Raw genomic sequence first — 257,899 nt, forward strand, 5'->3', positions numbered from 1 at the left:
CAGGCAGTATCCAAAGATCAAATCACTTCTTGACACAGTTTATTTCTCAGTGGTGAAATGTAACTAAGTGTATGTATTTCAGAAACATACTCAAGTACAGTTTTGAGGTACACATACTTAAAGGTGCTCAATACATAATTCAGAGCATATGTGTTGCCTCCACATGGCTCTCAACTTGGCGACAGACAGAGCAAACAACGGCAACACACAGAGAGTGAGAGCAACGTAATTCTCTCCTCTATATCTTTACATTGCAAATAGTTGTTGCTATATTAATGCTGTGAATTTAAAATTTAGCACCTTCACTACTTACTACTACTTGCTACTTTAGAGGGAAATACTGTACTTTCTATCCACTACACTTATCTGACAGTTATTACTTTAATTACTACATTAGTAAAAATGATCCCATTATATAATAAATAACAATATAACGTGTCAGGGGCATTTCTGCTGCACATTGGGCACTTTTACTATTGTTTTTATGGGGGATTTGACTTTTACATATAAAGACAAACATTTTAAAATCCTGTCTTTCGAGTATTAATTTGTGTTTGATATGTTTTTTACACAAAAGGTACAATTACATGTACATGCCTTGGCCTGAGATCCGCACATAGCCTACAGGAGTTCATCCAGACACAAGGCGGTTCCTTTAAAACTGAGATTTATAGTCATTTGACTAACAACTAGTGGAAAGCCTTGCCATATTCATGTCCTTGACAGAAAGTTATAGCTGCTTCTGCAATTTGAAATCCCTCTATCCCTTAATGTACTCTCTGGCCCAAAGCTCCACACTGCTTCCTTGTGAACATGCAGCGACAGCCAAGTAGAAATAGCAGCAGCAAAAAATATTGCTGAGCTGTTTCTGACAGCAGCCAGTGTGCGCATTTGTTCCAGGTATTTTACTACATTCACGTTATGAAGAGGTGTCATGGGATGTGTGCCTTTTAGTGACCTCTGTTGGCAGCTTGGAGGAACCGCAGCAAGTTGAACAGATCTGGCACATGTTTGCATGTAACTGAACAATAAAGTCACATTTTAGGCTTTTTAACCATGAATCGCCCAGGAAGGACAAATAAATGTCGGAATACATAAATAAATAAAAATAGAAATGTTGAAAGACACAAATAACTTAATAAATATATATATATATTTTTTGTATTTTATTCTATTTTTATTTATGTATTTATACTGCTTTGGATTGAGGTTAGTACAACCTTATTAACATATAGACACAGATGTAAATAAAAAAATAAATGTAGAAATCGTTTATTTTATGCAATCAATTAGTATTTATTTCTGTGTTTACTTCAGATTTGATTTATTAATGGCCATGTTTATGCATATATTCCTGCATTAATGTATTTATTTCTTTGCATATTTATTGATTATTAAGCCATTTGTCATCCTCCATAGTCAGCCTCTACTGCTGAGCAGCTGAAAATGTCAGCGTGCGGAGGAGTGTGTGGATTTTTTGTTCTAAATCAGGCTGCTAAATGAAAGCCAGAAAGCTCAGCACCTGCCCACATAATTATTTAGCTATTGGCATTTGTTGACAACCACATTAACCACTATAGACAACAGGCAAATTAACTCTGGGATAATCATTTAATCTTATAATTTAGGCCGTTAACATTAAGTATAAAGAAGTGGGATATTCTTCAAAGCGACGTATAAATTAAAGAATTGAAAAATTTGCTGTATTTCATGCATGAATGCCTCAGTCACACATGGTTTATGTGTAAAGGAGTCCCTCATGCCACCCTAAATTACCAGTCTAATGACATGACGTTATTACCTCACCTCCTAACTGACTAACATCAGTTGTGGTCGACAGTATAGCATTCAACAGACCGTGGAAATTTAAACAATCACTTTCCTCAAGATGCCTGGAAGGATTTAAAGTGAAACATACATGCCTCTAAATGTTTATTGGCTGTTTAATATCCTGTTTAGGGTGTCTTTTTATCAGTTTGCTGTTGTTAAGTCCCTTGGTTAAGTCACCGTTTCCTGTAGGTACCAGTGTTCCCCTCCTCCTGTAGCCGCTCTGTTTCACTGGCCCGTGAAGAAATACAAATGATCTAAGACAGAATCCACATAGCATATATTATGTGCTCATACGCACAACCTTTGCATCTGAAATTAATATTATACACTTTTGTTTTTGTCAAAAACCTGCAAAACGTATTGTGTGGTGCAAAATATGACACAGAATGGCAAAAGCTCCCTATTCATTGTAGCAGGATGTGGGTTACCCTCATGTTGGGCATGTTTTGACTGGGATCAGGGAGTCAGATTACCTCATATTTCATTCAGCCGTCTGAGAGGCATTAATCATCCCGTTAAATCCAGACAGTTTTATAGTGTTGTGTGTGAGAGTGCTTATAACTCACATAACTCTACTGCTCACTTAAGACCTATGTACCCAAATGTCCAACTTAACAAGCAGAAATCTCTGCAGCTGGCCGTTCCTTCGCAGCTCCAATGACCAAAACCTTCCTTCGCAAACACAGCGACCAAAACGTGCTCACTAATAAAGACATTTCAATTCTGTGTGTGTGTGTGTGTGTGTGTGTGTGTGTGTGTGTGTGTGTGTGTGTGTGTGTGTGTGTGTGTGTGTGAGTGATGTAAAACTATAGAACAAAGATCTGATAATGTTATCTGCTGATTCCACCATCTGCTAACTGAAGATACTGTCAGAATAAAACTTCTTTCCAATGCACTGATTTACAGCTGGCAGGGTTTACTGGTAAAATACATTCAACAATATGAACTTTAATCCAAATTAATTCAGGATTGTGATTATATAGTAGTCAGGAAAAATACTTGATTATTACTTGGAATTTTTTACTCATGCAAACTTGCAGGAAATGTCTTCCTTACGGTTTTTAACAGGGCTTCTTGAAGAAAGTATGCTTTTGCATGCTCGGCTGACTTGCTGTGCACTGACTAAAAGACTTAAGGTTAGGCTGACAATTAATGGAAATTATTCAAACTGTTATAATTCATTTGGTATTTTGATTAGATCTGGAAGGTAATTAGGGGATACTTTTATACTGGAAAAACAATAAATAAACATGAACAATATTTATGTTTCATGTCATGCTTGCTATTGGTGAAACAATATGCTTTATGTTATGTGTTTCAGTAGCATATAACATGCTTATATGTAACCATCTGCAGGCTTTAAGCTGTGAAGTTTTACTTCTAATTTTCCAATGCATTAGAGATAAACTATACAGCCATATTGCTTTACTGACTTTTAACAGTTTAAATAGATTTGGAAAGAGAGTTTTTGGTCTGATCACATGCTTACAATATTGCATTTGAAGTGTACAGTGTACACAACATGTGCAGCAGGACAGAATCATCTTACAGCAGAAGAGAGAAGCTTGGCTTGCGTCTCAAGGAAGAGACCAAAACAATCATGTGGTGCTGATTGGTAGGATACACACAGATGTTGTAGATAAATGTTGTCGCCTATGGCAACATGCTTACACTCCCATTAAACAAAGCAGACTTTGTGCTAAAACTGATTCCACTATGAAAAACATATCCTTAATCAAAAGCTGTATTTCCCCATTAAATGTTTGATCAGCAACACAAATGTCTTGTTTGTATACTGTCTCTTTCACTTTCATTCAATTCATGTCCTGTCGGTCCCTGCAGCAGGTAACATGGCTGCAGATTCTGCAGAATGTCATTAACAGAAGCGTGGGAGTTTCTTTTAGTGTTTAGTAAACTGGTGGAGTAGCAACAGTCATAATACGCCTGTTTTGGCAATGCAACCTGCCACAGTTTTGTTTTACACTGACTGTATGTCGCCATTGGTTTTCTGATTATCTGTGTTTTCGAAGGAGTAATTGGGTCGGGGGTCACACGGAAAAATGAGCCACATGCAGTCGACCGCGATGTTTAAAATTTAAAGAAAGTGTTTGCAGATTTTTATGGATGCTTTCACATGTTTGTGGAGGCCGGTGCAAGAACCATGCAATGGTCCTAAGAGTCTACAGCTTAGCAGCTCGGTGAAGCTGTAGCATATCAACGTGCTAACATGCTCAGCGACGACTCGAACATACTGACGTTTAGTATAATTTTTACCATGTTTGGCATCTTAGTTTGGCATGCTCACATTTGCTTATTCGTACGAAACAAAAAGTACAGCTGAGTCTGATAGGAATGGCAAATCAGGCTTCTACCCAATAGTTATTGAGATATTTCTGTAGTGCAGTCTGTAGTGGAGGAGTGACCGATCGACTTGTTTTTGTCTTGCTCAAAGCAAGCGAACTGACTTTGGCTTCCGTGCCCCAATCTAAAATAAATGCATCTCCATTTGTCGTTGCCTTGGTCTGCTATTGTGGTTTAAATCAACTAATGGGATTATTTTGGCCATTGAGCAGCTCTGTTTGTAGTTAGTATAACTTCAGTCCGCAGTTTACCCTCAATACCTCAGAGCTTTTAACCACCTCATACGTTATTCCTGTCCCTCGTCACATGTGACGGACTGAGAACATTCAGCCCACAGTAAATGTCAACCCTTTGCACAATTTGAAATCGCTCAGGGGATTAATTGCATGGTATTGTTTGGACTTCTCACTGCTCTGTTTCTGCTCAGTACCAACTGGCAAAATTCTCACCCTTCTCAGAGAGAGCAAATTAGACTGATCAAAGCAAACCGCAGTCTTAAGACAGATCTCTCTCCCAACACTGTCGTAATTACGAGCTTCATAAGAAACATGATAGACAGTCACAATGAGTGACTTGCGCAAACCAAGCTGTCTAGAAGACCGATCGTGTTTATCCCTCAAAAACCGAGCCATGGTCCAAGATTGAATCATCTTCTCGCTCCTCTGGCTTTCATTACCTCGTTCTTGGAACTCTTGTGTTCTTTTGTGGGGGAAATGGTACATTCCTTGTAATTTCATGCAGCGATTGCCAAACAATAAGGTGCTGGAAAAGCCTGGTGTCAGAGCGGGCTCACATAGGGACTATTGTTATAAATGACCCCCCCTTCAAGAAGCCCCTCTATATCTTGAGATATATATATATTTTTAATTCGTATTCATTAGTAATGTTAAGTTAAGGAGTAGTTAATGAGAATATTTTTCCTCAAGTGTTCTATTGGATCTAATAAACTGTAGCTGGTAATTTTGAGGTGCAGACATGTTTCCAATACGCTCCAAGATGAAAGCAAATTTTATGACCAAATGTTAAATAAAAACCAATGGTGCAGTTATACTTTCATGAGAATCTGTAGAAAACACACTGGAAGAAATTATTGAATGTAATTGTCCTGAAAGGAATGAGTCAATAAGTTTAAAGGATTGTTTCTGATTTGTCTTAATTCAATACTCACATGTGTGTGATGTATGTACGTTGAGAGAAGAATCACTCCTCCTGTCCCATAGTGGGAATCTCCCTCCACTCGCCCTGTTTAAACATCCCAATGCAAATACTGGAGACGTGACAGGAGGCCATATGTTGTGAATTGAACCTCGAGAAACTTGCTGGCGCCGCCCACCACTACTCAAGAACACAAAAAGTGCCCATCAGCAGGATATGCACAAGTTAACTGGTTCCGGTTCCTATACTGTCTGTGTGTTGAAGTGTCCTTGAGCGAGAGATACTGAACCCCAAGTTTAGGGAGCTTTACAGCAGCCCACTGCTCCTAAGGATGGGTTAAATGCAGAGGTCAAATTTCATGTTCCTGTATGTACTGTATATGAAGAATCTAATAAAGTTTAAGTTGAAACCAGAAAATAACTGCTCAATCAGAGCTGAGTATGTAAGTGTAAGTGCTCAGAGCAAACAAGCTCCAGGATCGTAATGCTGCATTCAGACTATAATTATGAGCAACTAAGTGGGAAAAATGGTACACATCAGCCACCAAGTTGTAATCCTGAGTCAGTGATACCTGAAATTTCTGACAGCTACGATATCTCCCACATGGTGAAAAGAACTTTAGAAGTACAACGGCGTACTGGGACATTGTAGATAACATTTTTAGATAATTACGAAGCCAGGGGGGTAATATTTCGAGAAACAACTCAGAATTTCTGAGATAAAGTCGTAAATTAACAAGAAAAAAACTATATATGTTGTTTTCTTCTGAATGGGCCCAATTCATGGCAATGTCTCTTCAAAGTCCTGATACTGATGATAATATGGTGTTTCTGGGCTAAAATCATGAGTATTTCTTTATTGCAAAGTATAATTTAATTAGGTCATCCACTGCATGCATAACACACGGCAAGCTGTTGCGTCTGTGGTGTGATGAGGTTGATCAAACCTGTGTGAAGTGATGTAGTTCCTCGTAAATGTATGACTTTATAATCTCAGAGAATATATGAGCTTTTTTCTCGTAAATTTACGACTTCAATCACGTAAATTCTGAGTTTTATCTTGGAATATTACCCCCTTCCCTTGGCTCTATGATATATATATATTTTTTAATGGCAATAATATGCCATGGTACAGAAGTGTCAACAATCTGCAACGAAACATGGCTGCAAAGCCTTCACTGTTGGTGGTTACAGCTAAATCAAATCCAATATTAACACATAGAATAGATTAAGGTGATTGAAAATAAGTTATTTTGTTGGCATCTGCTTTCACTTGTTATCAAATTGCCACAGATATGTAACACAAAAAAGAAGCTCATTTAGGCTGTTTAAAAGGTATGACTAGATGTTGAACCCACAATTAGAGGTTGGGGAGAAAATCCACAGTCCTCAATACTTTCAGAAATGCATTGTGAAGTTTAGCCAAGGTTAATAAGAGTTTTCAACAGTCTGAGTTTGCCAAATCAAGTGGATATCTTCCAAAGATACAGTCTTTTAGCATGAAATTCCCTACTTGCTGCAGCTCAGCAAGGAAACACGGTTTGGGGAAACACAAAGAGGGAATTGCATACATGAAAGAGCGGAACTTTGAAAACGACCCCACTTGTTTTAGCTAACTCAGACGTGGCATTTTTGCTCAGAACAAGGACCGTGGATTTTGTCCCTCATTTATTATCGTGTAGTCGCACCAGGAAGGGATCACTTCATGGCCTGTATGGACAGGAGGAATAATTAAAGGAACAAAGAACTTTTCATGTATGGGTATGTGAGTGCAGTATCAAGATCGACAACAACCTGAGACAAGTAAATCCAAAAAAGGGAACTGTCTTCAGTTCAAAATCAACTTTCAAAATAAAGCATACTGTATTCTTGAGCATGAAAATTCATTATTAATCTTGGAAATAGTTCGATCTTAAGGTCTTCATCGGTTGTCAAGGAGACAAGGAGGATCTTTCTTTATCAAGGAGGTTGACCAAGATAAAGTGGGAAAAATCATCAATAAATTAAGCTATTTAAATGGAAAGGATCTGTTTGTGTTGGATACGGCACTAATGAAAACACACAGCTCCACCCTGATCAAACCTATAACACATCTAATAAAACCTCTCCATCAGACCTGGTAAATTCCCCACAAAGCTGGAAAACAGCAATCATCAGGCCAATAGACCAATTTGTATTCTACCTGCTTTCTCAAAAGTCCTGGAAAACGTTATTGCAGAACAACTAGCTGACCACCTCGAAACAAACAAACTCATTCAGCCTAAGCAACTTGGATTTAGGCAAGGGTACTCAACACAAATGGCCAACTGTTACCTCACTGAAAACATTAAGAGCTCCCTAGACAAGGGTAATGTGGCCTTAAAAAGGCTTTTGATATGAACCACGACATACTCCTGAACAAAACTAGTACCTTTAAATTTTCAGAGCCAGCAACAAGCCGGTTTGCATCATATTTCGAATGTAGAAAGCAACATGTTAAAGTTAATGAAATTCAATCCCCCAACAATCCAGAATGGGTATTCCACAAGGCTCCATCTTGGGCCCGCTGCTTTTCAGCGTATACATAAATGACATCATGCTGCAAAACAGCTGGATGCCAAATGTACGCTGATGACACAGTCATTTACGTGTCAGCTAAAACTCCTTGTGTAGCAGCAGAGACTATCTAATGAAATGGAGGGTGTATCACAATGGCTCAACAATAACCATTTAACCTTGAATCTTAAGAAGACTGAGTCAATGTGTTTCTCAATTAGAAGGAGAGCACAAGATAAGCTTACAATCCAAATGGATCAAGAGGAAATAAAGGAAGTCAGTGATTTTAAATATCCAGGTGTCATCTTGGATTCACAACTCAAATTTGATAAACATGTCTTATGCAAGACATTAAAGGTAAATCTGAACTGTTTCAGATTGATACAATACATACCCCTTAAGGCAGCTCAACTGTTTATGCATGCCATGGCATTTTCACACTTGTCTTATTGTTTTACTGTAGCGAGCCAGTCTTCACAGTCAACTGTCAGACCTGTTGCATCGCTATAGAAACAAGCACTGAAAATAATGGATCAAGAACTAGTGAAATAGCACCACTGTATAATTCTGTAAAAGTATAAGCTGCTCATTTTTTAAAGCTTTATCAAGTTCTCTTTTATCAAATAGATTTTTAAATGTGTGAACAATCTCGCCCCAGCTGTATTTTCTCCATATATCACAGAAAATGAATACCAATAGAGGCCACTAGGTCACCAAATGGTAACTGTAGAGTGGCAAAAGCAACCTTCAGTCAGTCGTATTTTTCAGTAAAAGGAATACATTTCTGGAACGCTCTACCAACGGAAAGAAAAATAACTGACCTGAAAACGTTTAATGAAAAGGTGAAACACTGGCTGAAACTAAACCACCAAATCACTTATTTTTGATTGGGAACATACATATGTAAAATTGATTGTAAAGTAAGATGTTGTAATATGTGATTTTATGTATGATGTTGTATTATGTATTTTTTTTTTTTTCTTAAAAGCCTAACCAGGGACAAGGTCTGCAAATTAGCTACGGCTAGAAGTTCTATATACATTGCATCGGTTGCACTTTAATTAAGTGTAACAATGCCTACATGTATTGTCCCTGTCAAATAAATGAATACATAAATAAATGGCTCAGTTGTTATCACTTAGCATACTTCCATACTTATGTCAGATGATGACAACTGAGCCACCTCCATGACAAATGGGAAAACTCCATCCACTGATGAAGACCCGAAAATGCAGTTGAAAGACTAAAAAACGCTAGAAGGTGCACCTTGAGTCAAGATTATTTGATCAAAATACAGTATTCTCTTTATATGACCATGTAGTGAATTACACAAAGTGACTGGTGTGGGACCAAAGACACTAACAGCACAGAAAAGTAGGTCATACCTGAGTCCAAGCACCGCACCACACTGTGACCATGAAAAAAACATCATGCTTTCTGATGTTTTGCATTCATTTGTAACAAGTATTATGTAACAAAATCACAACTTTGGAGAGTGTGGGCTGCTTGCTGTAGGGGCTGCAGGTAAACTGGGAGGTAAAGTTGAGCGGGGGCGTAACAGCAGACAGTATGTACCTTATAGGGAGCAGTTAAAAAGCACCTCAGTGGTCCCCGGGGGGAGAAAAGTCTCATTGATTGGTGAATGGTTATGGAAATGCCATGTACAATGACCCTGAGATCAGCCACCCTCGAGCCCCCAAACAAATCCATGGGGTCTGACTATGGGGAGCTGGATAGAAGGCAGGGGGAGCAGAGGAGGAGGGGGGTTATAACCATGTGAAACCAGCCCAAACAAAGACTCCCTGTTTCTCGGGCCAGACAACCCCCACCTCTCCGAGCAAGATAAATAAATAAATACAAATGGAAAAAGAAACCATATACGCCCACTGAAGAGAGTGACTGACAGACAATTGAAAAGACAAATTGTTACATTGTCTTTGGGTGGGGGTGGCCAACGGGTTGATGCGCAAAGGTAATTACGAGGAGACGTGGACCAGGGGGTCAGGGGTCGGAGTATGTGTCTGACCTCAAGTTTTAGGCCATCACTGGGGAAGAAAGAGGCTCTGAATTGGGCCAATGTCTCTCTTAACCCTTTAGCTAACTCCTGCATTGGTCACCCGCTGACACAAAATGTCTTAGCTCTCTTTTGGAGGGTTTTCTTTTTCACTTTCAATACTCTTTCTTTCAATACCCCTTCTCGAGGAAAAAAAACAAAACAAAACAGCAGCTTTTCTCTGGCTGAGCTGAAAAACGCTGACGAGGCATTTGTCCTGCAGCTACTCACCCATGTTTGATTTAATTGCTTTTCCACCCCTCTGTGCCACGGCTCTCAGCAGCCGGCTCTGACGGACAGTGCTGGAAGCCGGAGGGGAAGGTACTGTTATTTTGACAGTCAGGCGAGGAGACAAGGTTGACCTGACCCACGCTCACTTGGCTGGCTTTCCCATGGTGCTGAAGGGGCTGGGAACGGGATCGCTGGGAATAGCTCCAGTCATCCCCACGTCTCTGCCTCTGCTACTGGGATTCAAAGGGCCTCCTTAGGTTAAAGGGAAGCCTGAGTTAAGTCAAGAGCACATCAACATTAAGGCATTAACACACTAAGCCGCCGCTGGCCCAGCCGTCAGACAGTTTGGTGTGGTGTGTATCGCACCATTGGCTCTAGTCTGTTCGTGTTGGAGTTTTTTTGGGCGATTTGAATGAGCTTGCTGAATCGGCGGCGGAGTTCGTCGGTGAGGGAAATCTCTCTGATTGGCTGTTCAGCTTAAGGCCCAGACACACTAAGCCAACATCAAAGAACTAGCGACGATGAAGGCCAACAGTTGCGATGCCTTATGTCCCCTTTGTCTTGGCCTACAAGTTGCATTTGAACACATCGCCAAGATGACAGCCGACGGCCAGTTAGCACACCAGCAGCCAACACGTAAACCTACCCATTCATTGTCAGGGGTTGCTGCTACCTTTCTCTGTGATCATTAATTTTAAATGTCATGATAGCTGATCACACAGCATATCTGTCAAACACCACCATGATGTTAAATAATGATTTGATCAGCACCACAGTCTCACATTATGAGTCTCACATTTCATATGATACATGGTAATTTCATCAAAATAAAAATATTGACTGGAGTAGCTTTAATGCAAATAAACAATATGGATTGTGTGTGACAAAAGGTGAAATGTTGTACTTTGAATCAGAACCAGCAGTGCTTAAACACACTGAAAAGCAAAGCCCTGGACCTTGCAGCTTTTTTATACATTACATTTTTTTTCCCCCAAAAGTGAGACAACATATGCACTCCAATACAAGTTTGTGTTGTATGAAATATTAATAAAAAGATTGCATGAGTTTTGAGTTGGAGCGTAAGGAGGTAAGGGGGGAAGGGATCGTTCAAATGAGTTATGAATTTCCCAACAACGGGAAGCGGTGGAGACAATCTGCAGTTGTGGAGAACGGCTGAAGTCAGGGCAACATGCTGTCCTGATTAACTGCAGTGGGTTCCTGATGAACCCACACTGGGGTCGGTTTGGGGGTTGAAAAAAGGAAAAACAACTGGAAGGATTCCCATTTGGTTGTTCTAAGACAAGAATGATGCATTTGGCCTGCATCACCCGAGCTGTGTGCAACAGCTCTTGATAAAATGCAGTAAAACCCCGCTGGCGTATACCGGCACTTTCTCTGGACAAAGTTTAATGGCCACCACTGTAGCAGCTTACCTCCGCTGACTCCTGTTATTCAATGCTGCAACAACCGGACGGATCATTTAACATTAATTTAATTTAATCTAATATGTAGCTCGCAATTGCAATTTGTGGCTTCACTGATATGTGATTGTTTTACATCTCCTGCCATCATGTGAGCTGGAGCACCAGTAGTAATGATGTAGAGCTTTTATTTGCATTTGAAAAGCTATTGGCTATATTCTCAGTGACCACAGTATGGGCAGTTTCCAGAAGAAGAAAAGGCCCCACACAGTCTCTATTTGAGTAGAAAGCAGTGTGTGTGTGTGTGTGTGTGTATGTGTGTGTGTGTGTGAGTGTGTGTGTGTGTGTGTGTGTGTGTGTGTGTGTGTGTGTGTGTGTGAGGGAGGAGGGGGGGAGAGCAGCTGGGTTTGTTTACCGTTGCACATTTTAGTTGCAGCGTTACTCTCAAGGTGAGGGATGGGACATAATCGATCAGATGATAAATGGCTCTAAATGTGTTAACGAGAGGGCAGGGCAGTCTTTTAGCTTGTGCTGTCACAAAGGCTCATTAATTGCAATGTTTATGCATGTTAATGTTATCCAGAACACCTTGTGTGAGCGCTGCTTTGTGTCAGACGGACAGCATGCATCACGGGAGAGCCTGTTCGAGCTGCTGCGTGGGTGTCTGGGAGAGCTGGGCGGCTACAGAGCCCATCTCTGTGTGTACACAGCGCTGTGTGCCCGGTGCACTGGAGAGGTCCTCGACTGCTTTCACTCAAGTGGTTTACCTACCTTGTTAGAGTGCTGCAAAGATGGAAAATTGCTAAAAGGGCCCCATAAAGCACCTCCAGACTGCTATCCATCTCAGCTGTAAATGCTTTTTCTCGCGTCACAATGTTTAGATGTCAAGTCAATGTGGAACACATTGTTAGAGCATAAAATGGAAAACGGAGTGTTAAAGCTTTATTTAACATGTGAAAATAAACCCATGCTATAAGCCTACATCATGTCACATAACACAAAGTTCAGCGATCGCAAGAGCGTTCCGTCATTGCTCAGTAATAGACTGTAATGGGGGCTAGTATGCTTCAAACAAAGGGTTTTTCTGGTTGTCAAGCAGCACCCGAAAGACGGTCCAAAGACATGCATTATACTATTTTACCACCAACAGTAAGCGGCTAATCCAAGCACAAATCTATCTCCATAAAAGGATAGTTCTGGTTTATTACAACTTGGGTCTTATTTTTGTAGTTCTGGTCATCGTTTCTATCGGTTTTGATAGAATTTGACTCCTCAAAGTAATTAGTCTGACCTGGGAACCAGGTGACATCAATACAACTCAGTTTGACTGGGCAAGAAACACAAGCAGACAGACAGATTGTAAGTAAGATGACAGTTTAGCCAGATTATCTAAACCACTTTATTTAAACTGATAACAATTTGAAAGTGAGTGCACCCGAAATGTCGGTAATGGTGCCTCATAACAGAGGAAAACGATGTGCGCACATCTACGGTAAATACAGTAGGTCAGAAATGAACTAGGAAGTCGGTCTGTAAACTGTGACGGATGTTTACAACTGACAGTTTGGGTGATAATGTTAACAATCGCCTATGTTTCCTCTACTAGGCTGGGGGTTTATTCATAAAGCCGTATGATTGATTGCTCGTCTTTCTTGCCCCATCAGACTTCTTTTAGTGATGTCACCGTGTTCCCAAATCTCGGCAAAGTAATGAGTATAAAGTAATTATCCTACCGACAGAAATGATGGACAAAACTACAAAAATAAGAGCCACCATGACTAATGATTACCCTTTAAATGTGGCTTGACATTTTTGATATTATAATGGTGAAGAGAGCAGGCACTTTAGCAGAAAACCAGCACTCTGTCCAGAGAAAGTTTACCTTCCACAGCAGCTGGATTCTCGCGATATCATGCGAGATCACGAGATCAATCGAAAATCCATCTCGTCAGGCTTCAAGCGATGCGTTTGTGTCCGAACCACAGAGGTTCAGACCAATCAGCGTCCTGTGAGGATACTAGCAGCTACGGACGTGGTTTTAGTGTGTGTGACGACACAGAGAGGCGACTCGTTTTAAACAACAATGGCGGCTTCTGTAGAGGTTAACGTAGACGGCTGCAGTAGCATCAGTTCTATTAGAACTGGAGACTATTTCGTCATTGAAAGAAGAGCAAAGAACGACACTGAAGGCTTTTCTAGATGGAAAAGATGTTTTCTCTCTTCTCCTGACTGGCCTCGGCAAGAGTTTGATTGACAGATGGTTCATCCAATCACCTTCCATGTATTTTTTGAAAGTGCCTGCCCTTTTCCAAACAGTTTCCAGTGATGGCTTCTCAGATGGTTCTGTGCAACAAACCATCCACCTTTCTTTAAGAGAAAGGTGGACACACAAACATTAGATGTTTTTTCCTTGTTGTCCAAAGTTGGTCCAAAGAATCACAGACCGGCCTGGTTGATAGGTCAGACTGTGATGTGAGGAGACATCTGAAGATCACTTTTCCCAAGCAGCTTCCTCTCAATGCCATTTGGATCCACCAAAGTGCAAAAGTCACCCAGTGCAGCATTGAACATTTGAAAACAAAATCCTGGCTGATTAAGACTCAGGCTGAGTGAGTAGAAGATAATATCCAATTGTAAATTAATACCATGAATTATGATGATGAATGGAGCATTGCCGGGGCTGAAATCAAGTCCATGTAATTTTTCACAGATGGATGATTTTAAGCTAAAGTCCTCCTTCCTAACCACATATACACAGTCTCACTTCCTTCACTGTGATGTCTCAGTTTTTAGATCTCAGTGTCTTTCAAGATGATTATTCATGATGGTTTTCTCATGTTCTCATGGAATCTTGGCAGGTTTGAGAGCGCAAATTGAATCATGATGAAACCATTTCATCGATACAGCTACATAACTGCTGTGGACATGGCCACAGAGGAAGGTTGGCTGGAGATATCTGCAAATTGAAGAAGGGATTGTGGTAGAGTATTGTGGTTTGCAGAATTGCAGATAATCAATTCTTGCACAACGCACCACTATATACAGTATATAGTATATAGTATATACATATATAGCTGTCAGTGTGTCAGTGTGCTGACTTGACTATGACTTGCCCCAAACTGCATGTGATTATCATAAATGGGCATGTCTGTAAAGGGGACACTCATGGGTACCCATAGAACCCATTTTCATTCACATATCTTGAGGTCAGAGGTCAAGGGACCCCTTTGAAAATAGACAAAAAAAAAGATTTATAATTAACCTCTTAAAAATCCGACGGGCCGCCATCGGGCCCGGCCGCTATTTGATCTTTCAGAGCTTGTAGCGGGCTCAGTTTTTTAGTGAAGATACTGGTATCATATGAAACGAGTAAACCTCAGGAATTCATTGGTACCAATCATGTCATACTAGCTTGTCATGAAGAAGGCTAAATAACGCTCCAAACTTACGCTAAATTTTGGCGAGGAAAAACTGTCGCAGCCATTTTCAAAGGGGTCCCTTAAACCTCTGACCTCCAGATATCATATGTGAATGAAAATGGGTTCTATGGGTACCCACGAGTCTCCCCTTTACAGACATGCCCACTTTATGATAATCACATGCAGTTTGGGGCAAGTCATAGTCAAGTCAGCACACTGACACACTGACAGCTGTTGTTGCCTGTTGGGCTGCAGTTTGCCATGTTATGATTTGAGCATATTTTGTATGCTAAATGCAGTACCTGTGAGGGTTTCTGGACAAGATTTGTCATTGTTTTGTGTTGTTAATTGATTTCCAATAATACATATATACATACATTTGCATAAAGCAAACATATTTGTCCACTCCCATGTTGATAAGAGTATTAAATACTTGACAAATCTCCCTTTCAGGTACATTGTAGTCTTCTGTGATCGTGTTTTTTTTTTTTTTTATGAAATACTTTGTGATTGTGCTGCAAACCGTGGGGATGAGTAAAGTATCTATCTATGATTTTGAACAGATACAAAATTAATTTGCAATCAATCATAATTAACTATGGATAAACATGCGATTAATCATGATTAAATATTTTAATATATATAAGCAGGCTATTTCATCTTCCTGGACACAAATATTTTTTTTCATGACTGGCTTGCAGACAGAAAACATGCGGGTGAATATGTGGTGAGAGCTGAAGAAGCAGCACATGTTATGCAACACACTGAGGTTTCCTCTGTGCTTTAAATCTATGGTCGTGCTCATCCACTATGAATCAGGGGCATTGCCACAAATAAGCCCCTATTTTCCATTCCAAATTTGCAGCGGTTACTTGAACTATTTATGGACAGACGGATTGAGTGAAAGTACATCCCAAATCAAGTGTGGGATGCAGCATCATGACATTTTGAAACCTACAATGAGCTGTCTGGGAGTAGGACTCTCGACTCTCTGTGGGCCAGATAAGCATTCACTCTCCCCCCTGCTGAGCAGTAATGCTGCCTCCCCAGCATGAGGTATGAGTTATGTGAGAGGTATTTTGGCCTCAGTCTGCAAGCACACAGAAGCATCATTAAGCTAAAGTAACTGCAGAATGGTTTCTTCTCGCTTTTCTTCTCCTCCTCGTCCAAACCAAATGTCACAAATCGCCTGCGTTAGTCGAGGGCAAGTCATCACAGGCAGCCGAGCGCTGCGGCTCGCCGTCTTGCGAAACTCCCTCGCAGAGAACTGCTCGCCTTGATTATCGCGACTGGTAGCTGTACAGAAAAAGATGGAGCAATTGGTTGTTTTGGCAGTACAGCTTCTTGTGTAACATAAACTGTTGACTGAGCAGAAGCAGTTTGGTACTGAGGTCATCGCTGCACAAACCTCTGATATGGATTGACATACAGCGGGTTGACCAATCGTGTATCCGTCTGCCTCGTCAGTGCGATCTATGACACCAACTTATGCATCTACTCCTGAAAATCATGTCTTTTCTCTGTTCTGCACCGCTAATTGAGCCAATTTCCACATAATTTCACGCACTTTTCTAGTCTTCCGACCACTCAAAGCGCTTTACACTACATGTCAGCATTCACCCATTCACACACACACATTCATACACTGATGGCAGAGGCTTGCCATGCAAGGTGCCAACCTGCCTATCAGGATCTAATCGAAATACTCATTCACACACCGATGGTTCAGAATTTAGGAGCAGTTTGGGGTTCAGTATCTTGCCCAAGGACACTTCGACTTGCGGACTGGAGGAGCCAGGGATCGAACCACCGACTGTGAGATTGGTGAACAACCCGCTCTACTCTGACTCAAAGCCACCCCTAGTAGATGGCGGTCGGCACACCCCTAGTTTGGAGAAACCGACAGGAGTACCAGCACGGGAGCAAAGCAGTGCGAAACGGATTTTAGACACCTAAAAAAATCAATATCAGTTTAAGTGTATGCTATATTTAGAATATTTTCACCGCTTTATCTCGCCATCACACAGTCCTTTCTGACGGGGAGAACTCAATCAGGCCAAAGGTCAATTAGCTTGAAGGGAGAGTGACAGGATATCTACATGACTTCATCAGGCATGCTCTGAAAAAAATCTCCCCCCTTTCCTCCCTTCTCTCCAGCTGCACTAATAAATGCAATAAAAGCCTAAAAAAAATAATCTCAAATGTTAAGAATCATATCTGTCAAGTCTGTTGCCAATCACCCCACAATGTAGCAATTATGTTTTTTCCATCACAATCCCTCTTACAAAGCTGCTCATGGAAAGAGAAGTACACATCCCTTCATCATAAAAGCACGTCTCCAGAGATGCTAGAGAAAACAAAATAAAACCAGTCGACAGTATGTCACTAAATAAAACAATGCCATTCGTGCTCTCCGCAACTCTCCTGGTGTTACCTGACAAAAAGCAGGCGTGCTTGTTATTTCTATATTTTAGCATCCGTCATGTACACACACCTCGTCAGTCTACGGCTGACGTCGTCGCGCCGTGAAGCAGATCCAGTGTTTAGCCAGCGCTCGCCGATGACAGATGCTTAATGACATACATGTTCGTTCTGCCAGGGCCAAAAATGCCCTTTCATGGCAATACATGTACATGTATGTGAGATTGCGACTTTAAACACTAGTGAATGCAGTCTGTCTTTGGGAAACTCCGTCCTCCCAGAGGCCTGAAAGTCCAAATATTTAGTCTCTCTATTGTTAGTCACACACTGTTAAAGCACAAAGTTTGGGAAAGTGAACGTGGTAGTGATAACAGTGACATCCACGTCTAAATAATCATATCTACTTTTGTTTGCAGAAGCTTTTTGTTCTCCGTTTCTCTGCTGTACACTCATATGGAAACTAAACGCAAACCTCTGCACTCGCTGCATTTCTTTGTCTCACTGAGGTTTTGGCTTGTCGCTGTCCCGCGGGTGGTTTTTAGCGGGCCTAGTGCTCCTGACAGGAGGCTTCCTTAAGCATTTGAGCAAAGCCAGGTCTAGTCTGAAAGGAAAAAAAAAAACTCCTGTCTCCTAAATTTGAAGTTTGCCTTAGCAACCATCTATGTACAAACTGTTGTTGGATGCCATCAGCCCATAAAACAGTCTGTGTATCATCGCCAGAAACATAGCCACCCTTATTAAACCATCACCGTTAATTTGAAATGTTAACAGAGGTGTCGTCTTTAAAGTGCTTTGGAGAATCAGCTGGCTTTCTTTTCAACACACATCACCACTTTGGCATACAGATTACTATGCCGAGGTCTTAGTTAATGGATAATTTAACTAGATGAGCAATCTAGGCTTGTATTATTTTGTTCAGCAGTTCATGTTGTCCTGTGATTCTGGGTTGATTATAGGTCCAAATGATTTACAGCAATTTTCTGACACTTTTATTTTTCACGTCAACCTTTGCACCCAGTACATTTTGATTATGGTGCCATCTGTCACCATCCATCCATCCATCCATCCTGCATAATGCATTTAACATTCTGCATGCTGGTGCAGAATGTTTTCTCCTGGCCTCCGTTCAAGAAGGAGAAAATGGCGAGGTGAGCGGCGTCCTCTGTGGTATACGTGGAGACAGCTGTAAAACACATTGATTTGATAAATAAGTTCAACGCAGCTATTACTCTCAGAGGGTCTGTGTGTGCTGCATCTACACTTAAAATCGAATTAAGTGCTGTGTTTTCTGTTGCTCCGCAGGAACTGTTACCAACACAATGGAATGCAAATGGAGCCACATTTAAATAGAAGGATTTCACACCTTCGGCCTTATCGTGAAGCGAGGTGAAGCTGGGGGGAGATGGACACTTGGGGCTCTGCAAATTGACTTTAGCCTGTAGTGTGTAATTAGGTTGGATAAGGAAGCACTTCCCCAACGTTTGCATGTCCAGCCAGCACAAACAGAGACCGTATTGGATCACCAACCCCCCCATTTGATAAGATAATGTCCACAAGAACTCCTCAAGACAACTGTTTATTGTGAGATAAGACTTGGCTCTGCACATCAGAACTTTATTACAAAGTTAAAACTTTGATCAAAGCAGCTTGATCTAATACATTCTCTTGCAGGGGGACAGTTAATTTAATATAAGTGAAAATACTTTTTCCTCAGGACTCACTGTGTTCCCTGCAACACATTTTGGGAACCGCTGGAACGAAGAAGCCCTTGACCCAGTTTGTGCCTCTCATGTATTATCATTAGGTTTGAGTCGCAGAGAGAGAGAGAGGGTAAACACCCACTGCAGTTCTGGAAGAGCTCAAAGACTCTTCTAATAAAAAAATATTCTCTAAACTGCAAGATGAAGAAGATTTTTCACTTGTTTCCCAACTTGCTCCTCTTTTTTTTGCTGATCCAAACAAAGATGGTATAGCCAGAATAACATATTTCATATAATTTACATTTGTCCATATTGATGTTATACTTTACATTATGTTACATTTTTAAAACTGAATAATGCTTGGGGTTGTACAAAAGAGCGAGGAGAAAAATCAATCCCAACTTGAGACAAGGGTTCAAATCTTTTTTTTATGCATTGCAGAAGATATAAAAAAAAAATTTCTCTTGAATTTTTGTTAAACAACCTATATTATTTATTTTCCAGTGATAAGTTGTGACTGAAATGCAACAGTAATACAGGAGAGGGGCATAAAAAACAGAGGCTATTCTCCATGTACATTTTCTTGTGGGGATATCTGGTAGTTAATTTCATATAAATGAAATATTATATTAATGAAAGTTAATATGTAGTTAATTTCATATTAATGAAATTAGCCTCAGGTTATACTGGAAGGACCTTCCTTCTCCACCACTGTGGGAACTGGAATGACAGAAGTGCTCCTTAATACACTTTTTTATTCTGTGCAACTTGCATGAGAACTCATAAACACAATCCCAGGTTTATACCGCTTGTGTGCCTCCATTTGCCATTCTATAATTATTATTATTTTTTTTATTATTCAGTATTTTTTTTTTGACAAAGGAGCACAAGCAGAGGGGAGTAAAAGGAGGTTGGTAGGGAGGCTCCTGGAGAGTTTTTTACACACTGTGTAATTAAGCTTTTTTGACTGACAGCAGAGTGCCAAAAGGCGCAGCAGACGCATTCTGATTGGCTGGAGCGCACTTTACAATCTCTTCTAAGCTCTTGTTTCCAAGCTCCGAGCAGGCAGAGCTTCTTTACCTCTCCAAACTCTCACCAGAGGAGTCAGACGCACCAGAGGAGGAGCGCGTTACGGGTGCTGCATGCAGCCAGAGGAGAAACACAGAGCCGGTGGACTTTTACCCAAAAAAACAGAAACTCCAACACGTTTTTACGCGCAGCCTTTTTTCCCCACTCTTTTTAACATTTGTTTTCTAGTGTTAATGTCTTCATGAAGTGAGTGTTTTTTGAATCGTCTGTTCTGAGCTGCAAAACCAACAACAGAAAAAAAACAATGAGGTCTGCTTCTCAGTCCTTCTGGAGGATGGTCCGACTGGCCGCCACAGTCGCGCTCATGTCCGGGTGCCGCGCGTCAGAGTACGAGTACCTGAGCTGGAAGTCGGACGTGTACACCGCCGGCCGCAGCTACGGCAAGCCTCCGCAGTGCGTGGACATCCCGGAGGACCTGCGTCTCTGTCACAACGTGGGCTACAGCCAGATGCTGCTGCCCAACCTGCTGGAGCACGAGACCATTGCGGAGGCGAAGCAGCAGGCCAGCAGCTGGGTGCCCCTCGTGCACAAGAACTGCCACCCGAGCACGCAGGTCTTCCTCTGCGCGCTGTTCGCGCCCGTATGCATGGAGAGGCCCATCTACCCGTGCCGCTGGCTGTGCGAGGCCGTGCGCGACGGCTGCACGCCCATCATGGAGTCGTTCGGCTTCCCGTGGCCGGAGATGCTCACCTGCGACAAGTTCCCACAAGACGACGTGTGCATTGCTATGACGAACCCCAACGCGACCGAGGCCACCAGGCCGACAGGTAAAACAAAATACACATTCCGATGCAGTTGACAAGGTCCTCCTCACTGATGGATTCATATCTGTTTAATAAAAGTGATTATTATTACTTTACTGTCAGGAGAAAGCAAACACACCTGTTATTTTAGATGGAGGGCGGCTGTGGCTCAGAGGGTAGAGCAGGTTGGTTGTCCACCAATCGGAAGGTCGGCGGTTCGATCCCCAGCTGCTCCGGGTGTGTCCTTGAGCAAGATACTTAACCCCAAGCTGCTCCCGAGGCATAGCCATCGGTGTGTGAATGAGTATTTAGATTAGATCCTGATGGGCAGCAAAGTGGGCACCTTAGTAGCCTCTGCCATCAGTGTGTGTAATGGTTGTAACGCGCTTTGAGTGGTCGGAAGACTAGAAAAACGCTATATAAATGCAAGTCCATTTACCAAGTCCATCCATGGAGTTGCCCAGTAAAACCACAGCGTGCTGGTGGTGGTCACTGAGCAGCTCCACTGGAACATCTGGGGGTTAGTTAATGCCCATGGCTCAAAAGCACATTAGTGGTATAGCTGGTGGAGAGGTGATGCTGTTATCAGACTTTTTTTTCAATATATTGATTAATATTTTGGCTCATACAACCCTAGAAAATAGTGAGAAATAAAGCATCAAACTTTGCCAAAGCCCAGGACCAGAGTTTCAGAAGGTCATGACCTCCCCCCCCGCACCCCAGAGAATGGTTTTCAGTTATGTGTTCAGATATGTTTTCAAGGTCTAAATGATGAGGGCCACATGTGAAAAATGTATTTGAGTTCTGATAGTATTCTGACTTTAAACTCAAACAAATTTGCTTCACAGCCTTCTCCACACCGCAACCAGTTAAAAGTGGCCCAGAAATTGTCACATTCATATATATATATATATATCGTCTAAAACAGAGAAAAGCAGCAAATCCTCACATTGGATTCCCATAGAAGCTGCAAACATTTAGCAGTTCTTGCCTGATAAATGACTCAAATGATGAATCTGTTTTTTTAAATTAAAAATGTTCCGTCAATTGGCTCCAATGCCGCCATTTGGGATTCCTGAATGTAACAAAGCATGAACTATAGCTTAACTAACTCAGAGTAACTACCTGACTGAGAAAACAAACAGCCACCACTTTGGCACGGAGTAAAAATCGACACCCGTGCAGTTAGATGGGCTTGAGAATGTTGTTTCAGGGCTGAAGGTGTGTTTGCAGATGCAAATCCCAACACAAACGAACCAAATACAACCTTTTGGGGGGGAAATCAGCTGTGAAGCCCTGGATTTGATCTCATTTTAACAATGCCAACACACCGGCAACCCCCCACGCTCCTTAAAGAAAGTCTTATGTGGATTCCTTTTCTATCTCTGCAGCTGCCAAACTCCGGCTTCGTTGTGAATGTGAAGTTGCTTGCTATTGACTCAGTGTAATATATTGAAAAAGCTCTAACAGATGGTAGTGATTTATTCCAAGGTGTTTTGTTGAGCCGAAGCACAATGCTGGGAGGAAGTCCAGCAGCGAAAAGTGAATACCTGCATCTATTAATTCCCATTTTATGCCGAGCCATCTCTGACCAATGCATAAAAAACTGCCGAAAGACGGAAAGACAAAGAGCTAATTTGAAAAAAAACACACTTTCCAAATAGTGTGCGTTAAAATCCGGTCTGGAGGTGCTTATCTATCACTAATGGCTCCGTGGCTTGCAGATTCCCCAAACCTGTTGGCACAGTGTGTGTGTGTTGGTATGAAACAGAATCAGACACCTCATCAGCTGCATAAGTGAAGGGGGGATGTAGTTACATAGTCCAGAAAAATGCTCCTCCTGCACTCACCCGACAGGCCGAGCTGACAAATACCAGAGAAACCCTGAAAAATGCACAAGATCAACACGTCTGAAGAGAAAGCTCAGGCTGATTCGCTTCGGTGTCCCTTTCTGGTCGCAGGTGTACACCACCAGGGAAGGGGAAAACACAACATCTCATTCACTCTAACCATAAAATCGAGGGGATTTCCATCATCCCATCATCAACCTACTTCGATTTCAATCTTAAGCTGTAAACACACCACACACAAAACACACATGAGACATCTTTGCTGAAGAAGTTGGCCTTAAATGGGGGACTGTGGATCTTCCAGCAACTACACAGTGCTCACTGTATCTAGAGTGTGTGTGTGTGTAGAGGGGGGTGGGTGTTACTGACTGACATGGTGGTATGGACGGAGGCCCGTTTTTCTGGAAAAGACTCCCTTTTCAGGGTTAGGGGGACCACACAGAGCTCTCCCGACATCAGATGTTATCGTTGGTTGTCAGCGCCGCTGATAAATAAAGGCGCCGTTCTCCGGCAGGACATAGAGTCCGGCCTGTTACTCTGGAGGATCACGGGACTTTCTGCCATCAATAATCTCCTGGAAAGTAGTTATATATGTGATCTTAAGGTTGATGAAGAGGTTCTCAGCCGTTCCCCTTAATGATTGTTAATAGAGGTCAGCTAACAGTGCTGCTGAATACAGGCTGGTGATAATTGATTTAAAGGGGAACCAGGCTCAAGCAGGCAAAGGGACCCGTGACTCTGTAAACAGTGTCTGTTTTCATAAGCTCTTGACACCTGGGTGTTACTTTCACAAGCTTTCGTTAAACACATGTAATGGACAACTGGCAATGGAGGGGAAACCTATTTGCCCCCACCCCACCCTCGCCGCTGAATTGATCCAGATCCACGCCGTGACATTGAAATGCAGTCGGTCTGAATTAAATGCTGCAGGACGCCGCGATCGCATTGCAGGTCCAAGTTTGTTTGCAAAGTGAACTCAGCTGTTTGGCATGAGGCGATCATTTGCGGTAGTCGAGAGAAAAAAAAATGAAAAATTGTGTTGGTAAAATATTCACAGATATGCCTCTAGACTAAATTACTTTTTGGCAAAAACACATTTTGGCTCTTTGTCTTCGAGCCGGCTATTATTATCTTTTTTTTTGGAATGTCAGAGCATTCCTTCAAGCTCGAATTGAATATCATTACCATTTATTCCTTCCACATTTTGAATCCTTTTTTTTTTGTGCATTTAAGGTGTATACATCGCTTTATGGAAAGATCCATTTTAAAAAACTGTCTATATGTAGCAGAAAGAGAGAGGAAGAGTGTTTACTGCAGCCTCTTAGTTACAGCCGGCTATAAAAGCTGAAGACATTCCTCACTGAGGTCAGGTCATCAGAGCGTACGAAGCCCCAGAGAGCAGGCGACTCACTCAGACACTAGGGAGGATCTCTGCATGCAGAGCGAGGTTCGGTCTGTGCAGACATTTGCTGGATAAATCATTTAAAAGTGTATTTTTAAGGGCAGTGTGGTAATGTATGTTTATTAACTCCCCTTCATTTCTAATGAGACATTAGTATTTTGTTTCCCCTCTTTTTCTTTTTAACCACATCCCAAGTGGGTGGCGATTTGAATAATTCCAGTGCAAAGCCATGTGAATGATTCATTGCAACTTGTATTTCATATTTTGTCTCTTTTCCACTGATTTCCAAACATATCCCTTCACTTATTTCCCTACAGGTTACTCTCCCATCTGCCCTCCATGTGACAACGAAATGAAAACAGACGCCATGATCGAGCACATGTGTGCCAGCGAGTTCGGTAAGTGTCCCTTCGACACCAATTTCGCCAACACAACATGCAAATTTTACACAGCCCCCACTTTGATAAACCCATGATATGTATCAAAGCGCTCCATGAAATCAGCGGATCAGCATGATCTAATATATCTTCCATCTTCAAGGCTTTAAAACAGTCCATACATCATTAACAAAGTATGTAAAGCTGCATTTTTTTGTCCTAAAGTGCACCCTCTATCTGACCATACTTGGTGAACTCTATAGAACTTCTTCCATATTTCTTGGTTGGATTACGGAAGCTCTCGGTGTTTATGTGAAGGTTACATCTCTTGGTCAGATGTACCAGGCCTGGTGGGTTTGGTAGAGCATGATGTTCTGTGACTAATGAATTGGGGTCATTAAAGTCTTTATGTGGCAGGTCCTCGCAGTAGTAAAGTGGGATGTTTGTTCTGCTGTCTGGACGGGCTGTTACCGCAGAATACCTTCTGCACATGGTGGCATTAAATGTCTTCCTAAATAAACCATGCTCGTTTTTCCTCAATGACATCTATTTCAAATATGTTTTTTTTTTTAAAATCCAGATAGAATAAAATATATATATATAAAAAAATCACTTTAGTTGACCCTTAAAGGGATAGTTCGGATGTTTTCAAGTGGGGTTGTTTGAGCTACTTTTCCATAGTCAGTGTGTTACCTACAGTAAATAGAGTTTATAGAAACAGACAGGAGTACCAGCAGGGGAGCAGCAAAGCAATGTACTGCTATAGACGGGGGCAGCAGAAAAACAGATTTTTACACACCTAAGAAAATCAGTATCGGTACAATATATTTAGAATATTTTTACCGCTTTACCTCACCGTCAGACAGCTCTTTCCGACGGGGAACTGAAGCCGTTATCTATGTTCTTCAAAGCCACCAGACTCCCTTGATAAAAACAACAATTTTACCTTGCAGAACACGGAAGTTGTTTGTGTTATTGTTTAATGTGTTGTCTGTGTTATTGTGTGACTTTTGCGTTTTAAAGGGTTTGTTTAGATTCACCAAAGTCACACAATAACAAACAAACAAACCAAATCCCATCTGAAAGGGCTGTCTGACTGCAAGATACAGCTGGGAAAATATTGTAATTATGGCGTAAAAAAAACAAACTATCCCTTTGACCGGTGTTGGTTAATGAGCTCAGATGGCTCTTTTTACTACGTAGGCTACACATACATAGCAAGGAGGAAATGAGAAATTCTTACTTTGCTAAAATCTGATCTGTTAAAATTCAAAATCCACAACATATAAGTGCAGCAGGCCACGCCTTGTGTCTTGTAGGCCTACTCAAGGGATGGGCGCTCCTAAAACCCACTGCATGCCACATTGCCCTCTTAGTAAGCTATGGCTATTGTTGTCATATTTGCTTATGCAAAATGGAGAAAAACTAGTTGTGCTTATCAAATAATCATGACACCAAATCTCTTTGAATTAATGTGTGGAAGCAATTCAACACCATAGATGAACAAAATCCTGGATAAAAGGTAGTCTATCTTTCGACAGCTTCACAACGACACAATGATAATGACCAATTTGAGTCATGTTCTTCAGTTTCAGTAGTTGTGTAGTTTGTGGAATATTATCAAATCTAGGGAGAAATGGTGGCGAAAGGGAAAGTTAGAGAATTCAAGAAAATTTCTCGACCAGTCATTTGGATAAGAAACCAGACCGAAAACGACATGAAGAAACCAGGAGAGAGGGTACATCTTTTACTGAGGGGAGCCCTTGATTTAGTTGTGGAAATGTTTGCATGAGGAACCCGGTATGATCGAAAGTATTGAGTTCAATTAAAAACACAGACATCAACCGAATTGCAATTGTTATGATGACTTCCAGGAATAATATGTGCATGATGCACACAAGATGCAAGATGTTAAGCTTTCATGTTTTATTCCTTGGCTGGAACAAAACTTGTGGCAGCTTGAATTCCAGGTGCCATTCCGGGCAAACATAGACTGGATGCACATTGGAAACAGACTTTCTCCCGGTTCTCAGGAAAAGTTTAAAGTTACATTTGTTTAACGAATTGCCTCGCTGTTTATGCTGCGGTGATGGTACGCGCCTCTTTTCAGTCTGCGCCCTGGTTTGCCAAGAGGAGAGTGGCACATTATTGGCTTGTTTCATCTCGGATGAAGACAGATGTTGTTTTGCTTGCTTGTCATAAGCCCCCGAACCAGCTGACATGTGAGGATACACAGACATATTTAGTCCCAGGCCGAGGATGAGACACACTGCGCTGCTTATGTTGCAGGTTTGAACCCACAAGGGACCGGCCTCCTCTGGAATGCAACAAACATGGCTGTGATTTCAGCATGGCGTATGAGTTGATTACAGCGGGTAAACATCTAATGCACAGAGATAGCATCACTCGCTTATATCAGCAGCTCGGCTAAAGATTTGTTTGTTGCTTTTTCCAGTAAGCCGATGGAATTCAGTTTGAGAAAAACGGCAACTATAAATATATGTGACAGCAGCTGAAGCCAGACATGAGTTAATGTCATGTCCTGAGGGAAAAGAAAAAATGCAGATGTAAAAAAAAAGAAGCAAGCTTTAATCATGATGAGCTTTATCCCACCAACAAAAGATTAGACCAGCGTTCTGAGCTACTTTTGACTTGTCTGAAAGTGGACGGACGCAGGAGGTAGCAGCAGTTTTTAGGAGCTGACATCTTCTTTTGTTTGGACAAGACCACAACCCAGATATGATAGATAGATTTCTTGCTCTTCTCCATGGAACACTGAGATGGAAAACCACGGAGAGGCATGAGGAATGAATCAGTGACTTGCAATGAAGTCTTTATTAATCTGCGAGGACCAATCATGTGTATAATATCCCCACCCTGGCGGGGAATTAGCATTTTTGTCCACTGAAAAACTTCACTTACTGGAAGTTGCGAATGATCTGTTCTCATTTAAGGTAAAAGTTAAGTGTAAAATATTTTTTTTGTGTATGTGATAATAGTGTTTCTATTGTTTGACGCCCTACGTAATTGCTTCCCATCAATTTCCTTGTGGTTTGATACTGATGAAAGCAGAAAATGCTGCGGCAAGACAGCTTTTGACTTAAGGTGGTTGGATGTGAAGTTGTTCTGGCAGCGGAGGAGAGATTCTTGTAAGTTGGATGTGTGTTTGGAGCTAAAACATCAGAGCTGCTGTAACAAGTAACAGGTTCTCAGTCCAGTGCTTTTCTTCAGTGAAGACTGACACTCCCTGACTTCTCCCAAATGACACACACACACACATGCCTATACACACACACATCCTATTTGCGGCACTCAGCTGGTAACAGATTTACAGCTCATCCCACTCAACACTTTGTTCCCACCGCAATTTACCTCAGTACTTAAGGTTTTACGGTGCCTCATTTTCCAGAAACCCTTCAATTAAATGTGCCCTCTGCCTCGGACAGCTCACTTTGTTGTCGTTGCCAAATTGCACCTTTCCTTTGCTGATGCGCTAAACAACAGGGCAGCCCTGCACCGATCACTTCAGCTTATCGGATCACTTGTGTTTCCATTATTGTGAATGGGGAGCAGTACACGCCCCTCCTGCTGGGTTTATGACACCCTGGGAGCTGGAGGTCCTGTCTGCGCCTCGGAACCGGTAAAGGAAATCAGGTCAGGGGTCAGGGAAAACTTCCAAACCAAATAACAGCTTTAACGTTGCATTATTTCAGATTATTCAAAGGATAAATCATTCTACAGTCAAGTTATCATTAATACCTGAATCTAGTTTTTATAACATGTCTAGTTGACATTACATGAATCGTAAATAGTAGTTTTATTTATATTATCATTACTGCTATTATTACTGATAATTCTATTATCACTCTATTACATCCACTGCTATTGATTACTGTTATTAGTTCTATTTGTATTACTACTTATAGCTGTTCCCGAGGTTTCTACCTGTTAAAAGGGAGTCTTTTCTTGTCACTGTTAGAGTAACAGTCTAAACCTGCTCTATATGAAAAGCGTCCCGAGATAACTTCTGTTACGATTTCACGCTATATAAATACAAATTGAATTGAATTAGTTCACATTACACAATACCTAAATGTAGTTTTTAAGTTAAAATAGGCAAATGAAATATGTACACACTATATTCTACAAAATAAGAGCTTAGAGTTAAATGTCTGATGTCCTCTGACTTTTCTATCAATGGCATACTAGTTGGGCGATAATTCAATGTGATTCTATACTGACTTTAACTCACCATTATGTAAGTGTATAATGTGCAGCAAGTCGGTCATTGTTGTGAAATAAACCCCGACAGGGCGATGCCGCACCCCCGACGTGGAGCGGAGGAGTCTTACATCGCCCTGTCAGGGTTTATTTCACAACAATGACCCGCTAGCTGTACATTATCCCGCTTATTTCAAGGCTACTTACTTAATAAATCAATAATTTGACACATAAACGGTCCGCCAGAGTCCGACATCAGAACTGCACCCATAGCAACGGTCTGCTATACATAGCAACGGTCTGTTATACAGAAATAACAGACCGTAGAAAGCTGGATTGACCAATCAGAATTGAGTATTCAACAAAGCCGTGTAATTAATGATGATATCATGTTATTTTTTTTTTTTACAAAATTCTATTTTGCTATTTAATGATTCCAGGCAAATTATAACACGTTGCTAAAGTCAACGACCTCCAGGTTAGGAACTTTTGGATTACATATCAGTTTAAATCATTTATATGCAGTGGTGGAAAAAGAAAAAAGAATGCAGGCCATTTACTTAAAAGCAGCAATACGTCACTATAACACTATCAAATACAAGTAAAAGTCCTGTATTCAAAATGTTGTCTGAGGGGGTCACAAGATGATTATGCATATAAGAAAGACAGAGATGTGTAAGAACTGTTTGGCCAAATTTAGTGTATTTTTTGTTAACATCTCTCAAATTTGTGCTCTTTTTCTTGTGAAATACGGAATACAATAATCCCTCCAGGCATTTAAAGCGCCTACAAATTAAACAATCTGAGATGGAAACTCACTTTTTGGTTGTATTCCTCAAAACTCGTGTCCACATAGCCTATGATGAGGTATACATATTAGAAGCTGATATCATAATTTTAGGATTCACATGGCAAAAAGGGTCGGGAACCTTTGGTCTAACTTATAGAAATGCATCGTATTTTATTAGCCGATCATAATGTTTGTATGTAGAATTGAATTATATTAACAAGTAAGTAGCAGTCAGATAGGGAAGTAAAAAAAGTTTTGCAGGGGATTGGAGTTAGAAAGTAGCAGAAGATGGAAATACTCAAGTTAATTGAAGGGCTTCAAAATCGTACCTCAAGACTTAATTGATACTAGATAATTATTTTTATATTAATATCCTTAAAGTGATTTCAGCAGCTTCAGCTACAATGTTTGAGTTCTTTGCTGATTTATCAAATGCCTTCATTCTGTCAGTACAATAGCTCAGTGTTGGTCACACCGATGGCAGCTTACTGAGCTGTGTAGTCCATGTTCAAGGAGAACAGGAGCATACAAACACATACAGACCACCTACTGGATGGATCTTCATGTTGAAGTGAAAATAGTTGTTTGCTTTATCGCACATTATAATTATGTGTAAGGGATGGTTTCAGCAGCTGAAAGCAGAGCACAGAATTGTTTAAACAGTTCAATTATTCGATGTTAACTTCTTACTGTATGGCAGCCGCTGAAGAGATTAAGCTCTCAAACAACACGAGGTGCAAAGAAAGTTCATAGCGTCAAAGGATTATGGAGGATGGAGGATTTATCAAGATGAAGCCCTTTCAGGGGTGGGCCAGACTTTCTCTTTTATGACTCACTAATTATGAATGCTGCCCATTTTGATTTCACTGAACACTAAGCCTCCTCACAGAGAGACTAGAGACGGGGGATAAAAGTCTTAATCCCTACCATGTGCACTCTTAATACTGGGAAAAACAGGGCCGCTCTTTTTTAACACTTTAATTAGAAAATGCACAAAGGAAGAGATGAAACGTTTTTGGAAGTTTCTTAAAGGGCCAATTCATGTTTTTTATGGCAGGCACGATTCTGTGAAGAGTAAGTCAAGAGGGATTTGGTGTCTCAAACTGTGGAGAAAATTAGACAGAAGTAACGATCAGGCTGGCTGTCTCCGACATGACGCCGTGATTTATCCTCGACATCAGCTCTGTCACTTAGATTGGACGTTAGCATGCTGCGCCTTTTTTCCCCCTCACATTGCCGTGTCACAAGGTCGTCCGTGTCGCACACACATCACTACATGTCAGTGGAAAAAGAGAGGACGTAATGCGTGGAGGCATTATGGAGATTTGGACCACCAAAGTGTGACTCGTGCTCTGTTTGAGAAGGGGGAACTGGAGGAAACAGAGAGATTAGAAGGTTAAATAGAGTTTAGAGCATTATCAGGAGTATTATGTTCAACCTGAAGAAGAGTCTGAGAGTCAGAGGGAGGTTAAAGCTAAAAACTACTGCTAGTCTTGACCAGACAAATACATTACTTTCACTAAATTCACAGAAAGTTTTAGTGGTTTTGTGTGTCATTTAATTTGTCCTTTGCTGGTATCTGGATCTCTGAAACAGATATTGCATTGGTATGAGCCTAAACCAAGTATTGGGAAGATTATACTGTACGTTTCTTCTGCATGAGCAAGATTTGCAACAGAACTTTACCTGTACACCTATACAGAGCAAAAGAACACCCGATTTAACTGTTATCAGGCCATTAAATAGTCGTTATCAGTCATTATAAGCACCATAGATGTGGGTCATTAGGGGCCTACTACAACTACTATGTTAAACTCAGCAGTTTTTATATCACTATTTCAACCCGTTCTCATTCCCAACCCATCACATACAGTGTGGATGCTTTGTTAGGAGCACTTTGCGTCATTTACGTTTAGGCAACACAACTACTTGGTTAGGTTAAATAAAAGATTGTGGTTTGGGTTAAATTAAGTATGTTTGTTATGTAACTTCATGTACGTCACATCAGTAGGCCTACTTTACGTAACGTACTTAAGTCAGCAGTAGTTGATTTTAGGTGTCACACGGGACACAAACAGCGGTCTCCTGGGTGAAAGTTGTTTGGACCATCTATCCAACCCGTCCTCCTTCCTATATGCACACTTTGTCACTCGTTATACTTCGTCACCTGACTTCCAGAACAGTTGCTCTGAGCGTGTAATAATACCGCAGGTGGGTTGGAGTTAGTTGAAAGCGTCTTATACAGAAGCTGAGGGGGGCCTTGTGCATCGATATCGGATGCTGCGGGCTATGACAAAACGTGACGTGTGAATGAGACCAGGTTGATTATTTTGAATCAAAAATTAATCCACATAATGTGTGATGTAGAACTAGACCAAGAAATAGTCCAGACTGAGCTTATTGCTCATATTGTATATCGTATAACTGTAGATGTCAGGGGCAGGAGCTCAAACAGAGCGTTTAAACATGTTCTAGAAGAAACCTAAAATGCAAGTTTGAACCTGAAAATAAGCATAATAGGTCCACTTTAAGGGATCCTCATCAAAACTTTGAAGACTACAGGTAACGTAATAAAAAACAACTTTGTTTAACAGTGTAGACGTGGGTAATATATTTTGTCAGATGATCTTAATTTGTCTCCTGTTAGAGTCATCCCGTTTATACCATTTGATATCTCTGGGTGTATTCTACCGTTGTGGACGTATCAGTCCACAACGGTATAAATGTTTTTCCAAAAAATTTATTATATCACAATATATAAATGGATATACATTTACATATACTAGGATATAGAATTCCATCCATATTTCTCTCCCCAATAACAGTGAAAAGGCCAGTCTTGCTTTGGATGATGTTATACCTAATATTACTCAACGCAGTAAAGCAATTTGCCAGAAAGTTAGTAGAAATCCCTGGTACAAGTAATCAACCACGATCTAGCTAATGCATGATTTTAGTGTCCATATTCATCATTTAACTAGGACAGTCTGTACATTCTCGTTAATTTCAGGCTTGTGATAGTTTGGATTCAGTGAATGGTCACTGGTTCCTTCGAGCAAGGCACTCCAGTGGATGTGTTTGATGGCGATCAGCCATTGTGGTGGAGGCTGAGTGGTGTTCAATCAGAAGGAATCAGCTCGGTGTCAAGATGAAGAGTTCATGCTCAAGCCATTTGATGTAAAGCGTAGGGAAAGTCAATTGTAAAGAAAAGAGAGCAAATTCAATATTCCAGTGAATGAGGATTGTTTTACCAAACCAGTATGCCTTTACATAATCACATTAGCATACTTGACCTTGAAGAGATCCTTGTGCTGACTTGCTACTGATAACCTTCATTATGAGGGTGACACACGGTGCACGTCTGGCCTTTGAGCGCGAGGTAACAGTTTTTTCTCCTTTTTCTCCACCGACAGCTTTCAAGGCCAAGATCAAGGAGGTGAAGCGAGAAAACATGGACCGCAAGGTGATCCTGCAGAAGAGGAAGAAGATGTTGAAAGAGGGGAACCTGAAGAAGAAGGACATGAAGTCGCTGGTGTTGTACCTGAAGAACGGCGCGGACTGCCCCTGCCAGCAGCTGGACAACCTGGGAAACCAGTATCTAATCATGGGCCGCAAGGTGGATAAGCAGTACCTCCTCACGGGCATCCACAAGTGGGACAAGTCCAGCAAGGAGTTCAAAAAGGCCGTCAAGAAACTCAAGACCTACAAGTGTCCCGCCTTCGAGACGGTCTTCAAATAATATGACCCCCCCCCAACCCCACCCCACCCCCGCCTACTTTGGTCGCATCTCATCCTACATATGAACTTGCACAAGCATTAAAATCCCAAACTTTGCTTTCTATTGTCCTGTTTATATATCTATCTATCTTTGTATATTTACAGATATACTTTGAAATGTCCATTGTTAAGATTTAGTTGGTGTGTGATGACACCACAAAAAAAGGGTTTGGTTTCCTTTTTTTCCCCTCGTCTTAAGAAAAGGACTTTGTAGTAAAAGCCCTTCCTCACTGAAATCATTTCCTCTATATGTAGCCTATGTAGATACTTTTCATTCAACAGGTCAGGGGATTTTGCCTAACGAGATAGTTGGATATTTTGGGAAATACACTTTTGCTTTATAGAGCGCTGCAGGGATGATGTATTATTGTAGGCCAACCGGGAAGTTAGCATCGCCCTTGTTCCCTCGACAAAATAGCCAATGGGATTGTTCCGTTCGGTTTTGGATTATTGCAGAAAATAATCTCTGTGGCAAACACAAGTTTATGATACTGACACGTTTTGTTCAGCAAGATAATCTTCACAAATGAACATCACTTTTGAATTGACTTTTGAAGTGTGAATGCAATCGCCAGAAGTAAAAAGCTACGAACTACAACACGGCTGCACTACAACGAGGCTGTGATGGCGTTTTGTAGTCTCATTTGTTAGCAACCACTTTTTTTAAGACACGTAAAAGCTTAAAAATTCCAGAGTGGCATATTTACTGACATATTTTATATCGTAGGACAAAGAGTAAAACAAAATCTCTTCAGCTTGTGTTAACCACAGACCTTATTTCAGGCATCTAACTAAAAACTCATTGACTTTCAGACGAGAGAACAGGAAGTACTAAAATGCAGACTCATTTCTGGGTTTCAAGACTCATTCCTGCAGATCTCTATTACTAAAAGCTCAGTGAGAAGATTGATTCTCAAGTCTGTAGTCCTGCCATAAATATGAAGCTAGAATCAGCAGGTGGTTAGTTTAGCCTAGCCTAAAGCTTGGCTCTCTCCAATGGTAAAAACAGAGAAATTATGTTTGTGTACAGATTAAACAAATTGAATATAATGCGTTAATTAGTGAGCTTTAGAGGCCAGCTGTTTCTTCCTGCTTCAAGTCTTCATGCTAATGGAAGCTAACCATCAGCTGGTTTCATATTTAGCTTATAGCCTACAGACACGAGAGCGATTTTCTCATCTAACTCTCGGCAAAATGTTCAACTATTTACATCTCTCCCATTGTGATCATATAATCATAAATCATAAAACCAGTGATTAGACTACAGAATTGGCAGTCGCAGATATTTGGAGCCTTTAAAGCCACCCTGTACAGAGCAGCTCCACATGTGCTGCCGTCAACTAAAGACTGCACTACCTATCATTTTGATCATTTCCTTTTCATTTCTTCATGTCATTGTTTATTTTTATTACTTGAAAAATCTTGAGAGAATAACCACCAATCTGCATTATGAGATAACATGTAGACCTGTCCTGTGTGGCAGATTTCTTCATTTCTTGTTGTGTGTTGTCATCTGACATTTTTTGGCTGAATATTTTTTATACCACTTTTATACGGTCTCTCTCTACATCCAGTCTAACTGCAGTAATCAGTATTCACCGGTAATGGAAAACGCCTTGTAGTCTGCTAAAGTTATCAAAGTGCAAAGTGTGTTCTGGTTTGTTTTTTTGCTCAACTGTCGCTGGTCTGTTTTAGCACTATTTTGCTTCAGATTTGAATGTCAGCAGTGCATCGCTGCATATTACATGTACATACAAATTTTACATAAATATGGAAAACGGAATGGTGTCTCTTATATTATTTTGTGATATTATGTAATCGTCTTTCATGGATTTTGCATAGACATGGACACAATGTCGGTTGGTTGGTTGGTAGGTCCACCACTTTGGTCCAGTGAAACTACAGGACGGACAGCCATGAAATTTGGAACAGACATTTGTGGCTCCTAATGACAGGTGATCCCATGTGTTTACCTGTGGCATAAGTCATAATTTACACTTTTCAATATGTTTTATGAAAAAATACTAGAAAAAAATATCGACATTCCCATCTATCTTCTGTGCCAATTGGCAAGACTTGGATTTTATGTGTGCATAAGAGCTTTATCAAACTATGTTAATTACTTGTATACTTTTGGCATCTTAAAACTGTCCTTCAAAGACCTCTTCTCTCTCTGTAAACCATCATTTCAGTCTTTGCTGTGCTGTTAAAACATATTCTGCTTTGACCATCTTTTCAAACAGAGAGCACTTTTTTCTTAGCTGTGCCAGACTAACATCGTCACGCTTTTTGGAAAGATAAAGTATGGCGTTGCCAGATATTCACACCGAAGGATCTCTCACGCACGCATGTTTTCATTCCCCCCCATATCTCTGAAGGTTCACTGTGGTTTCCACAGGCTGTTGGTGCCTCGGTATGTGGTGTGTAAATGCTAATCCTGAGATATACATCATTAACAGCTCATGCTGATAGTGAACTCCAATGCTTTCTTAACCAAAGGGCAGCGCTGTCAAACTTAAAAGATGTGTTTTCACAGTCGGTGCTGATGGATATAGTTTCCATGCTGAACAGACATGACTTTCCCCATTTCATCTGATTCATGAACAGTAAGATGCAAATGTGCAAAGAATCCAAAGCACTGACAGAGGCAGCTTGTATTTTCCCCTGCACCAGAAACATAGATGTGAGAAACTCGATGATGAATGTTTTAATGTAAGTACTTTTACGAGCTGAAATCTATCATGTCAGTGCAACAAGCATAAACAACAAAACATGAAACCATTCTGTCAATAAAAAGGCTTGTTAAAAACCAGGAAGTATCAAACGGACCAACGTCTTGCTCCATCTGGTTCCAGTAATGGCTTTGGTATTGGGAAATATATCTCAGATGTGGACTTTGCTTTCTAATCATTACTTCAGCTGCCTTCAAAAGAGCCCCAGAAAAACCTGGGGCCAAGATCCAGCTTTGTCCTATTAAGAGATGATCTGCAAAAAACATCCTGTTGGATTCGTCGTCTCACTGAAAACCTCAATTTGACAAATCTGATGAAGTACTATTTTGATTGTTTCCACGTCAGAGGCAGAATTTAATTATCCTTCCAATATTAATACCACACACTCGGATTCAGTCTGTGTGATAACACGCTACTAAGTTGACAACTGGATGAGCTCTCTGGTATATGAGCTTCTGTTTAAGCAAATACCTTCATTGTCTGCTTAACTGCTGGTAAATAATGATAATAAGTTAAAAATATAAAGTACGGAAAACTAATAACTAATATAAAAACAGCTTCATGCAGTGAGCGACTTACAAACACGACTCCAGACGAATGCTAATTTTGTTCTGCGACTTCTTGATGTGTAGATCCTCACATGTTTGCTATATAAACTCTAAAATGTGATCAAATAAATGAAATATTGTGCATGAAGCTTGTTTTGCCGCCCCCAAGTGGCCAAAAAAAACCTGTTAATGCAGGTTTCAGCATTATCCAATTGATGTATTTGTATTCTGTGATTGTCTCTTTATTACTTTTAATTATTTTTTTTACCTTTCCTGCCAGGATTCAAATAGTGAACCCACTCATAAGGAGTTAAGAAGAATGTGTGCACATACTGGACCAGTGCAAACAACATAAATTCAGTGTTACCGTGCCAGACAACACTACTGACTCTCCATATTGACTTAGTCTGCTTCGTTATACACAAGATGCTTCTTCTGCTGCATTTGTGACACATTTCTGGGACCTATAGTAGCAAACTGCATCTGCCATCTTCACCGGTAGCCTCCGGTGTCGCCAGACTGAGATCTTAAATATTAATACCTCACTTAACAACAACAACATGACTCTACTCAGCTCACTTTTGGCACCAGGTACATTTCTTGAATGTAGGGGAGATTCTTAGTTGATCTTCATGGCGATGGCGCATGATGGTGCATCATTTTCAGCGCAACATCACTCTCGCTGGATCTTTTCATCAGCAACCAAACAGAGGAACATCGGCACACATCTATTGACCACAGTGTAGTTTTACAGGCTGGCATTTCAAAAAAAAAAAAAATCTTGGTCAAGTGGATGAAAACATTTGGTTACTATTGACGGTAAATTGGCTATTTAAAAATCCATTCAGACCAATCAGTGGTCTGCAGTGTTTTAACACCGCCTTCTATCGTCTCAGCATGCTTGGAACCTCGACCGAGGTGGTACCAAAACAATTACCAGCAGGGACTGTCCAGAACTTTTGCTGATGGGAAACCCAAAAAGAGTGAGCCGAGTCAAGCCGAGCCATACCATGCTGTTGAAAAGAGGCATTAGGCTGCAAATATTATTTATTTTTCTTATTCTCAGCAATCCCAGTAAAGACCAAAGCCAACAATAAATTGGTCCTTCTTACTACTATTGTTTGTGTAACAAAGTGTGATATATCTTCTTCCTCTAGAGTATTGTTGTCCAAACACTATTAAAAACACATCAGTGAGCCACACTGTTGCACTGGCTGACATGCTACTTCATCACCATGAACACATACTGCAGTTTATTTGGACTCAATCCCACATTCGCCATCCTGCTGCCCATAAATATTCTGCAGCTGAAAATAGTCCTGAATAAATGCACTATTTATTTGCAGCATTTGTTAAAAACTACAGTGTCCCGCAGTTTTGGAAAGTACTGAGCCGTTTATTTTATCTTCGTTGTTTAAATAGAGCTGTATTTGTGAACCTTTTTAAAAATATTACATCTTCAAGTAGAAACCAATGGGTACCGGAGCTCAGTACCACAGGCTGGGTAGAGAAGTCGGAATGTATTGATAAAAGGACTGATGCACTTTTGGTCTTTTCATGTAACAATAAGAAAAATATAGAATAATTCTGGTCTTATCCTTAAGTATTATAACTTAAAGTGTACAGATGTTGGACTTATTTTTTCCACACTATTCACAAGTGTAAAATTGCTTCCCAAAGACTTGTCCGGCCGCTGAGATCACAGTGAATGTAGTCTGTGACTAATAACTCCATTCCAGTGAAGGCTCTACTTACCTCTCTTTCTCCCCTCTGCGTTTCAAAGACACATCTGGAGAACTTTTGGACACCACTGTCTGTTTAAGATGCAACTCCACATCTTCACAGTAACAGGAGGAAACAATAAAGTGTTATTGAGACTTATAGTGCAATATTGGCAGCAAATAAGCCATCGTAACATGACTTTACCACGTCCAAATATTTTGTTTTATGGATCTCTGAACCATGGCTGAGCCATGACATTTTAAAATGTGAGGAACGTCTTGTTCTTAATCCATGTATGTGCTTTCAAAGCCGCTGTCGTTGCCCCAACTGCTATAAAACTGTCCTTTGTATTTAATAGTAAAGCCGTATTCTCTGTTTTATGGTGCACCACCAGTAGCGAGAGACTTAAAATTGTCATTTAGTAGGATTTTGTGTAGGCAACACAGTCAGCAATAATATGCGCCATCATGCAGCGGGAACAAATATACAAATCACATTTAGGATGTAACATTAAAATGATTTCCCTCCAGTTACAAATATGAGATACATCCTCTTTAACACAGTTTGGACTGGATTTTGAAATTCTTATCTACGACATTAGCATGACTATAGCTCCTCCAGAGTGTTTGACTGCATACATTTGCAAAGTCTTTAAAATACAGGAGTTGTTTTTGGCTCTTCTGGTGACCCTGAGCAACAGAGCAAACCGTTAATGTCTCTGGCTTGTCTGCAGGAAGAGGGAAGAGGGATGAGTCGGCACACTGGAATTCTGAGATCGCAGTCAAATTGGTAGATTAGTCATATCAATCTTCTGGCTGTTAACCGCCCAGAACCTCAGGGCTGTTTGCCTCTCGTTAGTACGGCTCGCAGCGCGCGATAACGACTATCAACCATTGAAATCCAGGGGGAGAAGAGGATAACCTGAAAGGGAAATGAAACAGAGAAACAATTGTTTTCTTTTTCAGTCCGCAAGTGAGCAGGAGGAGGGGGTGGGGATGGACTACACATGTGGCCGGCGGCCATATGTTTTTGAATAATAGCCATTAGTTTTAAGAGGGTGATGTCATTGTAGGATTGCTGTTCCAGTAACTATATTCCTGCAGTCCTGGATCAGATCCCTGAAATGACTCCTGCAATGCATGATTCGTATTCTGAGGAAGGTGAGGAAATATTTGCAATGAACGGTGTATTTCCTCAGCTTGATAACATAAAGTTACTTGTTAGTCTTAAGAAGGAGAATTTTTGATTCACTCTGATTTTAATTCATAGCTTTTAGCAAGCAGTTAAACCTCCTCCGTCTTTATAAACCTCTCACTGAGTCTTATCCTCTTTGCTGATGGACTTGGATGAGGATGTCAGAAAATACAAGTGTCTGGATAAAGCTGTGTGATGCCAGTGTCAACATGGCTGGGCTGTTTTGGGAGCTGGCTATCACCAGTGACCAGCCACACGTTGTAAAAACATTTGGTGAAAAAATGAGAATTTATGAGTGGTCATTAAAAACCATGAAGGCCTGTCAGAAATAACCACATAGGGTAATTCAAAGTTGTGCTGTAATGGAAGCAGCTGGGTCAACGTGGGGACCTGATCATAAATCGTTTTTGGAGGATTTAGGAGAATTAAAATAAAAAATAAATCTATTCTACATTCCCACAAAGCATTCATTCATTCGTGTAATCTTTCCTCGCAAAACCATAAATTCGCATAACATCAATCAGTCTACTTCTTACTATAAAGATTTTTTTTTTTTAAAAATAGCAAACTATTCCGCAAATAAAACTGCCGTACAATGCTTTAGTTTATGCATGAGGAGAATGGCTCAGAATCAGCCAAATCCATCCCGACAGCCTGTTAAAAAAGGTTCAGTTGTTGCTCAATAATGCCTCTCCTGCCTCCAAAGCCAACTATTTCAAGTTAATTTCATAAATTGTTCCCCCAATAAACCACAAGCATCTGCTACTTAGCAAGTTATGACCAGGATGTGGGGGAGCGTAAACCCACCAAACTCACTTTCACCAGGATTTAACTGCACACTGGAGTTTACTCATTCCTCTGACATGCATCTACATTACCTAATGGTGTTTACAGTAATGCATACTGACATCATTCTTCATGCCGTCATGTGATTTCAAACACCTCACATCAAAATTAACAGCTTTGTCTCAAATCCACCCAATAAGAATAATTACTGTGTACACTTTGTACTAATGTGTTTCTGTGTGTGTGTGTGTGTGTGTGTGTGTGTGTGTGGGGGCGGTATTTTTACTTTTGCTGAAGTCCTCCATGCCCTCCAGAACAACACATAGAAGCACTTTCTTACCGGATAATATAATTCGTCTGTACCTCCCAAACCGTTCAAACCACTGTTGGAAAAAAACTCAAATGTTGTTTGAGTTTTATTGGAAAACTGTCTCTAGACAAAGATGAATAAGAGTATTGTATTGATGTAAATGTATAACACTGGGGAGTCCCGTGCTTTTTCAAAAAGTGATGAGGTTCAGCCTTCCTCCAGACCCCAATCATTTGTGTATGGTCCCAAACAAGAAATTATGCAGAGACAGATGTCACTCAAACTGCATCTTTGGAAAACTACTGCCAACAAGACATTGTGGCAAAAGGGGAAAAAAAAAATAAAGATAGAATATTTTTTCTTTCCGTAGATTGGCTCTTCCAATCACCTGAGCGATTTATTCAATGTATTTTTAAATTTCCATTTACAATGTTAGTATTAGGGTTAGGGTTGCCTACTCCGGGTAGGGAATGAGTCCTTACCCCAAGTGAAGGAGTTTAAGTATCTCGGGGTCTTGTTCGCGAGTGAGGGGACGATGGAACGTGAGATTGGTCGGAGAATCGGAGCAGCAGGGGCGGTATTGCATTCGCTTTACCGCACCGTTGTGACGAAAAGAGAGCTGAGCTGGAAGGCAAAGCTCTCGATCTACCGTTCAATCTTCGTTCCTACTCTCACCTATGGTCATGAGTGTTGGGTCATGACCGAAAAAACGAGGTCGCGGGTGCAAGCGGCCGAAATGGGTTTCCTCAGGAGGGTGGCTGGCGTCTCCCTTAGAGATAGGGTAAGAAGCTCAGTCATCCGTGAGGAACTCGGAGTAGAGTCCTTGCTCCTTTACGTCGAAAGGAGCCAGTTGAGGTGGTTCGGGCATCTAGCACGGATGCCTCCTGGGCGCCTCCCTTGGGAGGTGTTCCAGGCACGACCAGCTGGAAGGAGACCACGGGGAAGACCCAGGACTAGGTGGAGAGATTATATCTCTACTCTGGCCTGGGAACGCCTCGGGATCCCCCAGTCAGAGCTGGTTAAAAAAGAAAAAAACCCGGGAAAGGGAAGTTTGGGGTCCCCTGCTGGAGCTGTTGCCCCCGCGACCCGATCCCGGATAAGCGGTTGAAGATGGATGGATGGATGGATGGGTTAGTATTCCTGCTACTGACTGCTGGAACACAGTAATGGTTCAACTTGCTAATGTGTGTTTTGCTGTTGAAGCTACAGTCAGTAATATTGAGAAACCAGCAAGAGTACACTAGATTTTAACCTAAAAACCAGCCCAGTGTTACCAACTCTTCTCCAATGAAAGTAGCTAGCAGCACTATAGCTCCAAAAGTCCCTAAATCTAGAGAGAAAGACACCAAGTCATCAACACTGACAGTCTGTCACTTCAGGTCTCCCTTCAAAGACACTCCCCCTACATTATCATTACGTTGGTAGACAGGTAGACAGGTAGACAGGTAGACAGGTAGACAGGTAGACAGTCTGTTCCTTCAGGACTTCCTCCAAAGACACTCCCCAACATTATCATTATGAACGTAAATAACCAACATGGCTACTCACAGCTGTCAAGATACTAGCTGGTGGAAAACTCAGGCAGGCAGGTATACAGGCAGATAGCCCATCAAATCCTTTCATTTGGGCCAAATCACTTGGACGGGCTTATTATTATCAGAGCATTTGATTTATTGATTGCTGTCAGGATGTAATGAGAATTTCAATAAATAATTTTAACAAAAAAACGTTTTGAAGACGATTACCATGAACGTATCAGATCGGTCTTTTTGGTTGGAATCATACTCTGCTGCACAGGAAGTGGGGTCTTTTGACCTCTTAAACCCCCACTGACGTGCTGCTGCATGGGCCGGTTATTACAAACTCGATGCTGTGCAGCCAAAAACTCTATTCAACTATTCAAATCCACAGAACTTTATTTTTAATTCCAATCCAGTACATTCGAAAGTTTCCATAGAGACCAAATAAACCAAAGTGAATTGTGGGGTAATGTGTTTAAAATGTTTTCATCTGATAGATTGATGCAGCCATAACAACATGGAGCTTCAGTGTAGAGTTGGAACATGCTGACTCCGAATGTATAATTCTGTTAGACTGGAATAAGATCATTTTAACAACCTCAAAGCTACTCAAGGGGAAAATTAAAAAAAACAGGGTAAAACTGTTTGTACATGTGGTACTGTTGACAGTGCACATTTTTACTAATTTATTACAAATGTGCAAACAGGAAAATATGCACAGACGGGTGCTTCCAACTTCTTTAACTTTCTATTTTCTGATCCGTTCTCCATTTCTGGAGGCATCACACCACTGTCTACAATAACCTTATGAATAAATACATCTTGTTTTCTTTTTTGTATACTGAAAGCTTTGCACTCAGTTTTACTGTTATTGCCATTGGCAGAAAATGTGTTTTAAATCTTTCAGTTTGTGTGCAATAAATAGAATAAATGTTTAGTAAACATAAGCAGTGATTACAAGCAAGTGTCAAACAACAAAACTAACTGTGCGTTCCAATACCCATACTACCATAGCGTTTAGTATGCCAGAAAAAGATTTAATATGTCCCAGTACAAAGTATGTCAATTACAGTATTCCAAAAAGACCAGGATGTCCTACTACATCCGGTCACATTCTGCAGTATGAAGCCAGCGTGCTTTTCTGGCTATTCTCACCCACAATCCTTATGCAGTGGATATATGAGCTACAGGGACAAAGGTTAAGGCACAATATTATGACAAAGTAGTATGTTCCAATTGTATGCATATGCAACAGTTCATACTTGGTAAGGGCAGCTACAATACTTACTAAAAGTGACAAGAAAAACTATGCGATTTGGACAGCGAGTCTACAGCCACGCTAGCGGTACTGCGGGGCTGTGTTGTCAGCCTAAATGCTAACGTCAGCATGCTAACACGCTCACAATTACAGTGCTAACATGCTGATGTTTAGCAGGTATTATGTTTACCAAATTCACCATCTTAGTTTGATATGTTAGAATGCAAACACTTGCTCAGTAGCGATAAACAAAAAGTGAATCTGAGGCTGATAACCAAAGTTCTTAACTATTTTGACTTGATGATGGCGCTAGATGAAAAGTCAAGATCACCAAAGTGATTGGAGTTTTATTCTGAAGGGGCCTTGTGAAGTTTCACTCAAAACCACAAATGTCGATCTCATGGTGGCACCAGAGGGAAACGTCAGGAGATCTGTCCAGTAGATTTTGAGATATTTTACAGAATAAGTAAATCTATCTGGCGTGGAGAGGAGGTCGTGTTGCTCTGGCTCTACCTATCTGGCGTGGAGAGGAGGTCGTGTTGCTCTGGCTCTACCTATCTGGCGTGGAGAGGAGGTTGTGTTACTCTTGCTCTATCTGGTTGGCGTGGAGAGGAGGTTGTGCTGCTCTGGGTCTACCTGTTTGGCATGGAGAGGTGGTCGTATTTCTCTGGCTCTACCTATCTGGCGTGGAGAGGAGGTTGTGTTGCTCTGGCTGTACTTATCTAGCGTGGAAAGGAGGTTGTGTTGCTCTGGCTCTACCTGTTTGGCGTGGAGAGGAGGTCGTGTTGCTCTGGCTCTACCTATCTGGCGTGGAGAGGGGGTTGTGTTGCTCTGGCTCTACCTGTTTGGCGTGGAGAGGAGGTTGTGTTGCTCCGGCTCTACCTATCTGGCGTGGAGAGGAGGTTGTGTTGCTCTGGCTTTACCTGTTTGGCGTGGAGAGGAGGTTGTGTTGCTCTGGCTCTACCTGTTTGGCGTGGAGAGGAGGTCATGTTGCTCTGGCTCTATCTGTTTGGCAACGCCAGGAAGCTGCTCGACATCCTCCTGGATTCACCTTCTCACATATGTTAACATTATATGTTTTACTTTTTGTCATATGGATTGTCTATGTTGTATTTTCATTATGTTATTACTCTGTACACACGACATCTATTGCACGTCTGTCCATCCTGGAAGGGGGATCCCTTCTCTGTTGCTCTTCCCGAGGTTCATTCCATTTTTTTCCCTTTTAAAAGGTTTCTTTTTTGTTAAGTTTTTCCTTATCCGATGAGAGGGTCGCACTGTAAAGGACAGAGGGTGTCGTATCCTGTACAGATTGTAAAGCCCCCTGAGGCAAACTTGTGATTTGTGATTTTGGGCTATACAAATAAAATTGAATTGACTTGACAAGTGAAAATGCTGACCTGCTGGTGGCGCTAGAGGGAAGGTCAGAGAATCACCAAAGTCATGCATGAATGTCTGTACAACATTTCATGGCAATTCATTTGACACTTATTGAGATACAGACGTAGGCAGAGTTGTTGGTAACGTTCCGTTAAAGAGAGAAAAACCCACAATGGTCACTGAAATAACTTGAAACTGACAAAAGTAATAATAAATAAAAATTCACTGAAAATGAACTAATGAAAATCAGATATTGTTTTTGAATTATGGTTCAGCAGAATCATTTAAAAAAACAAACTAATGAAACTGGCCTAGACAAAAATGATGGTAACATTAACTTAATATTTTGTTGCACAACCTTTTGAGGCAATCACTGCAATCAAGTGATTTCTGTAACTCTCAATGAGACTTCTGCACCTGTTGACAGGTATGTTGGCCCACTCCTTGTGAGCAAACTGCTCCAGCTGTCTCAGGTTTGAAGGGTGCCTTCTCCAGACAGCATGTTTCAGCTCCTTCCACAGATGTTCAATAGGATTTAGATCCGGGCTCATAGAAGGCCACTTCAGAATAGTCCAATGTTTTGTTCTTAGCCATTCTTGGGTGTTTTTAGCTGTGTTTTGGGTCATTATCCTGTTTGAGGACCCATGACCTGCAACTGAGACCAAGCTTTCTGACACTGGGCAGCACATTTCGCTCCAGAATGCCTTGATAGTCTTGAGATTTCATTGCACCCTGCACAGATTCAAGACACCCTGTGCCAGATGCAACAAAGCAGCCCCATAACATAACCGAGCCTCCTCCATGTTTCACATTAGGTACAGTGTTCTTTTCTTTGGATGCTTCATCTCTTCGTCTGTGAACATAGAGCTGATGTGACTTGCCAAAAAGCTCCAGTTTTGTCTCATCTGTCCAAAGGACATTCTCCCAGAAGCTTTGTGGCTTGTCAATATGCATTTTGGAAAATTCCAGTCTCGCTTTTTTATGATTTGGTGTCCTCCTGGGTCGTCTTCCACTAAGTCCACTTTGGCTCAAACAGTGACGGATGGTGTGATCTGACACTGATGTACCTTGACCTTGGAGTTCACCTCTAATCTCTTTGGAAGTTGTTCTGGGCTCTTTGGTTATCATTCGTATTATCCGTCTCTTCAATATGTCATCAATTTTCCTCTTGCGGCCACATCCAGGGAGGTTGGCTACAGTCCCATGGACCTTAAACTTCTGAAAAATATGTGCAGCTGTAGTCACAGGAACGTCAAGCTGCTTGGAGATGGTCTTATAGCCTTTACCTTTAACATGAAGGTCTATAATGTTCTTTCTGATCTCCTGAGACAACTCTCTCCTTAGCTTTCTGTGGTCCATGTTCAGTGTGGTACACACCATGATGCCAAACAGCACAGTGACTACTTTTCACCCTTTAAATAGGCAGACTGACTGATTACAAGTTTGAAGACACCTGTGATGCTAATTACAGGACACACCTTAGTTTAACATGTCCCTATGGTCACATTATTTTCAATCTTTTCTAGGGCTACCATCATTTTTGTCTAGGTCAGTTTCATCAGTTTGTTTTTTAAAATGATTCTGTTGAACCACAATTCAAAAACAATATCTGATTTTCATTAGTTCATTTTCAGTAAATTTTTATTTATTATTACTTTTGTCAGTTTCAAGTTATTTCAGTGACCATTGTGGGTTTTTCTCTCTTTAACGGAACGTTACCAACAACTTTGCCTACGTCTGTATATCCGTCTGGAGCACAGTGGTGGGCCGATGGACAGACGGACTGACACTGTCAACCCTGTAAGCCATGGTGCTTGCACGGCAAAAAAAAAAAAGATCCTCAATATGGATAACTAAGAAAAAAGACTGGAATCCAAGGTTGATTGTCTCCTGAAAGGTAAGTTCAAAGACTCTACATCAGTGAGAAATTTCACAAACTGAGCATTCCTACGTCTTTGATTTCAAACCGCCTACTGGAAAATGAACAGTAGATCCATCAAGTCAGCAGTTATTGAAGGGTAGTTACTCAATTATAATAGCAGCTTTCACTGACTACTATCAATTTCTCCCAGGTTTGTTCCATCATGCCCCTTGTAACTCCAGCACATTAGTGATTATTCTCTGGGTCGACTTTCTATCTTACTCCTGGGGGCGGCTTTGAACTGCGGCCGCCTACTTATTATGTTATCATGATATATTTACGCAAAAAAGACAGCTTTATGGGGGTTTTCCACCTGAAATGAACGCACATAGCATATTTAGTTTTCCTGGCACAGTTCCCTTTGGAAAATGTTGAAGGTACAGGTGGTCTGTGAAAGAATGCACATGTTTAGGAGCTGTGATCTCTTTCCAGGTAACAAACGAAACAATTTACATAAGAGTCAATCCGAAACGGTTAAGATAACTAAATGCACAATTTTAGCCATGTGTCATTTGCAACATCTAGTATATCTAAATTATAGCATTCAGATACTGTATGTCTTGTGTGTTTAACTGCAACACTAAGCATGATCAAGGTCCAAAGGTTCCATTACAGTCACTGTAAAAACCTCAATTATAGAAACAAAAGTGGATTGTTGGACTCAGAGACGTGAAAGGGCAAAGATATCATGATTGTTAAATTACAGACGCTCAGATAATTGTGTAAATTATGGTTGATAATGGCTGCAGGTGATGGTAGAAAGACAGTATAGTGTCTGTTTGCTTAATGGCCTACAATTTAGATGTTTGAGAGGGCTATAATTGTGATTGTTGAAGCAAATTAAAACTTTATTATTCTGATTCTGTACGTGGGTTGGATCAGTTTCGATCAGATTGGATCAGATAAGCAGGCACTCCAAATGTAACTCTCCCAAATCTACGGAAGCCCATTTCTGCCAGAAAAAGAATAAAATAGTAGATGAAATGTCATGCAGAACTACCAACCTTGCGGCTAAAAGATGACCACTCTACCCACTGAGCTACAGCCGTCTCATATAAAGATGGACGACATGAAAAGTGAAGCCAAATTATCTGAATCGCCCCCTGGAGGCTGGCTACAGTATAGGGAATAAATCCCGCCCCCTTCATGTTAGTGGAGGGGATGGGATGCTAAAACAAACAAAACATGCTGCTGGGCTAAATAACGGAGCCAACAGCTAACATTAATCGAGATTTCATTGAGTTAGATTGAGATGCGTTCCAAGTTCTATTCAGTAAAAAACAAGTATTGGGCGAAAATAAATTATAACGTTATCATGATGTGGTCAAATGTAATCTTGTTAAATGTATTTTTGTTGGCGAGCGGTTAATTAATTAAATTAATCCAGTTGTTTGAAGGAGATGTTTTCACAGCAATATAAAGCAGATATTGGAGAGGGAATTGTGAACTTCCCAATACTAGCTCTAAGCAGCTTAGAATAATTAAAATAACTAATATCAAGATTTTTTTTTTATCAAAGCAAATATTTAAATAAAAATACAGTCATTTATTTCCTAAACATTTGAATCATGTGTTTTTATGAAAATAATACTATAGATGACAAAAACAAAGTAAAAGGATAACATTTAGAATCTTTCTCTATTTTATTCTGTATTTAGTCTATTTGACTCTAAATGGGACCATAATAGGAATGGAAATTGATGCATGCTTCACATGTTGCTGGACATTTGTAGAAAAATGCAGGAAAAATGTGTTGTTGAAAGTCGTATTGAGCGTCAAGAAAAAAAGGGAAATATGTGTCTATGTACACGAATCAAACAGATTAAATATTGTGACTATTCCACAAACTACCATGAGACTGTGTTGACTGTGTTGACTGTGTTGACTGTGTTGACGAAGACTTGAAACTAGCGATCGAGACCATAAACTCATGCTTACAATGTTTACTGAGGTAATAAATCAAGTGAGAAGTAGGCTCATTTTCTCATAGACTTCTATACAATCTGACTTCTTTTAGCAACCAGAGGGGTAACCCCCTGCTGGTTATTAGAAAGAATGCAAGTTTAAGGCACTTCAGCATTGGCTTCACTTCTCAGACCCGGAGGTTGCCCACTGGCTCAACCCCAAAACGCTGTACATCTCTTTTTGAATTCAGACGGGGAAAATCATATTGTTCATTATGTTTATTGTTATAGGGAGCACGCTAGCTGTTGTTCCACTAGCATCTCCATGTAATCTCACATTCTGTATTTCTTTAAACTTATTACAGCTTCTGTTATTAGAAGTTAAGCCATCATGTCTTAAAGAGAGCAACGGCTAATTTGTTAAAATACAAAACAGCTCCAATGAAAATTGGCTTCTTCCAAATCCATAACCTCCAACACTCTTCTATAATTTTGCTGTAATCTTTATGTAAAAGAAAAAAGTGTCAAATTTATTGTGGTTTTAACACAGGCAGTCATCATGTTAACAGTCTTTGAAAAGTCACAAACCTAAAATAACATTATTTTTGAATTATTCTTGTGAACACTGTTTCACCTACAGTAGGTGTCATCTTTTCAATCTGCAGCACACAGAATCATGTATTCTTTTGTTAGCGTTCGTTCACCACCGCAGTTAAAACTGCCTTTCGCTGCCAAGTTCAAGTAAAAGAAAAACCTGTGGCTGGTTGGCACCCTGTGATGAGCCGATCAAGTCTGGGCACAGACTTTGACAGTGGCTTGTTCACAACACGTCTGATGATTTGGGCCTTTGTGTTCGCTCTGATTAAATAAACTTGCAATCACAAGCTGCTGAGAAAACACTCATAAATTTGATGTCAGAATGATATTCCAGTGGGAGGATTTTTCCCAGCTCTCTCTGTTTATATAGTACACTTAAGGGGAAAAAATGTCAAACTCCCTGGGGGCCTGTGTTTCATGTGTATGGGTGCTCACACACACACACACACACACACACACACACACACACACACACACACACACACACACACACACACACACACACACTAAAGCGAAAGTCATGCCTCATGGACACGTGTTCTTCTACACTTACCTCTCAGTTTGTAGTGAGGTCTAACAGTGACAGTCCAGACCAGAGTTTCTCAGCCTTTTCTGATCCATCATCCCATTTTAAAGTCCACAAATTGTCATCATTCCAGTGATTAAGAGCATAGACAGAGCTCCAAATATAAGTGTTAGAAATTTCCATGTGCACAATATCACAACTTTAGGGGTTTGATTCCTGCCGTGTCCTGTCAACCGACCTTTTCAACTACAAAAGGCCAACCTGGACGAATGTCAGATTTTTAAACCCTCTGGGAGTGGTTCTTGTTTCCATTTCAGTCGTGCTGTATTTCAAGAACTATGAAGCTCAGCATGCGTCATAATCTTGACGTGACATTTATACTTTCCTCAGCACTTGCTTTGTTTGTTGTTTGTATTTCTCTCACTTTCCTGCAGCTCTTTTTAGGAGTAGTGGTTGTAGCATGCCGATGGGAGTAGTTCCTATCAAAGATGTGATGACTCACTAGTGGATCTTTCTCATCTAATAAGCATTAGGTTCCTGGAACTCAAAATATGAATCACTTCTTGGGTCAAAAGTAAGTTCTGGGAAGTAATGGTGCCTTCAAGTTGCGTCGTGTTTACTGTGTTCTTGAAAGAAGTCCATTTGAATGACCCACGGATGTGGTTTTCACAACTTTAGAGGGGGGGAGTGGGAATTTTCTAATAGCTTCAAGATTACAAGTTGCATTTTTAAACAGTCAGTTCATTGTAATCATAAAACACCCACATTCTCTCACTTACGTCTTGCGGTAAATAGCCATGTAAATGTTTTAGTGCTCAGGTTTTGAGATAGGCTATCCAAGTCTGAGATTTTTTCATCTACCCAAGCTCAGTGAATGGGATTTTGTTTGTGGTGCTCATAGCATTAAAAATTACATTTAAAAAATCAACAGCAACATCTTTCTATAGAATCACTGTTGCCCCAAATAAGCCACAGACCAACCCTGTCTCCCACAAACTTAAGTTCCCATACAACTAAACTGCATTCTCAATTACGTTTTGAGAGAATTGTATTTTCTCCTAGATTATGGTCGCAGTTTTAAACTATTTTAAACACATGGTTATTATTGTAAATATAAACAAAACAAAACAAATAATGCAACAACACTACTTAGTTAGGTTTACGCAATAAAACTACCGGGTTAGGTTTAATAAAAAAACATCATGGTTTGGCTTAAAATGACTACGTTTCGCCACAGGACACGAACAGCAGTCTCCTGGGGGAAAGTCCAGTGTTTGTTTGACCAATCCACCAAATGTAGTGGACTTTCTCGTTTGGTATACTCGTTATTAGACCACATAGCTTTCAATAACGTTATTATACCACGTAATTTTCATTCACACTCGCTCGATATATTACATCACCAGCTGTGGACTTACAAATGCGTCAAAGTGTGATACGTCAAAGACAAATGTAATCCGCGACAAAATATGTTTCCTTCAAAACGTAATTTTGAATTTTAGTTGTATGGGAAAGTCATTTTTGGGAGACATAGCTGCACAGACTGAACGGTTCTCATTGGAACTACTTTTCACTAAAGAAATGGTCCCAAACTGTTGTGTTTTAAGGATGAATTTCTAAAATACCTAAACCAAAACTATCTGTGCAACTAAATAAAAGTGAAAGTAAGGATGTTTATCTCTGTAATTTTGGTGAATTGGCATCAAAATGCAAAAAAATCCCAAAACAAACAAACAATTAATTCAATACTTTTTAAGATGAAAAAAGGCACCCTCAAGTTTGGATGTTGTCACTGATGCCGCTGGTCTAGCAGCAGTGTTCTCACTTGTTCTTGCATTGCATATTAAGCTTAAAAATTTGATATTTTAATATCTGTTTGAAGGAAGCACAAACAGATTAGAAACCTGAAACATGGCCAAGGTATCGTCTTTCTCCAGGAGAAATCTGGCCGGGGAAATCGGGTTTCTCTAATCCTCGAGTTTCATGATGTTTAAAAAATCTGGTTGCTACAGAAAGCCAACAGTAACCCAGTTCCTTAAGTGCATGTGAACTGTTTGAGAACCCAGGAACTCAGCATCAGCATTTATAGGTAATTTATGGCAATGGACATAACCCAAAAGTGTAACTGAGCAAAACTCTTGAGTTTCTGTCACAACAGAGTGATGACAGGGACTTAATGTGCCATCAATCAACAAATCCTTGAAGAATTCAGGCTGTGGTCCGAGCCTTAAAAACACATTTCCCTTCCACCAAAGGAATAAATGAAAGAGATGCTTAGAAATAAGCAGTTTGGCATTGAAATGAAAGCAAAGTTGAGGAGATTAGATTGATGGATGCATTCAGTCTAAACTCTGATGATCTGATTTTAATTATAACCTTATGCTTGGATGTGTTCTTCTGTGAGTGAAGTTTACAATTTTGGTGGATTTTCTTCTCATTTAACCATGACCAGAAGCTTACACAGATAACTTTGAATAAATTGTAGCTGTCAAAACACAAACCACAATCCTAAACCTAATCCTAACGCTAATTTCAACTAAAGTTGTTCCAGTCAAGATCATTTTAGTTTAGTTTTGTTTTAGCCACTCTCCCTGTCGGTCCAGGCTGAATACAGCTACACTAGTCTACAAAAGGTGGCCATATGGGCTACAAAAATGGGGCTGTCGGAATTACTGTAACTCACTTGCCAGTTTTGGTGGCCCTCTGGAGCACCACTATGGCCAAAGTGATGTTGGACAGTTAATATATAGCAGGCTGGCGTAACAAATCGCCTAACCCTAGATCACATATCAAACAAAAATCCATTTTATCAGGCTTCAAGTAATGCGTTTGTGCCGGGCAAGTCATTCCACGGGCCAATCAGCATCCTGTGAGGAGCTATTATAGCAGCTGTGGGCGGGGCTTAGGTTTGTGAGACGCAACACAAAGAGACAATAACAATGGCAGCCCCTGAAGAGGTTAGATGCTGCAGCAGCCTCAGTTCTATTAGAACTGGAGAGGATTTCTTCATTGAAAGAAGAGAAAACAATGACACTGAAGGTTTTTCTAGATGGAAACGATGTTTTCTCTCTTCTCCTGACTGGCTACGGCAAGAGTTTGATTGACAGATGGTTCATCCAATCACCTGCCAAGTATTTTTTTGAAAGTGCCTGCCCTTTTCCAAACAGTTTCCAGTGACGGCTTCTCAGATGGTTCTTTGTGTGAGTGACACAAGGGGCAAAATATACAACACAGAAAGCTTTTCAGCATTCAACATCCCATCAAAAAAAAGAATAACGACCGAAAAACTAGAATTGGTTCCCTGCCTGCTAATATAATGCATACCTTGTGCTGTGATGGCCATTATTAGCTGGGTTACAGTAGAAATAGAGGAATGCCTGTGTGAACTGTGGACAGCAGGATAATCTGAAGAATGAGTGGAGAAAAGGCTGGCTCGTATTTCACTGGCCCTGAATGGGAGATTGAACTGCTATTTGTCCAAGCCTGCAGGGCTCATAATGAACGACATGGTGTTTCTGTTAGGGCAACAGTATCATGTCGTAGATCAGCAGTGTCAGCAAAAACATTACCGACCGGGCTTCAACCGAGATGGGTTTTTGTAAGCTGAAACCAATAGCAGTGTTTTCATACCGAAGCTGCTGATAGTAAAAGTTAACCTTGGGAAATTTTGAAAAGAAAATGACAGATATGTCAATGTGGAAAAACCTCCAAAGCTGCTTTTAAAAAAGTGTTGAAGGAAACATCCATCAAATCGATCGTTGATGCCACTAATTGGCTGATGTCTACTAAAAGGTCAATGTCGTCATGCTGATTATGAAAGGGGAATACAATGTGGCTGAATAATCATATGGTTCCCTGGATATCTCCATAATCCCTCCATCTATCTCTCATTTAAAAACATTTTTTTTTCTTTTTCAAAGGTCATTTCACCAAAACAACATTTTCCATCGTTCCACCGTAGCCTGACGTAGGAGAGGGGAAACCCCCGCACAGCATCACTGTTCCTACCTTAAAGGCTGACATAAATCTTAATTATGGGGAGGGAATAGCACACATCACAGTCAACAGTCAAAGAGATGTAGGCTATATAAGGACAGGGCTTTTTTATGTGGAAAAAAAAGAAAAAAATCATCGTACTTGATAGTTCTACTTCACTTAATTTCAGAGGGGAATGTTGTACTTTTTATTCCACTACATGTGACAGTTAGTTAGCAGTTAGATAAACTATCTATCCGACAGCATACACAGTAGCCCAGTTCAATGAATAGTTTGACATTTTGGGAAACAACCTTCTTCACTTTCTTGCTGAGAGTGAGATGAAAAGATACCGCTCTCATGTCTGTACGCTAAATATGAAGCTATAAAGCCAGCAAAGACTGGAAGTAAGGGGGAACAGTTAGCCTGGTTCTGTCCACAGAAAACTAAATCAGCCCACCGGCACTTAAAGCTCAATAATTAACACATTTGTTTGTCTAATCCAAAATGCAAAAAAACGTTGTGGTTTACCAAGGGTTATGTGCTGGACAGACAAATTTGCTACCAGCTGGTCAACATAGCAGTTAATTTAGCAACTAAAGATACAGACCCAAAGAAGTGTGTTGAGACCCAAATATAGAGCCCAAAAGAAGAATGGTTGAGTTACATTCATCAGGTTGCTAGAAACACAACTCCAAATACGGTTAATGCTCCTCCGTGTCTGCTGGATGTAGGTAATCTCTATAAACAGATATCTGCATATGAATGCAGAATCTGTAGCAAGGGGACAAGACTTTGGTTTCAGAAGCGTTCTGGTTTTATGTTTGTAGTCAGAGTAGTATTGACCAATCAAATTTGAGCAGGCTTTGGTTGAATGCAGGTAAACAGTCCGTGTGGAGAGTAAAAGAGGTGTTTAACGCTTTGGCCAAAATGCAATCTGGGAGCCCTAACCCTAACCGTAGCCCTAACCCTACTCTCGTCTCATGATGATTTAGCTTTTTGATATCTTAAAATGAGCTTGTAAACTGTCTACTTGTGAAACGATCCGGTCGTAGATGATGTCTCTCAACTCCAACTCCAGTCTTGTGTCTTAAGTTGCTAATCGGACTGCAAACGATGACCGGCGCACGGAAGAGGAAGTCTTGGTCCGGCTATCTGCTGGCTACACCGGAACCCCAGAAATATTGGTCGTTGAACCCAGAGACTTATCGTCATCAGACCGACAGCCGATGGGTTCCAGGATTGTTAAATATACTACTTGCTAATACCTTAGCCATAACTACTGTATATAATGTTTCAGTGTTGTATTTACAACTTTGTTGCATTGCCCCAAGTGGCCAAAAACATCTGTTAATGCATGTTTAAGCACAATTTACAGAGTGTTTACCTGTAGTTTTACTCAAGTACAATGATGAATACTAGTAAAGTACTGGTAACTATTATGTTATACGTTGGTATAGGCATATTTGTACTCTAAGTTAAGATCTAAATAGGCAACCAGCTGTAAACATTCATAAATCATTCATTACCCATGTGTCGATAATGTTTTTACGTTCATGTACATGCCTTTTGTGCTCTTATAAACCAATATGAATGGGTCTTACTCATTGTGAGCCACATTATAATGGTACTATGGCTGTCCTGGAAAGAGCTTGTTCCCTGAAATGTCACTCACTGGTGGGCTAATAAGTTAGTGTTTCATTCAAGGATGCCTGATCAGTGTGAGGGGCTGGCATGGGGCTCCCTCTAGTGCTACAGGAGAGCCACTGTCACAGCATGGATCATGCAGTTTAATAGAGGGACTCGATTCATGTTACACTCAGTTACAACAACAGTGAACATTGGCTTTATCTGGTTTAGGTAGTTTTAGGGAGACAGTGAGATTCAAACATGTGGAAAAATTAGTAAGAGGATCTTGAGTTAAGATTTTTTTTTTTTAATTACTGTTTCCAAGGTCAAGAATGAACAGTAATGTGCAGTTGTTTTCATATCACTCGCCAAATAAGACAAGATTTTTTTTTTTTTTATTAATTCCGTCATATGGGGGTTAATACATATCAGTTTAATGTCCTCAACTTTAAAAGGTTTCTAATTAGTTTTAGTTTTAACAAAGCTCTGAAGAAGAGGAGAAGGAACACAATGTTGGTTTCAATTTGTTATGCTCTCTTTCTTAAAGTTGCTGTTACATGAATCAGTGATTTTCTTTTCATATAAATGACAATGTCCTTGAATTATTTGTAATTATCAGATTGAGGATTTTTGCCACAGGGGAAAATAAGTAAGTGAGAGAAAGTTGACACTATTTCAATTTAATGCTTTTCTGGCTGACAACTGATCCACAATGTGGTAAATCCCACCGAGCCAGGGCTCCGAGCAGCTTAAGCCAAATGATAAAATGATTCTCACATACTGCCTGACCTCAGGTCTGGTCTCTAGTTACCGGCCTCTCCTTCACTCGGGCCAGGAGACGATGAGGTGAGATGCTGTTGGGACATTTACACTGATATTCAATCCTCCGCTTGGCAGCACAGGCGGTTCCTTATTCTCCATTCACTCCGTGCCGGGATGCCAAGACCAACATGCAGCTGCCTGGCAGCTCTCCATTTCTGTGGGCACGCCTGGCGTACAACCGGTAACCCCCCACCAACTCTCCCGGCCTTCTCTGAGAGGTGACGGCAATGGGTGTTCACAGTGTGCTTCCTTTTATTTCCTTTCCAAGGTTAGGCTTTTTTTCTGCCTCCTGGAATCTCGTTGTTAAATGGAAACAGTCCTGATTGCCTGCCTGTGGTTGTTGGAAACGGGTGGCAGTGGTTTGGGTTGAAATGCTATCAAATGAGGTGTGGAGGGGTGAACCCGGATATATTTCCCTTGATTTACTCTTTTCTTCTTCTACTTGTTTCTGTTCATCTGAAGAGAAGTCAAATAAAATAAGCGGACATAAATTAACTTCATATAAGGTAATAAATAAATAAAAGTCCACATTATATAAATCCAAGTATGTTCTTTAGCTATAAATAAAAAAGATGATTTTCTTACAAGTAAAATTTATTTTGAAATTTCAGTGCACTGCCTACAAACAGATGAATTTTAACCTCTTCCATGGCAATGCCAGTTTTTTTTCCATTTGGAGCGTTATCTAGCCCCATGCGTTACCACAGCAACCCATGCAGATAGGTTGGTGATGTCTGGACACACAAATCGGATCTGATCACTTCCAAATAAAAGTGTGGACTAAATTCCTTAGATTTTCTCTCTCATCTGTGAAACAAACAGGTGAGTAAAAAACTGTTTTGTCAGGATGCATTTTTTAAGTAACTTTTTTTTTTTCATCTGTGAAAACAGTTGAAAAAAAGTTTGGTGTCTTTTTTGTCAGGATCATTTTGTGTTTGTGGTTGTACTCATTTTGGCCACAAGAGGCTGAAGTGCACCACTACCCCATGCTCTAAGTTGGACTGTAAGCATTCATGTTTTTTTTCCAGATGAGTTTTCATTTCTCCATGCACTCTAAACACAAGGTACATATATTGTGTGTTAACAAGTTGTATAAATCAAAATTAGAATTAGTTTTTTTCTCACTTGCTTCTCTCTCTCTCTCTCTCTCTCTCTCTCTCTCTCTCTCTCTATATATATATATATATATATATATATATATATATGTATATATACAGTATATATACAAACAGCTCCCAGACCAGACAACGTCGTGGTAGCGACTTGTCAATCACAAGGTAGCCCTACCCTAAAGCATACCCTGCTTTATGGTCTATTTGACTCTAAATGGGACCATAATTTACTAAATGAACATCACGCTGCATTTTTCTTTAAAGGAATTCTTAAAAGATGTTTATTTTCCAAAAGAATTTAACTATTTTACTGAAGCTGTAATCTTATAGGATGAAACAGGAAATGTGTAAAAAAAACAAAAAAAGACCAACAACCTTGGAACCATTCAAATAATGCACAGATTTAGTTCACCTATAAAAAGATGCAAAGTCTGCATCACCTGCATGTCTTGTGGACAAACAACCTCATGATGGTGCTGTTCTCCAACATTACTGAGGACACTGTCAGATCATTATCCATCACCAGCACTACAGCCACAGGCAGTGTACAGCACACTCCTCATTTTCCTCATTGTATGTCATTGTTCATACAAAAAACTGTATATGAAAGAACAGAAGTAGCAAAGAGCCCCACCATTAAAGACATAATCCTTTGAGGTTTGGATGGATAGTCCCAGGATTCATAGTTTATTCATCATCATGGATGAGGGTGGGTGGAGGGGCCGGGCCTCGGGTCCCAAGTGTCCGAGTGATTGATGATATGTTTAACTGTGGACTATTGATCTATTGTACATGGAGATGTGGTGGTTTCCTCTCCTCTCTCGACTGTATCTTCCCCTTAGGACCATTGATCCTCTAACAGCAAGCCATTCTGCTGCGTGAGCTGTTAATCGGCAGCCACGTGGTCCATGCTCAACACAAGTGAAAGGGAATCTAGGGATGGTTGTCTCAGTAGATGATGGAAAATGAGTCCTAAAAAATTGTTGTAGTTGGTTTGTCAGCGTTAATTACACAACAATAATTAATATATTTATATTAACAGAGGAATTATCACCCGACTCTGCAGGTCCACTCAGCTGAGTCGTTTAGCGTCTTTCAGCTCATTGTTTCATTTTGTTTTTTGTTGACTTTGCTCTAAACAAACTAATGAAGATGTGGTTGAAAGCCAAAAAACAAGGGGAAATTGTGTTCAAAAAAAGTGTGTGTTAAATATATTTAGTGTTTTCACTAGAATTTCCACCTCCTTCTACTACTTACGTTCTACTATCACAAATAATATTACAAATAAGTAAGGGATAATTCCCGATGAGGTGTCCATGAGGAACTCATGGACTACGGGAAGGCAATTAATTCCTGTTAATGGATGACACCTCGAAGGGCATTATCCTGCATATATCATGGTCAGTTGCCAGAGAAAAAAAAAGAATTAAGACCATTAGGCTAATTTATATTTTCATGCGCATGGCCAACACACCAGCAACGGTCACTGCCAGCAAAAGTCCGTGGACTTTGTTGGCTGCGGCATGGAGTGAGACCGGGTTCCATAACTGTTGCGACCTACAAATATTTTATAATTTACATTTTATTGACATGGAATAGTTCTCTAAGAGAAATACATTCTAAGCTCATTGTATTTCGATTTTGCAAATGTTATATACATTATCTGATTTATGTTATTACCGCGAGGTCATAGTTCAGAATGTTATGATGTCATCAGTCAGCGCAGTAGAGATGAGCGAACGTGCTTGTTGTTTACGTGTGTGTGCGAGCGGTTCTGATTGCTTCGTTTAAAGATTACTTCAACAGAACTGGGAAGAATAAAAGTTACCAAAAGGGAGACGGAGTCATGTCTCTTTAAGGGTGCAACACTAACATATACATTAAATAATACTAATACTATCCAGGATTTAGCCAAGTTTCACAGACATTACAGTTCCCGATATCGAGTTTGAAACTGATGCGGGCACGGAGGTCCTCCAGCGGGAGCCCATCATCCAACGCCCTCACATTGGCCAGCAGGATGCCCGTTGTACAATTAACCGCACAGCAAGTCATATCATTTGTCCGATATGTGCGTGGAAATATCTCCAAAAGAATGTGACGGCACCCACCAGTCACTCAAAGCAGCCACGCCCTTAATTATGCATACATTTAAGCCTTAATATAATTAAAACGGGTGAGTTATATAAAACTTCACCTCCCGTACAGTTGTTATGAACGTGGAAATTAGCTAGACCACAAATGTTTTTGTTTCAGGCTGTTAACATGTTTATTTCTGCTGTAAAGTGGGTCATTTTAACATGGGGGTCTATGGGGATTGACACCCTTTTGGAGCCAGCTATAGTGGCCATTTGAGGAACTGCAGTTTTTGGCACTTCCATATTGGCTTCACCTCTCAGTGCCGGAGGTTACCGCTCGGTAAGTTCAGAGGGTCAGTGTAACTTCTTGCAGCTTGTGTGTTACACTGAAGGACTAACTCGACATTCAGTGTTGTAAATAAGGTATTCCGATTTTTTTGTATAACCAGCGCATTCATTTAGAATGGTGAACAGACCGTTTCACTGGAAACTACTTAGTAGGTGTCCATTATCAGAATTAATGGACACCCTGCAGCCAATCACAATCAAGTATTCACCCAGACCGTGGTATAATAAAGCTTATTACATGTGTGGCAGTGCCATCGATTGAATGCTGCACTGGGTTTAACTCTAGATGACAGGTTTCCCATAGACGAGCAGGGAACTATTGATAAGTTCTAGAATCGCTATAACCGACCGCATCATATTCATCATATTCATCATATTCATCATATTCATCATATTCATCATATTCATCATATTCATCATATTCATCATATCAGTGCTGGACAGCACTGACAGGCCTATATCAGATCTTTACAGCCTAACATGTGGGTGTATAACCCTGTAATGAACCCCATGTGATTCATTTTTAGCCGGACTAGAAGCAGTGAGAAGCTCCTGTCTGTTTTGGCTCATGGCAGCTTGTCCTCTGCTGAAACCTTAATCAAGAGAATTGAAGGTCCATGTTGCTGATAAGGAATGATCAGTGCTCTGTCACGGCTGAGAGCTGGGGGACTTTCCCTTTCTGCCTCAGTTATCTTCCTTTGAGGTTATAATGAGGTTAGCGATGGATTTGCTGAGTGGTTTTCGTATAGCATTGTTTCCTTCCCGCTGCCGTCACCCTGGCAGACGTACTGAGCTTTAATCCTCTTCTCGGCTTTGTCTGTCTGGCAAGGTGAGGATGGAAGCTCAGGTAACAGCCAGGGGATGATTTCAAGTAAATGTGATCCACTATCTACTCGAGCAGCAACAGCCATGCCACCACCAAGAGAGCCAACAGCAAGGCAGGAAAACACGTTGCACAGATTCTTGCAGTGGGACACTAGGTTATACGGTGACCATGACGTCCCGGTTTGTCCAGGATTGTCCCAGTTTCAAGCTGTCAAGGAGAGGGTCCAAAGAAAATATTGTAAACGCTGGGTAGGTTCTTGCTTTTTTTTATCAAATGCAATACAAGATTCAGACCCCCTCCACACCACAATAATGTCCATAGTCCTGTACCACTTTCTCTGTCCCACTCTCTGAAGTCGTAATCCAGCACGCAGGATGAAAACAGTGGGCCATTTGCAGATTTGACTGACCAGTCCCATTAGCAATGGACAATATAGAGTGCTATAACCCGACAGTATATCCTCCCAGAGCCGACAGACTGCCTGATAAGCACTCAATTTCCTGTTCCCAATTTCACAGGGGCTTGACCACTTTCCACCAGCGTAGACAACCTCTGAAAAATAGGACTCAGCGAGGTTTCCATTGATCACAGCAGTTTCTACAGATGAAAACATCATGGTCGGTAACTCCAAAAAGTTCCACCCCAAGCAAACCGCTCTCTCTGTGATCCTTTTAAGGACCGCACGAAGTGTTTGAATCATGAGGAAATCAACTGAAAAGTGCAGCTCTGTCACAAAGATATAAATCAGTGCAGGCAACGGAGTTGACCTGTACTAAAGTGTTTGTATGATAAGGCACGACAGAGCCATTAACAACCAATAGGAATCAGGCTAACTCGTGTTGGCTCGTCACACATTGCGTGTTTCCAATAATGGGGCTGACATGAAACTGTGGATGCCTAACGTAAGATCTGTGGCATAAAGCTGTGCCTCCACTGCACTAAATAACTAGCATGCAATGGGGTCTGTAAGCACACAAGCACACATGCCACATGGAGTGTGTGGGGGAATTCTAGCATCTGTGCATGTTTCAGTCATTTTTAAGACATTTAGTGTATGTTCCAGACCAATGTGGGATCGGTTCAATGCCCTGCTTAAGGACTTTTCACAAGACTCTTGATGAATATTGGCTGTTGATGAGAAGTGAATCTATGAAGTTGCCATCGGGAAATGCTGCTACAGGATGAGTTTCAATAGTTTGATTGGATTTTTACTGTTAGCATAATTGCCGGCCAATGTTAAATGGGAGGGCTTATACTCTTGGCTTGGCTCTGCAGACACTGTACAGATGCCAACAACACAAGCCAGACACAATGCATTAAAATGGATACCACCATTTGACTCTTAATTCTATCGTCGATCAAGCAAAGAGAGAGGGCAAATATCATTTGAGTTCTAGTTACTGTAAGCTGGGTGTGGGCATAGCTAAGCATACAAATGTTTTAAGCACTTGTTTTGCACAGTTTTGGACAACACACAGATTTGTGTTGCGTTGCTACATACCGTATGTTCTACTTAATGTGTGCTCTGGGGGAAAAGTGGCCTGTGTGCACTAATCAATATTCTAATATGAACAAATGACTATGGGTAATGTGAAAAGGGGCTGCTTGTAGTAATAAACTCACAGATAAATATCATGTACATCTGCAGTTCCCCTTAGCTCTATGGAGTGTTTTAGTGTCTTTCAGGACATTATTTTTAGTTTTTTTTGCGGCCCATACTCATCAACCGACTCTCTAACAGCAGGTTTTCAGTGAAAAACCTCTAATGAACCCACGGCGCGCTACAGTGGCTTGGCTCCTTGTCCGTGACACGGGCCAGCCTGGCCCCACGGAGCCGTCATTTGGCCATGTTACGTATGCGACGAAGCAACGTTACATCACATTGCATACCTTAAAAAAAGTCAACGTTGACACACAGGACGTGAACACATGTGGCCTTCTGGGTGAAACCCCTGTGTTTTTGGGCCCGTCCATCCACCCCGATCACCTGCCTATGTGTACTGGTCACCTGACTTATTCCTTTACTCCCGCCATAACTACGGCCACGTAGAGCGTCATAGTTTGACGAGTCGGGAATGAGAATGGGCTGCAATAGTAGTAGTAGGGGCAACAGTAGTAGCAGTAAAATAACTAATTACACAGGAAGTAGTAGTAGCACTAGTGGTAAAAGTGGAGGCAGTAGAGAAACTGCAGTATAGTCCAGTATGCAGTATAGTATATGTAGCAGTAGTAGCAGTTGTAATGTTCTGTGTAATGTCCTCTTTAACAGAGCGTAGTGAAGCACTGACGGTTGTAGTCTTCATATTTTGCACTTCACAGAATTTAATTCCCGGAGATGTTCCAGATAGAGATGAAACGTTTATCACAGCAGCAAAGAAATATCTTTACTATTGATTTATGCAGCAACATTAAGAGCAAGCAACATGATCTTTACTGTCTGTCACAGTATTAAAGACCGTATATGAGTGTGTGTGTGTGTGTGTGTGTGTGTGTATGCACCTGTCAGCGTGTGTGTGTTCATTTTATGAGTGAACCTAAGTGGAATGTGTTTGCATGTTTGTGTTGTCATGCAAACAGCTGCACCATGTTATAGAACACTACAGCTGTGTAATGGCTGGAAACATTCCAGGTGTGTTTCTGTTGATGCACATATTCACCAGCCTGTCGACTGTTTCGAGACTTGCACATTAAATAAGGCACCAATATACAAAATTAAAAAATTCTCTACAAGAAGAGAAGAGACACATAAATCTGCCTCAAAAATCCTTTAATAAAGATGAATTTGAATAAAGTAAAAACATTTATAAACTCCATTACCTAATGCCAGTAAAAGTCTGGGGGTGATAAATCCCTCAGTACAACTCAGAAACTAATTATTTTCTCTTGTAACGTCTCTTATATTCCTTAAAAACAAACTCATGACAAGAGGTTACCGTGATCTTGAGCTCAGGACAAGTCTGTTCACTGTCATAGTCATAGTCATAGCTGCCTCAGTAGAGGCCGCCAGCTCCACATAGCGCGTAGAGATGACGACCCGCAGACTCTCACTCTTGAGGAGGTAAAGATGGGAAGACAGTGCCCTGCCGAGGGATCCTTGACTCAGAGCTACGTGTTGGGGCTGGCAGTCTTATTTTGGGCTCAGAGTGCACGTCTTCCAGATAGCAAAGAGCTTGACTCAGACCGTCGAGTCTGTATGACAGGATTACCAGATCCATCCTGAGCCCAGCTGCATCCTCCTCTGGCATTGTTCAAGGTGTTTAAAATTCTGAGGCACGCACAGATTTTATAAATTATCGCCCGTAGAGTCTTTTGTCTAGATGAATATAATGAATAGTAATAGGGAATATAAAGGCTTTGATGTTGTGTTGTACTGATCTCATGGCTTATAAAGTTCCAAACAGGTTTCTGTCCTGCCGTCATACTAATCAGAGAGTTACAGATTAAAGCTTCACTAATCAATATTTTTTATATCAACAATGGATCAAATATAATTTGACAAACCTACAGTGAATTATAACCTGACTTTGCAGTTAGCTTCAGCTCTACGGAGAGTTTTAGCTCCTTTCAGCCCGTTGTTTTGGCTTTACAACCCACAACTGTATTGTTTTGGTTCAATCTCACCACTCTCATCAACCTGGTTACCAGCAGCAGCAGGTATCCCTCAGTGAAAAGCCTCTGATAAACCCCTGTACAGTACCTGCTGACAGACAAAGCCGCCTGGTCTCATTCCCAGGTTGTCAAATACCGACGTTTTGTCACAACGCACAAGGCCCCCCGCGGCAATATTAGACGGCCGGAGGAGGTCGGGGAATGTTGACTTATTTAAGTTGCGTACGTGACTTAACTTACATCACGTAGCCTACTTAACATAGTCAAACACAGGACTTTCAGCCAGGAGGTCACTGTTCGTGTCCTATGTCAAACTAGAACTCAACGTTGATACGAGGGTTCGCCTATTTTTTCTGCAAGCCGTGCGGTTCACAGCAAAGATAGACAGTGAAAATGATCTTTTGACCGTATATTGACATCATACCAGGCTAAAAAGAACTCAGAATCCTGCACGCCAGATCATCTCTTTCGCTGCTGACCCGTTAGCTGCTGAGACCTGAAGTGTGCTCCAGCTCCACTTCATCCACACAATGTGCTGTATAGACTTGAGTCCAGCCACTATAAAGAAAAAGAGACTTTTTAAAGAAAGGACTGTAAAATAAAAGACATTTTTAACTGGCAATGATGCCATGTGACCTTCTGAATTTGGAAGAAATTGGGGGTTGAAGAAATGCGAGTGCACAGCAGCCCAGCTGCAACAGAAAGAGAGACGGCGAGAAACGGCCCTCGTGTTCGCCCCCGTGGGATCCAACAGATCCAGAATGGATATCAAATTTATTCGTTTTTCCCTGTTTTTTTTCCAAAATTGGCGTTGTGTTGTGAATAATTTAATTGAATATAAGGGTGATTTCTGATAGTAAAACTAATTGTGTGATATCTGAAGCTGAGTGCCATCACCCTACTTCACCTTTTACAACAATTAGTGGGTTCATGATTTATACTTTTGAGTTATTGTTATATTATTATAGATAAATATTTTGATATTAATGACTGATTATTAATCTATTCCATGCAATAATGCTACACCGCTGTCTATCTGCACCTGCATGATGTGAAACCGCTTAAACAGACAGCAGAGTGTGTGTGACGGCACAGTCACGTTCACCGCAGCGATTTTACTCCTAAATCTATATGAAAACTAAAATCATCGTTTTTTCCGTCAGTAGCATATAGTCCGGCCCTCCTCTGTGCTCCAGGAGTGGGAATGTGATGGCGAGACAGCGCTGATGAAATAGCTTATTGAGCTGAACATGATATGAGATTTGAGTTGGCTTGTCTCTTGTATGACTCTCTGGCAGAAGCAGCAGTCGGTATGGACACCACACGCATGAGAGATACAGCAATTCAGCGAGGTAGACGTCACGCACTGCTTACGCAGGCAGTGTGTCCCTGCCGTCTCTTATTTCCTCTTTCAAAAAACACCATAATCTCGCCTTAAGTTTGGTTAGAAACTGGAATTTGAATATTTAAAAATACAGAGTTCAAAGCTGTTGTCCCCCATGTCGCCAGAAGAATGATTGGTAATTGTCAACTCTGTTGACAGCTGCAGACCTCCACTATGACCAGCTGAAGGCTCTTCATTCATCCGTGAGCTTGTACCTCTCAGTAAAGTGTGTTTTGTGCTTGTTTTCTACTCAACCCACAGTGCTGTCGTCTGCAAGCGCATATTGTCTCGTAATTGCAATGTGTGTGAGTAATTGCCTGGTGTGTTCCTGTGATGCACCAGGCAATTTCAATCAAGCGCACTCAACAATGTAGCACTAGAGTGTGTCCAGCTATCCATGTCCGCTTACCATATCTGCCCATTTACCACCAGAGTACGTGCAGAATATAAATCAGAGGCCTTGCATTATTTAGAGAGAGAGAGAGAGAGAGGGACAGACAAGAGAGGGAGAGAGATGACACAATCAAACTCACTAGTCAACTGTGACCCTGTGTGATCAACCAAGCAGTGGTCTGTGTTATATTTAGGGATCTTAAAGGGAAACTGTTAACCTACTACTATGATTCTAGATCTGACCTGTGTGGTCCTGAAATCTTTATGATTTACCAGTTTTTTTTTAATCAACACAGTGAGGAAATGTTTTCAGTGAACATATACAGTATCTTCGAAGTCCAAAAAATATTCCTACTGAATGTGTCTTCAAAAACTAACAATGTATTAAATTGAATTCCTATAATATATGCTTGTAACAACTAAAGCATTATTAACATTTTTTATCGTTATACTATGAGGAACTTTCATTTTGAGTTGATTTTGGCGGTCCCTGTGGACAAAAGCGGTAGTGTCTCCGAGCACCAGAGTCCCTTTAAAAAAAACTCTCATTTTACTGCAGGCAGGTCTGACAGTCTGCCCCGCATAGTCCTGGGATTTATCAATCACACAAGAAGAATAAGAATAGAATAAGAATAAATAAGATTAAAAATAGGCATTAGCGATAAATACTCTCAAAAGCTGGTTAGCAAGTGCCAGTACTAATGTCCAATTGTGATGCATGTCTGACTGCACAGGTGAGTGATTGAGTAACAACGATGTACCAGGCTGATTTGGGGTTTTAACTAAAAATATAATAATGATGGCTGGATGGTATTATTCCTGTGCTTCCTGTGCAGAGTAAGTTGTGTGTTTATTTGTGTTTTAGAACGTAACAGCCAGGAAACAATCAGAAAATAACGTTTTATTTCTCTGATTCGCTGCTTTGTTCCCACTAACGCCGCTCTCTCTCTTCAGTCACTCTAAAGCTCGCTCCACCATCGCTGCTCTCTCTCTCTCCCTCTCGTTGAGCCGAGGACGAGGAGGGGCCATCTTTGAATGCAGTGTGTTTACGAAGAGAAACCGACAATGGTTACATATTATACCTTTAATGTGGTATTTTGGAGGTATTATTGATCATTTTTATCAATTCTCCAGTGGTAAAAAATGGTTAGATTTAGCACCAATTCTGTGTAACAAATTGTATCAACCCAAAAATTGCTGCATTAACTTATGAGTCATAATAGAGCATGGGTTTGACCACCATATACTTCTATCATAATGTTCTAAGCCCTTATACACTGCCACAATTTATTTTAATGAATTCATTCATTTATAAATGCATGTTTATTTCTGATTTATAACTAGAAGAACTTGACACACAGTGCTGAGCTACACCTTAAATTAATCTTCAGGTTCCCAGCTTCCGGGTGATGTACACCACTTCTATGTGACATCTTCTGTTGAGTTTTTATCTACCTCTGAACATCCCCTGTCGTCCCAACCCTACCCCTATAAAAAAAGAGGGTGGAGTGGTAAGGGGTTAATAAAAGAAGGGTGATTGCTCATCAGTTTCACATCAGAAGTATGTTGTGCTGCCGTGCAGCTACAGCAGTGAGCTGGCACCCACTGTGCGAACAGATCCACCAGGTTTACCCCCACACTGTGTGAGGCCATCCAAATTCTCCTTATAAAATTATGGAGATGTTTAATTCTAAGCAGATAATCTGGGGCTGTTGATGCCGGCGGGGATTTTGGCAACAATATCTGTAGTTAGAATGTGATGTAACGCGTGGTGTCATGTTCTCCAGCTACATGAATATAGCCGGTCGCAGTCCTCACAGGAGTATGTTTTAATCTTCACATAACCTGAGTCCCTCCTCTCACACACACTGACAGTAATATGAAGGTATTAAAATTATCAGCTTTAGCACCGATGACAGTGACAACTTGTTCTTTGCATATTATATTCGTCCATTCATTACATCAGAGTGATGCAGGTAAAAAAATATATATATATATATTTCCTGGGACAGAGATAAGTTAAACGTCTTCATCAATAGACCCTTTTACAAATGCATGTTGGCAAACGGAAGTGATGTTTTGCCCCAGCCATCCAGACGAGTTAGCTTTCGCTTTAAACATTGAATTAAAACTGTTACCAGCATTAAAATGTCTGGTCGTTGCATGTTCAGCTGTCAAAAAGGGCTTTTTCACGACATTTGAATTTACAGGACCAATCTGTTCCAGCTCGTCACATCACACATGTTACAGTAGAGATGATATAGCTGCACTTTATTATGTTGATGGTTGTATATGTGTGAATAAGAAGTCTTTTCCATTCATGAGTGTGAGATCCCTGTGTTTTGGTATGTTCACCCTGCTTATTGTTGCATGTCAATACAGTAAAACAATAACCGATTCAGTCAGTGCCATTTTCACCTTCCACTGTGTCCATGAAAACAGTTGCTTCTTTTAAAAGGTAAATATGATGAGTAGGACTGGCTGGCTTTTGTTCCCGCTTTCAGGGTCACACAGTCAGTTTGATGCCCGTGCTGGTAGCTGGTTGCTACGGGCTACGAGGCAAAGATTGACTGATGGTGGCATTTGCTCTCTTTGTGTGGCAGCTCAAACTGAAGACAAGAGGAAAGCCCGGAGCCAAAACAGCATGCCAGCCACAGACCGGCATGTGTGCTGCGGGCTGACATCGAGGCTCCCCTCAACAAACTGGGCCAGGTTTGAAAAGCTAAATTGCAGCTGCTTGCTGTGTTTAAAATAATATAACCTCATTGAAGCACACTTGTTTGAACTCCTGGTGAGGATCCACTGTCTATGGAAAAATGACTCTGGCTTCTTTCCTCAGGGAGCCATAGCGAAATTGTATTCTATTACCAGAGGCAGGGATTTCACCCATAAATCCTCAACCTTTAGGAATGGCCTACATTTTGCTGCTCATGCTTCATGAGATATCTGGGAGTTAGAGCTTTCTGCACTCTTATTTCAATGGGGGAGTCTTTGTCGCTAAGTGCAGCAGTTTGTGACAATCCTTATCGGCAGTGTGGCTGGAAACACATTCGACTTGATGCAAATATGCAGCTAACGTGCTAAGCCTATAAAGGAGGTGGGAATCCGATTTTGGAAACGATGTAAAAGAGGGAAGAATTAATACTCAGTGCTCGGATACAACCCTCTCTTCCATAATGCATATCATGAATATATTCCACGACTGAGCAATGAGATGCAAAGAAATCTACAAATGAACAAAAATAGATCATCTGGCCTTGACACAGTTTCTCTTCACACGGCTGCAATTGGTGGCCAACACGCAGCTGTGATCAAAGAGTGCTTTTCCACAGGGTGGCACGGCGGCGAGGCCGACTCTGTTCCCAATTGACAGGTCACAGGTTTCATTCCCACTGCGGCCGGCGCGTCAGTTATCGGTCAATTACCCCCGTTGAGCTCCTATACCTGCTCGCTATAACTGCAAGACACTCTATAAATGCCGAAAATGGAAATGTGGCGCACAGAAGCCCCTGAGGATGTGACATGTTTCCTGTTGCAAACATAGCTTGTCGTGACAGTCCAACCATCTGGACCATGGCTCCTGTGCTCAAGGGCAGATAAAAGACATTTGCTCGCTCTCTTGTATTTTTTTTTCTCTCCCCCGCCACTGAATGAAATTCTGTACTGACCTGATATTCTGACCTAGTTGAAATAATCAGCAGTGGAGATATTTTGCAAATTGCATCGCCGACCCTATTTGCACATAAATGTTGCCCAGCAGCTAAACACCGCCTTTAAACCTCAACTCACATTCTGCAGCAGACCTCGGAGGAGGAGGTGTTGGGGCCATCCTACTGTCTTATACCACTATCTTTTTCATACTCTTTTGACTCATGCTGTTTATGTAGCATGACAACTGCTAAACTGCCTGCGCACCACAAACATCAGCAGTCTAATACGGTCCGATGAGGAACATGGTGCCTAAGGGCTCCATAATTAGTGGCTTATTCCCACCATACGCTACAGCAACTCAATTACTTGTCCCATTGATGAAGATTGTTGCAGCAATAACCTTATGCCTGAAACACTGTTACTTTGTTCATCCCTCCATCTAAACATCAGAATGACTTTGGAATCAGGACAGGAGGACCAAGCCCTATACAGCTGAGTTTGCTTCTCCCTCCATGGATTGTAAGAAACTACATATTTTATATATGCATATTTAAATGCACATAATACCTGAACAAAATACTGTTGAATACAAAAAGAATCTTGCTATTTTACATGGGATGGCATTGCACTGCAATTTTGAAGACATCATTATAATCAGTTCTGTGTCATTGTGCTGTGAACATATAACTGTATAGCTAAAATGAAAGTCCCCCTGTAGCGCCGACACCCCATATAAAGGGCAGATGATAAAGTGTCATTTATTAACTAAAAGTTAACTGAAACAAAGGGCAAAAATTAAACCCGGGAAATTCAATTAAAAATACATTTAAACTGAATCAAAAGAACAGCAAACAAAAGAAAGCTAAAGCCTCACAGCAAGCTGTTAACTCCAGTGAATGGGATTGTATCCTCTCAGTCAAAGGTGACCTAAACCGAACAAGCATCCAAATTCACACAGAATAATGAACAGACCATTAATATAAGATCTCTAAGTTACTGCTGACATCTCAATCTATCTATGACATATCTACACATACCAATGAGCCCACAAACCATTATAGAATGTAATTTACTGCAGAACTATTTTACCTATATCATCTTAACGGTGGCCAGCCCCTCCCTGCTCAGAGGACATAATGCGACAAACCTGTTGGCACTTTGCTTGATTGAGCTGCTGAGCAGCTGATCCACCCCACCATCCCAGGCAGAACAACAACATCCCATGAACCCATAAAACAAACTAAATAAGCTGGTGTCACTTATGCACACTACTTGACATTATATCAAATAAACTGAAATACTGGACTGAAATCAACAAGCAGACACAAAACACTGTTATTAGGGGATTAGGGGGACAGGGCTCAGTGAAAAGGGAGAAAGGCAACCTTTTCACAGCCCCTCCACTCAGAAACGTGTGTTGCTGATAGTGGATGTTTGAGGTTCACTGTGCAGAATGTGCAGAGGTTTAACACATCCATCTTCTAGTTTCCCTGTGATCACCTTAAAGGTCCCATATCGTGCTCATTTTCTGGTTCATACTTGCATTTTGTGTTTCTACTAGAACATGTTTACATGCTGTAATGTTAAAAAAAACTTTATTTTCCTCATACTGTCGGCCTGAATATGCCTGTATTTACCCTCTGTCTGAAACAGCTTGGGTCCATGTGTACTTCCTGTCAGCTGATGTCATTCACATACACTGCAACAGGAATAAACTGAGACACATTTACTGTAGAATGTTTACGTTTAAATCTGTGTAAAGGGTCTAAATATTGTATATTTGTGACATCACAAATGGACAGAAATCCTGACAGCTTGTTTCAAATGCAGAGTTTCTGAATACGGGCTGTGTGTATTTCCCTGTGGATTGAGCGTTTCGATACTTTCACAGTATTTATATAGGCCTGCTTTATGATAAAAAAACATGAAAATCTCACTTTTTTATAATAACAAAATATAAAAGGAAATGCTTTAGAAAGAATCCGGACCTTTATTGGGGAAATAAAATGTACACAACTTAATTAATAGGCTATATAAAAACAACCAATTAATAATTGTTGGAGAACGTTTGGTATTTAGACAGAATCTTCTGAGGGCAAAAGTGGGACTCAGAACACACTGACCTACTACTACTACTACTAATAATAATAATAATAATAATAATAGCCTAATAGCCCAATAATTATAGACAGAGGCTAAATAGGCTGCTCATACTAATGTTTTCATGGTCGGTCCTTACTCCACTCTGTCTTTATGAATGTATGAATGTATGAGTGTACGTATGAATGTATGTATGAATGGATGTCTGTATGAATGGATGAATGTATGAATGTCTGAATGTATGACTGTCTGCCTGTATGAATGCATGAATGTATTAATGTCTGTCTGTATTAATGTATGAATGCATGCATGTCTGTCTGTATGAATGCATGAATGCATGAATGTCTGTCTGTATGAATGTCTGTCTGTATAAATGCATGAATGCACGAATGTCTGTCTGTATGAATGCATGAATGTCTGTCTGTATGAATGTATGAATGTCTGTCTGTATAAATGCATGAATGTCTGTCTGTATGAATACATGAATGTGTGTCTGTATGAATGCATGAATGCACGAATGTCTGTCTGTATGAATGCATGAATGTATTAATGTCTGTCTGTATGAATGCATGAATGTCTGTCTGTATGAATATATGAATGCATGTCTGTATGAATGCATGAATGCATGAATGTATGAATGCATGAATGCATGAATATCTGTCTGTATGAATGCATGAATGTACGACTGTATGAATTGATGAATGGTCTGGGTTGCAGACCAGATGACATTTTTCTGATGAGCTCTACCACTTCCTGCGGTGCTCTCAGTGTTGTGGTTGGTGCGCGCCGCTGGTCCAATGGGAGCGCAGCGGGGCGGTGTCGGTTTGTACTACACCGTGGACAAACTGCCGCCAACAGTAGAGACGCGTCTCCTCGCTCCGTCTGCCGCTGTTCAGCCTCTGTCTGCCGGTTAATGGATTATACAGTCTCCCTCCAAGTGCAACATCAGCTGGCGGTGTTCCCGACGCACTTCTACCAGGGCTACAGTGTGGAGTTACAGGTACTACATTTATTCTTCATCCCACTTTCAGTCCCGTCCTCTTCTCTCCTCTCCTCTTCTGCAGCCCGTTATACTGTGGTATAGGAGGCGTGCATGCATGCGTGCAGCTGGAGTGAAGTGTGACTTTATGGAGATGCTTTACTGCGGAGGAAAAGGCTCGGGTTGTCGTGTTGCATGCTGATTTTTTTTTTTTCCTCCTCACCGAGATTCTTGTTGCTTGCCGCCGGGGAGATGGAGCGGTGTCTGTCCGGTCGGTTGTTGCACATGTGGGGTTTTAAAAAGTGGAGGTTGACCCAACGTCTCAGAAACAGGTCGTGCATGCTGTCTGTGATGGGGGTGTCCGGCCGGGGACACCCCCCAGGTGCATCCCGGGCATCAGTCAGAGATGTGTCTTTACTCCAATCAGAGTTAAAGTCCTGCATCCAGATGCAAACAGCTGCCTGCATTGATGGAGGATCTGTTTTCAGAGTTTTCAAAATAAGGATAATTCTGCAGTCTGGCTTTTTTAAAATTATTTCTACTGTGGACAAACCGTAAAGTCAGCATGGATGTGCCATCAAGGTTGCTCTGCATGCAGGAGAGAGCAGTCGATTCTCTCAAGGTGACATTTAAAGTGGATTAGGAGAAGCAGAGATGGAGCCGAGCTGAGGGATAAACACACACCTTCCTCACCTCTGTGGAGCAGTTAACAGTGCAGAATCCTCATCACATCAACTCACATTATGGGTCATATAATGTCCAAAAGAAACTTTCCTTAATTGATTTTTTTCCCTTTATTTGTGGTAGATGTCAGACTGGAGGTAATAGTTTACCACCTTTTTATGTGGCATCATTACTTAATGTCTCTCTGTAGATACACCAGAAGAGAAAGGACTCCTGAAGGTGTCATTCTCTGGAAATGCAGTATATTGGTAAACATATTAGGGCTGCAGCCTATATGCAGGATTATTTTCATTATTGAATAATCTGTCTTTTATTGTCTTGATGAAAATGTCCAGTATAATCCCCCAGACTAACCGTCAAACCCACGGATGTTCAGTCATCTATCATCTATGAACATTGTTGTAACTTTCCTTAATAAATAACTGACACAATGAGTTGATTTTCCAAATAATTGCTGATTAATAATTAGTTGATTTGACTAATCGATCAATCGACTAATTGTTTTGAGCTGTAAAACAGAAAAACATAAAAATCAGTTCTTTTTTTTTTTTGCCGTATAGTTTATCCTCCATTTAGGACGTTGGAATTGTCCATCTCCGGCTGACACAGACAAGCAAACCAAACAGAAAATATAGAAGAAGCTTGTTCCAGTCTCTGCTTTAATGTCTCTCAGGTGGCTTTATTTTAAAATTAGATGCAGCATTAAAATGGTTGCTGGGTTTCTCATGCACAGCCCTGATATGTTTGTTGTTTTCCACCCAGATGGATGTACACTTTGATGTTCTAAATTAAGGCTACAACTCACAATTATTTTCATTATTGATTAACCCGCTGGTTATTTTCTTGATTAATCAGCTATTTGCTTGGTCTATAAAATGTCAGAAAGTGGTGAAAAAAGTCAACATCCCATCATGCTCAGCACTGTGTGTCTAGTTATTCTAGTTATAAATCAGAAATAAACATGCATTTATAAATGAATGAATTCATTCAAATAAATTGTGGCAGTGTATAAGGGCTTAGAAAATTATGATATAAGTATTTGATGGTCATCCCCATGCTCTATTATGTCTCATAAGTTATTGAAAGCAATTTTTGGGTTGATACCATTTGTTACACAGATTTGGTGCTAAATTTAAAAAATGTTTACCACTGGAGAATTGATAAAAATGATCAATAATCCCTCCAAATTACCACATTAAAGGCATAATATGTAACCATTGTCGGTTGCTCTTCGTAAACACACCTCATTCAAAGATGGCCCCTCCTCATCTTCGTCTCAACGAGAGGGAGAGAGAGAGAGCAGCGATGGTGGAGCGAGCTATAGAGTGACTGAAGAGAGGGAACGGCGTTAGTGGGAACAAAGCAGCGAATCGGAGAAATAAAACGTTATTTTCTGATTGTTTCCTGGCGGTTACATTCTAAAACACAAATAAATACACAACTTACTATGCACAGGACAGGAAGGAGAGGAATGGATGCAGATCTGCTGCACAGAGAGATAACAAGATGTTTTAGTGTCTTTGAAAACTCTCCATCACAGTATTGAACTTCGGTCACGCCATCTACACTTCAGAGAGCCGTGGTCTCATGATCTCAACATATCGCTTTGTACGGTAAAGCTGTAGCCACCGTCAGGGACTGATGGTGCATTCAGGTGCACCACATAAACTCTGAAAACTCAAATGGCCTCAAAGATTGTTTAAAACGGGAACATTTCTTCTTTTTTTCCCTTATATACATTCGTCATTATGTTATTGTTCCTAAATCTTGATCCTAAAATCACAACAATATTTTGAGGAAAACCCAAGATTCATTCAAGATTTATTATTGAATCTTGAGTTTTCTCATAATATTGGAATATGTCGAATTGAATGTGCATTTGATATCAAGCAGGAGCCAGTGAGTGTTCGGCATTTTTGTTGAAAAATTCTAATTAATTCATCATCAACATTAAACAAGTAGTAGTAAAACAAACTACAAAACATTTCTATGTATCTGCCGATTACAGATATTTCGTAAAGCGCCATAAGGGTACAGTAGGTGTCACTTTGTTCCAATGGTAGATATTTCATTTTGAAACAGGAGCCCTCCTTTTCTCCTTTTTCTCCTGCAGCACCCGTTCAACACATACTTAAGACCCAGATATGGATGATGTGTTTGAGTCTGCAGCCTCCAGCATGATGAGAAAAAGAATAATACAGCATCTCACCAAGCAGTGCGCTCTAAGCTCCGTCTCACTCTGCCTCATTTAAAGTTGACTCTCTCCCCTGAGAAGCTGCTTGATATCACATCTCCTCCTGTAAACCACAAGATGGCTCCATCTTGGCACCTTGGAAGCTTTCCTGAAATGTTTGACAAACCTGTCTCTCTCACTTCTACTCTCTTCGAAGACGCCACATGAAAGTTGTGCACTAAACAGCAACACGTTACAAACAAGCCTCAGATAGCAAAGCTCCTTCATCGACCCTTTCTTTAATATCCCAGTGATTTTCCTGCGTCTGTTCAGGGCCTCCAGTCATCCTTTCTATTTTCGAAAAACTTCAAGAGGGGAAAAAAACACTTCCATTATTCCCCCGCCTGCTGTCTGTAATTTGTGATGCCTATAAATAAAAGACTTTGAAGCTCAGCGCTTCCATGTCATCAATAATTGTTTGCTTTTGTGAAGTTAAAATTGCCCTGCTTCTTTGTTGCTTTCCGTTGCCTTCTTGCAGCAGTTGTTCACAGTTCTGTCGCCATTATTTCTTTCATAAAAGGTCAACTGAGATGGGTCTGAGGATTTGTATAAATAGCACACAAAGAAACAAAGAGCTCCAATAATCTCAGCTGAACACGCAGAGTGTAGAAGTTGTTTTGAAGCAAACAACTGAGCGAAGTCAGCTGCATCACAGCAACGGAAATGTTGCTTTATCAAAGGTGATGAATCTTTTCCTCCAGTTTTTCATAACAGCAGAATGGCAAATAAAACTTCAAAGTGTCCAGACTGGTTTTGGATCTGCAGAACAACATGTATCCGTTTTAACAACTAACATGCAAACTGCCTTCACTTGTAGTTTCTAAAAGAGACATCCAATGAAGCATCCAGGAAGTGACACCTATTCTGAGTATAAAACAAACCGTAGCACTTTTTCAAAGATTGTATTGAAGTGAAGTCAATGCTTGGCAGGATAACAGTTCAACTCACAAACCTGTGAATGAGCTTCAAGGTACATTTTTACCACCGAACAAAAAAATTCATGCTTAAATCAAATAAGGCAAATGACCAGGTAGTTTGAAAGGAGTCCAGCGATTCAGTTTTGCTCTTCTACCAAGTTGGCGAGCCGAGATAGAGAGATTAAAAAAAAGAATGATAGAATTTCATGCAGCCGCTGAACCCAAATCCACCCTCTGGACTTGCAGACTGAGGCTTTGCAAACTTCGATGAAATGTGCTCTTAACGCGCCTGAAGTGCTCACCGTGATCACGTCAAGTCTTTGAGGGTGCCAGGAGGATATAAGATGCAGAGTATGAGATGGGGCTTAAAAACCTCACTTGTTTCCATGGAAATGAAAGCAAGTTCTAATTTTTTTTTTTTTTAGCTGGATAGAAACCAACCCTGCTGGTCCAACTTTGCAGATTACAACTAAACAATCCCATCAGCAGAAATAAATATGGCAAATATAAACTATAGCCTGCAGATCGGTTGTTCTGCAATTATTGTTTTCGCTTCCATTTACATCGTCCCAATTATGTTTGGGCATCCATGGTATGCACCGAGCCAGCTCTCCACAGAAAGCCCCCTGCAGACTTGATGAGATGTGAGAATGTACCGTTCTGATAGAAGGGCATTTGTTGGTATCGGTGCCGGTACAGATCTTATTAAGCTGATCAGGTATCGGCCAGATGGGACTGATCCATGATAGATACAGTTTCTTTGTAAATGTCACCATAAAAATTCAAAGCTTCCACTATCAGTATAGTGACTGTGTGTGTGTGTCATCATGGCAACATGTGGTCCTGGAGACCATGGATGTATTAAAAGAACTGGATACAGCGTTTGAGGCGGGGCCCCGGTCATTCCTATGAGTGTTGCTCAGTGGCGCATGAAGCCTAAATGGCTCGACTTCCGTCTGGAAAAGTACCCGGGTCTTGGCAGATCTTGGGCAATTGGGACATGCGCAGTAGCCTCCGCTCGGTCACATGACTCGGTCACGGGGTCCCAACGTCACGCCGTCGTCACGGCTTGCGCTCCAGCCTCGGTCTGGGTCTCACTCACATGAACGGAGGAAGGGAAATAACTCTGGATTCAGCTATTAGTGCATTTTATTTTACAACTTTAAAAACTACATTTTTTAAATAAGGGCTATTAGAGTGTTCGTACTGGGAAGTTGATTCACCTCAAAATAATTTATCCGCTGAGTTACCGACGTCTCTTTCCCAATGTAAGTCTATAGGAAAAAGCATTTTTGGCCCCAACGGCATCACGTGACGGACACGGAAGTTGCAGTACCACCGTTTGGCCACTACGAAAGTCCGGATCGTTGACCGGTGCACTTCCTGGGGGCTTGCTGGAGACGCCTACTATAGCAGGAACTACCACAGAGGAGGTCTAGAGTGCTGTGCCGGGTGTTAATATTTCTGTCTGTGGATAGATAGCATCAAAACCATTCAAGATGCAGTCAGGAAACGATACAGGTGTGTAGTTGAGATCAAAATTAAGGGCTTGAAGATTGGTGTGGGCCTAGCAAGGTCGCCAGAGGTAGGGGGTAAGAAGTGGGGAAAGGGGCCATTGATCCTCCCACTTTACGCCCCCTGGCTCGATTTGGCATCGCGACTTGTGTGATCTCATCACAAGATGCTCTCTAGTTGTTACTGTGAGCACATTTTACAGTAACAGACTTACTTGTATACTTACGGGAGGATCTTTTTGATGCTCTTTCCATTTCTTACTGGTTTGGCAACAACACAGAAGAAGCCATTTCATGTTTACATCTGGAGAGAGGATTTATTGACTCCAAAGAACTTGGAAAAATAACATTCACATTTGGCAGTCAACCAGACACAAGGGAGAATGTCTCTAGACATTTATATTCATAAGAAAACATTACGGTTCAGCGGTTTGCCCAATTATCAATAATGACCCACATTTGAATTCTGTATTAATGCATATTTTAAAATGCTCACTTCGGGCAGTATCAATTTAGTTTATACTCAGATTTGAAAGGTAAAAGGTAACATTTCCTCTGTCGTTGACACAGGAAGAATTGACAGTGTGGTTGTGTTTTTGGTCCCGTTTGTTTATTTTTCATGAAACTTGGTGGAAGGATGCAGCATGGGTCAACGAAAAACCCAGTAAAGTTTGGAGCGGATCTGAATCTCGGGGTGGATACACAAGTTATTTTCACTTTCTTTAACATTGTGAGATATGACATTTTGCTCTCTGAGTGCCCTTCTAGTTTGACTGTCAGTGTTGGGTAAGGTTGCTTTTAAAAGTAACTTATCACATTACAAGGTTACTGCCATTAACTTGTTATGTTACAGCATTACCTAGTGAGAAAAGTAACTTATTAGAGTACTTTTGCATTAACAAAAATTATGGGATTCTTGGTTATATTGTCCATAGGGCACGTAGCCTACTGTATGCCTTCTGTACGCCTACCTTCTGAATGTATGGACTCAAGTGTCATTGCATAGTCTCGTCTACGGCGTCTGTAACGGTGTCTGAGTCACCTGCCATACACCGGCATCTTTCTCCTCCCCGATGCGCCTCAACACCCACCACTGTTGTTGTGTGTGTGTGCAGGTGCTTCTTCAAATGTGACAGTTCTTCGCAACTGACAGACCCTTATTCCCCAGGCCCAGTTGGCATTTCACTGTGATGTCGGGCTGCACAATTAATTGAATATTAACCGCGATCACGATTTTGGGCTTTCCATAATTAAATGAACATGATCGACCATGATATTGACGTTTAAAATGCTACGCTCATGGAAAACTCTGCTGCATTAATCAAACGATTCTTAAACTAACAGCCAGAGATGAACCGTCAATCAGCAGCCGATCGAAGGTCGCAACACACACGTGAGGCCGCCACATGATGGTTCAGTAACATCGCAACATGTCGTCGGTGTGGAGGTTCTTCAGGGTGAGCGAGAAGACATAAAGCTGCAATTTGTAACAACTGCAGGTCCAAAATAAGTCGTGGAGGAACAACCTTAAAACATTTGGAACAACTAACTGAATCAGACACTCAGTAATCACAGCGATCGGCTTGTCTGCCGACAGCATGGAGTTACGGAACTCCGTTAACGGAGGTTCCATTGAGTTACATTATGGTGCGTTCAACTCAGCATCATGATCACCCAATACTCAGTAAAAATTAGTATTGGGCGATGGTAAATTATAACGCTATCATGATGCGTTCAAATGTAATCCTGTAAAATGGATTTTTTGGTGAGAAACTTGAATAAATCCAGTTGTTTGAAGGAGATGTTTTCACAGCAAGATAAAATAGATATTGGAGAGGGAATAATGACCTGTTTAACTTCTTAACACTAGCTCTAAGCAGCTTATAATACATCATTAAAACTAGTAATGTCAAAAACGAAAATATTTGAATAAAAATACAATCATTTATTTCCTAATCATTTGAATTGCGTGTTCCCCCCCCCCCACAAATAACCACTATAGATGACAATGACAAATTTAAAGGATAACATTTAAAAAAAAATACGATTGGAATGAAGCACAACATGGAAGTAAAAGCTGCTTATTTAAATGTGAAATTGCAATAAAAATATTTTGATACTTACATGTTGACTTTGTATCCACCCTTGAACATGCCCTGTCCCCACCCTTCTAAAAGAAGAGTTCGGAATGGAAAGGGGTTAAATTCAGACTATAACTAGGCTAAATATTGTTTGTAGAGCAGCAACAGTAACGTTTACATCAGCAAAGTTAAAATATATGATTTTGTATTCCCTGATTCTCTGTTGCTGCACCAAGAGAATCTTTTACATTTCAGATAGATTAGATATATGGATCTACACACCTTACAGTCACTAAGGTTGGCTGATACCACATCTTAATGTCCGATACTGAGCATCCCTAACAGTCACCTTACAGTCAAGTGCTTTGTGAATGAGACTTAGTGAGCCTTTTACCAGAGGAACAATTTAACAGCCAGCTGTACTGGGTAATCTGAGAGCTACTGCATTTATAATCTCCTGCAACAGGTGTGTGCTGTATAATATCCAGGCTGTGATATTTCCTTGACAGTGGATGATTTGAGTTTGAATCATTCAGCTTGATGTTGTGCCTTCACTGGAAAGAATTAATCTCGTTAGTCTGACCAGTGTCACAATTTTATTGTCGCACCGACTCAACATTTGCCCCTAAATGTCTACTCTGGCTGAACACCAAGCTGATTATATTACTGAAGTGCAGGCAGTGTGCCCAGAGTGCGTGTTAATGTTTTCACTCAGCAGATCTGTGGACGGCGTTTAGGTCACGCTGCATGGGAATAGGCCACTTAGCAGCAAACACAAAGTAACTGCTCATTGTTTTGACCTAGAGGCATGGCATTACAATTTGGCGAGCCTTTACCTCCCCGAAGCCAAAGCAGCAGAATGACAGAGACAGAACGGGAGGCAGATCAGTGCACTCCCGTTCTCTGGGGACACCGAGTACAGTACAGTCTCTGCTCTGTGACTATGTGCTGCCTCTGGATAATTTGCAAAATCATTTTTTGTGAGTTTTTTTTGGTTATTCATGGAAACTGTTTTATATTTTACAGATTACCCATTTACACACTGACTGTCGATTGTTCTCACAGATAATATCTTCTGATCAGCAACTGCATTATTTGAAGGTAAAACTCAAAGAGAGTCCATCCTTGAAGTTGCTAATAATCCGCAGGAGACAGTTTGACTTGGGTAGGAAAAGCATGTTACTAACATTAACGATGGCTCAGTTCTATCGTCTATAGTCCCAGTAAGCCTACTTCAAACTACTGACGAACGCAGTATGAAACTGTTAAATTGATTTATTTTGCACTATGCTAGGCCAGACTAAGCCTTTAAACCACTATTGCATTATTATCAAAAAAATACAACTTATTGAGCTTGGAATTTTTTTTTTGGTTATGACCGACGTTTGTTTTCTTTATAAGATACTGCATCCACCAGCCTTTAAACAATCTACAGGGTTCCTACGCAGTATTGAAAATTATGAAATTTGATTTTAGTAAGTTCCAGGTCTGGATAAGTGTGGAAAAAAAGAAAAGAGAGTATGGAAAAAATATTTGTGCGTTTGGAGCAGGCAGCCAGCGCAGCCAAAATGTTTATCACTGTGTGAGAGAGCGCGGGCCAGAGCGTGATGTCGTTGAACGCAGGGCAAGAAGTATGGCGTGCGACTGAACGCTTACTCCTACGCAGAGCTACCCCTATATGCCCAAGGACAAGAGGTCTGACAGCGCAATGTCGTCCAACTTTCTGCGTAGGAGTGTGGACTGAACGGCCAATTTTTATAATACTGCCAATATTCAAAATCTACACAATTGATTTCTCACCTCAAAGTGAATTCAGTGATGAAAAGAGGTACGAAAAAAACATTGCATTGTGGGATACAGTAGGCGAGATAGACTGGTCCGATGCATACTGAAGATATTTTCCAAATCAGTACGACATCCGGGTATTTTTGGCATACTGTATATTTTGCTTATGTTTACATACTGCATACTACAAGCTGCATTTTGGCCCAATCAGTACGTACTACTAGTATAGTATGAGGTCAGCACAATCAGCTGCTAAATGAGATTCAGCCATCGTTAATGTTATCAATTACACCTGTATTTGCAGTGACATGCTTTCTCTGTTGTGCCAGTTTTTAGGTACAATCTCTCTGTATTCCACGCAGGATTGAGGAGTGTTTCGTCTCTCAGCGTTACAGACAGTTTGTGACTTTTAGATGGCATATCTTTCAGCCGGAGGAGGATTCTTGCCTACTCTGGGTTTTACACTAATACCTGGCTCCAGAGAGCTGCATTGGAGGCCCTCCAAAATTCATGACCGACATGCTCACTTTACTCCTCATCATCGTTCACTGTCAGCAACAGGTCAGCAAAGATAACAACCATTCATTTAAAAAAGTACAATTCTTGCCATTGTACCATATCAGTGATTGATTCTTTCTGCTGCGCTGGGCGTTAAAAACTCATCTGTTTCCCTTGCAAAGTCAGACAAAATGAGAAAAAAATGCAGGTGGTGTGGAGGGGACTTGTGGAGAATATGAAAAATTGGTGGATGACCGCGACCTCTGACGACTTAATCATCACTGGCTGTAGTGCGTATTTTGTTTGGATGCTTTAATTTGCTGCACATCAGCACTGTGGAAAAGTGGATGATGTATTGGTTTTTAGAATTATACATCTGCATCTGAGGAGATGCTCCAAAGAGCTTTCTTAAAACTTTTAACATTTTCTCTCAGCACCAGGTTTTCAGAGACTGGCTAAGCTGGAAAATCTTCTCTAACAACATTCTAACAATCATGGAGCTGTAAAACTCTGCAGAGGAAGTCAGAATGGATGAATTCATTAGCAGCTCTGAACAGCGGCAGCGTTAGCAGCTCTCTGGGTGATTTAGAGACTGACCGCTCTAATGGAGCTGTGGTCAGAGAGGAACTACTGTATGACCACACTGGCCTATATTATACTATACTATACTGTACTGTACTATACTATACTATACTATACTATACTATACAGTATACTATACAGTATACTATATTATACTGTCCTATACTATACTATACAGTGAGTATAATATACTATACTATACTATGTTGTCCTATACTATACTATAATATAATATACATTATACTCTACTGTCCTATACTATACTATATTATACTGTCTTATACTATACAGTATACTATACAGTGAGTATAATATACTATACTATACTGTCCTATACTATACTATTCTTTACTTTACTTTACTATACTATACTATACTGTCCTATACTATACTATACCATACTATACTATACTATACAGTATACTATACTATACTATAGTATAGGACAGTATAGTATACACAGGAGCAAATGCTATACTGTCCTATACTATAGTATAGGACAGTATAGTATAGGACAGTATATTATACTGCCCTATACTATACAGTATACTATACAGTGAGTATACTATACAGTATACTATACTATACTATGCAGTATAGGCCAGTGTGTTCATACAGGGAGGAACTACTGTATATTTAATAAAAAGGCCAGATCATCAAAATGCTATATCATGGCAGTACAGGATGTCTAACCCTATCCGTGAGCAGAACTAAAACTATAATTATGGACGGTTTTTTAAATGTTGTGATTCCAAACATCTTTTATGAGAGTGTCTCGATGAGTCATGTAAAAACATTAAAAATGTGTGTTGGGCTCTGAGCGCTGCCAAAACACAGGTGACCTACACTCAGTACAGTGCCTGACCTCATCCTCATCCTGCGTCGGTGTAGATAGAGCACCGAAGCTGCTGCTCCACTAGCCTGCTGCTCATGCTACGCCTCCTGCGTAGACGTGGTAATTTACTGTTGATACAAACCGAACATTTCCTGCCGCTGCCTCGCATTCAGCTTTCCACCAACAGACCGGCAGCTTTCATTATGAAGCTGCTATACGACAAGCGATGTATTTGTTAGCAGAGTTGTGTTGGCAGTGCTATTGTTCAGTAAAAACTGGTCTATAGTGTGCACTGTTTGGTCAGTAAATCAGTTTTACATATTGCAGGGAGGAATAGTAAAAGAAACGATGGCCAGGGCGGGCTAGTTAAAGGCTATTGTTGAGAAAACCAACCCTTTACTTTGCCATGCTGTCCTGTGGAGAACCATTTTCACAGTGCTCAAACAGTCACAGTTCCTCACAGCTCAACTCAGCGTGAGTAGTACGACTTCCATGATACCGAACATTATTTTATTTTTGTCGGTTGTGTTAGACAGAAGCTGAAAGGTCACAATTTGGTAATTTTGTGTGCCTGTGGAGAAATGCTTTGTAATAAGAATCGCTGGTTGTAATTACAAAGCATTTGTAGGGGGGGGGGGCAACTAGTTCTCAGTGATTATGGAATAGTATTTTTTGCTTGAAATGCACATCCCTAATTATGAATATCTCACCCTAACAGCCAGCAATAACTCACACTACATTCTTTAAGTGTCTTGAGAAATATGCAGACTATGATCCTTTTTTTAACAGAACCTCATTATGACTTTTACTGCATTGAGCTCTTCAGCAGTTCTTTGTGACAGCAGCTCAAAGCCACGGTGTCCCAGCACTCCTCTCTCAAGCTGATACTCCTAATGTGTGGAGCAGGCAGCTATGATTAATTGTCACTTGTAATACCGCATATGGAATGAATGACCAACCTCTGATTTATGACTTACCTTACTATCATGCGTGTGTAGTCATCATTCTCCATTAAACTACTCTAGTCTACTCTTTATTGTTGAAGGGAGAGCCGGCCGATTTGTCTGTCAGTTGATTTTATTGGCCGATATTGGCCTATCAGAAATATATTGGTATTCTGCGAACATGTTTTCCGATTTGCACCGATATGAACACTCGTTTTACATTACCATAATTCAATAACATTGTTTGGGAAGCTTATTAATATCACTATCGCTTAGTTTCCCCAGAAGGGCACACACTGCACAGCACTGTAGCCTGCAGCGTTAAAGTCAAGAAAAATACATATGTGCATATATATATATAGATATATAGATAGAGAGAGAGAGAGAGAGAGAGAGAGAGAGAGAGAGAGAGAGAGAGGTTGCATATGAGTTGCTATTTTACTCTAAAGGTATTTTAAAAAATAGTTTTATTATTTTATTAGCATTCATCTATCTGAGGAAATCCAAACTGAATAGGACTAAATGACAGTAAATGCATTTAATATTAAATTGAGTCCTATAGTAAATGTGGCTCAACATTTGATCCATGTATGTATTTGTTGATATACATACAATATTTCGAGAATAAGTTGTATATTTTAATACGACAAAGTACTTTTTCTTGTAAATTTAATTTTTTTTTTTTATTATTATGACTTTTATCATGTAATTATTACTTTTTGTAGAGTGCTGTAGATTGCAAGTTGTTGAAGTATACATTATCACTATTTAAAGAAAAAAAAATAGTTTTGCCAATAAACAAGGAAAGTGAGTAACTCTTATGATGATAAGCTGATTAATAATAACTAATCTTTAGCTGTGTGAAAAGCACAGCAGAAACATAATTTGAAATCAAGCAAAAATAAGAAACATGTTAGTACAATATACAGATTGTTGCCTTGAATTTCAGCTTTTTCAAATCTTTCATTTTTACAATATAGGCTCTGTCTGCGTTCTGACATTTTGGACTTCCTTCCTCTCTACACATGATTTATTGTCATTGAATGGCTGCCAAGTGAGCCCAGGACTTGCAGGTCAAAAGCAAAAGCTCTATCTTACCTTTTTTATAATTTATAGACCTACTTAATTCTCCTTAAATTAAAGTCTCTTTGTCATGAATTATATAGGGTCTATCTCCTAAATGCAGAAATGACCAAGTGAAAGTGGTGCAGTGGGAGTGTTTTAGGATGACACAATCATCGGATCCATTATCCCACCGCGCATGTCTTTTCAGTAGACATTACTCCTCTTTATCTTTACATAGACAACAGTTGTTGATGATACGGTATATTAATGCTCTGTATATTGAATAGAGCACCTTTAAATGTATAGACCTACTTGCTTCGTTATAGACGTTGAGCTCTGTTTTTGTGAATCAGTGCCTTGGTGCACTTGGTGTGGCACCAGTGTGGCCACATAAAAGCACAGCTCCTGCAGAGTTGGAAACCGATTGGGCTGGTGTCAGTTATGACCTTTAAAATGCCTCTTTTCCTCTCCGTTTAAAGCACTGGGCTCTGTGCTACAGCTCTCTGACAGTTTATTGATGGAGGGAACAGTCTGGGGCTGATCTGCCTCAACAGCTTCTCATAAGAGGAATCTGAGGTCTCTGTGTGGGACGTGCTGAATCACGCCAAGTGAATACAGTAGCACTTTAAATTAAATTAACTAAGGAGAGGTACATTTTGGTTTCCATATTGTTCTGGTTTGAGGAGACCGTTGCTCAATGTAGAAAAGGTTAAGTGGTATTTGGCCGAGCCAGGTAGCGTTGTGTTTTCAGCCAAGGTAGCAGCGGTCTGTAGGAATGGCAATGACAGTCGGTCGGTCGGTCGGTCGGTCAGTCCACCACTTTGGTCCAGACTGAAATATCTTGACAACTATTGGATGGATTGCCATTAAATCTTGTTCAGTCATGGTTCCCAGAGGATGAATGCCAATAGCTTGTTTGATCCTCTGACTTTTTGTTAGCACCACCAGCAAGTTGACTTATTTGGTTTTGAGTGAAATATCTCAACAGTGATTGGATAGATTATTAGATAATTCACGGCTTAATGACTTTGGTGATCTCATTCATTCATTCATGGTTTACAGATGATAAATCCTAGCAATCTTGGTGATTCATTATCTTTTCATTTGTAGTTACCAGCACATGGACTTGTTTGATTCAGGGGGATATGTCAAAAAACAACTATTGGATGGATAACTATGTAATTTGGTACCGATATTGGTGTTCCCCACAGTTATAACTTTGGTGTTCACTTTTTCTCACAGTCAAGTTGAAGAAGAGTCCCCGAAAGAGACACATCCTGTGTCTGCTGCACCATGCACTATGGGCCATTAGTGCCCGTAATAATTAGTACTTTTATCAAAAGTAATTTTGGTCAATCTGTCAGGGAAAATAGGATGCCAGTGGTCTTCCTTAAAACTTGCCATTGGTATCAAAGTCAGTCTTCTTGTGTCATGACAGGAGCTTTGCCTTGTGGAGCTGGTGATCTGAGCTGTCCTACTGGAAAAGCCGGTATGAGTCCAGTTCGTCTATGCGGGCTTTCGTCCAGCTTCTCATTAGGGATGTGACAGTGAGGAAATTTTCCCACCGGTTAATAAACTTGTGATAACACTGGTGTTACCGATTACACCGGACATTTTACAAGAAAAGATGACGGTCAATATGAGTAGAGCGCTTACTTTGATCTTTACAGTCGGGTGGCGGTGTGTCTGACCTCTCCGGTAGAGTTTTTGCTGCGGGGCCGCAGGAGTTTACCGAGGGCCAAGCACACCGTACTGTACCGCTCCATCCTCCTCGCGGCGATGCCTCATTAACATTATGGTTCCCTTATAGCATTGGGTTTGAATCTGAAATATTGCCAAATAGACGTGTTTGCTTTTTGCTTCAACACCAAAACCTCCGCCATCTCGCAGTCTGTCAACTCTCTCTCATCCCGTGTGTGAAATCTGACACCTGCTACTCTGAGCTGAGACTCCATACGGAGCAGACACATTCACTTTCAGATTGTAGTGTCCGTCGTCTATCTAACTATCTATTGATAAAACAGTGCTGATACGCCAAAATGAACTAAATGAGATTGAATTATGTTAAAAAAGCAAAACGACGGTGGGGGCGGTGGTACGTAATGTAATCGGTGTGTGCCCGACCTCCATGTAACACCGGTGACACTGACTACCGCGACAAGCCTTCTTCTCAGTGTTAACAGCCAACCTAACGAATTACAGCTGACCTTTTATAGCTGCTGGGCAATCACTGCTGTGACCTCCCGTTCATCTCTGCACTCCCTCCCTCCCACTGTCTCACCATGCAGCTTCCTTTATACCCCCCCCGCCCCCCAGCCTCGGGCTTTCAGCTATGCGCTGCTTGCCTCGGCTGATTTGCTGCCGGCTCATCATAGTCGAAGACAGATGGTGAACAGTGTTGACTAGGTGTGAGAAACAAGCTGCCTTCCTGCTAATTTGATCGTCAATGCGAGGCACTCTGCGTCGTTCCCTCTATGCCGTCTCTGTCTCCTGTTTCTCCAAAGTGGCATTACGACTTCTGTAATGAGCTCAACAGCTGCATTGATCCAATATTGATGATTGAATTGAGTAGAGAACCCCCTGTTTGGTTTACAATGCGATGCCTTCCCTTATCCAATTACACTGGGTGGAAATTAATATTTTTCTCAGCATCTCATTTAGAAGAGAGTCAACCTCTTGCAATTACAGTGTGAATCTGACGAGGGAATTCATTAGCTTAATGAATCGATCGCCAAAGGAGAGGGACATGTTAATTCAGTGAGCAGCGGTTGCTCTTTGGAGAGCTGTACTTCACACTCAGCAGGACTCTTCTTGCTTTCCTTCCTGTGCTGCTGAGTGATAGACACACGCAGGGGACAAGGAGAACAGGGATGCTGGGTATTATTTTCATACTTTTAAACCATCATTCCTGTTCAAGCAGCAACAACGACATTGCTAAAAATAATCTGACACAGCAAGAACCACAAGCTGATCAGACACATTTTAAACAGGTCCCTAGGTTGGCTAAACGTATGTGAAAGAGAAAACTAATAATAATCAACCGTTTAACTATTAACCGACAATACAAATGTTGACCTTAAAAGAAATATTAAAAAAAAAAGTGTGGGCATGTGTCCACGACAGTGAACGCAGCATCGTGGCTTCTATACAGTAACTCTCCTGGACTGCTGAACTGGGAACTCAGTTGCCTGCTCATACACTGCAGCTGGTGATAAATGATGGCTTTAACCTGTTTGTGCATCGGCTTATCGTTGCAGCTGGGCGGCGGCTTGTTAGACACTTCAACCACAGCACCGCTGCATGCAACGCACTAATCTTGTCAGTTAATAGTTAATGATCGGTTAATGAGTCAGCTATCGGTGAGGGAAAAAAAATTAATTAGCATCCCTAGTGAACAGTGAAAACACTACCTAAACTGCAAACGAACATCACAGACCTACTGAGCCCCAAATTCAAATACTGTATCTGTAATCATATGTTTGAATTAAAAAATGTACAGTTAATAAACACAACAGGCTGTGCCTTGTACTCTGGTGTGGGTGTTTCTAAAAACCACTGCATGCCCTGTTGCCTAGCTATTGTTGTTGTTGTCTCTGCTAACGGATAATCATGACACCTAACTATCTGAGAAGTAACGCGTGGAAGCATTGTGGATTCAACACCATAGAAGGACAACTCTTGGATAAATGTATGGCTGTTTGCTGACTAACTGTCTTACAGTAAAAGTCAAGCTTGTCACCCAAGATGAGGCATCTGAGGCACTGCGATTCTTAAATCCAACAAGTCTTAGTTTGAATTTGTTCGAACTTGATTTTGATTCAGCAAACAAGCTAAATAATGATAAATCTGTATGGGCTTTTTGTGCTGTAATCACCTTGAACTGGGTGAGGTCTGTCTGTGTGGCATGTGTTCTCATTAATCGCTGTCACACCCACAACAGGATGCTGAATTATAACACATCATCAGTACAAGGTCGTCAGTCCGTCATCCTCCCCTATATACTCGATCTCTGAATGCTGTGTTGCGCACCACTAGAGGAGGAGGTATAGGGGATATAAAAGTCATATATGCTGTTGTATCCAAATGTTTGACATTCTTAGAGCCTAACCTTTATTTTGGTGGTTACACCACCTTCCATACCGCCCCAAACCTAGTCGCCTGTTGTTAACATTATCTGGCTAAACTGTTGGCTTGTCTGGTCCGCTCTTGTTTCTTGCCCCTTCATACATTGTTTAGCAATTAATTTGGTAATTACAATATTATCAGGACTGATAGAAATGATGGCCAAAAACCATAAAAATAATGAATATGCTGTGGTAATCCTTCCAGAGCTGGCAGAGCTAACAATAACGTAAACTCCCATGATTACGGACGTTACATACAGACAGAAGTTAAGGTCAGAGGTCACGTCCTGACAATGGATTCGACAAAATGCTTCTTCTCCAGCGTGATGATGCATTATTGAGACATACAAGGGAAATAAACAGACAAACTGTTCATTTTCTCTATCTTGTTTATTTCACATTGCAGGATCAGGACATTTCAGTCTCAGCTGAGGTAACAATGAAACAACTCTTCCCTTCCTCTCGCTGTGGGAAATACAATCCAAGATAAGGGTTGTTTTCTTTCCCAGACTGCTGCTGCTGCTGCATCTCCTCGTGCTGCGGCTGATTTTGCCGCTGATGCTTCTGTTTTCTTAACAGAATTTAGGGTGATTAATCATTCATTTCCAGCATCTGTGCACCCTTCCTAAAACAGGCCAGCCTGATCTCATGGGAAGGCGTATAAATAGCACAACATTTTAAGGACATTCCGTGTGTCATGATAATGCATTTTAGGCTTTTTTGCGTGTCATTTGACGCCACGTCGTTGCCGTGAAACAGGCGCGATTATATTTAGACAGCAAAAGTACGGTAACGGCCGCAGTTATGTTTAGGCAACAAAACCACTTAGTTAGGTTAAGGGAAAAACATCATGGTGGGCTTAAAATATGTACGTAAACAACGTAACATAAGTATGGAAAACACGTCACAAACGTCGCTAACGTCGCTAACGTAACTTTGAAATAAATCAACAACACTTTGGGACACAAACAGCAGTCTCCTGGTTGAAAGTCCTGTGTGTGTTGGACCCATCCACCTCCTGTTTCACCCACCATAAGCAGTCTTTTTTTTACTTTTTATTCTACGTGACTTGATCTGGGCGTAGCATATTCACGCAGATGCATTTACATTGCAGTCAGTACAGACTAATGGCGTGAAAAGGTCACGCCAAAAGCAAGAATGGCGTTCTTATTGCACGCAAAATGACCTACAAATTGCCGTGTCATTCATACAGTGTTTTGGTGAGACTGGGCTGAACAGGCAGTGGGCCCAACAGTGGCACAAGCCTGATAGAGCTTTCAAAGCCTCCCATTTATGTTGTTTGTCCTGTAGAATCTGATCAGGAAACGGCGCTGCTCTCGACTGATTACAAGAACTAGGAGGAGAGCGGCGTCGCTGATCTATTTATATTCCACTTCTTCCCTTTGCCTTTTGTCTGCAGACACATTGCCCCCTGACATGTTTTATCCGTGTGCAGTCAGTCTGGCCGTGGCCTCTGGGCTGCAGGGTGCCAGAGAGCTCAGAGGCAGACTACATCCAGCTGTAACTCACTGCCGAGGTCATGCCACGTCCTAGAAAAGGTGACGCTAAATGCTAAAGATGAAATGGAAGTCTGCAACTTGAAGGTCATCTTGTTGTGAGGGCAAATAATATCAGTACAAAGAAAGGCCAAAGATAATGTTTGAGGTGATTTAGGAACAGTGTTGCCATTATATATAATATATACTGTATATCATATCACCAGATACAAACTCATTTAAAGCAGTAATAATTGATGCTTTGGCCACAACAAGCTTTAAACACAACATTGATGTATTAGTCATGAGGAGGCTGGCTCTGGCTCTTCATCTGCTAAATACTCCACTGTGTTCACCAGCTATAGTCACTAACTGAATTTTCTGTCCAAAAACTGCTGACTGCTGCTAACAACAAGGTTGTTGAAGGTGAACCAGAATGTAAAGTTGCCTTAAAACCAAAAGCTGGGCTTGCCGCGGTAGTCGTTGTTACCGGTGATACACCTGTGTTACATGGTGTTACCAGTGTTACATGGTGTTATGGGTGGTTACAGGTGTTATATGGTGTTACGCTGTGTTACGCGGTGTTGCGGTGTTACGCGGTGTTACGCGGTGTTACACGGTGTTACACGGTGTTACACGGTGTTACCATTGTTACATGGTGTTATCGGTGTTACATGGTGTTACAGGTGTTACAGGTGTTACATGGTGGTGCTAGTGTTACACTGTGTTATTGGTGTTACCGGTGTTGCACGGTGTTGCACGGTGTTACCGGTGTTACATGGTTGTTACACGGTGTTACACGGTTGTTACACGGTGTTACACGTGTTACAGGTGTTACAGGTATTACATGGTGTTACCGGTGTTACCAGTGTTACCGGTGTTTGCGGTGTTACACTGTGTTATTGGTGTAACTGGGGTTGCACGATGTTGCACGGTGTTGCACGATGTTGTACGATGTTGCACGATGTTGCACGGTGTTACTTGTGTTACACGGTTGTTACACGTGTTACAGATGTTACAGGTATTACATGGTGTTGGCGGTGTTATGCAGTGTTATCGGTGTTATGCGGCGTTACACAGTGTTACATGGTGTTACCGGTGTTAAACAGTGTTACCGGTGTTAAACAGTGTTACCGGTGTTACCGGTGTTACCGGTGTTTTCTTTTTTTTAGGAAAATCCTACTCATTCTGCCTTTAACGTCATTGAATGACAACAGAGGCTCTTATGTACTTAATGTAAAAAAAATATGTTATATATGTTGGTGTCTCCACAAACAGGAGTCTAGTCAATTTAAGAAATGCATTCTGCAGAATTTGAAATCAGTCAGCTGTTTCTGCCGACCAGTAGATATTTACGAAGAGTTATTAAAGGGCGTTGCAGTTTGTCCTCATGTGCACTGCCTCAACTATACTCACTCTGTTTTTTTGAAGATTTGATGGTCGCATTTTGTCTGGAACACATCATTTGAAAGCATCATTTGTATGCAAAACAGAACAAACCCCAACAGAATGTATAGCATTAGCTCTAAAAAGTTATGTTCTACCGGCTTCGTCTCCATTCTCAGTGAAGAATATTCAAACAAGTTGTTTTTAAACCCACATGACTTCAGTGCTCATCCGTGCTGCTCCTAATGAAGACGCGCCTGTGTAAATGAGGAGGAGTTGAGCCTGACTGCTCCCAAATATGAAATGTGAGCCCCTAATGGAAGACGGGCTGAATTAGTAATAGAAAGCAGAGATGGCTCAGCTGTGTCTGTGGAGAAGGAAATAAAAGCTTTTAGCAGCCGTCTCTCTCTGAATCCCCACACACAGCAACAACTTCACTCATATATTTTAATGAATTTCCAGGAAAAAACTTTCAGTGTGATCTGTCGTTGTTATTTATTCATCATCCTAAAATATAATTTTGGCTTTCAAGTTTTAGTGGGATGTTTGACATGAGGTGTTTTTTCTGGCTCATTGCTTGCAAAAGCCGCCTGGCATCTGTCACTAACTCAGATGCTTGAGGTAATGAAATATTGATTAACAGCAATGAAAATATGAGATGAGCTTATTGTTTACTTGGTCTATTACATCTTGGTTGGTATATCTTAGCTCCCTGCAGATGTACACAGCAAATGAGATGGCTTTTTTTTTTGTATAGATAGTAAATCTTATGGACATGACTTTAATACCAATGTCCTTTTCAGCACTTACAGTATTTGGATATTGAATGAGGTCCAGCCAGCGCAAGTTTTAAATAAGATTTCAGCTCATTTTGCAGGCCAGGGATACAACACCGTAGCAAACATATCACGTTTCAGGCTTTCTGAAACATTTTGAAACCTTTTTCTATTTTGACCTGGTCAGTATTGCTTGTTTTCAGATTATTACCACAAACTGTGTCCAGGTCAGTAAACCGTGTCTGTGTTTGTCTCTTTTTCTCCAGATGAAGTCAACAGAGGTGGACCAAGGGCTTTTCACAGACAGCTACTGCAAAGTGTGCAGTGCTCAGCTCATCTCCGAATCCCAGAGGGTTGCCCATTATGAGGTGAGGACGCCCCCTCACATCACCTCACATGACTCGGATACACTACCCTTCTTTTGTCATTAATGAAAGGCTTAAGGTCATGCTGTTTGGCTCTCCCCCCAGGAGACACTTGGCTGATCTATACACCTGAGCCCTGCAGCTGACATACTGTCAATAAACACACAACACACCTGAGTTTACCCAATTCTCTTTTCACCAAACCTCAGTAGAGAGCTACAGTGGAAATGAAGAAATAATAGCAGTAGAAATTGATTGATTTAAGTGGTATGCATGCATCATTTCTAAAACACTGATGTTAAAGGGTGCCATGTATGTTTTTTTTTAACAGCATCATTGCTATATTTCATTTGACTCATTACAGTGAACAAGCAAAGCCATTTACATTGTGTGGTACCCTGCTGTCATATCTCTATCGTAGTGCAAATTGAGGAAATGTGTACAAATACAGGCTGCAAACATGACAGCTAATCCAGCAGTTTGTAGCCAAAAACAATAAAAACAGTGTAATGATTCATATTTACACAAGAATAATCAAATGGAAAGACAAAGATGTCACATTACGTCTGTGTTTTATGGCCATTTTTCATGATGACTGTCTCTCGGCTCTTTGACCCTGTTTACACTAGAATCACAAGTGGACCTCGTTAAATACAAGAGTAAAGGACCACCGAGACACATTGTGATCCGATCACACGATCTCACCACTTGCTGAGGTGGTCTGGAACGCTTTTGACCGCATATCTTTTGGAGTGTAAATGCCAGAGGTGGGGGGGAAACGAGTCACGACTTGACTCGAGTCAAACTCGAGTTGCAAATTTTAGGACTTTTTACTAACCTTAACAAAAGACTGGACTTGACTTAGACTAGAGACTGATGACTCAAAAGGACTTGACTTATTATTTATTAAATATTTGCCTTCTTCTAGATATTAACAAGTTATGTTTTGTTTGTGAAACATGATTGGGTAATTTGTAGTGCAATGTGCGCAAACCTGGCAAACCGACTAGGACGCGGCAAACCAGCAGAGGCCAACGCAAGAGCCAGCTGTCATGGAGGGGATCAGTTTAATAACATATGTATTTAGTTGTCAATGTAGAATTACGAGAGAGAGAGAGAGAGAGAGAGAGAGAGAGAGAGAGATTAGCCTACAACACGCACACACACAGCGAGAAGCCGCGGCTGTCAGGCTGTTGCAATGGCATCTCGAAGTGGTGGTGGGATTTTACATTTACTGGTGTCGCTGGCGACCCAACCGGCAAAGCGTACTGCGGAAGAGACAAAGACAAAGTCCAAACACGCTGTCTCTCTACGTCTCTGTGTTTTCTCTCTCGTGCACACACCCACAAAGTTTTACAGATATTAGAATATAAATGGGTTATGAAAAACGGTTCATTTCTGAATTGAATGCATGTGATATGAACAAATCAATGAATACGTCAAATGTGAGCTATGATGTATCATTCAAGTAATTTCCATGGTGTGTTATGTATGCCACGCATCACTTTTAATTATGGAAATCATTTGTAGAAAATCATTATATAAGCATTTACTTCGGGGGAGGGTTAAATTGGGGTAGATAGATCATCAGAATTTCATATGACTTGACTTGTCTTGCTTGACTTTACAGCAGGGACTCGACTTGACTTGTTTGATTCTCACCACAGTAACTTGGGACTTGCTTGAGACTGGAAGGTTAAGATTCAGACTTGCACTCTGGTAAAAGCTAATGCGTCCTGATGCGTCCTCGACAAGGACACAACAGGAAATTATGTCATCGATGCCGCAGCTCTCCTTTTGTTCTTCCTTTTTCTTCAGTTGGTTCTCAAATTGTGTAAGCTGGCTTTGTCCACGATGTCTGAACATTTCAAAAAGCCCCTAGAGATATATTACAATTGTGTCAAACACCTTGGGGGATTTGGGTTTGCCTGGAACACGCCAAGGAATATACCCAGTGGGTATTGTTTTGAATTTTAAATTGGGCACACATAATGCAAAAAAAGTAGCAAAGCCATAACTTGTATGTAAACTATCCAGATCATGTCCTCCATCAGAGTAAAGGGTTTGTTGTAGACTGAAGTTGTATCAGCTGGTAATGGAGCTCTCAGGTCACAGTGGGTCATCCTGTCGGGTCTTCCTGTGGATACAGAGACTTTCCTGATGCTGCTTCTCCTCTGATGGTTTCTCATAATGTGAGGATGGAGAGGCAGATTCAGTGTTAGACTATACTGTTGATGTAATAATATCAAGGTGTATGACAGTAAGTATATGACAGGAGGAAACGTTATAGTTTACTACATCATCATCTTACATGTATAGTTATGGCAACAGCTATACATCATCATCTTACATGTGTAGTTATGGCAACAGCTACAGTACATCATCATCTTACATGTGTAGTTATGGCAACAGCTACAGTACATCATCATCTTACATGTGTAGTTATGGCAACAGCTATACATCATCATCTTACATGTGTAGTTATGGCAACAGCTACAGTACATCATCATCTAACATGTGTAGTTATGGCAACAGCTACAGTACATCATCATCTTACATGTGTACTTGTGGCAACAGCTACAAACAGTGTAAAAAAAAATGATAAATCAGTTTTATCAAGTATGAAGGAAGAAATTGATTTCACAGAATTTCACTGAATCAAGTGGGTCTTCACATCCTCATATGATGGGAGTACATGAAGACTTTTCTGCCAGCAACAGAACCAGTAGCGTGCTTTGCTTGTCCTGTGTTAGCAGGATCCGTGATACAGCGAGGAAATCACAATGGCGGACAGCGAGAGATCCAGCAGCGACTCCGTGGGGCGGGGTCACCTAGCTAGAGGTTGTTCTACCGTTCCATCTGGAAACCCATATATTGCATATATACGAAAAACTGTTGACGTTAACAAGGGAGACAAATCCGATCCGCTAGTTTTCAGACACATTTTCTGATTGATGAAGCACGACGAAAATAGAGAGGATGGTCTTCTCTGACACTAAAGCAGTAGACATACTGGGGACACGTATTTACCGTATGTTTAAAAGACATGAAAAAGTGAATTTTGCTTAATATGGGACCTGTAACATTAGCCAACAATAAGTGTTTTAACAATACTAATGCTAATGCTGTTTGCTGCTGCTGCTGCAGCTCCCTCCTCCAGCCCAGCGTCCTCCTCATGTGCTCAATTTGTTGGGGGAAATATTTCTCCCAGCAGAATCCTCAGTGCTGCTTGGATTCTTTCAGAAATCCATAAAAGAGCTTTTTTCAACAAATCCAATGTTGTATTTATAATAATTTGAGTCAATTCTTTCGATTTGCCCCTGGCTGATTTAAGTATGTACACAATTAATACTCATTAGAAGGTGTGCATGAGTCGTATACCTGCAAATACCTTTATCTGATTCAGCTTGACACACAAAAACCACACAAGGACAACATGAGTAAAGCAGCCGGTTGGTTTTCCTTCCTCCTGGTCGAGTGTGTCACGTAGTGGACTTCTCTCTCTACAGTGTGGACCTGTCTCGCTACGTGGTGGACCTGTCTCTCTCTGCAAGATGTCACCTCTCACTCACTGTCACTTTGAGTCTGACTGCATCCCTGCTGCAGTAACAGGAGCTGAAAGGACTCATACGAACACTGTGGTCCACTATTAAATATTAGCAGAGGGCGGCAGCTTGTTGTTCTTTTTGAGGCCGTAAGAAAATGATTTGAGGCCTTGAGTCATTTTTATTGATTTTCTATTGTTGTTCCTGATAGAGAGCAGGTTGCTGCCGAGGTGAAATCTCATCAAGGAGAAATAAAGTTGTATTCATTATATTTGACAGTGTCCCTTTGTTCAAAGTTTGCGTTACTTTGTCTTTGAGTCAACTTTTTCTTCTGCAGCTCTTAACAAGTCAGGCTGCATTTCCTGCAGGGCGTTCTGCTCGCTGTGCCTGCTGTGGAGAGAGCTATTTAAAGTAGTCCTAACTGTCCATGGGTTACAGGAGAACTGCTTTGTTCTTCAGGGCATTGCAGTAGACAGGAAGTGACTGTCCCAATCCAAATCAAATATTAATTTTGTTATTGTGTGGTGAATGCTGACTACAGCACTTGGCCTGTTGCCTCGTGGAGATTGGGCATATTTGGATTCTCTTTTAGCACAGTTAGGGTCTAATGCGTCGTGACATGTTTGGGTCATGGTGACGACAGCAAGAACAAAACAAAAAAAAAAACAGATGGGAATAAAGGATGCCGGAACTTTACTTTCCTTCAGATAGAGGAGGTCCTTTTTGCACCAGTTTTTATATGCACAAAGACAATTATTCCATATGTGCTGTGCTTGAAGAATCAGCCTTTAAAGTGGTAATGATTAAATCAGACTGCACTGTTGAATATTGAGACTGTGATATGAATTATGTCTTTGAACTAAAAATGTCTTGTTTTCAATGATTACTAAATGTGATGCCCGAGCTGAATAATGTTCTGTGGTTAGTTCAGAGATTCAACAAAGCACCAGAAAATCAAAAATATACATTTGTTTGGAATGGATCAGAATAATGATCATAATAGCCGCTGCGGCCGAACAGACAAAAAGAGACTGTACAAAGCGTAAAGGCCTGCTTGCTTTAAACGGAGCGCTGCTGGATTGTCTATCAGCGTCTGAAGGATGCTTTCAACAGCATAATTGGAAAGGGCTGCATATAATAGTGTTTGGATAATAATTTGGTCCCTTGAGGAAGCTATAGCCTCAGAGCCTATACAGGTGGATTATGGGGTGGAAGTGGAGCTTCTATGTGAACAGCAGCAGTAACTGCAGGTGTCAGCAGAGCTTACAGGTGAGCAGCGTGGCGGGCAGACGTGGAAGCAACAGTGCGAGCACAGCACTGACGGCCTACGTATATACCGCCATGATCTAAAGGGTGCGTTCGATATGAAGAGTACGCTGACTCCCGTTGACTGCCTGAACCAGCTCGCATGCAGGCTTTGCTTCATTAAAACAATTTATAACATCAAGATCACAGAAAAGTGACAGAATTCCTGGAGAGAGATCAGAGAGGGAACGCGATGCAGTCAGGAGAAAGCTTTGAGGGTTCCATTGGGAAGAGGTATGAACACGTTGTACTAACTAACCTGTTTGAAGCATATATGAGGCCTTTAGGATGACGTTGAAGACAGCGCCATTCAGAGACATGACATCAGCTCGTATTTAGCACATAAAAGTGGTGACAACATTAGCATAATATAGTACAGAATATTATTCCTATGTGAAAGGGTCAACACGTGGTGACAGCAATTGACCCTTCGCTAAGTCCAACAACATTAACTAGCGTTAGCCCTATGCTACGCCTCTATATACAGTATGATCTGCCCTCCATATACAGTATGAATCTGACTCCATATACAGTATGAATCTAACTCCATAAACAGTATGAATCTGTCTCCATATACAGAATGAATCTCTGTATCTGGATCAGGCTATAAAGGGGCATTAGTGGAAAAAGTGAAATCTTCCTTGAGCGAACAGAGGAGCCCCTTTTCAACCGCAGGAACTTTCCCCTGGAACCAGCAACCTTTAGAGGAAGTCATTGCGTTTCAGCTGCGGGGACCAGGGTCTAAATTAAGTTTCTGGGACATTTTACCCCCCCTAAAAAGGCCCTGGTCAATGGTAGTACTTTCTGAAAGTACAGGAACTTTCAGGGTGGGGTCTGCAGGGATGACCATCGCTGATTGGGGAAACACACTTGTGTACCGCCTCATTCGTAAAACAAGGATGTGCTCTAGTATCATCATCATTAGCGTGCGTCTTTGTTTGATAACATTAAAAGTAAAATTAGGCTCTGCTGTCGGCTTCCTGACTCATTTAAAAAAACAAAAACACAGACGGTAAAAAGAGAGAGATTGTGTGAGTGAGCTGAGAGGGCGAGCGATAGAAGAGAGAGAGAGAGAGAGAGAGAGAGAGAGAGAGAGAGAGAGAGAGAGACGTAGCATGGTGGTTCAGGGAAGGAGAGAATAAAAAGTAATTTACTGATTGTGTCACGGCGGTTACGTTCTAAAGCACAAATATGAATAATCATCAAACACTCAACAGATGATTCACTGTGGAGACAGACGCTCTTAGTTTCATCTCATTCATTACATCCAACGTGCATCAGTAAATATATGCAGCAGTGAGATATTCGTCATACGTCAGACATACGTCAGCCGAATCATTGTCCAAATCTTCACAGGTCTTTATATCGCTATGGAAACGCAAACAACATTGGGCTGAGGGAACCTTTTAGTTCCTTGGAAAGTAGTTCCAGGTCATTTCTTGTTGGAAACCCGGCTATATATTGAATTCATTTGTTAAATCAAATGGAGACATTTTTAAAGGCTTCGGATTCGTTCCATATCCTCCCCATCATTTGAAACATTTTTGACAGACTGGTCATCTAACTCACACCAACACAGAGATCTCTGATCTACTCAACTTCCCCTTTGAATTTTCATACATTGCTTTTAATCGAATTTTAAACCCTAAAGTTAAAGCAGTCCTTGAGGTGACAGTAGAGACAGGAGATGTAATTGATCTTTAAACCTTCTTTTCAGCACATGAAAGCCGGCGCTCTTCTGCCGAGCGGATCAGAGGCGTCCCTGGTTCACACTTCAAAGACTTGTGTGGCTCATGTTAATATATGCGTCCATGTCTTTTTGCATGTGTTCTGGATTGGGTGCCGCCGCAGCCTCTCTTGACAGGCCGCCTTGCTCCGAGCGCTCCAGGAGAGCCTCTTTTACATCACTGCCTGTTACTTCACAGAGAAAAGAGAATTGGGAGTGACCTGAGTGAGGTGTGGGAGTAATAATGTATCTGTGCTATGGTTGAACATAACCATTTTCAAATATATTGCAGCTCTTTAAAGCAATTGAACGTCCAATGCACATTTCTTGTATTTAAGTCCAGCTCATGAACTATTCATTACTACTTTATGTAGCATTGATGTAGGGTGCAGCTTAGGTGTTGGTCCGTTTAGGTGCCTAATATGTACGTTTCTATCTTGTTTTTATGTGCATTTTCAATTAGTGCACAAAAAAGAAATAGCAGAAAGGTTGGATAGGTTGTGATGAAAGCTAATGGAAGCAGTTTTTGCTGCTCTGTGTTTTACTTCGTAAAGATAAGCACAGTTCATAGTATATTTGTGTAGGTATATAGAGCCTATATTGGATACCCTTTTCCTGCCTTTTAGTAAGAGATGTTGTGAATGAGGAAATGGAGTGATTTAATATGACATTTGTGCTTTTCTCCCCGTTACTACCGTCGTTCGATGTTTTAATATAGTTTTATATCGCCAGCTATAGAAATATTCTAAAATTATATATAAATCTATAGTTGTAGAAATATCCTCACATTACATACTGTATATAGTTATAGAAATAAACTCTCATCATCAGTATAGAAATTTCCTCACATAAATAGTCTTATATAAAATAGAAATATATAGTTGTATAAATATTCTCATATCATAAATAAATATATAGTTATAGAAATATGCTCACATTTTGAATGGACATAAAGAAAAGAGAAATGTAACATTTCATCAGTTTGTTTTTATTCCAACAGTAAAGGACTTGAAAGTAACATGTTATAAACCCAGTTCCACCTCCCTCTATCTGCTCAGTGCCAGCTCCTACTGTAGTATGTGGCTGTAGGAGAGTGTGTCAGTTATTGACACGCTAATCTGCATTTTCCATGCCCGCCCTGTTTGACCTTTACAAATATTGATTTGTGTAGGAGAGGATTAGTGAAGCACAGTAGCTCAGTATGAGTTCTAGTTGCCCACTGGTTCAGATTATATCGCTCTAAAACCGGCACAAAGACGTATTCTAGTCAGGAGTGAAGAAAAAAAATCTCCTTTTGAATTTTAACAATTTCTCATGCGACTTTTCACGAGCACTCAGCAAACATATTTGTAAACTCACCAATTCCCACACTGATTTCATTAAGCCAGTATACACGCGCCAGCATATATATTTTATACTTACACAGAAGACTGACAAAGTTGCAGCGCTTGCATCTTTTTTTTTTTTTTACAGCCCTGCTGCAGTCTAACACTTAGTTTAACGTGTTTGTCAGATAAAGGAAGAAACTAATTTCCATGATCCCTTCTTAATTACTAGTCATGCATCATTAGCCCAGTGAGGTCTCCTAATAGTTCCAGTAGGGTCGGTCAGAGAGTTTATAGATGCTCTTGTCTGCGTCTGCAAGAGTGATATCCACACTGCACCCATCGATCATCTCCTGTCACTCTCATACGCTTTTGGAGTTAATGGGATGGAAATATTAGCCATTTCTAGAGCTGACAGACTATAATCTACTGTAATGAAATAAGACTGAATCATCACGGCGCCTCTGATAATTGAAGAGGCTGAGAAAGTGCCGTTCCAATGAGCCTTCACTGTGATCAATGCAGACGCATAACCAACAGTACAGCTACTTTGCCTCTGTATAAAAGTCCTCATTAAATTAAAAATGGAAAAAGTCAAACGTGACCTCCTCAGGAATCTGTCTCCACGCCATGCGCTAGGAAGAATGTAATTAAAATGCTTCCAAACATGTTGGCACAAAGAAAAAGTGGCCCAAAGCTTCTGGTGTAAGCTAAAACTGCACCGCTGAGATGCTTAGCCCTTTTTATTTAGTTCACTGTAATGCAGCAGCGTTTACACAGTTTAATTATGAGCCCGTCTCACTGGGAAAGTGGAGCGAAGGAGGGGTTATTAATGGAAATAGTCCTGTGAGATCAGTTGTTAGTCTGCCCTTTAAAAAGTAGAGAGAGAGAGAGAGAGAGGTGAAACAGTCCTTTCAGCTCTTGAAAGATGATGAAACGGAACATCCCCGAATCTCTCTGACAGGGAGGCGATTAGCTGATGAAGCGTGTCAAATTTAAAGAGTGTGAGATGCAGATTCCAGTCGCACTGAGATTGAATTCTTTCACAGTTTCGGTATGACTCAGCTCATAATCCCAGGCAGGATTTTAATTTCAATATAACACCCTCCCCCGACCCCTCCTCCTCCTCTTCCTCGCCACATGTGCTTCCAGCCCTACGAGACACAAATTCAAAACAACAAGCTGCATTTTCAACATTGTGAATTTCGCCCTTGGTGGCGTGGTAGGATTGTTTTGCTATGATAATTTAGTGCATTTCGGCTGCTGTGCATAAACACAGAGGTTTGCAACATAAACATGTAGTGAGAATATTGTAATCGTTAACATATTTTACAGGCTTTGAGCTATTTTGGAGGTTTTGCGAGACACATTTTTGAATCCAATTTTGAAATTGAAACTTAGTAAAGAACACATCTGCATATGCAAGAAATGAAATACCTTCTTTAAGCTCTTCATCCCCATAGATCCATGTCTCTATCACTATTCCACGTGTCACTTTTCAAACACGATGATGACAGACGCCAGGGAGTCACTGCTTCCTCCTCTCATCCTCTTCAACCCTTCAGGGTAAAATCCTGAGCAGTTTAATGAGTCCGTCAAGAAAGTCGAAGCTGGATTTCTGGAGGAAACAAAGGATACAAGACTCCAAAGATTGATATAGAGGAGCAAATGTCTATATCAATCTACTAGGGTGGGTGGTATTACAGTATACCGGGGTATTTAGAAATCCTGACGGTATGATTTCCAATAGTGCCATAAATACAGACGCTCCGCTTTCTATGATGCTGTATTGATGTGTTGTATTGTAGCGCCACCAGAGTTCGGTCTCTATGGTGTAGCAGGCAGCTGAGCTCAGAAAAATGGCGACTGAGTGTTTTTTTTTTAGTCTTCTTCAAACTACAAAAGCAGTTTACCACCAACTTCACACTCGACACTGCGCTTCCTTTGGTCCCCAGTAATACACCCGCCAAGTGTGAAGTCCATCAGATTAACTGTTTTCGATAAAAGTACTTATAAATACGTCTCATAGTTCCCCGGTATCTCTTTCTTTATCTGTTCTTGAACGTACTGTAGCAAGCGACAGAGAGCGAGCTGTACCCAGCATGCCGTTCGGCGGTGTAACAGTTGATATTGTAGTGAACGACAGAGAGCGTGCTGTACCCAGCATGCCGTTCTGTGGTGTAACAGTTAATATTGTAGCGAGCGACAGAGAACTCTCTGTACCCAGCATGCTGTTCGGCGGTGTAACAGTTAATATTGTGGCGAGCGACAGAGAGCGAGCTGTACCCAGCATGCCGTTCGGCGATATAACAGTTAATATTGTAGCGAGCGACAGAGGGCGAGCTGTACCCAGCATGCCGTTCGGCGGTGTAACAGTTAATATTGTAGCGAAGCGACAGAGAACTCTCTGTACCCAGCATGCCGTTCGGCGGTGTAACAGTTAATATTGTGGCGAGCGACAGAGAGCGAGCTGTACCCAGCATGCCGTTCGGCGGTGTAACAGTTCATAGGGGTCCCCACTCAGTACACAGCGTAACATAACGCACTACTAATAAATATGACTTGTAGATCTCAAGAGCTCACACTAAACACACGGACGGACGGACGGACGAACGGACGGACAGTCAGACAGACACCACTTCCATTTTAGTTCGATTATGAGTCATGATGGCGGGGGACAGATCAAGGTCAAATATGTATGTGAGTAAAATAACTGATTGTACTCCCAAAATACACTCAAGGAAAAGTGAAAATGATTCTACAACTTACCTGTCAAAAAGCATTAAGTGAGGAAATTGTAATAATTCTTTTGTCTTATGGGCTGTGATCAAGTGATGTTGGAGGTTTTTTATCATACAGTGCATAAGAAGAAAGCAGTCTCCTTTTGACTGTATCGCAGCGCTCACACACTGTTTTCATCAGTCCAACTTTCATGAGAAATCATCTCGAAAACCCACTGATGGGAGAAGAACAAAAGCCTTCTAATCTCTGCAGAATAGGAATGAGATATAATATTAGGAGCTGTCAGCGGTCGGTGTGAAAAGTGACTTATAGCGGGGAGATGTTTCGCTTGAATCGCCCACAGAATCCTAATAATATTTGCATCCGTTTGTGACAGTGCATTGTTTCTTAGAAGTGAATCTAAAGCTAAGTGCAGCTTTCATGGCATCGTCATGCGTAGACAGGTACCAACAGACCTGTGAGTGTGTATCATCCACACATTGACGGGATGCTTCTGTTTCTTTAGCTTTTCTGGTGACATTCTTAGTGATGTAAAAGTACAATGCAACACACAAACATCCGCATGATGTCATCTCTCTGGAAGCCAGTGAAATAGCTGCATTTGTGCTTTCTAATACAGGATGTCGGATAAAGCTGGCGGGCCTGTTCTCTTTGATCTCAGAGGGGTTTGTTTGCAGTCGATTTGAAAATTGACTGCGTGGCCTACTTTCGTGACAGCGTTGTGTCAGCCGTCTGCGGGTTCGCTTCCCCCATTATCTACCGATCTCTGCTCAACAGCCCTCCTGCCTGCTGCCGACAGGGTTTGGCTCATGTAGGAAAAGTCCAGTCAGCTTCCAGTGAGCTGTCTTAGTCTAGACCTGGTTAAAAACCTTATGATGAACCCATCCATTAAACATCTGAGGTTTCAGATTTGTTGTAAATGCAATGAGGTGGTGAGGCTGCTGTTTATTCACATCAGACTGTCAACGGTGAATGAATCAAGTTGGTTCCTGTCTGAGAAACAAATTGAACTTTGCTGTGTGCTCTGATTACAGTAGCTGTTTGGTATAAGCAGGTTTATTTCAACAGTGGATAGGTTGGCTATGGAGGACCACAAGAGTCACGGAAATAGTAATAAAGCATTAAGCATTGATTAATAATTAATTGTATAAAATATTCTGAATAATAAGAATAGGCATTGATACATTTATTACAAAATAATGCATTAATCTATGAGTAAATGGACTACATGGCAAAGTAATTTATTATTTGACATTTTATTGGACAGTAAAAACAAAATAATAAAACAAATTACAAGTGAAATATTAATCCTTCAATAAATAGTTAATTAACATCATTTAAAAATGCATTAAAGAATTCATGAATAAATAATGGAATTTGAAAATCTATTTGAAAATGCAGTTTAAAAAGAGAAATAAATAACTTGATTCACAAACTGAATTAAGAATGCTGATTTTAATCAGGCATTTAAAAGGGCAATTTATTTTCCCATTAGCATGAGCAATTCCCTGCTGCTTTTTACTGAACGTATTAGCTATTAGATTTGCTGAGTCATTTAGCTTCTCCATTTAGCTTTAATAACGTGACCCTCTGGGTGTAAAACGAGGCAAAGAATGCAAATTAGCCTGGGATGTAACCGGCTCTGTCATTGGCTGTCACCTGGCAATGTCATATGCAGACTGACAGGATGTAGAAAGGAGAGGAATGGATGCAGATCTCCCTCACAGAGAGATAACAAGACTTTTTGGTGGGTCTTTGAAAACTCTCCATCAAAGTATTGAACTGAGGTCACGCCGTCTAAACTTCAGAGAGTCGCCGTCAGTAACAGCAGCCTAAAGCCTGGCGTACACTGTACGATTTCAGCTTGTTTCTGGCCCGAATTTTGAGCAGCGCCACGCACGGCTGCTTACATAGACAATGAATGGGAAGCATGGAAAGGACGGAGGCTGTGGACACGTACCATTACAGTAATCAGAGCGTAGCTATCAAGATAACAATGTACAATAGATATGGCTAGTAAAACATAACGTTAACTATAGCTTACCTCCAATTCTCTCCGCATAATGGACAAGCCGTACTGTCCACGTCCTCCTCGCCACTTGCGAGTGATCACTCAGGTCGTGGCTGATAATCGGACCGTACAGTGTGAGCACATAAATCGGGAGCTTTGGCTTTTACATCGCAAACGATCTACTCTTACAGTAGGAGTGGGAGTTACACGACAACATTACTTCTGAAATTGTACAGTGTATGCCCAACTTAACTGTGCTGTATTGATAAATCCACGGCGCTGTCCGTGGTGCTGAAGTAGCAGACAGATTTGCGGTTTTGGGCGGTTTGATAGTCGAGGGTGAACCAAACACATCCGTCCCCCCCTGATAAAAATATATAAATCTTGAGTGAGGGGTAGACTACTTCAACATGACCCAGCAGCCCCTACGTTTACTGGCCAACCCAGTGTAGCACCTGAACTACAGTCACTGTCTATGATCATAGCAGAGATAGATGGGAAAAGATGAGGAGAGCTACGCTAGCATCTGCTCCAGCCACAATCAAACTGGGTTGTTGTGATAACATGTACATCTACTGTATATATAGTACATCTATACCTACTGTATACTACTAGTGTTTTATATTGGTAATACGTTGCATCAGTACTCAGTGCTGGCATGGCTTTACTGATGCGTTCTGACATGTTCAGTGGTTATCCATTGAAGTGATGGTGGAGCTGCCTGGTGTCAGATTAATTCCTTCTAAAGCACCTCTCTGAGACCATCTGAGGGGGTCTTACTGATAATCACATCGGGATGACTTTGAGGAAGTGCTCTGAGTGTACAAAACAGTAGGAAGGCTTTCTGACTGTGCTGCAATCTCCGGTTATAAGCCGGGGCTTATAAATAACGCTTCTCCTTATCTGCACTCCGTCCTTCATGTCACAAGTGAAATCAGCTGTCAGTGGTTCTAGTTTTTTTTTAACAACATTAATTCTCAGCATTTTGTCTGATTGTGTAATTAACACATATAAATGAATGTCATAAAAGAGGAAGAAGCAACAGAGCAGAGTTGATAGCACAGAACGCACATAACGGTAATGATACCAAGATGAATTTCAGAGGTGCTTATGAAGCTAAATGACAAACAGAAATAGCAGCAAAGCTGCAATATGAGCACATTTTGATGTGTAATAAAACAGTTCTGAGTTATAGTCATAAAATTCATTAACAGTATGACAGAAATAATGCTATACAGTACACAGTTGTGATTAAATATGTGTAAGGACACCGATTGGTTTGGATTGAGATATTACCGACTGTTCACAAAATATTCATCATCATCATCATCATCATCATCATCATCATCATCATCATCATCATCATGGTTGGTCATTATTGTTCCTAGCTGTTATTTCTGTTCTGTGTAAGTACGTTTGAGAGAGCTGCATAAAACCGTCAAATAACATGTCAGTATGAAACTTATTCTGATTCTGATCATCATCATCAATGTGGTGATCGAGGTCATGAGATCATGAGAAGCTAAATATGTCCTGCGTATTCACAGGCCAGAATCTCCAGAATTATTGAAAATGTTTTGTATATTTCATAAGAGTTGTATAGAATTAAGTTTCAGGTCAGAATATACAGAACAGGAGACCATCACAACTGCATTAAGTGTCTTTACAGTGTGGCAGTGATTTCCATATGGTTGAGATACCGTTCCTCTCTTGGCGTATTTGAAACTGACCAACTGACAAAAACATGCTAAAAAAACGCCAAAACCTAGATATGAAGATTTTTTTATTATCATGTGGTCACTTACCCTAGTGATTAAATGTATTATTTTAAATGTTATATTGATAAAATTTTTGTGCAGATGAATATAAAAAAAAAATAATAATACTTCCAAAGAGCTTTTAGAAAGGTGCTAAGGTGATAAAAGTATGGCTTTTCCTTCATCGTGAATTAATCATTTAAAAAAATGTTGACGGGTTTCAAAATTAATGTTTTGTTTCTCTTTGTGGAAGATATCTGACGTTTTCTAACAAGGCTTGCGAGCCAATAGTACAGCAACGTTGGTATCACGTGGTGTCTCTCTGTCGTCAGTGATTAAGTTGCCAGTTAGTGTGGAAAAAAACAGATAATTTCCGAGTTTGATGGTAAACGCCCGGCTTTACTCTGCTACTGATGACACTGACGCTGATGTCTCCATCAAGCTGCAGAATATCTGAATAGTTACCGTGGCAACAAGTGACAACTGACGTTAGCGCATATTAGCTTTCTTAGCTTAATCGTCTGAACGGCAATAACCCGTAAAAATACAATTTGGCACATTTAAGCACACACACGCACGCACAGTGAGTGTCACTCCATTCGACCAAAAAATATGCAGGTTGAGCGACGAACTGGCAACCACTTGTTGTGAAGTGAATGCAATGGAACGGAGGAGGGAGAATGTGACATCTAGCGGCTGAATGATATCGATGTGATCAATAGCACCTTCAAAGCTTTAAAAACAAGCATAAAAGAATATTTCTCTCTCTCAATTGACTACCGTTCATATTTTTTTTATAAGGTCCCGTGGGGTCCACCGGAAGGGCCGGGACTTCGGCTCTCTATTCCACCGGTAGAGGGCGGGAAAATAAAAGTCCCATAATATTATAAAGGCACTAAAATCAAAGCTAGCAGGGAGTGGTTACCTTATTAATAGACCTTCCTAACAGTCACTTACTCGTTGTATTTCAACCTGTAAAGTCTGCAGAGATTATTTGGGTAATGCACAGTTTACATAAACTGAAGTTGACATTGAAATTGAAAAGAAAAAAAAAGTTTGTTCAAAAAATGTTGTATTCTAGTCTGCATGCTCACCAGAGCTCACCTGGTTTCCTCACAGCTGTATTTGGAAGCAGCCAATTTGTGTGAAGTCAATCATACTGATGCTTTTAACCAGGTAAATGTGCTGCAGGTTACTGACGTTAGGCAACAGTTGAGCCATCTTCTCCACTCTGCTGATTGGTTTTGAAACCTCTTTAGCAGAACTTTGCTTCATTCTGTGCTGGAAGCATTAAAATCCTTGGAGGTCTCTCTGAGTAAACACACTGTAATCCCCCCACAAAACCCCACATGAGCCTGCTGTTTAGGTGTAAACGAGTGATGATTCATCATGAGATAATGCCTGTTAGAGTGTGGACTGTGGTCCTTTCCCCATGGTAGACTGGAGGGGGTATGACAGCAGTATTAGTAGTTATAACGCAGAGCCCCCGGGTTGACTGGTAAGCACAGAGTCCCTGTGCCATCATCATCCAGGGGCAGCTAAGTCAGACAGCACAGCACGGGTCCTGAGTGTCTCGGAGCTTACCTGACCTCAGTCACAACTGTTTCAGTCTGACTTTCTATAATTAGAGGGCTCAGTGAGGCTGTCAGCACACAGCCACTGGTCTATTCCAAGTCACCAAACACTCAGGGCTGTGTTTGAGTAAAAGGCTCTAAAAATGACCTGGGAGGTGGCGAGGTGCATCCCGGTTGTATAACGGGCTTCAACACAAGGCAGTCAGAGTGCTGCGATGATGATTATGGTACTAATAATGGTGCTTTTGGACGTGGACTGGGTACGGCGTTGGAGGCAGGGCCCCATTCATTCCTATAGGAAAGTTGCTCAGTGGCGCATGAAGCCAAAAAGAGTTTGACTTCTGAGTATAAAATTATCCAGATCTTCCAGCGATCTTCCGCATCCATGGGGCTCATAGAGCAAGACATCGTGATATGAGATTAGATATCATAATATGGTATAAAGTGTTGTATTTTGTGGGTTTTAAAGGCTGCATTACAGTAAAGTGATGCCATTGAACTTGCCAGACTGTTCTATTAGTTGCCTTTATCCACTTATTCATTATGTATGATATACATTCCCTCTCTGCATTGCCAATGTTGGATTTACAGATCACTCCATCATTTTAACAGTAATAAAACTATAAAACTAAGTAAGTGTGAAAGGGGGTAGTATGCTGCTCACTCAGATGTGCACCCTCTTCTACTTCAACTTGGGAAGGAAAAAGAGCATCCAGTTTGTAAGCTGCTATGTCTCTGGGCAAAGTCACTTATGTGACAAAGTGATAATCACAAAAGAACAACATATCGAGTGGTCTGATCCTGACATTATGCTGTCTTGCTTTGATATATTGATTCCAACATGATCCTTGAAACCACACTGTGATCAAGTGGAATTATTACACCCACACTAGCAGAATTTTTTTTCTGAAAATCTGAATTTGAGTTAAAATGTTTGTTTGAAATCCAACTAGCTTTATTTTTTTGCTTTTCTTTTTACTGATTGGCATTTATATCATTGCACCAACTATTTTGTGGTCTTTAGACATTTGAAAGTAAGAGCCTTTACAACAGCAGGTTAGCTTGTTTTTGCTGCAGCCTGTCAGCATTTCACTGATTGACAGGCCACTATACTGTATAGGAGACACTGCACTGTGCCAGCATTCTGCAGTGTTGATATAATGCACAGACACATAAATTACTAAAGGACTATGCAGCCAAACTGCAGTGGTTGAGCTTTGCATGGTCAATACCTTCTCACTCCCAACTCGTATGCATAGACTGTCTTTTTAAAATAAACTTCTGTTAGGTTTAGGAAAAGATCGTGGTTTGGGTTTAAATAAGTATGTTTGTTACGTAGTTAATTTCGGCTACGTTACGTAAGCGATGTAGTAACATTACGTAATTCAAAATAAGTTGACTTTTGGTTTCACACGGGAGAAGTTGAACACTGGTCACTTGGGAGAATGTCCTGTGTTGGCGGTTAGTTGGTCTTTATACTATACGTAACCTGACTTCCTCCTTTACTTCCGCCATAACTACGGCCACGTAGAACGTCATTGCTTGAAGTGTAGGGCCACTGACCAAGCTACCGTATTTGAGGAGTTGGTAGTAAACACAGGCTGACATGGTAGACCTACACAGCAGTGTCCAGTGGAACAATACAGTTTTGTTTTTAAACTGCAGGATATAATAAATGGGATGTTGTTTTGGCACACTAATGCTCAGTAATAAACACACAGGGAGAAGAATGCTGCCAACATCCTGACAACTATCTCTGCAGGTAGAGCTTGAAATAAATTACACTAAATCACATTATTAAGAATTTTATAGTGAGTAAGTATAAGCATGAATATCTCCTTAATGGGCAGTTTCTCAACTAACTGACTGTATCGCTGGCTGGAGAATCCCATCAATTGTTCTGCACAAGGCCTCTATGATGGGATATGAAATGCTGTAAAGTGGGCTGATAACAGCCCCCCCGCACTGGGGACGTGACTTGGATGCTGTATCCCTAAACTTGGACCAAGCTGTGAAAGTAGACCTAGTTCTCAAATGAAACCGGATTCAGCAGTGGCATCATCGCCTATTTCTCTTTTAAAATGTTTTCAGAAGTAGATTTTGGTGGATTGTTTAGACGGAATAACAGAAAGTTTACAAGCAGGCCGCCATGCTGTGTCTTGTTTGAAACAGCAAGCAGAAAACCAGGGACCAATCAGGTGCATTCAACGATCGATTACGTCCTATATAGTGTCCTCGCTGGACCTGGTGGACATGTACCGCTGGATTTAACATTATAGACGTGATCACTGACTACTTTTGTATCAATTTAGCCACAAATTCACAGACTGACCGTACACTGTCCAGCCGTATACTCAGTTTTGACCAAGTCTTGTTTATGAAGAATCACAGAAAGTTGATCTTTAAACAAGAACGCTCTAGCAATGATTCTTTCTACAAAAAAAAGGAAATTTCAACTTATCGAAAACATTGTGTGGTGCTTCCAAGTGCACATAATGATAGTATTTGAACTAATAAGTCACTATTTTCATTACGTTACATCATTGATTGTAATGCTGTCCTGCTTCACATTCATACATTGACAGCGTGAATCTGCCCATTTCCAGCTCCAGCCGCTGCTGGCAGCTACTCAACAGCTACAATGGAGCAGTGTGGGGTTAAGTTCTTTGTTTGAAAGCACCTGGCTGGCAGCTGTTTATATGGAACGAGTGTGCACTCATCCACTCTCTACTACACTACTGTCTCCCCCACATAGTATTTATATCACTGAAGCATTTATATATACTGTATCAGGGTCAGCTTTTATATTTCCAACTAGAAACAAGGCTAGTTTCTAGTGGCATGTTTTGCAGTCTGGTTGTGGATGTCTGGTAGTATCGGTCCCTTGTACTCTACAGTACGGGACCTGGCCCTGGGGAGGGGGATGTCTGTGAGCCCGCACAAGCACTGATTAGATCACTGATGGGGTGGTAATGCAGTATGGATTTTTTCTTCAGTCCTGTTTATGTCAAGCGTGCGCTTAGCTTCTCTCTCATACAAACATGTCCCATAATGTTGCCTGTTTAAACTAAGTTACTTTAATGAAAACCAGTTTGTCTGTTTCATTATGATGCATTTGCTATGCGGAGTCTCAAGTCTCTGTGAGTTGATTTTGATAGTCTACTAAAAATTAATTGAAACAAATGGGTCTCTTAAAAAATTACAGTGTCGTTTGCATTCATTGGGAAGCGCTGTGTTGTCAGTCATGTAAGCTCTAAGCACACATGATTTACTGGGCTGACCACTCGTATGGTCTTTCAAAGGCCTGTAGTTCATTGTGTTTACTGTGCCACTATCCGGGGCTGTACGGGCCCGTGTACGTTTTAATAGTTTGTTCATTGATTAAATCCAAAGTGGCAGAAACGAGAAAACTTCCTGCACCTTGGGCCTCCCAATGTTAGATCATTTTATGAATATTGTAAACTAAAATTCTGGCCGGATCACCTTTAATGAGAAAATCATATGAAGATTAATCAATGATGAAAATAATCGTCAGTTGCAGCCCTACAATGAAAATCCAATTTGGTGTTAATTTTGTCAAACATTTGCGATCATTGCACATTAATGCATTTGGACAGATGGATCAGTTTATTGTATGTCCTTTTATATGATGTCCATGTTTCTGTCTGCATATTCATTTATTTAATACAAGCTACTGTAATACTGGGTCTTGCCTTTTTTAGCACTTTTAACCCAAGCTTCTCTCACACATGCAAGCTCCATTCAGCGTGTACACAGAGCTCAAAAACAACTCAATAGTTCTCCCTCTTGTTTTGCAGTTTTTGAAAGATACATGCAGTAGTACAGGGTAACATTTGGTACGGTACAGTGGGAGGAGGCAACAGGGGACCTGCTGGCAGAAACTAGAACTGGATTTAAACTCCCACATGAATGACATCAGCTTTCCAAATGCACGCTTTCATCAAATTTTCAACTGTGCCAGTTATGGAACAAACTAGTCAAAACTTGTTTTTCCAAAACTTGTTTTTCCAAAACTTGTTTTTCTACAAGAATAGAGCCCACCTGGGTTACACATCTGCTGTAAACAACAACACTAAGCAGTTGTCTCTTATCGGGTTATAGAGTGATAATTGTGTACACCGTATGCAGGGGGACGGAGTATTGTTCTGACAGCCTCTTATTCCCAAACCCCAAATGTCCAAAAACGGTCCCATGGGAGCATTGGAACTTCCCGGTTGTATTATTTTTTCCTACTATGGCGAAGGCCTGACCCCTCTTCTCTGCCTCTGATTGGCTAATACTCCTTGCCTTGGTTGGTTGGGTTGGTTAGGTTTAGGCTCGAGGAGTGAGATTGGTTAGGGTTAGAGTAGGGTAGGGTTTGGGGATAAAGTGGATATTTTTACCAACCAAAATGGTGACCTATTCCTTTAAAGCTGAAGTAAGTGAGATTGGAGCAAATATGATTAAAAAAAGTTTTTTTCAGTCACTATATCGTGACAGTAGTACATGTAACAGGTAACCTGAAATAAATCATGTTTCTCTGTGTCCTCCGGTGATCCTAACGGTATCTGCAAGATTTCACAGACCGGAGGAAAACAAGCAATCAGAGCTGATCTGAGGTCTGCTGTCCATCTGCTGTCTATGAGAGCCAGCTGTCAATCACCTGTGAACTCCGACCAAACGGTCAAACTAGGCAGCGCTGATCAAATATGAATCAATATTATGTCACTGTAATGCCTATTTCTCGCCTCAAATGTTTTCAGAATAATCTTGTAGTGTACGGTTTAGCTGTAAAATGAGAAGGTTTTGCAGCCATTGTTAAATCTGTTGAAGGAACGCCAAGTTCTGGTCACATGACCAGATCACAGCCGATTGGAATGCTCTCTCTCTCTGAAATGACCTGTGATTGGTCAAAGTCTCCCGTCATGGGATTTTTTTAAAGCCTGAAAACAGAGCCATGATGAGGTCTAGTTATCTCTTAACACTTTAATTACAATATGCTGAAAGGTTATTATGGAATTTTTCCCCAATGATGCCAAAAATATACTGCCTACTGCCACTTTAATTAGTCCTTGAAAGACCTACAGTACCAGACTCTCTGCTCAGGACATATTAACAATGCCAACCAATTGTAATTGCATTTGCAGCTGGCCCCATGTGGTAATAAAAAATAATATATATTCACAATTAAAATAATTCAAATGTGCAAATATAAAGGTCAACATGCACAATAGCCATATTGCTGCAGTGTCGTCTGCGAGCTGGTAAAGTGTAACATTTCTATCCAGTTTGGAGCTGGAAGTGTTTGCTCTGCAGAAACCCAAGTAGCTCTCTGCTGCAAAGAATAGATGTTACCTGCGTTAAAATGCACTTTAGGGTGACATAACAAATAATGCGTCTGGGCACCAGAAGTGCAATTGATTGCAGGTAAAAAAAACACACAGATATGATATCAGTGGGGGAATCAAAGCCCAGCCTGCTGCAAATGGGGCCTCTGTGGCAGTGACCTCACAGGAAGTCGATGTTAAACTGATTGTCTTGTTCCTGTGCTCCATGAATGGAAAATGTGGAAAAGCATTTTAATCCATATTATTATCCCTAATCACATGGTAAAAGAGATCCTATTTTTAGCACAGGAACAAAGAGTTTGAACAGTACAAAGCTGACTCTGCCATTATTTAAGGAAGAGGTCTTGTTACGTGTTTTATTCAGGCTATTTGGGGAGAAAAGTTGAATCTCAAATACTCATATTTTCCTTTTTCTTCCATGCTGTACTGTTATATGCAAGGGGTAATACAATATAAATAGAACCACTTCAAATTCCCAAAAGACATAAATAGACTGGTGTTTTATATAAAGGCTTTGTTCTTGTCCATGTGTCATAATCATTTTATTTTAAATTGTTATATATCCAAATACTTGCAGGAGCATTTGTTTAGTCAATTAAAGCAGTTTTAATAAAAAAGTATTTGTGTTAACTACTATGTGTCCCTCATACGTTTTAAGCTAGATAATTTTTTTTCCCTCAAAGAAGCGGCAGAGCTCACATTGCGATATCTCTTGCCAAGAAACCAGACAGGCAAAGCAAATAGCTCGGTGCAGCGTGGCTCCCACCCCTGGGCCTGGCAGGATGACTTCGTCTGTCATGGCCTTGTGAAGAGGATGCCGGTGGCTGTCCTTCTGCCCTGACAGACTAACGCACCGGGCACCTGTCCACACTGCTACATGCCTCACTAGATGCTTTAACTATAAAACTCTTCATCATCTGTGGCTTCCCATGACGATGCAATGAGAATATCACAGCAGGTTTCCCCCTTCTCTTTCTGTATCACTTCTCTCGACATCCGAAAGCTTCTCCTCGTGAAGTGCAATCATTTTCAGATAAACTAATCTGTCCTTCCAGATCCTGTCCTCCACCCCCGTGGTTACTGTGCGATCAGATCCTGGGGGATCGATGGGCTGCCGGTAAGAAGACTCTCGCTTCGCCCTCAGTGAACCGAGCACTAATTATCAATTCAACCCAGTGTCAGAGAGCGGCAGTGAGCACTTCATTAGACGGTCTCCTGCTATTTTTAATAGGACCTCTACCTGGCACAAACGGAAGCCAGATCTTTTGCAACAGGAGTGTGTGTTGGAAAGGCACAGTGCCACGTTTCACGTAGAGTAAATAATGTGTGACTCTTTCCAAAAATCTCCATCACAGATTGACATGGTACAGACTGGTGCTCTAAAAAGCATATTTTAACAGGGAGTTAACAGGAATTGTGAAAGCGAGGCACAATATAATGAGCACATGACGGTGATTACTCAGAGTGTTTACACGCTGCAGCAGCAGGGTGCCTGACCTTGCGATATCACTCCAGAATCGCAGGTATCAAAAGGAAAAAATCCATCTCGTCAGGCTTCAGGTAATGTGTTTGTGTCCGAACCGTGGTGCTACGGACCAATCGGCGTCCTCTGAGGAGCTATTCTAGCTGCTACGGCCGTGGTTTAGGTGTGCTAGACGACACAGAGAGGCGACTCGTTCTAAACAACAATAGTGGCTCCTGAAGAGGTTAGCGTTAAGATGCTGCAGTAGCATCAGTTCTATCATAACTTGGAGACAATTTCTTCATTAAAGAAGAGCAAAGAATGACGCTGAAGGCTTTTCTACGTGGAAAAGATGTTTTCTCTCTTCTCCCGAATGGCTTCGGCAAAACTTTGATTGACAGATGGTTCATCCAATCACCTGCAAGTATGTTTTGAAAGTGCCTGCCCTTTTCCAGTTTCCAATGACGGCTTCTCAGATGTTTTCTGTGTAACAAACCACCACTGGTGCATGAGACAAAGCAACAGACAGTTAGGCAAATATGTGTTTGACAATTCATCACTGAATAGTATTTGCGAAGTGTGTTCAATATTAAATCTACCCCCCCCCCCCTCTCTCTCTATGTAGCCACTCGCGTATATGACAAGGGGACGTGAGGAAGGGTAAGGTGAATGATTATTGAAACACACTGTGAGTGTGGCGTTTATGCTCTTTAATATAGTGCCTCCTAATAAATTGAAGGAAAAGCTGGCTGCCATGTTGAATTGACAGCAGAGGACCCGCAGCACCTGAGGAGACATCATCTACCACTTCAATGACTTTATTATTATCTTTTCTTTTTCTTTTTCTCTCTCCCCAGAGTCGGAAACACGCCAACAAAGTGCGGCTGTATTACATGCTACATCCTGTGGATGGAGGCTGCCCTGCCAAGAAGCTCAGAACAGACAACGTGAGTCCTCCCGTGTGAATTTTTATCCATCTTCCTGTTCGCAGTGTTTTCCCCCGTGGTGTCAGTAATCACTGAGAAACATGCACACATCAGTCCACAGCTGGCCGGTCTCATATGGAAACCTTTATTGTTAATGGATTTTCCTCTCCCTCCTCCTCCCTGTCAGAATAGCTGACAGATAAAACGGCGATGCCACATTTTTAGACCACTGAACAATGTGACAGTAGCGTCGCTGCGGTCGGATGCTAAGGGATGCCAACCGTTCATTAAATACGAGGACACATTGTGAGGTATCCGGCCCTCCCAGCCCTCTACATGTCATGTAAATTGGAAGTACATGACGTGTTTGACAGACGCAATTATGTGGCCTGTCACTCCCTGCTCCATAAGTGTTTGGCTGGTGATGTGTGTTGTTTGGTTAGCGTAGCCTTTTTACCACTTTACATAACTGCTGTTCCTCTCTACGCCTCCATCGGGGGGAAGACAAAACAAAGTTGTTGTTTTTTTACATCCACTTTGCAAGCTCTGCTCTGGCTCAGATAAGCATGGCGGTGTTGAGATTTCATGGTGCATGTTGAGATTTGATGTCAGTTGTCACAGTGAAAGTAAGCAGTGGAGTTTAATGTTGGCATGGTGTGGTGGAGGAGGTGAGGAGAGGCTGGTAGAGGAGGGACTCTGCGTTGATTACTTGGAGTTTGCACAGTTATCAGTCTGGAATCTGAGCTTCTGAACCGCTGCTTCCGCTCATCATCCAGTCTTCTATTCTGTTCCTGTTTCACTAACCCATCCCTCTATACTCTGCCTCTTTCTTTTTTTGTTCTCATCTCCTCGTCTGCCCTCCGTCTCCCCCGTCACACGCCTCTGCTCATCTGTTTTCCCGCCATTTCCTTTCCTCTTCATTTCCTCTATGTCCCTTTCTCACTCTCTATCCTTTCCCTTCCTCTGCTCTGCTCTCCTTTCCTTCTTCTCTTCTTTTTCTGTCCTCTACATTCGTCTCTTGTTCCACTTTTTTGTCCTTTTCTTTCCTCCACTTGTATATGATTTAATTTCCTCTGCTTTTCTTTCATTTCCTTTCTATTACTTTCCTTTCTTTTTCCTTTCCACTACTTCTCTATCTTTTCCTTTCCTATCCTTTCTTATCCTTTTTACAGTATTTCCTGTACTTTATTTTCCCTCTCTTCCTCTATTACTCTAGTCTCCTCCATACCCATTTCCATTATTCTCCCTTTATATTGTTTTTGCCGTCCCTTTCTTTCTCGATTCCTTTCATCTCCTCTCACCTCATCTTCTTTCTCACTCTTTTTTTCTGCTTCCCATTGCTAATCCTCCCTTCTCCTAAAAACCCATTCTCCTCTTCTTTTCTCTTTTCTCATCCTCCCTGCCTGCACCCCGCATTACCTCCTTTTATTTTTATTCATTATTTTTTTCCAACCTTCCCCCTTCTACATTTCTGTTATCTTTCTCTTCCTTGCCTCACTTTTTTCACCTTTCCTGTACATCTCCCACCTTTTATCTTTGTTGCTCTATACTCCCCTTTCCTCTTTTTTCCTTCCTCACATTTCTATAAAAGGTCTTTCTGTGACTGTTTCATTGATTGGAGTTTTTTGTAATCTCTGTGACACGGGAGTCTTGTACTCGTATCTCCTGTCAGCGTTCTGTTGAAGCTTTTATCACTGAACCCACTCAGGATGTGGGAATATGGACGTCTCACCTCATCATTCTTTTAATCTCCTTGTGCTTCCCATTAGCTTCTTGTCAGGCAGTAGAGGTACAACATACTGTTTGATACACAGTGACATATACCAAATTATTTTTTCATGAATTATATTAATAATATTGAATAGGCAACAATATTACAGTAATTGCTGATGTAAAAACAATCCTCGGCATTTGGGACATGTAACCAACCTCAAATATTTTGGACAAGGCTTTTTATTAGAAACTGTTTAAAGCAAATGTAACAATTCCTCCATGTTTATCATCACTCTGCTGCTCGTAGTTTATCTTCTCTAACAGAAGTCTGTTTTCACTCACTTAATATGTTTGCCACGAAGCTAACGGCAGTGAAACTCAACTATCCCTGCACATGATTCACATTCTTCTAGTGGTTCAGTGGACTCAATCCCCATCTGTCCTGTCAGGCTTTTAATATGAAAATATGCTGAAAGTTGTGACAGTAGCGATTGCATAAAAAAATAAATAAATAAAATAAATAAGAAGACTCTTAAAGACCCTTTAACCCCCTGAGATCCGTGGGATCGCGGTGCAGTTTTAGGGCTAGAGTGAAGACACAGATATCATATGAAACTAGAAAACAGAGCAGCAAATTCATCTTCAGGTTCCCAGCTTTCGGATGATGTACACCACTTCTATGTGACATCTACTGTTGACCTGCTATCTCCTCCTAAAGACCCCCTGTACCCCACTAAAAAAGACTAATACGGCTCTATTGTGGGTCTCAGAGGGTTAAGTAAAATTAGTAATATCACATTGTAAAACTACTCTGTTACAAATAACACACCTGTATTCAGAATTGTACTTTAATGGGGTTCTCCGGTTCTCTATTACGTTTCCATTAAGTTAAGGGAAAATCAAAGCAGCAGAGGCCTAGATATCCTGACCTTTAGTATCTAGTATGGGTCAAGCACCAAAAACACTGGCTCTTAAAATTCCCATAATGCAACTCAGTAGTGTCTTTCCTGACATCATTGGGTTATTTATTCAAACATTGGAGGGCCCACAGTGGCCCTGAGTAGTCAACTATTCAACGATTCGATCTGAGGAGCCTGATTCTACTGCCACTCTTAGGGTTGAATCGTCACAGTGGCGGGAAAATGTGGTTACGAAACAAAGGATCATTCCCATCGGGCGACATGGGATGTCTGATTTTACATCAAATTGATTGTCTTCTCCCAATAAATCATGATATATAGCCTATTAGGGTATAAATATCAGCCTATTAATAATGCTGTTGATGAAAATGTGAAAATTACTCTTGCAGCAGAGATGCCCCTTGCAGACACCAGGAGAACAGCATGTATTAGCCCCACAGGGCAAATATGAGAAATTGGCTCAATCTGGTGGAAAATAGTAAAAAGTCCAGTGTTGAAGCCAGGGCTCTACATCAAAGCCTGACATGATAGAACACATGATTTGATTCTGTAATGGTCGTGGGATCAAACAGTGGTTTTAATGGGTTTCAATGGGGTCATTTTGGTCCTTAAGGGTCTGAGTGTCTGTATTTTAGCTGCACAGTTTATTATAGACTTATTATAGGAGCTGAGGTTCAACTTATAAAATGGATGCAATATGCATTAAAGTGGAAGTAGGCAGTATATTTTTGGCATCATTGGGCAAAAAATCCATAATAACATTTCAGCATATTGTAAGAGCATATTCTGAGAGTAAACTAGACTTCTGCACCTCCTCATGGCTCTGTTTCAGGCTTTAAAATATCTAGCCCGTGACGGGAGACAATCACGGGTCATTTCAGAGAGAGAGCATTCCTATTGGCTGTGCTCCGGTCATGTGACCGGTACTTGGCGTTCCTTCAAGCCATCTCAACCTGATCTCAACATGGCTGCTGGGTCACAAACTTTCTGATTTTATAGCTAAATAGTACACTACAAGATGTTTCTGAAAACATTTGAGGCGAGAAATAGGCATTACAGTAACAGAATATTGATTCATATTTGATCAGCGCTGCCTAGTTTGACCGTTTGGTCGGAGTTCGCAAGTGATTGACATCCGGCTCCTATCATTGGTTTATTATAATTGATGAATAATTGCTTAAATGCAGCATGTTAATGTTTCTGAGGTGAACACAGTCAAATGCCAAACTAAAAAAAGTAAAAAGTACTCTGAAATGTAGTGAAGTAAAAGCCTATAATAGTATAGAATACTCAAAATGAGGTAAGTGTACAACTTTCCACCAGTGCAGCAGCCAAACCATCATGGGACATTAAACTCCACAGTAAATGTTGATAGTAAAACATATTCATGCAGAATCATTCAGAACCTGGCAAAGTGCCTGAGGTAAGAAGCAGCTGTATATGTTGTATATTTCCTCTGTGGCGTATATGATAATAGAGCCAGAACTGCTCTCAGTATCAGAGCTGTTTGTATTCAGTATAACGCTGTCAGGTAGAATGGGAGTCTGCGTTGTATACCGGCTGTGTTAACAGGGACTGCAGGGAAATTGGTTTCAGCTGTTTTCCCAGAATCCCCGTCCATCCGGCAGCATCACTGAGCAGACGTGTCCACGGGAAAAAGGGCTCCGGTCGAGTGTTTCATGCTAGTTCATGTGAGCTGACCTTGATGGCTTGTGTCATCTGAAGGCCTCGGTGTGGGGGGGAGGGTTGATCTCAGTGTTTCTGTGCCAGTCTGTGATGTAAAGGTCTGGGAGCTGCTTTCATCTTCTCAGGAAAAAGCTCTGGAAGAGTATAAAGAAATCATACTTTAAGGGTTTGTGCAGTCGGCTTCTCAGCGTAAACCATTTCAGGTGCAGTGATGAGTTGTAGTAACACATTATAAAGACCTGTCTGTGATCTCTCTTTGTCTGATTAAGGACTTCTCATGCATGATTATATGGCTTCACAATAAATGCAGAAATGTTAATATCCAACATCGAATAATGAGTTTTAATATTGATTATGGTCATTATCAATTAAAGGGTCAGTGTGTAGCATTTAGGGGGATTTATTGGCAGAAATGGAATATAATGTTATATGTTTTCTTTAGTGTATAATCAGCTGAAAATATGAATTGTGTTTCCGTTAGCTTAGACTGAGCCGTTTATATCTACATATGGAGTGGGTCCTCTACACGGAGCTGGCCGCCATGTTTCTACAGTAGCCCAGAATGGAAAAACCGAACAATGCCTATTGATAGGGTCATTGGCATTTTCACATTTTTGTGTCGGCTACCGTAGCTCTCCTACACGCTTGGCACAGTTGTTTGCAATCTGCAAACTCACCGCTCAATGCTGCCAAATCCTACTTTACTGCTCCATTAAATGTGTTGCAGGTGACTCATGAATATAACCTGACTCAGGGGTAAGGAGATCTCGGTTGTGCCTTTCACACATGGGACATGTTTCCCAAATTGTCCTTGACGGATGAATTAAAGAGTCAAGGAAAACACAGCTAATAGGATTAAGTCAATGACCATAAAGTCTGTGAGCCTATTCAATAAATCAGTGCGTATTGAATTTGCCTCAGGATGTTTTGTCTCAAATGATTTGTCAGCGCACATATCCCAGGATAAAGTTTGCCACAGCTAGAGCCAACAAAGCACAGGGCTATTTTAATAATACTACGAACCGAGGGACTGCTTTGTGTATCCAGGGAGCCGCACGTATTAAAACAACAATAAAAGAGAAGCTCATTAAATATAAAAGCCTTGTGCCTAACAACATTAAATTCAATGCAAAATGCTGCAACTTCAAGATTTCTCTCCGGGCTGTTTTACATGTTTGGCTCAGTTCTATCAAAAAAAAAAAAGTTTACTTCTGTGACTGCAGTGCTAAACAGTAAAATGTCTTTATTAGGCGCCCATCAAACACAACAATCAGCCACAGTACTTTCCATGCGACACCCATTGTTGGCAGTGAGTGTATTGCTTGTAACGAGATGACATCCACCAGAACAGCGAGCATCAAATCTGCCCGTAGAGACACGCTCCCATCTGCGTTTCACAAATCAGCTGCCGACTTCAGCTCGATAACAGGCCCATGGACCTCTAGTAGTATGGGGACTGAACAATCTATGAGTCATTCAGAATGCAGAGTGAGAGCCAAGGGAGGGATCTGTAGCTGATAGAACAGCTCCTCCGAGCCTCAAATTAAATCAACCCTGGGGTTAATATGTGTTCAGGAGAGACAGACTGCTCCTGTTTCATTGGGAGAGAGGGGGATGATGGGGGGGTGCATGCGTGGGGTTTGTGAGGTTGGGGGTTTACTATCCTTCACTGCTGAGCTGCTCTGAGAGTTCACTGTTTGCCGTGTTATTATATGTTATATATATATATATGGATAATGTAGATGAGTTTTACACCCAATATTTCACGTCGCATGCATTAACATTTGAAAAGACAGAGGCCACGGAGCAGTCAAATAAGAGGATAAATTAAGTTATAACTTCAGTAGTGGATTTTAAATATACTATATTTAACAGAAAGTGGGTCAGTCATGGAGGGACATCATTTGCTCTACTGGTGGCTGCTATTAAATTTGCTTTGGATTGAATAGAGTTGAAAAGTTGGAGAAGTTTCAGGCAGTTTCAGAAGTAAAGGTCCCTTTCATTTTCTGCATAGTTGGAGAAAAGAATGAAACTCTCTCCGATTGAATCATCAGCACAAAAAGATGAACAAAGGTGTAGAGATGGATACCATATTTAGCAAAAATCTTTGTCTTTTTATTGCACCTAGAGCACTATTTTGCATACAATAACCAGGAAAGGAATTTGGACGATTCTGCAAAACCCTCAGATTGTATTTTTAAATTTTTTAGCCATGGCTGGTTTTCACTTTTTTGGAATGCAATGACATTTTGTACAGATATTTGTGGTCCCCAGAGGATGAATCGTACTGACTCTGCTGATCCCCTGACCTTTCATCTAGCACTACCAGCAGGTTGACATTTATGGTTTCGGGTGATATATATCTCATCAACTATTGGATGGACTGCCATGAAATTTGGTGCAAACATTCATGTCCCCCTCAGGATAAACTGTGATTCATTTTTTGAGGTCACCTGACTTTTCATGTAGCGCCGTCATCATCATCATCTGCACCAGCAAAACTGATGGCATTCCCATCAGCCTCAGCTGTACTTTCTGTTTATTGTTAATGAGCAAATGTTAGCATTCTAACATGCAAACCATGATTGTGAAAATGGTAAAACCTGCATAAACGCACAATATATGTCATTTCCTGCCGCTAGGGGTCTCAATCAAAACAATAACAAAAGACAGAGTTTGGTGATGTTTTGACGTAGCGTGGGATCATGGGAGTTGTTGTCTTCATTGCAGTCAGCTTAGTCTGCGATTAGGATTCCTTCACTGTTCATCGTTGAGGAGGTGCCGACCATGAACCGCTGTGTCCCCAGTTTGCTTTCAGTCGGGGACCTTTGTTGCCGTTCCTCATCTTTCTCTCCCATCTCTTTCTATTGTCTGTCCATTGTCTGCTAACTAATAAAGGCCTTTCTTTCTGCAATGTTTGCACATTACAGTACAATTCGAGTTAGAGAGCAGAGAGCAGCCTTTCTACACAACACAAGGTCCACAGACTTGGAAAAAAAAACCTACATTAACTTTCCTGCTAAAGTGTCCAATTTACTTACGAACATGAACACGTGTCCTGTTCTACACCTTAGCTCGTTGAACGAGCGACCTAACAGACATTCAGCAGGGAAAAATGTGCTGTCAACGTCAGTTTGCAAGCTAGATGGCTAATTAGCTGCTCAGTTGCAGCCCATTAAACAACATAAACATACCTGTGAACGTCACTCGGGTCCGGTTAGATGCTGGTGCCCATTACAAGTGGACTACAGCGCTAGTTTGTTTACTTTGTCTTTCATTCTCTACTGGGTAACACTGGCACTCTTTGTCTTCCTTTTAATAAAAATTAAAGGTCCCATATTATAAAAAAAGTGAGATTTTCATGTTTTTTTATTTTAAAGCAGGCTTAAGTCCTATATAAATACTTTGAAAGTATCGAAACACTCAATCCACAGGGAAATACACACAGCCCGTATTCAGAAACTCTGCATTTGAAACAAGCTGTCAGGATTTCTGCCCATTTGTGATGTCACAAATATACAATATTTAGACCCTTGACACATTTTTAAACGTAAACATTCCAAATGTGTCCCAGTTTATTTCCTGTTGTAGTGTATGTGAATGTCATCAGCTGACAAGAAGTACACATGGACCCAAGCTGTTGCCTAGCAACGCAATTCTATTGCAATTCCGTCAAAATGCGCTAAAACGGAGCGTTTCAGACAGAGAGTTAATACAGGCATATTCAGGCTGACAGTATGAGGAAAATAAAGTTTTTTTTTAACATTACAGCATGTAAACATGTTCCAGTAGAAACACAAAATACAAGTATGAACCTGAAAATTTGCATAATATGGGACCTTTAACAACACATTAAAAATAACACACTGACATCACAGAAAGGATGACTTAATGGTATTTCAACTGGACTTTAAACTGTAAACCACCCTACTGTACATTGACTGTGGTTTGGCTTTTGAAGCTGGATGACAAAATTTGCGATCAGACCAGGACGAGCCTCACACATCGTTTCATCTTTGTTTTTTAAAGTGTCACAATAGATCTGCGTTGGGTCTGCAGTCTGACCTTAGGCTCTTGGTAAAAGGGCACATTGCCTTGATGGGAGAGGGCTCCACTTAAACTACACAGATGTGATGCGACCAGGCTGCGCTTATAAGGTGGCACCGTCTAAAAATACACTGAGCAGCACCGCCTCCAGAGACCGGGGAGTGTGTACGGCCTGGCATGGCCCCGGCGTCTGGACCTGGTTGAGCTGATGGCATCTGACAACTGTACACGCTGCTGGTCATGCTAGTCGCTGTGATAACCTGCTCTCATGCAAGGAAGGAAGCGTCAGTCAAGTAGTAGTTCTCAGGGATTTTTGATGGTAAAATAGCATGTTTTGGAATATGGACTCTGATTTTTTGGACCAATCCGATTAGGTTTTGACATACAGTAGATGATGTTGTAATAATATTCAGATATGCAGACGCTGCTGAACAGAATTTCTTTCAGGTGATATTTTGCTAAAAAAAAAAAAAATCAAAACTGGGAGACAAAAACAATGAGTAAACATAAACCTGTATGGAGGTTTGCCTGTTCAGCGTCTGTGGTTTTCACTCTACTGAGGGGTTTCTAATTTGTTATTGCAGCTCGTTCAGTCTTCTGTTCAAATGTTTAGACAGCAGCTGAATTTCCTTCTAAGCATTTTTATGCAAACTATGAGATATCAGATTTGGATAGCTGTATGAGCTAAATGTCCTCAGTATGCAAAAAAAAATCTTTCGGTGAAGGCAGAAAGGCTTTTTGTCGACAACAGTGCTGGAAATGCATTTGTGACTTTGTATATTATACATGTACCGAAATGATGAGTCTGTGAATCGATAAGTCGTTGGAAAGAAAAATGATCTGACAATTTTTATATACTGCAAGTCATTCCAGACATTTGCTGATTACAGCCTCTCTGACTGCTGCTTTTCTCCATTTAATATCATAGTAAATTGAACACCTTTGGATTTTTTGACAGACAAAATACGATTTTCCAAGACATTACGTTGGGCTTTGGAGATGATTGTCGAGAAATCTTGCGATGATCATTTAGAAGGATTGGGTTTGATCAAAGATTTATACGTGACATTTTTCAAAAGTGCTTTGGTAACACATGCATTAGGCTAAATAGAATATTTTATACGCAAGAATGTTCTAAACAACAATGGCGGCTCCTGAAGAGGTTAGCGTATATGCTGCAGTAGCATCAGTTCTATCACAACTGGAGAGGATTTCTACATTGAAAGAAGAGCAAAGAACGACACTGAAGGCTTTTTTAGATGGAAAATATGTTTTTCTCTCTTCTCCTGACTGTCTTCGGCAAGAGTTTGATTGACATATAGTTCATCCAATCACATGCCAAGTATTTAAATGAATGCCTGTACCAAATTTAATGACATTCCCTGCAGTATCATTTAAGACGTTTCACTTATAATGTCAAACTCGTGGTCGTGCTTGAGGAAAAGCCAGAGGATGTAGGCTACATCGTCAGGAACCCTGAATTTGTACCAAATTTAATGTCAATCCATCAAGTAGATTTTGAGATATTTCACAGGATAAGTGAAAACTTCACCAAAGTCATTAGGATTCATCCTTTAGGGACTATAAATGACTGTACAACATTTCATGGTAATCCAGCCAGTAGTTGCTGAGATATTTCAGTGTGGACCGAAGTTGTAGAACAATGCTACTAGAGTGGGCAAATTGAACCTAGCTAAACCATTTTCAGCTACCAAAAGTGAACACTCCAGTATCATACCTGACCCTTTTTAATCGTATGCCTAAACCTTCCCGTGTGGCAGGACAATTGCAGCCCCATAACCCTCGAGGGATCCATGATTTCTGCACAAGTCTCTGATCAGTGAGAATATTTCCTAAATACAAAATGTCTTTGCATTATGTTGCGCTTGCTTATCAATACATAATATAGTACTTTGTCAAGCAGGAGTAGTAGTCATTATACATGTTCACTTGTGCAGACTTGTACAGTTGGTTGGCTGGTTTGGGTGTGTCCCTGTCAGTTTATTCAGCTGACAGTTTCTATTAAATCAGGCCGGCAGCGTCGCCGCCAGATCCTTGTTCAGAGACGGAGCAATCGTGCTGGAGATGGCACAGGTGTCCTGCGCTGCCTTGACTGGACAAGAAGTGACTGCAGTCTTATGCTTCATTGCCTCAACCTCTCCTGGAGCAATATCCAACAGATTGCACAGTTGGCGCACACACATATTTATAGCAAGTACACACATTTCTTATAGCATATATGCACACAAAATCTGTAGTATACGGCAAGAGAACACCAGGGATGGAAAAAATAGGTTTAAGTTCACTGTGGGATCACATGCTGAAACTAGAAGTCTGTTCTACAACAGGAGTTACGGCTTAAATACTGAAATGCTTAAAATAAGGTAACATGTGGAGATTAATTTATCATTGTGAGAAAATATATGGTGGTGTCACTGTGAAAACTACAAATTATAGTAACTGCTTATACCCAATACCCACATTTTGAGAACAAATGTACAAGTTTGAGTACTGGGTAGAATCAAGGGCATGAATTGGTACATGCATGTCGGATAAAGAAACAAACAAAAAAGTGAAACCAAATTTTAAACAAAATAGAATGTATAACATGACAAAAAAATGTCACATTAGACTGTTCTACAGATGACTGTACTGTGTAGAGAGTATCCAGCCACGCTATCCACTACTCAGACTCGCCCATAATGTATATGCAGCATGTGTATAATTTGCATATTTGCATTACCGCTTGTTCACCTCAGTTAAACAGCAGATGGAGGTACCACATGTGCAAAACAGAGTGTTATGCCAGGTTGCTCCACATAATGTAAAGAACAAACAAAGATATGCACAGCTATACAAGTGCAATTACCTCTGTTTACATTTATTTATTTATTACATCTACCCTACCTGTTTTACAAGTGAAATTAAGCTCTGTTTACATTATATCTATTTTTATATTTTATACTTCTAGTGTAACCCTTCTGTTTATATGCATTTATTACATCTACTTTACCTGTTTTGTTTGCTTTATAACTGTGTGTGTGTTTTACCTGTTATGTGTTTTATCTGCCTCGTTTAGTCTTGTCAATTTTAAAGCACTGACCAGAAGTGGCAACTGTGAATCTCGTTGTATTTAGTACAATGACAATAAAGCTTTCTATTCTATTCTATTATGAACCAAAAGAGGAAAAAAGGAAAACCAGATTGAAACAACAATGACAACTGTATTGTGTTGCTTCATGAACAGTTTCTATGCATGAAGAATAATTGGCCATATGGTATTAGCTGTACAGTTTTGATGGCGGGGACACACATTACGATTGTTGAGCCAATTATAAATATGATTTGTTGTGAATACTGATTGGAACAGAGTGTGTTGCAGTCTGGTCCAGGTGACAGTCAATAGTTGAAACTATACAGTTAATTGTAAGATTGTAATCATTTGGCTTCTGATCGAGTCGTCAGTCTCATTCATTGTCACACAAAATTGCTCGTTACATAACGTTACGCGTTAGGTTACGTAAGAAAGTCTGCTATTTATTCACTGTAATTACGTTGTTACATGATGTTTTTTACGTTATTTTAACACAAACCATGATGTTTTTTCTAACCTCAACCACGTAGTTTTGTTGCCTAACCAAACGTTTCAAAACGTTAACCACGTGGTGTCATGCGTTTCTGCAAGTGAGACACAAGACCGATATGAAACATATTTACGAAACGTACTTTTGGTTCAGAAATGTCCACATTCAACGTAGAAACGTACAATGCCAACAGTTTTTTTTCTGGCGACTGGGTTGATTCTGCCACATGTTGGCCTTTTGAGTTTGCTCTATAAGCTCTTAAATGTGTTTGCGTGCTTTGATGCAGCGTTTTTAGCCACTTTTGCCTGGAAACAATACTCTAAAGCTCATCTGTAATGTGTGATACATCAAAAAACGAGCCGTTAAATATCACTTTAAGGCTCAGCACTATCAGATAAATGCACATAGACTCTATAATACACAAAGCTGAATAAACATAAAGGCACCTCAGATATTACATCAAATGTTTCCCGCAAACTGAAGTGTCAATCTTCTTCAGTTTGAAAAAATTAACTGAGGAGAGGACGATGCCCCCTAACTGTATTTAGCAGCTCCCTGGACTCCATTTCTCTTTCCAAAATTGCTTCACATTGTAAATGTCCTCTGAGCTTCTTTGCAGTGGATGAATGTGAATTGCTGCTCTGAGAAGAAGGTGAGCCATTATTTCCAGTAAAGGGCTGTGATTTAGCAGAAAGCTTGCACAAAGCAGAGTCCAGCAGGGTGAAGGCAGGAGCCCAGAGAAACAGTCCAGATCTGTGGGTAATGAATTATTTGAAAAACAGGAACCTCCAAAAAGGAAAGAGAAAGAAAGCTATTTCCAGCTACGGGAAGGCATGAGAGATCTGACGATGTTGTACCACCTCGATTAGACTGGAGCTACATGCCATGCCCACTCATTCCTCCTGTGTAAAGTTTGAATCATCAGAGTAATTGTTATATTCCACATTTGCTGGCTTTCATAGTGGACCTTTTCAAGAAAGTATAGGAGGGGATGAACAGCTAAAGAAGCAGGTTTGGAACTCAAATCTCAAATCAGCTCAACGAATGTGTCAGAAGAAGCAATTTAACAGGAAATGCTTCTAAAAGTTGTTTTCGGAAATGCCACCAGTTTTTACCCATTAGCCACTAGACATGCTGCTCAACTTTGCAACCTTCTCACAGCAAGACGTAAAAGTGAAAGACGTTTGAACGTTTGAAATGTGTTTGGGCTCCACTGAGCATGTGTAGCAGGCTGGGTGGTCTGTGATGTTTTCCACCGAAGGATTCCAAAAGGACCCCTGTTGCTCAATACAAAGGTTTGGGTTTCAGTTGATGTGATTTAGAGAATAGTGAACTCTTCTCCCGCAGCCCCAATGGGGGATTTTGTCTGATAAAAATGGCTGAAAAATGGAGGTAAACATCATGCAGCGTGTTGCTTTACATAATTGCTTATCATCCCAGTTCTTTTGTAAACTCTGAATTTATTTTGGAAACAGTCTGGACCTCATCATCGAGGTGAGACGTGACTCCCAACAATGGATCAACTAATTTGGTTGAATATGTCAGCTTCATATGGTTCATTAGAGGCGCTGAGTGTGCAGCCCACCACAGCTGTATTTTTTGCTGAGTCGGCGCAACTGATCAGGACATCCTCTGAGTCCGTCAGCTGGGTCATCCACAGTGTGAACCTGCTGTTCACTATTATGTTACACAGTGAAAAGCTGAGATAAGGATGAGCGGGGGAGATGTTTAACCTTGTGAAAAGACAAAGAGAAGGTGGCAAATGTTAGATCCAGACAAATGTCAATTAGTCAATCAGCGGGCCTCATGCATTCTTATCCTGAATCTCTCTTTTTCTCCGTGAGGTGTCCGAACCCTCTGAACTGCACAGATTTGTGGTGAATTTGTTGTGTTAACTGAACTCAAAACCTGCACAGCAGCCTTTAAAATGGCAAAACTGTAACTTTACTGTAAAATCAATTCATTTTGAATAATTCATAGTGTACAATTTTCTACTTTTAACTTGTCTTGGCTGTTCATTCATTCACTGCTCCCTATACAGTATATACACACCACCAACGCCATCTCTGTCAGCTGTAGAGACGACAATGTTAATTTGCATATCTATAAAATACGGAGCATTGCATTGTGGGATTGTTAACGGAACGTGCTGTACACATGGATATATTAAGGAGAAATGGATACTGCGTTTCAGAGTCAATTCCTATGAGAACTGCTCACTCTGAGCATACTGCGAAAAAGCATCCACTTTGCTTCACCGCGAGCTGGTGGAGAGCACCAGCCCGAAAAAGCTAAGAAATCAAACAGTATTATTATTACATCATTAAAGGGAAACTACAGTTCATGACGGCGAGGCTTTTATGTTTGTAGCTTCAGTCTTTGGTTCTATCACTGATGAGAACATTAATCATTCACCAGAATAACTGCTGAGATCTTGTAACACAACCAAATTGGCACAAGTGGCTCCAATGACCTTCCATACCGGCCATAGTTGTGCATAATCCTGGTCTTCCCGAGCAGTGAGGGATTAAGTGACGTTACGCGCGTGTTCACGTTCAGGTTTACCTCTGAATGACGTGAGTAGTGAAGTAAAACTGTTGGATTGTTTACAACATGTCTGATTGCCCGACCGCTCACATTTGATCAGTGATGTCATTGCATTTTCAAAACCTCATATATTTGGTGGCTCAAATTTGTTCATAACCGACTGAATTAAATCTGAGCTATAATAAACTGTAGTATTCCTTTGATCAAATAAAAGAGGGGCTTATTGGGAGGTGTAACAGTTCTAGAGATGGACAAGAGATGACATCCCATTTTTCACAGGTCTATGAATGCAACAAGTCCTCTTAAATCACTGATATATGTCATTCAAGAAGTCATGTGTTTGTGCGGGAGGGGGGGGGGGGGGGGTTGGGCTCTTGCTTGAGGCCCAATGTACTGTGAAGATAGAATATGTAAATCCGCTTTTACTATCTATCACTGCTGCCTTGTGACACACTTTCTAGGTGAGTCCAGGGTTTATTCTCTGTCCCTGTTGGTACTGCCTGCCATTTAATATGAAGGTCACTGTATTGTGTGTGTGGCTGAAGCAGCAGCAGCAGCAGCTGCAGTGACCACTGTTCCCGCTTAGCACTCCCCTGGATGCTCCGCTTGGCAGCAACACACTGCAATTGTCCACAGCTATGTGAGGAGCAAGTCCTTTTTTATCCTGTTTTGCAGGGATACCCTTGCACGTGGCTTGTCCCATTTCTTGTGCGTGTGCCTTCGGGGAGATGCACATGAGTAGTAGTGAGTGTTCCCTGACCTCCGGATTTAGCCCAGGCATTATACGGTGCAAAGCAAGGCCAGCATCAGGCCAATCCAGTCCGGGTTAGCGGCGGCAGCCCAAAGCTATTACCTCAAAGCAGTGCAGCTTGTTGACTCCCAACACCAGAAAGAAAAATTATGCATGGATGGAGTCTGTGCAAGCTGGAGCAGGTTGACGCTGTGGAAATACAACAACAGTCCAACAGTCCGGTACAGTAAAGACATCACACTTTCCCGTCTGTCTATATCACGCCACAAACACAGGCAGGAAAGGACACGCTGCTACACTTAAAGCAAGATGAAAATGTGCAGCACAGCACTGACAGCAAAGAGAATTTACTGCTTGCAAATCAAAAAGATTATTTTATTATGCCTCACATGAATGGGAATGAGGCAGACCCCCTCCCCCCCATCCCCCCCATCCCCCCTCTGCCTCCATCAGTTACATATGCAGAGAAGTGCAGAGCAGCAGTATATTCTGCCAATGCAGAGCTCCAATTATTTCTCACTGTTGGGTTATGATTACACAAAAAAACGAAACACACCATACATGACTGCTGAAATATGGCAGAGGTTGGATATGTTGTGTTTCAGATGACTCATGGGTTTTTTCCGGAATCAAAAAGGAAGAAAAAAAAAAACGATATTTAAAACTATGTTGCTGAGCTTATCAGAAATCCCTCCACATTCCTAAACTTAGATAATCATTTCACATTTCACCCCTATATCCCAAATACACACACACTGATGAAGCTTCTTTCTGGCCGGCAGGTCTGACTGGGATGTTAATCTAGCAACATACGCCAACCTGCCGCTTCATTAATTACATTTCCCCGCAATTAGCTCCTCGTTTATCCAGTTTTAATTAACCATGAAATTATGGATCCTTCCTATTTGGAGATGGCGTCTCATCTCCTGGTGTTATTTTGGTCTCTTCCTGAATATATATTTGCTCATTACGAGTCTGGAATTCTGAAATCCAGTGGCTCTTGTGCTGCTAGGAAGAGTGTGTGTATACTGTACCGTACTGTGTGCTAAGAGTCAGTGAAGGACGAGGCCAAGGGCGGAACGACGGGCTGTGTGTGTGCGTGTGCATATGCATGTGAATGTGCGTATGTGTGTGCGTGTGTGTGTGTGTGCGTGTGTGTCAGAATGACTCAGAGTGCAGCAGCAGTGTTCTTCTGTTATCACACACTGTGGGAGGAAGAACTGTGTCTTTGTCTTCTCATCCACCACATGCACACACACACACAAACAGTGGTGATCTGCAGCAGATTACAGCTCACTACAAATAGCATTCCAGTAAAGGGTCCAATTTGAAACAGCGTGCCCCCCCTCCCCCCCACCCTCCCGCTGGTGTAACACATCCGCACCGACTTTGTTTGCGATGTGATTTTTTCAACTCGAAGATATTTCATTCCTCGACTGTAATCATATTGTGTGATGTGGCTTAATATGCATTTACACGCATTTCAAAGCTGTGGACATGATCAGGAAAATATGACATGTATTTTTTTAGGTTTTTGAAATAGAACATCCCATATTTTCCAAGCATCTTGGGTAGGAAGTAGGGATGTGACGGTGAGGAAATTCTCCCACCGGTTAATAAACTTGTAACAACACGGACATTTTACAAGAAAAGATGATGGTCGATATATGTAGCGCGCTGACTTTGATCTTTAACCGTTGGATGGCGGTGTGTCTGACCTCCACATTCCAGCAGGTTTCCACCCGGCGCTGCTCCGCTGTGCACACCGGCTGTGACCACTCCGTCCTCCGCGCGGCGATTTACCTCATTAACATTATGGTTCTCTTATAGCATTGGGTTTAAATCTGAAATATTGCCAAATAAACGCTTTTGCTTTTCGCTTCAACCCCAAATCTTCCGCCATCATCTTGTCTGTCAACTCTCTCTCGTCACGTGTGTGTGAAATATGCCACCTGCTAGTCTGAGCTGAGACTCTTTCACTTTCAGTTTGTAGCGTCCGTCGTCCGACTATGTATTGATAACACGGCGCTGATACGCCAAAATGAACTAAAGGGGTTTTATTTCTGTAAAAAAAGCAAAACGACGGTGGGGGCGGTGGGTACGTAATGTAATCGGTGTGTGCCCGACCACCGTGTAACACCGGTAACACCGACTACCGCAACAAGCCTAGTACGAACACAGTCCTACCTGGTCAAAAACAATCTGTATGTGGGATTCTCCTGCCTTGATTCTCATCATTTGAAACACTTCCTGTACAAAGTGCACCATGCCTTGTATACATTGCCTGGTACTGTTTTCAGCCAAGCTGCCAAATCTTTGTTGAGTAGCCAACTGTCATTGAATTTTCTCTTCCCCATGTCGTCGCTAGCTAGCAGACGGCGCATCTGCTCTGAGCATCCCGGCCACAAACAAAATAGGAGTATTGTTGGTTCCGATATCCTGATCTGCGTGATATTAATGCAAGAGGCATTCGCTAAAAAGTTATTTAAAAAAAAAATAGATGTTACCAATTATTTCGAGATATCAAATTACAACGTCTGAAAAAATATCCATAAAATCCTTATTCGCATGTCTTAGAATTTTAAGACTTTTTAAAGACTGATTTAAGACATTTTAATAGCAATTAAGGCCTCATTTTTAAATGAATAAATTCAATGTTTTTTAAGACTTTTTAAGGATCCACAGGAACCCTGACCTAATCTGATATAGTGGCCATCTCGCCAGGCAGATATATAGATGTATAGTCTGATGCTGGCACGGTAACAGATGTGTTTAAAAGTTTCATGTCAAAGATTATTGGAAAGAATGAGCTCCTTAGATAAGATATAAATCCCTTGGTACAAGGCACAGAGTGTTCTGCGATGTCCTATCTTAATCAAAAGCCACAAACTCTTTTTTGTAGATGATACATCGGCCAATTTGACACAGAAACAACCGCAATTGTATCATCCCACCCTAAACCCTTTTAACATCCTCTGCCTTTGGCTTATTTAGAGAGCTGGATGTCTGCCTACCGCCATTCAGAACCTCCCACGCAATAACGTTAGTTTCCTCTTGGGAGAAGCTTTTGTATTGGAGCCAAACGGTTCTCTTCCATCATCAACAACCAGAGAGCTACTGTGACATGGAGTTCAACAAGAGGTGTAAACTGCTGCTTCAAATCCAATCCTGTTTGCAGGTTTCATCATTAAACCATTAATTAGCTTAATCACTAGCCTCATTAATGTAAGCGTCACATGAAATATATCACGGTTATGGACACGGTCCTGTTATTGTTTGTGGTTGTTTGTCTGATGAAAAATGGTGAGTTAATGTAGTCGACTTTTACAAATAAGAACTTTTTTAGTTTGGTTTGTTTTTTTATATTCAGTTTCTTCCTCAGGGACAGTGCATGTTAATAAACATTATTCTAGAAGTGTGAAGATGTGAAGTTGTCAGCCTGAAGTCGGCCTAAAATCAAGAAACAAAATCAAGATGACTTCTTGATCAAGAAGTTTAAAATGATAAATCACGATGTAGGCATATCAAGTGCAGTAAAAGTAAAACACCGACAGACACACAAGCAGAATACAGTCATGGTCAGCAGTAAAAGAAAAGTGAATTACGGTTCAACAAAGTAAAAACAAACAATTGCAGAGCAGCTTAAGTCATTGAAAGACATTTGCCAAATGATGATGGCCTTCAAACTCCTGCTGACAGATGTGGCGGCTTGTAAGTCATGTTCTTACAGTAACTGTCTAGAAGAAGGACCTTTAACGGGTGAGTTCCCTGAGTTCGGCTGCTATAGCCTTCCATTCATGTGATGCTTTCATTGAAAATGCAGTTTGACTTTGCATTTGCATTCTGTGTGTAAATGCTTCCAAAGTAAACAAACATGTTGCACCACTGGAGTATAATTAAGAGTCACATCCAGTCAGGGCTCGTAGATCAGTCAATCATTGCTGCTTTGATCCATTGTATCAAAGCGCAAACAACGCTTTTGGGTTTTTCCAATTTCATAGTCTCAGCAGACAATCATGAACGTTACACTTCAGTTATTTCATGCATTTCTTTCTCCCTTCGGTTACACTGTTGGAACAGGTTTGGTCGGTGGCTTGGCTATCTCTGTGTTTTCAGTATGTATATCAGAGCAGTGGCCTTGTCATGTTCTTTCATGGTGCAATGTTAGAAATAGTGGGGTAAGACGGATAGTTTTGATAATATATGGGATCAAGTTTGGGACTTTTTAAAGAAAAAGTCATTGGAAATTGGAAGATGACTGTAGTTGTTTGTCACTCAGGTTATGTCTGACACCATATCTTTTTTTGTAAAATATAAAGAGATGATATTCCTACGTGAACGGTTCAATTATTGACAAATGAGAAGAACTCCTTGTAATTGTTCTGTCTAAAGGTGAATGATGAAGTGTCTGTTCCATTCGTCCATTTTATGTCTTCCTCCAGGCAGAAAAGAAAATGTTAGAACGCGGCCTAATTCAGTGAATACAAGAGTCCTTCTGCTGGCTTATTGAAAGTGATTGAGGGGTGCTGAGAGTAATTAAGTGTAGTGCTTCAATCACCTATTGGTTTGTTTGAGCAGAGCAAAAAGCAAATGCTGTGTTTAAAAAGCTCTAAAATAAAGTCGGCGTAAACTGGCAGCAGTTCAGTCCCCGGCTCACATCCAGCATTCTTAATGAGTACAAGCAGTGTAAAGATGGCTTAAATTTGCATTTGTAATTAGTTTGGCTAATGTCCAAATTACTTTTTGACGAGAGATAGATACATGTGTTAATACTGAATTAGACCACTGTTATTTATCAAATGAGGTAAATCAACCTTGATTACATTAGGATTCAGTGTAACCTGTACATGAATTCAATCTGCTACTGTCTATGAAAGGTATAACCATCAATGTTTGGAAGGGAATTCACCTAAATGTTGCTTCATTTAAAAGTAATGTGATTGTTCAAACACTTAAACACAGAATCCATTACGTATGTGTGATTGTTATGGTATCACCAAAGGATTCTTCTTCTGAGAACCATGGATATCTGAACTAAATTTAATGGCAATCCATTTTAATATTTTTTCAAGATGGGATGAAGCCGTTTTGTACTTATTTTTGGAACAGCATCTAAAGCTGGAATTATGCTTGTGCGTAGAGACACGCTAATCTCTCTGCAAGCCTACGCGGAGGAAGGTGTCACAGGGTAACCACGGGTCGCAGAGGCTTGCAGAGGATCTGAGAAGCTCCCAATCCTGTCATGTGGATCTGCATGCAGAGTAAGAAAATATCGATACACATGAGTATCACGATATTATGTTTTGCGACACTGTATTGATTCTCCAAAACACTGTATTGATTTTTAATTAACCTTTTAAAAATCCGACAGCCCGCTGTTGGGCCCGGCCACTAGTCGATCTTTTGGAGGTTGTAGCGGGGGTTCACTTTTAAAGCTAGAGTGAAGTTACTGGCATCATATGAAACTAGAAAACCTGAGGAATGGTACCAAGCATGGCATACTAGCTTGTCTAAATAATGCTCCAAAGTTACACCAAATTTTGGCGATGAAAAACTAGCATGGCCATTTTCAAAGGGGTCCCTTGGCCTCTGACCTCAAGATATGTCATTGAAAATGGGTTCTATGGGTACCCACCAGTCTCCCCTTTACCACTTTATGATAATCACATGCAGTTTAGGGCAAAAAAACATGCAGTTTTTTGCATGCAGTATAAATGTGTAATTTTTGCCTATTCCAAAATGGTTTATTTTTGTTGTGTTCTGTATATTATGACAGTTTTCCTTAAATTCAATTTAAAAAATCACAATATGGCCTTTCTTACAGTAATATATCACAATATATTAAATCGTTACCACTGTATCATGATACGTATTGTATTGCCAGATTCTTGCCAATACACAGTCCTAATGCCAAGCAAGCCGATTGGTTGATCCAACTACTGACTGGAAACAGGTTTGAAACAGAAAATAAAAATAACATGGAATCATCTTACTATAAAGCAAGGAATATCTGTCTGTATGTACGTACGTATGTGTGTGTGTGTCAGTCACATATCTGGAGAACTGTCCATCCGATCTACTTCACATTTGGCAGGTGTATTGCTGGGGAACCCAGGGTGTGCAGTGTTGAAGTTGGTTGCAATTTAGACATGCAACACATTCATAAACTTTGAATAAACAACCACACAGCGCTCTGTGCAGCAGCGGGGGCGGAGCTTCAGGGCTCTGTGGGCTGAGTCGAGCAACAATGCTGCAAGCGGCAATTGCAGGAGCAAAGTTATTGGCCTGTTCCGAACGGGCTCACGCTCCGAACAGGATACTCTAGGATACTCAAAATCGATATAAAAGAAGCCACATGAACATCTTGAACGACTGTAATATCGGACATTGTGTGTGTGTTATTTCAACACCTAAAATTGGCAGTGTCTAGCTATCTTTCTTCCATGGGTCCAACACTAGACAGTAGTGCAGTGATATTGAAAGCTTATTTTGTGTGCCAGCCCAAATTACAGGACAAGCTTTGTCAGTTTGTTTAATTTATTGCTCAGCGGAGAACACCACGGAGCTGTTGTCACTGCCAAAAAAAGATTATAATTCAACTGACTAAAATATGTACACAACTCACAGCAAAACACCAAACAGATTATTGATTTCTTAGCAAAAATGTATTTTCATTTCAGTTTGTCTTTTAAAAAACGAAAAATTAATAAAAAAACATGGGCTGTCATCTTAAATCCAAACACATCAGTCAGTGCCTACAACAAGCGACATTAGCAGGAATTTATTACAGAGTCATAGTGTTAGAAGTGTGTATATCATGGAGGTGAATGGGCTCAGTATCTCAGTTCATCTCAAACTGAGACAGTTCAACTGAGGACACACACACACACACACACACATTTCTGTTCACTTATCTGGTCGAGTACGCCAGGCGGAGGAACAGACATCTGAATGAGGTCATGGAGGTAACTTTCCTCTCCTCTTCCTCCACTCTGAATATCAGCCTGTCCTTGACCCCAGCCCACCTGGCTGGGCATCGTTTTCCTCTCCTCCCTCTCACTTCTCAGCAAAAAACGGTAGCATCCATCTCTTAATGCATGGCGGCTTTCTCTGCGTCCTCCACATTCTCTCGGAGTAATGGGTTTTGTTGCAGCTTGCGCAGATGGAAGCTCAGGGAGTGGTCCACCATCAGCTGTATTGGCCCCACTATCACCCCTTAAAAACAGTCAGTTTCATTTCGCATCCCACCAGGATCTCAAGACTTTAGGCGAGGAGTGTTGCACCCCTCCCCTGAGATTAGCGATGTGTTCAATGTGCAGCTGTCTTGCTGGAACAGTAAACTATGCTTTTTTACATAATACATTTTTTTGACTGTTTTTTAAAAGCTCCAAAAGATAAATACACTTTGTATTGGATTCTTTGTGATGTATCATTAATAAGATGTTACTGTGTTTTGTTTTTTCAGGGCAGCGACAAGGGCGACGTGGACAAGAATAAGTGCTGCACGCTGTGTAACATGTCCTTCACCTCAGCAGTGGTGGCACAGTCACATTACCAGGGTAAAATCCACGCCAAGAGGCTAAAACTGCTACTGGGGGAGCAGCCTGCCATCACAACCAAAGGTACAGCCCCTGTTGAAAATGTGCATTGTGGGTATAAATGATAGAGGAGCTACAGTACATCTGTCCGAAGGGGATTTATTATTGAGAAGACATAACTAAGGAATGAGATACAGGATGCCGTATGTGTTGACGATGTTTGTGGTGTTGTTCTGTACGTGTGAAGCTCTCAGGTCTGACTGAGTGTGTGTGTTCTCCTCCACATCTATCCCACTGGTGACTCTGAGCTGGAGTCCTAACATATAACATTGTCAATATCTATATATAATATTGTCCAGTGTACACATCAGTGTACAGTTGCACCGTCTTGATTCAATGCTCTGAAACATCACACACACACAGAGGTGCTGTACAGGTCAGAATATGCTGTACTGCAGAAGCCCGAAGGCCAAGTCAATACAGCAGCATGGCCTCTGGTGGAACACAGTTACTCTAGTTGTTATATCTGTAGCTGAGCTTGTTTTGTGTACTTGTGTTTCCGGTCATTTCTTTGGTATCAGCACTAAGTAGGTTTTTGGTATGAGTAGCGCTCTATTAAATTTGTCTCTCCACATTCAACCTACACTTTATCAAAGCTATAACAGCACCAGGAAGCAGTTTTACGTGAAAGGAATCATTTCCATTTTTGGCTGCCTTACCGAGAGTTACAGTATAGATGAGAAGATTGATACCACTCTCCATATGTCTATATGATAAATATGAAGCTTCAGCCTATACAGCCAGTTAGTTTAGCTAAGCATAACGACTGGAAGCAGGGGGAAAGAGTTAGCCTGGCTCTGTCCACAGGTCACAACATTCTACCAGCAACTCTAAAGCTCAACAATTAATAATCAAGCAGAAACCTCCAGTGCTGCTAATAATAATAATAATAATAATAATAATAATAATAATAACTAGAAAATGCATTTCCTGCTGAAAATGCGTGGGAATGCTGAAAGCTAAAATGTATTGCAAAGCATAGCTGAAAATGCAAAAATGAGAAAGGACTTGCCTAAAAATGTTAAAGCTCAAATGCATTGCACTGCACTGCTGAAAACCCTAGAAGATGAAATGTACAACTGGCAGAGTTGGAAGCTGAACTGCATTAGCTAAAGAAACTAAGAGCTGAAATACATTGCTAGAAAAGCTGGAAGCTAAACTGTAATACCGTCAAAAGCGGTAAATTAGAATTTTCCTGAATAGGCGGAAAGAAGAAATGCTTTGTATTTATATCAGACAGATGAACTGCATTGCTAAACACAAACAGAGACAGAGAGAGAGAGAGAGAGAGAGAGAGAGAGCAGTATTGGGTGAAATAAACCTTTAAAACTATAAGTGCTTGGACAGAAATAGTATTTTCACTGAATGAACCTTTAAAATCTATAAGTTGTTACACAGAAAGTGGTATTTGGGTGGAAAGTAGCAGTAGGAGTTGTAGTAATAGTAGTAGTAGTAGTAGTAGTAGCAGAAGGAGCAGGAGCAGTAGTAGTAGTAGTAAGAGTAGTAGTAGTAGTAGTATTAAGTGAGGCAGTAGGAACAGCTGCAGGAGCAGTAGTAATAGTAGCAGTAGTGGTAGCAGTAACATCACTGGTAGCAGTAGTAGCAGTAACAGTAGTAGTAATAGTAGTAGCTGTAGTAGTAGTAGTAGTATTAGTAGCAAAAGCAGTAGTAGCAGTAGTAGTAATCATAGTAGTAGTAATCGTAGTAGTAGTAGTAGTAGTAGTAGTACTAGTAGCAGAAGGAGCAGCAGCTGTAGTAGTAGTATTAGAATCAGTAGGAACAGAAGCACTAGCAGTAGTAGTAGTAGTAGTAGTAGTATACTAGTAGTAGTATCAGTAATAGTTGTAGTAGTAGTAGCAGCTAGAACTTTTAAAACTATTAGTCGTTAGACAAAATATAGTAGATAGAGTTACTCTATAGAGATTTTATTTTGAAAAAAAAACTTGTCCTGAGTTCCCTGTTATAATAATAATAATAAATGTATTGATATAGCACTTCTCAAAACAGATGTTACAAAGTGCTTCACAAGACAATAAAAGCAGATAAATAAAGTAAAAGATATTGTAACTGTTAAAACAGAACATCAGACAATAAAAGCAGATAGAGTAAAACAAATATGGTAACTGCTAAAACAGAACATCACAGAACATATCAATAATAATAGAAGTGGTAAAATGGTAGGACAAGTTCATAAAACAAATATACAGTATATATACATAAATGTGTATAAACATACACAAGCGTCCAGAAACGGATATGTACATACAGTACATATATTTAAACCATTCTACCTATAGGAATGCTATCCTAAAAAAATGTGTTTTCAAAAGCATCGTCATTGAGATCATGGAATGTTGCCTCTGTGACATCATAAATGATAATGTTACATAAACTGCAACATTATCATTGACATCATAGAATGTTTCCTCTGTGACATCGTAAATGATGATGCCACAGGAATGTCTATTCTGCTCTATATGTCAGCATTCTATCACGCTCTATATGATGCTATTGTATTCTACTCTATATCAAAGCATTTGATCAGCAATTCTGATATTTTTTGCCGCTATATATGACAGCATTCCTTTCCGCTCTAATGTCATTACGACTAATCAAAACGCAATCAGAACGTTTAAATGTTCCATATATCGTAGCTTTGTGACATCACACATGCATAGTACTCCTGACTGCTTGTTTAAACCTGCTTAATAATAAAAAAATACCTGAACATCTCACTTTTATAATATGGGACCTTTAAGGTATAGAACAGTTAAATAAATGTCACCGTATTTAGGTTTTTCAAATTAACATCAACATAGTAGTAGTCATAGTTCCTCCAATGAAGTCAATGATTTCTCACAGAGATTGACAGAGTAGTAGTAGACACATGGGACACTACAATTACCAGAAAGTCTTGACAATCATATTAAACAAACTCTCCTGTGACATCATCAGTGACATGATGGAATGTTGCCATTGCGATGTCATAAATGATGATGTCACATGAACTGTGACATCATAAGTGACATCACGGAACGTCGTCGAAAGTTTACTTATAGAACCCCCGTTACGCCCATCAATCACAGATCAAAAAACAAGTGTTTTTTGACAATGCAGCGCGTAGGACGACAGGCCACTCGCTCGGCTCGCAGACAGGGACCGAAGACCGAAGACAGAAGACTCGCAGGTCCTCGACTGTCAGCAGACGGAGGGTTGCCCGACGCAGACGCTAGGCTACGCCATTAACCACAAAGGGAAAGCATTAATGCATTAAGCATTAATGCTTTTCATTTGTCTTAGTGTTTTTTTTTAGGTAGTATATTTTGCTTTATTTAGATTTTTTTTTAATTTACATTCACATAGTAGTATTCATGAACACGAAGGGTAAGCATTAATGCATTAAACATTAATGCTATTGATTTGTCTTAGTGTTTTTTTTTAGGTAGTATATCTTACTTTATTTAGATTTTTTGAATTAACATTAACATAGTTGTATTCACAGTTCCCTTGATGAAGTCAATGATCTCTGTCATTCAGACTAAACTAACATTCCTGTGACATCATCAGTAGTTTCATCTGTGAGATCATAAATGATCATGTCACATAAACTGTGACCTCATCAGTGACATCACAGTTTGTGATAGCGTCCAAAATTCCATACTTACATGCTATTTAGTACGCTAAAACAGTATGTGAGATATTTTAGTAGGTCCGAAACCTTAGTATAAAACCAATAGTACGCGAATTGCATACCATTTCCGGTAAAATATTACAGTATGCAACTTTGAACTTTACGGTGGCATACATATCCCACAATGCAATGCGGTAGTGAAGACAACTTTCATAATAGACGTCGACAGACAGCTCTGTAACATCAATAACACTTTAATTTAACTGTAAATATAAGATTTCACTTTGCAACAGTAGTAGTAGTAGTAATAGTTGTAGTAGTAGTAGCAGCTAGAACTTTTAAAACTGTAAGGCGTTAGGCAAAATATAGTAGATAGAGTTACTCTATAGAGATTTTATTTTGAAAACAAAACTTTGTCCTGAGTTCCCTGTTCTAATAATAGTAATACATTTATTTATATAGCACTTCTCAAAACAGATGTTACAAAGTGCTTCACAAGACAATAAAAGCAGATAAATAAAGTAAAAGATATTGTAACTGTTAAAACAGAACATCAGACAATAAAAGCAGATAAAGTAAAACAAATACGGTAACTGCATACCAAAACATCACAGAACATATCAATAATAGAAGTGGTAAAATGGTAGACCAAGTTCATAAAACAAATATACAATATATGTACATAAATGTGTATAAATATACACAAGCGTCCAGAAACGGATGTGTACATACATATATTTAAACCATTCTACCTATAGGAATGCTATCCTAAAAAAATGTGTTTTCAAAAGCATCGTCATTGAGATCATGGAATGTTGCCTCTGTGACATCATAAATGATAATGTTACATAAACTGCAACATTATCATTGACATCATAGAATGTTTCCTCTGTGACATCGTAAATGATGATGCCACAGGAATGTCTATTCTGCTCTATATGTCAGCATTCTATCACGCTCTATATGATGCTATTGTATTCTACTCTGAATCAAAGCATTTGATCAGCAATTCTGATATTTTTTGCCGCTATATATGACAGCATTCCTTTCCGCTCTAATGTCATTACGACTAATCAAAACGCAAACAGAACGTTTAAATGTTCCATATATCGTAGCTTTGTGACATCACACATGCATAGTACTCCTGACTGCTTGTTTAAACCTGCTTAATAATAAAAAAATACCTGAACATCTCACTTTTATAATATGGGACCTTTAAGGTATAGAACAGTTAAATAAATGTCACCGTATTTAGGTTTTTCAAATTAACATCAACATAGTAGTAGTCATAGTTCCTCCAATGAAGTCAATGATTTCTCACAGAGATTGACAGAGTAGTAGTAGACACATGGGACACTACAATTACCAGAAAGTCTTGACAATCATATTAAACTAACTCTCCTGTGACATCATCAGTGACATGATGGAATGTTGCCATTGCGATGTCATAAATGATGATGTCACATGAACTGTGACATCATAAGTGACATCACGGAACGTCGTCGAAAGTTTACTTATAGAACCCCCGTTACGCCCATCAATCACAGATCAAAAAACAAGTGTTTTTTGACAATGCAGCGCGTAGGACGACAGGCCACTCGCTCGGCTCGCAGACAGGGACCGAAGACAGAAGACTCGCAGGTCCTCGACTGTCAGCAGACGGAGGGTTGCCCGACGCAGACGCTAGGCTATGCCATTAACCACAAAGGGAAAGCATTAATGCTTTTCATTTGTCTTAGTGTTTTTTTTTAGGTAGTATATTTTGCTTTATTTAGATTTTTTTTTAATTTACATTCACATAGTCGTATTCATGAACATGAAGGGTAAGCATTAATGCATTAAACATTAATGCTATTGATTTGTCTTAGTGGTTTTTTTTAGGTAGTATATCTTACTTTATTTAGATTTTTTGAATTAACATTAACATAGTTGTATTCACAGTTCCCTTGATGAAGTCAATGATCTCTGTCATTCAGACTAAACTAACATTCCTGTGACATCATCAGTAGTTTCATCTGTGAGATCATAAATGATCATGTCACATAAAATGTGACCTCATCAGTGACATCACAGTTTGTGGTAGCGTCCAAAATTCCATACTTACATGCTATTTAGTACGCTAAAACAGTATGTGAGATATTTTAGTAGGTCCGAAACCTTAGTATAAAACCAATAGTACGCGAATTGCATACCATTTCCGGTAAAATATTACAGTATGCAACTTTGAACTTTACGGTGGCATACATATCCCACAATGCAATGCGGTAGTGAAGACAACTTTCATAATAGACGTCGACAGACAGCTCTGTAACATCAATAACACTTTAATTTAACTGTAAATATAAGATTTCACTTTGCAACAGTAGCAGTATTAGTAATAGTTGTAGTAGTAGTAGCAGCTAGAACTTTTAAAACTGTAAGGCGTTAGGCAAAATATAGTAGATAGAGTTACTCTATAGAGATTTTATTTTGAAAATAAAACTTTATCCTGAGTTCCCTGTTCTAATAATAGTAATACATTTATTTATATAGCACTTCTCAAAACAGATGTTACAAAGTGCTTCACAAGACAATAAAAGCAGATAAATAAAGTAAAAGATATTGTAACTGTTAAAACAGAACATCAGACAATAAAAGCAGATAAAGTAAAACAAATACGGTAACTGCATACCAAAACATCACAGAACATATCAATAATAGAAGTGGTAAAATGGTAGACCAAGTTCATAAAACAAATATACAATATATGTACATAAATGTGTATAAATATACACAAGCGTCCAGAAACGGATGTGTACATACATATATTTAAACCATTCTACCTATAGGAATGCTATCCTAAAAAAAATGTGTTTTCAAAAGCATCGTCATTGGGATCATGGAATGTTGCCTCTGTGACATCATAAATGATAATGTTACATAAACTGCAACATTATCATTGACATCATAGAATATTTCCTCTGTGACATCGTAAATGATGATGCCACAGGAATGTCTATTCTGCTCTATATGTCAGCATTCTATCACGCTCTATATGATGCTATTGTATTCTACTCTGTATCAAAGCATTTGATCAGCAATTCTGATATTTTTTGCCGCTATATATGACAGCATTCCTTTCCGCTCTAATGTCATTACGACTAATCAAAACGCAAACAGAACGTTTAAATGTTCCATATATCGTAGCTTTGTGACATCACACATGCATAGTGCTCCTGACTGCTTGTTTGAACCTGCTTAATAATAAAAAAATACCTGAACATCTCACTTTTATAATATGGGACCTTTAAGGTATAGAACAGTTAAATAAATTTCACCGTATTTAGGTTTTTCAAATTAACATCAACATAGTAGTAGTCATAGTTCCTCCAATGAAGTCAATGATTTCTCACAGAGATTGACAGAGTAGTAGTGGACACATGGGACACTACAATTGCCAGAAAGTCTTGACAATCATATTAAACTAACTCTCCTGTGACATCATCAGTGACATGATGGAATGTTGCCATTGCGATGTCATAAATGATGATGTCACATGAACTGTGACATCATAAGTGACATCACGGAACGTCGTCGAAAGTTTACTTATAGAACCCCCGTTACGCCCATCAATCACAGATCAAAAAACAAGTGTTTTTTGACAATGCAGCGTAGGACGACAGGCCACTCGCTCGGCTCGCAGACAGGGACCGAAGACCGAAGACAGAAGACTCGCTGGTCCTAGACTGTCAGCAGGTGGAGGGTTGCCCGACGCAGACGCTAGGCTACGCCATTAACCACAAAGGGAAAGCATTAATGCATTAAGCATTAATGCTTTTCATTTGTCTTAGTGTTTTTTTTTAGGTAGTATATTTTGCTTTATTTAGATTTTTTTAATTTACATTCACATAGTAGTATTCATGAACATGAAGGGTAAGCATTAATGCATTAAGCATTAATGCTTTTCATTTGCCTTAGTGGTTTGTTTTAGGTAGTATATCTTACTGTATTTAGATTTTTTGAATTAACATTAACATAGTTGTATTCACAGTTCCTTTGATGAAGTCAATGATCTCTGTCATTCAGACTAAACTAACATTCCTGTGACATCATCAGTGGTTTCATCTGTGAGATCATAAATGATCATGTCACATAAACTGTGACCTCATCAGTGACATCACAGTTTGTGGTAGCGTCCAAAATTCCATACTTACATGCTATTTAGTACACTAAAACAGTATGTGAGATATTTTAGTAGGTCCGAAACCTTAGTATAAAACCAATAGTACATGAATTGCATACCATTTCTGGTAAAATATTACAGTATGCAACTTTGAACATTACGGTGGCTTAAATATCCCACAATGCAATGCGGTAGTGAAGACAACGTTCATAATAGACGTTGACAGACTGCTCTGTATCATCAATAACACTTTAATTTAACTGTAAATATAAGATTTCACTTTGCTCGGTTTAATAAATATTTGAAGTTAATTCAGACTTTGCATCTCACAAACCGTCGATTCTAACACATGAGGTTGGCACAGGTTACCATGGTTATGCGTCTCCAACCGGCAATGGGGAAGTAATGACGTAAATTACTTCTCAGTGTGACCGAAAAGACACATACTACTGTTTATTCGCACAAAAGTATGTTGAACTTACTATTGTACTATAGTACACCTATTATGTAGTTTATTTTTTTAAATTAACATCAACACATTAGGAGTCATAGTTCCTCTGATAAATTCAATGATTTCTGTCATTCAGATTAAACTAACATTCCTGTGACATCGTCATTGAGATCATGGAATGCTGCCTCTGTGACATCATAAATGATAATGTTACATAAACTGCAACATTATCATTGACATCATAGAATGTTTCCTCTGTGAGATCATAAATGATGATGCCACAGGAATGTCCATTCTGCTCTATATGTCAGCATTCTATCACGCTCTATATGATGCTATTGTATTCTACTCTGTATCAAAGCATTTGATCAGCAATTGTGATATTTTTGCCGCTATATATGTCAGCATTGCTTTCCACTCTAATGTCATTACGGCTAATCAAAATTGTGGATATCTCTAATGTTAATTCCAGATAGTCAAGCTTAGCTATTAAATGTTTAAACAACATGCCATAGAATTGTCCAACGCAGACGCTAGGCAATGCCAATAAACATGTAGCCCAATCATCAAAATGACAGTGCTCTTAATTTTTTTAAAGGACCTATTCATTTAAATGCTGTAATGTTAAAAAAACAACTTTAACTTCCTCATGCTGTCTGCCTGACTGTACCTGTATTCACCCTCTGTCTGAAGAGCTCCGTTTTAGTGCATTTCAATGGATCTGCAACATAATGGCGTTGCTAGTCAACAGTTTAGGTCCATGTTTACTTTCTGTCAGCTGATGTCATTCACATACACTGCAACTGGAAATAAACTGGGACACATTTACGTTTAAATGTTCCATATATCGTAGATTTTTGACATCACACATGCATAGTACTCCTGACTGCTTGTTTAAACCTGCTTAATAATAAAAAATACCTGAACATCTCACTTTTTATAATATGGGACCTTTAAGGCATAGAACAGTTAAATAAATTTCACCGTATTTAGGTTTTTCAAATTAACATCAACATAGTAGTAGTCATAGTTCCTCCAATGAAGTCAATGATTTCTCACAGAGATTGACAGAGTAGTAGTAGACACATGGGACACTACAATTGCCAGAAAGTCTTGACAATCATATTAAACTAACTCTCGTGTGACATCATCAGTGACATGATGGAATGTTTCCATTGTGATGTCATAAATGATGATGTCACATAAACTGTGATATCATAAGTGACATCACGGAACGTCGTCGAAAGTTTACTTATAGAACCCCCGTTACGCCCATCAATCACAGATCAAAAAACAAGTGTTTTTTTGACAATGCCACGCGTAGGACGACAGGCCACTCGCTCGGCTCGCAGACAGGGACCGAAGACCGAAGACAGAAGACTCGCAGGTCCTCCACTGTCAGCAGACGGAGGGTTGCCCGAAGCAGACGCTAGGCAACGCCATTAACCACAAAGGGAAAGCATTAATGCATTAAGCATTAATGCTTTTCATTTGTCTTAGTGTTTTTTTTTAGGTAGCATATTTTTCTTTATTTTAATTTTTTTAATTAACATTCACATAGTAGTATTCATGAACACGAAGGGTAAGCATTAATGCATTAAGCACTAGAAAATGCAATTCCTGCTGAAAATGCGTGGGAATGCTGACAGCTGAAATTTATTGCAAAGCATTGCTGAAAATGCAGAAATATGAAATGACTTGCCTAAAAATGTTAAAGCTCAAATTCATTGCACTGCTGAAAACCCTAGAAGATGAAATGTACAACTGGCAGAGTTGGAAGCTGAACTGCATTAGCTAAAGAAACTAAGAGCTGAAATACATTGCTAGAAAAGCTGGAAGCTAAACTGTAATACTGTCAAAAGTGGTAAATTTGAATTTTCCTGAATAGGCGGAAAGAAGAAATGCTTTGTATGTATGTCAGACAGATGAACTGCATTGCTAAACACAAACAGAGACAGCGAGAGAGAGAGTGGTATTTGGGTGAAATAAACCTTTAAAACTAAGTGCTTGGACAGAAATAGTATTTTCACTGAATGAACCTTTAAAATCTATAAGGTGTTACACAGAAAGTGATATTTGGGTGGAAAGTAGCAGTAGGAGTTGTAGTAATAGTAGTAGTAGTAGTAGTAGTAGCAGAAGGAGCAGGAGCAGTAGTAGTAGTAGTAAGAGTAGTAGTAGTAGTAGTAGTAGTAGTAGTAGTAGTAGTAGTAGTAGTAGTAGTAGTAGTTGAGGCAGTAGGAACAGCTGCAGGAGCAGTAGTAATAGTAGCACTAGTGGTAGCAGTAACATCACTGGTAGCATTAGTAGCAGTAATAGTAGTAGCAGTAGTAGTAGTAGTATTATTAGCAAAAGCAGTAGTAGTAGCAATAGTAGTAGTAATCATAGTAGTAGTAGTAGTAGTAGTAGCAGAAGGAGCAGCAGCTGCAGTAGTAGTAGAATCAGTAGGAACAGAAGCACTAGTAGTAGTAGTAGTAGTAATAGTAGTAGTAGTAGTAGTAGTAGTAGTAGCAGCAGCAACAGTAGTAGTATTAGTAATAGTTGTAGTAGTAGTAGTATGAGCTAGAACTTTTAAAACTGTAAGTCGTTAGACAAAATATAGTAGATAGTTACTCCATAGAGATTTTATTTTGAAAAAAAAATTTGTCCTGAGTTCCCTGTTAAGATACAATTAACTTCTGTGTGTGTGTGTGTGTGTGTGTGTGTGTGTGTGTGTGTGTGTTTGTGTGTTAGTCAGCCTGCTCTGATTGGCTAATGTGAATCAGCTGTCTAGCAGCAATCAAATCAGTGAGACAGTTTATAATAGGAGTTAATCTGAGACACACATGTCATAAAAGTGTCTCTCAGACAAAATCCGTGAGTCCAATCGGCAAAGTAAGGTCATCATCAGAGAGAAGCGTCTCTGCCGAACGCATTGATGTCATTTCTTTTGTGTGTGGAGTCAAAAATGGGATCATGGGAGCAGGTTAGAAAAGTGCCATTGTCAACTTTCTGTCAGACATTTCCCGTCTGATTTAACATTGCTCTCTATGGAGCGACATGTTGGACTTACTCTCACTTTTGGGACCCTAGAGACAAATGTGTAAGTCCGACTGATTCAATAGCTACATGACTGCAACCGGCACAAAAATTCATACAATTTGATGAAAAAATGATCTATTAAGAGTGAAAATTGTGGGCTACGGAGCGATTTGGTCGGAAAATTTTCAAAAGATTTCAAAGCTTTCCCTCACTCTAACGATGATGTCACACACTCTAGCCATTAACGACCCACGCAATACACAGTCTTTTGGTAAAATGAACCCTGTTTAGAGAGGAAAAGGAACAACAAACAATGCATGAAATGCTGTGATTTTCTAGAAAATGGGACGCTTGGTGACCGTGGTCTGACATTCACACGTCACTTCCATTAAGATGATCATTTTAGATGGTCAGTTGCCAACTTACCGTGTCTGTCTCCAATCCACTTCCCCCTCTCTGCCCTCCCACTCCCCTACTGCCGCCATTACTTTTGAGCTCACCTTGAGTTGCCGTCACTGTACTTTCTCTACTGCTCTCTCCAACAACAACAAAACAGAAGTGGGATGATACAGCAAGAATGTGAGCACATATCCATAAATGCTGGATTATACATTTTAGTTGGAATCCATAACAGTCTTGCAAATTTAGTCGATGGCATATGCTGTGGTACTGTTGATGATTTATGCATTTCTTCTATCTATTCAGCTGTGACGGCTCACACTGTTCATTCCCAAGACCCCCCTGAAGATAAATAAACCACTGAGTTTCCAGTTGTTCCAAACAGGTATTTCTGGCTGAAATAGAAACATCACTTCCTGATCCAGGGTCAGACCTATTTAGCACCAGTTGTTGACAATAGAGTTGGCAGTGTTGATATTTTGGTTGGTCGGTCTGTCCACCGCTTTGGTCCAGACTGAAATATAACAAGGATTTGATGGATTGTCATGACATTTTGTACAGATATTCACGGTTCCCAGAGGATAAATCCTACCGACTTCCGTGGTCCCCTGACTTCTCCTGTAGTGCCGCCATTCGGTTGACATTGAACATTTCTAAACTAATGTACGGATTGCCATGAAATTTGATACACGCATTCATGGTTCCCAGAGGATGAATCCTAAGGACTTTGGTGATTGTCTGATTTGTCCTCTCCATAGTCTAACAATGGGTTTAAATTGAAAATCGAATCAAATCGTGACCTTATAATCGAAAGTCAAATCGAATCGTGGATTTGGAGAATCGTGACACCCCTGGTATAAACATATACCATATTCTCACATACATATATTATATGTCTTAGATTTAAAAACAATCTACTCACATACATACTGTATATTGTGACTTTCACATATACTTGGGCGCAAGTACATTTGCTACCTACACAACGTGGGCGCTGTGCGTGAAAATGACAACTGCGTCGGTCTGAAACTAGCGAAGGCAGTTGCACCGCGCCGCTTTGCGCCGGGTGTAAGATGGAGCTCTTAGTCTTGTTTATGTTGCATGTCATGATTTTTGGGGCCAATTACAACTCACTAACAGCAGCCCAACAAGCTGGTGTGGTTGGCTGGTATTTCTCTTTGTGTGTGTTTGTGTTATTTCGATTCAATCACCCACTGCTCTTTACCTCCGGGTGATTGAAGTCTGCTGCTGTTGTAATCCGCTGACAGATGCTCACCTTGAATCTACGTACTAACTGGCAGTTGTGTGAGAATAATGAGCGAAGGTCGTTGGGGGAAACAGTGAATGAGAAACACGGTAAACATGGTAATTTCAGATTGTTCTGGAGTCCACAGTGAGCATTGTGGATGTGAATAGATCCGCCTGGAGCCTTTTTTTGTGTTCTCTTGTTTGTTGGCGCTCCAGTTGAACGAGTCATTTATATGCACTTCACAGCTTTGTGTTTTACTTTGTGCTCAGCACTACTTTTAATTTGTTGGAAGTTTTCTGTTGACTGATAGGGAGGTGCATTTTTATAGTGGTATTATCTGAAGTCTCCCATCATTGGACCATCCTGAATTTATCCGCATTAGTACTGCCTCAGCCACTGCAGCCTTTTTCCCCTCTAAAGTGGAAGCATTGAATCAGTAGATTGGTGCAAAAAGCTCTTGTCTTTGACTTAGTATTTGTTGGATAGATCCTTGAAATTTCTTGTTGGAAAAAAAGAATAGAATAATCTCTTTCACTTCAGCAGCACCAGAATAGCAACAAAATATATGGGAAGTAGCCCTTCAGGCAGTATCTGCACTGCAAAATGTGCTTCTGTTTTACAACTGAAACGAAAGAAATGGCAATAAGAGCTTACATTTTGATCTGAATCTACCAGAAATCTTGAGCAGCTCTGTACACTGGGTCACATCTGTCATGACCTAAAGCTTCTGCTTCCTGTGCTGCATTTACGGCCGATCATCCACCTGTGGGCTCTGTTCTTTTTTTATTCTGGGGTTTGCATCGATCTCTCTCTGCTTTTGTTTTTGCCTTGTTGAAATATTTATGTTCTTAGAGAGTGATCGAAACAGAGCCTCATGACGCCAACTAAAGTTTTTATTTATTCTCAACAGTGTTCCTATTCATGGCTAAACTACCAAAGGTATATGTGTGTATTAAAGCAGCATACCAAAGGAGTGAAGGGAGAAGCCTATTTTTTGTTCGTTTTTCACAGGTTGCGATAGAGGTTTATCTTTCATTTAGACTTTTGTTTCTGTGGGGAAAGTTTAGGGCTCTCTATTAGGGAATTTTAGTTCAGAGACAAAGAAACGTCCGGCCATAGTTTTATATTTTTGACAATTCTGAGCTTATTCTTCCAGTCAGTATCAAGTGTTAAAGATCAAAGTAAGCCTGCTACAGATATTAACCGTCATCTTTTCTTGTTAAAATGTCCGGTGTGATCGGTAACACTGGTGTTGCCACAAGTTTATTAACCGGTGGGAAAATGTCCTCACCGTCACATCCCTAGTTCCTGCTACAGTAGGTGTCTCCAGGACATGTTGCCATGATGACATGCACACACATAGACTCACAAGCTGAGAATTTCCCGGTTCAGACACATTTCAAAGCTCGTCTCTATCATAAACCGTTCCAAAGTTATTTCATGTTTTTGGTAGAAACACGTCAGGCGTACAGCATCGATGCTACGCTAGGCTTTTAAGGGTTAAAGAAAATAAAAGTGTGACTCCCTGAAGAGAGCATAACACTTGAACTGCGATTACAGAAAAAACTATGAAAGTTGTGAAGAAGCTGAACTAATATGATAACATTCAGAGGATGGTGACTGGTATAAAGTTTGATAGAAGCCGTTTTGGCTACTTGCTGTCTGTGCAGCATGTCAGTGACAGACACGGTCATTAAGCATGCCATCTGTGGCCAATGGTTCAGAACAAAAGGCTGCTCCATCCGGGCCAAAAGAGGAGGTGACGCAGCCATCAGTCGCATCGACACCTAGCAAATACTGGGACACAGAAGAGCCCCCCCACCCCCCACCTGACACACACATTAGAAAAAAAACAGTCCTACTTTTTTGTACTGCAACTACTGATATCCATTTTTTTTTGTGCCGAGATTCATTCACTTTATATTTGACTTTTCATTACTAAAACATTTCATGTACAATTATTCAGCGCTCCTCATGGTTCCTTTTTAGGGTGGAAAAACTGAAACTGCATTTAAAACATCATGGGACACCAGGGACGCTGGAAGTGGGGGTGCTGTTGGTAGGCCTAGTAATTAACTGCAATGGAAATTAAAAAATATATAATTAAAATATGTTTTATACTGTCTCATGTGAACATCCGTGGGGTGAATGTTTAGATGCTCGCTCGTCTCCCGTATGAAGTGGCTGTATCATCACTGTCCTGCAGTATTATAAACTAACCTGGTTATGGCTCATTCATACACTGTCTCACTCCCTCTTCCTCTCCTCAGGTCTCATGCATTAGCTCCGTGTTGTTGACTGTGTAGTTGCTGTGGCTGCTTCAACATACAGTATGTTGATGTTCATGTTTGCTTTTCTAAAATCAGGGTTTTTCCTGCCATTGCAGTGCCTTTTTTTGCGCTGCGTAAAAACAACGTGCAGAGCATCCGGACGAGCTGACGCTATGAATACAATATTCATGTCCTGCAAAAGCAGTACATAATAGCACCGATGAGAACGAATCATCTAGCAGTCATTCCGTGGGACTGGTTGTTTACTAATGCGCAATATTACGATGTGATGAAACCACGTTCAGCTTTCTGAATCTGCTCTTTTGATTTACAGAATATGACCTTACAGTGCAAACAATAATTAAATGTTCAAACATTATTTATAGTAATAATAATTGTCAAAAATGATGTAAAATTGCAGTTTTAAGTCCAAAACATTCAGATTTTCTTGGGGAGACCGCTGTTCATGTCCCGTCTGAAACAGTCATTCGTTGCATTTTTGTTTAGTTTTGTTCTAACGTCATAGTTATTTTATGCCAAACCATGATCTTTTTTAGTAAATGTAACCTAGTAGTTTTGTTGCCTGAACCTAACTGAGTAGTTTTGTTGCGTTTCAGTTTGCAACGTCAATCACGTGTTTAAAACTGCAACACTAATTCGGAAGAAAATAAGTTTCCCTCAAAACGTATTTTGGTTATGCAGTTCAGTTGTATGGGAACGTAATTTTGTTGGATGAAATACAAATATCAGACCCATATTACCCTCAAGCACAAATACATTTTATTTTGCTCGGTCTCACTATCAGTGCATAAAACTAGTTGCACATATCAGAAGATTCCTGAAAGGGAAAAGATTGAGGATTACAGTAAAATGTTGAGTCTGTTGCTCTTGTCCAGACGGTCCTTGAAATAAAGGAACTGCTTTGGACTGAGCTTGTTTCTCCTCTGAAACAGCCATTTAAAGCCCCTCTATTGTACAGGCACCCAGATCTGTCACAAATAGAAAATGTCAGGAAGATAAATCCGGGGCACCGGGAGGCCCGGGTTATTGATTTCTACATAAGTAACGTCAGTAGACCGGCCGCATTTCCTCTGCTGATCCGCCTGCCTCTCGGGACCCGCCGTTGTTCCAGCCTGCTGTCGGCCGGTATTCAGTTGCAAAAACTCCAGCTTGCCAAGCATTTTTTATTTTTTCTCTCAATCAGCCGAAACACCTAAGATCCACGCAGGTGCTGCTGTTGATAAACACGGATGAGAACACGCAGCAGCTCTGTTGTCATGGGAGAGCCTCATAAACTTGTTTTCCCTTTGAACAGATGGTGTACATCATCCCTTTGGGTCCATAACCCTAATTCAAAACCCATGATAGACATTTAAAAAATGCACCGTCGTCAATCTGAAATCATAGTGTTGAAAAAGCGCTGCGTAAGCGGCTGTTCTGAATCTCATATTAACTTTTTGAACATGCAAGAATTTCATCTGACAGTGGAGATGAATGTTTAATGTTTCTCCTGCAGGCCGTATCCTCAGCTACTGTATCACACTGAGCCTCTATAGGCTGACAAATAACCCTTGTTTGCCCTTTAACTCAGGCACAGTTAATGTGTTAATATTTTCACTGCTCATCTGCATGCATTTCTGTTGTATATCAACTGCTAGTGTTGCAATGTGTTGCCATTTCCATTCTATTGTAAAGCACAGGGAGGCTGAATGAATGTCATTAGTATTTTTATATAATCACAGCCACATTTATTTTCATATTCCTCCACATGGTTTCTCTAAGCACTTTTTCCGAATCCTGGCTAGTTTCCAATTGTCTGGGCCGTGAGCGCAATAGCTGCCATGAATGTCACTTCCTTTAACATCTGCAGCTTAATGTGTTTTCCCTGCTCTCATTTACTGGAGAAATGTGGAGCTAAAATGTTCATATGGTAACATCGATCTGCTAACAGTGAAACAACAGTTAAAGGGCCCTGGTACTTTTAAATGTGCCCCTTCTGGCTCCCTGCTGTTCAAACTGTCTAATGGGCTGCCTCAGCTTTCGGGCCATTTCACATTGTCATAAATTTACATTGTGAGGATTTCGGTGGCATTCTGGTGCAGTGCTGAGATTCTCATAAAGTTGGAGCAACCAAAAATGAATAAAAAATGTCAAGAACTTAGTGCTGTTACAATATTGTCATTGTTATGAATTGGTGTAATGGTGCTGGGAACAGCAATAGAATGAACACTTTGATAGGCTAATTAAGGTGTGACTGATGTAAGAATGAGCAAATAATGAGGTCGTGTTATTAATGTATATTTCAGCATTTTTTTAAAAAAATAATTGATTATGTAAGTACCTTTTTAGCCACACTAGCAGTGTGGTTGTATTTAGCTCTACTCTCTTGTGTCACTTCTGGTTGCAAAAAAATAAGATGGCGACAGCCAAAAAACAAGAAAATGCCAAACTTAAGGCTTCAAAACAGCAGTCCACAAACCAATGGGTGACGTCACGATGACACGATGACTACTTTTCCTGTTTCCAACTTTAGAGAGTCTAACGGACAAACAGTCATCAGCTCAGTTTCAGCTGTTTGGATATGATCTCAGGGATGGAGATGTTTGTTTGCTCTCCATGGTCTGCAGATATTTCTCCTCGGAGACAAAGTGAAAAAAATATGAGATACTGTTTGGTTTCCTGAGTCGTAACAGGGTCGGTAGGCAGAGGAGAGGGAGGTGAGTAGGAAGAGATACCCGCACGGATTCAGAGCACTCTGATCCCCTCTCCTCACAGAGGCTCAATCTCCTCAGATTTATCACTCCGTTCACACTAAATAGGTTTACTTTGCACTGCTTCTCTGTCTTCATACACATGGCATGCAAGGATGGGATTTGGCTTTTAGACACAACTTAGTGCTCTAGGTAAAGTCACATGTTATACTTCAACTGAAGAATAAAGTGCTGCATTTGTGTGTGACACATGGAGACAATGTAGTGCATTGATTTCAACCTTTGAGGGGGTGAAATCTATATAGAGCAGCATAAAGTCCAAGCAGCAGAGCAATCTCAAAGTGTTTGCTACAGTGCTGTTTTTTTCTGCAAAACCCCCGACAACTCCTCTTTGTTTTAACTTCCCGCCGATAAAGCCCAAGAGAAATTCTGCTCTGTAGTTTATAACATGCATTTGCATTCAACGTGCATTTTGAAAATAAGGCTGTTTATGTAAAGCTGCCTTTTGAAATGTATAAGCTTTTCATCCAGCGAGAGTGGTACGCTTCTCCCTGGAGACAAACACTAAGTGATGTGAATACGACTTATTACTGCCGCAGAATATGTCTCTACTGAAGGACAGGGAAGACACTATCTGAGTCAGAAATCTCTTTAAATTCCAAGTGCTATGAAGGCATGAAAATTTCTGTGCAAACACACTGACACGTACTGTATCCGGTACAATGCAGCCTTCCGATTTACAGCTCAGCAGCTACAGGTGTGCCAGTCTTCAGAACCGTTAATGAAACCTCCGTCATTCTGTCCCACTCTGGGTCGGGCACCCACAGATAACCCATAAATAGTTCTTGTGGCGGTTAAAATACAGACATTTGCAGGAATTTACGGCACAGGCGGTGCTAGAGTATAGGGCTGGATGTGTCAAAGTCCATCTCTCTGTCCGTATTCCCCTGCCCTCTTCATTGACATTTCCCATCCATCCACCAGATCCCCTCAGACTTTCCCTTCTTTCTCCATCAACTGACTGCCCCACCCACCAACCCGATATCACCCCAAAGCACATTATAGACCCGTCTGTCCAACGGAGGACAGCCTATCAGTGTCACGTTTTGCCTCACAGGTGCAACAAAGCCACTGACTTAGGTTCAGGCAAGAAAACCACTTAGTTAGTGTTATTAGACAATAAAACCACTAAATTAGATTAAGGGAAAACATTATGGTTGGGCTTAAAATAAGTACGTAAACTAAGTAAATCACTTACGGAAATAATGTAACGTCAGTTCGGATAACAACGTGACAAACGTCACTAACGTAACAAGACACCGGTCTGGGACACCGCTATCCTGCCTGAAGGTTGTGTGTTTGTTGGACCTGTCCACCTCCCCAACCGCCCACCATAACTGGACGTTTTCACTTTATATACTAAATATATAGCTCTGAAGTAATACTTCTGTCACTACACAACACATGACAAACATCACGTGACAATCGTCACTTCTTAGCCTCCTCACCTGCGGTTACGGCTGAGGGTTGAATGCAGGTATTGTTTGACTGAAGAAGTTTAAATACTACTTGGTACTGGGATATTCTGGTTGATTCCTTAAAGATCCCATATCATGCTCATTTTCAGGTTCATACCTGTATTTTGTGTTTTCTACTAGAACATGTTTACATGCTGTAATGTTCAAATAACCCTTTATTTTCCTCATACTGTCTGTCTGAATATACCTGTATTCACTCTCTGTCTGAAACGCTCCGTTTTAGTGCATTTCAACGGAATTGCAACAGAATTGCGTTGCTAGGCAACAGCTTGGGTCCATGTTTACTTCCTGTCAGCTGATATCATTCACATCCACTGCAACAGGAATTAAACTGGGACACGTTTAGAATGTTTACGTTTAAAACCGTGTAATGGTCTAAATATTGTATATTTGTGACATCACAAATGGACAGAAATCCTAACGGCTTGTTTCAAACGCTCAATTTCTGAATACGGACTGTGTGTATTTCTCCATATATTGAGCGTTTTGATAGTTCAACAGTATTTATATAGCACCTAAACCTGCTTTATAATATAAAAGACATGAAAATCTCACTTTTTACAATATGGGACCTTTAAAGGTATTGCTTACCGATACAGAAACCCATTCGCCGCAAATACTGAATAGAAAGAAGCTTTAATCCAAGACTAGCTGTAAGATCCCCACTGTGATCAAAGCCTTTATATAGTGTGGATGTGTAGAGATGCTGCATTGAAGCCTGCTGGATCGCTTCAACCTCTCCTCCTTTTTACAGTCTGAACCAACAGGCAGAACCCTTCAGCCTCACATCCGGTCAGACTGTAGAAACCTATCAGACCAATAAACCGCTGCAGTGTGTGTGTGTCCTCTGACTAACCAGCTACAAGGCTGCCATTATGAAATGTGGCATGTGTACTGTCTCCTTGACTTGATGATGATAAATCCAGACCATCGGGCTGGGATGATTCATACCCTGGTGTACTGATGATTCTCCCAAAAAATGTTCCTCCCAGACATCAATGTCAAAAAAAAATTGTAAGGCTTCAGAAAAATGCCACAAGCCTCTCTGAGTGGTTTTCAGTGTGTTCCCGATGCTTTAGCACTGTGTGTCCAAAGCTCATAAATTCATCTCTGTGCAGCAAAATAGGCACATTTTTATCTAGCTGACACTTAAACCTATAATATAGAGAAGCGAGGCCCCCTTTTCACAGTTTAAAGTGTCCTTTACGCAGCAGGTGCCGCACCGAGTCGAAACCATCTGCCTCTCTGCGATGGCGACGGGCCCCGCCTCCTGAACCGAGCCGAACCCTCAATCACAGCACAGAGGGGTGTTAAACAGTACGGCTCTAATGATGCGCTAAATGGGAGGAAAGGGTTTCATTCCTTTATGTGCCTGCTGGGTTATCTATGAGACTTCGGAGCCATCATGCAATAACACAGCCTGATGTGAATGAGGAGTCTGTCACCTTGAACATAAACATGGAAAACTGGTGGGCTGCGAGACGAATGGCCCGGGACACTGTCGTAAAGAATATTAAATCAGTGTGATTACACTTCGCTGGAGGAGGATACTGTGTGGAGAGGTCACACTGATGATGATAAATGAGCTTTGCACAGGTCTTGTAATCATGCCCCTTTAATTCCTGAGTATTTGCAGAAGATTATTTGCCAGAGTTTCACTTCTTTGCTTCTCATTTTTCTCTTCGCCCTCAGCTTTTGGGCATTTTTAACAAAAGAGACCAATAAATCATCTAATAGTCGACATTTTCCTTACACTTATTTTATCTTACAGATTCCAGTCCATGAAGTGCTACGTTCTTGGACGACACAGAAGTTGTAGTCTAATAGTTCATACCTATTACAGCTCATTATGTCCATGACACCGTGTCCTAACTGGCCGTGAGTTAGGAATCTGTGGCCTGCACAGCGCACTGTTTTGAGCTGAACTTTTGTTGGATGTCACTAGCTTTGAAAGCACTGCAATGGACGAGGAGCGGCTGATTGGTGAAGTTGAAATGAGGAGTTATCTATATGATACCTCTTCATTTCACCACGAACACCTAATAAGATGGCAGCTGGCTGGAGGGAGATCGTCTGAAAGTTTCCTTCTTGCTGATGGCTGTATTGTCTGCTGTTTCCAGTTTTACAAATATAGAATATCCGTTGACTGCTCTAATGGTGGGTGTACAAAGCAAAGGACCTTGCTTTTGGATACTCCGCCTCCCTTGTGGTTAGGTTTAGGTTACAAAAACACTCAAACACTTAAAAGCTGCACAAATCAATATATTTATATTACCAATGGATCAACGTTCTATGTGTAATGTGAAAGGAGTTGTTTGTAGTGTGTTTTGGTTCACTTTCACCCCTAAAATATCGAAAAGCAACCATGTCATGTCTCCTGTCACTCAGTATTTAAACGAAGATGACAATTATTTTCGAAGCTTAACCGTCCTTTGAGTCGCCAAAACATAATCACGTAAAGTCACGCTTAAACCTGCAATACCTGATTTTTTTTTTTTCTGCTTGGCAACACAGCGATGACATGCACCATCACCTTTTAAGTCGATGTGGCAAATGTTAGCAAACAGTTGCTTATTTACACATCTAGCAGTTCCAGAGCAACGTAATCATTCATTTGGAGTCGTGTTTCTGACAACCTGATGTAATGTAAGTTCAATATTCACTCTTTTAGCTCTGTTTTGGTCACTACCGACTCCTGAGGGAAATAGCTGTCTCTTTAGCTACTAAATACTCCACTATTATGGGGCTTTTTTCCTCTCCTTTTTCAAGAGGGTGGTCTTTCAATATAAGTGCATGACATTGATTTCACGTTCAGAAATAATGGGACAGTTAATATATATATATATCGTACAGTATATGCCCAGCTTAAGAATGAGACGTTTATATCTACATAGGGAGCGGGTCCTCTCCACAGAGCCAGCCTCAATGTTTTGTACAGTAACCCAGAACATACAAACCAAACTCTGGCTCTAGAAGGGGTCATTTGCACTTTCACATTACCACAAGGCCACCGTAGTTCTCAATACTACTACTAATACTAATATTGATAATAATGATACAAAAAGCAGCAAACAAAGTACATTATGAAGTCAAGTTGTCTTTGAGGAATCAATAATTGCCTCCCGTTTGTTCTTTGTCGTCTCCACAAACCGTAAATATTTCACATTCTTTGAGTTTTTCGACAGCCTTTAACTTCTGTCATCCATCTTTCTGCTCTGGTCGCTGATTGAAACCAAGGAGCTGTGCTTTCAACTTACATATCATGTGCCAGAGTTGTCTGAACAGCTTCGATGGAGAAATGCACCTTGTTCTTTATATACAGTATGTGTCAAGCTACCAACTGTAGTTTCCTCAGAGCTAAAAAAACGACTGTGTGTGGGGTTCAGTCAGTCTGATGTTAGGCTGGCTATAGGATGGCTATATGAGTCCTTGGGTTTAGTTGCTGAAGTGTGTGACGGATGCCTACTCCTCTCTATAAAAGCCACTTTCCTTTGAGCAAGGCATTAAATCCAAAACAGCTCCGTGGCTTCTGTTGTGTCGCTGACCTCTGACCTCCTTGCAAAGGGGGATTAAATTAAGTCTGACAGTTTACATCGGCCTATTAGTTGGAGAGGTCACCCTATAACCATAAAGTCACAGATTCAAATCCCACATAATAGCCAGTTGCAGAGGATGAGAGCTTCAGCCAAGTGCTGAATGTAAAATGTAAATGCAAATGTAAACTGTGCTCTGCCTGAGGCTCAGCTCTGAATCACTGGAGGCTGAACTCACAGAGAAGAAATGTGCTGACAGTTGAGCTTCTATACGTTCTCTCTCTCCGCTGTGTTTTTCACTGGAGTTGCCACTTTGAAATGTTGACTGGTGTAATGGAACGTAATGGGAAGACGCTAAATGTTGACTTAGGGTGGGCCGAGCACTCCAGGGTTAAAACTGATTAGGTTGATAGTGCTGTTTTGTGTCGGGGAAGCGCTCAGTGCAACGCGGCGCTCGTTCGGGGTTAATGCCATCATCCATGCATGAAGGCACAAGTGGGCAGCCACGAGGAGAGCAGGCTCTTTAATCCGTTTGCCAAGTAGAATTTAGGTTTTCCTCTTCAGTCATTTAATGGAGATAAGAGCTTGTTATTGAGGGGGCTGCAGTAGCATGGCCGCAGTCGTTGTCACACTGCTGCTGATCAGCGCTCATTAAAGGCCTTACATTGTTCTCTGTCTGCTGGCTACAAATCTGCACTTTAAAAAAGTCAACTTGTATTTTTTACATGCCATTTAGTAGTCTGCATTCTCATTAAAAAATATATATATATATGTTTTAAAGCAGTACACAGTAAAACTATTTTATTCTGAAGCAGTGTTTTACCTTCCTTCAATTCCAATGTGACCATTTTGGCCAAAATAACACTGTCTGTCATATTCACAGACCCACTGCAAGAGTTGTATTAAAAGTGCAATTCTAAGAGTGAAATAAAAGACAGCATACGGTTACGGGATGTTATGCTAGCTAATTAGCACTGGTTGTAAAATGTATAATTCACATGACTAAGATAAATTTATAGGGATGTTCGAGCTGATCTTGAGGATCAGTATCAGTGCCGATCAGGGTATATTTTACTGGATCGGTGTCGGCTTATATAAAGCCTTTCTTTACTGACCTCTACTGTGTTTAATTCATCAGCCTGCTAGCGTTGCAGTGCTGCTCTCCTTAATCACATCTGACCTCTACACTGCGACCATTTTGCTCCCTATGAGAGTGAAAAATGTGTGAATATGAAAAATGATTTGGTTGCAGCGGTGATTTTCTTTGTTCTGAAGTCACTGAAGCACGTCTTCTTTAGAACCAGTAAAAGCCCGACAGAATCTCAATTCTGTGTTGTGTTTTTTTCCTTCAGAGGCGTCCCCCAGTCCTGTAAAGAGCTCCCCAGAAACGTCTCCCATGACCTCCCCGCGACAGCGCCGCGACTCGGACCGCTACTGCCAGCTATGCAACGCCTGGTTCAACAACCCCGGCATGGCTCAGCAACATTACGATGGCAAAAAGCACAAGAAGAACGCTGCTAGAGCAGACCTGCTGGAACAGCTGGGCAAGACCCTGGACATGGGAGAGATGAAAGGTATGGAGCGACGCTTTATTTATTCTGACTGTTGGAATCAATACATTTATAATACATCACCAATCAATACATTTTAAATCACAGTCGTGCTTTTTTCAAAAGTCGTTTTTTAATGTTTAGTGATATGAAGAGTATCATAGAATTTGGTTGAAACTCCAAATTCTTTTCCATGTAGTGTTACAGACAAGGTGGCGACTTCCAGGTTTAAATGTAGGAGTTAAGATTAAGATTGTTAGTAAGCTTTGGGCTCCATGTCCTCGATGACAGCTGTTTCTGTTGTGTCCCGGTGCTGATGCATGGGCGGAGTCTGAGATAATGGTCCCCTGGGCACAAATATATGCAAAAGGCCCCATAGGGGCCCACATAGGAGCAGGACACACTGACTTTATAGTTGTTCAGAACATTTTTTATTGTTGTTTTGTGTCTCTTTGTGCTTGTTTTGCCCCTTATTGTAGTCAATGTGAGTAGGGGTTGGATGATATCTTCAAATTTTCCGAGGGGCCATCGTCAGCCCAACAACCGTTGATTGCCGATATATTTGCACAGGGTTGCTCTTTGCAGCTGTTTTACCTGACTTTGTAGTTGTTTTGGTCTCTGTTTTATAGTATTTTTCAAGCTTCCTAGTGGTCATTTTTGGAGTCTCTTCCTGGTTGGTACATGCCTCTTTGAATAACATTTTGTAGGTGAAGGACACTCTGGGCCTGTGCCCTGTAGGTCTGTTCAGTAATCCATCCATGTGCTGATGGTCCTGTGTCAGACTCAGACTTCTGTAGGGTGATTGACGGTACAGCCATGGCAAGGTGTGAAGTAATGATACAGAGTCCTATTGACCGCAGGGCTTCTCATCCACAGTTTAATGTACTTCAGTGGATGGAGGAAAAGCCATCCATTTATATAATGATCTTCATGGTTCAAGCCTTGTCAGCAGGAAGACTGGAGCTTTAGCAAACCTAAATGACACACAGAATTATTGAATAACTACGTTACGTTTTACAAACGAGAACAAATGAGATGATCACGAGATAATAAAATGCTCTATTAACCTCTTTAACCCGATGGAACTGGTACTGGTTCGGCTGGTTCGGCTCTGTGTTAAAACACTGCCTTTAAAAACTTCATAAAATGCTGTGGTGGTCTTTTTTCTGAATAGTTTCTAAAAGACGAGGCCTTAACGCTATTAAAAAAAAACTCCAAGTGTATTTTGTCCAAACAATATTTGTTTGGCAATGATTTCAATATTTTAGTTACAAAATCAACAAACAAGAAATATGTTTACTTTATAATACTTTTGACCGTTTTTATATTGAATGTACATACTTGACTTTGGATTATTTTTTGTTATTTCTTTTTACATAGTTATTGATTTTATTTGTTATTATCTAAGTTTTACTTGATCATATATCATTATTATAATAAAACTACTCCATTTGGAGTTAAAATTATACAATGTAGTTGTTTTTATTGATTTTATACTGAGCGCAATGGTAGAATATGATGATGCACAGGGTAAATGTCATGGCCAAAGGCTCCATTGTGTGCACAGAGCCTCCTTTAGTGGATATCAGTAGTATTTTATAGCCAGATTCCCTTTCAAGAGGTAGAAAACCCATTTTGCACACTTTGGGTATCCAAGTAGCCAAATGGAGAGTCCGCCAGGTCCTATCCTTACTAAAGCCTTTGTAAAATCTATGTGCTTTGTGCTATTTACATCTGCTTCGGCACAGTTGTAGTCAAGGAGTTGCTGAATGAATTGAGTGGCATCTCTGTACATGGCATCATTGCTATAATGATGTTATCCACTGTCTAATCAAGAAAACATTTTAGGAGAGGATAAAAAATGCAAATTTTTCCTTTGGTTCATCACAGTTTACTCAGGCATAGTAACAGTCACAATGTTACTTACACTGGGGATGAATTCTCTGAGTTCTTACCTATCCATAGAGACCAAGATCATGCATATAGACCTGGTAGTTGTGGAGCTATTCTTAATTTATTTTGGGTATGTCTGTCTAGGCGAACCACACCTTCTAGCACCCATTTAACAAAAGAGTTCCTCAAATGTATAATGTTGAGTTAAGAAAAAAGACAGTTTTCCAGCCCAGGTGGAATTCCTCATTTGAAACTGTATTAAGTTATACTCAGTGAAGTTGTTGGCCGGCGCAACAAATTGTAAACATTGACACATTATCGTATTTATTTTTAGCCATATCAACCTTATAACACCCAGCAGGTACAGAGCAGCATTAGTATTCATTTGGAGTTGTGGCTCTGGTCACCTGAACGGTGATCTCTCAGTATTGTTCACTGAGTGATCACTTGTCAGACACCAATAATATGATAATATTATATATTATATGATAAATTATAATATAATGTGTAATATTGATCAGTGAGAGAGAGCAGCATTACATGTGTAAATAATTGTGATCATGTGTTAAGTCCTCTACTGGCAGCCCTCCTGACTAGAGATGTCAGCTCGACTCCTTCTGTCCACCAGCGTGTCACAAGCTGTTAATTCTACAGAGGAGGAGGAGGAGAGAACGTTCTAGCTGATCCTCTTCCAGTCACAATATGTCAATAACAATTACACAATATTATTCCAGCCGGTGGAAGGCCGGCTGCCAGAAGAGCAGAGGGAGCCCAGAGGTGTTATACAGGGTATTGGCGCGTGATCGCACCGAATGGGAGAAACAAGTCCTGACAGCTGATTGGACACGGACCCCTAACTGCAGGCCTGATTGGTTCTTTATGCCTAAAGGTGCGCTGTGGCTGGTTGAGGGCAGATTGAACAGTTGCAGTCAGTTCAGCTTTGTCATGTTGGCTGTTGAGGTTTTGAGAACATGATGTCTATTTCAGGTATAGTACTGTTGGCCCATTATCACTACTCAGCATTATAGTTCATTATTGTTTGTCTTTTTTGCAATTATAATAAACAAAACAAATTATATTATTTATATAGAACTTAATGTGTTTGATCATTTTAAACCGCAATCCAACGGAGTCTCAACCCGTGATAATAACACGTTAACGCAAAATCACTTTTAACGCCACTTATTTTTTTTAACACTTTAACGCAATCTATCTTTGGGAGGTTGTAGCGGGCTCAGTTTTAAAGCTAGAGTGAAGATAGTGGTATGATATGAAACTAGAAAAACCTAAGAAATCCATTGGTACCAACCATGTCATACGAGCTCATCACAAAGGAGGCTAAATAATGCTCCAAACTTGCGCTACATATTGGCGAGGAAAAACTGGCATGGCCATTTTCAAAGGGGTCCCTTGACCTCTGACCTCCAGATATGTGAATGAAAATGGGTTCTATGGGTACCCACGAGTCTCCCCTTTACAGACATGCCCACTTTATGATAATCACATGCAGTTTGGGGCAAGTCATAGGCAAGTCAGCACACTGACACACTGACAGCTGTTGTTGCATGTTGGGCTGCAGTTTGCCATGTTATGATTTGAGCATATTTTTTTATGCTAAATGCAGTACCTGTGAGGGTTTCTGGACAATATTTTGTCATTTTTTTGTGTTGTTAATTGATTTCCAATAATAAATATATACAAACATTTGCATAAAGCAAGCATATTTGCCCACTCCCATGTTGATAGGAGTATTAAATACTTGACAAATCTCCCTTTAAGGTACATTTTGAACAGATAAAAGCTTCAGCTTATGTTAACTAAAGACCTTAAAACCCTTTCAAATAACCCGCTGACTTCCAAACGAGGGAACCAGAAGTGCTAAAATGCTTACTCATTATTATTATTATTATTATAGTATAATTCCCTGCAGACAAGTTCTGATTCTGACCCAAAGGCTCCTCTCATCGTCTCCACTCTAACTTAAAGCAGCCTCTGTCTTTGTGTCTTCGGCTTCATCTCTTTCACACTCTGCCTGTTTTGCACCGTGTGTTTCGAAGGAGACAGATTTGCCAACATCAACACAGTCATTATGGAGAGGCTGAAAATGTCAGCGTGCTAGCTGCACTATTCAGCACTTGGGCTAATGAGCGTTTCTCTCCGGCGATTATCAATTAGTAATGAAGTGGCAAATCATCCTATCAGGCAAAAACCAGCACTGTGAGCCCGTGGAGAGGAAGATGGGACCGCAGCAGGCGTAGCGGGCGGCCAGGCAGTCGGGACGGAGAGGGAAAGGCGGGAGATGCTGCCGGAGAAAAAAACATCCTCCACAGCTGCTTCTAGGAGCCGTTTTCTATATTTCCTGTTTTCATCTCCTTTTTTCCTCGGTTTCGTCTCAACTCTTTGCCCGTTCCCTGCTTACCATTCCCTCCCTGACCTCCAGCGCCGTCCATGCAGACTTTTTCAACTTGCTGAGAAAATGTGCCGTCTGAATCTGAAGATGTGATGAAATATTCAGTAGCTCCCAGAAAGGAGGAGAGGAGGTGCCGTCATCCAGAGGTCTACATATTGTTGTTTTGTACACAGCACTGTGCAGCTGTGGGGAAGACGGAAGGAGGAAAGATGATGAAAAAGAGTAAAGGCATGGGCAGGCCATTAGCACTCCACTCTTCCTGTGTTTGAATCGTAGAGAAGAAGACTCTTCAAGGGTCAGATACACATGCCACCCACCCAGCTCTCACTGGAGCTCCAACTACTACATGATAAAAAAAAGAAGCTTCTCTAAAAGGAGATCTTTAAAAGTTTCATGGCTATCTGTATACACAGAAAGGGTGCAGAGATATATGTGTATCCACCAAGCTGTACGAGAAAATGTAGCCTTACTTTGCAGTTCACTGTAAAATTGATCACCTGTGCTCTTTCAAATGGCTTTCAGTCATTTTTGGTCCAACTTTCACATTTTGCTGCAAATAACTGCAGAGTTTACACAATAGGTCCAATACTCAGTAGATCCAGAGTGGGATTTTATTAAATCTGATGCTCATTCTGTTCAAAGTGAATAATGTTTCATTAACTGTAACAGTGAGGACTGTAATGTTTGCAGAATTGTAAATGGGATGGAAAATGAATTTGCAGTGTATAGTCCATTAAGACACTAATGTGGACAGATTGTGTAAGCACTTTTCCCCCGGTTATCGCGCTGTGGGTTTAAAAGAGATGATGGTGTCTTTTCCTCAAAGATGATTCCGCTAATTTCTCCTGAAATTAAGACAAATAAGGGAAACTTTAGAATCAGCTTGTTTTATAGATATTTTAAACTTATTATTTCTGAGCTTTTTAGTGTCTCTACTAAAGATCCCAACTTTTATTCTTCTGATACCGGTTCAGATCAACTCAGGTAGTGAACCAATATCAGTGCTCTCTTTCTCCTATTCAAAATCTGTCAAACATCGCTGTATGAAGCTCAATGAAATTATTTTTATGTGAGGTAACATGCCGCAGTAATAACGTTGACGAAGAAACTGTTAAATGTGGATCACACATTTCATGGCTGATACCTGATGCGCTAACTTGTCAATATCGGACCCGTTACCAATCCAATAGGTCTGATTAGCGCATCCCTATTTATCACACTGGTGCATATAAAATTGTTACACCTTAAAGCGCAGTACATAATCCAACTGTAACATGGCTGGATTAACATGTGGTCCTGGGGCCAAAGAAATGCAGTTGGCCTCCTACGGAGCCACATATTTCCCACCCTCTGTGTCCAATCAAGTGCAGCCTACACAGCAGCCAACACATGGCAGCTTCATTATATGTAGATGTAAAAAAAAAAAAAAATTTGAAACTTAGCCTCTGCATTTACCCCATGCTAATATTAAGAGCAGTTTGGGGGTCTGGTGCCTTGCTCAAGGACACATCGGCAGTGCCCACGAGGAGAACTGGCACCTCTCCAGCAAACCAGTTCACAGTCTGTACTTGGTCCGTGCAGGGACCTGAACTAGCGACCCTGCGGTTCCTGAGCCCTGGGACAAAGAACTATAAAAATTAGATTCTACATATCTGAAATATTCGTAAACAGAAATAAAACATGAAAATAGTTATATTCTTTATATATTCTTAACCCATCGGCTATCGGTTTGACAACAATTTAGCCTCTGGGGGCAGCAGACAATATTTCAAGGGTTCTGGTGTAGCCAGCGGGTATCCAGACGACATACTGTATATCTGGGCCATATCGGGTCATACGTTTACTGTCCGATTAGCAACTTGGGATGTGAGAATGGAGTTGAGAGACGACATATACTTCCCTCTCTCTCTCTATCTCTGTCTCTGTCTCTGTCTCTGTCTCACTCTCTCTCTCTCTCTCTCTCTCTCTCTCAAAACCCAACCGGTCGATGCAGATGGCTGCCCACCCAGAGCCCGGTTCTGCTCGAGGTCACTACGGGGAGTGTTTCCTGGACACAGTGCATAACAATGCAATGCTCATGGGAAATCTCTTGTTGGGTCTCTAAACTATAGAGTACAGTCTAGACTTGCTCTATATAAAAAGCGTCTTGAGGTAACTTCTGTTATGATTTGGCGCTCTATAAAAATAAATTGAATTGAATTGAACATGGTGCCATAGATGAATACAAAGAGATGATTGCTGCTTAATTCTCTTTCTTGCGCCAGGAACTTAATGGAAGTCCTCTAAAAGACTGAAACATCAGACATAGTCTCTTTTATCTCCCTACATCCTGTCTCCATGCAGCAGCAGCAGCCTCTGCATCTGTTGTGATGAGTGAGAACCGTCCCAGGTTTACCTTGATACCTTATATCAAGGGTTAGGGTTTTTTGTGGACGTCAAAAACATTACTGTAGGTCTTTAGCTCAGCAATACCTTTATGCGTGACATTATACATTATCTCATTTGAATAAGCTCTGCCATTTTCTGTTTAGTCTCTAGCAGTGAACACTGAATCCTAAAATATGCCGACATGCTGTCATTTCTCTTGTTTTATTAATCATTCTTACCTGGGCTGTGTGCTTTACCTAATGTGATTTTCAACACCAGCAGACATAAGATACACCCACTAGTGATCAAATTTCCTGCCAGAGAGGATAGCATTATACATTTAAAAATGTAAAGTAGACAGGGGCGTAGGAAAAACAATCTCAAGTGGTTCCTGTACATTCCCATTGGGATCTGACGTTCTCCGTACTATTATCAGAGTTGTGTTATATGGAGGAAGAAAAAAACATTTGGTGTGACCTTTTTGACTTGCTCGCTGTTTTGATGGGAAAAATGCGTTGGACTTTTACCTCCAGAGAATCGAAATTTTGAGATAAAAACGATTATTCGCTCAGAACTTCCCTTTGAATGAATTACAACATTTGGGTTTTTTTTCTGCTAGCTTAGCTGACAATATTTGAAAATGATTCAAAGTGCAGGAAGGAAAACATAAACTCACGTAAAACCGCACGCTGTGGTGTTTACACTCCCATCCATTATGGCTGTCAACAGAACAGTCCATTATGCTTCATGTCTGCTCTGCGTCTGGTTGTTTGAACAGACCGTGAAGATGGTTTCAGGCTGAGAGACACATATTCACAAAGTGCTTCTCCTGGTGAAGCAGATCCTCTTGAGTGCTGAGAGAAAGCTCTTCACAACGAAAGAGACGCAATATATTCATGTTGAGGGCAATTTTTTTTTTTTTTTATGTTCAACAAACACATTTTACACATATATTAATGCTGTACTAAATCTGTTTATTTACTACAAAATGATATGACAAACTAAAGAATATGTGGGTGTCTAAAATGCTATCATTGTACCTGCATAATACCACTGGTAAAATCTAATATTTTTGCCGTTTTGTGGCAAGAACTACTACTTCTGATATTTCAGTACGCCTTAATAGAGAGTAATGTCATCTTCTACCAATCTTACTGGCTGTGAAATTAAGCCGCTGTGACGTCTGCTTGGAAACATTTAAATCGTCCCTCCATGTCCATCTCTCAGCTGTGCAGACACCTGTCTTGGTTAATAACTAAAGTGAATGGTGGCTAGTCAAGTGGTCACTTCAGCTCTGGCATCAAATGTGATTGTTCCGAAAAAAAAGCACAAATTCAGAAGAGAGAAGCAACGAGAGCTGAGAAATAACACTGAGGTTTGAGCAGTCAGCTGGCCCAAGTCATCCTCCTAGAATGTGAAATATGAGGAGATACAAGAGAAGTTTATGGAGCTTAGCATGATTAATTCTATGCCAAGAGAGCATGATTAATCTCAAGAGGTGCCACTGTACAGCTATAGTGTGAAAAATTCATCGTAAATGTTGAATATATAGTCTATAATATATCATTTAACTCCTTTTAATTAATGAGGTACTGCTCAATAAAGCACAGATATGATCTACACTAACTGATTTTCCAACCCAGTCGCCAGAAAAAGTGTTGGCATTGTATGTTTCTACAAACCACAGGATACGTTGAATGTCGATGTTTCTGAACCAAAAAATGTTTCATAAATAGGTTTCATATCAGCCCCGTATCACGCTTGTAGAAACACACAACGTGGTTAATGTTGTGAAACGATCGGTTAGGTTTAGGCAACAAAACCGAGGCAAGAAACCTGTGAGGCCCTACCTGCTGCTGGGGCTCTCGTCTTCAATGGATGGGGTCAGGACGCCTCGACAAATTGCCAGATATCCGGAAGTGAAGGCGAGAAGAGGGCTGGAATTCCTTCTTCTTTTAGCGTTTTTGAAGAAGGCCGGCCATCGCAGGACCTCACTGGAGCGTGGTGACGCTGCAGCCGGCTACGTGATGCGAGACCGGAGTGGTCGGCTCAATGGCGGGTGACACTGGAGTTGTCCTCGGATGCGATGGAGTAGGAGAACTGCGGCCACGGCGATGTACTGTACATGCCTCGTCCTATCCTTTCTGACGAGGGAGGTGAGCATGGAAGAGACTGTGTGGAGGCTGGCTGGACTCACTCTTCTGGACTGCGTTTGGATTACAGCAAGCGCATTCTTGGCCCGGAGGCAGCCAGCGGAGAAGTATTCGGCCGCTGGTCTGCTGGTGTGGGCTGATGGAAACTTTGGACGTGGTCGCCCTCATTCCGACTGGAAAGATCGTCGTCCGATGGGGATGGTGAAACAAAGATGAGGCGAGTGGATGAGTGATGTTGCTCGTATATGGTTAAGTTAAATAGCTCACTTTTCTGAATGTGCTCAAGGCGCTATTGCGTGCTCTCGGATCTGGCACTGAATATGAGAGCGGAACTGGAGGAGTGGGTTTGGCGGGTATTTATGGAAATGCAGGAAGTGGCACGATTTATGAGAGGTCTTGCTCCTGAAATTCTGCTTTTTTTTGCATTTTCAGCTGTCTGAACTCTACTGTCCGTCATGTTCACATAGATCTTTCTCATTATTATACCCCCGCGACAACGTGGTTAGGTATATAGCGCTCTGCGTGTCTGTTCTCCCGTCCGTCCGTCCTTCCGTCCGTTTGCATGTCACACTTTTGTTTCCTTTCGGCGGTTAGAAGTCCAGGGTACCCAAAATGTTTTAAATTTTGTTTAAAAATGTATATATAGATATTTTCTTGACTTCAATTTCGTTTCTGGAGTTGAACTCAGAAACTATTTAACTTAGGAACTTCTAATTTGGTATGATGGTTGACAGTGTGGTCTACTTGTGCCTTTTGGGGGTTAGAAGTCCATGGTGATCAAATTTTTTTTTTTATATTTCCAAAAGGGCAAAACCGTTGGCCCTACTTTAGGAAGGGTCAAGCAGTGAGCAGGGCTATGTGAGCCATGCTAACTTTTGCCTTGTATTGGTCACTCAATTTCCTTCGATTCCTCCTGCTGCCAAAAGAAGATGGAGTGCTATTTTGTCAATGCTCACTCTAAAACACTAAATTTAGACCGTAGTCTAGCCTGTCAAACACCTCCAACGAACAAATTGTGTTTTTCCAGACTCCATCATAGCCGTTAATCGGAGATGTGTTTCTGACAGATGTGATTTAACACATTATCTCCCTCTTTTTCACCTTCTCTGCTTTCCAGCTCATCCTTCTATAGAGCCCTGCAATTGCAGTTGTCAAGCTGTTGCTCTTGGCTGTGTGCTATTTGCCTCTCCCCCTGATCCTAAAATAGATCTATTAACGCCGTAATAGCTGGCTGATCAAGGTCCTCTACAAAAGGAAACAAAGGGCAAAGTCTGTCCCCCTGTACATTAACTGGTTCAATTTAAACACTAGATTGAACCAGCAGAAGGCCAGCCATTTGTTCCAGGCTAATGTCTGTTCTCATCAAGATATTACATCTCTACCTACTGCCCATGTCCTAACTGCTTCCAATTTCAGAGACCAGTCTTATATCCGTGATTTGGAGAGCGTGCCTGTTTTTATTGCTCCAAGGGGTTGAAAACACTTTTGAGTGATGATTTATTTCTGAAAGTGCATTTCACAAAGCAATCTATTATAATAAGTCCCGCAGTTGCAACTTACCAAACGACTTCTTTCATACGGTTTCAGATTTAGCATATGCTCTTCGCTCTACGCTCATATGTCTGGGCGCCCTGCTGCAATCAGAGACGGAATGAGCCAAACTTGCATCGTCTGAGTGGGGCAGATGGCTGCTGGTTAATTTAGCATAAACCCTGGACCTGCACCACCTTTTCCCTGCTCATAAACAGTCCACACAGAGGACTACAATGCTGATCAGTCATGCTGCCACCATGTTCCCTCCCAACGGCTCCAGCAATAGGTCTCAATTAGCTGAGAGACAACAGGAGATTTACAACAGAGCAAACAAAATAACTCAACTTAGCGCCCCAATCTGTGGCTTTATGGTAGAGTCAATGTAGAGGCGAGTGTGCCAGATATAGACTAGCTTACAGTCACCATGTTCTATGAGCTTTCAATGAGATTGGATTGCGGTTTATTAACTTTCCATCTGTGCTTGTCTGCAGTAAATAGTTTGCATTTCATTTTTTTTTTCCATTTAGGGTTGTGTATCTCTCCCGCTCAGACGATGCAATATGTATGTAGATGCACAGTCCACGATCATATACAAAATATATATATATTAGTGTGCAACTCACTGCAACTCAAAGCTGATTAATATCTTTACTTTTTAAAATAATGAAAGACTAAAGTGAATCAGTTTCCTCAAATTTTGTTTCACGATACTGGTTTAGAAATGTTAATACAGGCAGGGATACCTCTTTTAATCCATCTCTGAAGAGGAGGACTTCTTCAGTGTTGTTACCTTTGCATGGCAGCTGGATCATGTGAGAATCGTGGGATCAAGAGATGACACAAAAATCCATCTGGTCAGGCTTGAAGTAATGCGTTTGGGTACCACCAGTGGTTCGGACTAGTCGGCGTCTGGCAGCACGGCCGTGGCTTAGGTGTCTGTGACGACCTGATGACACCGAGATTCGACTGTTCGTTCAAAACAACAATGGCGGCACCTAAAAAGGTTAGCGTAGATGTTGCATTATAGCATCAGTTACATCAGAACCGGAGAGTATTTCTTCATTTAAAGAAGAGCAAAGAACGACACTGAACAACCCGTTCTCTCTCCCAATTCATCAAATGCTTGACGCTTGGTCAGTGCCCCTCGGCGTCCGATACCGACGCACCGAGGCACCCTTTAGGATATGTATGAGACGCACCGGGCTTCCAGCTAACTCCAAAGTAAACCCATTTGCGTCATTACTAGACGCTCAGAGCAACTGATGTAGTTCAAAGAGCTGTCTGTGGGAAGGCTGGATGAACAGGTCAAACAAACACAGGACTTTCACCCAGGAGACCACTGTCCATGTCCCATGTGAAACTAAATCAACGTTGACTTATTTAGTTGCGTAACTTGCACTTAGCCTAGTTAACTAACGGCAGTTACATAATAAACAAATGGTAACGTAATTTTATGTAACGAACATAACTCATTTTAACCCAAACCACGATCTTTTCATAAACCTAACCAAGTACTTCTGTTGCCTAAACCTAACCAACCTATGTTGGAATTTTATTTTGAAGAGAGACTGTATGCATGTAACGAGCGGAAACTGACACGCTAGAGGGGTATCTAGAGTGTCATAGTTTGAAGCGTATAGGGCCGCTAACCAAGTGTCGGTATTTGACAAGTTAGGAGTGAGAATGTGTATGATTTAAATTAGGTGAATTCATTTTGACACATTGAGATATTTCAGATTCCTCAGAGCTGCAAATCACATTTATTTTTTGCTTTTTTGTGTTTAAGTGTATATTGTGTTTAAGCTGATAAATCAGGCATAACTTAGCCAGTTGAGTTACTTTTAGCCTTAGATGATTTGTGACTACAGCCCCAGGTTTGCACAAAAAAAAAAGTCAGTTTAATAAGGCGCTGAGATGAGCAGATTCAAATGACATCAACTGAAATCCCTTTTGAATCTTTTTTGTTCCAGTAGTTTACCCATCGACTACTTTCTTTTCTACTTCTACTTTCTTGAGTTACCCCTGTGACCGTAAGATCAAATGAAGATAAAGGACATCAGATTGCATTTCTCTTTGCATGCTTCAGCTCCACAACCTGCTACTGTGCTTTTACACAATTCCAACTTAACCCAAATAAATGAGACTGCAGAGCACATTTTTCTTCTTCTTCTGCATCCGCTCCTGAGCGGCGTTTCTTTTCTCGGCTAAGGGACAAGTTAACCAAAACAAACGAGTCTCCAATGACTCGCCGGTAATGCCTCAGAAAGTCGGAGGTACAGGTGATGGAGGGGAAGCACTTCAGAGGTCCAAAGGCTCCCGGTGCTTCATCGCTCAAGCAGTGCGGCGCCATGTGGGAAGAGCCGCAGGTGGCTGGCAGTGATGGATACCGGGGCGGCTGTATAATGTTTCACCCTTTCAAAAATTATTTGAGAAGCAAGCTGTCAAAGGGCCACTGCAGAGCTAGACCCTCGCCGCCTGCTGCAGGACTTTAATGTCAGCTCATGACTGCGTCTGCGGACGACCGTGCAAAATTGAAATCTCAGTCCTGGTGGCGGCACACTGACAGAGTGGTTATTGTGTAGCTTATCAGGAGGAAAGTGAAAGGGAGAGATTTGCCTCTCTCTCTGTGGCGAATATTGCCCTCCATCAAGAAAACAGCTGACATCAATATCCGAGAAGGAAGTTGTTAGAAAAAAGTTTTAACCTGCCGCTACCCTGAAAAAAGGAAATAACTACGCTTTTCTGAGTCTCAGCAGCTCTTTTCCTTGGTGTATCGGTTGAGAGCAAACCATCATTCATGGGGGGATTTGATTGAAGAGGATATGGAAATGTGATTTAATGAGTGCAGGGTGACATTTACATTCTCTTGGCCTTTTTGTCCTGAGGCTTATTTATGAAGGAGTTAACTCAATTGGGAGAGCGAGGCAATCAAGACGGCCATTTTTCATACCACAATAAGATTAGTACAACATGACAGCGATTACACAGGGCGCGCATTATTTGCAGCAACAGGGCACCGACTCAATACATCCATTATTACAGTGAATAAGTTGTTTATGTACAATTTAAAAAATTAGACAGCTTATTAAATTTTGTTGATCCCAAATAAATCATCAGACAGCTCAAGGTCCCAGGTACTGTATACGCTTTTTGACATTTAATAATCCCATTTGAATAAATGTCTGTTAAGTCACTGCCTATCACCGAATGAGGTAACACAATGGTGATTGTGACTGAGGAAAGCCCTTGCATTTGCAGTATTGTGGTGTCTGTGGTGTCATTCCTGGGAAAAATCTCTTTTCTTTGGACAAAGATATCTCTACTGGATGGTTTTCTAATTTGTACAGATATTCATGGTGACCAGAGGATGAATCCTAATGACTTTGGTGATACCCTGACTTTTCCTCTATAGCGCCACCATGAGGTAGACATTTGTGTCTTTTTGTGAGATATCATACAACTATTGGATGGACAACCAGGAAATTTGATTCACACATTCATGTCCCCCTCCGGGTGAATTGTAATAACTTTGACACAGTAATTGTCTGACTTTCTAGCACCAACATCAGGTCAAAACTAATGGCATCACCATCAGCCTCAGCTGTATACTTTATGTTTAGTGCTAATTAGCCCCTGTTAGCACTATAACATGCTAAACTAAGATGGTGAACATGGTAAACATTATACCTGCCAGACATTAGCTTGTTAAATTGTCATTGTGAGAATGTTTCAATCCTGTCGCAGATGTAAACACATTGTTAACGTTGTAAACTGAAACAAATCACCAACGCAACAAAACTACTTGGTTATATTTAGGTATCAAAACTTACTTGGTGAGGTTTAATAAAACATGATATTTTGGCTTAAATAAATGCGTTTGTTACATTATTTAAGTTACAGATGTAAATTAAAATAAGATAACGACTTTTAGTTTCACACGAGACACAAACGGCGGTCTCCTGGGTGAAAGTCAACTACCCCGAATTCCTCCCTACGCGGACTATGATTAGAATCATGTAATTGATATCGAAATGTAATTGACAATGCAGTTTCATTGTAAAAATGAAAAATATTTGAAAACAGGGCATTCATTTTAACATCAGGTTAAAAATTCTACCAGACACAACTCTACTACTATTTCAAATCCAAGAACTCTGACACTACTTGGACACAACTGATCAACTTGAGCTTGAGGTTGGATTGGAAGTCCATCAGTCACCCCTAGCAAATTGCTAAAAATGTGTATTACAAAGTATGTATGTAAACATTTCTTTATCTGGAGAAGCAATTAGTGTCTCAAGTACTAGTTTTCAGATTCAGCTGCAAAAATGTATTTCCCTGGGATTTGAAAATGCATGAGATTATCATTCTCATTATTAGCATCTATCAGCTATGGCAGTGCTCACCTACAGTAAGACTGAAATGTATCTGCGGGGAGGATATGTTTTTGCAGGAGGTCTGTCTCGTGTGATTGTGTGTAGTAGGAGAGTGAACATCATGTTATTGTATAATCCTGTGAGAATGTCAGATTTTAAAAAATTTGTTTTTGTTTGATTCCAGGGCTGAAACGGAGCTATACCTGTGAAGTCTGCAGCGTCACACTGAACTCGGTGGCACAGTACCACGCACATCTGCAGGGCTCAAAGCACCAAAACAAGTGAGTGGATCACGCTACTGTTCACTGCAGGAACAGAGCTTATTTCCACTTTTAACCCTCTGAAACCCGACCGACTTTACTGTTTTTCAGAGCAGGCTGTTATATCTATAGATATTTACAGACATGCCCACTTTATGATAATCACATGCAGGAAATGTACTATTTTTGCCTATTCTAAAATGGTGTATTTGAATATTTCTGCAAACTGGGGTCCCTAAACAGTCTTGAATTACATAAATTGGGTATCACTGTACAGCTGAGACTCTTGTGGATCCATTGAGCCAAACTGTATTCATGTGTGATGATGTTAGTCCCCAATGGAGCCATTTCATTGTAGTGAGACCGTTGTTTGAAACCTCACTGTATAAAATTATCTGTGGTGACCTCTAGGATAATCACAGCCTCATGACACTTTACAGCCACAACCTACAGACCTAGAGCATTCAGAGGATGGATGGCTTTCCTAGCTAGATTGACAATAAGGGGGTTTCTGAGCAGTTTACACAAAACAAGTGCTGAAAAATGCAGAAATCTCCAAATGTCAAAGGTTTTTGATCCCAAATCACAGCATGGCTTTTTCTATGGTGTTCCTCAAGGTCTTGGTGTCTTAATGTGGTATTTTGGAGGGATTATTGATCATTTTTATCAATTCTCCAGTGGTAAAAAATGTTTTAACCCTCCTATTATCTTTGGGGTCAATTTGACCCCATTCAATTTTTAACGTCTCTAAATAAATGATTGACATAATTTTTTTTGCTTCATATTTAATGACTTTTCCTAATTTAATGGGGACAAATGGGTAAACATAAAATTAAAATGATGATATGTTTTCAATGTCCTGTACACATGCTGTACGCATCGGTGTTCTTTGGGGTCAATTTGACCCCAGGCTGTTTTAGCTGTATAAAACATATATATATATATATATATATAAATATCAACATTTTACACACATTTGTTTTGGATGATATTGACGTCACTATAACATGCAACTTTATAATCTTCAAAAAGCTTTAGGGCCCTAACATAACATAACCATAACTGTAGTAGTGCGAGAACCACTAATAGTTCACACAACATGGGGGAGGGGAAACATCATTCTCGCGAGAACTTTGATATTTCCCCACGCTTTGGGGGCGGCAAAATATGGTTCCCGTGAAGATATTGATTTTATTTAAAGGGCTATTTAGGTAGTCATCAAACAAACATAAAGTACCTGACACATAAACTTGGGTAACAATTTTAATTATAATCATTTTCTGGAGGTTTAAATTGCTGGGGTCAAATTGACCCCAAGGATAAAGGATGTTAGTAAATTTGAAGGTAACAGGAGGGTTAAATTTAGCACCAAATCTGTGCAACAAATGGTATTAACCCAAAAATTGCTGCAACAACTTATGAGACATAATAGAGCATGGGAATGGACATCATATAGTTCTATCATAATGTTCTAAACCCTTATACATGTTTACAATTCATTTGTAATTAATGAAGTGATTAAATAATTCATTCCTGTAGATTTCTGATTTATAACTAGAATAACTTGACACACAGTGCTGAGCTGCATCTCAAATTAATCTTCAGGTTCCCAGCTTTCAGATGATGTACACCACTTCTATGTAACATCTACTGTTGACCTGCTATCTCCCCTCTAAATAACCCCTGTACCCTCCTAAAAAAGACTAAAATTGATCTATGTGGGTATCAGAGGGTTAACTATTAATGCTGCAGAGCTAAATGCTAAATGCTACACCCCATTTTGGCCCAAAAGATGTTGTTTTCTTTGCTTTGATCTCCATCCTTGAAATCCCCCCGCTTCTTAAGGAGGCCTTTGCACTTCAGATACAGTGCATTACACATTGCATGTATAAATGATGAGAGTATAGTAGAGAGCTGCATTGCTGAGGCAGAAATTTCCGACCCCACTTTGCTGAGGGCATCCTGTGATTTTTTTTTTTTTTCCTTGTTTAAGTTCAGTCTACAATTTTAAGGAAAATTCTCTAATTGAGCCTTTTCCTGCTTTTACACTTTCGCTAACTGCTGGTTGTGGCGCCTGCAGGAGCCGATCTCAAGCTGATTATCAACAAGCTCTTATACAGTATAGTCACAACAAAACAGGCCGCCTGCTGGAACTCACTCTGCAGCAGACTTCTGTCAAGAAACCAGACATAAAACAGAAGCTCTTTTAAAAACAGCTGCACACAGCTAATTCCCCGTCAGTCACAACAGGTATCTTAAATGAAAACCAGGATGAAGCTTTTGAAAAGTCATGTACCATTAAGCACATCTACAAGTTTTCCCAAACGAATGGGACTGGCACTAAAGTGAACACTGTTTTTTACCGTAGACTGTATATAAGAAGTGGACATAGTCACCGTGACGTCACCTATTGGTTTTGAACCCTCGAGTTTAGCATTTTGGCCGTCGTCATCTTGGTTTTTGGCCGTCGTCGTCTTGTTTTTTTGGAACCAGAAGTGACACAAGAGGGTGGAGCTAAGTACAACCGAACGCTGAATAAGTTGTTGAGGGAGAGGTCATGCTGGTCAGATTCAGATTCATTCTGTATTGTCCTCTGTAGAGGACATTAAGTTTTCACATTCTGCACACAATCAGACACTCAGAGACAGCGTATAAGCAACAAAGAACATCTCAACAAGTCTGTTACATTGTGTCCAGGCTGTTTAAGGCAGTAATGGCACAAAAGTCCTCCCAACGCCTTTCTTTTTTAGAGAGGAGTTGTCTGTATCCCTGATCCCTGACCATAGCATACAAACCCTGATGGTATGCTATGGTCAGTGCTGTGCGAGTGGTGGCAGTGTCAATGAGGGCTGGCCAGTTGGGAGAGGGGAGGCCAATTATTTTCGAGGATATGTTGGTGATTTTCAGGAGCTTGTTTCTGTCGGTGAGGGTGAGAATAGTGAAATAGCAGTTGGCGCAGTGCAGGAGGATGGCTTCAATAATGCTACGGTACAGAAGGAGCAGGAGGTGGGGATTGACTGAGAAAGCCCTTAGTCTGAGGATGGCAGGGAGTCTTTGTTTGGCAGCGTTTATGGATGTCTCTGGTGTGTATTTTCTAGGATGATGCCGAGGTACTTAAAGCTCTCCACCATCTCCACTGGTCGGCAGTTGATGGAAGCGGGGCAGTGGGGGGTGGTGAGTTTTTCAGGGGTGTCAAAGATGAGCTCCTTCATCTTGGTGACACTAGGCTCGTCGGAGATGAACTGCGTCTCACCTGGAAACTAGACGAGATCAGGCGGTGGCGGCAGCAGCAGGGGGTGGAGACAAAAAGCTGCAGTCAAGTCGGACAGTTTCCGGCCGTTTCCAACAGAATTCACAGAAAAAGTTATATCCTGTTAGGTCCGATCTGTAGGCTACTTGTAGTTTTCACACCACGTTGGGATTTATTTATAACTGTCTGTAAATATATGTGGAAATGTGTGTGCATCTGTCATTGGATTCTATCCTTTATTATTTTTATATCCGCCTTGCAAAGCACTTTGTAATGAACACTCATTTTGATAAGCGCTATATAGATAACCTTCATTATTGTAATAATTATTTTTATTAATATTAACCACACAAGATATTGTTTGTTGTTGTTCATATTGTTGTTCGTTAACAGATGAAACCTTCATTGCACAACATGAGACTAATATCCTACAATTAAGTGTTAAATATTACAAATACACAGAAAGTTTCTACAACACGTGGTGTTTGCTGTCAAAACTAAGAGCCAATCAGCTCTCTGATCAGGCGACAGCCATGCAGGCGTTTCCCATCATGCCCTGGGTTTTGCGGTCGGCGGAGAGCAACTGCTTCTCTAAAAGCTGCGGCCGCCTCGATCTTGTGAGGTTATCGTTACCCACGTGTGCATGACGAAAGAGCAAGTCGGGATCAAGTCGGACACAAATCTAACCGGCATTCATTGCGCGGCGATCGCCGGTGATCGATTCTGTGCAGGCCTGTCTCATCTCCAACAAACCTGTTGAAGAGGAGGTGACTGTCTGTGCACCACTGGGCGAAATTGGCAGGCTGTGACCGAATCCCTGTCTGTGAGGAGGGCCAATATGGCTGTGTCATCAGAATATTTAAAAAAACTTGTGATGTGAATTGTGATGCAGCTACCAGCATCTGACATGATGTCAGGAGATTTCAGGATGAATGACGTCCTTCAAACTGGGAAGGGAACATAAATTGGTTTTCAACTCAAACAACAGTTCCGTGCTTATTTATTCTTTTACTTTCTTGGAGTCTCCTTTGCACCAATTACTTGACCTAAAGCAGTTTCAGTAGAAACAAGAGGACTAACTGTGTGGGGTCGGGCTCTGGGCGGTAGGTGTGAATTGATGAGGCTTACACGGTGCATGTCCTGGAATTAATTCCGCCCGTTGCCCAGTTTCCGGCTGCACACATCCACAGGGATGCTGGCATCAGGAGACGTGACTTGCCGTTTAACAGCCCTGTGCTTTAGTCACGGATGCCTGCGCCGCCTTGTTGGAGCCACTGGGTTTCCATGCAGATCCAATCATACTGTCCCACACACACACACCCACCCCCCACCCTGAGCTCTTTCAGGGAATTCAGACCACACGCGACCCTCAAGTCCCCAACCAGCCTGATTTCCTCCGCATATCCCACGGCGGTGCCGCGGGTCTATTTAGGTCATTTGTTTAATGCCAGTTTACACGTACAGAATGAAGGCTTATCTTGCTTTACAGAACTCCAGAAAGGAGCAGAGGATAATATGTTATGTGTCTGGTGTTCTTTATCACTACAAGACTGAAAATTGAATCACACAAATTACAGTCTAAGTAAGCCTAAAAGAAAATTGTTGTGAAGTGGAAATTGGAAGTTATTGTGTTTGAAAACAACATCATGGTTTGAAAGAGTGTCATTTTGAAAACAGCAGATGGCACGATTTTTTACCAGGCCACAATTTACAAGATTAACAGTGCTATAAGTAAATTATAACACATTATGAGTATGTATATAATTAGCATTATAGACATGGGCCTCATAGAAAGTGTTACCCAATTATTCTAACATATTTTAATATATATCTACTGTATATCAATATCTGCACTTATTGATATTTTTCCATTAGTGATATTACTATTTGCATGACTCACAAGGTCAGCTAAGGTTGGGAAACGTGTGTGTGCGTGTCTGATTATGTCACATCGATATGTAGAGGGTTTCTGATGTACTACAAAACAGGAAACGAAGCCCACACACTGCAGGTCTATACGGCTGTTGTTTGCCGAGATGAACTACGGGCAGGAAAGCGATGAGGAAATTCAATTTTGACTCAGGAGGGGAACAAATTACCCATTCGTGACAGATGTACTAATGAGAAGTGTGATCGATACTCCTCTAACAAGCCAGCTACACGAGTACAACAACCCTGATGTTTAAACCCCTGATTTGCTGCTGGCATTCAAAGCAGGGAACTCTAACCTAATTGACTTTGCCTTAAGATTTACTTGTTTGATCATGTGTTTTATGGCATATTTCTCTCCTCTCTTTTCCCCCCTTCTCACAGTTCTGTTTCATTGCTCAGTTTCCAAACCTGAAATAGAGAAAACCTAAAGTAGCTCCTGTCTTTTTTTGGCTCTGTTGGAGTGTCATAGTAAGCCTGTCTTGCTAAGACAAAAATAGCCCAGCGAGCGGCTTTGTGTGGTGCCTTGCCAGGGAGGAGAGGAGGAGCTGAGCCTTGAGTGCAGCAGAGAGGCTGGTTAACTAAGGGGAGAGGAGAAGGAAGCCATCTGACCTCTGGATGAGGGGAACAGCTGGAGCTCTCTCTAGTGGCCTCCGTTTCCCTCCATTGACCATAAAGTAAACACTTTACAGCAACCGCTTAGCAATCAATCTGGAGATCTATGCTGGCCTTTTCAATTGTTGACCTTTGCAGAGATTTGACCTTGAAGTACCTCAGCGGGATTTGGTTTCAGTCATTTTAATGACAAGTTCAGCATGAAAAGGACAATGTTATAGGCTGTGTGTATACGTCAGATTGAATGTTCACACATACACCGATCAGCCATAACATTATGACCACCTGCTTAATGCTGAGTAGTTCCCCCTTTTGCCGCCAAAACAGCCCTGACCTGCAGATCCTTTGAGTCCTGTAAGTTGCGAGGTGGGGCCTCCACGGATCGGACTTGTTGTCCAGCACATCCCACCGGAGATGAACCGGAGGATCACTGGTTCAAGTTCCCGTACGGACCAAGTACGGAGTGTGGAAAGGAGAGATTCCAGTTCGCACCGACCCCCCAACCACTCGGAGCGCGTGTCCATGAGCAGCGTCCTCGCTCTGACATCTCTCTTCTTCTTCTTCTTCTTCTTCTTCTACTTCTTCTTTTTCTTTTTCTTTTTCTTCTTCACCTTCACCTTCACCGATGCCAGGATGTGAATGAAAGGTTGGGAAGGTGTACATCTATACTAGCTTACAGTTAGTTGAGGTAGTATTTCTACTACTGCTACTCTCAGTTATATGCTCACAATCCTTCATACTCCATACTTTGCACACTGCTGCAGTTGACAGCTGTATTCATATTTCAGGGATGGTTATTTTTTTTTAACCTGACACATAGTGATTTGCTTTTTGAGAGTTATTGGATATTTGTAAATTGTCACTGAGGTCAGCAGAATGCAAATTCAACACTAAAGCAAAGCTTGTTCCCAAAACATTTGTATTAACAGTCTCCCTGCTTCTTGTTAAGTCATTTTAAGGTTTCACTTAAACTTTAATCAATTTCAATTATCTTTTTTTGCATTTATTTTCTTGTGTATGGTTTCACTTTAAAACTGAATAAAAGACAAAACGCTTGTTAATGTGAGCGTTCCTGCAGTGCATTCAGACCCCGCTACTATCGATAGGTCAACTCAAGCTGACAGTGTAATTATTGTGCCATCACATCTTCCCAGGATGGCCATCCATCAAGGACCACTACATGTGTGTGTGTGTTCATCCTACATGTGTGTTTATCCCACGTGTTCATCCTATTCTAATGGGCTGCAGAAACTGAGTAACCACATATGCCCTCACTGCATATCAACCTTGTGAATCTGTGTGTCTTGGGTGATGCGATCACAAGTGGACAGCTCTAAGTCAGTCAGTCAGTCAATCCGTCAGTTCACAAATGGCATTAAGATGCATCTCCAGTGACCACTTGTGATCCAATCTCACGTCCCCACTCCATATGCAAATAAACACGTACATCATTTCTGTTTGCAATTTCCAAACTGGCAGGAGGCAGCCATGCACTTCCTGTGCGTAGTCTGTCAGAAATTTAAAAAAGAAGATGAAGAAATCAAAACAATACAAACTGGGGCTATTCCTTGGCGTCACCAAAGATGTTTGGTGCATTTTCAGACGTCGTGGACAAAGCCAGCTTGCGCGATTTGAGAACGCCGTTGATGCGTGAATGAGAATAGGGACGTCACGAGAACCGAACTTCGGTACCAACTCGGTACCAAAATTCTAAAAATGTGACGGTACTCGTTTTCGAGTCATATTCTGTTTTGCAATGTTAATAGACATTTCTTTTTATTTATTACTTAAAGGCTACATGTCTCTGTTTTTGTAATGTTCAAATGTTTTGATAAAGGAGTGCATGTTGAATTACATGGGATTTATTGTTTTTTTTGCTTTGTTTATCGTGGTATCGAATTGGTATCGAGAATCGTGTAAATTCACTAGTATTGTTATCGACTACTAGATTTCTGGTACCGTGACATCCCTAAATGAGAATATACTTCCGCTTCCACAGAGGACGTCAGTAGGTGGTCCTTCAATGTGGCCCAGGACACATTTGTGTACACACTGCTAAAAGAACGTGGCCCTGACCACCTCTAAATGTGGTCTGAGCGACCGGATCTCAATGCATCTTGAGTGCATTCACACCTGTACTGTCCACTCTGTGACTGGACCACCCAAGATGTTAATGCCAAGTGCGAACAGGGCCTCTTTCGCAGATCATTTGAAACGGCAGTTGAAGGGATAATTTCCAAAGCCCCTATGCAGTAGAACTATGTTGGTTGTAGTCAGTACCTGAACTTAACTATTTAGTATTCTTACCCTTCCTATCATCTGAGAGTACTCTTGTGGAAAGGCAATGTGACAGCGAAATGTATTGTTTTCCTCACTGTTGAGTTGTTTTCATGACCTTTGGACACTTGAAAACTGTTAAAACCTTGACTGTATAACGTCAGATACACATCAGTGAAGATGAATCCCTCATTTTTCGAAAAACAGTTGCATTGACCCTGCCAGCAGAAAGCCTGATAAATTACTTATATGAAGGATATCTTACCATACAGAGTTTAAATTTCTAGTTGCTCTGGCATATTGTGACTGTGAACCACTCATTTGGAAAAAAAATATTCAGAAAATGGTAAGTCACAGATAATTCATCTCCAGACATTGTGCTTCTATCTGACAACTATTAGCATCATGCTGTATCTCATCAATTCATGCAAAATCCTTTGATTGAAATCAAGGGTTGGAATATCATGATCACTTTATCCTGCTGTGATCTTCCAGCTCTCGCAATATCACACGTTAAAGAAAGACAACAACCATGCCAGTGTCTCTGAGAGGCTGGACTCGGTATTTTCACACCTAACTGGTTTAGTTTGTTTAGAACAAACTCTGGTGTGTTTGCCTGGTTAGTACAGTTAGTTTGGGCTGCTGTGAAAGCCGTCAATGGCACCCTGGTGCAGACCAAACAACCAGACCGAGACCCTCCGTCTCAACTGGTCTTGGTTTGTTTGGTTTCAACATCAAACACATGACCAGGTTGAATCATTCAATTGTTTGGCGGGAATACATATAGAAGTTCTCAGAAGAAGCCGCAACAGTTCAGGGAAGGTGCATCAATATATCTCCCAAACAGAGCCCATGTCCTCCAGCGCTGTTCTCTAATTGGTTTCTCGAATTTGATTTCCCCGTGCGGGTCCTGATGATGCAGGATGACAATCGCCAAAACTGTCCAACCAGCGAGTTACTCGTCAGTATGTACGACTTCATGTTTATCCGTATGGTTCGTTTGTAAAAAGTCAGTGTGAACAGGAACCAAATAAACCCAACTACAGGTGTGAAAGCACCCTAAGTATAATACGTACGGAAACAACGTAGCATAAGTACGGAAAACACGTTACAAGCGTCACGAAAAAAAAACACGTCACTATTGAACTAACAAAACAAAACACTGGTCTTATCTATCTGGTCATAAACCTAAAAATTAACTGAAGTGAAAACTCAGAGATGACCAAAGTGATTACAGTTCATCCTGAGGGGAAACATGAATGTCTGTACCAAATTTATAAACTTCTTCCAAACTTCTACTTCACACAAAACCAAATAAATGTCAGTCTTATAGTGGTATTAGAGAAACAGTCAGAGGAACACCAAAAGTATGAGGATCCATCCACTGGGGACCATGCATCTGTATACCAAATTTCATTGCAATCCATCATTTGTTGAAACATTTCAGTAAAAACCAACTCATCTAGTAGATGTTGCCATATTTCACTGGATAAGGGAAATGTTTGACATGCTTGTGGCACTACAGGAAAGGGCATTTCCCAAAATCATGTGGGTTTATCATCTGGGCACCATGGATTTGTATCCCAGAATTCATGTCAATCCATCTAATAGTAGATGGATATTTCATTCTGGACCCAAGTGGTGTACAGACTGCATGGTGTCAATTGAACTCAATATGGTTGGGTGACTGGGGAGATGACATTATTATGTGTAGGGTGTACTGTACTCTGACTTACACTGTGTCCTCAGCCACACCAGGAGAGCATACTGTAATATGTATTGTATTCAGCCAGCTGCGTGTACTGCCTAACAGGAGCAGCAGGATCTATTCTGTTTCTCCTGGTTGTTTGCTATGCTCAGCCCAGAGACATGAAACAGGATGACATATTGTAATGCCACAGTCTGGATGCACGCCTACCGATCTCTCCCATAGTACCCTGTGTCTCTTTCTCCACGGCAGAACGAGTCCCTCTGCTCTCATCTGTCCACTATATACTGTAACACCCAGTGCTTACATGTCACACATGCCCCTTTTTAGAAACACAGCACACAGGCGGCCATATGGATTCTCCTCAATTCAGCTGCATGACATTTTCCTCACAATTGTTATTTTGCATTTGCTCATTCGCTGTTCCCAATTCACTGGCAGATTATTTGTGAATGTGTAAAAACACAGCTTATATACTCTACATGCTACATATTATTTCAGGAAACTCTTACTTTACATCACACACTACAAATGTTGTGTTTTTTGTTTAAGATTGACTCTAATATGTGTCTTTTAGGCTAAATGTGGCTGTTTTTAGGCAAAAAAAGATATACGTAAATAAAATCAGATGACAGGAACTTAGCATTGTAAGGAGATCATATTTACAGAAAAGATAATCATATGGTTAAATTAAAGAATTAACAGTATTTGGGGTTTTTTCAAATGCAGAGTTTGTGTTCAGTCCCGTCCAGTTTGGTATTGCTAAGACAATTTGGACTTATGATCTATTTATATATCGTATTTTTAAACCCCTATAGCTACGGTCCTGTCTGTGGGGTCACAGTGTTTGGGGTTGGTTGACAGAGCGGCAGAGCAAGCCAAATCAATCAAATAGTCAAGGCTGGATGAACATCTAACTAACAAAAACTAATATTAACAAATGCTATATGCTTGATAAAGATAACAATTACCACACAGATGCAGAGTAAGCAGACTGCAGACAGCAAACCCTTGGCCAAGCTTTTGTTTTAACAATAAAAGCTAAAGACCCATCTCTATTCACTCCCTGGTCACATTGAGCACAACTGACCATGATTTCAAGATGAAATAATCTTTATCATCATGAGATTGATTTTCAACAAATGTTTTTTTTTAATACCAAAATTTAAGCCTTAAGTATTGAAAGTATTTTATTCACTTTAGATGCAAAGCACCCGATGGAACCGGCTCACCCTACAAATGCATATTAGTTCATAGCTTTGTCCTCGCTGATGATCAATACAAAAAAAAGAGTGACTCAAATGCTAACAGCTAAAGTTAGCGCTTCACTTCTAAAATTAAACATCATTCTTTTCACGGAAGAGTTTTTTTTCAAACAAAGTGGTTCATTTGTATTTTTATAGCTGCAGTCAAACAATCAGAAGGTCTCTTCTTGTCTGTCACACTCCAGCTCGAGGCGATTTGTCATCCGGCTGATGTTGAACACATTGAAATGTCAAACTGATAAACAACAACATCTTGCTATCACAATCTAATATTTACTTTTCTCAGATTTCAAAATATTAATGTCAGCCAGAGCTGTTAATGTAGTTTCACTGTCAGCTCCATAATAATTATAAAAGTCTCAAGACTGCATGTAATTTTTTCAGTGATTTCCCACCCATTGCCTATAATTGGCAGCAACCCCGACAACGGAGTATTCCTCTGGGTGCCATTGACAGGTCTATCCAGAGTCTTCCTTTAGTGTTCTCTCAGGCGTGGTAGTCGATGCGAGAGGCTAGCCTGGGGAGCAATCAGCCCCTTGAGGCTCCATCCTGCCTGCCACAAATCACCATCACCGCCGGCATGATTCTTCCCTCCCATTCAACCTATTTCAAACAAGTAAAACATGCGCATACAAATGATCGCATCTTCAAAGCTCGAAAGAACGCTCTCTAATAAGCCTTGACAGCTTCCCTCGTTGCAATTCAGACAACATATTTACTCTGTCTGTTCAAAAGGAAACGATATTCAGCTGGTAGCATTTGTTATCTGTACAGTATGGAAAGGGCTGGTGGAACTACAGTGTCTGCTGGGAAATTGACTGGTGCTTATTTAGACATGGAAACAAAATGGCCATTGGGACATCCGTGGGAAACATCAATCGGCAAATATACTGTGTCCCATTTGAAAGTCCAGCTTCTCTTTAAATTTGCATTTCAAGATCAAATACATCATAACTGCAACAAGGCTGCCCTATGTCACAGAGAAATGTGGCTTTTCTCAGGCTCATTTTAGAGGACAAATTTAATTTATCCATTTAGTTTTTTTGTGAAATACTTGGTTAAGGTTAGGAATAGATTGTGTTTATGGTTAACTAAAGGATGGCGTTAATTGCAGGTCTGTGACTGGAAGCAAACTCTAGTCTCTGGTATGAAAGTCAAACGAGCTGACTTTCATGGCTCATTACTTGAGGCTTGACGAGATGAATTTTCATGTGATCTTGTGATCCCGCGATTCTGGACGTGATCTCTTGATATTGTGAGAATCCAGCTGCCATGTAAGGTAACCACAGGGTAAACATGTTTGTACTTACAGGACTGTTGGGTATGGAAGTTCTATTGAAGTTCTTTTCTGATTTGCTTTAATACTTGCCTCTCACTGCCATGCCAAACCTCCTAGTGTAGACAACTTCCCAGTAGTTGACTAAAGAATGACACCAAGCTGTTCCTGTGAGTTACTGAATGATGGTCTTCAGCTAACAACTTCATCCGACATAGAAAACGGAAAGAGAACCAACGAAGCATGGAGAGATAATGTTGTTGAAATGATCTCATCAGTGGGAAATGAGTCGGAGCACCTGTGGTTTCTGATGGCGTGGATATTGAGCACGTACATTGCATTGTGCGTGGAAGCAGATAACAGGCCGGGCTGAAGCAGGGGGAATTTTAAGTGCCCATATTTTTCCCAGCACTCATCGCTCGTGTAATGGCTCCGTGATTTACACAATGCACAGCGGGAGCTCTGCGAATGGCCGGGGCCATTTTTTACACCTTGCACCCATTAGCTGCTCACTGGTGGTATTTGTACAAACCACTTTATGTGTGCGAAGTAAGCAGCTCCCAGGCTGGACAATCATCATGGGTTGGGACAAAAGGACAATGGAAGCAACACCACGGAGACAGATTGCATGCTTTTCGTCACTGTCACTTTTTACCCGGCCTTCCAATGACGGTGGAAGGAGGGGCGGCCTACCACAAATATGTGATCAAATGTGTTTATTATTATGAGTATGTTGTTGTCTTATTGTGTATGTTATGCCATTGTTTTTGTTGACTCCATGGTGACATAGTTTATTAAAGAGAGTAGTGATGCCGTGGTGAGATTAGGTGTATTCCCCCTCCCACGGAGTCTAGACACTGATGATGGTGGTGACGGGAGTAGCTTAAGATCCGATGAAGGGATGTGGAGCAAGACTGAATATGATGAAGACTGGAGGTGATGGAGAAGGAGGAGGGTCGCATCGGTTCCTACTGAAAGGAGAACTGACAGCAACAGAGAGGAGAACAGTTTTAAAATTTGATAGCAACGATATGATTGGCTGAGGGAGAACGTGGCAGAATTTGGTTGGGTATCTAAGAGTGAAGACCTGTAGTCAGCTGATAGAGGAGGAGATGAGAGAGAGAAGGATTGTGATTAAAAGTGTAAAGAGAGTCTCCTTTGACTGAACTTACGCTAAGCTTCAGTTAGTGTAAGCGTGACGTTTTATCACCGAAAATAGTATCGTACATTGTCTACTCAACGATTTCAAAAATATTTGTGCCTTACTACTGCATAGACAGCTGATGATCGACCAATTTTTCATCTGTATAAATGTATAATTTCCTAACAAATCAATTTTTTTTGGTTTACTATTCAAAAACAAAACTATTTTTATGTGTAATGTGATATGTCTAGTATGAATTCTTAATTTGTAATATTGTTTTGTAGCACTAACCTCTTTTACAGTATTGTTTATTGAGCAGTGATCCTCTAGAAAAGCACTACTGGGCCCATTTGACTCCCTCCCAGACCATCCTCGCTCAAACATCGGATGCAGAAGAAGTAAATGTGTAGATGGCTGTTCTACTATGCATCTTCAAGGCAGCGGGATATAAAAGATTTTCTTTCTTTTTTCTTTTGCAAGAAGTTGAAGTCACTTTTTCTGCTGCAGAAAGAAGCTTCAGCATCCTCTGAGACGTCCCATTAAAGTCCCCTTAACCCTTTTCCTTGAATTTACAAACCCAGCACCAAAGTACTCTGGAGGCTTGTTTTTCCTGCATGGTGGATTATTAGATGTAAATCTCTACAGCACTCCAGTATGGTACAATGAAATAGTTTCGGACAGGTGACTCGGTCCAAACAGACGGCGCAGACAATCATAAGCTGCAACACAGCCGCAGCGAGCGAGGCTGTTTATCACGAAGAGGGAATTAACTTCAAAGGGATTTGAAAATGTCCGTGTGGAATGTCGGCTCCAGGATGAATTATGCATGAAAAATGCTTCACTAGAGTAATGTGCTGACACAATTTGTCACACGCCACACGAATACATAAGCTGCGGAGTAGCCTCGTCGGAGCGGTTGATGCAGCGAGGTGGTGCGGATTCTCTGGGCCGTTGGAGGTCGTGCAGCTGTGTAACCTACACCGACCGCACGGTGAATTACTTATGAGACCCTTCTTCAGCTTAAGAGGAAGCTGGAAGTCTCGATATAGAGAAGCTTGGAAAAATTTACTCTTCACTTTAAATCTGTGAGTGTGTGTTTGTGTGTGTGTGTGTGTAGCAGTAGGATTTGAAGGCTGGGCTTGACGCCAATCCAATCGTCTTTAAAGGAGCCGTCCTGCTGTAAAGTCAGGAGAGGAAGGCAAACCAGCAGCAACAGTCAGAAGTCTGTTTTCTGAGTTCACCAACTGGATTTGCACTTGCAACAAGACGGCCTTGAGACGGACGTTCTCGTGAGATTTGGCACGAAACGTCCACTTGGACTCAAGGATGAACTGAATAGATGTTGGTGCTCAAAGGTTACTGCGACCTCACAAAACACATTTTTGGCCATAACTCAAGAATTCATATGCTAATTATGACAAAAGGCAGTAAGTACAAAATGCAGCTGCTCGCCTTCTGACTGGAAAAAGAAAAACGTGATCACATATCACCAGTTCTGGCCTCCCTCCACTGGCTTCCTGTCCGTTTCCGGATTGATTTTAAGCTTTGATTGCTTGTTTTTATGGTTTTATGCTGGTTTAATGCTAGATAACGACCTTATCTAGCAGAACTATTGCACCTCCATACTCCAGTTAGAGCACTGAGGTCGACCGACCAGATGCTCCTGGATGTCCCCAGAACTAGACTCAAAAACAGAGGCGACTGAGCCCCTAACCTCTGGAACAGTTCACCTCTTCATATTAAAACAGCTCAGACCATAGAATCATTTAATAATAATAATAATAATAATAATAAATTGGACTTATATGGCGCCTTTCAGAAACCCAAGGACGCTTTACTAAGGGGTCACACAAAATCATACTAATAAATAAAACAGAGGAAAAACTATAGCTACTAAGTAATTAAAAGAGTGATGTGTAGGAAGAGTCAGCTGAGATCATAGGCCTTGGTGAACAGGTGGTGTTTGAGGTGTTTTTTGAAAGTGTCCAGGGATGAAGCATTTCTTATTTCTGGAGGGAGAGAGTTCCAGGCTGCGACGCTGAAGGCTCTGTCGCCGAAAGTTCTCAGCCGGGTGTGGAGAGCAGACCAGCGTCAGAGGATCGTATTTTCCGGGAGGGAGTGTAGGGGTGGAGAAGGTCGGTTAGGTACTGAGAGGCATGGAGGGATTTGTATGTGAGAATGAGGAGTTTATAGGTGATGCAGGACTTGATTGGAAGTCAGTGAAGGTGGATGAGTGTAGGGGTGATGTGCTGCCAGGGCCTAGTGCAGGTGAGAACCCTGGCAGCTGAGTTCTGGACATACTGGAGCCTGTCCAGGGCTTTGCTGGGTACCCCGGACAGGACTCCATTACAGTAGTCCAGACGGGAGGTGATGAAGGCGTGAATGAGGGTCTCTGCCACGGAGTCGGAGAGTGATGGCCGGCGTCGGGAAATGTTTTTCAGGTGGTAGAAGGCGGATTTTGTGACGGATTTGATGTGTGAATGAAATGATAGGGTGGAGTCCAGGATGACGCCTAGGTTGCGGACCTCGGAGGATGGGCAGATGGAGCTGCCATCCACGTCCAGGAGGAGATCTACAACCTTCCTGAGCAGTGCCTTAGGGGCCACAACCATGAGCTCTGTTTCGCTGTTGTTGAGTTTGAGAAAGTTTGATGACCTCCATGTTTTTATTTCATGCAGGCAGTTGAGTAGGGACTGGAGGAGGGAGGTGAGTGGATGCTCAAGACTCACCTTTTCTCGCTGGCGTTTGATTAAGTTTATTTTCTGTTGTGCTGCAACTCTTTTACTGCTGTTATGTGCACGTTACGGTTATTGTTTTTGCTCTGCTCTTATTGTTACCTGCTTTGTATTCATGTGTTCAGCACTTTGGTCAACTGCGGCTGTTTTTAAATGTGCTATATAAATAAAGTTTGACTTGACTTGACTTGACTTGAAATGTCTAACAGGATAAAATGATGGATGTTGGACGGACATGGATCTAAACTGCAACCTGACTGGTTGGTGGAAACATACAACCGTGAGGCGGTAATTCTAGTTTCTCTCGCTTGAGTAATTAATCTATTCAAAGTGCTCATCAGTAAAGTGTGAGACGCCATGCTGTGCTGGAGAAATATTTATATAATAACCATACTTCCTCTGTAATCCAGAGGTGGTTAATGTGAAGAGTCAGAGCACACATTGCATGTCTCTCTGTATAGTGTCCCGCCAAGGCTCCAATGTATGTTAAAATACTGATAAGAATTTGGCTCACTGTCTCACTACTGGCATCAAGTGTTGACATCATCAGGTCTTCTTTGAGTTCATCTGTTAAGGTGAACATTTAATTTGCTATGACAGAGCGTTCCTGTTGCCATGAATGAACCATAAATATTAAAGCCAACAAAAATCAAAAATATATATAATGATGAGTGTATGTGATGTTTTGAGCCCATTAGAGGTGAACAGGGATAAACTCATGACTGCTGAGTAATCAAACCCCCGACCTGCTGTTTACCAGGCCGCCTCACGTCTCACAGGTGGCTGTAATCCAGCTGCAGGCTGTGAGGTTGCTCACTGGTGTAATGAGGTGCTAAATTGGGCAGATTGAACTCTGCTCCTGAGACCTTCACACTGAAAGACACTATGTCTTAACTGGGGTTTGCCAGCTGCGTCATATCAAATCAAATATGGTTTTATGTAAGAAGAATTCATGAAATGTACAGTAATGATGCCTTGAAGGGGAAAATACACTCTTTGAATAAGATCATTGTGCTGTCTGTTTCATTCGAGGGAATTATGAAAAGATGAGAATCCACCTAATCCTCAATGCGCTATAATTAAGGCAGGTTTTACAGCAATGCAAAGCATAACATTGAGGGTACATTTATAGATGTGAATGACACCAGAAGTGAAGAGCTCCTCAAATTAAAGCAGAATACAAAATGGAAGCAATCCACTACTGGTATTCTCACAATGTGCATTTTTTTTTTGTTACGTAGCCGACGTTAGTTAAGTATCAAGGTAAATAAATGACCAAATAAGCTGACGGAGACACTGTAGAAGTCTGTGTCAGCTTTGTCAGGAGCCGAGCACTGTGCTCCTCAGAGCGTCAGCATCTTATCACTGAACTGACATTACAACACACATAGTGTCTACCTTTGGTTTCCTTTGATAGTATCTGTGAGATATTTTATTCAACGGAATTAGGATGCCAAAAAAATACGGTTTCCTCTGTGGGGAAACAGCTGCCATAGCTTTATTTGTCAGAAACACACACATGGGTCAGTGGTGCGAAACCCAATCAATCTTCTTTTAGAAAACATAAAGATGTAAAGATTACTATTTTTAGAATATCTCTGGGTGCCGCGGTGTGGAGACTTACTATAAATTGCAACCATTTCATCACCGTTGTAGCTCTTCGACGAAGGCTCCAGTGTGATCCTCTCCCTTTCAGAAGACTTCTAATCCAGCATGGAACAACAGTTTGTTTTTTTCATAAAACTAATAAATCCAACAATGAATGTGATTATTTATCCATTTATCTGTGTTGAAATGAGTTGTTGTTGCCGTTAGCCGTTTGCCGAAGCCTACCGTTGGCAAGATTTAGCCCATGACGCACTGTGTGTGTACGAGTGCTGAGCTCAGGGGAAATAACACAGCATTCACGGAATCAACATGTAGATCTGCGCTTATTTGGGCAGCAAGAGACATCCGACGAAAAGGAGACTCGTCACTCGGCACAAATTACCATTAATTTGGGGAGGACACTTTGGAGAGGTGACCGCTACTGTGCACACAACGGGAACAACTGTTGATTTTGTGACTTTCTTTATTTTATTTTTACTTTTCCAAACTGGCATCAAGATGTGGATACAGCAACAGAAGAAGCCCCGCACTTTATTCTGGAAAGTGAAGATGAAGGAGAATCAGGAGCAGATGGCTTATCAAGAGGGAATTTATCCAGCTGATGATTTGTAAGTTGCTTACAGTTATTTTCAGTATATTTGAAATAAAAATGAAAATATATATGGATAGTTTTTTATTTTTGTACATTTGGTTGGCAGAGAGAGTTTCATGATTTTATTCAAGGTATCAGATAATATTCCAAACACATATCCATCCCAAAGTAATCCCAGTAGTAAGTGAAATGTCACAGTGTGGGAGATCTTAAGCCCCTTTCACACAGAGATCCCACAGTAAAGAAGATCCACCTTTAAGCTGGTTTTGCATTTTCACACAGTACCAAACAAGTGCCGCCCCAGTGTGATTTTAGATAGCAAGCCGGTATCACAGGAGCAAAAGAGGAGTGACGTGTAACACAACAGCGTCGGCGTCTAGTGTGCGTGTAGTCCCGCCGTGCCGGCTCGGCTCTGTGACGACATTCGCTGGCGGCTCAGAAGGCGGAACAACTCCGTCCACCCATTCGGCCTCCGGGCCTTTCATACAGAACAGCTAGTCAGAATAACGGCGCAACATTCCCGCCTTGAACGGGCTGTGTGAAAGGGGCTTTTAGTGTAGAGTACACTACACTTTTCAGTGTGGGGGTTGGAGGATATCCTGGGTGAGATATGAAACACAAAAAAAACGTAGTGGTCTGATATAATATTTATGGTGTACGGTCTAAGACCTACTCTATATATAAAGCGCCTCGAGATAACTTCTGTTGTGATTTGAGGCTTTATAAAAATAAATTGAATTGAATTGAATTCAATATAGATGATGTGATATTTCAAACCTTCAGTATGTCTCATGATTTCTTTGTTTTACAGTGACGATGAGCAACAGGCTGCTGAAGAGCCTGAAGAGCATAATCCTCAGCAATAGACCAGGCGGTCTGCAGAGAGAAGCAGGAGGAAGCCGTGACCCACAGGGCCTTCCTACAGTAGCTCACAGCACCAGATGTGTGGAGTCACAGCTGGAGTGTGTTGTGGTCCTCTGGGTCACTGCAGACAGGAACTGCTTTGAGGCATGGCACAGCTTTGTTTTGTAGAAAAATGGATGGGAAAAGGACTTTTCTGTAAAAAATAATGTAAATAGTGTGATGATGTGTGTTGTTTGGAATGTTTATTTGTTCCCCCTAATTCTCAAGACTTGGGAGAAAATTTTTGAAAAGCTTAAAACCCTGTTGCTTATTGTTCTCTGTGTGGTTTGAATAAATTTCTGAGATTCAATTTCCATTCAGTTTTTTCTCTTGTCTTAATGGTCATATACTGTAACTATTTATACATTCATGTGACATCACTGCAGCCTAAATATTCTGACAGACCCATATTCGGATAGCCCAAAAAAAGAAGATGTAATGACATGATTGTGCATTACAGTGTTGAGATTCTGTTGTCTTCATCAGACCATGACCTTCAGCACGCACTGGTGTGGTTTGCAGCCGAGTGTGAAGCGATCGGCATGAGTGTCAGTACCTCCAAGTCTGAGGCCACGGTTCTCTGCCGGAAACCGGTGGATTGCAACCTTCGGGTTGGGCGAGTTCAAGTGTCTCTGGCTCTTGTTCACTAGTGAGGGTAAAATGGAGCGGGAGATGGACAGGCGGTTTGGTACCAATCCGTCTTCGTTCCAACCCTTACCGATGTTCATGAGATGTGGTAGTGACCGAAAGAATGAGATCACGGATACAAGCTGCCGAAATGAGTTTCCTCCGTAGTGTGGCTGGGCTCAGCCTTAGAGATAGGGTGAGGAGCTGAGACATCCGGAGGGAGCTCGGAGTAGAGACGCTGTTCCTTCACCTCTAAAGGAGACAGCTGAGGTGGTTCGGGCATCTGATGAGGATCCTCCTGGACGCCTCCCTTTTGGAGGTTTTCCGGGCACGTCCAACTGGTAAGAGGCCCCGGAGAAGACCCAGAACACCCTGGAGAGATTCTATATCTCGTCTGGCCTGAGAACACCTCAGGGTCCGCAAGGAAGAACTGGAAAACGTTGCTGGGGAGAGGAACGTCTATATGAATTATAACAAAAGAAGACCAGGCGGACCAAAAATAGGAGTTATTTCTCCGGGCTATACATCTGCAATTAAAGCAGTATGTTGTGCAGAATAAAGGCAATAAAATTAGATTGAAAGACATTTATTACGCTTTTTACGTCCCCGTGCTCGACGATACTGGAGCCGTATGAATGATTTGTATGTCTTTGATCTTCATACCTACTTTTTTTTTGCGCCAATTTTCCAAATGCTTGATCTTGTCTTTTTGAAATGTTTGGGTTAGAGAATGTAGTATAGCTAAAGAAGAAGGTTCAGTACAGTAAATCAAAGTATTTTGTTGTGTATTGGGTTTATGTCTGATTGTATATTCTGCTGCGTTCTGCCACATTAAGCTCTCCAGTAAAATAAGCGTGACAGCTTGTTGTGTTGTAGCGGGTTTTGTCCTGGCGGGATACACACAGCAGGATGTCCCTTTTACAGAGCAGACTGTGATTACTCTGCTTAGTTCACCTGAAGACAACATCCAATTCCCACTGCACTGACAGAGGGAACTGCATTGATTATGCGCAGTAAAAAATAAAGCAACAAAAACAATGCTAACTGTCAATCTGTCATGTATCCGCCCCCGGTTACGCTGTCACCGTGTATCCCCGCTGGGGCACGCTGCAGGTTTCCTCTTGATTTATTTCCATCTGTGCTATTAAACCACTGGAGCACTGCTGATACTGTTTATTCTGTCTATGAGATAGACAGCCATTGGCTTGTCTTGACACAGTCCTCAGTGGGTTGAGTGATGGAGCCTGTGACTATATCAGTTCTGCTAGCTGTGGGAGAGATGAGGACGGCGATTGTGCGATGATATACTGATAAGATGAGGTCATCTGTTGGTCCAGGCTGCTGGACCGATGCATGAAAGGCTTCCACTCACCTATTACCATCACACGACTACGGGGATTGCATGGCGGCCTTTTGACTTCTTGTTGGGTCTCTAAATTACAGAGTACAGTCTAGACCTGCTCTATATGAAAAGTGTCTCGAGATAACTTATGTTATGATTTGACGCTATATAAATATATAAAAAATAATTGAATTGAAATTGAAAACCCTAATGAAGCACACAGGGAAAGGGGATTTTTGAATCTTGTGACTATAGCGGATAAAACCTGTCGCTGTACTCTACTTCTCTACCTTGTTGATTACGCAATTAGCATATTGCTGATACGTATAATTGTAATTAGTATTATGATTTTTCAATCCACTGCAATAGCTTCAGGTATTTTCTCCAGAGAATTATGGATCACTGCCAAAACTAATCACCTCTAATTGTCACTTTAGTTTTTTTTTCTCTCTCTCTCTTATAATTGAGTCTTGAAACTAACGGGGGAAACTTTTTTTAACCCCCTTTGGGGTTATTTAATTTTATGTTCCATTAAACAATACAATTTGCTGTGCAGTTATGCAGACACTCGCCGGCAGCAGTTTGTCTGTACTGCAGAATAGATCTATACCTTCTAAAGATCCAAATGTCCAAATGTTCTGCAAGTGTCCCGTGAGTGTTACCTCAGAGGTGCACCAGAAAGGGACTAACATGCAGACACTGGCTAAAATGCATCGCAAACTGAATGTGAAAACATCAATCATTGATCTCAGTGTGAAATAAAAAGAAGGTAATCAGATTTACTATATAAATCAGCCACTCTGAACTGCGTTGCTGCTCACAGCTCCAAAATTGATCCGTGTTCTACTCTTTCTATCTCCGGCAGGCGTAAACTTTGTGGGGAGATCATGTGTTTGGTTGTGTGTGTGTATCTGTCTGTCTGTCCGCGGCTAACCTCTCATACTACTGGACCCATCAGCCTGATATTTATGTGCTCATTTATGCTCAAGGACCTCTCATGATTATCGTGATTCACACTTTTTGAAAGAACTATTTTATTGACTGTTTCACAGCGTCACTGACCCCTGACTCCTCGCTCCTCTGAACCGGCCGGTAGGAGCCGCAAGTGATCAACAACTGCTTCAGTAGCAAAAGGCATTTCCTTAAGTAGGCTAGGCTAAAAAATAATCCTTACCTAGTCTGCTGCAGGCCACGTTTTCGCCTTTGTTGTGGCTCAAAAACTGACATTCATTGAAAAGTTTGGTCTCATTTTGAACCGGAGCATCTGCAGATAATGAACAAAACAAATCCATCCTCCCCCTGTTAAAAATGAACACCTACTGCCTGTCCATAAAATAATCTGTGTACTCCAGCATTAGTGTTAGTAAAGTAGAAAAACTGAATGCTATTTAAATAATAATCCTGGTTTATTACAACCATGCTGTTACCTACTTTCGTAGTTATGGCCGTAGTTTCTTTCTGTTATGATAACACTGTACTCGCCAAAAATTGCTGCAATCATGGACAATGGCGACATCACTACAAGGAAATCTGACCGAGCAGAAACAAGGCAGTCTGACGATCAAACAGGCTGTAAACAGTAAAGACAGATTATCTGTAGGTCAATGGTGAATCAGACTGATGTGGTGGATCCTCTGATTGTTCATCTTTCAGTGATCTCAGCAGATGTAGATGTAGTGATGATGAAGTGTGACCACAACCAACACCACAGTTATTTTGGGGAAAATAGTGCAAATCTATGACGTATTTGTGTCCTTTTTAAATGAACCAAACTCAGTCCTCTTAAAGTGGGCCAACAGAAAAGGGACTCAGTTCTGTCTCTCGTCCACTTCAGCTTTGATGGGGCCTAACCCCCTAACCGCCCTAACCATAACCCTAACCCTGACTACGGCAACTCTAGAGGGCTAAAATACAACGACAAAAGGCAAAGCGGACCTGGTCCATTGTGAACATTGTGTTCACAATGCACAGATTAAGCGAACCGCAATGAACACTTGATACGGTTCTTGAATCGAACCGAACTCAGGCCACCTCCCGAGGAGGTCTGAGTTCGGTTCGAAAATGGTGCAGAAAATGGTGATTAATCGCTCTGAGTTCGTTTGGAGGGCTGAAAGGGACGAAAAGTGTGAAAATACCCTCATAGGACATGACATTTTTACAGATTTATCTCTGAATATGATACTTGCAGTGATAAACCTGACCCTGTCCTCTCTCTGTCTTTCTTCCTCCAACAGTCTGAAGAATCAGATCTGTGTCCAGTGAGCGTGGGCCGAAGATAAAAACCAACTATTGGATTGATGTCAGACAAGCTGTGGTCAGCTTGCCCTGCTTTTTCTGCCTCTGCCCCGCTTCTGCTCTCTCTCTCTCTCTCTCTCTCTCTCTCTCTCTCTCTCTCTCTCTCTCTCTCTCTCTCTCTCTCTCTCTCTCTCTCTCTCTCTCTCTCTCTCTCTCTCATCTGTCTTTCACTCTGTCTCTTTCAGCCGCCCTGACGAGGAGGAAAATAAAGAGATTTTTTTTTTCAAACACTCCAGCAGCTCTCACCTGTCGGCATACAGAACAGTTTAAACTGTTGCTCTGCTCTTAAAACATTGACCTTTGACATTCCACTGCAGCTGTGTTTTTTTTTATCCACTGACAGTCTGGATCTGATACACAGCAGCCTTTCTAAAACTGCATGGACTAAATTAGGCTTTATTTTCCAGAGGATGCTAAGAACTGTAAGTGGAATTTTGACTTGAGAATTTAAGGGTTGATTTGAAATGTTTTTGTTTGCTTTTACTTGAATGAAACAGAGTATATTTATGTTGAAATTAAAAGGTAAATATATACATTATTTAGCACTGTGGGCTTCAACTATGAGTCAGTCATTCAGCCCTCAGATTCTGTACGGTACACACAGTGCAACTCAACTAGAACTCTTTTATTGCACACATGCTTGCAGCGGAGCTAAATTCCCTTGTGTCTTAAAGGGGTTGATGGCAATAATGACACCGGCCGGACTTTTACTACATGTTGTAATGGTATTATCTTCTACGGGCTTGACTCTGATAGAATTAATATGATGTGTCTGCATCTACACAGGAACAGAAGATCATTTTTTAAAGCTTTTATTATTATATTATTATATTTATTATTATTAACATTCTTATATCAGCAATAATAGCATTGCAATCACCAAGTTATTGCTGAGTATTAGGGTCAGGCGTAAGGGGGAAAAATGAGAGGAGGAAGATTTTTTTTAATTATTTTGCATTTAGAATAAAGTTAAAATTTCAGTATATACTTTAACACCAGTAGTTTAATTTATTCTCAAGAGTTTGATGGTTATTCTCATCATGTCGTCTTTATTCTAGAAATGGTATTTTGACTTTATTCTCAATGTTTAGACTTTATTCTCAAAGTGCAAAAAAAAGGAAAACTTCACTAATAATGAAAGTTTAACTTTATTCTCAAAATGCAAAATAATAAAATAAAAAATCCTCCTCCTCTTTTTTCCCCCGTTATGTCTGTCACTAATTATCTTCCATAATTGTTGAGATCTGGCGAGGCAAGAAACACGAGCAGTGCTCACCCCCAATGATTGATTGATTTCAACCCCAAGTAAAGTGTTTTAGATAATTTGGCTAAATTCAGGGATGCAAACTACTTGCTTTTTGGCAAATGATGCTTTTTTTCACGTCAGTTTGAGTGACTTTTGTGCAATAAATGTCATGACAGGTCTGCCAGGTAAGCAGGTAGCCCATCCAATCATCAATGTAATGATTGGACGGTTTATTACAGTCCTGCGACAGCCACAGATACCAGATTGTTTTCTTTTTTTTTTTGGCAGAGCATTTGATTTATTGATTGCTGTCAGGACATGAAGAGAATTTCAACTAATATAACAAAAGATGTTTGTAAAATCTTTACCAACCCTACCTTTAATTACAAAAGTTCTGATCAGTCAGGTTTACAATCAGGCAGGCAAACTCAAAAAAGTATGCAGTCATTAAGATCAGTGTATATGATGGAATAGCAGCATTAGAATGTCCCAGAGGAACCAAATTTGGGCTTTTATGGACCCTCCTAGCTGGCTACTTTTTCCCACTGGCTGGCTACTCCAGATACTTGTGGAATTTCCTATTTATATAAGCATATAGTGCAGGCCTTCGTCGTACGGTTACATGATATTATGATGTCACATTCCGGTATAGCTCTCTCTTTTTTCACCATACATGTGTTTGCATCCCAAAACCGCCGGCTTGTTTACAACCTGACTGATCGACTGACCGCTCGTGTTTCTTGTCCGACGGGACCGTGCTCCCAGATCTGAGAGTGAGGACATTTTCACCAAAATAAATGATGTCCAATGCTTAAACCAAACAAAAATTTGATTCCTCCAGATTTAAACAGATATGAGAAGACATGATCTCTTGTACAAATTCAGATTTGTTTCTTCTTTTGCTGTGTAATGCAGCTTATACAGTCTACTGTCTGCAGCCAGTGGCTTAGACGTATATAGAGGCTTAGAAATATTCCGTCTGGTTAAGATGCTTTCATTTCAGTATGGTCTTCATCTCAGGGAGGTGTAACTGGTTGCTTTAGTGAAATTTAACACTGCTGTTGAGTCAAATGTACTGAGTCCATTCCACTGCAGAGTCCTGTAGAATGTGTTGGTAGATGAGATAACATGGACCGAACCATAACGGTGTATGGTATCACAGAAAGAATAACAGAATCTTATTCAAAGCTTATGTAGCATTCTTCTTTCTTACATGTCATTGTTAAGAAATTAAAGATGTTGACTTTAAAGCCAGTGTTGTATAAATGAGAACTATGAGGTAAATTATAAATGAATAATATATTACTGTCGTGGATCAGATTATCACTTTGTAATTGCTATCTGTTTACAGTCTAAGTGATTTATTCTACTGTTCTTTTCAGTGTCAACTGCAGAACTGTGTTTGATCAAAATGTAGCTTTGACTCATGTTGTTAAAGCGTTTTATTTTGCAGAGCGAACCTCGACGTTAATTGACAGCTGAAATCACTTGAACTCCGAGCGGAATATTTGTACTGTAGAGAAAGAGAAAGAAATCATCGCAACACATCATGGACTGAAAAACTGTTGCTGGCTGATGTCAGAGAGCCGCCAGCCGATGGGAGAGACGCCACCGCCGACAACATTAACAAAAGATTTATAGAAATGTGTTTTTTTAATATTGCAAATAAGAAGTGCACGTATGACCTGTTCTTGCAAGTCAAAAAAAAAAAAAAAAGAAACTCCACTGAAATGCTTTGCTCATTCTGAGCTGATAACATTTGCATCAGTCGTTTCTCCTCCATCACAGGAAGTCCACCTCTCATACTCCCTCTAGTCCCCCTTGTGCTCTGGGTTATGTGCTCTACTGTGTCTGAGAAAAGAATAAAAGACACTTGCAAATACACAAACTCTGCTTTGTATCATGTTGCTTTCATTTCTCGTTGTTTGCAGTAATTATAGTAGTGTCTATGTCTGTATAGTACAATATTACGACACATACCACCACCAAGGCAGCACAGTTCTCTTAATGTGTATGTAATAACATATAATCTTTTACAATGTTAATAAATCAATTTAGTTAGTTAATTAGTTGTTTTGTTATTGTATCATGTTCCCCGCCCTAATTGGACTTATGGTACGTGTCCACGTGACCACTTATGGTACACTCCTCATTTGCACATGAGATTTATGCAAATCAGTAGCGTCCAGCTCGACTCGCCGCATCTCGAAACTCCTGAAAAACGTTTAAACCAGCCGTTGACAGTCTAAAATGAAGATGACTTATTACATGGCTTATTTCTTGCCTCAAATGTTTTCGGAAACACATTTCGGCGAACTATTTTCATAATATAAGAGAAACAAAGTTTTCAAACAAGCCGCCACGTTGGATCGGTTTAAAATCATTCGTCCAATCAGGTGCCTTGTGGCACGCCCTTCAAGCGTCCAATTAATGCTGGGAAGCGGCGCGACCCCCTCGCGTCGAAAAACGTTCCTTGTGGACACGTACCATTAGGCGAAGGACATGTTCTGCATCTTTTAACGCCTGGAAAATGTGAGGCATGTCGGTTGGGCGCTTTGGGCCAATTTTCAAGGGCGCGGAGGCAGGTTGCGCCTGACGTTGCTAAGCGACCGATGGTGAAGCTCTGGGTGTGCCTTGATGAGAGGGGAGAGCTGATGTATACGCATGTGTCTGTGTCTGTAAAGTGATTATTTGCACTCTTTTATATGATACACTTTTTAGGTCCTGGTCGTTCTTAACTATAACTTTTAAACGAATAAAAGCTTTTAGTCATCGGCCGCTTGAATTTGAAGTTATCAGAGTGACGACCTGAGTGAAACCACACACCCGTGAGAGAGACAAAACCAGCATTCCTGCACAATGCTATGTGACGCGCTTTGAAGTGAATATATAATAAATAAAATTAACAGGGATTTGGACAATCATTAGGATTCATTATGGTACAAAACATACAATTAATATGCTCTCTCAAAGCCACCAGACTCCATTGTCAGAAACATTCATTTCACCTTGCTGATCGTTGTAAAACACACTTCATTCAAACTCGTCAGATACAACTGTTCGTCTTCCTCTGTTCCAACAATCACCGACTTGGCTTTGAGTGAAATGTTCACTGTTTACTAACTTCGAACATCGAACGTGACACATCACAAAAAAAAAAAAAAAAAAAGAAAGTCATACTCATATTTTATGGAATAAGGGTATTACAGTAGATTTTCCAGTGAAATGTCCCAGCAGGGTTGGGCTCTGAGTGTCCTAACCCATGAAGATAGATTATTCTAATTAAGCTATGCAGACAACAGCGGCCCATCAGGAAGCAAGACTCATTAATTCACTCTTTTAACATTTGAATAATAGAATGGAAATGGGAAGAGGTGCCAAATTGGTTTCTGCATGAGGAGGCGTGTAGGGAAAGAGAGCCTCAGTGTTACTGAGATATCTGTTCTGACCTCTAAGGGGTCTTTAAAATTCTCTTTACAAACTGTGGGATCAGACCGCATTCATCAATTTGTCAATGACACCTTTTTAAGCAGAGCCATCAATCAAATGGGAACAGATCATAAGCCTCCAGGGTTAGTCTGGGACAGTATATATTTAATGATTCATTTCAGGAAACTTTTTTCCTTTTTAGCTTTTTTGGAATAAAACCCCTTTAAGTTGGGAGAGTTGAGGACAGAGCTTTGTTGTGTCGTTACGTTTTAGTCCCGTTTCCCACCGTCGCCTCCTGACGGCCCAGATGATACTTGATGTGTGGGTATCCGTTTGATCTGGAGAAGAGTCAGATCATCTCTAATGTCGTACCTGAGCGTGATAAGAGCGATGAAGAGGAGTTGCAGCTCGCAGGCTGGAAAAACATCTGAGCCGAGGGGAAATTTGTGGGGGTTGGTGCAGTTCTGTCCCCGCCTTTGAGAGAAGAGGGGCTGGTTATTTTGGGCTGAGGTGAGAATGGGATCTTTAGTCCTTTAAACCCTCACATGCATGAACACTCCCAGCCGGTTTGAGCTATGAGAGAGAACACATGAACACATAAAAAGAGGCCTGGATCTGGGACAGAACCCAACTAATCTGGTGCAAGTCCCCCATGTATGCATAGAAAATAGGTGTAACTGCTCTTTTCCAGGACAGAGAATTAGGGAGAGATTTAAGCAGCTTTGCTAAAACACTGTGTGTCAGTAGCAGAGTTTACAATCCAGGGAAAATGGGCTGACTCATATTATATATATATATCTTCAGTATATGCTAAGATATATGTAGTGTGCTGAAACATTATTTAGGTTATGTTAGGGGCCACATTAAAAATCAAATCACAGCATAGAAAACAAAGTGAAGAGTTGTAAAGACGAGTTTCCATCTTATCATTTTTTTGAGAAAAAAAATCACAGGGGTGTGCAGAGCCTCTTTTTATGATCCTGTATTTGATAAATAATACTTATTAAATCCTGTATCAATACGTGTTTGTTATGATGAGAGAAGCTTTACCTGTTTGCAATGCATTCATCTCTGATATGATTATACATCCAGTGGTATATTTTGAGCAGTGCTTAAAGTGGAAAAAAATAAGTGTCAGCAGTACTCTCTTATTCACATGTTGGTGTATCAGCCGCTATCATGCAATCTCTTGCAACTTATTCCTGTTTATTCATTATTTATTTAAGCACATAATCAGCTGGGGTTTTATACTTGAGCTATATGCATCTTCTATAGTAGGCCTATAATACTCCAATAATAATCCAACTGGAGCATTATAGGGTTAAGGTGGTGTTAACGTTATCGCTGCTACTAGCTGCAGTTTCTCACTGGAATATGTTAGCTAACTAGAGCTGAGAGATGTTTAACAAAGAGTTGCATATACAAATTCACCTCTAAACAGTTTAACTGCATGGTTTCCAGAAAGTTGCTTTATTTCTAAATAGTGAAAATGTCTATATTTAAGCTATCGTGACATTGTAGAGATGAGCTTTATACCGTCAACGCTGAACGCGAATCGTCCATTGTTTGTAAACCCGTCTATTGAATCACAGTATTGTCAAGCGGAGGGCAATGGTGACCCGCCATTTACTAAATGCAAAGTGCAGATTTTGCATGAGGAGGCGCAAACTTTTTCTTTTTTGAGATGGAAACTTATTGTCCATGTCAAAATAAAAAAAAACTATCAACTGTCCAATCACCAGGCTTAGTGCCGCTGAGGTCAGTTAGTCGGCTGAAGGTACACTAGTTTTTAGTTTTTAGTTCCTTGCACTTCCTCATACATTAAATGAAAGAAAATGATAAAAAATTATAATATGTCATTTTATTTCTTTGTTTGATTTGTTTTTATTTGGGCATTTAATTTTTTTCCACAGTTAGAACCATGTATATATAGTATATATACATTATTATACATATATATATAGTATATGTGTAATACCTGCAGTCACTGTAATGTATGCAACATGCAAAGCAAAGCATATATCTGCACACAAGCATCAGAGTTTCTCTAACAGTAATAAAAACAATTCAATTTGTCTCACTGAACTCCAGATTGAGACAGTAGTATCATGATAATGGAGTCGTTTATAGCTCTTTGCGCTGATTGGCAGATTCCTAACTCTGGCCTTAATTCAGCCGTCTCTGGATGAAGAATATTTAGAGCTTATTGCATCACGCCACTAATGCCTCTTCTTGGAGGAAATGAAATTCTCTCTCTGCATACAAAGTGGGTGAAAGTTATCAGAGAAAGTAATGAACATGAATCAATTTTTAATGGCACATTAATAAAATATTTTTGCCTCACAATTTCCTCAGGCTGAAACGCAGCCTCCTTAAACTTCCCTAAAGCTGACTGTGAGCTCTGCTCTCATTACCAGAACCAGTACGCTGCATGGCTCTCCGCAGCTCACCCACAAGCACATACACACAAGTATGAAGACATATTTAAATGTGTTCGGCTTATCAAAGATAACACACAAGAAAAAGCATGTAGCGTAAAATCATTTTCTTGTTTAATCACAAGCTGCTTGCAGCATTATTACCTGCACCGCTACAGGTTCAAGGACCAGTTTACAGCATTTAGGGGGATCTATTGGCAGAATATATAATATTAATAAGTATGTTTTCTTTAGTGTATAATCACCTGGAAATAAATATTTTTTTGCTTCTTTTGAGCCTGTCATATCTACATAGGGAGCGGGTCCTCTTCATGGAGCAGGCTGCCATGTTTCTACAGTAGCCCAGAACGGACAAACCAAACACTGGCTCTAGAGAGGGATGTTCACGTTCACGTCGGCCACCGTAGTTCTCCTACACGCTTGGCACACGGGAGAAGTTTCAGTTGTTTACAGACGCCACCAGATCCTACACACTGCATCAACTGGGCTTTACAAGTGGTTCTGCTGGCTCCTTTTAAAGTAACGTATTTCTGTTTTACCTTTGATTCTGGAAGTACTGGAAAGAGATCACTGTCCGTGTGGTTGTTTTTGCTTCTATTTTCTTCACTTTACGGCCCTGTCCCACTTTCTTTTTTTTAAGGTTGTGAATCACTGTCTCCCCGCAAATGCCCCTATATTGCAACAAGGTTAAAAAAAAAAAGACGTGAACTGAAGCGTTTCTTTGCGCTTCAAGTCTAAACGTGAGGTTGATGCCCAATAAAAAAAGCACTGAATAATATATTTATCCACATTTTGAAACCGGCGGAGCGTCTGGAGTGTGGCTCTTTATCCGATCATAATCAACCATTGTGTAGCCTAATTTAAATCAAAGTGATCTCACATCCAGCTCGCTATACAGTTTCATAATGAACCCAACCTCTCTGTGAGGAGGGATGGGATACCCGGGGCGAACGTCAACCGGGGCGGACTGTCCTCAGTGCGAGGGGTCTGCGACGATGTCACAACGTTTTTCATAGATCTAGCCTCATAATTTTTCTCACAAAGTGCTCCAAATTGATGCATTTAACTTTAAACTTTTCAAAATGTTCCTCTGGGAGAGCATGACCCAGAAACCCCCTAGAGGGTCTGAGGTCCACCCACCACAGCCTTTCAAAATCCTGTGGGGAAACACTGTATTAGCCTACGTCATCCAAAACTGGCCCCCACCACTTCAAAACTCTATTTGGCGCCGCTGCACAAGGTTCAGTTGTACACATGAAGTTCTGTTTCGTTTCAGTACAGCCTGTGAAAACAGTTGTATAATATCCTATGTGGTCCTGAAATTAGAGCGTCAAAAGCTCCAGAACATCTACTGAAAAAAACTTTTGGTGAGATTGTTTTGTCTTTCTGAGTAAGTATAACATATACAGATACACAGCAGATGTGGGGCTGCAACTATTCCTGCAGTTTGGGATGCCGAACATGTCCATCCCGTGTTCATCCCAATGGAACTGGTCTCAAAAGTTCTCCGCATCACAAGTGGAGCCTGTCTGACAGATTTCTGTGGTATGTGAGAATGAAAGCTCAATCCTCCACACTGAATTCGAAGCTGCCAGTGTGGGTCTTTTTCACGGCAGACAGTTTGACACAGATGTAAATAATAAAATGAATGATGGCTGGATTCCATTTAGCTGTGTCAGCTTCAGGGCCCTGGTTTCTCTCACAAGTCACGTCTCAGTCACGGCTCACTGGGACACTTATAGAACAGATGTAATTAGTAACACCTGTGCCTTTCCTACTATGACATGTCATCTGCTGTTACAGTTTATTTCAGCTTAATGATACATAAAGTGGGCATTATGATAGGACTGTACAGTATGTTTAGTGAAGCCCTGCTAAACCAACACGTAACTAAAGGACAGTACACATGACCATCAGCAACAGGCACGCGTTGTGAAACGGTCGCAGTTTTAAACACGTGGTTAACGTTGTGAACAGGAACAAAACCACTTGGTTAGGTTTAGGAAAAGATTGTGGTTTGGGTTAAAATAATAATGTTTATTACTTAACCTAGGTCATACATATACGTGCGTGAAGTAAGTATGTTATGCAAGTTAACTTACGTACGCATGTTAAAACAAGTCAACATTTCACACAGGACACGACCAGCGGTCTACTGGGTTGAAGCCCTGTTTTGTTTTTAACCCGTCCAGCCATCCCGACCTACTCCCTATGTGGACTTCGTCACTTTTTATGCTACGCCACCTGACTTCCTCCATTGCAAAACCAATGACAATTATTTTTTAAATGTTTTTATATCATTCATTTAATTTATGCTTGTTTCTTTAATTATTTTTTTACAGTTATGTCTATTCAAGGTAAGTTGTTCCACAGTATTTTCTCATGACTATGATTATACGTGTAACACACACATTCCCTGATCTGTGTTAATAAAAGATAATTCAACATTGATAATTTTAAGTTACTTTGTGACCATATTATGCCTTTATTGCACAGCGGATAGTTGAGAGTTGACAGGAAATGAGGACAGATAGAGAACAACATGCAACAATCGTCCCTGACCAATCATGAAGGGAGACGGTGCCATTAATGATTTAAGCCCCGAATGCCTTTATGGGCTGAGCGTGCGGTCACGACCACAAACACTTCTGGTTATGGTTGTTGTTTTTTTTATCCCTGTAAACCCATGTTGACAATCTGTGATTTTCTCATGACAGTGACAATAATGACTCGAAAGCATTCTGCAGAGTATGTACCATTTATTTTAATGGTTCCTACTATATAGATGCTAATATTCTGCTATAATGTGTACTAGACAAGAAACCACTTCAGTCCATTTCCTATGACTCACATTTTGCTGGTGAAATGTCCAGGGAGGGGAAGCAGGCTGTTTTATCCACTTTACGTTTGCATGATTGGATTCCCGGATTGTCCAGAGGGAATTCAGGCTTGTCAAGGTGCATCAGTCCAGCCATCATCCTGACTCCACCGGGGCCCTTCACATGTCACTGCAAGTAAATCTTGTACATAAAAAAAAGTGTAATTTTCTCATGGATTTTAATAGCTAATAAGTTTAAGATTAAAGCTGTATTTTATGCTGACGCTCGGTATCTTTGAGTCAGATTATTCCCTTCTTCTAATAAATTCCAAGATGAAAGTGTTCAGTGTTTCCTTATGAAACAGCAAAACCAGTGGGACATTTAAACACAGGATGATAATCACATTAATACAGGCACTCTGATGAATCCAATCATCATGTTGTAGTTGGATGAATTCATAATGGCTTCCCACGGATAACAAGTACAATTAACTGTCAGTCAAACAATGTGCATCGCATGCATCATGTTGAAGATGAACACTGATTGTCTGTCTTTCACCTCTTTAATCAAAGACAAATCAGTCCCGTGCATTAGTCTGACTACCTAATTGTGCAATTTCAATTATAGACATAAAAAGAAATACATGGCAAACAGCACACTTTAGTCTTTCCTCCAACATGCATCCTCTAGATGCTGTCCTGGGGGTCTGGACCTGTCAGGACAGCTCAGCGTAGCAGGTGGGTTGCGTGTGAGGCAGGGCTGCCAGTCAAACAGCCAGCACTCCTGTGGCTGCATGGCGTGCCGTAACCACTCCCCCACAAGTTAGGGCCAGTAGGAGCGTGTACGGCACCCTGACCTCCTGAGCCCTACTACACATACAGGACTATTTTCTGGAAAAGCATCAAGTAAATCAGCCAGGTAGGAAGTAACGCCCCCAAAGTGAAACTCTGCCGACCGGCTCCTCTGCACCACAGCGCCGGCAGCTCACACAGAGCGGTGCCCGCCTCCCTCGGGCTTCGATGACGTTATACATAGGGAGAATGAACTGGAGTAACATTTAACATTTCTTCACAAATAAAAGTGATAAAAAATACATCCATATAACATTTGTCGTGCCTAAATACAAGGTGCAAATTGTTAGTAATAGACTGTTTAGCTTGCAAATTGATTTTAGATCGATATACGTCCCCCGTGAAGAGCAACTTGCCGAGTACCTGTCGATGTAGTTGTATCGTAGGTATATAAATCAATACATCGATGTAGTAGATGAATCATTACACCCCTACTTAACACACAGTACAACTGATGTTGATAAGAATGTCATTTTGCAGGTATTTAATCACAAACAACAAATCAGAATTTTGATCTGATGATGACACTAGATGAAAAGTTAAGGGATCACCGAATTCAAATTCATCCTGAGGAAGACATGCACGTCTGCAACAAATGTCATCCTGTAGTTTCATTTCACATTTTCACTTAAAGTCACAAATACCAAACCTGTAATGGCGCTATAGATGGAAAGTCATCCTCTGGGAACCATTAATGTCTGTATAAAGCTGTGTGCCAATCCATCTAGTACATATTAAAACTTTGACCTGCTGTAGGCGCTAGAGGAAAAGTCAGGGAATCACCAAAATAATTAGGATTCATCTTTTGGGGGAATTTCAAGGCAATCCATTCAATAGTTGTTGAGATAGATCGTCACTGCCATCCATAGAATCAATGCCACGAGCACGGCTAAAAATCACACTACGGCTCTATCTTTTAAGGGTCAGTAAACACACTAGGAAGCTCTGTTAGCCTTGAGCATGATGTGCTAATCTCAAAAATACAGAGAAAATCACCAAACAATCACAGCCTGTGCAGACCTGGAAACAGCAATTTCATATCATAATTACATCTCTAAAAATCCCAGATTTTTAAAAATGTGTCATTTATTCAACATAACCTTCTTGGATTTATCTCTCAAATTTCTGGGATTGTTTGTGAGCGTCAAAAGCAGATTCCAAGCAGCCAAGGCACCATTCACTAACAGGTTCTGGTTAATTCAGCAACAAATGTTGCCCATTCATAATTGATGGGCTCAAAGGGCAGCAGGACAGCCTGCCTCCTAATCGCATTCAATGTCAAACTCTCCAGGGGGGTGAAAACTGGGAAGCACCATTGAATCCCTCTAGATAATGGTAATAGCAGAGCGATGCCGAAAGGAGGAATTTTGACCTTCGGCTGAGGATGATTTGTTTTGTGCCGCGTCTCGTCTCATCTTGAAAGCGGTTCCTTAAATATTCATCAAGTGGTTGTTGGTTAGATTACTGTCACATCTTCTCATAAGTGCAGACAAAGACGTGTCGTTTGTTTTCCAGTGACTTGACGCTGCTTCTGGGTAATTATTTTGCAATGTTCAACAAGTTTAATTACACAGCGCTGGGCTGTTTGTTGCATGTTCAGTAGCATGCGATTACCACCAGCGCCTTCCGGGTATAGAGTAATGTATGCAAATGTGCAGGCCCCATAAGCCAAGCCATGCATTGTTAATTAGCATTTCACTCTTTTTTTTAACTTTATGCTTGAAGGCTGCGTGTGTGCGTGTGCATGTGAGTTGCGTGTGCATGTGTGCTGCGTGTGTGTACGGTAGGCTGTGTTGTTATAACAGCACATGCAGCTCATCTGCGTGCAAGTGCACATCAGGGAGACTCCTATCCACTCCGGCAGGGGAAGACTCCTGACTTACTGACTTAATCAAAGATTCATTGACTACAATCATTAAGCACAACTCTGTCCCGTCTTGGCACATGGCTCGTACTCACTCATTCCCCATGAGCAAGACAGAGGCCTTCCCATCTGAACCCTATGGTGAGATATAGATATATAGAGATGTAGTCTCCTATAAGGAAGGCTCTGAGGCCAAAAGGGATTACCGGACACAGTACAACCATGCTTTATGTTGCATCTTAAGCAATAAAAACCTGCAAGAACTCAAGTTTCACAAGATGTTTAAAGCTTTATAGATAACGTATGCCAAATAGAAATCTAATCTAATTTTCTTTTGACTGATCTTTCTACAAGAACTCACTGACACCATCAGCAACACCACCAGAGCCCCTCAGGACTGTGTCCTTAAGCTTTGTTTATACTCACGCGAGACACCGTGGCGTGGGCCTCCGTAGATGGCGTGCAAACTACATGCATGTACAGAGGCACTTATGCTCAGGGCGTTGTTTGTTGCAATATGCTCCGAAACGCCAGGAGGCATTCAAACAAAATATTCTGTGGATCAGCAAAAAGACACCGATGTACGTACCACCAAACATTGCATCTGTGTACTGTAATTATTACTGTCGCTGACCTCCAAGTCTAAATGACTTCCTGTCTCTCGGTGCTTCCCCCTCGGGTCGCCACTCTTTTACATCAGAAGTTTTTTTTAGCTTTTACAAAACGATCTCTCAGATTCTTTCACAGCCAAGCAGCAGCAGAAAGCTTCTTCTTTCCCCAGTGGGTTGCCTATTTCTCTCCAAGTACTTAATGTCATGTGACTGTCCCTGTGGTCTCTCAATGAACAGTCGTAGAGATGTCTGTACAGGCCGACTTGCTCGGCCACGGATGCCCTCGAAGGCGTCCATGTTGAAATGAAAGGCACAGCGTGCGCAGTCGGTGCGTGGTTAGAAAAATTACGAGGTGCAACACAGAACACTGCGACAACTCGCGGAGCCTTCGGGCACCACGCAAAAGCCGTGATGGCGTAATTTTCTGGTGCGCACTCCTGGCGCCGGCTTCACCATGGACGAGCATAAACCAAGCTTTAGTCCCTTCCTTTACACCCTCTACACAATGACTATACCTTCACCCATCAACACATACTTAAAATACTCTGATGCACTTCCATACTCTCACTGCTCAATGACAGTAACTCTGTATCACAACTCTATTTCTCACCTCACACGATGATAAATACCTGCAGGTGGACGTGGAAAAAATAAAAGAAGTTGTCATTAGCACATCAAACTGAACCCTACACCTCCATCCAGAGACATAGACAGGTGAGCAGCTTCAAATATCTCTGACTCTATACAGACAATTACTCAGTTTTGATCAACACATGACTTCGATCCATAAAGGATCCCAGCAAAGACTAACCACCCCGGGCGTGTTTGCGTGCGTGCGTGCGAGCGTGCGTGCGTGCGTGCGTGCGTGCGTGCGGATAGAATTATCTCCACATTCCTCTGTCTGAGGCTGAGTGGTTTTTTTTCCGAGTGTCCCATTTTTGCTGCATGTCTTCTTCGTCTCATTTGGCGCTCTACTAGATGTGTGTGTGTGTGTGTGTGTGTGTGTGTGGCTGGAATTTCAATTTGCATCTAAAAGCTGGCGGGTGATGGCCTGATGAAATAACTAACATTAAGGGAATATCTGAAGAGATGTTCCCACGCAAGATAGCCACTGAAAAAAACAAAAACATGTGACACCTACTCTGATTAAAGTCCTCCTGGCATGAAAGATAAGCTTCCATGGGAAAATATTTCAAATTAAGGACATTTGAGAGGGGCTAAAAGTAGATTTAACAAAACAGCCACACGTGATTTTATGAAACCCTTGATGATATTCCTTTGCTGTATCAGTGTTACGTAGCACTGCATGAATCTGAATAAATTCTACTCATACAATTAAGAATCCTTTAAAATAAAGCTTATATCTAGCAAGTTCCCATTGCTTCATTCTGCTCATCAGAACAGACGGAAGTGGTTGAACTCCAGCTGTGACACTCTCCAAGGACTAAATGGAACTGTCACTTCTAAATCCCGAGGATAAAACGACGGGGTGACGTGTGTGTGTGTGTGTGTGTGTGTGTGCGCATATGTATAAGATTCAGAGAGGGTGAACGAGAGAGAGAGAGAGCAACCAATCAATAGAAAAGATCTACAACGTGGCTGTATTTTCACATCTGATTCACAAGCACCATCTTTCAAGAGAAGATATTCACAGCGAGAATATTGGCTGTCTCGGATGTGATTGGCCATATCCTCGTGAACGATAAATTCGGTCATTTAGTTGCCTCCCTTGAGAAATGGTCCCTGGAAACTTAGACTCTTCTCATCAAGAATTCATGGCACTGTTGTCAGCTAAAAATGAAACTGCAAAAGCAGAACGTGAATGAGAAAGAAGGTCTATTTTCTCTCTGGCACCTACCTGCTTTTTCATCTGTATCAGAGTTCTAACAGTTTCCAACTGTGGTTAAAACTATAAACCAGCACAAAAATCACACTCAAAACATTGTACGTGACCAAAAAAAATCCTGTACAGGTAGTTAATGTTCTAAAACAGATCCTCTTTTTGCAACTAACGTCTCTGTTCCAAAAACATTTAAGATTTGTAGAATAAAGCAACTTATCCTCATACAACAGTTCATATGATAGCTTACAAAAAGTAATTTTTCGTTCTCCTACGAATGTCCAACCTCTGGATGACGTCACGGAGACTACGTCCATATTTTATACCATCTATGGTGCTTATGCAACCATAGTTAGACATTATCAGGAAGGAGATATTCTGCCGTGTGTGTACTTCTGACATATTTGATGGAAATGGATTGTAATGGTGGGAGGAATTCTATATGTATATGTTCTATATGTAGATTTACACTCATATGGATTTCGATTGGTTAGTCTGGTATAATGAGGCACAGTGCTGGCTTGAAAAATGTGCTGCAGAAATGATCAAAGACGTCTCTCTCCTGTATTCTGTTAGTGAAACGGTTTATCCTCTGGTGCTTCTGTTTTCTGCTCGGTTTATTTCTGTGCTACTGTGTAAAAACATGCTTTTAAAAATTCAGAGGAGATATTGAACCTGGCTAATTTGATTGACGACCTTGTGTTTGGAACTCTAAGGTCAAAGAAATAATTGCCAGGCTGCCGCACTGCTGAAACACTAAATTGTTTGTAACTGCCAGGATTAAATGGAACATAAATTATTTCCATTAAAATGTCACTCTTTGATCTTTCCATTATGAGGATTCAACTGCAGAAAATTAATGAAAGTTTTTCATTATATTATGCCTGACTCTTCATTATGTGCACATTTGACTTTGTTGTTTAAACTGCAGCACAAATTAAAGGAGTATAGCTGTCGAGACAAAAGCAAACAGAATTCTCTTATTGGGACAGATTTGAGACAGCTGGACAGAGGTCAACAAAGCAGGAATTTTATATTAAAAAGATTGTTAATTTGGAAGATATCCTGTTGATTTGACTAATTCCGTCTGTTGAAGCATCATATTAGCTGCAGATTAACTTGAGTACTTTGAATTTTATCCCCCATCACTGAAAGCTCATTATGGGGGGATCTCTAAATGACCGATATGAACAGGGAATGAGCCATCAACAGCCATCAAAAACTACTTCAATGTGCATATGGGTTCCTGAATATTGTTTTAAGATAGACTTCAACTAGAATTACCTCACGGTTGGATGCCTCCGACAACCAGTCAAGTTGCACTTTACACCCAAAATGTCATCATATTATTTTATCCTGTTAGACATCCGTGTTAAATAGTCATAATTAGTATACGAATTCTTGAGTTATGGCCAATCATGTGTTTTGTGAGGTCACAGTGACCTTACACCACCAAATTCTAGTCTGTTCATCCTTCAGTCCAGGTTGGACGTTTGTGCCAAATCTGAAGAAATGTCCTCCAGGCGCTCCTGAGATATCGTGTTCACGAGAACAGGACAGACGGATGGACAACCTGAAAACATAATGCCTCCAGCCACAGCTGTCACTGGCGCAGATGCATACAAATTGTGAACCTGTCCTTTAAAGAATCTGCGCAAAAATTCAATAAGACTACAACTGTAATACAGAAACTGGAAAGTAACTTTTCAAAATCTGATTAAAGCTTGTATGACATGGTTGGTACCAATGGATTCCTTAGGTTTTCTAGCTTCATATGATACCAGTATCTTCACTCTAACTTTAAAACTGAGCTGCTATAACCTCCAAAAGTTCGTTTGCGTTAATGTGTTAAAGAAATTAGTGGCGTTAAAACGATTTTGTATTAACGCATTATTATGGCGTTAACTTTGACAGCCCTAGTTTCAACATTTAGTGAGACGCTATCTTTGCATTCTTCTACCTGGATACTGTGAAAAATAGCACATCTACCACAAAGCCTAGTCAGACACAACCACATGTGGGTGAAAGTGTGTTAGGTGTGAAGTGCTGTGTGTGCTCCTCAGGAAAGATATGAAAGCCTCTTGTCAACAGGATCTCAGCTGGCTTGCTGTCACACCGGCGGCTGTCTCGGTGATATCAGGCACCCCCTCAAAGAGTTTTCCTATCACCCCTATCAGGTTGTGTTCATCAGCTGAAGTGAGACGGGACAGGCCAGGAGAGAGTTCCTGTCCCGCTGTCAATCTTCTCCAAGGACGCTGCAGCGGCGTTAGCCCAGCCTGTACCAAAGCTGTCCTGTCCTGTATCCAGTGTCAGTTTAATAGACAAGGCAGCCTATGCTGGCGGCCAACTGTGACTGCTCCGGTTACGGACGCTCTCACTGAATCATAGCGACTTCATCTGATCTCCTTTTATTAAACTGTCCAACATCATCTCCTCCCAGGAGTGTCCAAATCGACAGCTACAAGATTAAATATTTCTTTATCTCAGCAAGGACTTCATGTTGATGCAAGGCAGTAAAATATGAAGTATTTATGGTGAGAATCGTACAAAGTTTTTTTTTTATTATTTAATTAAAAAACACAAAATAAACCAGAACAAATCTCTTAAAATTGCATTCCTTACAAATATTTAGGGCCTTGTCAGTAGCGTAAGGTAGAGTTCGACGGGCCCAGTGCATGCTATTATGACGGACTAGTTACTTATGTTTGAAAGGCATGAGGGCTCGCTTGGCTTCCAGACGTGCTCAGCTTGTCAGTCTTGACAGATTTCACACCGCTACCGTATATCGTACTATCGTCTTGCTACATGATCAAATAGAGACTTGACACTGGAAAACAACATACATATTACTCAGCAATCATCATTGCATGACTGAATATAACAAAAATACCAAAGAAAATATGAAATTATTCATTTAGTTGAATAGTTTTTTAGAGTTTATTGATCATTTTTTGTAGTTGATGTCGAATAAGCATATTATTTTGTTATAGATTGCTAGTATTTTACAAAATTACAAATGGCACCAATTTAAAGCTAACATTACTTTTCCTTTGAACACAATCATGGCCTGATATCTGCCCAACACAGTATTGGTATTTAGCAGTATTTAGCAAATACTGCTTTGTATTTTAACAGATATTTAACTATTAACGTTAATTATTTGCAAAAAAGGGAAAAAGTCCAGAGTGCTCGGAAGTTCAAATCAGTGTGATGAAGGTGCTCTTTGGTGGGGTACACAAAGGTTCAAAAAAGGAGGCAGAAAAATAAAAAGCCTTTATTCAAATAACTATTTCATGATGAAACGCTAAAAACAATGCTGGTACGTGTTCAGATTGAGTAACAACCCACGCGTAGCGGCACAAACAGCCTTCTTCAGGGTGTAACCCTCAGCACACAGCTTTCCCTTTTGTGAGTACACAGACAATTGATGATTGCAAACACCTGAGCAAGAGGCCAATAAACTCTCAGGTGACAAGTGCAAAATGTGGTAGCATGCTTCAAGTCCTATTTATGTTGATTCTCTGACATGCAGAAGCATCGGATTCTTTCGGCACAGCCCCATACTTCTTTAATATTCTATATATTGTTAATACGTCTTTGTGTGGCCATATTTAGCTAAATTCTATAATAATATTAGCACATCAACTTAAACCTGTATGGAAACTAACAGCGCTCCCATCAACCAACAGTTTGTTATAGCATTGGTAAGTCAGCGGCAATCTGCTGAATGATTTATTCTTCCTATTACCCGAGGAATATGACTTATAGTTTATGAAACAATGTCTCACCTGGGAAATCAAAGGCTATGTGTTTGAGCAAAAAAACAATATCTAGATTTACTTTTATGGTCGAGCCACACAGGAACAGCTGGTTGAGTTGAAGCTCGCATTCATTCAGCTCACATGAATGATATTGATCGTCTGTGCAAATGTATTTGGCAATTTAAAAGTTCTGTCAAAGTGAAAAGCCTGAGGAAGCAGATTTGTTTGAGTAAATTAAATTCCATCTGTAACGTCAAAATGCAATTTAGATATGTGTGGTTTAAAATGATTTTTCTGAAAAATCAACACTGGAGTGCACACACACACACACGCACACACCTACACGACACACACAAAACAAACAAGCGAATGCATGTGCACACTGCTGGCCTCATATTTGCAGTAGAGTGTCATTATATCCAGGCTGTTTGATGCAGTGTCATGTGAAATGTCACCTGCTGTAGCTGACAAATTGCTCTCAAGGAAAAGAAAAAAAAAAAAATGATGTAAAGTCCTATGAAAATATTTCTCCTCTGGCGATACTCGCCCATCAATCTCCCCTCGGATACATGCTGCCGAGACAGCAGGATTTAGGAAATGTTCTCTTCAATAATGCAGCAGAAATTCTGCTTAACCCGGTCTGGAACATTGGAAATTTGTCGCGCTCGCAAAAACCAAACCATCAAATGGTCTCAGTGAGAGGCTCTGCAGCAGCGTCACAGCACACTCTCAGACTGATGGTGGGGAGGGAATAATTTACTGTCGTTAAAATATAGACAATGCAGTAAAAGTTGAGTAAACATTTTTGCAGGGCATCATCAGAAATGGAAGGAGATTGTTTCACCTGCTGAGTGATGGGATGCTGACACACGTTGCTAAAGGACAGCAGTGACAGAGCCAGGTGCGCAGTAGGCTACAGTATGAAGTATACTCAACTGTTAGTTTACTTCGGAGGAATTCCAACGGCAGCAAAACTAACTTCGACAGGAACATAATTTGCAACATTTTAACATTAATAAATCATTACCACACAACGAGCACACTAACTGGTCTCTACACTGTGTTTTATGTTACATGGAACAAGTGCAGAGTGAGCGAGATATCAGCAGGATGGCACAAAACAGCAGGGGGCACCGTTCCAGGAAGGATAAATTGGAGACTTGTTTAACACCTCAGGGGTGAATTGTTGTATTTTTGTACCTCTATTTAGTTCTGACAAAGCAGTATCTTATCACTATGATTCACTGTAATCAGTGCTAAAAACAATTATTATAAGAGACAAACAAATACAGCCTTGTAGCCAGCAACCTCCCTCTTAAATTCCTTCAATATAAGCTAAATTTCATTTGATGTATTTCACTTTTATTCACCTTATTATTGGGGCCCGACTTTAGAATGTGTAACTTTCGGTGAGATAGCGGAAGTAGCAGTTCGCCCCAGTGGCTAACCATTGTGGGTAAACTCAAATACTGTACTTAAGTACAAATGTGAGGTATTTGTGCTTTTCTCAAGTCTTTTCTTTTCACGCATCTTTCTATTTACCTTGCAGCTGGATTCTCACAATATCACGAAATCACACGAGAATCTCTCGGTCACATATCACACAAAACTCCATCTGGTCAGGTTTCAAGTAATGACCTGTGTCCAATAGTGCCAGCATCTCTTTTTAATTGTCGAATGAGGAGAGAGCATATGCGACCACCTAGAGGAAAAACGCTGCACTCAGCGCTTTGTCATGCCTCTTGGCGTCATTTTGGGTTTGGGCAACAATACCATTACAGTTAAATAAAAAAAAAACGACATGGTTGGCCTTAAAACTACTATGTTTGTGTGAAGTGAAAATAAAACTAGACGTTGTGAGCACGGGACACGAACGGCGGTCTCCTGGATGAAAGCCTTGCGTTTGTTGGACCCATCTATGTCACCAGACTCCCAGCACGCTTTCTTAGAGCTTAGTTAGGTTTAAGAAACGGTCGTGGTTGATGTTAACTTCACGGGACTGACGATACTAACGAGTCATGTGACTAAAGACTGACATGACAAAATAAATCGACTTCGAACTAAATCAAAATAAACTTACTTTTAGTTTCACACTTTTGTTTTGTAGATGTGGGTCGTAGCAGCGATCACATTGTGAGAATACGATCCTAAACTTCTAACACTGTCTGAGTTTTTTTTCAGAGGCTGTCGATGGTTGACAAAGCAACGATTTTGACACCTTTCTCTCACGGTTGTCAACTTTCATCACAGAGAGTCCAAAATCACACAGTGTAAAAATGCCTTAAAATCACTCAAGTTTGAAAAGAGTCTATACCATAACATGAACAGTCAGCCAGTAAGGTTTTTACCACATTTATAAGCCCATTAATAAATACTTATCTGTAAATGTAAGTCAATAAAGATCTGACAAAGACAGTTTGGGTCATGACTATTGTATTTGTAAACTGTGGGCTTGTTTAAACCCTGTCTAATAAGTTCTGTGGTCGACCCATGGACTTGGACTTGGATGGTAAAGCCATATCTCAGCAATGACATCGGTGAGGAAAACCAGCCTGCCACCATGATGGCAGAAATGAAACCCAGGTTGTAAAAATAACTTTCCTTTAAGTTTGTCATCAGTCACATACTAATCTGGGAATAAGTCATTCTCCCTTGTCCTGGCTCTAATTCATCACTTAGAAAACCAATGTATGCATTTAAATCTTGCCTAATACAGCTCCCCAAATACTGCTATGTGTGCGTGCGTGCGTGCATGTGCGTGCGTGTGTGTGCGTGTGTGTGTGTGTGTGTGTGTGTGTGTGTGCGTGCGTGTGTGTGTGTGTGCGTGCGTGCGTGTGCGTGCGTGTGTGTGTGTGTATATATAACACCCAATTTCCATCCAATTTTCTCTCTTTCCCACTGCCTGAAACTAGGCAGGAGTCCTTAATAATGAATCCCTATTTATCCCAAGGCAATTCTAACCCTGAAGGTTAAGAACAGCCGCTGGCAGATGTAACCTCATTTTACTGTGCATCATTTAAATCTGTTCTCCTTCGTAGAAAAGTTGGAGCTCAGCACACTCTTGTGTGAGGGTAGACAGGCCTTGGCCAAAGTTGGGAATAACAGCAGCTAATAGACTAAAGACCAATCTGAGATAACCCTGGGTTGATGGTCCACGGTTCCCAGTTTGGCAAAGTGCAGTGTGAAAAGCTGAAATTATCATTTCTTCTATATTAGACATGGTAGTTGATAGGGTGTAAATCAAAGCTACTGTCTGTATCTATATGTGTGTATTTCACCGTCAGTAGAAGCTGACTTGTAGGCTGTTCAGAACAGCTCATTGGACCATATTGCATGATGTTTTTTTTCTTCTTTAAACTGGAAGTATTAAAGGGGGGAGACTAATAAAGTTGAACTGAAGAGACAAACAAGACTAGAGCCCCTTTTCCGTACACATGTGCTGGCTTTGTGAGGGTCACTTGCCACTCAGCAGGCTGGTTGGGTTATTTATCTCTGAGGAGAGGCAGCTGTGGAGCCTAATTGTCCCTGATGAGGATCAGGTGGTTGAAGCCTATATGGTTTCAGTGCTCAGGTGCTGACTCATTGTCTCTTTGTCAGAGGTAGTGAGAGTACTGTCCTGTTTTTGCTCTATCTAGGGGCGTGTGAATCTTCAGAAGTACCACGTGAACCTATCTGTGGGATTTGCTCAACATTTAGCTTCTTCTCAGTCTCTTAGAGTCGGTTAAGTCTACATGGCCTGCCTTCGCTGGTTCTTTTATTTCATTTATGTTCTAGTTAGCTGCTTGGCAGCAGCGCTTTAGTTTTAGTCTTTTCAAGATATATTGAGTGTAGGGAGCCTTCTTTTTAGGCCTGTTTCATTTGGTGTTTCCCCTCTCCCTTTAAATCACTTGCGATTTTTTGTGGTTAACATCGGGATTAACTTTTAGAATCCCCTGGTAATTGCGTCCCTCTCCCCGTTCCTCTTGACAGGCTTGGCTTTACTCGCCACATCAGCCCATCACGGCAGGGATTTGCATCTCCATAACAACAGGCCTACCTGCTTGATGGTGTGTGTAACCACGGCTGTGACTAGTGGTCAAAGGAGCGACTGTAAAACAGTGGACAAATGCATTTCATTGCCTATATTCTTCACAATAAAAGCCCCGTTATTACCATAACCTCCTTGAAGGAGGTTATGTTTTTACCGGCGTTGGTTTGTTTGTTTGTCTGTCTGTTAGCAGGATTACGCCAAAAGTTTGTGATGAATTTGAATGAAATCTTTTGGAGGGTGGCACAATGAACAATCCATTCGATTTTGGTGGCGATTCGGATCATGATCCGGATTCAGGAATTTGTTTTAAGGATTCCGATCAGCCTGAACATTAAGACCACAGGGTATAACACATGCGCAGTGTAACTTATGACGCTTTGATGACGCGTGACGCGTGACTCCTTCCTTCTTCGAGCAGAGAGATACGTGTGTGGATGTACAGCGAGACTTCGAGGTGCGAGACCTGCTGGCCGTCCGCGGTGAGAAAGAAAAAAGCGGTAGATGGCGGGATCATTTTCTATTCTTCACAATAAAAGCCCCCCCCCCCCCCATCATTTTGTTATTTAAAAGCTTTTATTATGAAAATCAGGAAATTGGGGGTTTTCATCAGCAGCAGCTTAACACGACTCAATGCAACTGAAGGCGAAACGGTAAAATAAAGCAGATATCAGATATGTGAAAGCTTGACAGGCCTAGCAACAGTTACCATGGGGGAGGGGCTTATAGTGAAGGTGAGTGTCAGCTGTTCTTTATCAGAAAAAGAGATGTTTGTTTACACTAAATATTACATTTAAAATCTGTTTCTCTTCTTCTTTCAGTTTCTTCTAATATGTCTCTATGAGAGCTCTGTCTTTGGAGCCAGCTATGAAGACCCAGACGTTGCTTAAGAGCCCCTCCATTAGAGAAACGTACTGTATGTACGTGCATGAGTGTGTTTGTGGGGAATACCCAAGCCAGCTTAGACTGTAGTCGCACCGACATGCTGACATTTTCAGCAGAGATTTAGCACACGTTCTCATAAATATTACAACTGCCTCTTTGGCTGTACTTAGCCAGTTGAATCATGCATCTTGTACAACAGATGTTTTTTCCAGCTCGGTTAAATGGATTATAATTTGTCCTGCGTCTCGAAGGAGTGTGGGCACAGAGGGAGTCAGTCCCAGTACTGTGTCTAAAAATATTTTATGTCGGGTGATGATACATGTTTTACGGGTCTCACTCCACAGATTGTATTGATTGTGACTACATTTACATTCAAGGCTGTTATGGAGCCTTTCTCCTCTGCCAATATATCATATCCTTGAGCGGTATGTATGCTGAGAGGAAGGTGCACATTCCTCTTTCTCATCTGTTCAACAGTTGTATGAGCTGTGCACTTGTGATGGTTGGGAAATGCTTGTTCACTTGTTTAGTCTTCCTGCTCAAGCAGGTTTTCTGTCGGGGGAATTTAATTCCCTGACCTGCCTGTACCTTTAAGATTAAGGAGTACACTTCCCCTTTAAAATGTCTCTGGGTCATTTTTTCTGCTGTAATGCCAGTTAAGAGAATATTGTTTCTCTACTTCATTAACAATATTTATGTTTTCCTTCTGACTTTTGAGAGTACAGTTAATTAGTATCTTTTGTCAAAGTGCATTTAACCACCAGTTGGCTGCAAATGAGAGGAGATTGATGCCACCTGGTTAAAGTGTTACTAATCCAGAGCTCCTCCCTGATTGGTCACAGACAGCAGGTGACTGGCTATAAAAGGTCTTGGAAGACAGCAAACTGGTTAGTTTGTGTTTCCACAACCTATAATGAGATGGTTTATGATTCATTTTCTTGTGGCTGATCTGAATAGATTTCGTTTTTTTCTGGAAAAGCAACGCCTGCATGCTGCTCCATTCTTCCCACTCACACTACACAACCATCCTCAAGTACAACAAAGGCGTTCAGCTGATGATTAGCAGCAGTATTGGGGCTAATGTTGTCTGTTCCCATCACACAAACCATGTACTAAATGATGGTTTTCATCAGCAATAAACTCCACAGAGAAGTTTCAAGAGGCCAACTGCTAACGCAGGTGGTATTTCATAAACCAGATGGAGCTTCTTAGTCTGGCTGCAGCAATGTTTGTTCTGTAATTGGTTGAATTTCTAATCAATTGAGGATTTCTACGCCCTGTTGGCACAATCCTCTGGCTCATTTTGCCGTTAGTAAGTTAGATACATTAGCAGGTGTCTGCTCTTTTGTAAAAGCTCTTTCCCAAACTCGTCCTTTTCTCTCTCTCAAAGCCCGTCTACCCACAGTGGGGGCACACTGAAGCCTGAGGGGCCACGGGGGGCTCGTTCAGTTTTGGCCTGTAATCATATCATCTCTCAGGTGGAGCAGTAAACACAGTGTGATTCACACTGAAATCTAACAGCTCTCTACCGCAGAGACAACAGCACACACCAGAGTATCAACACTAATGAGTGGACTTTATTTACAGGGAAATAATTCCATTTTTCATTTTGTGGGATCAATCAGTGCGCCGGGTTCAGCTCCATATCAAACAGTAACTGAATCATTTAGCATTAGAGCAGAAGAAATACAATCACACAGCCAAACAAATTACATGCTGCTGCTTATCTGCAGAAACATCAGCAGCACCGCTGGTTTCACATTAGCAATTCATATCAGGTGAAGGTGTGTCCTTCTGATGATGGGATTAACGGAGCATTTACAGTTGTTATTCAGTTCATTCCTGCTTTTCATCTATTATTTCCATATTTACATCTTATTTTTGAACTAGCAGGGGTTTCTATTTGTTTTGTTTGTATCTCTCAAACATGAAATTGTGTTTCACTTGTTCTGGGCATTGAAATATCGCAATATTTTTTAGTCTTTGTTTTTCTAAGGGATGTTTGCTACATAGAGATGAAATTCATGTAATTATTAAAGTACTTCATTGCCACTTCCACATGCCGCTGCACAGCCAGTGGCAGATCGGCAAAGTTTTGGTGTGGGATGGCAACAGCGAGGGTTAAGGTGCCCACATGAAAATATATAATACTTCTGCAGGTAAATGGCAACAGAAAATAGCAAATAATTATTTCACTGAGTGTGTGCTGAAGTGGACTTTATATGAGCTGTGGCAGGAATGGGGACATGTGTCTCTCAGTCTATTAGTGTCCGTTTCTTCATGTCCTCATCTCTATTCTAGTCCGTGAGAGTTTGTTGTCATCTGTCTCCTTCCAGTCTCTACATGCATTTCTCAAGGACTCCTTAACTGTCTCACTTACTCACTTTCTTGTGTTGTCACTTCAGGCCACCAAAGCTGCGACTAAAAATCTGTATTATAAAATGGGTAGCTCTAATCAAGCAATCTGATTGGTTCGTAGCTGTAATATAATTCCCACATACAACTGCTATGACGAGTCTAACCTTTGGACTTTCAGTATCACTTCACGTCGAGTATTGAATGAAACGTGAGAATATTGAATGAATGCATGAAAATATTGAATAAAAACTTGGGAAAATTGAATGAAACCATGTAAATACTGAATGAAACATGAGAATATTGAATGACACATGAGAATATTGAATGAAACATGAGAATATTGAATGAAAACATTGAATGAAAATATGATAATACTGAATGAAACATGAGAATATTGAATGAAACCATGAGAATATTAAATGAAAACATGAGAATATTGAATGAAACCATGAGAATATTGAATAAAAACGAGAATATTAAATGAAAACATGAGAATATTGAATAAAAACATGAGAATATTAAATGAAAATATGACAATATTGAATGACAGTATGAGAATATTAAATGAAACTTCAGTAAGTTACGTAATTTTCTTAATTTACATCGCGTAAGTAACGTAAACCTAACCAAGTTGTTTCATTGTCTAAACCTAACCAAGATGTTTCCTGTAAACACGTTTATTTTGAAAAGACAGCGTATATACAGTATGTAATGAGCGAAAAATTGACTCATGCAAAACTGACACCAGAGGTGTACGTAGAGCCTCATAGTTTGTAGCGTAGGGCCACTGATCAAGCTGCCTTATAGTTGGGAGTGAGAATGTGTTGTTTTATATGACCAAGACTGTTATTAATACAACACCCTTTTTTGATGCTATTTATTGCCGGCATTTTTCAGCTATTGCCATTCAGTGAATTTGCATGAAAAGACACACAATTTGCTCTTCTGCTTTGGCTTTTCTGAGGGAGTTTGCTGCCCTCAGCTGTTAATACACATGGGATTTCCAGCAGAACTATGGGATGGTGTATTATCGAAACACACTTACCATTTGCCATCAGTAAAATGTGCAAAATAGTCAATAGAAATCCAGGATGATCATATATCACATGATGCAATCATTTTCATTATCCTGTCAATGTGGATCTGATGACACATTAAAATCAATTCAGTTTTCCACAGATGATCAGACTAGTATCGATGTGTCATCAAATAAATTGAATCACATTCATACAATCCAATAAATTGATAAACCAGAATTATTCAAGCCATAACTGATTCTACTCAATCAAACCGAATGTTACATGTGAATCAGTTTTGTCTATTTATAAGAACACATTGAACAGAATATTCGTCTTCATCAGGTGGACATCATGCAGGCTCCTTCATGCATTTATGCATTTCTATCTTTAAGGTTAACTCATATTCACTTTCATATTCCTCAGCGATAGTCACGCCTCACTGTCAATCACTGCTGTGTGTTTCCTCTCTCAGCTCTGTCCTTGTGCTGTAACCTTGCCCTCATATATCATGCAGCATCATCTCATTTGACATTTAAACCTGAATCCATTCCCCAGTTTTATGCTGCCCTCCTGTCAGAGGGTAATTCCATCGAGCATTAATGATCAAAGGTAGAAGTTATTTCTGAGATGATGTGCAGAGGACACAGAAAACCCACACTTTTCCTCTGTTCACAAAAATAACAGTTATTCTCAGAATTAGGACAGGTCTTTCTAAATAGCAGGTGGGACAAATGTTTCCAACAACAGCAGCTGTGATGCACAAGGACATTCCCTGCCTCCGGTTGAAAAGCTGGAGAACTAATCTCTGAGTGATATCGGACGGCTTCCAGGCTTTATCAAGGCCAAGTGAAGGGCTTTAGTCTTTGGACTACATCTTAGTCAACTGCCTTCGATTTCACATGCTGTGTGTAATTACTCTCGAAAGGCAGGCAAGTCACATTATCTGCAATCCCTACACTCAGAAGAAGATAAATGGCTGTCAGCAGTCAGTCTCATCTATTACTGCACCTTAAATAACAGTGCATTCCCATGGGGGATGAATGCCCATATACACTGAATGAATGTGCTGCAGTAAATGGATGTAAATATTCCAGACACTGACTTTTACACGACTGTTAATGTTAGAGTGACCTTACAAAGGAAACATTTACACACTGAATAGTTGTTGGCAGTGGTAAAATGAAGGAGAAGATGATATCTGTAATCATCCATAGCTGCTACTTGGAACTGGCAGCTTTACTTGTTTTCATGTCTGACATATTCTACAGATACAGACATTGACACTGTAGTAATGTTGTTGGTATGATGTCGGTATACTGTCAAAAGAACATTTTCACCGTCTATATTTACTGAAGCCATGTGCTTCTGTTTGTTGCGGGGAAAGTATGTATTTTCGGAGCAATGGGTCTTCGGAATAATGGACGATTGTTTTCAGGATTGTCGGACTAATGGGCTTTCAGTCCAGTGAGACATTTTTTGGACTATTGGGGTTTCAAAATAATAGGCCATCAGAACAATAGGCAGTCCCAACCTACTGGAGGGTAGAGGCACTAATACCATATTAACATTTTGCATTTTAAACCTGCACTGATTGAGTTTTTTGGCCACTTGGGGGCATTGAGGACAAAATCCGATGGTTTAGCCGCTAAGTACTACGCTATGTTCATCAGTTAGTCGCTAGCTGTGTCTGTCTACTGTTAGGTGCTTGGAGGAAGTGTACAGCAGATTTTTTGAGATTTTTCACTGAAAACTGTTGTATGCTGTGGCTGGAAACAATGCTGATGACAGCTGTGAGAGTGGACCAAAGCTGTAAAGTAGTGGGCTGTGAAAACTAAAACAATGTGCTGAAGGACAAGCAACCCCAAATAGTAATTTGATCAATTGTTTATGTAAAAAAAAAAATATATATATATATATATTAATACATTATTTCATGTTAATGATGATGTTAATCCTGTGAATTCAGGGATACCAGGAAGAGGGATCTTACTCTTACACCTATGCACGTGGAGAAAGTGAAAGTGGGCATGACTGTTGCATTGTTTCACTATCTTGTCTCAACACTTCTTTTGTCCTTCACAGCTTACAATTGGCACCCTTTATCTTCACTACGTGCGCAGCATTTGTTCTAAAATATGAATTAAAAACAACCAAGATCGGGGTTAAAAATACACAAATATCTCAAATCATCACAGTAGTAGAAAACCATCTACAGGGAAATGGGCAAAGCCTCCAACCATGGAGGAAGTGTACAGTAAGTAATGGCACCATTCGTACTACTGCTTGGTTTATGATGCTTATAATGGCAGGAGATTTGCCAAATCAGGTCACTCTTGCTCATCATGGCTATGGAAGAGTCACATAGTAAATGATCAGTTTTCAGTCAAACCCTGTGCAGAAATATAACATGTTTACCAGTTTATTCAAACGAGACGGCTGGTTCTTTCATTTCGGAATCAATTCTGCTGAGGCCCTTCGATCACTGTGTAAACACATTTTTGCAAAAGCACTGATCTCATATTGATAGAGCAACATTTTTCTGCTGGGCTGCAACAGCAAAACAACCCCACTAATAATATTGATAGAGTAGGCTCAAATCAGACAAACGTGAAATAGGAAAAAGCTGCACTGAAAGTCAACTGACGTTTGATAAGTAGCTGCATGTGACATTTGTGCCTCGGAGCACAGCAGCCTGACTCCTGATTAGCAACGCTTCAGATGAGGACCCGTCATGATCTGGATCTTGTTAATAACGGTTGAAGCCGAAGAGACGGAGCTGGAGAGTCGGAGAAGTAGATCAGCTAATCAAGATCTGAGAAAAGAGGATCTCCTTTGTCTGGCAGGAGACGGAGCGGAAAGAAGAAGAAGAAACACTGTCTATCTAATCTCCAGTCAAAGTGTGGTGTTATCCCAAGCTGTGGTTGAATCAGTGCTGCTAATACGGGCACAAGACAAGTAATTGCCACCACTGACTGACCTATGGAGTCATATTGATCTGGAAGCCAGTGTTGTTGTTTTTGCCTCTACTGATACAGAAACCCTCATTAGTTGGAAAGTAATTGAATTCTTCCTTTTTGACAGAATTACTGCGATGCATTCAAGTGACAGTCTGTCTGTCTGTACATTAAACTATTACTGTTGACACTGTGATGTTGTTGTCAGGGCAATGATATGTTAAGCTGTTAGAAGGATTGTGAACTGTAACAGAAAATGACTTTCTTTAGGATTAGTGAGGATCATTGACTCAATTTGGCTGATTCAGGGTTAGTTTTGGACAGATTGTTGGATGCATTTTAATACAATTCAAGTTTGTTTCTCAAACAAGGAAATGTTACTTACCGTCACCATGGGCCTCCTTCGCTCTTGCTTTCAGCGGACGTTGTCTTCCTCAACGTGGCACAAACGAGTTACAAAGAGGCTCTTGAGTGTTGTCGAGTCTGAAACGTCTCCTTCGCCGGGACAGAAGGACGGTCGGTCTCCCAACACCCTTTCCAACTCTTTGTAAAAAGGGCAGCTTATCCCTACCGGACTTGCTGTTAAAGTCCTTTGCTTTCCGGTAAGCATTCCTCATTAGAATTATTTTTCGTTGGCATTGCTGCCAATCTTGACTATAGCCATTCGCCTCCAACCTCAAGGAAATATCTTCATAAATCGCCCAGTTGCAATAAGAATCATCCAGTTTCCTTTGAACTCTTTGGCCCAAGAGTTCAAAGGAACCGAAGAGTTTGCGTTCTTTTGTTGTTGTTGTTCTTCACTCTGTCTCTTCCTCTTCTCTTCTGTTGTCATTTGAAAAGATGCTGGTCACGCGCGAATGAGTAGCATACGTACTTCTGTTTACGCTGAGGACATAGGCGGGGCTTAATGTGAAAAACTTGAGATTAAAAACCTCGGTGCCCATCACCCGTGGGATATTGTTATAAACCAAACCAAACAAAGTTCACCAATCAAGATAGTGGCAGAAATCTTAGAGGTTTCTAAAAATCTGGGCAAATAAAAGTGAAATTGTAACTGTGACTTTATCTCTGTCCTTGTGCTGCTGCAACATTTGAATGTCCCTTCTGGGGTTCAATACAGGCTTATCTTAATCAGTGCATGAGGCCATTTATGACACATGGATGATCTGAACCGCTTCTTTCTTGAGACAGAGGTAATAATTCATCATCTTTTAACTATAGATCTTATCCTTAACAATCTATCCTGTCATCGTGAAGCTCGCCTTCCTGGAGGCAGAGAAAGTGATGAGTGAATCCAATAATCTGATGCTCTCCTTTTCCTCAGTGCAGTCGGAGCAGAAGAGGATGGAAAAACGTGCTCTCGGGTTTATCTTGAAAATAAATGAGGGATAAGGTCGTCAGTTTTCTCCCAATCTACTGTAAGCTCTTGAGAAAGAGAAATAAACCAGACCTTCCAAAATGAGTCCATCCATCTGCTGGACGAGGAGAGATGATACTGCCTTTCCAATTCTCACTGTAGTGGCAGCCTCTCTGGCCCTCATGCACATGACTAATGTGGAGATGAAAACAGGATCCTGCTGTGAAATGGACTGCAAAAGGGTTAGACTAATATTCATTGGCTTTTATTAAAAATCTGATTATGGGCAGTTATGGTTGTCCCGCTCTGGTGTGATGCAGAGTGTTTAATTGCATATTTAGATTATTAATCCTTGTAATAGTGTGATTAGTGTAGTGGTAATGTTATTTTCCCGTGCTCCAGTGTCCAATAATGATTGTTGGTTTAAGGGCCTTTTCATTCTGACAAGAACAACATTCTGGAAGAAATGTAGTGTACCTACATTTGCACATTTTCACTTTATATAGTTTTACGCCCTACTATGTCGTTTTTTCCTAAACCTAACTAGTGGTTTTATTGCCGAAAACTAAGCAAGTGTTTTTGTTTAATTGACAACTTTAAGCACGTGTTTATTGCAACAGAAAAATGACACCAAGTAGTCTGACAAAACGTCAGGATGTTGGGATGTTGGGCCGAAGGTTATGATATTGTAACCCTAATTCTATAAGCATAGACGGAGCCCAGGTTAATATAAACATTTTAATTATAGTGTATAACTATGTCCCAGTAGAGACACATTTTGTGAGAGGAAAAACAAGTCTGAACATACGATATAGAAATATACTGAACTGTTACTAGATATGTGTATATTAAATATGGTACAATATACAGACACAGTTTTGGGAAGAAAACCAAAAAATTAAAAAATGTTGACTTTGAAAATGTTCAATTTGGCCCAGTAACACTGATCGCCGTCCGTCACGTCTGCGACCTGCAAGCTCTTCTTGTTTACGGCGTGTCAAAAATGACATGAGGAGCAACAGCAAGACTCCAGAGATAGAAATTTGGCTTTGCTCTCCATCACCTCAGAATGAGTAAATGCCCTTATTGGTGAACAGAACATTTTAGATGCTTTTGCTGTGAACCACAATAAGAGCTGCATTGCTCTGACGGACTAACAGACGTCCATTGGTGAGTGAATGTATATAATTTGGTTAAATAGTTTAAATCTCTGTATATGTGTACCAGTAGGCTATGGTGACGCCATATCTTAGCATTATCTATGATAATGACGATATGCTAGGCCCACTCATACTGTACCTGTTTATAAAGTAGGCTCGGCCACATTTGTTTCTTTATTCTGAAAACTGACCAGCAAAAACAATAACTCTTACCCATCTGATCTGAATAACCAACAACATGGGGTTGAATGTTGGTATAAGGGTGAGTTTATAACCTAATTTCATTTATGAAAGCAGAGGGAGGACAATTAAATGTGCAGAATGCTGGGTGTACGTGTATCTGTGTGGCATTAATCCATGCGTCCGCTTAAGTCTACGTGTCTATTCAATCTTTTAAAAAAGCATATCTTGTTGATTTTAAAGAGTCCTCTGTAATGTCCTCGAGCCTTTGGGAAAACACAGACTGCTTTATTCTCCGTGCAACCACAATAGTATTTATCTTGTTTGAAAAGAATGTAAGTTCAGTCATGTCTCCCTTCAAGCCTTGATCTCTCTCTCTACAGGAGCGTTTTCATTTCCTCTGAGGTGGAAATCTGCCCCGTGTAGCTCAGCGTTACAAGGTTCAAACAACAAGCAAGGTCAGCTTGATTACAGTCTCTGGAGTGAAGCAACATAGTGTATTTGAAACACGTATTGCGCTGTTAATTCTTACTTTCAATCCTTTAATGTTTCTTTAAAAAAACATGCTCTCTGCAGTCCTCTGAAGATTTGTCAGGATGCTTTCTGGAAAACAACACGGGGTTCTTTAAAAGTCGAACCAAAGTATTGAACTAGTGCGTCTCCAGAGCTTTTACTTTCATCCCGCTGTGGAACAGGAGGATGGCATGGACATGCCCTATCACAAAAACAAGAGCCCATTCACTAATGGAGCCTTAACTGGATTATATCCTCCTTCATCACTGCAATCAAGGTCAGTCTGCAGCATCAGCTTGTTGACATAGTTCCAGTCAGTGGCCCTGCTGCTGCTGCTGCTGGATTTAGACTGATTTATGAGACTGATCTGGCTTTGTATTTCAGAAATGATCTGTTCTGGTCATCCACCAGATATGATGGATGTGACATATCTTGATAGAGTACATTATGCCTAATTACACATCCAGCAGACACAGAGCAACACTAACGTCCATTTGGAGTCGTGTTTCTGGCCACGTGATGAATGTTTGTCCAATATTCAGCTCTGTTTTGGTCTCCACCAACTCCAGAGGGAAATATCTGTCTCTTTAGCTGCTAAATGCTCCACTCTGTTCACCAGTTAGCCACTAACTTTGTTTGTTTGCTGCTGGGCAGGTAGTGTACAGTGGGTTTATCACAGCTTTATCGCTGACGACAGCTGCTAGCTTCGTCTGGAAACGCTGATGAAAAAGTAAAGTTTTGGACTATAAATCCAAAACAATGAGTTGAAAGATGCTCAGCTCTGTAGAGCTGAGGGAAGCTGCAGAGCTGTGGGTTAGTCCCTACGAGCAGCACACATCACACAGTCCTCTGACCCAAAATGAACAGTTTTACGGTCTGTTAAGGTTAGGCAAGTAAAAGACTATAGGGCTAGGTTTGAATAACATACTATTCATACTGAGTATGATGTCAGATTTGAGTATGTAGTGCGTTCCAGCTGCAGATTGTGTGGATTTTGGGTACACGAGAAATGCCAGAATGTGTATCCTAGATTAGCAAAAAAATTCTGAGTATGAGACGTGACTTTATTGGAGTGTGAATAGTCTTCTGGTAATGGCCTACTTAATCGTTCGTTTAGTAGGCAGTATGCAGTACATACTGATTGAGTAGGCCTATGTACTGTAGTATGCAGGATGTTAGTGAATTCAAACACAGCATTGATTAAGGTAAGGAGAGTATCGTGGTTAGGCTACAGTTAAAAACAAGAGTCCATACACTCAGAGCAGATGACGTAGCCCAACCATGATGTTTTTTCTAAACCTAACTATGTGATTTTGTTACCTAAGCTTAACCATAGTTTTGTTGCCTAAACATAACCGCAACTGTTTCACGGTAACGACGTGGCATCAAATGACACACGAAATGCTTATCATGACAACTGGAATGTCCTTAAAATGGCGTACTATTTATATGCCTCCCCATGCGATCAGGTTGGTATCATGCATTAAGAATGACTGAGCAGAGAAGTTGAACCTATATCCGACTGAGGAGGACTTACGTCAATCCATTCAGACGGCTGAAGACAGCAACAAACTTGTGTTGCACTTCATGGTGTGTAAAAGCTGTTGCAGGCTCTCTTATTGCTATAATGTGTTTATTTTGTGGCTGTAGCTGCTGTTCATACATCATTTTTATGTAATTGTCTAATAAATTCCAGTAGGGCTATACACTGAGGAAGGTGTTTGTATATTTAGAATTCATAATCAGCTGTATACACTGGCAGCAAATGTACCTGAAAAAAAAAGGAAGAAACATTGTTATTGAACATAATTCAAGATTTTGCTGACATTCTTGTCAGGGCGATTAGCTTCACAGTAAGGTCAAAACTGTTTCTGTTGCCACATTGTCTGAAAAGAACCCAGTTTGATTTGATTGATTGCAGCGTGTGCCTCAACCACGCTTTAAATGAGAATTTAAATCTGTCCTTGAGCAGGGCATCTCTTTCATCCTGTACAGTGAATTTACAGGATCAGCACTCATGTTGAAAGCTTAAGAGGTTCGTTCCAACACACACTTCTCCCGTCTGCTGGGGCTCTCATCTGTGACTTTGCAGCGGGAGTCAAGCCTCTATCTGTGGGGAGGCTTGTAAAAAAGAACAGTGGATTGAATTATTAAAAACGAGGCAGAGATTGCGGAGCGGGGGCCACGGCGGAGCTCGGAAACACGAGGGCCATCATGTGTGGATTAATCAACCTTTGCGGACTCAGCCAAATCTTTGCAGAGGTGGCAAATGAGATAGGAAGCCAATAGAGAATGAAAGGGTTGACATTTTGCTCTCTATTACACTTTAATGTTTCCTCTCTTTACTTCGGTGCCGGAGTAAAAGCTTGAATCAGACAGTTTGCAGAATGATGCTATAAAAACAGCAAGCTTGAGCTACGGCTTCAGTGTGGGGGTTTGGCTTCAGGGTGTTACGAATCTCTGTGGACTCACCTCAGCCTGCTCCGACAGTACACTGCGTCATTATGTGGCTGTGTGCATGTTTATCTGCCACAGCACTAATGCTGGAAAATATGAACAGCTGACTGGACAAAAAAGCTAAATCAGACGCACCCACACGAAGTTACACACAACACTTTTTACTGCGATTTAAATTACAGTAATGTTATTTTATAGACATGTTAACTTTCTCTATAGCATAGAAAACTTCAATTCTGCACTTACAATCCGTGGTAATCAGGAGAAATCTTGACCGATAGTTGGAGCTCTTCTACGACTTGGATGGACATGAAACTCTCCCGTTTAAATCATTAGTACAAGATTGAGAATTGCTTTATAAAATATCTTTATTGATAAAAACAGTTGAAGGTACAAGCCTGTAGACATAAACACTTCAAGGTAGAAGTTAACTATACAACCTCTAAAGTGCATTTCTGTAAGAAACATCCAATCACCTACATTAAAACTCTGTGATGTGGCGAACATTAAAAACACAATTTTATATGAATTCAGTAAATATGCCGCTGTATTTTGTTCTCAACCGCAATGACAAGGTGTTCTGGCTTTCCTCTCCATGGCAGCCGAGCTGATGCTCATGGATATTGTAGTATTTTGGGCCGTCTGTCATACCAAAATGACAGACAAAACGTGATTTCTCAGAAACAAAGTTGACATAATTAAAACTTGTGCACATCACATAAACATGTAGGATCATTGGATTATCATTGGAGTTCCATGTTTCTCAATGAAGATATTATTGAAAGAAAAAAGATTAAATGGGAAAAACACTTCCTGAACCAGCCACCAGGTCCAGCCTACCTTGACCTGAAGCCCGGACAGATGGTGTCCATGGTCAAGTTTGGCCGTGGAGAAGATGGAGAGAAAATAATGAGTGGAAACGATAAAAGGCTGATTAAAAATAAAAAACACCTCACCATGGGTGATGGGTAATTCAGCGTTATGTGTGAACTGTTGAAAGACGCCGGTCGGTAAATATGTGGACCCGTCAGGGAGCGAGGCACGGGTTGAGGGGAAACCTGGGGTAGGTGGTAGGTGTCGCCTGTAATCGTGCGTGCTATGTGTTGCATTTGTATACGAACCAAAGTTGCTGTTGCACCTAGAGGAAAATAGATGAATAGTAAAGACGTGTGGAAAAAAGGTTATTTTGTGAACGCGTGTGCCAGCAACAACAGAAACAAGCGACTACGAGTATAGTATTACCTCATTCACCGTGTATTTCTTGCATGTGTTTTCATGACAAAATGTAGTTTGGAGACCAGACATACTCAGATTAAATATGTTGTAGTGTGACCTCCGGTCAACAGTCAGTCATGTGACTGCGTGAAAACCACAATGACTTCAAGACTCCTGATGAAAAGACAGATCTGATCTGAAAGTCAAGCGTCTTTGAGATCCTAAAAAGCGCTATATAAATTTAATCTATTATTATTATTATTAGTGTGAACTTGGCTTTAGCGGGCGGCAGCCAAGTGGTTTTCAAAACCATATTTTCTGTGGAGGTGATCAGTGTAAGTGCAAACTATTCAGTCTTTTAAGCAGCGCTGCCAAACGTTATTTAAATGTCAAGACTATGTCACAATTCAAATAGTGGCTTTCTCCAATTTTTATTTCATAGCTGACTGTTGAACCACTGCACTGTATCAGATAAATGAGATTAAATTACAGGCAACCTTGAAAAGATACGGTACAACAACAAGGTTGTTGAGACCATGTGACGCACAGCAGCCACTCATAGCACTTTAGTCTTTTAATTGAGTTTTAGTTGTCAATTGAACGTGTTTTTGTTGGTTTGGAGTGGTGTCAAATGTAGGATTCTATTGTTTAATTTTGTTGCATAACCACATTAATTTATTCAATTCAACAAAATCACTGACATCAATATAAATATAAACAGTATTTGAAAATAAAAACCTTACAAACAAAATGTTTTGTGCATTGGGTGCCACCGCCCAGATCACTATGCACTGTTGAACGCTACTTCACTCATAACGTCATTAATGGCTAATAACTAATAATAATAATAATAATATTTATATTGAAACTAATGGATCATGGTATAGTCATGGTCTCTTATATTTGTTTATGCTGTCAGCTGATTGTAGAATCAGGTTACTCCAGATGTCCCCAACTGAAAGTCAAATGTTCTCAGTTAGCTGAAAATGCATTTTGTACAACATTTATATAGATTTCTGTTAGAATATACAGTATATCACCACAGTAAATCTTCTTTTAAGTAACATTGTAGAGATAAATGTAAGCAGCGGTCAAATAACATAATAACAAATAACCAATGTGTCATTGAATCAACAAAAAAACTCCTTTCTATGAGTTACATCTTTGTGGATCTATATCGTAAATTCAATATTCAATCCATGCTCTTTAAACTCCAAAAGTCATATCTGACCCCAGAGGGCAGTGAAATTCTTCACCTCTGTCCAGTACTGAGATCTTTGATTTGTTGCTATAAAAAGTGAATAATGAATGGACTTGGGCGATCGATACAGGGAGGCATTTCCTGTTGATTTATGAGTTGAAGTCAAACACAGGCTCCTGTGGAAAGATAGCTCTTTGATTAGTCTGATGAACCGGCTGTTTAGACATTGACTTTGGCAGCACTGAGAACAGTGGTAAAAACGGCTAAATCTTCCTGATTGATGGAGACGCTTCCTTTTAAAAAAGCTGAATTTATGGAGCTCTTTCAGGTGCTTCATCATCTCCATCTTAGCACACTCATATTCCTTGGGATGAAGGTGGCAGCCCTGATAAGAGCAGACCCTGGCAGGCTTGAATAATGTACAAGTGAGATATAAAACTGATCAGAGCTGGAATGGAGCTGCAAACAGATCAGGGTCAGGTGGTTTGTTTGGTTTCCCTGCCACAGTGGGGTGACTGCTGAGACAACAAAAGTGAGCAAACACAGGCTGATTTATGGGTTTAAGCTCCTGGTCATTTATATTTCTCACCAATAGTATCCTCCGGGAAAACTTGATATATTAAGACAAATTCCAATGGGACTCTTTTACATGGAATGTCGGAACATCGAGTCTTCACTTCGCAAAGAGTCAGCACTTATACCACAAACCAGTCAACAGCCGAAGACATCTGCTGGCACTGTACGCCACGGCGACAGCCGTGAGAAACACTGCATCAGTGAAACGGCAGAGGACCCGAGACAAGAGACCGAATGAACAATACAAATAAATAAAAACTGATCAGTTTACTGAGAAGAGGTCATCGACCAGGAATCGGTGGACAGCCAGAGAAAGATCTAAGCAAACTGTCTCTCACTCCCAACTTGACAAACACGGATCACCAGTGGTGTAGCTTGGAGAGCGCTGAAAGAAGAGATGTCAGTCACTGCTCTTGGACAGTTTGGTGTTTATTAAATATTAGCGCAGTGCCCTTTCAGAACGTGCCCTTATTTGCACGCTCTTGGGGGCGGGGAGATGCAGCGAGCTCGCCTGCAGGCATACATCCAATAATCATTATCTTTTAGCTCTGCTTTTGGTCTGTACCAGGGAACTATCTGACTCTTTAGCTGCTAAATGTTCCTCTATGTTCACCAGCTAGTTGCTAAAACTGTGTCTGTCTGATGTTAGTGCTGAGCTGGTAGTGTATACGGTGTTTTTTTTAGAGCTGAGAGCGGTGAGGGTGACCCAGAACAGTAAAGTTTTGGCTGGAGAGATCAACCATAAGCTGAAAATCACCACAAAGCTCCGTGAAGCCGAGATGGAGCTGCAGATTTGGTTGATAGTTCTCTGTAGGTTCATCACTTCAAGCGACTCCTTTCACATTGTCATTTGATGCATTGTTATTATTTCAATCAGGAGAGACTCGTATGAATTGAATGGTGATTTATTACAAAGTGCACAAATTTATGAATAGTAACAGTCTTTGGCGATTTATACCCAATGTGACATAGTAAGGGGGAAGTGATGCCGTAGTTGGATTAGGATTATTCCCCCCGGGTCTAGACACTGGTGATGGTGGTAGTGAAAAGATTGATGCAGATCCGATGAATGAAGTGGAGCAGGATTGCTCTGATGTGATGAATCTGGAGGTGATGGGGTGGTGGAGGGTCGCATCAGTTTGTGCTGATACTGACACTGAAAACAGCAAAGAGGAGAACAGTTTTTAAACTTTTAACAGCAACGATGTGATTGGTTTAGGGAGATATGGCAAGATCTGATTGGTCACTGAAAAGAGAGACGCCCATAATCAGCTGACATAGTAATAGCCCATGAGAGAGAGAGCCAGAATAAATGAGTATGAATGAGATTGCACCCCTAGTCTTCCTGACTGAATTTATGCATAAGCTTCATAAAAATATAGATTATAACCGCTTTAAACTTTTTCTTCCAAGGACACTGCCGACAGATACGAGGGTTAAGTGTCTCCAGAATGACACAGAGGGATGGACCTCATGTTAGTTAATGACGTTGCTGTCAGAAATCCTCCCTGATCCTCCAGGATTCATCATTATTCTCCCTGCTTTTCTGTATCACTGTCATCTCAGACCCGGTCATGCCTACCTGCCCTCTGATTACTCCTTTCTTGATTGACCTGCTCCTCCCCCTGTAGCTCGCCTTGCTTCCCATTTCCCTGATTGCCTCAGTAGTATATACTGTATATACCGGCCCGCTTCTATTAGTCAGTTGCTAGATTGTCTTTTGCATTACGCTCAGTGTTCAACTCCAGGATCTGAGAAGGGAAGCCAATGTGGAAGTTAAGATTGTTTTGTCAAACATGAAATGGTGTTCATAGAAACGCACTCTAAACGATAAACTATATCATGCGTCCTCTCTCCCAATCACATTTTTACCTGGACACTCCATATATCTCAACGTGTGTAGTATTTCTGTACATTTTGGTAGGGTTGTTTCTTCAATCTAAGTGAAACTAAGGGAGGGTGTATGCTGCCCACTCTCTGAGAGGATACAGACTGAGATGCAGCCTGCGCCGCAGCTTCTATTGTTGTTTCTAATTCAGTTCCAACAATGGATGACTTCCGTATTTACCCACACAATGAAATGGAAACTATCTGGATTAGGACAAATCCCTTGTGATCACCTTAAAAAAACATTAGTTGTCAGTCTGGGAAAACCTGCATTGTCTCTCTAAACCTGAGTGGCAGGTGTGTTATTTGAAACACTATCTCCTCTTTGTAATCAGATCTTGGGAGAAATACTCCATGTATAGCGTTGATTTCCCTCTTTGGCTGCGGGACATTCGAGAGCTTTTCTCTGGATCTTTTGTTTGAAGTCTTGCAGGTTAATTGACAAGCCTGTCAATATTGAAAGGCTTCAGTATTTCCATAATCGCTGGTGGTTAATACTGCATGGGATAATGTGGAAGCGGAGGGCAGATTGTGTGCCAGGAGATACCCGCTGAATATTTCACAGCGATCTCTGACACCAGAAAATGTCAGTCCGTCTGCTCTCACTTTTCAAACGCATGATGGGACTTGGGCACTGACCGGAGCCAAGCAGCCGACTCTCAAATCCATTTAAAAAAAAAGATTACTGAAAGGATTCAATCCAAATTTATACAGATTTTTTTTGCAGCCTGGTCACACCAGAAAGCGACACAAAGAAATCCATCCACATGTCTTTGTGAAATAACTGCGGTCAAGCTAGTAGTCTCCATTGTCGAACCAGCCCCCCCAAAAGTTGAAGTGCACCTATATTCTTTCTTCATACCTTTATGGTTAATGCATTAATGGCCCAGAGCGAGTTTGTTAGCATTAACAAAGGCTATGAAATCTTAATGCTACCCAAGTGTTTTATTTTGAAAGGAAACTACAGTTGTACTAAAGCCAGCATTCTGTCTCTGACGACGGTTCTGTGAAATGTCAACTGAGCTCATGTTGGTTACATAATGTGATATGACATTAAAGATGAACACATGGCTGTTTGCAAATGAAACAAATTTAAGGAAACGCATACGAAAAATACAGGTGCGCAAAGGCCTTTAGTCTGCACACATTTGATTTAGCAAAGCAGTTGTTAAAGTGTGGGTTTTTTACAGTGACTATAAGAAAATCATCCTCGCATAATTAACACTGTTAATGAGTAGGATAAACACTAGGGGCTACCAGCGCTGTTAATGAGCCATATTGGATGAAGCATCTTGACAGTTTACAGTATACCCTCTCACAGCACAATATGATACAAGGACAGGAGGCAGAAAATGGACCCTGAACACCAATCAGGCTGATTTGTCACAGGCAAGGACACACGTGTTGGCGCCGTATATGCTGCTCTGTTCATTTTCCATAGACAGCACCAAGTATATATGACACCCCCCATATAACCCCCCCTATTAAATAGAGTCACATGCCGCCAAATATGTGTCTTCTCTTTGTAAAGCAGGCCATTAAACATTCATGCTCTCTCCACTGTTGCTGCATCAAACTTGGCTGCATGAGTTCTCAGTGCCCCCTGGTTGTTGTCGTTCTGTGGGGCCCGATGGGAATTAACCATGCTCCGCCATGCACTTCCTCTCTCCTCTCTGGCTCGAGCCCATCAAAGGACTGTGAGCGACAGCGAAGGGGTAAGCGTGCAGCCTCAGGCGCCCCACAGGAAAGGGATTTTCTTACCCTATCTACACATCTAGATCTGCTTCCATATTTTAAGCCGCATGCTGCTGCAAACAACAAGGACGCCTATGTGATTACCATATCCGATGTGGAGCAATTTGACCGTGTGTGTGTGTGTGTGTGTGTGTAAAACCCCTGATGTGCACAGGGCAAACACCGCCTGTAGTTCACATACATGTCATGCATGTCACGCATGCCAATGTCACCCAGGGTCATGCACTTTACGCTTGGGTGAGTGCATTTAACATGCTCTTTCTGACATTTTTAACTAGTTGTCTGGACAAATTGATAACTGCATATGCTCAGGAAGGTCTAGTGTGGGGTCGATGGTAAAGTCCATTAACCTTCAAACACATCAATTGAAAAGAAATTTAGTTAAAATGTGATGTGATATACGTATACTGCATATATATATATCTATATATATATAAATATATAGATATGTATATGAGTTTATAAAATTATTTTCTGTTGTAAACATTGCTGTTGCTGCTCCAGAAACATTTAGTTATATTTAAAATATTGATAAATTCTAATCCTGTTCTCAATTGATTCTTTTTAAAATAAAATATTAAAAAGCAATTATTTAGTAATGAAAAAGAACCGATAAGAGTATCGATAAAGAACCAAACCGATATGGAGTATCGAAAAGAGTAGTAGTATCAATAAAATCCTAACGATACCCATCCCTACTTTTAGGTTTACTTATTACACAACAGAACTACTTGTTTAGGTTTAGGAAACGATCATGGTTTGGGTTAACATAAGTACGATTGTTACTTAAAATGAGTGTTTGTTATGTTACTGGCGTTAGTTAAGTACGTAAGTTACATAACACAACTACAGTAAAATAAGCCGCTGACTTGGTTTCACACAAAACGCGAACAGCGGTCTCCTACATGAACTTTTTCACTTTTTATACTACGTCAGTTAATCTGACCGTCTAATAATGACGCAGATGGGTTTACATTGGAGTTAGTTGACCTCAGTGCGTAGGTATCAGACCCCGAGGGGCGCTGACCAAGCGTCGGTATATTGTACAAGGCGGGAGTGAGAGACGGATTGGTAAGAGAGGAAAGGAAATTGGTCATCTGTTTCCCAATCAATCTCTCACACTCTGACAAAACCAAAATACATTATTGAGTTGTATCTTATGGGAAAGAAGTTTTTTAAAGATGAACAGGAAACACACATCTATCATGTCCTTCTCTAAAATGGGTTCATAATCCGAGGTTTTTGTCTTCTTCCTTTAACTACAAACAAACACTTCTCACTTCTATCCTGCGTCTCGTCCTCCTCTGTAGTCAGGCTGTGTAATTATGGCTGCTCTCAGTGACTGAGTGTCTCTGTTTATGTGTTACAGCTGACACACTTCAGCTCATCTCCAAGCTGATTGCTCCCCCCCCCACCCCTCCCCCCACCCCAACCACACACACACACACACAATGATTAAACTGTGACAAAAGGCGCTGCTGGCATCTAAACAGCAATTAAAGGGAAAATGGCCATGTCAAATCCAACCACCATATTTCCGTTTGTCAAGATAATTATAACCATCCTGGTGGCCTGGCGATGCTCGGCTCAGGCGGAGAAGACACAGTAGGAGGAGGAGGATGACGGGGGGGTCGGGGGTGAGAGGGGGAGGAAGGACCATTGTAGCATTAGATTACCAACACAACAATAGAAATATATGTCAGATTAGCCTGTATTGTTGGCCCCGGGGCCCTGAGCGTTACATACTGTAACCTTTTTACCCTTGATTCCTTCAATGCAGCTGAATGGGTCTGAAACACAGTAATACAGACTGGCTCCGGGGCGCTCGGCAGCAGCCATCACTGAGAAAAGCTGCTTCTTTGCTGGGGGCCTTCCGTTATATATTTAATAACAGAACCACAGTAACATCATCACTTGTTGACGGCTGCTTCGCTTCTAAACTCTTGGTTGAGGTTAGAGGGTAGAGGCAGCAGCTGGATACATATGGGAGCGAGTGGCCTTTTCTTCAGTGCCATATGACGGGTACTAATGACTCTTTTTATCTCGTTGCCTGAGCCTTGCACTCTTTTTCAGCTTTTCATTCAGTTTCATACCCAGGCCACCGTACTCAGTTGTTTTGTGATGACCCTCAAGCAACTCCACTGAAGGTTCAATGCTTTGTTAAAATACATTCCAATGAGCTAATGTGGCCAGCCACTTAAAAAAGTGGAGGACATTAAAACGACATTTTCATTCATTCCCTTTTTATATTTCTATTTATACATCCCTTTAAGGTGCATGCCCCAAGAGCATAGCTGTATTTGAAACCTCATACTATACTAGTAGTACGTACTGATTTGGCCAAAATATAGCATGTAGCATGTAGTATGCGAAGAAAAGCAAAATCTCCAGTATGCAAAAAATACCCGGATGTCGTACTGATTTGGAAAACATCTCCAGTATGCATCCGACCAGTCTACCTCACCTACTTTATACAGCTATTTCATCACTAAATTCACTTCTGAGAATTATTGAGGCGAGAAATCAACTGTGTAGATTTAGAATATTAACAGTTTTATGATATTAGATGGCGAATCGAACATTTGCTCCCACGTTTTCAGAGTTTAGAAGCTCCACTAACTGCCGTAACAGCTTGCTAGCGCCTGCCCGGGTCGCTACCACCGAGTCTCATCCCGTGCTACCCACATAGTGCAGTGTAGGTCTAGTTGAGTCATGCTGGGGGGCCGGGACCAGATCCTTGGTTCTCCTGCTGCCTGGAGATAGTAGCAGTGGTCCCCTACTCTGCAGGTACAGTTCTACCTGTTACATTAACTTCAACAATCAGTTGACCCTGAGATTCAAAGAAGCCAACTTCTACTGACAAACCTAATAAAACAGTTTGTTTGATCTTTATGTGACTAGTACAGTGTTCAGTGTTCAGAACGGGCTGAATGCTCGGCCTGTGGTGCTGCTCGCAGCTTTCTGGAGAACAAACAACCTCACACTCGACACTGAGCTTCGTTGGGTCCTGAACAACACACCTGTCATGACATAGTTGCATCACACATCCATGTCACGGATACTCACGGTCAGAAACAACGATGAAATACACTCTGGTTCACGGTTAAACAGGAAGACTCTTTACTATTAGGCCAGGTAGCCAACTCTTATCCCGCTTATTACACGGCTACTTACTTAAGGAATCAAAAATTTGACACAAAAACGGTCCGCCACAGTCTGACATTAGAACTGCGCCAATAGCAACGGTCTGTTATAAAGAAATAACAGACCACAGAATGCTGCGATTGATCAATCAGAATCGAGTATTCAACAATGCCGTATTATAAAAGGGCATAATTCCCACTGAGGATGGAGGGGACATGTCACTCACGCTCTTTGTCGTAAAGAGACAAATACTACATTTATCTATCATCACAACTTTGAAGTGATGTTAATGTGTTAATTATATAAAATGTACATCCATATAGAGTTTTGAAGAATCTCTGGCTTTAAATGAACTGTCACATGTATTTCTTATTATTAGTGATATTTAGGAAAATGTAAATTCACGTGTTCACATATCAATCAGTTGTCAAAGTAAGTACTATTGTTTAGTTTCTGGGGATTTTCATGGATGTTGTACCGGGAAGTGACTTGTGATACGTCTTATTAAGAAGTCATATTGTCACTTCCTTAATTGCACATTCAATTTGGAGGAAACACTTGAATTGTCTAAGATTTTCCCTCTCGAGAACAGATGATATTCATGTCAACGGATTTGTTTGCACACTGTTGTTAATGAGTTGTTATCACACTCTTAAAGTCATAGAAAATAAATCATAGTGTAATTTCTCCTTTGAGATGCTCAAAACATTGTTTTTCACTTTCCACAGCAAACATCAGTGACTCACACGCCTCATGTTTGTTCTATTTCTATCTGTTTAGCTTTGCCCATGACACATTGTGGAATTAACAGAAAAAAAAAAATGACAAATCTGAATCTGAACAAAGAACAATGTAAAGAATCAGCGTGCCAAGAGGATTGAAAATAGCTCCGGATGCTGGATGCAAACACAGGAAGTGCCTTTCATTCCTGGCATGGTGCTCCTTTGTTTATTGTCTCTCCCAGAAGCCAGCACATGCTACTGTCCCGCTCTTGTTCTGTTTGCAGTGGTTTGTCATCACCTTGCTGCAGGACAATACATATGTTTCTCTTTAGTTATCATAAATGTAATTCCAATCTCCACATTGATAGAATACCTTTGTGCGTACATACAGTATACTGTACAGTCTAGGAACAATGTTGAACTATACATGTTGACCACTAGATGGGGTTAAAAGCATATCTATAAATTGAGGAGTGTATTCTCAAATGTCTGCACTGTATGTGTGACCAAGCAACACAAGAGACACTGAACAATCTGCAGCCAGAGACTGCTCAACCAAAAATAGAGACTTTATTCACAATGCACATCTCTGCTTTTCCTACTATGACAAGTCAAAATGTCTGCCATGGAAAATGTCTATTTCCTAACAGAAATTAAAAAGTAAGAACTTAAATGAAATGGTGTCGAAAAGGAAAAGAATATTATTATAATATATTATGTGACCTTCAGCCTCTGTAGAAACATTCATGAAAGACACATTCTGGTTTATTGGCCTGATTTGTAATTATTACACCAAATACATATAACATGTATAATATTCCATTATATATTATATTATATTTATTATACTCTACTATACTATATTATTTATATTCTATCCTGTATTGCTCTATTATACTATATTTATTTTACTATATTACATTTCACCTTAGATTTTATAACCCATATATTACATTGCACTATATATTAATATATTACATTAATATGTTATACTGCTTTATTATTAATTTACATTACATACTATATCATATTGTGTTATTTGATATACATGCAATCATTTATTTTTAATTTATTTAATTTTAACTTAAAAAAATAGCTAAATATTTATAGAGGTAGCAGTGGGGAGAACATTTTACATTACATTCCCAATAAACTGAATGATTTTCAGAATAATATCGGCAAAGCTGTGATCCTGCTTTAACACCAGATGGCGCTCTCCACTTTGCATCCACACCAAAGCCACTGGAGACTCAGCAGGTTAAATCTCACTAGAACCACCTTGCAGCAGGCGCACTGCCTATGTCATCGTGATGTTATTGATAGTACTGCTGTAATAATGCTGACGTATATATAAACTGCGCTGTAACAATATGACACTTTAATATTAAAATGTAAGTCCTCCACACACACATCTCTGACACTAAGAGTAGAGAGAAAACATTAGAACCAGGTGATGCACAAAGCGCACAGAACAAAAGAAACACGTGTCCCATTTCGCATGCAAAATCAAGAAAGCTGGTTAGAACCAGTTTTCATGGCTCCCAGTGGATGACAGCAGTAACCTCCTCTCAGTGTTTTAACTGCTCCAGGTGATAAACAAGCCCCACTGAGTCAACACAAAGAAGAACACACTGATCTCTCTCTGCTTCTCCTCCAGTCACTTGCAAACAGTCCATTTTCTTCCATTTACAGTTATTCAGGTGATTAACTGATGGACATCCTGGAGGCTCGGATCAGAGGGGGGAGAACGGATACAGACAAATAATCCTGGTACAAAAACTGTGGAAATGGAGAATGTTTGTAGTTCCAATCCTTTAAAGTATAATGTGGGCAAAGTAATGCTAAAATCAACTGAATGACACTCTGCAGCTGCCCATGAGCTTTGAACTGCCTCCTGAAGACGCTGATCTCCAACACTGCGACATAACTCCATCTGGGGTAAATGAATGACTCATAACTGTGGGCAATGATAAGCTTAATAAGTGTTTCTAAAAATCTAAATTTGATTGAAAGTACAGAACTCTTTCATCATCTGCAGGTATGGTAGCCCCTCATGATTAACGGGTTGGATCTCTCAGCCTGGTTATTGATGCAAAACAGTTGAGCAAGATTTGGGCAGTGGTGATATCTGGCTGTCCCTCACAAGTCTCTGGAGTAGTGCCACACATACACCAAGAGGGATGTGTCCGTCTCTATAAGCGCTTTTGCTGAAACACTGAATAAAGGAAAAATTTTACAATGGGAGAATCACAGAATTGTGTCACTAAAACCCAGAATCCAGCGTGCTCAGTAGAGGTTGCTGTTTTGTGTACGGTGTGGTGCGTCTGTTCTGGCCGGCTGACAGCTGATCTGCTTATAGGCTTTACTGTAGGTACCAGGCTGCCTGCATGGACAAAGCAGCAGTGCTCTGCTATGCTCTCTCCAGCTCCCTCTGACTTGACCCACAGGGTTAATCTGAACAGGTCTGAAACCAGTTCTGAGGCAGCCTGCCTGCAAGTTTTACTCACTGTTGCTGTTGATATGCTGATCCAGCATTAAAGCTCTCTGTGTGTGCAGCCTAAAAGCCTCCTGTTTCAGCCCACGCTTTCACTGGCTGGGTTTCACTTTTTCGTTTATTATGTAATAATTGAAGAAGCCAGCTGATGTGTATTTATTAAACTTATTTAAATTGCAGATGATTTACACTATTAAATACTGATATTTTCCAGCATAAATATTGATAGCAAGGATAAAAGAAATATCCCATGCGGAGAAAAGTTGGGGTCAAATATAATGGAGCCAACATATCAACTATTTATGTATTAAATTAACACTGGTGGTGCAGAGCTACTAAGAGTCTAAAGCTATGCTAGCGGCACTGTGAGGCCGTACTTGGGCCAGATATGCTTGTTGTATGCTTGAAAAGATGGATGCATTTTGTACTGTAAATGATTTTGAAATAAACAAATATTTAATTTTAGAAATATATACTTCAGTGCATTTGTTTCTCCAAAGTTTCCATCTTTATTAGAACATAAATGTTAGATGGTTTGTTATCGTAGCAACCCTCCCTCACACGCCCATGTCTATTTTCCACTGTTTATGTTCGGTTGAATTTATTCCAAACTCTGGAGGCTATTTGGACTCTGCATGAACATCTAAATGGATCAGTGATTTGTCAGAGAAACACTCTGACACTAAACATTAAGTGAGGGCTTATGGTTAGAAGTATGATTCTTTTGTTTTCTATGCACGACATATGTTATGGATTTAATAGTGTTTTATTGGTTCTCTCCATGAAGTAAAGAGCAGTACTGGAGAGTCCTTCTACTCCATGACGGTGACCATACCTGCAGTACTGACCCCATTAAAGAACCTCTCACCACAGTGTACCAGTCATACTCTCATCACGTGGCCCCGCTGGTTTGTCAAAGCCTTCATCTTCACTGCGGCACTGAGCCGACATCAGTAGCCAGATTAAAGCTCTAATCGCCCACCAACACAGCCTATAACAACTTCCGAGTGGCTCCCTCTCGCTCTGTTTATCATGGTGATATTGATTATACAGCCTCTCACATCTTATGCAGCAGCTGAACAACAGAACAGAGAAGGGGAGGCTCTGTTAGTGTCGCTAGGCAGGATAAAACTAAACATAACATGATAACTTTAGCGTATTAAAATATTAACGTTTGCATCAAGTCAGATGTCATTGTGAAACTCAAAGGGTTCATCCTGCGGCCATTCATAGAGTAAAAGTAAAAGGGAAATGTGTGTTATGGAGGATGAGATTGCAGAGCAGATATGGCCTGATTTTCTTGCAAGATAACTGGAGGAAGTAAATGATGAACACAATGTATCACAAGAGAACAAAGTGCATTGTTCCTTTGAATATCGTTTCTATTATGTTGCGTGTGGTAATGAACTGCCACCCAACAGCTGTTTCAGACATAATGCAGAGCAATGTGAGCCCAGCCCGGATCAGAGCGTGACTGCAGCAGACGGCCTACGTCTGGCTGACGTTGGCCCTCTCAGATATGGATCAGCTACAGAGCTATTGAGTCTTATCAGTTTCCTTTTACTTAATCTAGTTCCTGTGTCGGCTGACGGATGGTGGGCAGGTCTGTGAAGCAGCTATTGTTGTGCACATTTCACTCTGGAACTGTGAAAATGAGCATTTGGCTGAGAGCAACTTCCAGAGAGGCCGAGGATGTAAACAAACTGTTCGCATGATCTCCACTATGGCTAAAGCACTCACCTCATTTACAACTACATTTTCCCTTTTGGGGTGACATACTAGTTTCTGTAAATATATAATTAGTACAAAGTATATTATATCTATTTTTCAAATTAAATTAATTTTCTTTCATAAATGTAATCTTAATCTTTATGTCCTCTACTATATAATAATACAGTACATCCTGGATGTTTAGCAGTTGTAAAACAAGAACAACTGAAGTCTTGCAGGTCCATTCTTCATCATTCTTCAGTCAGTTCTACTAAAAGGTGACGTTACACCTATTCTAATGGAGACACACATTTATCTTTGTTACGTAAAGATCTGATTCTGAACCTGTTTCAGACAGACAGTTTTCTCGCTGTCTCAAATGTGCACATTATTATCTTCTTTATATGTAGGTTGCTGAGTTAAGGCGTCGGTGTGCTTCATAATAAATGCTTGACAGATCATCTAAAGTGTGTGTGTGCTTATCACCTTCTGTCCTCAAATGTGGCCATCCTGAACAGCTATAAATGCCTTTAGATGTTTTCGAATGACTCTCGTTGAAAACTTCACTGATAAAACATAGCTGTGTTTGCATCTAGGTGTATCGTCCTTAGAACTGCGGCCAGGTTTTCATGTCATCAGAGAACCTTCTAACATCCACAGTACACAAGTGGTACGTGTCAGTGTCATAAGACGGGGTTGAGGTGTGCACAGTGTCTGTTTCTTCGTTACAGTAGCTGTCATGTTGTTTTCCTCCTCTGCTGTATATGGTGCCTTCAAATGAAATTGGTGAGCTCGTGTTTACAACATGGGAAGTCGTGTACACAATATGTTCGGCGTTCGAGTGGTTAAGTTGTGAAGAACACCGCTGCTAAGCAACGGCAATATTAACATTACTGTCGGCGTCTAGAAGCCACAGAGGCTTACAATTTAGCAAGCAGGTAACATAATGCAGGAAATGTAAAGACATAATGACAAAGGAAAAAGATGAGCCCGTTGTGAATATCAACATTCTCCTCAGACATATTATAAAATTACGAAGAATTACAATATTATTAACTTGTTATGCACTGAAAAATTTACTTCCATGGCCTCCGCCATTTCTTAAAACGTAAACAAACACGTCATAAGTCGTGACCTTTGAGCTTTCAGAAACTTTCCACTTAAGAGGCCCTGAATACCACAATTGGGGGGCGTTCATATGGACTCTACTGGTGAACACCACCACATCTGAAGGCACCAATAGTTTCATTCAGCTACGTGTCACCTCTGTCTCTGTCCTGTCATGTCCCCTCACAGTGAACAGGCCAGTCTGAAATGATTGCAACTTGATGCAAAACACAAGACGCAAATTAACTGTTGATGCTGAGTGAAATTTACAATGTATAGTAATCTCCTCATTTGAGACAAATATTCTAAATGAAAGTCAACAACATCCAGACGCCATGTTATACAGGGAAAATGTTAGGTAAGTGTCCATGTGTGTACTGTTGATAGTTGAGGTCTGAATGCACAGCAATAATCTCATTTCCTTTATCAGTGATTTACAGTCCAGAGTCCGTTCAGTCTGAGAAAGCCTTCGACATCCTAGATGAGATGCAGGCCGTGCACTCACTGTCCTGTTACACGTTATCTGTCTGCCACATTTTACCAGCGGAGCACTTTGATCTGTAGCCTATAGTACAACGCTGGTGTTCACCTGCCGTATCTCTTCAGTACTCCCCGGACACTCGTAAGGTTGTTATCATCGTCAGATTGCACTTGACCAGCTGAGATAGTGTCAGCCCTTTGCACTGCATTCATTACATCATGCATTTATTGCACACCCAGTCATGGTGTTTCCCTGCCTTTCAGCCAACACTAGTAGTTGTAGCTAGTAGTTTAATTCCCCTGCATCTTTGATAAGATGAAGCTACTGTTATATAAAATAATCTCTGTGGGTGATATGGGTGATTTCCCCAGCATATGTCGTAATATCAGGCAATACTAGTACCACATAAAATACACTTTACACCCAGGTCTAAGGGGGGAATCCCATAACCCTGTTGGCCATCAACAGGCTGAACAATACAATCAAACTGATGCCAAACCCCCAAAATAAGCAGTCAAACACAAAGATTAAACAAAGAATTGATATATATATATATATATATATATACATATATACAGTACATATAAATAGGAGCTGCTATTGTTTCTAGGCCTGCACTTCCTCCTTCACTGGGCCACAGGTCAGCTGCACCTGCAGGACAAGAGACAGGAGGAGAGGGTGGAGGTGTAAGAGGAGGTGTGTGTGTGTGTGTGTGTGTGGCAGGCTGAACAGGACAAAGGGAGTGAGGGGCAGAACAATGGTAAGGCCTTGTGGTGGAACTGGAGCGAGACAGCATGTCTGCAGGACCCCCGGCCGCCCAGCGCCACACAGGAAAGGGCTTTCTCCAGAGCTGCCTACAACACACAGACACACACACACACTACTACACAACATACAAAGCCAAACTGATACAGACAAATGTGAACAATAGAGGCCCCCATCCTGACCCAGCCCTGGACATGACTCTGCTGTAACTCCAGGGACTCATCTCACACAAACTCAGAGAACAAGCCGTCCCGTCAGTGAGACGGTTGCAGAGGCAGAGGTCACTAAAGGTCAGAACATTTCACCGAAGATTCAGCCCTCACTGTCTGCTTACACAGCACAAACTGTCCAAGATGCTTGGGGTTAATAACGGTTAACGTCGGTTCCTGTCATTTATCTCAAGTTCCAGTAGAACAACATTTCAATTATGAAGCTGCACAGCCAGTTGGTGAACATCATCATACAGTGAGGCATCATTATCAACTATCAATTAACTATTCTGTTAGAATTATATACTTCACTTGATGCTTTATATCACATGAATGACAGAAGAACACCAGTGTCATGTTATTAGTTCAGCATTTTAGCCACGCTAGCGGTAAAGGTTAGAGATGGCAATGTCAGTCAGTCGGTCCACAACTTCACTCCAGACTGAAATATCACAACAACTGTTGGATGGATTGACGTGAAATTGTATACATTCATGTTCTCCAGAGGATGTATCCTACTGACTGTGATCCCAGTCCACCAGCAGGTTCCGTTGTCTCGACAACTGTTGCCATGCAATTTGGTACAATATGATGATATGTGATCACTTTTTTTTTTTTTTTTTTTAATGGATAAATTCAAATAAGCTTTATTGGCATGAATGTTCAGGTTACATTATTGCTAAAGCAAAATTACATATTAATGAATAATTACATTTCACAAGAAATAAGCACAAAATAAGCACAATCACAATATACCAAATACATTTTAAATATACATTCTTTTACAGATGTAGTTAATCAGAAACATGTTCTCAGCTTGTAGCAGCTCTTATTGTATGGCAACAGTCAACATATTTACACTTTAGTAATCACTTTAGTGATCCCATAACCCAGTGATAGAGTGCCGGGTGGCCCGCCGTACTTTTAATATGCATAAGGTGCCAGAGTGCATAAAAAAACATGAAAATAGACTAATAGAGCTTGTTTATAAAAAAAAGTGAGGGGAGTCCTGAATGTCCCCAAATCCTAGAAAGAGAAGAATTATGGGCCTTTTTAATGTTAATCATTTTACCTGATTAATATTATTAACGTTTGTTTATGAACTGGCTCCTGGCCCCCCGCAAAGCAAGTTGAGTATCTCTGCCTTCACCTTTCATCTAGTGTCATCAGCTGGTTAAGCTGGTTTTTATTTGTTCAATACTTTGGTTCTTTGACCAAATACCTGTAAAACTAATGACACTGTACTCTGTGTGCTAATTAGTGT

At 40.8% G+C, this 257,899-nt stretch overlaps 2 protein-coding genes across 5 annotated transcripts; both read left to right on the forward strand.

The window, feature by feature from the left end:
* Positions 1-20,202: 20,202 nt before the first annotated feature.
* On the forward strand, positions 20,203-35,157 carry sfrp1a (secreted frizzled-related protein 1a). The gene is made up of 3 exons (XM_074637616.1): positions 20,203-20,981; positions 24,527-24,607; positions 33,011-35,157. The coding sequence occupies exons 1-3, from the start codon at positions 20,459-20,461 to the stop codon at positions 33,334-33,336; spliced, it is 930 nt and encodes a 309-aa protein (XP_074493717.1). The 5' UTR covers positions 20,203-20,458; the 3' UTR covers positions 33,337-35,157.
* A 37,326-nt stretch (positions 35,158-72,483) lies between these two features.
* Positions 72,484-206,649, forward strand: zmat4a (zinc finger, matrin-type 4a). 4 transcript variants are annotated; one of them, XR_012594242.1, is made up of 8 exons: positions 72,484-72,699; positions 93,865-93,966; positions 117,616-117,705; positions 140,398-140,554; positions 164,845-165,066; positions 179,959-180,055; positions 198,340-198,449; positions 199,245-199,683. XR_012594242.1 is itself a non-coding variant. In XM_074637633.1 (7 exons), exons 1-7 carry the CDS (start codon positions 72,613-72,615, stop codon positions 199,297-199,299), a joined length of 810 nt encoding a protein of 269 aa, XP_074493734.1. In that variant the 5' UTR covers positions 72,484-72,612; the 3' UTR covers positions 199,300-199,679. The 4 variants fall into 4 exon arrangements, 3 of the variants coding, with proteins under 3 accessions (XP_074493734.1, XP_074493735.1, XP_074493736.1); XM_074637633.1 differs by lacking the exon at positions 198,340-198,449 and having other exon boundaries at positions 199,245-199,679; XM_074637634.1 differs by lacking the exons at positions 198,340-198,449; positions 199,245-199,683 and adding an exon at positions 185,598-185,910 and having other exon boundaries at positions 72,485-72,699.
* The last annotated feature ends 51,250 nt before the right edge of the window (positions 206,650-257,899 follow it).

The sequence above is a fragment of the Sebastes fasciatus genome, chromosome 6, assembly GCF_043250625.1.
Source record: "Sebastes fasciatus isolate fSebFas1 chromosome 6, fSebFas1.pri, whole genome shotgun sequence".
In the NCBI taxonomy this organism is placed as follows: domain Eukaryota; kingdom Metazoa; phylum Chordata; class Actinopteri; order Perciformes; family Sebastidae; genus Sebastes; species Sebastes fasciatus.

What these genes read in the sequence shown, in the direction of transcription:
- sfrp1a (XM_074637616.1), top strand. Translation starts at nt 20,459, where the DNA reads ATGAGGTCTGCTTCTCAGTCCTTCTGGAGGATGGTCCGACTGGCCGCC. An exon ending in CGAGGCCACCAGGCCGACAG is followed by an intron (nt 20,982 to 24,526) that starts GTAAAACAAAAT and finishes ATTTCCCTACAG; the next exon opens with GTTACTCTCCCATCTGCCCT. An exon ending in CATGTGTGCCAGCGAGTTCG is followed by an intron (nt 24,608 to 33,010) that starts GTAAGTGTCCCT and finishes CTCCACCGACAG; the next exon opens with CTTTCAAGGCCAAGATCAAG.
- zmat4a (XM_074637633.1), top strand. Translation starts at nt 72,613, where the DNA reads ATGGATTATACAGTCTCCCTCCAAGTGCAACATCAGCTGGCGGTGTTC. An exon ending in AGAAGCTCAGAACAGACAAC is followed by an intron (nt 117,706 to 140,397) that starts GTGAGTCCTCCC and finishes TTGTTTTTTCAG; the next exon opens with GGCAGCGACAAGGGCGACGT. An exon ending in GGACATGGGAGAGATGAAAG is followed by an intron (nt 165,067 to 179,958) that starts GTATGGAGCGAC and finishes GTTTGATTCCAG; the next exon opens with GGCTGAAACGGAGCTATACC.